The 257,339-nt window shown below is 39.3% G+C and overlaps 7 protein-coding genes and 1 long non-coding RNA gene across 27 annotated transcripts; 3 read left to right on the top strand and 5 right to left on the bottom strand.

Annotated features, from left to right (window-relative positions):
• Positions 1-11,720: 11,720 nt before the first annotated feature.
• Positions 11,721-18,096, bottom strand: LOC112562157. Of its 3 annotated transcripts, none has more exons than XR_003098803.1 (4): positions 18,078-18,096; positions 13,754-13,873; positions 13,259-13,420; positions 11,722-12,790 (listed from the first exon to the last, which is right to left on the bottom strand). It is a non-coding gene; the product is annotated as an uncharacterized LOC112562157 (long non-coding RNA). The 3 variants fall into 3 exon arrangements; XR_003098802.1 differs by lacking the exon at positions 18,078-18,096 and adding an exon at positions 16,474-16,768; XR_003098801.1 differs by lacking the exon at positions 18,078-18,096 and having other exon boundaries at positions 11,721-12,790; positions 13,754-15,006.
• A 16,809-nt stretch (positions 18,097-34,905) lies between these two features.
• On the bottom strand, positions 34,906-58,952 carry LOC112561681 (cingulin-like). The gene is given in 14 exon segments (XM_025234291.1): positions 34,906-36,170; positions 40,292-40,353; positions 40,356-40,457; positions 41,896-41,971; positions 42,340-42,498; positions 42,917-43,078; positions 44,923-45,078; positions 46,675-46,859; positions 47,187-47,301; positions 47,925-48,003; positions 49,070-49,168; positions 52,323-52,410; positions 54,274-54,599; positions 56,619-58,952. Coding segments are annotated over 13 exon segments (1,719 nt in total). The 5' UTR covers positions 54,491-54,599; positions 56,619-58,952; the 3' UTR covers positions 34,906-35,951.
• Positions 58,953-63,014: 4,062 nt separating this feature from the next.
• LOC112562156 (vacuolar protein sorting-associated protein 11 homolog) lies at positions 63,015-147,504 on the top strand. Its single transcript, XM_025235217.1, has 27 exons — positions 63,015-63,058; positions 63,493-63,567; positions 64,239-64,412; positions 70,174-70,224; positions 70,470-70,535; positions 71,033-71,130; positions 73,975-74,116; positions 81,318-81,407; positions 90,864-91,000; positions 98,198-98,339; positions 99,330-99,409; positions 110,076-110,229; positions 111,621-111,767; positions 113,803-113,994; positions 115,825-115,930; positions 117,061-117,191; positions 120,799-120,882; positions 123,268-123,318; positions 123,664-123,752; positions 128,379-128,453; positions 128,699-128,790; positions 131,330-131,415; positions 135,273-135,394; positions 139,737-139,835; positions 140,085-140,144; positions 145,414-145,480; positions 147,177-147,504. The coding sequence occupies exons 1-27, from the start codon at positions 63,044-63,046 to the stop codon at positions 147,261-147,263; spliced, it is 2,712 nt and encodes a 903-aa protein (XP_025091002.1). The 5' UTR covers positions 63,015-63,043; the 3' UTR covers positions 147,264-147,504.
• A 1,266-nt stretch (positions 147,505-148,770) lies between these two features.
• On the bottom strand, positions 148,771-180,931 carry LOC112562117. 10 transcript variants are annotated; one of them, XR_003098789.1, is made up of 8 exons: positions 168,066-169,031; positions 159,713-159,876; positions 157,796-157,975; positions 157,341-157,476; positions 156,683-156,801; positions 151,505-151,702; positions 150,093-150,195; positions 148,771-149,343 (listed from the first exon to the last, which is right to left on the bottom strand). XR_003098789.1 is itself a non-coding variant. In XM_025235140.1 (7 exons), the coding sequence occupies exons 5-7, from the start codon at positions 151,596-151,598 to the stop codon at positions 148,836-148,838; spliced, it is 705 nt and encodes a 234-aa protein (XP_025090925.1). In that variant the 5' UTR covers positions 151,599-151,702; positions 156,683-156,801; positions 157,341-157,476; positions 157,796-157,975; positions 180,889-180,931; the 3' UTR covers positions 148,771-148,835. The 10 variants fall into 10 exon arrangements, 6 of the variants coding, with proteins under 6 accessions (XP_025090925.1, XP_025090924.1, XP_025090926.1 ...); XR_003098788.1 differs by lacking the exon at positions 168,066-169,031 and having other exon boundaries at positions 157,341-157,501; positions 159,713-159,850; XR_003098791.1 differs by lacking the exon at positions 168,066-169,031 and having other exon boundaries at positions 148,771-149,176; positions 159,713-159,850.
• LOC112562114 (protein yellow-like) lies at positions 157,975-180,541 on the top strand. Of its 3 annotated transcripts, none has more exons than XM_025235134.1 (4): positions 157,975-159,436; positions 160,793-161,000; positions 177,975-178,553; positions 180,001-180,541. In XM_025235134.1, exons 2-4 carry the CDS (start codon positions 160,815-160,817, stop codon positions 180,433-180,435), a joined length of 1,200 nt encoding a protein of 399 aa, XP_025090919.1. In that variant the 5' UTR covers positions 157,975-159,436; positions 160,793-160,814; the 3' UTR covers positions 180,436-180,541. The 3 variants fall into 3 exon arrangements, with proteins under 3 accessions (XP_025090919.1, XP_025090921.1, XP_025090920.1); XM_025235136.1 differs by lacking the exon at positions 157,975-159,436 and adding an exon at positions 159,443-159,603; XM_025235135.1 differs by lacking the exon at positions 157,975-159,436 and adding an exon at positions 160,495-160,575.
• Positions 180,932-181,009: 78 nt separating the features above from the next.
• On the bottom strand, positions 181,010-184,418 carry LOC112562118. The gene is made up of 3 exons (XM_025235145.1): positions 184,099-184,418; positions 183,037-183,210; positions 181,010-181,194 (listed from the first exon to the last, which is right to left on the bottom strand). The coding sequence occupies exons 1-3, from the start codon at positions 184,226-184,228 to the stop codon at positions 181,100-181,102; spliced, it is 399 nt and encodes a 132-aa protein (XP_025090930.1). The 5' UTR covers positions 184,229-184,418; the 3' UTR covers positions 181,010-181,099.
• Positions 184,419-185,787: 1,369 nt separating this feature from the next.
• LOC112562113 (oxidation resistance protein 1-like) lies at positions 185,788-239,854 on the top strand. 7 transcript variants are annotated; one of them, XR_003098787.1, is made up of 17 exons: positions 185,788-186,103; positions 197,932-198,089; positions 199,174-199,409; positions 199,791-199,898; positions 201,991-202,089; positions 212,688-212,897; positions 213,180-213,361; positions 214,914-216,631; positions 222,242-222,407; positions 222,709-222,904; positions 227,166-227,276; positions 228,001-228,153; positions 230,481-230,576; positions 232,434-232,507; positions 232,876-233,041; positions 235,266-235,300; positions 235,729-239,681. XR_003098787.1 is itself a non-coding variant. In XM_025235130.1 (16 exons), the coding sequence occupies exons 1-15, from the start codon at positions 186,075-186,077 to the stop codon at positions 233,012-233,014; spliced, it is 3,675 nt and encodes a 1,224-aa protein (XP_025090915.1). In that variant the 5' UTR covers positions 185,788-186,074; the 3' UTR covers positions 233,015-233,041; positions 235,729-239,681. The 7 variants fall into 7 exon arrangements, 6 of the variants coding, with proteins under 6 accessions (XP_025090915.1, XP_025090913.1, XP_025090914.1 ...); XM_025235130.1 differs by lacking the exon at positions 235,266-235,300; XM_025235128.1 differs by having other exon boundaries at positions 235,266-239,681.
• Positions 239,855-241,196: 1,342 nt separating this feature from the next.
• Positions 241,197-255,292, bottom strand: LOC112562116. The gene is made up of 4 exons (XM_025235137.1): positions 255,109-255,292; positions 251,301-251,472; positions 249,112-249,341; positions 241,197-247,287 (listed from the first exon to the last, which is right to left on the bottom strand). The coding sequence occupies exons 1-4, from the start codon at positions 255,196-255,198 to the stop codon at positions 247,030-247,032; spliced, it is 750 nt and encodes a 249-aa protein (XP_025090922.1). The 5' UTR covers positions 255,199-255,292; the 3' UTR covers positions 241,197-247,029.
• Positions 255,293-257,339: the final 2,047 nt, after the last annotated feature.

Here is a 257,339-nt window from a genome sequence, read left to right as displayed (position 1 = left end):
TATGTAAGATTTACATTATTATTATTTTTCATCCCAACATGCACAGTAATTGAGATTGATTATGTTCACATAACTACATAAACTAAATGGAAAAAAATGCAGAATTCAACTAGGGCAAATTAAAATCTACAATGCAAGATTCAGCTTAAGAAAGTAGACATTTCAGTATGTATCAGATCGATTGATTCTTTATTACATAGCTTCAGCAAGGGTATGAGTATTTAAGAAAATAACTACACATTTTAAACATACACTACTCATTATCCTTGTCGCGTACCAACCCCCCAGCGTCCACGAGCCCACGCTCTCAAGGCCACTCACACAGCAGGCCACACAAGCTCAGTCACTCAGCCGGAGCAGATGGACTACTTCTCTAACCCGTCCCAGCGAATGACCCCGACAAAGACGAAAAAACGACAAAATACGAAGTTTAATCCTAAAAATAAGTATATACACCTTCCAAACAATCAAATACCTAATACAACCAAGAAAAGAAAATACCGATGCGTATACTCACAAAAAAAAAAAAAAATAAAAAAACGAACCAAACAAACCAGACCACAACCGACACACCACCGCAAAAAAAAAATTGAAAAAAAAAACAAAGCGCAAACACGCGCACGAAATTAACAGCCAAACAAATTAATAAAAAAAAAAACCACGCACCGGTCCCCATACAGTCAGTTTAACGACTTAAACGTTTCCCCTGAGTTCTTTAATTCTTATACACAAGACAGGGGCTTGAAGCGCTTAGTACACAGTCTCAGAGCTGCCTTCACAGTACAGTTCCCTTTCTGAATGCAGGCTAAACCGTAGATAGACGTCAACAAATGAAGAAGGCAGAATGGTTTGATATATATCTCAGACGAATGCTCGTGGTAAAAAAAAAGGCGTGAGCCAGGACATAAGGCACGCACGCAATAGCACGTATAACACAGAGTACACAGTAAATACACACCAAGGCGTGCACCTTGGACAGTGACATACACAAAAAGCCTGAAATAAATAAAAAGAATCAACGTCACTAAAAGGCTACAGAAAAATAAACAATCCCCCTCCCATGACCCCTTAACCAAGACATGAATAGCCCTAAATTACAAAGTACAAACACTAAACTTAAGGAGTAAAATCAACATACTCGAGCGTATCCTAATGCTCAGCGTGTGCAAGCCTCTCATCCAAAAAACAAACATAACAATGGAAAAATGCACTCACCACCCGCTTATGTTAATGACCGACGTCACCCCGAAAAAACGGAAGCACACTCCCCGTAGACACTAAATGTCACAGCCGAATACTGTCATTCCGCCACCCTCCCCACTTTTCCAACAGTCCAGTGGTCACTGCTGGCATCAACTCGCTAGTAAGAACCAGCCTCTCATGCCCACAAACTTGTCGATCAAGCGAGCAGAGCATACAACCGGGCACCTTGCCTCACAGCACAGATCCAGCCGTCTTCTCAAAAAAACTCTCCGCTCTTACTTCAGCCGCCTTGGGTAAATAGTCTCCCACCAGCAAGCAACAGCCCTCGAAGCAGCTCTCTAAAGACTAGTCAGACTTGACGTCAGGTGACTGCAACACAGACAACGGCGAAGGCCTTGAACCTCTCTTTCCCGCGAACCGGACAAAATGCCTAAAACAACGTTGACGTCGTCTGCGTGTAGAGTCGTTACCTTCCAATACTAGAGAGTTCCCCCCGCGCTGAGAGAGATGCAGACCTTGACGAAATCATGACACGCGACAATCCTAAATATCAACACCATATATGGAGAATCATTACACCACAAAGGAGAAAACCTCCTCACAGCCTTTGGCTAGCAAAACAAAACCTAGAGAAGGGAGGTAAACAATTATCATGTTAATCACATACATTATACTCTATGACCTTCCTGAATGTAATGGCTTAAATTTATGCCACAATTAGGTTTCTTATCTCCGATGCATTGTAAACAAAAGAGGCAAGATGTAATGTAATTGGTATTCTGTTATCTGACATCAAGAGTGTAAAATGGAAAAGGGAAGGGTGTCTCTTAGAGATATTTTTTAGAACAGTTTATACAAAGGTATTATAAATATATTATTTAGGCCATACCAAGCAGAACAGTGCTGTTCAGTTTCAACTGTATCACAGAGAGGGCAGTTCATAGATTCTAAGGAGTGAGCTATAACGCTGCTGATTCATATTTGAGTACAGTTTATACCCATTATCTTTTATTGAAAGTATCTCTTATGCCTTTTTTGGGTAGCTTTACTAGATAGCCAAGTTTCCAGTCTGAAAAAAAGGCAAGAAGAAAAAGGAAGAAAAACTATGACCCAAATATTTTGTATTACATTCATAAACAAATTTCCCAACATTTTTAAAGAATTACCAAAGAACCACTTTTCCCTACAAGATATATGACACCACCATTTAGAAAAATCAAGACATTTGATTTATCTAGGTTGACAGCCATAGGTTTAAAGCCCTTGAGCACTGGTAAAAAATATTCAACTGCATGGTTCTGCAGTCCAATGATTGTATCTGATACAAGTGCAACAGCATCAGCTAAAAAGTAAAATAAATACCTCGATGTTCTGAATTAGGTGGATATCATGTTACCCATACTCATTTATGTCCTTTGTTAGTTCGTTTATAAACAAGGTGAATAATACAGGACTAGAGTTCACTTTTATGCTTTCCAAGTTCAAGAATTTCTGAATTTCTTCTTCTTATAACTTATCCTTGGTTTCTAACCCTATAATTGCTTTTTTCTGATATTTTTTCTTCATCATTATTTCTTTTTTTTTTTCTAGGTAGGTTATTGTTCTCCTTCTAATCGCCCTTTCCCGTGCACTAGATCAGTGGTTCTCAAAGTGTGGTCCACGGACCAATCATGATGTTTAAAGTGATGCATTCCTCGCATTAACATTTTTAATTACAAAGAACGAGTACGTAGTTTTATATGTCAAAACTTATTAACTATACTACTGTTACAAAAGGACATTAGTTTTGAATTGTAATAAAACAACTGCGGCAATTTAAATTTTGAAATTCAAATCCATAATCACAGGCTGATTTTTAGCCTTGTGGTCCGCCATATTTTTCACTTAAAGGATCAAAATCAAACTCAATCAAAAACAACTTTATTGTCGTCCAGGAACCAGACAGAAAATTGTTCGCTCACAAGGGCAGGCATACATTCTTACATACAGACATTTAACACACATTAGACGTAAACCAGTTAGGAGTAAAAAGTGTAGATTGCACCGTTCCATCAAAGCGTTTGTTCCTCTAACAACAACCTTGGATGGCCAAGGCCTAAAAGCAATGTAGTTAACAAAACATCATTTTCTTCACGGTTCTGCCCACGACAGAAGATTGTATCATAGAGGTCCTGTGATGCTATTCCGTATGGGGTCAAGGTCAAACACAAGTCAAAAATCGAGTCTCAGTTTGCTACAGATAAACATCCAATTAAGTAAAGCTTGCAGGGATCTCAACAACTATGCCAATATGACGATCGGTAAGGATTCGAAGCCAAACTCGGTGTCGAAAGCCGACCATGCTAAGTTCTCATATGCGTCTTTCTATTCCCTCGTTTCATGCTTCTCCGCTTCTCAGTGCAAATTAGTCTCATGACTTCTCAGTGCAAAAATTAATAGATGTTGCGGTTTTCTCTTCACCCTGTACAGAAGTTAATTTGCATTTGAGTAGTTTGTGAGCGTTTCAGCGAGAGTGAATATTCGCAAGGCCTCCGGTTACGGATGTATTGTGGCAGAACATTACGTTCCTGTGCACACCAACTTGGAGCATTTGTCAACATCTTTTTCAGCGCTCTATGATTTGTAGAGGCCGTAGTCCGGCCGCGTGTTGCTAGTTTTGGCGGGTACTAGTTTGGCGCACACCTGACGACTGTTCTACCTTTCTTTTATGTGCTGACGTTGTTGACGTCCCCCCCCCCAACACTCGGTTCCATCTTTGCGCTGCGAGCAGGATGTCAGCAGAGATCGAGGTGCACAATGTTGCAGAGGACGACGCACAGCAGACTTTACGAGGCATACTAGTTATTCCGCTTTCAGTTAGTTTGCCGTGGCCAACGAGTGTCGACGAGATTGAAAGAGAGTCGATTAGCTCTCGCCATAAACCCGATTCTCAGAATCGGCTTGTGGTAATCTTGAGCGCGCTGGAGACCTGCCAGACGTCGTGTTGATGCTCCCGATACGCAATAGATACGCCGAGAAAGATCTTGGTGTCCTAGTGGAGGTACGGCGAACGGAAAGATATTGACATCATTGCAGTTTCGACAATTGCATCCAGACACGACGTGATGAGGCGGTTGACAATACGCCGTCGACGCTCTCAGAATTTGCAGTGCGAAAGCGAACGCCAGTTTGTTAAGGGGCTTAAATGATGGCCATGTTCGAAGCGCGAAACGTCCAGACATCTGGCTGACCACGAAGTCCTCTTGTGTTGCCGACCTTCTAAGACCGCATGGTGCGTATAGAGACGGAGAGGAGGGCATGATGACAGGGAGGATAAATAGAGCGCCTAACCGCACCGAATCAACAGTTGTAATATGGAGGCGCTCCTTGCCCAACGTTCAGCAAGCCTGCCCTCTCCATACAGCTTAACAGCGAGGTAGAAGGCGGCGCATAGCCTCTAGCGGCGCGATTAACAACATCTCGAGGACTGCAGCCCGACCGGTTCAGGGGAACGTGATCTGCCCCCGTCTTCCGTAACAGGATGACAGGTTTTAATAAAAGTGTATTAGCTGGCCTGACTGGAAAGTGTCCGACTCGCGGAGGTTGTAATTCATGCAGTTGAGTATGCGTGCTCGACACCGGCAGCAGGTATATGACGGTCACTGACGATGGGGCACCGAGGCACATACAGGACTTACAGCTAAAACATCTCCCTATCTCCTTGCGAGGACCGGCGAGCAGAGTACCATACTCAGGAGTGGCGGTGGTGTGACATGTTTTCGCCATGTGTCTAGGACGTTCCTATCGTTTGGTCAAGACCTTGTCATGTGGGCACAAGTGAGCTCAGGAGGCGCGTGTCGCTTCTTACTAGGAAGAGAAGGTTCTTTGATCGATAATTGACTCTACCGCAGATGTGGCGCAACAGTACAGCAGCAGTGCATGAAGCTCACTTGAGAGGACAGTGTCAACAACAGTACTGGCTAGGCCGCTGCAACGCGCACGTTCCGCATTTCAATGGCCACAATTTAAGTGACTAGGCATCATAGTCACCCGAGATAGCGATGCGCACCCAGATGACAGACACAAAACCGCATTCGTGACGCCCATGGACCCATTGAGATACCAGGATGCCAATGGTCTGACCCTCCGCAAAAAAAAAACCAGCCACTTCCAGTGGTTAATGCAGACCACCATGTCGGACTTTTAATTTGCTTGGTCCTTCCTGTGTACCTAGACGATCTCTTGTATACTCCAAGACGTCGATTGAACACTTAGCACATCTTGATCGCTCTTGGGGCGCATCACGGAGACTGGTAAAAACTGTGCTGATAAGTGCCAATTTCCTCCGGCGAGAGGTACCTTCCTGGGCCACACCATTTCCACTGAAGTCCGTGTCAGTTGTTGAAACGGGTAAGTGAAATAGTTCAGAAGTGGCCGGTGCCAAAAGACTGTCACGGAGTTATGCAGCTTCCTGGGATTTGCCAGCTACTACTGGCGATTTATCAAGGGGGTTCGCCAAGATAGCTGGCGCATTACATGAGCCTGGTGACGCAGGCTACGCAAGAAAAGAAAAAGAGACAGATGATATCACAGCAAAATGTCCACAGGCTGCGTTTGACACCCTTAAGTCGGTGTTGTCAGGTGCACCAGTGCTAGGGTACACTGACTGCACACAGCCCTTCATTGTAGATACCGATGCCAGCAACGAGGGACTCGATGCCATTCTGTCGCAGGTGCAGGAGGGCTGCAAGCGGGTTATTTCCTATGCCAACCGACGTCTGCGCCCCACAGAGCGAAATGACAGCAATTATAGCAGCATGAAGTTGGAATTTCTTGCGATGAAGTGGGCGGTGGCTGACAAGTTCAGACACTACCTGCTAGACCAGACCTGGGCAAACGCCGGCCCGCCTCCTGTCTCTGACCGGCCCGCCCGCTGGCCCGCCCACCAGTAAATATACTATATATATACAGTATTGGGTAAAACTGAGTTAACTATATTAGTCCGGCCCTCTAGAACCCTCCCAGTTTCTCATCCGGCCCCTTGAGAAAATTAATTGCCCACCCCTGTGCTAGACGCACAGTTCGTCGTGTACACCGACAACAACGCGCTTGTCCATTACCAGACTGCAAAGCTGGAAGTAGTGGAACAGAGATGGGCATCGCAACTGGCACAGTTTGACATGACTATTGTGTATCGACCAGGCATTCAGAGTCCTGCAGATGCATTGTCTAGACTCTAGACTTCATATATGTGACAGTGCTCATTCCGGTGTGTACCTCTCTGACTCGAACGGCACTCCCATTCCAGTAGAGATTTCTGAAGCGTGTGAGCTGTGGTGTGCACAGCAGCCATGTAATGTGCACGCGTATAACCAGTCCATTGATGATGACATTATACCTTCTCACCACTACATTGAGGACACGGCAGGCTGAGGATCGTATCCTCAGGGCTATCATTAATGCCTGGCCAAAGTTACCTCCGCCTTCACAGGAACACGAAGCGATGTACTGAGAAAACAATCAATTCGACTGTTTTGTCAGGACGAGCTGCTGTTGCGAAGAGTGAGTCTAAAGGCAAAATAAAACTGCTTAGAATCGCGTAAAGAGTAGGATAAATTTGAATTTCTTTCTATTTATTATGTGGTGTTCATGTGGAAAAAAGCGTTGTACCGTAGAATTTTAGTAGAAAATGTTTGTGTTAATAAGAAAATTACACGGTACAGTGCTCCCTCGCTACTTCGCGTTCATTTATCGCGGATTTTTTTTTTTTTTTGACAGTGGACGTGAAGTATGATTCGATACTTCCCTGGGAATTATCTTCTACAAAAATACCATATAAGTACTTCAACAGGAAAAAAAGACGAAAAATGTAGCTATATTTTATTAATATTAAAAATATCATGGTTTATTTTGTAGATAGAAAGAAATAATTGTGTATGAGAAATCCCATTGCTATGCGTAAAGCGACCAAAACCATGATTGTTATCTCCCATCTCGCAGCCAGTTCGCATCAGTTTTTTGGGTTTCTCTGAGTAAAGTTATAATTTTTTTACACTAATTTGTGATTGTTACTGTATTAATACCACGATTAATTATATTACTTTACACTAACATGATATTGTTTTCTATGTATAATTTAATTATTATAGCATGTATGTCCACTACTTCGCGAAATTCGTTTATCGCGGCTGATCATGGCACCCATCCCCCGCGATAAATGAGGGAACACTGTACTCTTTTTGTTGCTTCCACGAAGTCTCGTTCTGTCACGTGACCGTATGACGTGTGGTTTCCATAGTGAGAACAATGCCTCGAGAATGTGCTGCACCCGATTGCCATGAAAAGATCGGAAAAGATTCAAAATGTTCTTTTCATCAGTTTCCGCTGTTCGAAATACTTTGAGAACCACTGCACTAGATGGAATGCGTGGACATTGTAAGAAAAAGCGTGCATGAGTGAGCGAAAGGCTCACTGAACCCCAGGTGTATGGGGAAAATACTGATCGCGAGTTTGATGATTCCTACGCTAGTCTTCGAAGGACAGAGACTGTATCGAATTTTGAGTAGAAGAGATTTGGGAATAGAATTAATTCCCAGGATAGGAATTATATAGCTAGAAGAAGGAATTACCCAGGAGAGGAAGTACCCAGCAAAATCTTGGCCGAATCTTGCGTGTTTGCAGGCTAGCTGGAAGAAGGAATAACCTATAGAAGGAGTTGCCTGGAAGAGGAATTACCTATAGGAAGAAGGAAGATGTTTGGAGTAGGATCTTCAGCAGCTTGGTGTATATGCCTAGTCAACACCCGCTGTGCCAGGTTATTGTGGTTACAGAAGTTGTATCGTCACCAGCCGGAATTTTCTGCCGAGTCAGCACCTACAGTTCGGAAGTCGGAAAGTGTGGAAGTATATTCAAGGAAAGTTATTCGAGGAAGGTTATTGGGACATCAAAACAGTGAGTTGAACTATTTTGTTGAACTATTGGAGAAACATTTGTCTAATTAAAAGGAACGTTAGAGAAATTGAAAGTCATTCATGACATTAATATGATATTTATGGTTTATAGTCACTTTTATGTATTGATGTCGGGTTGTGTAAATTTTGTGCCGCCCCACCCCCTACAATAAATACAAGCTCCCGCATAATAGAGTAGAAAGCTCACGTACACATTTTTGTACTTGTAAGAAATAACTCGTGTGTTATGGAGTGTGTTGACAGTGACCTTGTGTGTGTAGTCGTCCCCAACAATTGTACAGTTACTATTAATCTAGTCGTGAGTAAAATGCGGGGCAAATAAATTGTGTGGTTTGCGCATGCATGTGTGTGCGTTTGTGTCAGTGTGCGTGTTTGTTTTTTGTGTGTCTTTATATCCAGTTTAGTTCATATGTAAGACAAACAAGGTCTTGTGGCCTTTGCAATTAAGATTTAGGATTTAGATTGTTCCTTTCATTCATTGATATAATATAATATAATTTCCTTGACTGACAATGGGTATGTGTAATTGTATATGTGCCTGTGTGTGTTCATGTATTTGCGTGTGTGTGTGTTTTTATGTGTGTGTCCATTGTAGTTCACGTTTAAAGGAAGTGTGTTTAGACCTTTGTGATTAAGATTTAGGATTTGGAATGTTCCTTTCATTCAATGACATTTAAATTTCCATGAACAAAAATTGTAACCTCCACTCCTAACGTGCACTTCCTACAACACAAGTACACCCCTTCATGCAAGCACACACACATGAAGCAGTCAAGTATATCTACTTATAATGAGTAATACAATAAAGTGTTCAACCACCTAAACTTAAAATATCGTGAGTTGCATTCCCTAAGTATAATTTAAATATTGATAGTTTGGTTTCTCAGCTGAATTAGTTTTCCAGAACACATCATCTCTTAACTTGATGCTTTAGTGTGGTTTGTGCATGCATGTTTGTGTGCATTGGTTTATGTTTATGTGGATGGGTGCTTCAGCCTTCGCGATTAAGACTTAGAAATTAAATTGTTCCTTTCATATGATGACATAATTGAATTCCCTTTAGTAACAATTATTACTTCCCCCTCCTAGCATGCTTGTCACATTCACACACACACTCTCTCTCTCTCACATGCACAAACAGAGGAATTCAGAAGCACAGTGAGGACAAACAAGAATGAAAGAAAACTGTTCCTCAGTGAGATATTTCCTCTAATAATTAATGCAGGGCTTCTGCTTACGCAAAAAATTGCGTACAGTACGCATTAAAAGTTCGGAGGACGCCTTCAATTTTCGTCAATGGGGTCCCCTTCAAATTAGGGCAAAGAACAAGGACCCCTTAAAAATCTGAAGAAGGGGTCCCTGGGAACCCAAAGAATTTAGCCTTAGCAGAAGCCCTGTAATGATACAATTAAAGTGTACAACAAAGTACATTTGAAATGCCTATTATTAAACATCATGAGTTCAATCTCTAACTCTAATTTAAATTTCAATAGTTTTAATTTTTCAGCTGAATTATAGTTTCTCTACAACACATCATATCTTAGCTCCCTTGATGCATGCTTTGTGGATGCATGTGTGTTGGTGTATAATTGGTTTATGGCTGCAGATGGGTGGCTGTGTTAGTGTTTCTGTATATCCATTTTTGTTTACATGTAGGAGATGGGTGTTTGGAAATTGGCAATTAAGATTGAGGATATAGATTGTTCCTTTCATTTAATGACATATTTCAATTTCCTTGAGTGATAATTGTTACGCTTTTGCATATAAGATTTAGATTTATATTGTTACTTTCATTCAATAACATTTAAATTCCCTTAAATATCTGAACTTCTAGCATGTAATTCCCACCACACACACAATCAAAAACAATAAAAGACACAGGGAATTAGATTATAATGAGTAATACAATACACTGTACAACAAAGTAAACTTGAAATGTCTATTATAAAGTCGGACCTCGATAAGTCGACCTTCCCTAAGTCGAAAACTTCCCTCTATCGAATTAATTGTTAGTTCCCAGCCAAATACCTGCGCCTATTACGCCATTTTCCATAACTCAAAAACTCCGTAAGTCGAATTTTTTTCGGGTCACTTTGAGTTCGACTTATCGAGGTCCGACTGTACAACACCATGAGTTGCAATCTGTGAAACATAATTTGAATGGTAAAAGCTTGTTTCCAATCTGATTTAGTTTTTGCACAATACATTTCTCAGCTTTATTGATGCTTAAGTCTGCTTTGTACATGCATTTGTGCGTATTGGTTTTTGTCTTTGGGTATATGTGTTTGAGCGAGTACATTTATCCATTTAGTTTTCATGTCAGGAAACAGTTTTTGGTCTTTGCAATTAAAAAATAGGATTTAGACTGTTTTTTTATTCTGTGAAACATTTAATTTTCTGGTATAACAATTATTACCTCCACTCCTGAGATTCACTTCCCACTACATAAATTCACATGCACACGCACTGGCACATATACACACTCAGACTCACACACAGTTTGGGAACAAGATTAATGGAGGAATTTAGATGCCTGGCTAAGACAAAGAATATAAGAAATCTGTCGATCACAGTAAGGTATTTGCCCTTTTAATGAATAATGCAATATGTACAACCAAGTAAACTCTTAACTCCCTTTATTCCTAAGTTGTCATGTGCTTTCTTTAATGTTATTCATGAACCATTGACCTTCTATTCATGATAATAATTGACTCTTTTTAATTCTTTGCTGCTATACAGATATTATCAATCTATGTGCTCTCAAACTATTACATATAGGCTTAAAAAAATGTGATCTAGAATTGAAGGAATTTGGTCAGAATGTCTATAGTGTATGAAATTACAGTTACCTCAAAATATCATTGCTTTATTAATGTGTGTTCATCATCATTTACAGATAACAGGTTTGGTAAACCAGCTTTTAAAACCAGCAGGCCAAGTGGTGGTCAGCCTATATAAGGTACATGTAAGTGGCACCAAACCCAAAGGCATTTTTCCTCCTTCCTTTCATTTCTTCACTTTCTCCTCTTTCTCTCCGTGAAGCTGTGTGCGTTAAAGGGATATTATAGTTTGTTTGCATTTTTGTTTTCAGTTTTTTGTTGTGTTTTTTTTTTTCCTTGTTTTTGTGTTGATTTATATTAGTGTCATGTGTGGAGCAGACGGAAGGCAGTGATGTCGCCGTTTATGTGGCTAGCTCCGCCTACAGGTCCGCCATTTTTGTTATGGTCGTCAAGAGTTACGCGAAACGAAATCTATTCACTCAAACCAATAAAAAGTTAAAAACATAGAGGGTAATAGCAAGATAGAACGTTGAGCAAGATTCGATGTTGAAGCGAGGTATGCTCATGCATAGGAAACTAGGGTCTTCTAGTGTTGCTGAATGGATTAGCAGACATTTTCGTGTACTTTTCTAAATCAAAACCAATAATAAAGCGTGAGTTGTATGTGTTTAGCTTTTTCATGTTATTTTTATTTAAATTTGACGTGCATTTACTCTTTAGCAGACGATCAAACACCCACTCGCGCAGGGATATCAAACAAAAATAGTCCACTATCCACATCACTTGCAAGCTGTAATAATTTGAACCTAAAAGTTTCATTTGTTTCTCAACTGTTAAATTTAACTTTGTAATATTTTTTTTCTTGTAAAGTTCAGTACATTCTCTTTGCATGCCTCGCTTGAATAATCGAGTCTTGCGCAACGTCCTATCCCTAGTAGCATTGAAAGACATGGGCATATATTGATTTACATTGTTTTAAATCAGGATATGCCAAAATTCCTAAAAATACCCATAATATCAAATACATCAAAATAACCCTATAAATGCCAAACAAATGGATTAATAAGGAGTGTTTTGCCATGATTACATTAATTAAGCAGCAAAAAAGTGCACAAAAAAATGCAAAATGTTACACAAAAAAAAACCACAAACATGATATGTCTTTTACTGACGTTTATTGAAGTTAAAAAGTCTGTGAAAATAAGGATAAAAAGCAAGGTAATTAAAAAAATAATTTAAAATATACAATTTGTGAAGCATTGTCCCAATTAAATGCATAAAAAATGTTTCCTCATGACATGTTAATGCAACATTCGTCATTTGATTATGAGTTGTAGAAGAAGCAAAAACATATATCCATTGACAAAACCATTAAAACTAAATTGCAGTTTTACACTAATTAGATTTTTCCCAAAGAAAAGGTTCAAAGATCTATTACAATATATCAAATGATGAGCATGAACTGAATTGGTTCTGAAAAGGGAGTGATTTAAGCTACAACAGTCATTTCTTATAATAAATAAAATCCACGAAATTAAATATAAACAGTTCCAGGCTGGATTGCAGCTTCTGGTAATAACTACAACCATTTTTAAAAATTATTCAAATTGAAAACTTGTACTTTTATAAATAGCTGTTAAAAAAATTTCGTGAAACCTAACAGTTTTTTTTTTTCTGCAGGTAAAGTTGTACAGTTTTACTCGTCGTCCACCCCATAACAATTTACTGACTTGTACAGGCTGTGCTCAGCCCTTTCCCTTCTGCTATTCTCTCGATCCCGAGCACCAGCTAACCAAGGTGATATATGCACCTGCAGGTCAGCATCTGTAGCTTCAGGATAACTTTTTCTTGCAGCATCTAAAAATAGAGCAAGTATAAGAATATGAGATTGGCATAAAAAGTAATGACTTAATTGCAGGTCACCAACCCTAAAATCCAGAATATAATGAGAGAAAAAAAAAAGGAAGGTACAAGCAAATCATATAAAAATGTCAAGCATTATAATTAGAAAGGAACTACAAGTGGAACTGCGTTAGAATTTCTTTAGGCAGTCAAATTCTGGACATATACTGATTTTTTTTAAATCCCAATACATGCGAACTGTAAAGATGTCTATCAATTGTTATGTTCATTCCTTTCTACACAGTGTTAACCAGCTGATTAAAGGACTAGACACTGCATAAACATGTGTCCATATTTTTAATTTTCAAATGTAATTGGATCACAATGAAATGAGGTCGGAAAAGTTCGCCAGGCTAGAGTTGTCTCCCTGTAATTTTTTTTTTTTAATCTCCTGAAAACACAGTCAAATATTTAAATCCTTACCCTGAACTGTTTGTAAAATAAAGGAGTGGTTCTTGAGTCCCTTCTTCCCTTCAGACCATTGAGGTTATAACACCGGGCTGAGTCAGTTGAAAATAGCACAGATAGTATGCTCCTCACCACGTGCTTTAAAGTGAATATTCCTCCCATCGCCACATGGCATTCCTGGAAACAGACAATAATAAGCATGCATCATTTTTTAAAATAAAAGTTGCTGTGGGCAGTATCATGATACGTGTTATGAGAACTAGTATTATAAGACCAAAATATGGATGAAAACCATTAAGGAAGTTTCCCATTTTTCTCTGTAACCAAGCTGAAGTTGTTACAGAAAATTTATTATCAGCTGTAATCCATGCCACCATAACAATGCTTTTGTTACTTTTTAGTACTGCAGACATGTCATTTGTTCTATACACTAAAATGCTATAAAAACCTTTAAAGGGAATAGCAGAAATAGATTTGACTCCTACTAACAAATCAGAATACAGCACATACCGAGTGTGTCCGTTTTCCTAGGTCAGTCTTCCAATCCCACTCCAGACGGTCAACATCCTCTGAAGATTGTAAGAGAAACTAGAACCCCTCTGGCAGTTTCCCTCCTGTCACCTCCTTTTCCTGTTGCAGAAACATCCCCTCCAAAACTTTTTTATTTACATGTGTTTATATACTTTGATTTATTTGATTACACATGCAGTGATGCAATTTGCGTTAAAGGGCTAGAAGAAGGAAAGAACAAGGTAAAAAATGAGCTTTTAATGTATTAACTGTTACAAACTGATCTGTGAATGTGTGTGTGTGTGGGAAGGATATTGCATATAAGATATATAGTAATGCCTGTGAATATATGTACATTTTTAATATCTCAATACCCTTGAAAGGGTGAATAAAAAATATTCTTGAATCACAAGCTTCAGAAACTGCTGACACTCTGAAAAACATGAACTAAGTGCATCGAATGAACCAAATAGTGCTAGATTACACAAAATATTTCTTCAAGAATTCTTAAAGTAAAAGGTTATACAATCAAATCCCCACAAATACAAGCACTGGTTAACATGCCAAATCCTTGTCCATGATAGGAACAGTTTGAACACTACTGCCCATGTTAGTTATAAGATCATTGGTGTCAAGCAGAGGAACTTGGGTTTTTGTTGCAATGAAACTTGTCAGGAAATTATCTCAAAATGTCGCTGCAGGAGAACTTATTAAATTCAGGCAAACCTAATGCTATTCCAAAAGATCAGAAGCAAGATATATATATACACAAAATCATTTCCTTAATCATTTCAACTGCTAAGTGAAAGGTGTGTGAGTGTGAAGGATGTGGGTCCTAGAATAGATGTAGGAAACTAGGAAATTTATTTATCAAGTCATTCATTCTTTTACGAGTTTCCACTTTGTTTTGTAATTGAGCACTTGCTTTGTAACTTAGCAGACTTAAAGTTAAGCTTTCAGCATCTCAAGGCTTCTACTAGGTCACATAACCCTGTGCGCATGGAAATCCACCGCTTTCAAAAAATCATTAAAAAAAATAAGAGATAGAATTTTTTTTAAATGATAATAAGAGATTGAACTTAGTAAAACAAAAATATTCCTACGTGAATCCTGCATGAATAGTCACTTTTTTTGGTAATCCAAAGCAAATAAGGTGTAATTGAATTTTCAAAAAATGTTCACACAGGGATGCACAGAATATACAGGTAGTCCTCGACTTACGAAGGGGATCCGTTCTTAACGCGGCGTCGTAAACCGAATTTCAACGTAAGTCGGATCATACGTTCATACAGTCAGGCCCGTTCTTAGCCCCCGCGGGGCCCGAGGCAAAGGGCATGTGCGGGGCCCTCACGCCACGATCACACGGTTTTGGTTGTGATCTAAAGTCACTTTTTTCCTCAGGGATATCTCGTCTTTTATCATTGACAGCACGCTGCATACACATTACAACATAAGCCTACGATTAATTTAAAAGCGCGGGGCCCCTTGAAGCGCGGGGCCAAGGGGCCCTAGGCAGATGCCTCGTCCGCCTGCCCCTAAGCACGGCCCTGCATACAGTACTATACCATCATAATAACAGTACAGTACTGCAAACACTTAGCCTTTCCAAACACCTATCCTAACACAGTACCCTACATAATTATCAATAAACATAAGTACAGTAAAATATTGTGCAGTACAGTACGTTTAATAATGAAATACTGTACTGTAAGTGCTGTAACAGTAATGATCAGTGTTAGGTTAGGCCAGAGACGTTAGGGTATAACGTCTATGGTTAGGCAGACGTTTTCAAAACAAGCCTGTCTCATCCACGTTGAACACTTGTTGAGCACAGTAACCACCCTCCTCAATTATCTTAGCCAATGCATTAGGAAACTCAGTTGCTGCTTTCTCATCAGCACTAGCAGCTTCATCTTGCACTTTAATGTTATGGAAATTGGCACGGTCCTTAAACCTCATAAACCAACCCCTACTCGCCACAAATTCTTCACTTTCACTTCCTTCCCCCTTTTCTCTTTTCAACGCCTCAAACAGTCGCCTAGCCTTCTCCTGAATAACCATAAAAACTCACATATACGGCGTTGATTTTGGTCTTGCAACCAAAGCGCCAATAATATTTCCATCTCAATAATAAGCCCACTACGTTGCTTTGTTATCACTGTCGCTGTAAGTGGGAATGAGTGTCGTAACCACGTAACGACGTAACTCGAGACCGTCGTAACCCGAGGACTACCTGTATCATGCTAGCACAAGTTACACCTCCAGGAATCACACTTTGATAACTGTATATAAACTTGAAATGATTAAACATTGTTCTTGTCAAAAAAAAAAAAAATCAGATTGATGCATTTAATAATATTATTATCGGTAGGCTAAGAAGGTACAGAGCGGCGCGAAAAAAAATCACTACGGAGCACCGATGCTAATTTTCACCCGTGTTAAAAAATTATATCTGTTAAACTACAAAAAGACAAACATACGTGATACGCTGTTAAAAGAGCATTTTAAACACATTTGCGTGGTGTTAATTTCAAGAATATAGGCTCTGATTTCTTGTAGTAAGCTCACATGAAAGATAGTAAATGTTTAGATTTCACAACCCGATCGGAATGTCACACGTCAGAAATTAAAGAAAATTTTTTACATGATATATACAAGCATAAAGTACCAAAAAAGGTCATATTTTATTAGAATATACATTAGAATTTAATATTACTCACTGTTTTCTTCTCATTTGAATACAAATCCACGTCAAATCAAGCGACCCAAATAAATGTCAATATGGCGCTCACGTGTAAACAAACTATACAGTGGCAGGAAACATGATTGGTTGAATTTTTCAGCGGTTAAAGGGAAGCAATCGTTGGAGGAACAAGTCCTAAAGGTTCTCCCGTGTTTTCTCCCTTGTTTATTCGTTCATTTACGAGCTGTACATGTCTTTAAAAAATACAACAATGCGTCCATCACAGAAGGTAGACGCGCAAGCTTACAAAGCCGTTTGAACTTCCACTGGTGTCCTACGCGCAGCGAATTTAACCTCTGGTCATTGTCATTGATCAATGAGGTTATATTTTGTGTGATCGAATCACCATGTTTAGTGAATGTTCAACATAAACTACAAAGTTGCCCTCTCTAAATGCACTGTGTGTGTTTAGTACAGTGTGGTTCTTAACCCGTTCGACCCCGGTGTACGCAGCAGAGAATGACCGCGAATGAAATCTCGACTGGTATTTTTAAAAAAAAATATATTTAATATCCTACATTAACAACATCTGTGATACTCCGTTTTAAAGATCATTTAAAATAGATTTACGTGGTGTGCACTTTAACAAATATACGTTTTGTTGTCTTGTAGTAAATCAACTGAAAGACTGTAACTGTATCGCGACGAGAACTCACAAAGTAGGTCAAAGTTGACAATCAGAAAAATATTTATAAAATAATATACACACACAAAACGCACAAACAGGCATATATTTAATGAGAATACCTTTGAATTTTAATATTACTTACTGTTTTCTTCTCACTTTCGGTTTGTTTGAGTAAAATCCACGTCAAATCGAAGCGACCCAAATAAATGTCAATATGGCGCTCACGTGTAAACAAACTATACAGTGGGGAAACATGATTGGTTGAATTTTTCAGCGTTAAAGGAAGCAATGTTGAAACAAGTCCTAGGTTCTCCGTGTTTTCTCCCTTGTTTCTATTTGTTCTTTACGAGCTGTACATGTCTTTAAAAAATACAACAATGCGTCCATCACAGAAGGTAGACGCGCAAGCTTACAAAGCCGTTTGAACTTCCACTGGTGTCCTACGCGCAGCGAATTTAACCTCTGGTATTACTAATGCTTGTCATTGATCAATGAGGTTATATTTTGTGTGATCGAATCACCATGTTTAGTGAATGTTCAACATAAACTACAAAGTTGCCCTCTCTAAATGCCACTGTGTGTGTTTAGTACAGTGGTTCTTAACCCGTTCGACCCCGGTGTACGCAGCAGAGAATGACCGCGAATGAAATCTCGACTGGTATTTTCCAAAAAATTATATTTAATATCCTACATTAACAACTATCTGTGATACTCCGTTTTAAAGATCATTTAAAATAGATTTACGTGGTGTACATTTTAACAAATATACGTTTTGTTGTCTTGTAGTAAAATCAACTGAAAGACTGTAACTGTATCGGACCGAGAACTCACAAAATGGGGCTTAGGTAAAAAGTTTGATCAGAAAAAATATTTATAAAATATATACACACACAAAAGCACAAAACAGGCATATATTTAATGAGAATATACCTTTGAATTTTAATATTACTTACTGTTTTCTTCTCACTTTCGGTTGTTTGAGTACAAATCCACGTCGAATTGAGTAACCTGCAACGAATGTCAATATGGCGCTGAAGTAAACAAACCTTCGCGTGGTTTAAACATGGAGAAAATACCTGATTGGTTGATTTTTTCAGACTTTAAAGGGAAGTAATCGAAAGAGGAACAATTCCTTACGGTTCCCGTATTTTCTCCCCTTATGTATTCGTTCATTTACGCACAGAACTAAACACTCAGACTCTGTGGTACAACAGTGCGTCGCCTGCCTACGCGCGACGCGGGAGCTATAACAGGTAGCGTTGTCGCACGACCGCATACGACGCGTGGCGATTGAGTTAAATATACTATTGTAGACTCCATAGTAAAACTCAGTAAGCAGGAGGAAAAAAAAAATCAATCGTTCTTTCAAAGTTCTTTCCTGATAGCTACAATTTGGATGTTTGGAAAAACCTTTTTCTCCCGATAGGGCAGGCACTCAGTCACAGTAAGTTGAAACTTCCAACAGGACATGTAACAATTCAATTTACAATACTCACTACAATGCTTAGGACTGTCACATCATTGCAATTTTGTGCGCGCCGAATGGCGCTTGCTTTTCGCTCTGCAACCGATTTCTCGGTTTCCACGTGCGGAGCGTTCACCCGATCGGCACGGACGCGCTCCACTTTTGCTGTACCACCTTCCCTATCTTGTGCCACAAACCCCTCCGAATTTTCCAAGAACTAGTCAATTTGCGTGATTTCCAACGTCTCCCTTTCATACACTATTGTAGACTTCCATAGTAAAACTCAGTAATCAGGAGGGAAAGGAAAAAATTTTATTTATTGAAAAAAAAATTTAACCGAGCGAGCGCTCAGTTGCCGATGAAAAAATCCGAAAAGGGGCCTGCAGAACATATATATATATGGAAACTTTCTTTATTGCCATGTTCTTATTATCACCTGCTCCCCACATATATAGCGCCAACCCTAACCATCCCTGCCTTGTGACACGCCCTAGCTGCAAACACTAACGAGCATTACACCCATGCAGGCCCTATCCAAAGCGTAGAGTGCAGCTCAAAAGTGATAATTCTCTTAAACCACACATGGGTAAGAGGGGACCAGCGGTTCCACCGGCATATATATATAACAGTATTGGGTAACAAAAACTGAGTTAACTACATTAGTCCGGCCCTCTAAAATCATCCCATTTGTTACAACATATCTCTGCGAATCCTTTTCAACCGAAAATACTTTTCCATACTTTGGAAATGACTGCCATTGCTTGGAAAAACCTTCCTGCCTTAGTAAAACTCGGTGTTCGGAGAAAAAGATTTTTTCAAAACATCCAAATTGTAGCCATCAGGAAAGAACTTTGTAGAAAGTTCGATTGAATTTTTTTTTCTTTTCCTCCTGCTTACTGAGTTTTACTATGGAAGGATACAATAGTATATGAAACTGCATCAACCAAAAGGGGATACTTTGGAATCCATGGAAGCCATCAGGATTGAACTTTCTAGAAAGTTGGATTGACTTTTTTCTGTCCTCCTACTTACTGAGTTTTACTATGGAAGTCTACAATAGTATATGAAACTGCAAAAAGGGGATACTTTGGAAGTTTACAATAGTATATGAAACTGAATCTTTCAACAAAGGTTTATGAAACTGCATCAACCAAAAGAGGATACTTGGGAAATGACTGCAATTGCTTGGAAAACCTTCCTGCCTTAGTAAAACTCCGTGTCCGGGAGAAAAAGATTTTTTCAAAACATCCAAATTGTAGCCATCAGAAAGAACTTTCTAGAAAATTCGATTGAATTTTTTTCTCTTTTTCTCCTACTTACTGAGTTTTAGTATGAATTCTGCAATAGTATATGAAACTGAATCTTTCAACCAAGGTGTATGAAACTGCATCAACCAAAGGGGACACTTTGGAAATGACTGCAATTGCTTGGAAAACCTTCCTGCCTTAGTAAACTCCGTGTTCGGAGAAAAGATTTTTTCAAACATCTAACTTGTAACCATCAGTATTGAACTTTCTAGAAAGTTCGATTGAATTTTTTTTTTCTTTTCCTCCTTGCTATTGAGTTTTGCTATGGAAGTCTTACAATAGTAAATGAAACTGCAGCAGTCAACAAACTGCATCAACCGAAAGGGATACATTGGAAATGACTGCTGTTACTTGGAAAACCTTCCTGCCTTAGTAAAACTCCGTGTTCGGGAGAAAAAGATTTTTTCAAAACATCCAAATTGTACCCATCGGGATTAAACTTTCTAGAAAGTTCGATTGAATTTTTTTTTTCTTTTCCTCCTGCTTACTGAGTTTTACTATGGAAGTTTACAATATTATATGAAACTGAATCTTTTTCAACAACAGGTGTACGAAACTGCATTCAACAAAAGAGGATACTTGGGAAATGACTGCAATTGCTTGGAACCTTCCTGCTTTGTAAAACTTCGTGTTGTCGGAGAAAAAGATTTTTTCAAAAAACATCAAATTGTAGCCATCAGAAAGAACTTTCTAGAAATTCGATTGATTTTTTTCTCTTTTCCTCCTACTTTACTGAGTTTAGTATGAAATTCTGCAATAGTATACTGAAACTGAATCTTTCAAACAAAGGTGTATGAAACTGCAATCAACCAAAAGGCGATACTTTAGAAATGACTGCAAATTGCTTGGAAAACCTTCCTGCCTTAGTAAAACTCCGTTTCGGGAGAAAAATTTTTTCAAACATCCAAATTGGTATCCATCAGGATTGAACTTTCTAGAAAATTCGATTGAATTTTTTTTGGCTCCTGGTTAATGAGTTTTTAATATGGAAGTTTACAATAGTATATGAAACTGAATTTTTCAACCAAGGTGTATGAACTGCATCAACCAAAAGGGACACTTTGGAAATGACTGCAATTGCTTGGGAAAACCTTCCTGCCTTAGTAAAACTCCGTGTTCGGGAGAAAAAGATTTTTTTTTCAAAACATCTAACTTGTACCCATCATGATTGACTTTCTAGAAAGTTCGATTGAATTTTTTTTTTCTTTTCTCCTGCTTATTGAGTTTTGCTATGGAAGTCTACAATAGTAAAATGAACACTGCAGCAGTCAACAACTGCATCAACGAAAGGGGATACATTGGAAATGACTGCAATTGCTTGGAAACCTTCCTGCCTTAGTAAACTCCGTGTTCGGGAGAAAATTTTTTTCAAAAACATCCAAATTGTATTCATCAGACAGAACTTTCTAAGAAAGTTCGATTGAATTTTTTTTTTCTTTTCCTTTCTGCTTACTGAGTTTTACTATGGAAGTTTACAATAGTATATAAAACTGAATCTTTGAAACAAAGGTGTATGAAACTGCATCAAGCAAAAGAGATACTTGGGAAATGAACTGCAATTGCTTGGAAAACTCTTACTGCTTAGTAAAAACTCCGTATCCGGGAGAAAAAGATTTTTTTCAAAACATCCAACTTGTACCCATAGAAAGAACTTTCTAGAGTTCGATTGAGTTTTTTTTTTCTCCTGGTTTTAGCTATGGAAGTTTACAATAGTATATGAAACTGAATCTTTCAACCAAGGTGTATGCAAATGCATCAACCAAAAAGGGGACACTTTGGAAATTGACTGCATTGCTTTGGAAACCTTCCTGCTTAGTAAAACTCCGTGTCAGGGAGAAAAAGATTTTTTCAAAAACATCAAATTGTTACCCATCAGAAAGTATTTCTAGAAAGTTCGATTGAGTTTTTGTTTTTTTTTTTCTCCTAGTTTTAGTATGGGAAGTTTACAATAGTATATGAAACTGAATCTTTCAACAAGGTGTATGAAACTGCATCAACCAAAAGAGGATATTGGGAATATGACTGCAATTGCTTGGAAAACCTTCCTGCCTTAGTTGAAAAAAACTCCGTATCGGGAGAAAAAAGATTTTTTTCAAAACATCCCAAATTGTACCCATCAGAAAAAAGAACTTTCTGTTCAGAAAAAAAAAAGTTCGATTGTTTTTTTTTCTCTTTTCCTCCTACTTAGTGTGAGTTTTAGTATGAAATTCTGCAATAGTATATGAAACTGAATCTTTCAACAAAGGGTGTATGAAACTGCATCACCAACAAGGCGATACTAGAATGGTGAATTGCTATGGAAAACTTCCTGCCATATAAACTCCGTGTTTCGGGGAGAAAAAGATTTTTTCAAAACATCCAAATTGTACCCATCAGGATTGAACTTCTGAAAATTCGATTGACTTTTTTCTGTCCTCCTACTTACTGAGTTTTTTACTATGGAAGTCTATAATAGTATATGAAACTGCAAAAAGGGATACTTTGGAAATGACTACAAATTGCTTTTGGAAACATCCTGCTTAGTAAAAAATCGTGTTTGGGAGAAAAGATTATTTCAAAACATCACTTGTACCCATTCAGAAAGAACTTTTCTAGAAAGTTCGTTGTTTTTTCTCTTTTCTCCTACTTAGTGAGTTTTAGTATGAAATTCTGCATATAGTATATGAACTGAAATTTTCAACAAAGGTGTATGAAATGCATCAACAAAAGGCGATATCTTTTAGAAATGACTGCAAATTGCTTGAAAGCTTCCTGCCATATAAATCCGTGTTCGGGAGAAAAAGATTTTTCAAAAATCAAATTGTACCATCAGTATTGAACTTTCTAGAAAATTCGATTGACTTTTTTGCTGTCTCCTACTTACTGAGTTTACTATGGAAGTTACAATATATATAAACGCAAAAAGGGGATACTTTGGAATGACTACAATTGCTTGGAAAAGCCTTCCTGCCTTAGTAAAACTCCGTGTTTGGGAGAAAAAGATTATTTCAAAACATCCAAATTGTAGCCATATTTAGGAAGAACTTTCTAGAAAGTTCGATTGAATTTTTTTTTTTTCTTTTATCCTCCTGCTTACTGAGTTTTACTATGGAAGTTTAACAATAGTATATAAAACTGAATCTTTCAACAAAGGTGTATGAAACTGCATCAATGAAAAGAGGATACTTGGGAAATGACTGCAATTGCTTGGAAAACCTTACTGCTTAGTAAAACTCCGTGTCCGGAGAAAAAGATTTTTCAAACATCAAATTGTACCATCAGTATTGGCACTTTTAGAAAGTTCGATTGAATTTTTTTTTTTTTTCTCCTGGTTATGAGTTTGCTATGGAAGTTTTACATAGTATATGAAACTGAATCTTTCAACAAGAGATGTATGAAACTGCATCAAGCGAAAAGGTACACTTTGGAAATGAATGCAATTGCTTGGAAAATTCCTGCCTTAGTAAACTCCGTGTCGGGAGAAAAAGATTTTTTCAAAACATCAAATTGTACCCATCAGGATTGAACTTTTAGAAAGTTCGATTGAATTTTTTTTTTTTCTTTTCCTCCTGCTTACTGAGTTTTGCTATGGAAGTCTACAATAGTAAATGAAACTGCAGAGTCAACAAACTGCAAATCAACCGAAGGGGATACATTGGGAAATGACTGCTGTTCTTGGAAAACTTCTGCTTTGTAAAACTCGTGTTCGGGAGAAAAAGATTTTTTCAAAACATCAACTTGTACCCATCAGGATTGAACTTTTTAGAAAGTTCGATGAATTTTTTTTTTCTCCTGTTACTAAGTTTTACTATGGAAGTTTCAATAGTATATGAAATGAATCTTTCAACCAAGGTGTATGAAACTGCATCAAGCGAAAAGGTACACTTTGGAAATGACTGCAATTGCTTGGAAAACCTTCCTGCCTTAGTAAAACTCCGTGTCCGGGAGAAAAAGATTTTTTCAAAACATCCAAATTGTACCCATCAGGATTGAACTTTCTAGAAAGTTCGATTGAATTTTTTTTTTCTTTTCCTCCTGCTTACTGAGTTTTGCTATGGAAGTCTACAATAGTAAATGAAACTGCAGCAGTCAACAAACTGCATCAACCGAAAGGGGATACATTGGAAATGACTGCAATTGCTTGGAAAACCTTCCTGCCTTAGTAAAACTCCGTGTTCGGGAGAAAAACATTTTTTCAAAACATCCAAATTGTAATTCATCGACAGAATTTCTAGAAAGTTCGATTGAATTTTTTTTTTTTCTCCTGCTTACTGAGTTTTACTATGGAAGTTTACAATAGTATATAAAACTGAATCTTTGAACAAGGTGTATGAAACTGCATCAAGCAAAAGAGGATACTTGGGAAATGACTGCAATTGCTTGCAAAACCTTACTGCTTAGTAAAACCCGTATCCGGGAGAAAAGATTTTTTCAAAACATCAACTTGTACCCATCAGAAAGAACTTTCTAGAAAGTTCGATTGAGTTTTTTTTTTTTTTCTCCTGGTTTTACTATGGAAGTTTACAATAGTATATGAAACTGAATCTTTCAACCAAGGTGTATGCAACTGCATCAACCAAAAGGGGACACTTTGGAAATGACTGCAATTGCTTGGAAAACCTTCCTGCCTTAGTAAAACTCCGTGTCCGGGAGAAAAAGATTTTTTCAAAACATCCAAATTGTACCCATCAGAAAGTACTTTCTAGAAAGTTCGATTGAGTTTTTTGTTTTTTTTTTTCTCCTAGTTTTACTATGGAAGTTTACAATAGTATATGAAACTGAATCTTTCAACAAAGGTGTATGAAACTGCATCAACCAAAAGAGGATACTTTGGAAATGACTGCAATTGCTTGGAAAACCTTCCTGCCTTAGTAAAACTCCGTATCCGGGAGAAAAAGATTTTTTCAAAACATCCAACTTGTACCCATCAGAAAGAACTTTCTAGAAAGTTCGATTGTTTTTTTCTCTTTTCCTCCTACTTAGTGAGTTTTAGTATGAAATTCTGCAATAGTATATGAAACTGAATCTTTCAACAAAGGTGTATGAAACTGCATCAACCAAAAGGCGATACTTTAGAAATGACTGCAATTGCTTGGAAAACCTTCCTGCCATATAAAACTCCGTGTTCGGGAGAAAAAGATTTTTTCAAAACATCCAAATTGTACCCATCAGGATTGAACTTTCTAGAAAATTCGATTGACTTTTTTCTGTCCTCCTACTTACTGAGTTTTACTATGGAAGTCTACAATAGTATATGAAACTGCAAAAAGGGGATACTTTGGAAATGACTACAATTGCTTGGAAAACCTTCCTGCCTTAGTAAAACTCCGTGTTTGGGAGAAAAAGATTATTTCAAAACATCCAACTTGTACCCATCAGAAAGAACTTTCTAGAAAGTTCGATTGAATTTTTTTTCTCTTTTCCTCCTACTTAGTGAGTTTTAGTATGAAATTCTGCAATAGTATATGAAACTGAATCTTTCAACAAAGGTGTATGAAACTGCATCAACCAAAAGGCGATACTTTAGAAATGACTGCAATTGCTTGGAAAACCTTCCTGCCTAATAAAACTCCGTGTTCGGGAGAAAAAGATTTTTTCAAAACATCCAAATTGTACCCATCAGTATTGAACTTTCTAGAAAATTCGATTGACTTTTTTCTGTCCTCCTACTTACTGAGTTTTACTATGGAAGTCTACAATAGTATATGAAACTGCAAAAAGGGGATACTTTGGAAATGACTACAATTGCTTGGAAAACCTTCCTGCCTTAGTAAAACTCCGTGTTTGGGAGAAAAAGATTATTTCAAAACATCCAAATTGTAGCCATCAGGAAAGAACTTTCTAGAAAGTTCGATTGAATTTTTTTTTTCTTTTCCTCCTGCTTACTGAGTTTTACTATGGAAGTTTACAATAGTATATGAAACTGAATCTTTCAACAAAGGTGTATGAAACTGCATCAACCAAAAGAGGATACTTGGGAAATGACTGCAATTGCTTGCAAAACCTTACTGCCTTAGTAAAACTCCGTGTCCGGGAGAAAAAGATTTTTTCAAAACATCCAAATTGTACCCATCAGTATTGAACTTTCTAGAAAGTTCGATTGAATTTTTTTTTTTTTCTCCTGGTTACTGAGTTTTGCTATGGAAGTTTACAATAGTATATGAAACTGAATCTTTCAACCAAGGTGTATGAAACTGCATCAAGCGAAAAGGTACACTTTGGAAATGACTGCAATTGCTTGGAAAACCTTCCTGCCTTAGTAAAACTCCGTGTCCGGGAGAAAAAGATTTTTTCAAAACATCCAAATTGTACCCATCAGGATTGAACTTTCTAGAAAGTTCGATTGAATTTTTTTTTTCTTTTCCTCCTGCTTACTGAGTTTTGCTATGGAAGTCTACAATAGTAAATGAAACTGCAGCAGTCAACAAACTGCATCAACCGAAAGGGGATACATTGGAAATGACTGCAATTGCTTGGAAAACCTTCCTGCCTTAGTAAAACTCCGTGTTCGGGAGAAAAACATTTTTTCAAAACATCCAAATTGTATTCATCAGACAGAACTTTCTAGAAAGTTCGATTGAATTTTTTTTTTCTTTTCCTCCTGCTTACTGAGTTTTACTATGGAAGTTTACAATAGTATATAAAACTGAATCTTTGAACAAAGGTGTATGAAACTGCATCAAGCAAAAGAGGATACTTGGGAAATGACTGCAATTGCTTGGAAAACCTTACTGCCTTAGTAAAACTCCGTATCCGGGAGAAAAAGATTTTTTCAAAACATCCAACTTGTACCCATCAGAAAGAACTTTCTAGAAAGTTCGATTGAGTTTTTTTTTTTTTTCTCCTGGTTTTACTATGGAAGTTTACAATAGTATATGAAACTGAATCTTTCAACCAAGGTGTATGCAACTGCATCAACCAAAAGGGGACACTTTGGAAATGACTGCATTGCTTGGAAAACTTCCTGCCTTAGTAAAACTCCGTGTCCGGGAGAAAAAAGATTTTTTCAAAACATCCAATTGTACCCATCAGAAAGTACTTTCCTAGAAAGTTCGATTGAGTTTTTTGTTTTTTTTTTCTCCTAGTTTTACTATGGTAGTTTACAATAGTATATGAAACTGAATCTTTCAACAAAGGTGTATGAAACTGCATCAAACAAAAGGCGATACTTTGGACTGCAATTGCTTGGAAAACCTTCCTGCCTTAGTAAAACTCCGTGTTCGGGAGAAAAACATTTTTTCAAAACATCCAAATTGTACCCATCAGGATTGAACTTTCTAGAAAGTTCGATTGAATTTTTTTTTTCTCCTGGTAACTGAGTTTTACTATGGAAGTTTACAATAGTATATGAAACTGAATCTTTCAACAAAGATGTATAAAACTGCATCAACCAAAAGAGGATACTTGGGAAATGACTGCAATTGCTTGGAAAACCTTCCTGCCTTAGTAAAACGTGTTCGGGAGAAAAAGATTTTTTCAAAACATCCAAATTGTACCCATCGGGATTGAAATTTCTAGAAAGTTCGATTGAATTTTTTTATTTTCCTCCTTTTTTTACTATGGAAGTTTACAATAGTATATGAAACTGAATCTTTCAACAAAGGTTTATGAAACTGCATCAACCAAAAGAGGATACTTGGGAAATGACTGCAATTGCTTGGAAAACCTTCCTGCCTTAGTAAAACTCCGTGTCCGGGAGAAAAAGATTTTTTCAAAACATCCAAATTGTAGCCATCAGAAAGAACTTTCTAGAAAATTCGATTGAATTTTTTTCTCTTTTTCTCCTACTTACTGAGTTTTAGTATGAAATTCTGCAATAGTATATGAAACTGAATCTTTCAACCAAGGTGTATGAAACTGCATCAACCAAAAGGGGACACTTTGGAAATGACTGCAATTGCTTGGAAAACCTTCCTGCCTTAGTAAAACTCCGTGTTCGGGAGAAAAAGATTTTTTCAAAACATCTACTTGTAACCATCAGGATTGAACTTTCTAGAAAGTTCGATTGAATTTTTTTTTTTCTTTCCTCCTGCTTATTGAGTTTTTGCTATGGAAGTCTACAATAGTAAATGAAACTGCAGCAGTCAACAAACTGCATCAACCGAAAGGGGATACATTGGAAATGACTGCTGTTACTTGGAAAACCTTCCTGCCTTTGTAAAACTCCGTGTTCGGGAGAAAAAGATTTTTTAAAACATCCAACTGTACCCATCAGGATTGAACTTTCTAGAAAGTTCGATTGAATTTTTTTTTTCTCTTCTCCTGCTTACTGCGTTTTACTATGGAAGTCTACAATAGTATACGAAACTGATCTTTCAACACAGGTGTATGAAACTGCATCAACGAAAGGGGATACTTTGGAAATGACTGCAATTGCTTGGAAAACCTTCCTGCCTTAGTAAAACTCCGTGTTCGGGAGAAAAAGATTTTTTCAAAACATCCAAATTGTACCCATCAGGATTAAACTTTCTAGAAAGTTCGATTGAATTTTTTTTTTCTTTTCCTCCTGCTTACTGAGTTTTACTATGGAAGTTTACAATATTATATGAAACTGAATCTTTCAACAAAGGTGTACGAAACTGCATCAACCAAAAGAGGATACTTGGGAAATGACTGCAATTGCTTGGAAAACCTTCCTGCCTTTGTAAAACTTCGTGTCCGGGAGAAAAAGATTTTTTCAAAACATCCAAATTGTAGCCATCAGAAAGAACTTTCTAGAAAATTCGATTGAATTTTTTTCTCTTTTCCTCCTACTTACTGAGTTTTAGTATGAAATTCTGCAATAGTATATGAAACTGAATCTTTCAACAAAGGTGTATGAAACTGCATCAACCAAAAGGCGATACTTTAGAAATGACTGCAATTGCTTGGAAAACCTTCCTGCCTTAGTAAAACTCCGTGTTTGGGAGAAAAAATTTTTTCAAAACATCCAAATTGTATCCATCAGGATTGAACTTTCTAGAAAATTCGATTGAATTTTTTTTGCTCCTGGTTAATGAGTTTTAATATGGAAGTTTACAATAGTATATGAAACTGAATCTTTCAACCAAGGTGTATGAAACTGCATCAACCAAAAGGGGACACTTTGGAAATGACTGCAATTGCTTGGAAAACCTTCCTGCCTATAGTAAAACTCCGTGTTCGGGGAGAAAACATTTTTTTAACAAACATCTAACTTGTACCCCATCATGATTGAACTTTCCTAGAAAGTTCGATTGAATTTTTTTTTTCTTTTCTCCTGCTTATTGAGTTTTGCTATGGAAGTTACAATAGTAAATGAAACTGCAGCAGTCAACAAACTGCATCAACCGAAAGGGATACAATTGGAATGACTGCTGTTACTTGGAAAAACTTCTGCTTTGTAAAACTCCGTGTTCGGGAGAAAAAGATTTTTTCAAAACATCCAACTTGTACCCATCAGGATTGAACTTTCTAGAAAGTTCGATTGAATTTTTTTTTCTTTTCTCCTGCTTACTGAGTTTTACTATGGAAGTTTACAATAGTATATGAAACTGAATCTTTCAACAAAGGTGTATGAAACTGCATCAACCAAAAGAGGATACTTGGGAAATGACTGCAATAGCTTGCAAAACCTTCCTGCCTTAGTAAAACTCCGTGTTCGGGAGAAAAAGATTTTTTCAAAACATCCAAATTGTACCCATCAGACAGAACATTCTAGAAAGTTCGATTGAATTTTTTTTTTTTTTTCCTCCTGCTTACTGACGTTTTACTATGGAAGTTTACAATATTATATGAAACTGAATCTTTCAACAAAGGTGTATGAAACTGCATCAACCAAAAGAGGATACTTGGGAAATGACTGCAATTGCTTGGAAAACCTTCCTGCCTTTGTAAAACTTCGTGTCCGGGAGAAAAACATTTTTTCAAAACATCCAAATTGTAGCCATCAGAAAGAACTTTCTAGAAAATTCGATTGAATTTTTTTCTCTTTTCCTCCTACTTACTGAGTTTTAGTATGAAATTCTGCAATAGTATATGAAACTGAATCTTTCAAATCCAAGGTGTATGAAACTGCATCAACCAAAAGGGGACACTTTGGAAATGACTGCAATTGCTTGGAAAACCTTCCTGCCTTAGTAAAACTCCGTGTTCGGGAGAAAAAGATTTTTTCAAAACATCTAACTTGTACCCATCAGGATTGAACTTTCTAGAAAGTTCGATTGAATTTTTTTTTTCTTTTCCTCCTGCTTATTGAGTTTTGCTATGGAAGTCTACAATAGTAAATGAAACTGCAGCAGTCAACAAACTGCATCAACCGAAAGGGGATACATTGGAAATGACTGCTGTTACTTGGAAAACCTTCCTGCCTTTGTAAAACTCCGTGTTCGGGAGAAAAAGATTTTTTCAAAACATCCAACTTGTACCCATCAGGATTGAACTTTCTAGAAAGTTCGATTGAATTTTTTTTTTTTTCTCCTGGTTACTAAGTTTTACTATGGAAGTTTACAATAGAAGGTTTTCCAAGTAACAGCAGTCATTTCCAATGTATCCCCTTTTGGATGATGGAGTTTGTTGAGTGATGCAGTTTCATTTCCTATTGTAAACTTCCATATTAAAACTCAGTAACCAGGAGCAAAAAAAATTCAATCGAACTTTCTAGAAAGTTCAATCCTGATGTGTACAATTTGGATGTTTTGAAAAAATCTTTTTCTCCCGAACACGGAGTTTTACTAAGGCAGGAAGGTTTTCCAAGCAATTGCAGTCATTTCCCAAGTATCCTCTTTTGGTTGATGCAGTTTCATACATCTTTGTTGAAAGATTCAGTTTCATATACTATTGTGAACTTCCATAGTAAAACCAGGAGGAAAAAAAAAAAAAACAATCGAACTTTCTAGAAAGTTCTTTCTGATGGGTACAATTTGGATGTTTTGAAAAAATCTTTTTCTCCCGGACACGGAGTTTTACTAAGGCAGTAAGGTTTTCCTAGCCATTCACCTTTGTTGAAAGATTCAGTTTCATATACTATTGTAAACTTCCATAGTAAATCTCAGTAACCAGGAGAAAAAAAAAATTCAATCGAACTTTCTAGAAAGTTCAATCCTGATGGGTAGAATTTGGATGTTTTGAAAAAATGTTTTTCTCCCGAACACGGAGTTTTACTAAGGCAGGAAGTTTTTCCAAGCAATGGCAGTCATTTCCCAAGTATCCTCTTTTGCTTCATGCAGTTTCATACACCTTTGTTGAAAGATTCAGTTTTATATACTATTGTAAACTTCCATAGTAAAACTCAGTAAGCAGGAGGAAAAGAAAAAAAAAATTCAATCGAATTTTCTAGAAAGTTCTGTCTGATGGGTACAATTTGGATGTTTTGAAAAAATGTTTTTCTCCCCGTGCATGAACATCACCTTGATCAAAGAAGAAGACTAACACAGTTCATCAACAGTTCACAGCAAATTACATACCTGCAAATCAGTGTGACTTCTGCTCTTGTCTTTATGAGACGAATTCAGATATGCTTGGCTTCACCTTGGCAAGTGCTACTCTCATGTCATTTTCACAGCAAAGTCTGTTCCTTTTCTTTGTTTTTATGTCCAGCATCCTCGAAAAGGATTGTTCGCAGAGATATGTTGTAACAAATGGAATGGTTTTAGAGGGCCGGACTAATGTTGTTAACTCAGTTTTTGTTACCCAATACTGTATATATGCCGGCGGAACCGCTGGTCCCCTCTTGCCCCAGGTGTGGTTTAAGAGAATTATCACTTTTGAGCTGCACTCTACGCTATGGATAGGGCCTGCATGGGTGTAATGCTCGTTAGTGTTTGCAGGTAGGGCGTGTCACAATGCAGGGATGGTTAGGGTTTTAATTTTTACCAAATTTTTTTTTTTTTATTTTTACATTTTTTTTTTCTTCCCCTCCTGTTTACTGAGTTTTACTAAGGAAGTCTACAATAGTGTATGAAAGTGCACGAATCAACAACAGTGTATGAAACTGCATCAGCCAAAAGGGAGACGGAAATCACGCAAATTTGACTAGTTTTTGGAAAATTCGGAGGGGGTTGTGGCACAAGGTAGGGGAAGGTGGTACAGCAAAAAGTGGAGCGCGCCCGTGCCGATCGCGTGAACGCTCCGCACGTGGAAACCGAGGAATCGGTTGCAGAGCGAAAAGCAAGCGCCATTCGGCGCGCACAAAATTGCAATAATATGACAGTCCTAAGCATTGTAGTGAGTATTGTAAATTGAATTGTTACATGTCCTGTTGGAAGTTTCAACTTACTGTGACTGAGTGCCTGCCCTATCGGGAGAAAAAGGTTTTTCCAAACATCCAAATTGTAGCTATCAGGAAAGAACTTTCTAGAAAGTTCGATTGATTTTTTTTCCTCCTGCTTAGGAGGAAAAGGTCTCAAAACATCCAAATTGTAAACGTTAGGATGGAAATTTTCAGAAAATGCATTGGAATTTTTTTTTATATTATTTTTATTTTAATTTTTACAAATTTTTTTTTCCCCCTCCTGTTTACTGAGTTTTACTATGGAAGTCTACAATAGTATATTTAACTCAATCGCCACGGTTGGTATGCGGTCGTGCGACAACGCTACCTGTTAAAGCTCCCGCGTCGCGCGTAGGCAGGCGACGCACTGTTGTGCCACAGTAGAGTCTGAGTGTTTAGTTCTGTGCGTAAATGAACGAATACATAAGGGGAGAAAATACGGGAACCGTAAGGAATTGTTCCTCTTTCGATTACTTCCCTTTAAAGTCTGAAAAAATCAACCAATCAGGTATTTTCTACATGTTAAAACACGCGAAGGTTTGTTTACTTCAGCGCCATATTGACATTCGTTGCAGGTTACTCAATTCGACGTGGATTTGTACTCAAACAACACGAAAATGAGAAGAAAACAGTAAGTAATATTAAAATTCAAAGTATATTCTCATTAAACTATATGCCTGTTTTGTGCTTTGTGTGTGTATATATTTTATAAATATTTTTTCTGATTGTCGAACTTCTCGGTGAGTTCTCGGTCCGATACAGTTACAGTCTTTCAGTTGATTTTACTACAAGACAACAAAACGTATATTTGTTAAAATGCACACCACGTAAATCTATTTTAAATGATCGTTAAAACGGAGTATCACAGATAGTTGTTGTTAATATAATTTTTTTTAAAATACCAGTCGAGATTTCATTCGCGGTCATTCTCTGCTGCGTACACCGGGGTCGAACGGGTTAAGAACCACTGTACTAAACACACACAGTGGCATTTAGAGAGGGCAACTTTGTAGTTTATGTTGAACATTCACTAAACATGGTGATTCGATCACACAAAATATAACCTCATTGATCAATGACAAGCATTAGTAATACCAGAGGTTAAATTCGCTGCGCGTAGGACACCGGTGGAAGTTCAAACGGCTTTGTAAGCTTGCGCGTCTACCTTCTGTGATGGACGCATTGTTGTATTTTTTAAAGACGTGTACAGCTCGTAAATGAACGAATAAACAAGGGAGAAAACACGGGAGAACCTTTAGGACTTGTTCTTCCAACGATTGCTTCCCTTTAACCGCTGAAAAATTCAACCAATCATGTTTCCTGCCACTGTATAGTTTGTTTACACGTGAGCGCCATATTGACATTTATTTGGGTCGCTCGATTTGACGTGGATTTGTACTCAAACAACCGAAAGTGAGAAGAAAACAGTAAGTAATATTAAAATTCAAAGGTATATTCTCATTAAATATATGCCTGTTTTGTGCTTTTGTGTGTGTATATATTTTATAAATATTTTTTCTGATTGTCGAACTTCTCGGTGAGTTCTCGGTCCGATACAGTTACAGTCTTTCAGTTGATTTTACTACAAGACAACAAAACGTATATTTGTTAAAATGCACACCACGTAAATCTATTTTAAATGATCGTTAAAACGGAGTATCACAGATAGTTGTTGTTAATATAATTTTTTTTAAAATACCAGTCGAGATTTCATTCGCGGTCATTTTTCTTGCTGGTACACCGGGTGAACAGGTTAAGAACCATGTACTAAACACACACAGTGGCATTTAGAGAGGGCAACTTTGTAGTTTATGTTGAACATTCACTAAACATGGTGATTCGATCACACAAAATATAACCTCATTGATCAATGACAAGCATTAGTAATACCAGAGGTTAAATTCGCTGCGCGTAGGACACCGGTGGAAGTTCAAACGGCTTTGTAAGCTTGCGCGTCTACCTTCTGTGATGGACGCATTGTTGTATTTTTTAAAGACATGTACAGCTCGTAAATGAACGAATAAACAAGGGAGAAAACACGGGAGAACCTTTAGGACTTGTTCCTCCAACGATTGCTTCCCTTTAACCGCTGAAAAATTCAACCAATCATGTTTCCTGCCACTGTATAGTTTGTTTACACGTGAGCGCCATATTGGACATTTATTTAAGTCGCTCGATTTGACGTGGATTTGTACTCAAACGAGAAGAAAACAGTGAGTAATATTAAATTCTAATGTATATTCTAATAAAATATGATTTTTTTTGGTACTTTATGTTTGTATATATCATGTAAAAAATTTTCTTTAATTTCTGACGTGTGACATTCCGATCGGGTTGTGAAATCTTAAACATTTACTATTCTTTTCATGTGAGCTTACTACAAGAAATCAGAGCTATAATTCTTGAAATTAAACACACGCAAATGTGTTTAAAATGCTCTTTTAAACAGCGTATCACATATGTTTGTCTTTTTTGTAGTTAACAGATATAAATTTTTTTTAAAATACAACAATGCGCCCACCACAGAAGGTAGACGCGCAAGCTTACAAAGCCGTTTGAACTTCCCCCGTTGTCCGACGCGCAGCGAAAGCCTTATTAAAGATATATATCACAGACTGAAACTACCTTTAGTGATGAATATGAAAGTAAGATAAAACAAATAAACAGAATTTTTGTTCTAGTTCACAATATGAAAAAGTTTCTACACACATATAATATCTCATTTATATGCCCACAGAAGGTGACGTGTGAGATACTTTCCAGTGGTCTGTGCAAAATCTGAAAATTCACATAACATGCTATTTGCTACACAAATGACTGTTACACAGTCAATGATTTATTGATTCTGCCAATACCAATGATTCCGACTGTCCAGCTCATGGTATATGATAACGAAATGTAGAATCACCATGAAGGCAATAAACATCAACAGGAGAATACAAATGTGACAAGTGTCAATAAAAAACACTGCGTAACGCCTTTATCAGGAAAAGTCCTAATTCAAACTAGTTTCACATCAAATTACAGAGTTTTCAGAAGCAGATATAGTGAAAAGCACCTCAAATTGGTTCAGTCATGATTTTCTTTTTATCCTTCTCTACACTACAGCCAAAAACTGTTTTGTTTACCTTGATCCGATGAGGTAAATGCAGAAGTAAGGGACTGTTTTGATATATTGATACATAGCAGCAGCATCAAAAAGATAAAGAATAGTCTGAACATTTTGCTGGAGTGTTTTCCTGAAGGTGAATGACAATTACAATTACAATTAGATCCAAATTGTTCATGACAGGTTTTCATAGAGTTATAGAGGTGCCACTTTGTCCAGTCGGCCGAGTTGAGGCAAACATCGCAAACCAAGCGCCATGTCTACTCCCAAATAAATCATTTGGTTAATGAAATGACTTTCTGGTGGATAAATGTCAGTGTTATAAAGCTAAATGTCGATGGATCATGAAGTCCTCGGGGGATTGTACCATCTACTGAAATTTATCACCCCTTTTCTGCCACCGAAACTGTTGATGACATACTTATGTGTAAAGGGAATCAGTCCTTTTAAATCACTGCAGCTGAACTGCTGTATAGATGTAGCTCATGTTTCTTGTACAATAAATCAACGTACTTTGCTGTTTTCTAGCTTTTAAAATCAAATAAAAATACATACTCATTCCTGCTTATTAAACTCCAACTGATCTAATCAGTGGACATATATTCTAATGGTGCACTCACATTTTCCAAATTCTACAAAAGCAAACCACTTTCTTGTGTTGAGCCCTTCATTTGGATATTAAAAAAATCTATTTTTATAGGTGTTTAAATACAATGGTCAGCTTGAAGCTTACTGAGCTCAGAATTGATAAAGTCTGTTCCTACTTCGTGGGAAAGTTGTCTGAGCCATAGTTGAGGAAAGACTGCGCATGCTCTCTGCCAAACGCCCAAACTCTTCCCATTTCTGTGACTGCGCATTAAGCTCCAGTGTTTTTTGATATTCGGCCTTCTTTAGATGAGTCTCAATGCTGGCTGCTTCAGCTTTCAGTTCAATGATAGTGTGATCTTTTTGTTCTACCTGTTAAAAAAAAGTAATCTGGCAAAACTTTATATCAAAAAAAAAAAAAATCTTCAAAACCACGAATTCACTCCTATTTCCGGTTAGGTACAAAACTTTTCTACCACACATTTAAGAAGCTTCTATATATATAATTAACAAAAGTTTATTCCATGAAAGTCACAAAAATAAAATTTTAAAGTAAAACATCTATCTAACCCTGAGGAAATAACCATATTTTCTTACTCTTCATACCTGAGGCATCCAGTTGAGACCTCCAATTTTGCCTATCAGCACCAAGTTAAGCCATGCTGTTCCAGAACAGTTTCTTTTCTACCATGTTTCTTTTGGCCATGCTATTTCTTCCCATCAGCTGTCTTATGAAGGGATATTTTGGGTTTCATTCTGTGCATATGCCCTAGTTTAGATTGCGGTTATCATATTTGAGTAGCTGTCTCTTGAAAGGATTTCTTTGTTCTTGAATACTTTTCGGAGACATTTTGTTTGATAGCTCTAGTTTCTGCATAATTTCACTATCTTCCAGCACTCACTTCAATATAGTAAGACCAAAAGAACATTGCTTCTTAATTTTGTATTCCTTCTTAGAGCTTTGGACTTCCAAATTTCTTTTAGCAGAGCAAAGGCTTGATTTGCTTTTATGAGTCTGGTCTTAACATTCTTTCCTGTATCTCTGCATCTGTTGCTACTAGACTGCCAAGGTGTGCAAATTTTGATTTTTTTTCTGCTTCTTTGGTATCAATTGTGATGGGTTTTGTTGACTTGGAATTCTGTCTCAGCCGCCGAGTGAAACTATATTTATGCGGCAATTTCGGTCTTTGTTTTCTTGTACAGCTAGCGCACCCCTATATAGCCATCAAAGACTAACGTGTTGGTTACATATTTGGATATGTTGACTTCGATTTAAAAAAAGAACATGCTAATTTGATACCTAGTTTTGAATAATGGTGTAAATAGACGTCTTGCTTAATTAGCACTGGGGTCATCAACATCTAAAAACAAAACCAAATGGTAAACATACAAGGAAAAAGGAATTATATGTAAGTGTATAATATTTTTTGCCACTTTTATATATATTCCATAATTAAGTTTGGTTTATTCATTTGTAGTGGGCCGGTTAGTCGCAGTGTTTGTTGTTAGTTTTGGCGGATCTGCTAGGATGGTGAGAGTGCAAATAGCGGTGATGGCTAGGGTAAACACGGCGTAAATTTGTTTCGACTGTATCAGAGCATCACAAAGTTTACCCTTCCAGAGGTATCTAAGGGCAAGAGAGCTTGAGACCGAAAGCATCAGATCAGAGTCGCGGAGACAGCGCGCACAGCATACACGACGAAGAAGAGACGCTCCACCAGTCTAGCGCCTCGGCGATTGACGCAGCCGTGACCATTGTTCGAGAATTAAAGGTCGCACACCTACTGAACTGTTCCTGCTTTTTGGTTCGAGTGTTGAACTGTTGTTGTCACCATACAACCCCACCTACCACTCGGTTACATTTGGCGGCTGCGAGCAGGATCAGAGTCAGCGCAGTGAAAAATGGCTGCAGAGGGCGACAGTACAGCAGAGGCTGTACGAACGTGTCATTTGTCCGGGTCTTCAGAAGTGGTGCCGGAGGGCCCATGTGATGAGTTTGAAAGAGAGGTCGAGATCGCTCTTGCCTACCCCGATGCTGACAATGCTGCGTGTGTTTATATTCTTGAACGCGCGGAGGGACCTGTAGACCGGCGAGTTGCTGATGTTCCCTCATTGACATGATAGACACGCGGAAAAGATTTGGATATTTTGAGAGAGGCATACGGCGAGCGGAGAGATGTTATAGACATTATCGCCAGTTTTTATAACTGCCGACAGGCAGCAGTGAGGATTGGTCATCGAATATGCCGCGACCACTTGAGAATTGACAGGCGACAAGCAAACCGTCTGCCTGAGGACGCCATATCCAGTAAACACACCTTTGGCGACGCTTTGTGAAAGGACTAAAAGACAGCCAGGTCCGACGTGAAACCATCCGACTGCTGCCGACCATGGGTCTTCTTTTGCCGATCTCCTTAAACGCCGACGGTAGAGAGAGAGGAGATGTGTAATGACAGGGAGGATGAGATACATCGTTCTGACTGCACGAGTCAGACAGTTGAGATGGAGCGGCCACCGACTTCACACGACATCAGACAAAGTGTTTCCCCTCCCGAGGCTAATCGTCTATCACAAACATAAATATTTTGCGACGGACAGCAGACAAGGCAGCGGGGCGGGCCAGCGACCAGCACTCCCATGACAGCGATGGGGAGGGGCAGAAGGCGAGGTTTCTGCAGGTGGTTTCATGTGGCAAAAGGATGGGGATTCATGCATGAAAATGGCGGCCAAGAGTTTTGTCCACCATTCAGTTATTCAACAAGGCAGGCCTTTCGCAGCCTAGGCAAAGGTGAAGTGGTGGAATTTGAACCCAGACTGTCATAAAGCATGAGCCACGTTCGTCTGTGGTAATCGGAGGAGTGAACTGCCGAGGCAGTGATCGTGCCGCGATTCAAGAGAAAAGTTTTCAAAACAAGCAGGTGCAACTACAACAGCGCGCAACACAACGACGGCAGAGCCAAGCAGAAGCTGCACAGGACAGATTCCATGAGCGGCGCGGCGGAGTACCTGTATAATCATCAGCCGGCCAGTGGTTTGATGACGTGCTGTGTATAACACAGTCAAGCCCCTCGTTGACGGGCACATGCACGTGCCGCAGTAAGCGACATCAAAGCAGCGAAGCCGTCTCGCAGTTAGAGGACAGTCAACTGCGGATACACAGAATTGTCAAGACTACGACAGTGACGAAGAAACTCTGTTTTGGTTATCTACGTCCCACCCATCAAGCCAGAACTACAGTGATACCAGAAAGAGACAGTGCATGTGGTTCCAGAGTGACAGTGCTGTGGTTTTCCAGAAGTGACAGTGCCTGTGGTTCCAGAAATGAAAGTGTGTGTGATGCCATGAATTGACAGTACCTGTGGTTCAGAATTGACACTACCTGTGTTCCAGAAGTGACAGTGCCTGTGTGCCCGATATGACAGTAACTGTGATTCCAGAATTGACAGTATGTAGTTCCAGAATTGACAGAAACTTGTTGATTCGCAGAAGTGACGAAATGCCTGCAGGAGCAAGCAAATTGCAGTGCGGCTTTGCTGTGAGACAGGCATAGAAACTCAATGCGTAGAAACGGGTGTGTGTGACACTATCACTGACATTTGTGATAAGACGTACATATGTTGTAACCATTAGTTTGTCTATGTTTGCTATTGTTCATTTCATTTTGCCAGGGGGGGGGCGGTGTGGGGGCGTCTAAGAATATTCATGAATACGAGACAGATGGACGGAATGCTGCCCTTATATACACCTCGTGCACGTGCAGCAGTTATTTTTGGGAAAGAATAATCAGTCGTCAGATTCAGCTTTAGGCGTAGTACAATTTTTTGTCTACAAGTGCAATCTTTACTCCCCTAGGTAAATAATACCAGCGGCGTGATATGACTAGCGTTTGCTTGGCGCGAGCAACAGATCTTCTTTAGAGTTTTTTAAAATAATTGAAGCCCCCCCCCCCCCCCGAGGGGCCAGCATAAATGAGTGAGTTGAATATCAGCCATAGTCTTGCTAGCTAAAGCTCATCAGCGAGGACGCTGTTGAGAAAGGTCCGGGCTGTAGTGGCCGTAGTCCAGTGTTGTTGTTAGTTTTGGGCGGATCTGGCTGGGAATGGTGAGAGATGCAAATAGCGTGATTGCTAGGGTTAAAACGGCTATTGTTCCGACGTATCAGGACATGCAAAGTTTACCTTCCAGAGGGTATATAAGGGCAGAGCTGAGACGAAAAGATAGATCAGAGTCGGCGGAGGACAGGCGTACAGCTACAGCGAGCGAAGATAGAAGACAGCTCCGACCTCTAGCCGCCTCGGCGATGACGCAGCGTGAATTGGGTTCGAGAATAAAGGGTGCGGCACACTACTGAGCTGTTCGCTGCTTTTTGGTTCGCGTGTTGAACTGTTGTTGTCATCATACAACCACTTACACTCGTTTAACATTGTTGCTCCTTTGAGGAGAATAGGGCCGCAATTCCATAACTTAGTATTTATTCACCTTGCTTTATCATACCTTTTTCTGCAACTCTGCCACATGATCTACTAGTAGAATTTTGTCTCGTCTGAGTTGGGCGCTTCTGCATCGCTACCCTGATGAAGACCCTCAAGTTCATTGATTCGGGATTGAAGCTTGTTCACCTTCAGTTCTGCAGCACTCAGGATGTTTCCTTTTGTGACAGCTATAAACAAATTACTATCATTGAAATATCCTTCCTAAAATCTTATTCATCTCAGATGTCATGTTTCATCCTTATAACATAATAAAGGGGATATTTATCATTAAAGAAAGATTATTTTACAACTCCCCCAAAAAAACTGTAACAGTAAACTTATATTTTAAAAACTATTTTATAACTAATAATTTCAGTAAAAAAAGGACATTTTTACTTAACATCACTTCAGTAAATCATACTCTGTATTTCCAAAAAAAAAGAGCTCACTATAACTGAACATCTCATTTTTTTAAGCTGATTATTGCCGTCATGAAAATTAATCACTATTGTCTTCTTCAAATAAGGTTTAATTGCTTTAACCATCAAACTAAAACATACTGAAGTTCTTGAGTCTCACCTCAGCTGAGAACTAGAAATGATGCATACTTGCATCTATTCTTTTGCAATATTTATTCTTCCAAAAGAAAATCGTTTTATGGGATGTATTACTTGTCTTCTGCCGAAATTCTTTGTTCCGATCTCTTACTTGTCCCATATCACCCTGGATAAATGCATGCTTCTTGGCAACAAGGCAAGCTTTCAGGTCTTTGGTGATCCATGGCTTATCGTTAGCAAACAGTTTGATTGTTTTCCAGTTCACAACACAGTCTTCACAGAACTGGATGTAGGCAGTGACAGTTTTTGTGTATTCGTCGTCATCATAGAAGCTGTCAAAAAACAGCCGCCAGTCTGTTGCCTCGCAGTGCCTCGATCTTGTCGTGTGACCACTGTTTAATCTCTATGACTTTTGGTTTAGCAGTTTTCACTTTCTGTCGGTATCTTGGGATAAGATGAACCACATTGTGGTCGGATCTCCCCATTGGGGGCCTGCATCTGCTAGCATAAGCATTCGAGACACAGCTGTAACATTTGTCTAACACACGATTCTGCCGAGTGGGACAGCTAACATGTTGGTATAGGGAGGGCAATTCAGCACTAATATCACAATTATTAAAGTCGCCAAGGATAAATACAGCCAGGTCAGTGGATCTATGTAAGGCCTTATAGTAGCTGGCTGCTATCTGAGCGGCGGCGTCCTTGTTGTCAGGTCCGTTGTTGCTACAACAAGAAGTAATATGCCGAAAGTTGTTGGATAGGGAAACCCGTTACAGCACAGTTGAAAGAGAGTGTCTAGCAATCGTGTTGGCAGTTCTCAAAATATCCAGATATCTATATGGAAAGCCGTTCGTCATCTACACAGATCATAAGCCCTTCACCTTCCTCACCGCCACTACTTATAGGAATTCTAGAGTGATGAGGTGGGCATTAGCGTTACAGGAATTTCAGTTTGAAATCAATAGGGCAATACACAACCAGCCAGTTGATTGGTGTGGGCAACACCAACCTCCCGTCTAGAAGTTCGGACCAAAGAAGTGTGTTGGTATGATGGGTTAGGTCAGCATACCATCAGGGACCTCAACCTCCAGGATCCCATTCTCCCCCGACATGGTTCCCCCTGCATGGCAAATGCCTAAAGGAGGCTACAGAGAAAAAAATGACATAAAAAGAAAGGAGAGAGACCAGTGAAGGCAGAAGATAGGAAAGATAAAACTGAAGTGTAACAGGGAGATATTTTGTTTAGAAACAGAAGATAGATGAAACGGGCGAGTAAAGGAGAAAATGAAAGAAGAGAAAGGGGCGGGCCAAGCTGGGTGTTCACCCCCGTCACAAGAAGCCGGATCCACGGTGGCAAAGTATCTAGAGAACCTACCACATGTGTGTAAGTGATGATGGATCCCAAACCAAATATTATAGAGATTATTATGCACGTTATTCTCTCCGCTAGCTGAAGCAGCACAATACTTCTTAAACTGTTGTTAACATCTAAAGATATAAGTAAGAGTGTTACCTGATCCAGGATGCACTGGTTTGTTTCCTGTTCCTTTCTGAGTTGCTCAGTCAATCTGTCCACTTCCAGTCTCAGAGCACTCTCCTTGTCCCGAAGAACCACCATCTCATTGATTCTAAGTGAATGACGCTGCTCATTGTTTTCATGCAACCTCTTTTCCTGCAGCAATATGTCACTTTATAATAAGTCAACTAGCCTGTAGAAGGTAAGGATACAGCCTCTCATAGTCCAGGGACTGTAAAGTGGTAGTGTGCCTACAGAATAACATGTAGATGGCAAATAGCGCTCTCCGGATACCACAACTGTACCTGCAAAATCGTGTACTAATTTCCCCTGGGTTGACAAGACAAATTATCCAATTACAGGCCAAAGAAATCCTGTAAGCAGCAATATTCTATATCAAAGTCAATTGTAAAGACCGCCACCTACACTCCATAGGCTTTACACTTTTGAAATTACAAAATCACTTTCTAGAGGAAACATCATAAACACAAGATTTATGCAGGTTTTTTCTCTCTGTCTCATACTCAAACAGATTTATTTATCCATAAGTTATATTACTATGTACTATACAAACCCTTTCAAGCTGTTTCTGCAGCTCAAAAATTTGCTGACTGAGTGAAGCATTTTCACGCACCAGATGTGAACTATCTTCATTAATCTTATCACAAAGGTAGCGCTCCTTTTCAGCACTAAGCTCAGTCTCTTTTTGCTTCTGACGCAGAAAGCGAATTTCATCCTTTAAAAAAAAAAATTAAAATATGCTGAATTTTATTTCTTACTTCTGTGCAAGCAATAGATCATTTGGCATATAGCAGTGGTTCCCAATTTTTTGGTAGGGTTGCAGCCCACTTTTACAATGCCCAAGTAACCAGTGATCCCTGTGACTGGTACATGAGAAGCCATTTTTTAATGACATTTTAATTTCCTAAAACTGACAAAGACAGTCACATAGCAAGACAGATTTAGTCTTAAAATACAGAGATTTAGAAACTTTAGAATCTAAAGTATTTTTTTTTTACAAGTGTTAGATGAGTTGTAGTCTTTTAATGTTAATCGCTAATGATTTATGACCAATAATCATTAATCATGATTAATGCGATGGTTGGTCTTGGCAACCGGCATGTGCATTTGTGGCTGAGAGTTTGATAAAGCCATCCTCAGCATTCGATCTGTTTCTTACCTTTGTTTTCAAATACAGAAAAGCAGAAAATTAATTCTCACAGAGGTATGTAGAGGCAAATGGAATTAAAACTCAAAATGCAAGCATGGTGACTGATACATAGTTAGACTAGGTGATTGGTAACAAATTTTCCTGAAATATGTGATCTGAGGAATCACTCCACATATCCCAGTACTTCATCAGAAATGCTGGCAATATTCAATGAAACAGAAAAAAGGATTCATACCAATGTAGTTTCACCATCTGTGACCTCAGGGCTTTTAAATAATAATAATGATTGCATGATTGCATACTCACGAAACATAAAGTAGACGGACAACACATGAAGGAATGGAACGATGAACAATAAGTACTGGTGACTTGTAGAAGACAAATATAGAAAATGCAAAGAAGGAATCAGATAACAATAACTAAGTGTGTCACGATTCAGCAGAGGAAGACAAGTATAGAAATAATAAATGGGAAGGGGGAATTTAAAAAGTAGCAGTCTGGGGTCTGTTATTAGGGATAGGGCTCAAGGAATAGGTGTATTTTCAGTGCACATTAAAAAAATTCAATAGCGGGTAGGTGGCTGATATGAATTGGCAGTTCCGTTGTTTTGCTTTACAGTAACTAAAAATCCTGTGAGAGTGTGGTAGCTCGACATCAAAACTTTTTTGAAGCAGCTGCAGAAATGCAACAATAGTTTAAGTCGACATCACCGATGCACAGATCTAAAATCTAATGGCAAGATGTAACAGTAGAAATAAAATGGCCCAGGAAAAGATGATGTGGCAGAAATCCACCCAAGAATGTAGCAAATATTGTAACAGATGTACTGATGAACATTACTCTCATATCTGTAATGCATCTTAAAGTAGAGTAATTTAATGGAGATATTTCTTGCATCTTGATTTTACTGGCATCTGCAAGAATTCAGTTTCAACATGCAGGGTTTTATAAGTGTTTCTCCAATAATGTAAGGTTTCTTCTGTTTAGCAATTTCCATATTAACAAAATATCACTCAGTCTGAATGACATCAACACATGGGTCAATTAGTAATGCTCATGTATATAACTTCCCGTAAGTGAAAGGCATTATGTTGAACTGCAAATAATAACTATTTACAATAATTTTGATGATTACAGATGTTATGATTAAAGTTGACACTAAATAAAAAGGATTGTTGAAACTTTAGGTTTAGCGACATTGATCTTTAAACTTTCAAGTGATTATTGCTAATCCCATGGTCACCCTCTGACAAATCCTTCATGACCCCTTTGTGCACATGTACACACACACAAAAAAGAGAAAGTAAGTCCAATAGGTAGCAAAAAGGAAAAGATTAAAAGCAGATTAAAAGATTAAAAGAAGCTTCAATCACTTTGCAAAATAATGTATTTTACATTAGCTTTCATACCCTGAGGTCTTGGGTGACCTTGTCCTGTATTTGAATGGTACTGTTGTAATACTTCTCTTCTACCTCTCGTAGTTGTGTTTCCATTGAAACGAGCTCTGTCCGCTTGTCATCTAGGGCCAGCTGAGTGAGTCTATGCTGTTCAATTCTCTGCTCTAACTATGTAAATGTTTAAACAGAAGTATACAATAAGGAAAAAGTGGGAGAATTACATGTACTTATTTATTTTTACAAATAAATCTACAGACAATTTCAACATTCAAGTTTAATGTCAAATAGGCCATTATTTTCTTTCAAAGTTTAATACCCTCTTTTAGTATATAAGTAATAATAAGCATAAATAAAACTTTCTGTGAACTGTTTGTTTGTTTGTGTTTAACGCTGTGCCAGCAACTAGGGTTATATCATGGCAAAAAAAAAAAAATCTTAAATTTAAAAGTTTGGGGACAAAACCTCCTGAGTGATATAATCATAACATTTTTTAACAAATCAACGCAAGAAATAAGCAATACGTAAAAGAGTGGGTAAAGCGTAAAAAGGTATGGTGAAGCCCACAAAGGCCACCAACAAACCAAGAAAACCAAAAGAAAACAGTTATGAGGACATAAAATTTCTTAAATCTGATGGTAAAGTCCTATCCTCCTTAAAAATGTAAAGACTGCTGCCAGTGAAACAAATGACATCAAAAGAAATGGATGAGAAAAAGAAAGCAGGAGAGGGAACAGTCAAGACATAAGATAGGAAAGATAAAACTGAAGTGTAACAGGGAGATGTTTGTTTAGAAACAGAATATGGATGAAAGGGCCAGGTAAGAGAGACAAGGAGAAGCATAAGAAAAAGGGGTGGGCCAGCTTAGTCATCGAGCCAGAGAAAGGCTGGGCCTTCAACCTCGGCAAGAGAAGCCGGTCCCAAGGGGCAACAACCAAGTGGGTAAACTTTTTTTCCAAAATGGTGTGTCTGTGCCAGGGACACACTTTTTTTCTCTATGTTGTTTAACTTCTGCCTTGAGAAAATTATGCGATACACTCCAAGATCACACCTCCAAATCAATTGTTGAGAGGTCACTCTGAAACCTTCACTATGCTGATGACATTGATCTGATTGCAGGCAGCAACTATGTCTCATTCACAAACTCTAGAACCGGAGTGGCAAAATCATGCATTTGATATCAAGTTCTTGAAAGGGACTCCATCTGGTCTTTCACAGGGAGCAGAAGACAAACGACTTCATCCACAGCCTAGTCACCCGCTTGGTGAATCCCTAGGAACCTCTGCTTACTATGGTCAAGCGACATAAGCTAATGCGGTTCAGTCATGACACCTTGCCAAAGATGGTCCTCCAAGGGTATAATCAAGATAATCAATGTCAGGGAAAGCATAAGAGCTGGATAGCTAATGTGAAGAAATGGACCATTGTCCACTGGGGGACCTTCTCACAATGGTGCATGACTGGCACGGTTGGCTATGTTCCTCTCTGCTGTGTCCCATTGTGTCTTTCCTATGACTGGAACTTCCAGATGAGAAGACTTTGCAAACACTGATTTTTTTAACCTCCGCATGTGACATTTGTTGAAGGGATGATGATGATGTTACTGCAGTTAAATCTAATGTTTGATCTACAAGGTCAGAATCTGCTGCAACCCCTGTAGTTTAATTAATCTGCTACAATTGCTGCATTGTCCTTCTATTATGAAAACTATTCTTTGAAAGCATTATTTTATTGTCCTTTTAGAAAGCTACAAAGTTTTGCCATTACCTGGGCTTTAAGTGTCTGGATTTGTCTCTCAGAATTTTTTAGTGCAATAGTACTTTTGTCTATTTCAGATTTAGCTTCCAGTAACTGGTTGTCTTTATGGTTCAATTCTTGCTCCAGACGATCCTTTTCAGTTTTTAGGGTTACAACTTCATTTATGAGTAGTTGTTTGTCCTTTCCTCTTGCCACTGTAACCAAAATGTTTTCTTCACTTTCATAATTATAAGAATTAAAAAAAAAATAAAAGAAACTGCAAGTACAAAGTTTGCTTGATGGCTTTTCTACAACTGCATTTTGTAAAGGGACAATTTACTTCCTTTATTTGACAGTTTGAGACTTCATGCTTTTGATAAGCTAGGATGATATAGAAAGTAAAATATAGCATCTTTCAAAGATGTATATTGTACATGGCCTGAAAGAATTATCAGCTGAATGTGGTTGATAGTGAACAAAAAAAAAAAAAAAAAACTCCACAAACAAACAAAAAACCAGCAAGTAAAAAGAAATATGCAAACCCTCTTCTTCATGAAGCTGGCTTTCAAGTTTATCCTTTTCAGCAGCTATAATATTGATCTTGGACTCCTTTCTTTGCATCTCGACATTCATGTCATCTATCTCTCCTTGCATATCCTGCAATATATACCATAAATAACAGCACTCAAGTAGCTCTAACCTCTTTTCAAAAAAGCTGTGGATGTTTGCTCTTTACAGTCAGTATTTATAACATAAATAAACCATAGTAATACTATTTCTTTGCTATAACCAATAGGCTGTAAAGAGCCATTAAAATACATTTATTTACTGTTTGATACTTGACGGCACTCTTCGTTTCATATTTTCTTGCTGTTCATTGAAAAGTGAGTTTTTAAAGGTCTAGTGAAGTGCAATTTTTTTCTGATTACTGGGTTAAGCATAGCCTAAGGTTCTATACTTTCAAATCTGAATACTGCATTCCCCCAACCCTGCTTTTGAGAAACATCACTTTAAACACCACTATGTACAGAAAAAGGTCAAATTAGTTTGTTTTCAAATACCCCCTAATGAACTTATGGTTTCAGTTCTCCCATTGGCTGTAGCTTTGACAGAGTAAATGTATCTATGTATTTTCCTGATGTTTATGTTGTTGATGCTTGTAGGCATGTATCTCTAGAATACAGAAAAAGTGAGATTTGAAAACTGCATCCTACTAGACCTTTAATTGAATGTATAATTACTGCTGAAGTATAACAATTTTATCAAAATAATAAACTCACACGAAGCTTGGACACCATACGCTCAGCTTCAAGCACCATCTGAGAGTGCAAGCGAGTGGCTTTGTGGGTCTGTTCTCTTCTAGATTCTTGTAAAAGATTGTGTTTTCCCATTTGATTTTAAATATAAATAATAATGTTTAAAAGCAAACTTCATGAAAAGCTAATTATCAACTATTAATTTATAAGACCACTTGTCTTATAGGTAATCTTGGGAAAGACAAAGGACGAGGGAGTAAACCACATGGCAAATTGAGATGTTAACAAAGGATCACTGGGCAAAGGCTTTCTACAATGAAAGACTGGCCAGGGCTCAAGGCCTACATGTCTGCTACCAAAGCGACCCATCAGTTGAAAGATCTTGGTTGTGGTCTCACATGGAGGAGATGGGTATCACCAACTGAACATGCCCAGAGAAAGGACAGTGGCTAGGAAAAGCAGAAGTATCAACCTTGATCTGTAGAGGCCTGGATTAAACAACGACCAGGATGGATGGGAGCAACAAAATATGTGCTACTGAAGCCATTCAGTAGACTTGAAAAACAACATCCACTGAATTGTGAAACATTTGACATCAAGCTGGAATGATATTAATGAGAACTTGTGGGATTAGTGGCGGTCAGATGTCCAGAATTCTGGGAAACATCAATGGATGAAAAACACAAGATCTGGTACAGCGGGAAAGAAACAAACCATAAGCTTTGTGTAGGCTGCCTAATAAAAAGAAATGGATTAAAGCCATTATTAGCTGAACTGTCATTTCCTGCAGACTGCTTTTCATTCACATCTTTGCTTGGCATCACAATGCTACCATTGTCCATGCTTACACTTTGACCTCCTCCAATAAGATAAAGTGAACAACTTCATAAAGAAAAGACCATAAAGACAGTCCCAAAGAAGGATGTCAAAATCGTACTCAGTTGCTGGAATGTAAAGGTCTGCGCAGACACTTTCCAACAAGAGGGATCGAGAGTAGACAAATGTAGTCTATGAAAATCTAGGACAAGGGCCTAAAACTTCTAGAGTCACCAGTATCCTCAACTTCACAAGGAATCAAGGACACAACCTGGGTATGTGATACAGCTGTTTTCTTTTAAACTTTTAACTACCATAACACTTTTATAGTTTTCTTTCAAAACAAAGGATACAAATAATTGGCTTCCAGTTCTAGAAAATAGATCTGTTGCTGCAAGTTGCGAATGTACTCTACTTCAATGTTTGCCAATTCACCAGACTTGCTAGTTTTGCTGGTAAACAAAAACACACACACACATATATCAAAATATGCATGAAAAATTATTACCATTCATGGTAAAGTTAAATAAGATCTAATTTTGTTATGTGCATCTCCTTAGCTATTCCTTAACAGGATAACATATGGTCACAGGATTTTTATTTACTGTGCAGCATAACAATGACACTCTCTCCCTTTCTCTGTTTGCCACCTACCCACTATTGAATCCTTTAAATAGGCACTGAAAATGCATAACTCTTAACAACAGTTCACACAATGCTAGTCCTTTTTCACATATTGCACTCCCTTTTCCACTTATTGCTACTTGTTTTGCACCTGCAAAATCACAACACTCTCAGTCCTTGTTACTTGGTTCCTCTTTGCATTTCTATATTTATTTTTTATTCATCATTGGTACAGGTGTCAGGTTAAGATAGCATGTGAGATTATTTTAGCATGAAAAAAGGCAGATAGCATGGCCTTTTTAGTCTGCTTTTGATACATGTACAAACTTAATAGAGACATTGTTTCTGTCAGAGTCCTTTCCTTTACTCAGTGTACAACTGTGATCAAACATACTGTCAAATAAACCCTGGCAAATTTTTTAATGGAGTTCAGAAAAATTTGTCAATCACATATTCAACAATATTTTCTCTTATGAACTCTTTTTCATCTTCATAAACTCTGCACTTAATGATACTCTGGTCAAACTGACTTCTAACATATTATATTACTTACAAGTAAATATTTTTAAAATTTAAACAAGAGCCAAGAAAGAGCATTGTGATGTGCAAGTGTGGCAGAAAATGGCTTAGATGCCAGCCAAAGACCAGTTAGCAAGCTATTTAGTATGCAGGTTAGTTTTTGTCCAGAGGTGACCATGACAAGAATTAACCCCACCTCCCACTAAGTGCATCCCAGCATACAAAGTACTGTCTTCCAATTAAGTCAGCCATCCAAGGCACAACCCCCCTACTACTGGTGAGTACAAAAGGGAAGGTCTAAGGTCAGCAGACAGAAATACATATAGACATAGACAAATACTGCCTCCAGAATTCAGACACAAACTTACTACAGCATACAAAGCCCATTCAATTACAGTGACAGTTCGTCACTCAAACCGCTTTGTGCTCTAACATTTCTATCCTAGGCCAACATTTTTAAAAGAATTCTATTTCAGTGCTGGACTACTTTCTCATCATTTCTGCACAAGACACCACACTTCTAGTTAAAAGAAAGGGGAAAGTGTAACTCTGCATGTCAGTTTCCAGCAGTAAAGACCTACTTGTGGTGCAGCGCTCATGATCTTATGGGTTTGTTTTAAAATATATATATATACATTCACACACACATATATTCATACTATATAGTTACAGTATCATGGAAATTATGAAACTTTTATGAAGGGGGAAACAAGTTTTAAAACAATTGATTAACAAAAACAAAACAAAAAAGAACTTATTGCCAAGAATGAGAGTGGAATGTCTTTTCTTTTCATTGCCACATATTATCATATGTGGATTTATTCTACATCCTTTGAAATTTGTCCAGAAGAAGGTTAAGGAGATCAATGAGTACAGAGTTGCATTAATCAAGTAAGACACAAAAGCAGACATAAGCATTTTTGGTGACAAACTGACAGGAAGATCTGAGCCTGCCCAGCTCAAGGAAGATAGCTTTACAGACCTCATTTCAAAAGATAACAATGCATTGATGATAACACCAACATTCCAGAAGGTCTAGGAGAGAAAGATGCTAACTCAAGAGAATGTTAAGGTAGAAAAGGATGGCACACATTTCAACTTTAGAGGCTATTGGAAGGACCTCAGTTGGGTTTTTTTGGTCATTCATTTTCAGTTTGTTGATGGACATCCAGGCTTTTCACAGTCTATGTGCTGTGTGGTGGTGCTTTCAAAACCGGGAATAGTAGAGTTCAACCTCTTTCTATGAAATGGCAATGTTTATGTAATATCCACAACATAATTTTACTTTTTAGCTTAGAACTGTTGGGACAGTCTTGCGAGACTTTTTTTTTTAACTGATGGATGCGCATCTCTTCCACTTTCTTCTGAGGCGGGAAGAGAAGCAGGGAGGCCAACAAAGGCAACTATTAGTTTACACTTACAAGTTTTGTGATAGTTCAGGTTTGTAAAAAACTATTTTAAAAGTTTAAGGTTATGGTAAGCAGATTTTGTGTGTTTCTCGATTGCTGTACCTAGGATGATTGTGGATTTTTCATAGGAGGAAAGAAATATTATCCTTCTGTAGCAATTCATTTATGGCAAAGGTTGTAGGAGAATGTCGATGCTTAAAATTAAAAGAATAAAACGTATGTTGTTTTTGTTACACATACCACCATATCAGATTTTTCATTAGTGAGGGGAAGTAGATATTTTAAGTAATGAAACTAATACAACTTTTGTATATTTTAGAGATGCCTGTATATGGAGTGACTTGCTGTTCAAATTTTTAAGACATCTGTGTTCTGGATAAGTTAACCATATTATTTGAGTTTAAGTTAAATTCTGATAGAGCAATTGATATACAGAATTACGGGGGACGATCATGCCGCTTTTAGACTTTTACATGTCATGCATTTCCTGTTAGGGTATGCTATTTCAGTGTACTAAATGGTTTTTATGCATTCTGATTTCAGGGAAACATTTCTACATTTGTTTGTTATCCATCCATTCGTTCTTCCTTTTCTCTTTTTGCCTGCTTGTTTACATTTTCACACCAGTTGCACCAGTGTGTGTATGGGGATATACCATGTGCATTTTTAAAAATATTTTCCCTGAGTCGCCATCTTGTTTTTCTGAAATAAAATCTGAGAACACTTTGATGACTTATGTGTCCAGGAGCAAAAAAAATCAACCACTCCCAAGTGAGAGCCAACTATGTTTATAAATGTAAATTGTGAGAATATAGTAGGGGAGTTATTCACCAACATTTGAGGACATAGTAACTCATACCAAGCTAAAATCTGTGAATGAAAAAAAAGTTTGCACCATACTTGACCTTTAATGTCTAATCATCCCCAAACACTGTCATTTATGACTCCCCTGCTTCTAACAACCATCCCCACAACACCAGGAAATATCAGTCTCTTTATCTATAATCATAATCTCACTGATATTTTGATAAGGAAATCCAATGAGGTCTTTTACCTGCTAAAATTTAAATCAGCCATGTTGCCTGTACTTTTATGCAAGATGCTGCTGACTGAAGACTTTGTGGACACTGTCTGGCCAACATCTGTCAAATATGAATGTGAAAAAGCGCATATATTATTTAACAACTTTACATCGACGACTGATATATTTTAAAATAAGTCATTTGTGTGTCACAAAGCATTAATCTCATCTATACATTCATGTAAGCACACACACACACATATGCATGCACTTACAGATACCCCAGTACTAGAAGTATAGTTTATTTGCCGTGTTTGCAAAGACCAAAAACTTTTAAAAACCACTCTTAGAAAGCTTTTATTCAAGTTTATAATACAGAATTACCTAGCTCACCTTAAATGATATAAAACTATGTAAGTTGTGCTGATTTAAGCTTTATTTTACATCTTTAAGTTTTAAAAGTTTTACTTTACGTCTTTATTGTCTACTTCTGTTTACAATAGAGATAAACATTTTTCTTTGTTGGAAGCTTAAACATACAGTCACACCCCACTCTTAACCTCCCCTCCTTCCTAGCAATAATTATCAGAGGTGCACACGAGAGCACACACACACGCACACGGTACATTTGTTAATCCTGTTCAAGAGGGATATTACACTTGATGTGAAGGATTTTGCAAAAACACTCTTCTTGGCCACTAGTTGTTTCTATCTGTTTCAGAGGGAAGCACTTGAAAATAGTGATGTAGTGGGTGATAGAGGTCTATGATAATACAGCTCTCTGGCGTGTTGCATAAGCGTAGCGAATTGAGCAAAACTAGCCAATCAAGCCAAAGCGTAGCACAGCGCACCCCTACAAGCAAGCAAAGCTAGCAGCCTTTGGAGGTCCTACACTTTCCGGCGAGCTCTGCGTTGCACAGGACCGCTAGATTCGCTAGGCTAGCTTTGCTCGATTCACTACATGCTATGCAACACACCACAGATATATAGGTCACTGAGTGGTCTCTGTGGAAGGCTAATGATATTGTGGGCAATCTTGACCACCTATCAAGAAAGTCTTATCTTTGATGGAGAAAATGCCAAGCCACACTGACACATTAAATGTGAGAATGCTTTTGATCCAGCTGCGATATACTGATTCTAGACAAGGGCCACTGACACCAAAATTCCTTGATTGCCCAGGCAGAAACAGGCATTGATGTGCTTTCCTGGAAATGATGTTAGTGTTTTCCTGGAAAGAAAGTTTGATATCCAGCAGTGTCAAAGTACTTACACCTGTTCTACTGTCTCATTGCCAATAACAAAAGGTGTGTGGGCAGGTTGATGCTTCTTCCTAACAAGGACCAATTCTTTAGTTTTAGAGGCACAGAGCACCAGAAAGCATTCTTCAAACCACAAACGTAGTTTCTTAATTTGAATAAAATAGCTTTCCAGTGAGTCCTTGTCCTTGAGATGAGCAACCAACACCATGTCATCTCCAAACTTGATCAACAATAGGGCACAATTGGAAAGATATCTCTGGACTTCACTGGTGTAGACAGAGAACAAGATTGGGGACAAAACACACCCTTGTGGGACATCTGTTTTTAACTGAATTGATTTTTTATGTGCTTAATTTTGAATTATACTTTCTATAATGCTTTTATTCATGTTAACAACAATCATCATCCAGCCTTTATAACTGCACATTGACCACAGTCAGCCTTCAGGTTCAAACATTTGCTTTAACCACTAAACTGTTCACTTACCTAAAGATAATAGTACTGATGCATGAGCTTTCCTCTTTAAGTCTGAAAACATTTCTAATTTTCAGCCTATTCTTTTTCTACAGCAGTAGTAAGCTGCTGTGATTCAGTGCCCATTAAAAATCTTGTAGTTTCTTTGTTTATAAAATCTCTTGAAAAGTTCTTAATTTTTTTGTGGTAGAAAGAAGGAATGTGTGAGAAGCATCAAGATCTGTGAAATCTACTAAATAAAATTTTACCTTTGGAATGCTTTACGATGGTGATTCTTGATGAAGGATTTTGTGAACCACTACGAGTACTTGGAGATGGAGTTCGTGACCTTACTGTAGGCATAGTCTGAGATGGTGTATTGCGCACAGCATCTGATGAGCTTGACAAACGTAAAGAACGCCTCCATTCATGAACATCTGGTGTCTGTATACCTACTGGCTCAGTTATCTTAGGTACACCTGCCATAATTCTCACAAATAATCTGCTGTATGATGTTCTTGAGACTGATGCTATTTATATTATTAAAGTCTTTGACGTTTTGATTTTCCTCAGTGTTAGTCTTTGAAGCTTTAACCTGTATCACGCCAAAGAGAAAGAAATTATTTAGATTTAAAAAAAAATAAGTTTTAGAATCTTGCTATTTCTTTGGAAAGAAAGACAAACAACCAAATTAAGTACAGTGGAACCTCTGTTAGCGAACGCCTCGGATAGCGAATATTTCGGTTAACGAACAAAAATTTTGTTACAAATTTGTCTCGGATAGCGAACAAAATTTTGGATAACGAACATCCACATAAACTACACGTGACCGACCAGCATGTCATCATTCGCGCTCGAGACACAGTTACGATTGGTCGTTCCTTATCTGTGCGCATTCTTCTTATTTAGTGATTGTTTTGCTTTATTTTAATAAGATAATTCTCAATCATGGCTCCAAAGAAGATTAAGAGCAATAGTAGTGAGGTAGTGATAATGAAGCGGCCAACAAATGAATTGAAAAAGGAAAATGATTTCAAAGTACAAAGGTGGCATACATCTGTCGGATATGTGATGTATTACCGAAGAGTTTTACAAAAAAGGCAGAAGGAACAGACACTGGACAAGTTTTTTTCCTTTAACCTCAAAGCTATAGAAAAGGGAAGTCACCCCCGATTTTATAATGTCACGTGTGCTCATGGAGGGGGAATCAAAGCAGTAATTCCACCCCTTCCTCCCCACACCTGCTTCCAACCACGCCGTCAAAATGGTAAGTTTTCTGATGTTTAAATGCTTTCGTTAATGTTTTTATGTTTATTTAACTAAATTTATAGTGTATTATAACTGTTCTCATTAAAACAAATACCTATATAGCCTGTAACTTTCAAATATTAGCGAGTCAACAGGGGCTGGGAACCAATTAAATCTATTTCCTCTATTTCTTATGGAAAAAATTGTTTCGGATAACGAACAGCTTTCCAGAACAGATTAAGTTCATTAACCGAGGTTCCACTGTATTAATTAACATGAACATGACTAAGGTGACCAGATGTCCTGATTTAGGCAGGACAGTCCCACCTGCTTATAAGATGTCCCGGTGGGATGCCCAATTCTCACTTTCATCTAAAATGTTGATCAATGTCCCGCTTGTATTTAAAAATTGTTATTACTATACATTGATTTGCACTTGTGCCTTTTGGTTTTGGCTTTTGCCTATTGCTGTTTGATTAATAATTTCAAATATCTCCTAGTTAACAGCCTTTTGGCATCCCCCTCCACCCACACTTTTCATTTTTTTCGGTACTCTTTGAAGGTGACGACACTTCATGGTGACCACATGACCTGCTTTCGCTCCTAATATGTCTGATCACCTTAACATGACTATCGCTCAAGTTACATATAATGATACATAATAACTATCCTGAGGATAAATCTACTTTGAAAAAAATTTAAATGTAATCATGAATTCAAGGAAACATAAAGAATAGTAAGAAAAAGAATCCAACATTCAAAACTGTGAACTTGACCACCAGTTATATGGTTATCAATGCTCAAATTTTCTTGCATCAACTATTATCATTATAATGAGTGATCTTAGTCAATAATTTGCTCTCTTGTCTCATGTGCATAGGTTGAACTCCTGTGGGTAACAACTGTCAGACATTAACTATTTAGTTGAAAAATGGTACATTTTAAATGCATGAAAATTATTCTAGCAAGCACATACCAAAAACATGCTTTATAGAAAAGTTAATAAAACTCTGTATTTGTAAGATACTTGATCCCTTGCTGCTGTGTTTGTACTGACTACCATATTATTAAGTCATAGTTTTTACAAAACATTTGGAAACTGAGCACGCTGGTAAAATACTGTGAAAACAAATCTGTATATCTTTCTGTTTTCCAGTAAGACCTGATAATAATTAAATGTCGATAAACTATAGTGAGACATTCTAAACGGAAAGCTATGGGCAATTGTGGCTACAGCAGAGGGCAAGTCTTAACTCGTCCTTCATATTAAACTAACTACAAAGATAACAGTTATCCAATGGGCCATAAAAATTCTGATGTTGTGCATTGGGGTGAAAGTAAAAAGTATGTAGTAAAAAATACTTACTTGTCAGTGTCGATCAGGTCCTGTGTTGTGATCTCTTTTCCAAGCACTCTCCCTGAATGTGACAATCTGTTCTCTTAAACAATTGGTCACCGGGAGTTTGGGCGGGGTATCCCGATTACCCACACCCTTTCCGCACAGCGCAAATTACATCCAACCACGGTAATGCAAGTTCGTGATCCAACTTTGCTGTGCATGGCAACGGTCTGCTCCGCACTGTTGGCGGCTTAATCCATTTTAACTTTGACGAAATTCGAAAAGATTTAAAACTTTGTGAGACATAAAAAAAAAATTTATAGCAACCGTTAGGCTGAGTTTTCGTTACTTGCGGTGCTACTAAACGTTTGTGAGGAAGTAATTGCTGCTTACCTGACCGGTCCTAAAACGGAAGTGATGAAACAATGTTCGATTAGCAGTCGAAGTGGAGCACGAGGTGTTTTACGCTCAACATTATTTTGTTCATATATCAAGAACGATTAGTGAAAACAGAATTAGTGTCTCACTTCATCAAGTTCATACTAATAAAATAATGCTTACGCCAAATATGTGGAGTAGGGTTCAGCGTCATCCCACGGATGGACAGCTGGCAGACGATTTTTTTTTTTTTTTTTTTTTTTTCACTTCACTGCTAGAACGAGGCTCCATACCAGTAAGCTTCCAGTATTATTCACATTTTCGATTAAGTACTAAAACGAGGCATTAAACGATATAGCTTACGGTTTATTCACATTTTTTTTTGTTACGGCTCGCCGAGACTAACAGCGGATCACTTCGCAAGAGGCCAAGAGTGAGTCTCGGCGTACAATCAGTCCATAAATACACGCCCATGGTCATCCAATGAATTGTAATGGATCAACAAGCACATTTGGGGTTTTGTACAACCAGGTATGCGAAGTTCAAAAATGTACAGCAAAGTAATCTGCAACCAGGAGAACACCTCCCTTTTCTGCCCCTAAAAGACAAAAATAATTTTTTTTAACTGTTTCCTCTTTTGTCAAAATATTTAATAACTGCAAGAAAAATCAGTTTCTGATAACATTTGCAGTGTTAGACAATAATTATCAATAGTATAGGCACCGGTTTTCATTTCTAGTCACAAGGTAAAAGAAAGTCTGAAATGACAGCATAAAGTCTCTTGACCTGATGACAGCTGGAATGTAACCATCCCTTGCATCCATCCCACAGACTGATTTTGATGCCTCACTCACTGTCCTGACATAGCATTCCACTCCCTGAGAGTGGCAAGGTATCTAATGAAGGACTGAGTGGCTAGAGTTCTTCATCTCAGAGGTGCTTTTTGAGAGTGCTTCCATTGCAATGTTTGAGCATTCTCTTTTTAGTTTGGGTAGTGGGAATTCTCTGGTTTGCTTTTGAGACCCACCAGCTGATTGGCAAGTGGTCTTTATTATGTCTACTGCTGTCTTTCTTTTGACTCTATCGTCATCTCCAAGCATCCACAGAAGAACATTCTCCTGATGGGCCCAAGTATGTGTTTCGTTGTACTGCGGGCCATGTTATATTCCTGCTGGCCGATGATAAACTCTGTTGCTTAATTTGTTGAAGCAAGGGCTTTGGTTCGTGGGTGCATTTTGGGTGACACTTGATGCTAAATCATACAGGTCTATAGCAGTAGACGATGAAGTGTGCCAGGGAATACAGTTCGTTACTTGGTTGCACTTTTGCCACATACAGCCCCCATATCCTGCTAGCAGTTGTGAGCCATCTGGCCATCGACATGGACCCAGGCTTTTCCTGCAGTAAATCGTCACTGATGCTTCCACTTCTAATAGCTATGATCATTTTGTACAAGTAGGCTTGGTCATTACTGAGTTTGCTGACTTCGATTTCTGAAAGAGGATCACAGTCGGCAATGAGTCGAAATCCTTATGCAGAAAGTGGCAATGATGTGCAATTTAACCAATGCATAGACATTGGTCCCTTCCACAGTGTGGGTCCTTCAGTTGGACCAACTGAGTGTTTTGCAGAGCTGGTGGAATGGAGGCTCCTTCAAGTATAAAGAGCAAATAAACCACCGCAAAGGGCGACCAGCGTGATGTTCTGGCAGATATATTGCCCCACCGCGGTGCCCAGTGATCACAGCTGAGCTGTCAGCTCCAACTGCCATGATCTTGTCAGGCGTTTTCCCATCTTTGTTTAAAAGCCCTGGTGAAGCCACTTCTTAAGAAATCCCGCTTGACGTCAACATGTTGAACAACTATCACCCAGCTTCCAACTTGTCTTTTCTCTCAAATATCATAGAGAAAGTAGTTTTGACACAGTTCTGGGCGTACTTACAAGAGCACCAGCTCATCTCCCATGCTCAGTCAGCATATAGACCTGTTCACAGTACTGAAACTAATTAAAGTGACCACCGACATATTATCTGTCCTTGACAGTGGTGATGTTTCTGTACGCAAGGCTAAAGGCGGTCAAACCCCACTGTAGTCATGAATTTACCCTTTTTCAAAAACATTATTAAAAAATAACTAAACAAGATAGAACAACAATTTAAATTGATTATGACAGATCAAAATGTGTAGAAATAGAACAAATTTACCTTAATCTTGCTTGAGAACTCACTCTGATAATCCAACGAAAATTAGGTATATGAAGTGAAGTTTGGAAAAAGTTTTTCTTACACATTTAAAACATGGCGTGGCCCGAAATTCGGGAGCAGATGAAAACCGTTTTTACACCATTCGTGGTCAAATTCTACTTCATCTGAAGCAGGAATGTCCTCTTGGATGTTCTTTCTTTTGTTATTCGACGTTTCAGATGCATGGTGTTCACAGTATGTACACAGGTAGTGTAGAATATCGGCGAGACTTCCGTTCAAACGTACGTCATTCGTCGTGTAAGGGAGATAATTGTGTTCAGAAATATCTAAACTATCTTATTTATTAAGTTTTTCTTTTAAACCACGAAATGTAAAGGCCTAAAACAAATTACAACAATGCATCAGCCTTATGTGTATACTGCGTAAACAAGCGAGCGGGGCAAAATCAGCCACCCGTGTGAGTGCGTAAAGAAAGAGTTAACTCAGGGTTAGGGTTATCTCACTGTTGAGGGTCAAACATGTTGCCCTGCTCCACCTTCTTGTGGCGTTCATCAAGGCTCAGTACTCGGCTCAGTTCTGTGAACACATAAAAATACTCATTAAAAAATAATTTTCTGTTCTGGTTGGTACCTAATTAGAGCATACTATAATTTGAGAATGAGTGAGAGCCATAAATTAAGGCGTTAAATTGATCTATGCTATTTCTGGTTTTTCACTGATGTAAAACAATAAATAATAAATGTGTTGGGGGACATCGATCAATTCTGTACACATGGTAAAGGTATGCACTTTTTTTTTATCCCAGTCTAGAGTCGCATTCAAAGCCATTTATGCTTGGCGAAAATTCTCATACACATTCAGCACCATGTTTCTGTTCCGGCAAAGTGTAAAATCACTTTGAAGACTATATATATATCTTTTATAACACAATATATATATATCCTTCTATAACACGATACTTCTTCACTTTGATAAGTTTGCTTTTAAACGTTGATGTACGAGACTAAGTATACGACTCGTAATAATACAGAAAACTCGATTGTGACTACAGACTGATCATAAAGTCTGTGACTGTGACCCCACTTAAATTCTTACATCACTATATAGGGTCGCTTTCTGCTTGTATTGGAACTCATTAGCGATTTGCCATGTTTTTTTTTTAATATTTATTTTCGCCACCAATAATGCATCTTATAATAATATAATAGGTGTAACCGGACTGATCAACGCCTCTCGCTAACACACTATCTTACACGGTTACACCTTAGCGCCAAATCAGTCCGTCCTCTTTGTCGTTCCAGGGAAGAGGACGGAAGTTCCCTAGGAGAATTTTCCACTCTACGAAAATTCTGGCTCTCGTTAGTCGGGTGCGTCGTCTAGTTTTAGTGTCTTTTCAGTCGGTGCGTCCGTCAGTTCCGGACCTTCTCGTGTGTTCTTTCTCTTCTGCTGCTGTGTCACGACTACATACAGGGACAGTACACAAACCTCGCTCGCGTTCACACGGCAGAGACATGCGTACAACACACTAGCACTCGCTGACACTAACACGCTTACACGAGTGCTTACAGTTCAAAGACATAATTTATTTACAAAATGTACAAAACAACTACCAAACTAAACAACTACCTACCTATCCAAAACCTAACACCTAACTCCGTGGGGTGGGACGCTGAGTGATGCGAGCCGCTATTTCCAGCGGACCACAGCGCCTTGCGGTACCGAGGTACTTCTCGCTAACTCGACTTCCTGGGGTGGGGAAGAGAGAAAAAAGACTGAGTGTCGTGAGCCGCTATTTCCAGCGGACCAGAGCGCCTTGCGGTACTAAGGTACTTCTCGCTAACTCAGACTCAAAACGTTCTTCGCTTACTGCTTTACCAGCAGGACCAGTTCCCGTACCAATTAAGAGAAAAGGCGCGGCGCTTTTTTGTTGTTGTTGATCTTGGAAGGGAGAGTGCTTCCACCTCAAGGCGATTTCGCACTATGGGGGGGGGGGGCCAGGGATTTTCAGGGGAGGGAAGGTCTTTGGAGAGGGTATAGGTGACGGTGGTAAGGAGGGGAAGGGAGTGGGAGCAGGGTTGCCGTTGGTTGTTTTTGCCGCAGATGTTGTCTACTGGTGTCGGTGCCCTTTTGCCATCGGAGTTGCTGTGCTCGTGCTGTCCTGGAGTCCTGGCAAGTCTGCAGTGGTGGTGTACTATCCGGGTTGCCACACCCTTTTTGTTGCCCTATAACTATATATCCTAGGATTTTTTTCCCCCAGTACTGGAGGTTATTCACCCGTTGGTATTTTTCTTTTTTTTTCCCCTATGTATATTTCCCTATGTATATAGAAACTTATGGAGGGTTAGGCTTTGGCGTTTTTTTTTTTTTGTTTTTTTAACCTGTTTATACGAGTTTAGCATGCGGGTGGCTTGCCACCGTTGTTACTACTAACGTCAGTATGGAGTGCCATATGTCTTTTGGTGGGTTCAGACAGTTGTTAATGTTTAAGGCCAGCCTATGTTTATTTAAGACCTGACTTAATACATCTCTTTCATCTTTGTTTTCATGACACTCCAAAAGCACATGTGGGGTGTTAAGGCGCGGGCGCTGCCTTACGCCCGCATTTTGTACAGGGCAGCTTGGGTACTACGTCACCCGCTGTTGCTGCCCGTCTCGCGCTACGCGCCGCTCGCGCGACCACGGTGGGGTGGAAGGGGATGTGGGGTGGAGGGACTAGGCACTGTCAGCAGTACCTGCTGACCTAAACAGCGCCCCCGCTACAATAGGAAACACAAAACATTACAAAAAAATTGCTTTGTAGCAAAAATTCACAAGCAGAAAGTAACATATAAACGTTGTAATTAAAAAAAGGAGTACTGCAAAAATTTGTTTAGGACTTAACAATGTGTATCTGTACAGCATTCAAAAAGAAAGGTGCACACACAAAAGAGCATGATAGACAGAGACTGAGAAACATGCAAAAGGAGTAAACTGTACTAAACTTCCCAGCAGCCCACAGACATAAGCACTCCCGTTCGAAGTATCAACTGACCAGTAGGAGAGATTAAATGTGTCACCAAGAAAGCAAAACACCATCACTGTCCAATAACATGTGGCAACCAAATGATTAAAAATGTCTCAGAAACCTTTGTATTTTTCTAAAACATATACTTCTTAGTTCTCCTGACACTGATATATTGTTTTCATCATACCTGAGTTTTGGGCTGTACTAGTACTACAACTACTGAGATGCATACAATCGACCCATTACCTGGAAAATAATTCAAATTGAGGTGATCTGCGTTCAGCAACAGCATAGCAATAGGCTCCCTACATCTGCACCTTTTTTTTCAAGCATTTTGTTTGTTTAAAGGAAATTTTTCTTTCACAAAGAATGATTCAATACAGATTATGCATATTTCTAATGCAGACATTCAAAAATTCTGACAGTACCCATCATACGTTTCATTCATAATTTGACCATTTCCCAAACTCAGAAAATATCCACATAAAAAATATTCACACAAGAAAAACTCTGGAAATGATATCTTAAATGACCCATCTTAATTAACACCAAAAATAACTTAAACAAAATGTTAGTCACTGAAACTTTGACATGAAATCACTATTTTCATTCCAAAAGTTTGCATATGTAGCATCACTACTAGCGATTTGCCATGGTTAGTACCATGGACAAGGAAGCTCGAGGTACTTGGCAAATAACCAAAGCTAGTTGCCTTTAGCTGCAAAAAGACACGGTAAAATCTCTATCAATTAACATTAATGATTTTTTCCTTAAATGTCATATTTTATTATTAAAATATAAAATATTGAATTATACTCAAGCAACGAGTCGAAAATAAAGCTTCCTGTTTTCCGGTAAACTGAGAGAATGGCTTTCCTACAGGTAGGCGTTTTCTCTTTTACAACTGCAGCAACGTCAGACGCCTGAGGTTTTTGTAAAGAAGAATATGTGAAACAAAATTACAGAATAGAATTCTGCATGACTAAAATACTGATTTTAAAGCAACGATTTCTTTTCAGCTATAAAGACTATTTTTCACTCTGCTTCGGCGGAGAAAAGCTAGTAGTTGTTAATTTATTGACTGTTCAGTAAATATTAATTGACAACATTTGGGTATGCATATGCATGCACGTATACAAATCAAAGTGCTCCAATCCACCCATATTGTTAACTTTTTTGGCTAGTTCTGTGATCAGCGACTCAGTGTTATGTCTGATTGACTATGGCCACCCCCAATCGGCAGAACAGTTAATATATATGTAATAGAATATTTTTATGACACTGATATTAACATCGTATTATAATTTTCACCGCAGTGGAGAAGGTTCAACTTTTTTGATAAAGAGCTTGTGAAAGACCCAGCAAGTGACCAGCCGTTTGAGCAGCTGAAGGTGTGTCCTAAGAGTACAGGAAATATTAAATACTATGAGTGACATTTTTTCCCCTTGTACTTGGTACTAATTTGAACAGCTGAAGATATATCAACAGTCAGAAGAGTAGTCAAAATATTAAATAGTTTTTTTTTCTTAGATGTGATACTATTTATCTAAAACTCTAATATCCTACTTTGCAAAGTCACATAGTAGATGCAGAGTTGTATCTGATTACCAGTATTTGTGAACATTTCTGTTTAGACTATCACAGGGTTTTATTACCACATGAAAAGTTAAGTGTCAGTTGCAATCAACATTTAAGGTGCTTAAATTTATTTATTCTAAGCATTTGTTTAATTTTACTAGCAATATAATCAAGTTGTCTTAAGCTTGGTTAAGTGGGTTTATGGAGGGGTTCAGACATTATCTTCGTAGTTTCTTCTGGTACTGATTGGTGGCATCTCAGTGGTGGGTGGGGAGCAAGAGAAATGAATAACAGTCTTATTAATTATGACGTCACAAACTTTAGAAACATGCAAAACCTTGTCATATGTTTCACCCTGACTTGGGTAACAGTGACTAACTATAAGATGTCACTGATTGCTAATAATATAAATTAGAGTATTATGTTAAATCATAGATAAAAAATGATAAACACAGTGGAGCTCATACATTATTTGTTTCTACAGGATGTCAATGTGTCAGCATGCTCCAGTGGCCGAGGGCAGCTAGTGGTTGGAGATTTTGAAGGTAACATTTACTTCATCAACAGACAACTGACACTGTCATCATTTCGAGCTTATGACATTCGTGTGACCCACATGCATCAGATGAAACAGCATAACATTCTTGTGACTATTGGGGTAAGTAGTTTGAAATATTTTACATTTAATATAGGTCATTTTATATTCAGTGTTATTTCTCATTGTAGAAGAGCTTTTTTTTAATTTGCTGCATATGTTCTGAAATTCATGTGACATATATATTTCAGTAATATTTATTTTATATAGGTATAATTTTATTTTATGCCTTTTCTCATTGCATATTTTTATATCCATATTGCTGAAAGGGATTTTAGTGTTACAGACAGGATGTCGTATAACTGTCCATGCAAAAACATCATGCAGTCTTTAATCATAAAATACAGATTCATCTTTGTCAACTTTGAAACATTTACTTGCATATAATCATGTAAATGAGAATTATTCCAGATAAAACAGGTGAATAGACAAACAAATTTCAAGACATTGTCTTTAGAAACAACAATACACTGATGGTTTGTGTATCAGCATCTGTCACACGCTTACTTGCTGCTAACTGAACTTTATTTGTGCTCAAATTTTATGTAAAAACGGTTAGTTCTGATTAGTACAGTCTTAACTCTTTTTGTCGAGTGAAGATAAACAGTATCTATAGGAGCTAGTCTCTGCATAGCATGTGTCATTTACAATAATTTTTACTCCAAAACTATTAAAACAAAATGTAACAAAATCCAATCACTTAATTAGGTACAGCATATTTTTGAGTAAAGCTATATCCTTCAACACAGGAACTGTAAGACACTGATTTGAAGATTTGAATTTTTCAGGGTATACCTGCCAAATTTTCTTTTACCTAAAAGACTGGCTGACTAGCTACTTGCAGTGTTCTGAAACACTTTATGACAGGGAAAAAGGCACACCGATAAACTATTTTTAAAACCTCAGACTAGTTTCCTATGTTTCAGCTATTACAAAAAAAGTAATAAGTAATATAAATAGATAAATAACAATAACACGTATAAAAAGTTCAGATTAGATCTGAAATAGGATTCATGAAATGTGGCTCTTAAAGCCTATATTTATACCTTTGATACTAGTCTTCTTCTTGTTCCTATTCACCCCCAATGGAGCATAGGGCCACAACCAGACCCTGCCATCGGACTCGGTTTCTGTAGCATTTTATATTGTACAGGGTGGGGTTGCTAGCCCCACGCCCACCCCTCGTCCTTCTTCCGGGCTTGGGACTGGCAGGTTACCCGAGTGGTTTCCAGGCGGAGTTTTGCTACTAGTCTAGTCTTTGATATAAACTCAGTATAAAGCTAGATAAGATTATATGATTTTATTTATCCCAGAGAGCAATTATTAGCAGCTCTAGAAGGAACCACATAACATTAACAATCAACAATACCATCACATGTTCATACCTGCCACACCAGGCAACTATCATACACAGTTTAGACTCACATCTGATCACAATTCTTTCACACACAGTAGAATAGAGCTTTGTCAGTACTTTGGCCTGTACACCTATGCAGGGAGCTCCGTTAGCCAATTGTTCCGATAGAGCCTTTCGGGTGGAAAGCTATCACAGCTATAGTCTTCCCACTAAATTGGTATGCAGGAACTTTCCGATAGAGCTCTATTAGCTATCGGCGGGGAAGGGCAGTTCTAAAAATAACGTCCTGAGAGGCCCAATTTTCATGTGTTACTGCGCATATATTTGCTTTGAAAGTAGCATGTTTCCTGCTTTTTTCCGACAAAGAGGTGGCACTGGTTACGTTCTAGTTTACGTGTAACTCCAGAGAAAGCAAATGAATGTACTACTGTCACAAAAGTACATTTAGTTTTGAATTGTAATGAAACAAATGCGGCAATTTGAATTTGAAATTCACAGTATAGAGTGATTTTAGGCCTTTTATGATCCGCCATATTTTTAGCTTTAGTAAAGTGATCTGCAGTCCGAAATACTTTGAGAACCATTAATATGTTTGTGCCACTGTCAGCACACCATGGCTGCGTGACAGGTAACAACTGTGGTGGAGCTTAGCAAGGAGATGGGTGCCACTAAGGGACTGGCAAGACATAAGGGTATCTTCTTCTTCTGCTTGTTCCTAATCAGCCTAGGGCCGCAACTGCACCACGCCATGGTTCTGGGGGTCCCTTTCCAGTTGGGACCATGTCATGCCAGCTGCCTCTGCCTTGCTGTGGACCGATCTTCTCCATGTCTGGGTCTCCCAACCCTGCGTCTTCCCTGTGGGTTCCAGCCCAGAGCTTGTCTTGTTATATTGTCGGCCGGCTTTCGCAAGGTGTGACCGATCCAGCCCCACTTCTACTTCTTGATGTCTTGGCTGGCAGGTTTTTGGTTTGTTTTCTTCCACAGATCTGTATTGTAGATCTTCTTGGACCATCTGATGTTGAGGATGTCGTGCAGGCATCTGTTGACAAATGTCTGAATCTTATTGGTGATGGGGTTTGTCACACGCCATGTCTCAGATCCATATAGAAGGATTGACTTTACATTTGCATTAAAAGATGCAGATCTTGGTGTGTGGAGATAAAGCTTTGAAGTTCCAGATAGTTTCAAAGTGTGGAATGCAAGCCTGGCTTTATTTATTCAGCTTCTTACATCTTCATCTGCACCTCCATCTTTGCTGACTATGCTGCCAAGGTTGGTGAAACTGTCAGACTCTGTAATTTATTCCTCATGTAGTTGGAGTAGGGCTTCTTGCTTGTTGTTGACCTGCATTACCTTGATGTTGATTGTCAGGCCAGTCATTTCTGCTTCTTCTGAGAGCCGAGTGAGCTTTGTGCGCGTTGTTGCTTGTGTGACAACAGGCTGATGTCATCCGCAAAGTTGAGATCTTCAAGTTAAATGGGGAAGTTCCACTGAACCCCCATGTTGTTGTTAGAGGTTGTTCTTCTTATGATCCAGTCTATGACGATCTGGAAGATACAACCTTGCCTTACTCCAGTCCTCACTGCGAAGGGGTCAGTCAGCTTTCCGTTGTGGATCACCTGGCATGTCGAGTCCTTATACGGCTGCTAGATGATGTCAATAAACTTTAGTGGAAATCCGTAGTGCTGCATCAACTTCCAGATGGTTTCCCTGTCTATGGAGTAAAAAGTCTTCTGAAAATCCACAACGGTAAAGTAGAGTGGCGACTGCCATTCGATGGACTGTTCAGTAATATTTTGTATTGTAGCAGTGTGGTCTGTGAATGATTTACCCTATTGAAAGCATGCCTGTTCTTTCCTCAGTCTCTTGTCTAGGTAATTCTTTAGTCTCTCCAGGATGATTCTGGTTAGCACCTTACTAGGAATGGACAACAGCGTAATCCCATGCCAATTGCTGCACTGTCAGGTTGCCTTTTTAGGGTAGCTTTACTAGATAGCCAGTAGTTCAGTATTTCATCAAAATGTTCGCCCAGCAAAATCTTTGTTCTGCATCACCAGTAATGACGCTGCTATTCTTATTTTTTACTGGCCTGCACACATTTGTATTTCTCCTTCCTGAGAGAATTTCTTGTAATTTCATATAGCTGCTTGTTCTGCCTCTTCTGCCATCCTGTGTGCGAACTGTCTCTTGTCATCTCGTGCACTCTTCTTCACTTTTCGATTTATCCCCCAGTACTTTGCTCTGAGCTCTTTTTTTTTCTGCTGGTCTTGGTTGATCTTCTGCTTCAGCTCTTTCCTTTCCTCTATCTTTCGCCAGGCCCCTAAAGTCATCCATTCCTTGTGCTGTTTTCCTTTTTACCCCAGAATGCGTGTCCACCCCTCCTGTAATCCTGTTCAGTGGTTGGCCACTGTTTCTTCCAGGAGTCCCTCCAGTGCCGCAAATCTTTTTTTTTTAACTTCGCAGTTGAACTCTTCTTGCTTTGTTGGGGTATACAGCAAACCCAAATAACATACTGGATTGGTTACAGCACCGTTAAAAGTCTGTTTTTGTATTGTCTATTTCTTGTTACTCCAGGAACATAGGGCCACAACAACACTTTGCCAGCGGACCCAGTTTTGGGCAGCCCCCCTCAGTTGGGCCCATGTGGTTCTGACGTCCTTTGCCTCTCTTTTCCAAGTCTGCTTTGGTCTGCCAACTCTCCTCTTCCCCTGAGGGTTCTAGTCAAATGCCTGCATGGCAATGATGTCAGCTGGTTTGCGCAGGATGTGTCTTATCCAGCCCGATTTGCGGTTTTTGATATCTTGGCTAGCTAGTGGCATTCTGTGCGGTTCTTTTCCACAGTTTGCTTTTGGAGATCTTTTCAGGCCATCTTATTCCCAGAATATGGCATGGCGTAGGCATCGGTTGATAGAGGTCTGGAGCTTGTTGTTGATGGTGTTTGTCACTCCCCAGGTTTTAGAACCATACAGTAGGACAGCTTTCACATTGGTGTTGAAGATGGGATCTTACTGCTGAAAGATAATGCTTGGGAGTTCCAGATGGGCCATATGTTGTTAAAAGCATGCCTGGCTTTGTTGATGCAGCTTTTGATGTCATCGTCCACTCCACCGTTCTTGTTGACAGTGCTCCCCAGATATGTGAAGCAGTCTGTTTCCAGAATGTTCTCTCCTAGAAGTTGGATTAGGAGTTCCTTCTTGTTGTTGATTCTCATCACTTCAGTCTCCTTTCTGTTGACTTTTAAGCTGGTCTTCTCTATTTCCTCAGTTAGCTTCCTCAGTTTGGTTTGTGCATGCTGCTGCCGATGAGATAGGAGACTAATGTCATCTGCAAAACTCAGGTCCTCTAGCTGTTTGGTGAAGGTCCATTGGATACCAGTGTTGTTATCTTGGGTTATCTTGCACATAATCCAGTCTATGATCATCAGGAAGATTGTTGGTGATCATATGCAACCCTGTCTTACGCCAGTCTTCATTACAAAAGGTTTTGTGAGTTTGCCATTGTAGATAACTTGGCAGGGCGAGTCTTCGTACAGCCCCTGGATAATATTTATGAGCTTAAGTGGAATGCCATAGGGGATCATTAGCCTCCAGATGACATCCCAGTTGGCACTGTCAAAGGTCTTCTCAAATTCCACAAAAGTTATATAGAGGGGGATTGTCACTCAATAGACTGCCCAATGGATGATATGGTGGGTGGCAATGTGGTCAGTGCATGACCTGTCCTGGCGAAACTTTGCTTGTTCTGGTCTCATTCTCTTGTCTAGTGCCTTCAATCTCTCTGGTATTACCCTTGTCAGGATCTTGCTGGTGATGGACATGATCCCCTGCCAGTTGTTGCACTGGGAGAGGTCTCCTTTCTTTGGTCACTTGACCAAGTGGCCTAGTTTCTAGTCTATTGGTACTAGCTCTTGTTTCCAGAACTTGTGTAGGATTTGCTATAAAAATTTGTGTTGTTGTTTCTGGGTCTGCCTTTAATGCTTCTGGGGGTATGCCACTCGGGCCTGCTGCTTTGCCACTTTTCATGCTTTTGACATCTTTGATGATTTCTGTCTTAGTGGTAGGGCTGGTGTTGATGTGAAGTTGCTCAGTTGCTGGGAAGGAGCTGCTGTTTAGGCACTGAAGTTATGCCATATATCTGTGACGACTTTAGAATGAGTTAATTTAGCATCTTGTTCTGTTGTAAATACAAAAAAAGAAATGTATATACATAAATATAGAGAACAGTGAAATGGGAGATATGTTTTTGATGGGCCTTCTTATTTACTCTGAATGAACACCTTTGTGCTCCAATTTTAAAATTCTTCAATAATCTCTGGATTGTTATAGAAATAAAACAAAAGCAGTAATAAAAGTAATTACAGGTTTTTTCCCTTTAGTTACCCAAATGGGTAAATGGGTCTGATCTGTGTGTATATTTTTTACACATATAATTTAAAGATTTTTTTAAAATGCTTATTTTGTTTTGCAGGAGGATGAGCAAGGTGTGAATCCTTTAATTAAAGTTTGGAATTTGGACAAGGTAACCTTCTTTTAAAAGTACATTACACTAAATATATAGTCTTGTGTTCATGGTTTGTTATCATGCATTGTGTTGCAAATGCTTGCTTTTAAATTAATAATTATGCATTTTGAAGAAAGACAATTGTTACTCTAGAAAAGGTAATTTTTTGAAATGAGGACCATATTTTAGGTCTTAGTAATATTTTATTCCCAGCAACTCAAGGCACACTGACTTAAAAGTAGCTACGTATGTCTCTTGAACAGATAGATAAGGGCATTCCAGTGTGCACCAGGCTGACAAGAGCCATCCCAAGCAACAAGCCAACACCAGTGAGTTGTCTTTTTCCAGACAATGGTGGTATCAGAAATGTTGTGTGTCAAATAGGGTTTTCTGGTATCATTTTGAAATGTTGAAATGTGGATTCTAACCTTATAGAATATAAGAAGGATAACATTTTTTTCTCATTTAATAATGTAATACAATTTAACACCTGATTTCTGTTGTGATAATATTCAAATCCAGATAAGAGGAAGGTTGAGATAAATTAAGTTGTACAATGAACAAATGAAGTAATTTCAATTAAGATTACTATGGTAAAATAATGTATTGGCAAATATGTTCATCAGCTGAAATGTACTTCAATACACACATATATATATATGAAAATAATGTACCTTATATAAATAACTATAAGAAAAATATTGTAATATCTCAAATGCAGTCCACTTTCTTTGGACACTGATGGAAACAGCTGTGAGAAATTTTAATTCAATCTTGCAGGAACCTGAAAACATGGCTGCTTACTTTTTTGTTCTTTTTTGAACAGGTTACATGTTTCACTGTTCATGAGAATTTTAACTTCATGGCAGTGGGGTTTGAAAATGGTACTGTTATCCTCTACAAAGGTGATGTAACTCGAGACAGGTGAATATCATATTTTATGAATTTTTTTAATGCATTTTGATCCTCTTTAACTATAGCTATAAAATACATATCTGTCATATGTGCACTCAGTATCTTTCAGACCCTTGAAACCGTATTTTTCAAGTGTTTTAGAACATGTTGCATATAGCAATAGATAGTTGAGTAGCATCAAACATGAAATCACCTTACTGCAGTGCTCTGAGGTAAACTATCTGCACTAAATCTGCACTAAAAACTATGTTCTATTTATGAGATGCTAGTATTTCAATATTGCATGTCTTATCTGGATTTTGGAAAGAGATCAAGAAAAAATTTTTCATGATAGTAAAACCTCCCTATAAAAAGTCTCTAAAATCCACCAAAATCAGGTAGTAACTTAGAGGGGTCATGGTAGGAAGATCAGCTAGTCTTCTTTCGCTCTATGAACCATAACCTCAAACACTTATAAAGTCAAGGTCATATATTTAAATATTGAAATAATTCTCTTAGAAATCAATTTTATAGTATTTTTTTAGTCTTTTCTGGCTTTCACTTGGTCATGCTTACTCTGCCATTGTTAGGCTGTACTGAAGATTTATAGGGAAACTAACTCTTCAGGTAAGAGCAACTGTGATTGATACATATGTACCTTGGCAGATGCAAAGATGCTCTCGTAAAATGTTTTATTTATATTTTTGAACTCTGATTTCTGCAGCGAAAGAAAAATCAATGTAAAACACAGTCACATTTTATTTTTGAGACGTGACTTCTGTAAAAGATTAATCTCTGTTTGCTAATAAAGCACTGTCTGCAGTTCACATCAGCTAAGAGAAAACAGTGATTGGGTAGGGACTGGGGTGTGTACAGTCATTTCAACCAAAAACCATATTGTCCTATGTAAGACCACATCGTCCTCCCACAGTGGAACGTTGAATTGACAAGGCCCAGGCTAAATGAATGCTTGAAGAGTAATAATAATAATAAATGCAAAATTTGTAAAGTTCATACTCACACCTAAGGAACATGCTGTTAGAGCCTAAGAACAAAAAAAGACTTGAACAGTATATGAGGGACAGGAAAACAAACAAATAACATGAACTATGAAAGATTAAACAACAGTTCTAATGATGAATTAAAAAAAAATGCAGAAAACGCAAAGAAGAACCAAATAACTGAGAGTATCATGATATTGCAAAAGAAGATGAGCAAGGAAGGGTGTGTAAAAGGACTAGCATGGTAGGAAAGGGTGTTGGGAGTAATGTTTACGGAAGAGGTGTGTTTTCAATGTAGTATTTGATAGTGGGTAGATAGCACACGTTTCATAGTAACTGAACATCTACATATACATTTAATAAACGTCATTTAATAAGAACCTCCAAACTAAAAAATGAGCAAATCGTCACCTGTTGTAGTGTCTTTCGTTGACTACATCAAAGCAGTTCCTGGGTTATATCAAAGTCATCATTAACGCCACAGATAAAAATAAGCAGCTGTGCAGTATCAGTTACATCTTCACTAACATCTAATGCAAGTGAATACTAGTCAAACTGCTTGCACTTATCTATCAGCTGTTCCAGCAAATCGTGTTCCATGTGCTCTATGCAATGCGCTGTTGTTTTCCTGGATAAGGCTAATATTCTCAAAGTCTTCCTTGTTCTCTGGACACACAATTTCGATCACTTCTTGAAGAGCTCACTGTCCATGAATCCCGTGCTCTCTTTTTCAATATTATATGCCACAATAAAATTCGCTTTTGTTTTTACCTGCTGGGTTTCACTCTGTTTTGTAAAACTATTTTGTTGCTTTTTTAACTGTTCAACCAATTGATGTGACTTTTCTGCCCTTGCTTATTTGGAAATTTCACTGCAATATTCTGGATTTTTTGTGCTAAAATGGTGTTTCAAACTGTGCTCTTTGAAAACTGCAATGCCTTCTCAGCAAATTAAGCACACAGTTTTATCTCCAACATCTGTGAAAAATTGTGTTGTCCACTCAAATTTTTGATGCTCATTATCCACCTTTCTCTTATTCCTGTCACCCATTGTGTTGAACTGCTATGGTACTAACTTAACTGCACGAAAAGTGCAACTTTTGCGCTAAGCAGACACTGAATGGCTGAACTTATGATTAGGATTGGGCTGTTTGCGGGGATGGTGGGGAGGAACCCAAACAAGCTAAGCCAGCAGCGTGTCTGATCTTTAACAATGACACATTCATGTCGAAACATCGGTAAACAGTGGTCGGACTATGTTGAAACAAACAAAGAAAAAAAAATAGTCATGGTGCGTGACATGTTGACCGCCAGCCTTTTCTTTAAAAGGCACAATGTCAGATTCGCTGTTATTTGTGTACTTTGTCTGTGTTTGACTGTTACATGTTGCTAATTTATAATGACAAGTATTCAATAAATTGAACCTAGGTTTCAAAAAGAAAACTAGTGCATTTCACAATTTGGCAGACGGGCTGGTCCAGAGATGTCCGTGGGTCGCATCTGGCCCGGGCTGTACTTTGCCTACCCCTATCCTAAAGTCAGAGTCATGTCATCTTCTAGGTACTTAAAAGAAAGGAATTTTACAGTAATTTTTAGTAAACAATGGTCTTTTTTTCTTTTTTAAGTAGTCCTTTCTGCACTTTTATGTTTTCAGCATCATTACACGTTCTTATTTTGCTATGTCATCTTTTTACTTCAGGTTTTTTTTATGTAGGTGCAATACAAATAGAATTGATGATGATTATGATGATGATATTTCTTGCTAATGTTTATCATTTTAAGTTTGCCTGTCAAGCTTTGCAACATTATGTTTCTATTTTCAAAAAAAAATGTGATAATATGTGAATTTTTCTTGTCAATTTTTTTGTCTAAAGGCACAGCAAACAGAGGGTAGTGTTTGAAAATGCCAGGCCTATCACAGGGCTTTCCTTTAAGAGTGGAACAAAAGAGGTCTTTCTTTTCGTTGTGACAGAGACTGCTGTTGTGTCCATCAATGTTACAAATAAAGACACCAGGGTAAGTCTTGTCGATTATCTGTTTATGCTTTAAATACTTTATTTAGGAGTAAACAGCATTTGAAAGACTTTCTTAAGTACTAATTGATACCATGATAGTGGCTAGGCTCCATGCTTCACATCACCAGGCTTTTCATATGAAATACAGTTGATATAGAAAAGGAATATATTGGGTTGTTGGAAAAGTTATGATACATTTTTGCAAAAGGTAGTGCTAGTTCATTTTTGGAATTTGGTAGAGTCATTCGCATCTATTAGGGATGTCCCTTTGCCTAACAGGCTTGAGAGGTCCTGCTCTCCATATTTTTGTTTTCTTATTAGATTTGTGGTGTTTTTAGTCTTATTGTACCGACCTGTACTTTTATGACATCATTGGCCTTGTGCTGGAGAGTTTATTTGCCTTTGGCTTTTTGTTTTCCCTCTTCTGATATCAACTCTCATTGCTGTTAGTCTTCTCTGGCTAATGCCATCACAATTTCTTCATTTTTACAAGTGGTCCCTGCGAAAGAGTTTCCATCAGTGCCAAATAGTCATGTGCTTTAACATTTTACTGCAATTTCTGCTTTGTGATCATTTGGAAATTCTCCTGACAATTTGATCTGTTTCTGATTAATGATCTGTTCTGCTCTAGTCCAATGACTTTTGGATCTGTAGATCTGTCTCACAGAGGTTTTGGTCTATGAATGCCCTCTGGCTGAATAATGAGCTGCCATTCCCATTCTGTCTTCCATCTATTCCAGTAGTTCATGCTGTCCACATGAAAGAGATATACAATAACTTAAAGCAGCTACTGAATTCCATTAAGTATAACAAGTACAGTTGGCACTTCTGTGGGGATTTGAAGATACTTGCCCTTTTAACGGGCCTGCAGCAGAGTTTTACAAAATACATGTGTTTCTTATGTGAGTGGGACAGCAGAGCAAGGGAATTGCACTACTTGCAAAAGGAATGGACTCGGAGACAAAATGTAGTAGTTGGAGAGAAGAATACCCAGCACCCAGCTCTGGTCAAGGCTCACAAAATCCTGCTACCATCCCTTCACATCAAACTAGGTTTGATGAAAAACTTCGTGAAAGCCATGGACCAGACTTCACCAGCTTTCCGATACCTGCATGAAAAATTTCCTCAACAGTGAGGCAAAGATTAAAGAGGGAGTTTCTGTGGGTCCTCAGATTTGAGAGCTCTTCAAAGATGATCAGTTCAACAAGTTGCTGCAAGGTGATGTGAAACAAGCATGGAATGCTTTTCGCCTTTTTCTTGTTCCTATTTGCCCCCAGTGGGGCCGCCATCGGACCCGGTTCTGGGCATCCCTTTCCAGTTGAGACCATGCATTGCCAGCTGTCTCCGCCTCGCTGTGGGCCGATCTCCACGTCTGTCTGTGTCCCCCAACCCTGCGCCTCCCCTGTGGGTTCCAGCTCGGAGCTTGTCTTGTTAAATTGTCGGCTGACTTTCATAAGGTGTGATCAATTCAGCCCCATTTCCGCTTCCTGATGTCTTGGCTGGCAGGCTTTTGGTTGGTCCTCTCTCATATAGGGTTCTGTTGTTCCAGGTCCCTATCCTGGTTTTTGCCTTGGCCGTGAGAAGATGGGTCAGCGAACTGGTTTTCCGAGGGCTTTCACCAGCATACGTCATAAGCCCTTTCTGAAGAGGGATCTTTGTGTCCAGGCATTCGTTGTACGGTTATATGCTTGCGGTTTCTGTAGCGTTTTATTTTTTTACAAAGTGGGGTTGCTAGCCCCACGCCCAACCCTCCTCCTTCATCCGGGCTTGGAACTGGCAGGTTACCTGAGTGGTTTCCAGGCGGAGTTGCTTTTCGCCTAGTATCTACAAACTTTCTTAGGAATGTTAAGGCAGAAAGCTACAAGGAACTAGTAGAAGACATGCTAGACTTGGCTGCAATATGTCTCTAAAGATTCATATTATTCCCATCTGGATTTCTTTCCTGACAATTGTGGTATGGTTAATGATGAACATGGTGAATGTTTTCATCAAGATATCACAACAATGGAAAAAAAGATACCAGGGAAAATTGTCTACTGCCATGCTGGCTGACTACTGCCGGACACTCCCCAGATGTGCTCTTGAATAATACAAGTGACAGGCAAAGAAATCTAAGACGTAGTCTATGACTTGATTTTTTTGTTACGGTATTAACCATAGGTCAATTACTGTATTATCATGCTTTTGTAAAAATTTGTTCACCAGTGTTATTATTGTTATCAATGTTATTGCCGTTTGACAACTGACAGTTGATGATGATGATGATGATGATGTAGTTTTGTAGCGCGCTAGTCCGCATCACAAAGATGCACTCAATGCGCAGTGATCCCAGCAGCCACCAAACTGCAGGTCAAATGAAAACTTCAAAAAAGTTTAAACAAGTGAGTCTTAAGATTTTTCTTGAAAGATCCAATACTATCAAACTCCTTGGTCGAGAGGGGAAGCGAGTTCCACAAAAGCGGGGCTACATTGGAGAAGGATCTGAAACCCGCAGTCTTCTTATTAGCATTCCCTGACTGAACACTCGGTCGTTCAAGTCTGAAGTGTGCTGCTGAACGAAGGTTCCGCTGGGGTTGGTAACAGCGAATGAGTTCTTGCAGATAGACAGGCGCAAGGTCGTGAAGACAGCCATATGTCAAAGTTAACAATTTATGCTCAATTCGCTTCTCCACAGGAAGCCAATGTAGGTCACGAAGTACAGGAGTAATATGGTCAGTTGTTTTCTTTCCTGCAACTATCCTCGCAGCCGTATTCTGCACTCGCTGTAGCCTCGACAACTCGCTCTTTGAAATCCCCCAGAGGCAGCTGTTGGCATAGTCTAATGTAGAACCGATGAGGGACACAGCAACTGCATTTGCAGTCTTCTTATTAAGACTGGGTCGGAGTCGTCCAAGAGTGCGGATATGGAAATAACATGCCTTGACTACAGAACTGACATGATCAGACATAGAAGATTGTCAACATAGAGTCCAAGGTTCCGTACGGAGCTGGAGAGGGGGATTCTAGCTTGACCCACTTGGATGGAGTCTAGAGAGACTTTACTAAGGCTAAGCTTGGAACCACATAGCATCGCCTCTGTCTTCTCATCATTAAGCTTGAGTTTATTCCTCAGCATCCATGACTTGACCTCTAAGCAACAATCTTCTACAGCACAAACTGCCTCACGCACCGACTCACTGTCAGTACTAAATGAAAAATAGAGTTCAGTGTCATCTGCAAACATCTTACGGTTCACATTATGCTTCTCAATGAGAGGACCAAGCTGAGATGTGTAAATAGAAAATAGAACCGGGCCCAAAACAGAGCCCTGCGGGACACCGCACAGCAATGGAACTGTCACTGAAGAAGCTTGATTGACCATCACCCTTTGTGTGCGATCACTGAGGTAGGAATGGAACCACTGCAAGGCGGAACCACCAATGCCCACCTCCATCTGGAGACGAGTCAGAAGAGTGGTGTGATCAATGACATCGAAGGCCGCACTCAGATCAAGGAGGACCACAAGAGTCACTTTCCCTGCATCCGCACTGTACAGAAGATCGTTCATAAGACGCAGAAGGGCTGTCTCACAGCTGTGCTTGGGTCTGTACACCGACTGGAATTTATCCAATAAGCTGTAGCGGTCCAGGTGGAATGTCAACTGCTGAGCAACGACACGCTCCACAAGTTTCGAAACAAAAGGCAAATTCGACACAGGTCTATAGTTTTTACACAAGCTAGGGTCCAAGTTGTGCTTCTTTAAGATAGGCTTGATCACAGCAGTTTTAAATTGTCTGGGTACAGAGGCAGAGAAAAGGCTAGCATTGACTATGCGAACTATTACAGGAAGTAGAATGTCAAGGTGCTGGAGAAGAACACTAGTGGGGATAGGATCATCCACAGACGTGGTTGGGCGACAACGCCGAACTAATTTCAATAGTTCATCTTCTGTCACTGGTTGAAAGTTAGAGAGGGGCGTGCCACAAAACAAGTCACTGGTTTGCTCCACAGTATCAACCGAGTCACTGAAGCTGTCAATGATGGTCTTTATCTTGTCTTCAAAGTAAGCACTTAATGTACTGGCAGCGGTCTGGTCATCCATCTCTGGAAGAACAGGCTGAGTCACATCTTTACCCAGGAGACCATTCACAACTGCGAACATCTTGCGAGAATCAGAAACTGCAGAGCTTAGAATATTCATAACATACCGCGACCTAGCTTTGACAATGATGGCTGAACACTGGCTCCTTGTATGGCAAAAATCTGACGATCCACCTCCAGTCTACTCTTGCGCCATTTGCGCTCCGCCTGACGCCTGACCTTCTTGGCTCGGCGTACCTCTGGAGTAAACCACACGGTATCAGGACGCTCAGTAATGCACCTCTTTTTCACAGGCGCAAACTTGTCAAGAAGAGCAGTCAGGGTGCTGTTGTACAGAGCCACAAGCTCATCCACATTGTCAGGAGGGGAGACCAGGAGAGCAGAACGCTGAAGTGCAGTACGAAAAGAATCAGAGTCCATGCCCCGCACATTTCTAGTGTACACAGTCTTTCTCGGTAAGCCAGGCCTTGACATGCTGGTAGTAAACAACACAAGAAAATGATCCGAAAGTTGCAAGTCTTCCACAACAATAGACCTAACAGTGTGATGGCCGGGTCTCGCAATAACCAGTCCAAGGTGTGACCCTTACAGTGGGTAGGGGAGTTGACATGTTGAACAAGATCAAGGGAATCCAACAGCTGACAAAGTCTCTTTGTATCAGGGTCAGATGGCACATCAAAATGAAGATTCACATCTCCAAGAATTAACAAGTATTTGTTGGCAGCAGCTAGGTTGGAGACCAGGGGAATAAACTCTTCACAGAACGCTGAATTAGTCACTTTGTTGTTTCTAGAGTAAGGAGGGCGATATAGAAGCAAGACATGAAATGTCAGTGAACCATGAGTGAGGGCAAAGCCGAGTGACTCAAAAGTCTTGAACGTTTCTGACACCAAAGGCCTCAGAAGCACGGATTTCTTGTATACAGCAGCAATCCCACCACCACATCTATCTCCAGACCTGGGATTGTGAATGAACGAATATCCCACGGGAGTGATTTGCCTAATAACAAATTCATCTCCAGCCTCCCTAAGCCACGTCTCAGTGAGCAACAGCAAATCCAGTGACTTGTCAATAATCATATCGTGAATGTCCACAGCCTTCCTGACGACCGACTGGGCGTTGAGAAGGCCACATAACAGTTGAGTCTGAACTATCTGACTCTCAGACGAACTTGTAATATCTAGCGTTTCTGATGTAAGGGGGTCAACACTAGACCCATCTTCATTCACAATAGACGTACAGTGAGGGGACAGGTCTGTAAACTGGAAAGGGAATGCCGGAGTAGGGGAGGAGGGCCGAGGAACAGCAGGAACACTGGTGTCACAAGAAATTAATGAGATGTCAATAGGCACAGGGTTGTCATCATTCACCAACACAGTGGTGAAGGGGCCATCAAGGACAGATGCACTGGAGCATGAAGAATTACAGGGACAGAGCCGTAGTCCCAAAGACAAACTTTCCACAGAGGCAGCAAGTCCTGGAGGCTCACTGGTGCCAGAGCTTGGTGCTAACACTTGCACTAAGTCTGAACGGGAATGAGCAAGTCTACATGCACGCACATTTCCTCCCACCACGTACTCCACGCACAGTTTTCTTATTAATTAGACCAAGTTTTCTGCAATACGACAGCAAGTTAATATCCAATACACCAGACACATTTTTGGCAAGGACTTTTAAGACAGAAGCAGAGTAGTGTAATTGACTCATGAAAGGTGGCTAAAAAGGAACACAAGTGTGAGACACAAAAACTGCTGCTACTAAGCGCATTGAACACCACTGACCCACCACTAACTGACGATGTTTCAAACATAACAAACAGTTTGGTACTCAATGTGAGCACACAAACATGCGGCAATCCTGTTAATCACAAACCCCAGAACTAAAGCGGCACCACGAGAAGCGAAAACGTGACAGCAGCATCAAAACAAGAGCAGGACGACATAAACCACGTATCGATGACAACAGTCAATAATCATAACCAACATAAGTGAAACGTATAGATCCAACATCTAGGTTGCAGCAATATCAACAATAAAAACTAAGGTCCACAATTCAGAAAAAGTGAATTCATCAGTTTTAGCTTCTTTTAAAAAAAAATTTAGCAATTTGGTTGAGTATTGGAGAGTACAGTAAAACAAGTTGACCAAGCTGTGCATTGTTGCCTTATTTTAGTTTTGCTTCCATAAAGGAAGAATGTGCATCAAGCTTGTGAAAAGTTGCATAAAAAGGTTATTAGAGCTTGGATGGAATGTTTTGCCACACCCACCATACTTGTTTGACCTTGCACCATCAGACTTTAATTTGTTTTGCTCTTCTCAAAACTCCTTGCATGTTATAATATCGAATTCAGATGAAGCTGTAATTCAACACTGTTCATTTTTTCCCAGGTAAAGGCAGGTCCTTCTATGAATGAGAAATTATGAAGCTTATAAAAAGATGGCAAAAGGTTTTCGAACAAAATAGGAAATATATAATTCATCGATCTTTGTTTTTATTTGTATTTATTTAAATAAATGCCCCTCGAAAAAAAAATTTCAAACAACCCAATATAACAACCGGATATCTTAAAATCTGCCAACTATTATGGATGAACTAGTTCTAAAATTCTCAGAAAATAGTGAAGCAAGCATCACTAATATGTCCTTTGGTATTGTCTCTATAATGTTCAGACAACTGTAAAATTAATCAGCCTCTTCCCCTTCAAGGCTTGAATTTGGAGCATGGACCTGAACAGTAATAATATTGAGAGGTTAGACAGAAGGTTAGATAAAAATCAGCCTGTTTGAAATAATACTATAGAATGACTGGTTCTGTTCATGGTTGGTATCTTCTCCACTGTGCTAGTTTTAAATGCATAAAACTGTTGTCATTTTGCTGCTTAGTGTGGCTAAATGAGAACTTTTGCTATATTTAAATTTTTACATGTGTTGTCCTAGTTTTAATTATTTTGGCACTACCCTTACTTTAATGAATGTGTTTTCAGACTTATTGGAAGATCTAATTTCTCAGGCTGTCGTAAATGCACAATTGTGCACTTGATATCTGTTAGAACACCTAATTTGTATGAAAATATGTACTTTATTTTAATATTTTGTGCCTTAATTTTCTGTGATTGTTTTCAGAATCAGCTGGAACAGTTTGGTGCTAGTCGTGGAAATGTTGTCATGAGTGATAACAGTCAAGACTATCAACTTGTTATTGGACGTCAGGATGTGAGTGTTAGCTTACTGATTATTACCTTGTATTATCAGCACATCACTCAACACTAAGCGCTTGCACCACCTCAAAAATTACATAGAGTCAATCTGGCTAGAAATAAAACTTAAAAAATATGGCTCCACTTTTTGTAGGATTTATTTATAGAAACCCTAATGAACAAGCCGAGTGGATGAACCACTTCAGCTCCACATATATGCCGTGCTCCTTAACTCAAAAGAATACTTGCTGCTAGGGGACGTCAATGTTGACCTCCTGAAACCAAATAATAGATTGAGAGGATCAGCCAATCAAACCTTACCCAACTAGTTACTACCCCAACAAGGATCACTAGCACATCACAAACACTGATTGACCATATCTACATCAGTAACCAACACAACATACTCGAAGTCTGTGTACTCCTGACAAGTTGCAGTGATCACTTCCCTGCATGCCTGACGTGGCGCAAAAATGGACCCAAAATTCCCGGAAGCCCACACAAATCAATTACCTACCGCTTTTTTACAAATTTTGTGGAATCTAAATTTCTAGCTGATGTATACAACTCTCCCCTAAATAAAATATACGATATTACATACCCAGAAGAAGCAATCACCTACTGGCACAACCTATTTCTAATAATATACAATAAGCATGTACTGCTAGAGACCAAATGTGTTAAACACTATAGATGCACAGTGTTCAGTCCTAAACACATTTTTGCAGTACCTTTTTTTTTTTGTTTTGTTTTGTTTTTGTTTTGTGTTACAACATTTATAGGTCAATTTTTGCCTGTGAATTTCTGATACAAAGCAACTTTTGTGTAATGTTTTGTGTTTCATATTATAAGATGCATTATTGGTGGAGAAAATAAAAACTGGAAAAAAAAATGTGTTAAACACAACATTGAACCTGCTTGGTTTGACCCAGAGCTCCAGACCGCGATTAATATAAGAGACACACTTAAAAAGAGGGACCAAGAAGCTGAGTTCAAAAAACAAAAACAAACCAACCGCCAATCAGCGCTACCTGTCTGCGCTGTCGATCAATCGGCCTTCAGCTGGCATCTTAGCCAGCCTCTACCACAAAAATAATATCATAATGCTTTTTTGTCATTTTCAATTTTAGTTGGTCATGCTTATTCTGCCATTATTAGACTGGACTGAAGATTTATAGGGGAACTGACTTTCTGGGTAAGAGCAATCAATCCACTTTCTGCGGCACTCTTCAGTGCACTATTTGTATTTTTGAATGTGATTTCTGCAATGAGTTGCAATAATGTACAATCAGTCATAATGCAGATACATTTAATATGAACCTTCAAACTCAAGAATAAGGACAACAAAGGCTTTAAAAAAAAAACCCATAAAAACAATGATTTAAAAAAAAATTGCATTATATGCTTTTTTGTTTGATTTGTTCTCCAAATGTATATTTAATTACTTTTACTCCTAACTGTGTATCAATTGTCTGTATGAGTATGTATGCCTGCCCTTGTGAGCGAAGACAAATTTCTGTCCTGGGTCTCCTCGACAGACAATAAAGTCTGTTTTGATTTGATTTGATATTGCCAAGAAGCCATTTTTGTTTAGTACTATGGTGGCTGAACTTCTTAGAACATCTCATGGCTCTGTTGATAATAGTTATTAGTTAATATTATTAATAGTCATTGGAGATTGATTCATCTTGTGAGTCTGGATGAATTTTACTTTCTGGGTTAGGATGAAATAGTAGCTATGACTGAGTGATATGGTTTGGGTCAAAATGACAGGTGACCCATAGAACACACAGTCTCTTTCAAAATGTACTTATTTTACATGATGTGTGCAGAAAATCACATAATAGGGTAAACGGCTGGTCAAAAATAGTCTAAGTAAAATTTTTTAATTTTTTTCAACATGCAAATTTTGCCAAAAGTCGTAACAAAACACAAACTGTTGGTAATAAGCTGGGTTGGGGAAGTACTCATAGAGATAGCATCTATATAATGAAATATGTCTGAAAAATGTTTGGGTCGTAACTAAGAAGGGGTCATAATTGGGAAGGTCTTAATAAAATGTTTTGACTGTACAACCCTAAAATTGTTCATGTACATATTTGGTTATTATAAACATCATCTCTGTTAGGACTGCCTCTCCACTGTGACTTTTAGCAGTTTGTGCTGTATTATAACCTTTTCTGCAAAAGTGCATGGTTTGTCAAAATGCATTGAGTACATTAAATCCAAGATAGCTTCTGGTCATGACTGTTATGTCACTTGTATGCACTTCTGTAGCATACAGCGTGTGCGGACGTTTTGCCGACCGGCGTTTCGCCGCCGGACGTTTCGCCGCATTTGTCAGAGAGAGAGAGAGAGAGTTTACTTACTTCTCAAAGAATCAAAGTAACTACTAGATTACACAATAATTCTTTATTTCAAACAAATTTTACACACAGACTTCGCAGACAGTTCACTTTGATTGTCACAGATTATGCGCAACAGCTTTGAGAAAAAACATTGATACAATGGCGAGAGAAATGTGTGAGCTAAGGGGCGTCCCACACTTGACTTCGGCTAAAGGTCCTGCGTGAAATGCCGAAATGAAGTGCCCCGCCCCGAAACGCCGGTCGGCAAAACATCCGACTCCGAAACGTCCAGTGGCAAAACGTCCGGTCGGCAAAACGTCTGGCTCCGAAACGTCTGTCGGCGAAACGTCCGTCGGCAAAAAGTCCGTGTACCAGCATACAGATATATTCATTTACTCTCACTTTCCCCAAATTAAAACACATGGTCCTTGATCCCATTTACAAAGGGACAGTGTCACCCCCAACCCCCCCAACATTTAAAAATGTAAGCAGTGCATTTTAAAAGAACATCTTTGTATACCAAGGCACACATGTATTGATTACTCTTATCTCTTACCTTATAAAGTGCAACAATGGTGACCAAGCGAAGGCAAAAGAAACAAATGCAATATCCTATTGCTATAAAAGCTTTATTTTCAACATTTAAAAATGCTATCAACTTAATTAAACTTGAATTTATGTGTTTATGTGTCTTGTTTCATAGCATAAAAGCAGACTGGTTGATTTCCTTACCAAGACCTTTTTGGTCACAACCAGATTGTGGTGGATTTTCGCTAGTCTTAATAGGAAGGTTTTACTTTATTTCAATTGTACATTGGTTAGTTAGTTAGTTCCCGTTATGCCGGTCGGCACGTAGGGCAGCGACAAAGGTCCTCCACTTTTGCCTGTCCTGGGCTAGACTCCCCACAGTACCCCAGCTGAGGTTTAGGGTCTTCATGTCTGCCTCCACAGTTCGGCGCCAGGTGATCTTGGGCCGACCTCGCTTGCGTTTTCCTTCTGGCGTCCAGTGTAAGGCAGTTTTTAGGATGGAGTTGCTCCCGCCTCGGAGGACGTGACCAATCCAGCGCCATCGCTTCTTCAACAGGATGGTGGCCATACTCTCCTGCCCGCACTGCCCGCAGTTCTTCGTTGGAGATTGTCCTTGGCCAGAAGATGCCCAGGATTCTTCGCAGGCTTTTGGTGTGGAAGACTGACAGTTTGTTGAGGTCGCTGTCAGTCATTCGCCAGCACTCCGAGCCATACAGTAGAGTGGACATGACCAGACTCTGGTAAAGTCTCAGCTTGGTATTGATGCTGTACTGTGTTGACTTCCAGATGTTGCGCAGGCTACAAAAGATGCCCCTGCCTTTGCTCAGTCTGCTCTGGATGTCACGGCCTGCTCCTCCATCTTGCGTGACCACGCTGCCCAAGTAGGTGAAGCTTTCAACCATCGGCAGGTCTTCTCCCTCTATGCTGATCGGTGTTGGATTGGTGGTGTTCAGGGTCATCACTTCTGTCTTTGTCCGGCTGATGTGCAGTCCGACCTGCTGCGCAAAAGTGTGCAGGCGAGTCGTCTTCTCTTGCATGTGCCGGTGGGTGTGTGACAGCAGGGCCAGGTCGTCGGCAAAGTCTAGGTCTTCTAAGTTCGTGGAGAGAGTCCATCGTATGCCCCTTGGTTCATCTTCCGTTGTATGGCGCGTTACCCAGTCAATGACAAGGTTAAAGAGCAGGGAAGACATCACGCAGCCCTGTCTCACTCCAGTCCCGACCTCAAAGTAGATGTCACTGTTTCCAACACAGCATGAAAAGTTCGCATAGAAGCTTTTGATCAGCAGTACAATTTCCATTGGTATTCCGTATGCTCTCAGGATGCGCCAAAGGCTCTCTCTATGGATGCTGTCAAAAGCCTTCTGGAAATCTACGAAGTTAATATAGAGCTGCCTCTGCCACTCTGTGCACTGTTCAATGATGTTGCGTAGTGCGAATATCTGGTCGGTGCATCCTCTTCTTCTACGAAAACCAGCCTGCTCTTCTCTAAGTTGTGTGTCCACTGCCTCTGAGATTCGTTGGATGATGATCTTTGTCATGATCTTGCTCGGGATGGACAGGAGAGTTATTCCTCGCCAGTTGTTGCAGTCGCTAGGGGATCCTTTCTTTGGGATTTTGACGATCACTCCTCTGGTCCAGTCATCTGGGACTTGCTTCCCTTCCCATATTGCGGTAAATAGGGGTTGCAGGATATTGGCTGCCAGTTCTGGGTCTGCCTTGAATAATTCAGCATTCAGATTGTCCTGACCTGGTGCCTTTCTGTTCTTCAAGGACTTAATTGCTGTGATGATTTCCTGCTTCTCTGGTGGGGCGATGTTAACGTCTAGGTCCTCAATGGCTTCTTGTATGTCGGCTTCTTCGGAAGGTGGTGGTCTGTTCAGGATCTCTCTGAAGTGTTCGGCCCAGCGTGCTTCTTGTTCTCTCTCTGTCGTTAGCAGCTTCCCTCCCTTGTCCTTGACTGGGGCATTGTTGGTGCTGTGGAATTTGCCGCTAATCGTCTTGGTGATCTTGTACAGCTTTCCTTGTTCTCCTTTTCTTGCTGCTTCTTCTGCCTCACTTGCTAGATTGTTCAAGTAGGCACGCTTATCTGATCTCGCCAAGCGCTTCACTTTCCGGTTCATCTCTCTGTACTGTAGTTTGAACGTCTCTTGCAGTCTTTCAGATCTGGTGCTAGCCACCTTCTTTTTAAGGTCTCTTCTTTCCTCTATTGCCTTCCACGTCTCTGGTGTTATCCATTCCTTCTTCTTAGTTCCTCTCAGTCCAAGACTCGTCTCGCTGCTTTTCTGGTACACTGTTCTCACAAGGTCCCATCTCTGGTTTATGCTTTCTGCGTCTGCCTCGCAAATGTCTGTCATGTCTGCAAGTGCCTGAAATCTGTTTTTCACTTGAAGAGTGAAGGCATTTTTCAGCTTGGGGTCCTGCAATCTTTCCACATCAAAGCGTCTGTGTGCTGCTAACTTGCGTCCTGTACTTTGCAGTTTCATTTTTATGTTTGCTACAACAAGGTGATGGTCACTTCCAACATCTCCTCTTCTCACCCTGACGTCAAGCAGGGAACGTCTCCAGGAGCCATTGATCATTAGGTGGTCGATCTGGTTACTGTCCCTACCATTGGGTGAGCACCATGTTAGCTTATGGACGTTACGGTGAGGGAATAGTGTTCCTCCAATCACCAGGTTGTACATAGTGCATAGCTCCACTAGCCTCTCTCCGTTCTCGTTCATGCAGCCACAACCATGTCTACCCATAGTTCTCTCTACATGGGTGTTGTCGTTCCCAACTTTGGCATTCATGTCGCCCATCACAATCAACAGGTCATGATGGGGTGCTGCACTTACTTCTGCTTGCAATTGATCGTAAAAGGTGTCCTTCGCCTCATCATCGCCATCGTTGGTTGGTGCGGAGCACTGGATCAAGGTCATGTTGCCATGCCTCCCTCTCACTCTGGCTGTAATCAGTCTGCTGTTGATCGGCTTCCACTCTATTAGGCACTTTCCTTTCCTCAGGATGATGGCTACTCCCTCATGGTGTTAGTTGTCCTCTCTGCCAGAATACAGCACTGTCTCTCTGGTCTGGGTCTTTACTCTTCCAGAACCTGTCCATCTGCTTTCACTTACTCCAAGGATGTGTAAGTTGTAACGCCTCATCTCGGCTGTAACTTGTGCTAACTTGCCTGTTTCATACATGGTGCGCACATTCCAGAAGCCTATTCTGGTCTTACATTTGGCGCTCAAGACTTCCATCTTCATGCCAGTAGTTTCCTTTCGGCTTTCGCTACTGACAGTCATACAAGGATCTTGCGATACCTCTGGGAGCCCATCGCACACATTGGTGTTGGTTTTCTTCGTCACTGTTTCCATAACAAGAGTGTTTTTTACGGGACAGGGTTGTTAGCCCTGTGCCCAACCCCCAACCTGGAGGACCAGGGATCATATTTCGTCTGGTATCTACCCTTTGACCTGCCCGGCTTGGGTGACCCTGTCCGGTATAGCTCTCAGGGACATAGATACACATTAGCCCCTCGACCTCGATAAGCTAATGATCCTCCGGGGACGTAACACATGACATAAAATGACGTAAAATAATGTGACGTCAGAACAAAATGACGGTACTCCAAGCCAAAGGTCAGCGACTACACGCAATATGAGCACAATCCGCAGGCCTAATATCAGACATGTCATATAAGCCGGAATGCATTTCATACGAAATATATCTGCACATAGCACATCCAAAAGACGACACCAGTCCTACGGAACGACGAATGACCCTAGCACACACAAAAGTTCACCGATCCAACGGACATGAAGCTTACTGACTGTGCCGCCGATCGCCAAGTCAGAAGGTTGACAAAGAATTGCAAATAATTGCAGTCACCAAAGCGAAGAGGCACTATACTCCACGTACACGATGGCAGGCCCATCAAAATCATACACAAGCACAAGTCCAACACCAGGAGGATGTCAGATAAAACAAAAAATACATCAGAGCTCTGTCCCCTCCAGCCAGTTGGGCCAGGGGACATCACTCTCATATCTCATTGTACATTGGGAATGCCAAAAAATAATGATACGCAAGGTCGAATTTATGAAAATTCCTGAATAGGAATAACAAATATACCCTTTTGTGTGTGTCTGATAATCATTGCTGGGAAGGGGGAGGGAACTAAGTGTGAGTGTAACTATGGGTGTTTGAGGTGTGACAGTAGTTAACACTTAGCTCTAAACAAAGAAAAAGCAGTACCAATGTTGTCATTTTATCGCCAGATTAAGGACCTCGTACCGCTATGTTTATGAGCATTTCTCACAAACACTTGGTTCTTTTCAGTCAATTTAAGACAATGATTTTCTTGCCTTCTCAAATGCTGTTTGCCAAAATCATGAAAGTCATGGAAACATGTCAAATAAATTTTGATAGAACATAATACTTCATATGCACAAAATGCAGGGTATTTTAGCTTTTCGTCAAGAGCGCGATGTTAAAAGCTGACCGGTCAGCTCTCAGGAGGTTAGAGGTTTATCGACGCGGAAAATGCCCATGGGATGAAACTTCGGCCCTACATCTTTACTTGCGTTAGCCCAGAAGCAACTTGTTAGCTAGAAAAAATTGTATATGGCATTTATTGACTTTCAAAAAGCATTCGACTCAGTTATAAGGGAAAAACTCTGGTGAATATTAAAAAAGAATAAGGTGAGAGTAAGAATTATAATGCTATAAAAGGAATATATTCTAGCACTGAAGTTAGAGTAAAAGTAGGAGGTGATGTAACAGGGAGAAATTTGTAGCTCAGTTTTGTTTTCACTTCTATATTAATGAGTTAGCAAAAGATGCAATTGACAGAGGTGAACATGGAATTCAGTTAAATCCAGATATCCTAGAAGTATTCATTTTGCTCTTTGCAGAGGGTGTAGCATTAATCTAAGACTCTAAGACTGTAATCATCATGAATGGCATTTTACTATATCTTCCAATAAACAATATCATTTCTATTATACATTTCAATTCTCTTACTGATAGTCATCATCTGTACTACTTAAGAAAGGCCTACCTTAGAAGTGCTTTAATCAGATTTTGAGTAGGTGTGTGTTTAATTAAAGTCCATACCCTTAGGCACATAGGCAATATGTTACCTTCTGATTACAACTGTCCACTTTGTATAGATAAAGATGAAAAAGAGCTTCATTTCATGTTTATATGTCCCAGGTATACTGTTCTTTGAGAGAAATATGGATACCTTCGAAATTTTATAGACATCCTTCTATCGTTAAGTTAACGTTGCTACTCAGAAGCAATAGTAGGACAATAATATGTAACACTGCACTCTACATCTTAAAGGCAGTAGAAATCTGAAACAATGCTTTATAACTGTATGGAAGGTTATGAATATACTACGCCTATTTTTTGTATGTGTTGTAAAAATTACAAGTGAAAATACTGTAATATGGGTTGATGGCCTAAGCAATAATTTGTTCTTCCTTGCTAGCTCTTTATTTGATGTTTAAGTATATAGTATTTAAGTAACCATGTAGAGGTGCCTGAGAGACAACAATACACCATATAATTCTATGCTCTATATCAGTGGTTCTCAAAGTGTGGTCCGCATGCATGTCAGGTGCTCCACGGCTGACAGTCATAATATGTCAGCAAAGTAATGTTTAAATCAGCAGATACGCTATAAGTCCAATATTGATTTCACACAAGTTTTAATGTTATCAATGTTAACATGTTACTTGTATGCAAGAACTTTAGTCCAGATATTTGCACATTCTGTGCAATAGCAGCATTTTTTGACAAGGCCACAACACTGTCCACTTGGATGCATAAATACCACGCATTAGATTGCTTTTGAGAGTTGGAGTGTGAAATTTAATGCCACAATCTTGCTGAAAGGTATTTGAACATTTAGGAACACAGAATATACTATTTCTCACAAATATGTTTGTTAGAATATGGTAAAACATCCAGGTAGTTGTTAAGGGTTAATTGTAATCCACAATTTTTTTTATAAGACTGATGCTAAAATATAACATTTAAAGTATCTGTCACACTGGTAAACTGATTATCTTGGAATTGTAATTTGTCTTCAATAAAACATATCCAAGATTTACTTGTGGTAATCAGTTGTCCTGTTCTGCATATTCTTTTGAGAAACATTGTCTTCGCTCCATCTAGGCAGCACTGCAGATTCTTACGGGTAGAGTGTTCAGTAAAGTGTATTTGACACAGGACTCGTGTCTGCTGGCTATTTTGTTAATATTCTGTTTTCGTCTACTGTTTTTGTACAGAATACCAAGCTTTTAATGAGTATTGTGCACAACAGGTCAATCTCCAAATAAAATAATTTATGCCATTCAACTCTTCACATGTGATTCTTTATAGATATACATACTCTGAAAAATTGGTTTAGTCACACATTCAGCATGGTTAATCTGAAAGCTGAATTTTGTGGTCAGTTTCACAATGTAGCAAAAAGAAAAATGTACGTGCATGTTATGCTTCAATTAACCAGCCCCACAACCCATAATCTTATTTATGTGTTACCTTTTTCAGAAGCAGATGCTGCAATAGAAGTGTAATTATTGCATTTATTTGTTTTATAGGCTGTTTACTTTTACCAGCCAGATGGGCGAGGACCTTGTTTGGCTTTTGAAGGAGAAAAGTTACAGCTGCATTGGTTTCGTGGCTACCTCATCATCGTTGGCAAAGAAAGCAAGACAATGCCTCGTGCTCCACCCATGTATGTTTACTTTACTGTTTTTTGGCAGTTCGCAAAAGCCACTTCATTGTTTCCACACTAATTGCAAACTTAAAACAAATGACTGTTATTAAATTTACTGGGTTTTTTGTGTTCTTCTGAGGAGGTAATAATAAATGCAAAATTTGTAAAAATGCAGATGTAAAGGGCTGGTATGGTAGCATTTGTTGTTAGCTTTGGCGGGACCTGCTGAGACATCGTGAAAGAGGATACTCGGCAGTGATATGCTAGGGTTAAAGCTTGTAATTCTTCCAGTCATACAGGAGCATCACAGAAAGTTTAACCTTCTGAGAGGTCTATAAGGGCAGAGCTGAGACGAAACAAGAAAACAGACAGTGGATGAGAGAGAGAGAGACAAGCGATGCGACAGAGAAGAGACAGCCCTGACTTTCAGTGCCTCTAATGATGTGATGCAGTTGTATCCATTACAAGTGTGTTGGAAGTTTGTTGCTGTCACATCAGAAACCCAAAACTCGGCTACACATACATTCCTAATGAGCATGCTCTCAGCGCCTAAGAACAAGAATGAAACATGCACGGCATACAAAGGACAGGAAAACAACATATGAACTATAAAAGAATAAACAACAGTACTAATGAAGAATAAAATCAAATACAGAAAACGCAAAGAGGAACCAAATAACAAGAAGAACTGAGAGTAACATGATATTGCAAAAGGAAGATGAGCAGGGAAGGGTGTGAAAAAGGACTAGCATGGTGGGAAAGAGTGTTTGGAGTAATGTATACCAAAGAGGTGCGTTTTCAGTGAAGGTTTAAAGGATTCAATAGAAGGTAGGTGGCGGATATGGAAAGGGAGAGAGTTCCATTGTTTCACTGCACAATTCCTGTGTCCATATGTTGTTCTGATGACAGGAAGAGTAAGAAGACAATCATCAGACGAGGAGCATAGCTGGGACGCAAGGAAAGAGAAGTTCAGAGAAATAATCTGGGCAGATGTCAGCAAAAAAAGGTACTAGATGCGAAAACGGATGAGTAGCCAGCGCAGAAAACAAAGGAGAGGGGCAGAGCGGTCCTGTTTCCTAGCTCTAAGCACCAGACGTGCAGCAGAGTTCTGTACTTTCTGCAGTTTGTGAAGAAGGTATGCAGGACAGCCAGCAAGCACGGAGTTACAGTAATCAAGCCAGGATAGAACAAACGCACAGACAAGAGTGTTGGTAGAGAGAAAGTGACGGATGGCGTTGATCTTATGTAACTTATAATAGGCAGACTGACAGGCAGCTGTAACTTGTTTAGCAAGAGCCATATCTGCAGTGACAATGCAGGGTTAGTGACGGAGGATACAAAGGTGATGTTGTTTTGCCCACCTTGATATGACTTGGTAGACAAACGAGTGAAGATGGATTGCTGTTTCTTGAACATAGGAGGGCTTTCGTTTTATCATGGTTGAGTTTAAGTTAGTTTGTTACCATCCATTCTTTGACTTCATTAATACAGGCTTCTATGGTGCTTATATAGCAGAGTGAGATTCAGCCAGTGGAGTGGAGCAGTACAGTTGTGTGTCATCAGCATATGATTGATGTGAAACCTTGTGAGACTAGATTCAAGATGAAAGTGGTTTCATATACAGAATGAATAGAACTGGGCTGAGTACTGACCCCTGGTGGACACCACAGGAAAGTGGAGCAGGGCGAGAACAGTCTGTGTCCTATCAGTGAGATAGGCACAAGTTTTGTCAATATGCAGTAATGATCAGATGTGAGATCTTGAGAAACATCAACTGACTGCACTAATTGGTCATCAGGTCAATGCATGACCCAGTCCAAGGTGTGATCTCTTTTATGAGTGGGCTGCAAACAGACTGGGCGAGACGAAAAGTGTGTAACAGTTCTGACATTTTTACTGTGTCAAGATGAGACTTGTTGTCAAAATGGACATTAACATCTCCAAGAAGCACTTCAGTCCATTGAGTGCATTGCTATAGTCCAACAGATCATGAAATTCTGTGAAAAAGGTAGAGGCTGTGAGTTTGTTCTTGGCACTCGGAGGAGGTCTATAGATGTAGAACAAGTGTATCGAGCAACAGGGAGCCGAAAAAGAGACTTGTGCACATTCAAAAGATGTACGTATGTGGGAACAATAAAGCAGTAGTAAAAGATGGGTACTTGGCAAGTTTTATTTGTAGATAGTAGCAATGCCACCTCCACATGTAGGATGGGGGAATGTTTTCAGACAGCAACCTGCTGGTATTAGATTGACACACACCCTTTCGTCACCTTGCTGTTTAAGCCACATCGCAGGAGGTGGATATTTTAAAGACCAGAGGCATGATAGAAGGTATCTGGCTTGCATTTGTGTTCTTGTTTTCTGTTAATCATCCAAGTAATGATTGCAGACTTTAAAAAAATATAGTAAAATCTCTTTATTAAGACCCCTGTGGGACCCCAGGGTAAGCTTGCCTAGCGAGCATTGTAAGAATGGGGTCCCTGCCATCCAGTCAGGCATATCGTAAGAGGCGACTAAGGTGGACACCTCACCTAGAGGTAAAGTAGGTTGTGGTAGGGCCAACAACCCCACCATGTAAAAAACGCCTGTTACCGATATTAACAACAGAGAATTCATCACAGATGGCAAAGGTAATGAAGCACACCAGGAGAATGGACTTATGACAGACGACAGCCAAACCCGAAAGGGAGCTGGTGCCCTGACAGTGGATTTACTGAAGCCAAACAGTGGAAAGGGAGATGAAAGGAAAGGGCTGGGCATGGGTCACCTGGAGCGGGTTTCAGCCAATCGACATCGGTGGCAGACTCTGGTTGAGGCCTTATGTGCAACCTGATGCACGAAGAGGAATAGATAGAATATATCTTTATTAAGACCTTTCTGATTGCGACTCCCTTTTATGACCCAAAACTTTTCCAAAGATATATTTTGATATAAAAATGTCATCTGCTTTTAACACTGTGCAACTTCACCCATTAGCAGAAAGTCTAGTTTCAAACTTCCACCTTGTTGTTTAAAAAGCCTATATTAAAATGCTTCAGTGCTTATCAAGAAGAGCTCAGCCAAATTTTATGGCTGTATCACTTGTCAGTATAAAGTTATAAGGTTTTGAAGTAAACTGTAATAAAAACAGGGAACCGAGAAAAAAAAAAAAGTGAAAGCTTAGTAACTGTTTCATCTAAGCCAGTGGTTCTTAGCTGGGGTTCGATCGAACCTAGGGTTGGGTGAGTCGGTCTCAGGGGATCTCACGGAGATCAAGACACACCTGCAATTCGTGATAACACTAAAGAAGGGTTCGGTGAATGTGCATATGAAACTTGTGGGTTCGGTACCTCAAAAAAGGTTAAGAACCACTGATCTAAGCCTTTCATGTAATTTAGCTGCTGAATGGAAAATATAACCATTTTTTAATGTTTTTCTACATAGAACTTGAACATAACTGATAAAATTCTTTATTTCACTTTTAGTTTGACTTACAATCATTAGAATCACCATCAAATCCAAATCTGCAGACCTTTTCTACCCAATTTTGGCTGCTTCTGATTCCATATTCGGGCTTGATAAAAGTTCATTGCTACAGCTATGTGGAATTTTCTTCTGTCTGCTATTTCAGAAGCTAATAATAGTGTTTACAAGTTTACCTGCATGATAATATTATGAATAAATTTAAAAATACAAATGACCCATTAAAAATCTGTGCAAATACTGATGTAAAGCTCTGTTTCCTTACATTATGGAAAAAAGTACATCAAATAAGAAGCATTGCAAGTTCACTCAAATTTGTAAATGTTCACACCCAGTCCTGATTATTACCAAAATTGGCAGCAGAATTCAAAGCTAATTCTTTCTCAAGATGCTAAGAACACAATCGAGGATGATTAACAGCAGAATTAGGTACACAAAGTTATGTCAATATTTTAAAAATCTCTGCTGCTACAGTGATGTAGAGTGCAGTCATCATTTTTTGTACTTTCGCAGGTGGTATTTTGAGAAGAAATGAGTATCTGTCAAGTACAATAAACATTAAATATGTAGCGTAAAAATGTCTCAGAAAGTTAGAGTCGAGATTTGTTTACATCCAAAAGCAATGCACGGTTGGATTGTGGAATACCTGAAAACTTCTGAAGCATGTTTATATGACCTGGCCAAGGGTGGTATTAGTGAATTCTGTGTGTTTATGCATGTCCACATTATGAATTTTCTGACTCTTTGTCTCGTTTAGAAAAGAGCATGGGACTTCTATCGGCCTTGAAACGGTCTTTGTTTGAAAGGCGAATGAATGCTCTCTCTAATGACATGCAATGTGACCTAGTTTTTCAAAAGACCGTTGCTGTGTCCCAAATACTCTATTTTGCTATTTTTGTGCTTAGTAACAAAATATGCATGTTTGTAGATGGTTTTGGCAGAGTAACTGCTTGGAGAGTGGATAGAAGATATTATGAACATTTATGATATGCCATGATTTCAAAATCAGACATGGAGGAGATTGGTCCACAGTTTAGGTAGCTGGCATGGCATGGTCCCAACTGGAAAGGGACGTCCAGAACCGGCTCCGATGGTGTGGTATAGTTGCTCCAGTGGGGTGAATAAGAACAAAAAAAAAGATAATTTCGAAATGGCTACAAATTATAATTTTCATCAAATTTTAGGGCAGTGTCTGGCCTTAAGTTTATTGGATCAGCCAACGGAACCTTCTTATGAGGTTTCAAAAAGAACATCACACCATATTGGACAAGTGAACCATGAGCTCATTAACATCAAGAGAGGATGCTAAAGGCAGCCCCAGCCAAAATTATAACATTATGTCTCGAATGACATGTCCCTGAACCACCATAAAGCTAACATTTGTCATTTGGCTTATGCAGGTGTTCATTAGATCAGACCTTACCTTCATGTTAAGGCACCAAGGGTACTGGTTTGCAAAAGTGATGTTGCCAACTCTCTTGCTGGCTGTCCACATCACATCTGATAAAGCCCAGAAAGTTCAGAACTGTCTCATATCTTGTTTTCGGATCAAGAAAGCATAAACATGTGTCACATGCAGCTCTGCCACTACTTTCGGATGAGAAGGAAAATACCAACAACAAAAATCTAAATTTCAGCAATAAATGAGAAAAATATTCAATGAACAAAATTATATACCTAATCACAACATATATTAAGACACATAAACAAAGTAAGCCCCCTTTTCATGATAAACTGGAGTTGAAAAGAAAAGGCTGGAGAGAAAAGACCTTAAGTCTCAACATAGACACCAGCAAAAGCACAGAATAATAAAGAGACTTAGACTTGAAGAAGAAAGACACTGGAAAAATGGCTGCCCTTTTGCCCAAACTTATGCACAAGAAAGTAATGTCATCATCCTTTAGAGCCTGCAAAAAATAAAATCAGGACAGCAAAAGCAATTTACAGCATTAGATAGGCACACAATCCATGACAGACGATATCACCATGTAGGAACTAAAGAATGCCATTAACCAAAAAAGAAGAAATCTTCTGGCCAGGGCATGATCACAAAAAAAGATGCTACAATATTTTAGTGATGGTACTTTCAGCAAACTATTTGACATCTTCAGCATAAGCTGAACAGTAAGCCAGGTATCCTATTCTGAAAAAAAGGAAGAATAAGGTGAAAGACTTGAACTACCATTCCATTAGCATGACACCCTGCATGCTCATGACCATGCATGCTAATGACTAGCAATGTGGTGGTACCTGGAAGCAGAACATTTTCCCTGAGTAAGCATGCTTCTGGAAGTACAGAAATCACACACCTTACACAGGTGATTGAGAATTGAAAGGTTGTTATTGTGGTCTTTTTTGATGTACAGAAGGCCTCTGACAAGGTGCAGAATGATGGAAACTCAACCTCAGTGGGTTGGGAGGCAGTAATGAAATGGTAAACCAAATTTTACCTCCACAATTGACAAGCCAAGGTGTTGATGGGCAGATACAGTAGCAAGAAGGAACTGGTAAGGCAAGGTGCTCAACATGGAATTCTTCACCAACCCTGTACATACTCTTCATTGATAAGTCCATGCCAGAGCTACCCAGATGAATCCATTGTGCCTTCTATGCAGATGACTTGGTTCTCTGGTGGAACAATGGCAATGTACAGTATGTAGTTTTCCTTCGACAGAATTGCAGCATGTGCAGGCAACTGGTGTGTGTTAGTCGAGAGAAAGAGAAGACAACAATGACCATTTTTACCCATTAAAACACAAATTGACAGACTTGAGGGACATGCCACTAAAATTTGCAGACTGCTGGGAGTCACCTTCAACAAATGGCTGACATGGAAGTAACATATGACCAGCGCTGAAGGCTGGCCAAGCTGGCCAAGCACATAAGGGTGTGTGGATGGTCCAGTGAGAATTCTTAAAACCATTTACCAAGGAACCAAACTTGATTGACAGCAGCTAAAACACACCAGCAGATCCTAGACAAAGTCCACAACCAATCATTGAAAATAATTGCTGGCATTATGAGATCAACATTCAAAAAGATGAAACAGATAACTGCAATCATCCATTTTAGCAAGAGTGCAAGGCACAAGTACCAGTACCAGACAAAGACAACCACCTTAGCAAATAAAAAAAAAAAAATTGAGTTTCAGTAGAAGGCACATATGCTGCAGAGTTAACACCAGAAGGTATTGACTTGAGGGTATCTCCACTCCATTTTCTTATCCAGCATCTGAATTTTTGATGTTTGCTGAATTCTTTTTATTTGTGCTTTCTTTTTCTCTGTCTGCCACTGTTTTCTGCACCCAGTTGTTTCTTTTCTGATTGACTAATGCTCTCAGAAATAATATCTTGACTCCTTTTTTAATTTTTGTTTGCTTAACTAGTTTTTTCCACTTACCTGTAGCTGCTCATGCTTTCTGTTTACAGATTACTTTTTTATGTGTTCTCATTTAAATGTTAGATGTATAAGAGTTAACGATGTAGATTAGCCATCTGGAAGGTGTGGGAGTGTTGCTGTTTTTCATAACCCCAAGTTAACTCTGTTGAATAAGTAATAATTTAAAAAAACAGATGTAAACAGTGAATGAGCATTTAAGTTATACATATATAGTATCTGATTTACACCTTTTGTTTAATTTTGATTTCTGATACGAATTGAAAAATGTCATCTGGTCATAGGTTACCTTACACTTTTACTGCACTGTTTTTAGATTAAATGCTAAGTGTTTCCAGTGCTGACTGTGTCCTACAGGGGAACTCATAGCTTAGAGATGAATCTTGTTACCGTCTACGACATCCGAAATAAATTCATTGCTTACACGGCCCCTTATCCAGAAGTCATTGACATCATGTGTGAATCTGGAGCCATTTACATTTTGTCAGGAGACAGAAAGGTAGGTTCTGCTGAAACTACTACCATATCTTAGATACTGTTACAATTTTACACTCAAGTAGTAACTTTTCATGTTGGCTGCCAGCTTATCGTCTAAAGTATTTCAGATATGCATGCATCTGATTGCGGCCCTATGCTCCTTGAGGAGTAACAAGGACTAAACTATGCATCTGATTATTTTATGTTGTTAAAATGAAATGGCATTGAAGTGAGGCAGCTATAAGTGCTGTTGATCTGCTGAGTGAAAGGAATGTGTAGTGGTGGTGGAGGAGGAAAGTGACAAGTTCAGGCTTTCAGGGTTTTGAAGTGGATGCCTAAAAGGTCTTTTCAATCAGACACCTATTGTTAATGATGTGACTTTTTTTTCTTTGTATATTATGATGTTCACGCAAAGAAATAAACTGCTTTGGGGACACATAAATGGAATCTTGTAAGTGTGTTCCACAGAAATAACAGCAATAAGATGAAGGTAAAGGTCATCAGATGACCTTTTTCAGGTTCTTAGGGAGTGAGACGTTAAAGACCTCACTTTTCTTAGGGCCAGCATTACCGGAGGGCAGTGCCCATCTCATCTCCCTCACTGCCTTACCTTCCCCAACCCTCTTTGGAGTCAGGTACCCATTTCTGCCAGCAGGGTCAACTAGGGGAAGTGAGCTGTGCTATATGGGTACTGAACTGCTGCAGCACTCAACCACTCGGCTATCTGCTTCAAGCCACCCCTTATCCTTCTTAAGCTTACAGCATTGAATAGCATTGGAAAAAAAGCCCCTAAACAAAATAAGCATGATCTCAATTTTTGATAGTTTATATAGCCGTTACCAGTTTGCCGTGAACAATGGGATTGGCTGCTTTAATGTTATAATATACATTGTTTCAGATACGCATCCTCATACCATATTAATCCAGAGTTTAAAGAACCAGGCTGGACTTTTTAGACATCCATGTAAAGACTCAATCTCTACTGTCTCACACCTTTTTCTTTCTATATTAGTTGTACCAGCTGCAAGAGAAAGACACGTCAACTAAGCTGGATATTCTGTTCAAGAAAAACAACTATCTTCTTGCTATCAGGTTAGATATAACTTTACTCTCAAACTGCTGTCTCTTGTCCAATGTGAATTGTGTCTTTATGTGATCTGAAGTATTATTTGTAACAAATCTCAGAGGATCCCCATCCAGTAGGAGAGAAGTGCTTTAGAAAATGAGTTTTGAAGTTTATCTGATGGTGATGAAATTTCTTGCCATTTTCGTCTTTGATTTATTTCATCACCAAATCATTTTGCACAGTAATTCATAATAAGATTAGAACCAAAACTTCAATCAAAATACCTGTAAAATTTGTATGAGATCTGTAAAACTGAAGCCAAAATCATTCAAATAATGTCTTTAATGCTTTCTTTAAAATTAGATCTGTTCATTTTTATTTAATTATTAGGTTCATATTAACTCAGGGTTCCCAGGTCCTTACAAGGTCCTTATAAGTCCTTACATATTGAATTTTCGCCGTAAGGCCTTATAAGTCCTTATATTTGCCATGCGGTCCTTACAATTCTCACACAGGTCCTTACATTTTCTGTGACCCTTACAAGTCCTTATATTGATAAAATATTACCACAAATTTATTTTCGGAGTCGACTTTGGCGCAAAATACCAACGATTTTTCGCCGCATGTTTGGTCTACACATCTGTACAACACTATATTCGCAAAAAAACACTTTTTTTCAAAAGGTCTTGAAACTTACTCTTTCTTGGATCTTCTAGTACTACTGTGCATAGCTCTATTTCTCTCTCTCTTCCCGTTAGAGTGTGTGTGCGAGAGAGAGACATGTGAACTGACTTTGTATACACCAAAGAATGGCTTTCAGGTTTTGCAATTCTTAGATTTCTAGAAAAACTTAACGGCGTATGTTATCAGCGCACTAAGGACACTTTTTAAGTTAGGCAGACAGCATCAAAATTAACTCTTTCTACATGTATTGAGAACCATAGAGAAGACTACAAGAGAAAAACTTAAGCATTGATGACTGTCACTTAGGTCCTTACGAAATGCATGAAAGGTCCTTATAAGTCCTTAACCATCCCTGTCCCTGGGAACCCTGTAATTGCACATGCAGCTGTTGCCCTTGTATTACTATTATTTGCTGGATGAACTCCAAAATATGTTACTGTTATTTCTCAAGCTGACAGTACCAGCTCTAGGGTATTCAAGCATTGCAAACGTTAAAGTTTTGTGCAGAATTTTTAAAGTCTTAAAAAGGTTTGGAAGAATGGGATGCTGTTTTCCAGACCTGGTAAAGATAAAAAATTTTGATACTTTGTCTATAAAGTCTGGAAAAAATGTTGGAATTTTGGGAGGGCAGCACAGTTTCATATGATGGGTGTAAGCAGTTCCCATGAACGCAAAGCAACTCTATTACTCACTTTTTTTCGATCAAAATGAACTTTAGCTCAGTGTTAATGTGAATACTGAATGCTCTCATAGATGAACATTGGAATGTTGGCACAAAAGTAGTTTGTATTTTAAAAGGCAAGCATTTCAACTGTTACCTGTTTAATGGAATTGCAAATGTCAGTGAGGTGCATTTGTTTGATTGTTTCCACAGCAGGAAAATTACTAATAGCACTTATAGAGGGGAGGAACGCTATCTCTTGCATTGTTCCTATTCTTAAATGACATCAAGAATCAATCATTTAGCAAGTTTTGAGCAGTCTGCATGTAGATGACCTGGGAGCATGGACCTTTTTTGAACACATCAGCACAGCAACCTGTAGACTGCAGGAAGTCATAAACAACATTGCTCAGTGGACAGAGAATTAAGGCCTCATAATCAACACCACCAAGATATTTGCAACTTTGAGATTCCAGCACTAAGACATCTTTAGTGACAGGATATCCTACATAGAGCTCAGCATGCCCAACTGAAGAGTCAACTATGGAATAAAAGTCATCACGAGCCACTCTGTTCCTGGCATCTTTTCAAAATACCAGCCTCCTGAAAGTCTGACCCTTGGCTTTGCTGTGATTGACAATCCATATCCACCAAACTTGTTTATTTATTTATTGATCCCTTAACCCTTCCTACACAGTTAATATCTGCAGATGCAAATGTCTACGTAGCTATAGCTCAGTTGTGTCAATTCATCTGGATTGAATGAGTTAATAGTGTGGACGGGCATAAGGAAGATAAAGGGAAGATTTCAGGCTAGTTCGATAGGCCATCTGCAGGTTGGAGACTCTGTTCTCACAGAGGTATAGAATGTCGCAAATTCCTTAGCAACCTTTTAAAAGTTAACCTTTACCTCTGCAAACAACTCCTCCTTGGACCCTTCCTGTTCCAGAGATCCACTTTGATCTTACAACTTTCAAAAAAGGGGACACTAGTGACCCCATCTACCTCCAACACTTTCGTAAACTCATTTCTGACTATCCTCAATTCTGTTCAGTTTTTACAGATGGCTCCAAAATTCCAAGTGGTGGCCCAGTCGCTGCGCAGCAGTTCCATCCTGCCAACCACAACGGGCTGCTTCAGTCCATTTGGCAGACAAAAGTTCTATCTTCACAGCAGAACTCCATGCCATCTTGCTTGCCTTGCAGCATGCTCACCGCTCTTCGGAGCACAACTTTTTGATAATTTCAGACTCCCTTTCTGCACTCCAAGCTCTTATCTCAAATGATTCTGACCACCCCCTTGTGGTCAAGATTCATAAAATTCATGCAGCACTTATCCAACGAAATAAGGACATTGTCTTTATTTGGGCTCCTGGCCATTCTGGTATTCCAGGCAATGTTCGAGCAGACCAGGCTGCCAAGGCTGCATGTCAGTCCCCTGGTAAAATACAGTCTCTCATCTCATCCGACTGCAAAACTTTATTTTCAACCTACATTCTGACCTTATGGCAAGACCACTGGAACACCTTAAGTCAAAATAAATTATTCGCCGCTCTTCCCTGTCTTTCTGACCGCCCACCTTTGTGCCAAACCACAAGGCGGGAGGAGGTAGTCCTTACAAGACTAAAGATAGGACACACCTATGCCACGCAAGGATACCTCTTGCGAGGTGAACTACCACCAGGTTGCCCCTGGTGTAAGGGAAATTTTAATGTATTACACCTTTTGATTATCTGTCCAGAGCTCCAGACCATCCGACGACAGTTTTTTACAGCAAATTCTCTATCTGTCTTATTTAGGTCCATCCCATCGGCAGCAATCTTTACCTTTTTTAAAAAAGGATAGGACTATATCAACAAATTTAAGTTTTTACATTCTGATATATCTCATTTGATTTCCGGTGTGTTGGCGGCCTTTTTGGGCTCCACCACCCTTTTTACACTTCATTTTTCTTTTACATCCTGTTCACTCACTATCTTGGTCTGTTTTTTTATATATAAATGACTGGAAAAGATTTACCTCGAAACTTTTAATTTTAAAAATTACTTTTATTGCCGTGATATAGCCCTAGTTGCTGGCATGGCATAAAATACCAAAAAACAAACAAACAAACAATTGCAGTTTGTTGTTAGTGCTGCTATCAACTTACAAAAGCATAGGCTGCATGTGAACCTACCACTGATGGAAATAGAGGCATAATGGTCATGAAGGAGGGTGTATTACATCCCTATTTACAATGGAACTCTCTCCCTTTCCATATCCGCCACCTATCCACTATCGAATCCTCGAAACGTGCAATGAAAACAGACCTCTTCTGTAAACATCACTCCTAACAACTTTTCCCATAATGCTAGTCCTTTTTCACATTCTTAGTTTAGTTAGTTTAGTTTATTCCTTGTTGCTCCCTTGAGGAACATAGGGCCGCAACAACACCTCACCAGCGGACCTGGTCTTGGGCAGCCCTTTTCAGTTGGGCCTATGTGGTTTCGATGTCCTTTGCCTCGTTCTTTACTGTTCTTTTCCAAGTCTGCTTTGGTCTCCCAACTCTCCTCTTTCCCTGAGGGTTCTAGTCAAGTGCCTGCATGGCAATGGTGTCAGCTGGTTTGCTCAGGGTGTCCTATCCAGCCCCATTTGCGCTTTTTGATGTCTTGGCTAGTGGCATTCTGGCCGGTTCTTTTCCACAGGCTGCTGTTGGAGATCTTTTCAGGCCATCTTATTCCCAGAATATGGCATGCCGTAGGCATCGGTTGGTAAAGGTCTGGAGCTTGTTGTTGATGGTGTTTGTCAATCTCCAGGTTTCAGAACCATACAGTAGGACAGCTTTCACATTGGTGTTGAAGATGCGGATCTTACTGCCGTACGCCTCCACTAGGACACCCAAGATCTTTCTCGGCGTATCTCTTGCGTCATGCGGAAGCATCAACACTCGACGTCTGGCAGGTCCCTCCAGCGAGCTCAAGATGTAACCACGAGCCGCATTCTGACACATCGGGTTTATGGCGAGAGCTAACTCGACCTCTGTTTCAATCTCGTCGACACTCGTTGGTCCACCGGCAAACTATTGAAAGCGGACTAACTAGTATGCTCGTAGAGCCTCTGCCCACCCAACGGATAGCATCATGGTCCTCTCTATGTACTAATCTTCTGTCGTGGGCTTCTGCCCGTGATGAACAAATGTTTCTTTTTGTTAAGCAGTGCTTTTAGGCCCTTGGTCACCCAAGGTTTGTTGTTAGGATAAACATACACTGCCTTGATGGACTGGTGCAATCAACACTATTTTACTCCTCACTTTTACTCCTAACTGTGTGTTAAATGTCTGTATGGGTATGTGAGCAAAGACAAATTTCTGTCCTCCTGGGCAGACAATAAAGTCTGTTTTGATTTTGATTTTGATTTTGATTTTGATAATGCTGGGAGTTCCAGATAGGGCGTAGGCTGTTGAAAGCATGCCTGACCTTGTTGATGCGGCTTTTGATATCATCATCTGCTCCACCGTCCTTGTTGACAATGCTCCTCAGATACGTGAAGCGGTCTGTTTCCAGGATGTTCACTCCTTGAAGTTGGATTGAGAGTTCCTTCTTGTTGTTGATTCTCATTTCTTCAGTCTTCTTTCTGTTGACTTTTAAGCTGGTCTTCTCTGCTTCCTCTGCTAGCTTACTCAGTTTGGTTTGTGCATGTTGTTGCCGAAGAGATAGGAAACTAATGTCATCTGCAAAGTCATGCAGGTCCTCTAGCTGTTTGGTGAAGGTCCACTGGATACCAATGTTGTTGTCTTAGGTTGTCTTGCGCATAATAAAGTCTGTGACCATCAGGAAGATTGTCGGGGATTATATGCAACCCTGTCTTACGCCAGTCTTCATTACAAAAGGTTTTGAGAGTTTGCCATTGTGAAAAAGTTGGCAGGACAAGTCTTCGTACAACCCCTGGATAATGTTTATGGGCTTAGGCGGAATACCATAGTGGATCACCCTATCTTTTGCAATATTATGTTTCAGCTCTTGTTCTTGTTATTTGGTTCCTCTTTGTGTTTTCTGTATTTGATTTTGTTCTTTGTTACTACTGTTGTTTATTCTTTTATAGTTCATATATTGTTTGTTTTCCTGTCTCTTGTATGCTGTCTATGTTTTGTTCTTGTTCTTAAGCACTAAGAGCATACTCCTTAGGAGTGGGAGTATGTGCTTTATAAATTTTGCATGTATTATTATAATATTGAAAAGAAGGATTTATCAGTATGAGAAAAAAGATATGAGACTGTGACAAAAGTTCAACCCCTAAAATGGGATATGTATTGTAAAATTAATTTCAATCTCATTAAATCTTTATTCATCCATTTATTTAGTTTCAGATTCAACAAGGCAAAAATAAAGGTGATGTAAGCAATCTAAGTTGGAGCATATGTCAGAGGTGAACGTTTGTCACAGTATCATCTGTATGTGATTAATGTTCAGGTTTTTTGTAATTACTAAAGTATTTTGAATTGTATTGCTGTATATCAACTAAGAACAACTGCCTGATATGTTATGCAATTTTTGGGAAAACTGAGGGCAGGGTTTCACAGCCCTATTTTTTGTTTTCTTCTTATCACCTTTAATGCCTTTCATAGAGTCCCAGGTCAAGATCATCATAAACTTTCAAAAAAAATTTTAATCCAGCTTTCTTCACCCAGTTCCTTCTTGCCTCCTACATGAGTGCTTTAACTTGATTCCAGTTATCACTCATAGATTATTTCTTGTTAGCTAATAATGTACCCCTGTTATTTGCCCCCAGATCCATTTCTCATGCCAGGGGTGAACACCAGGTTCTCTCTGGCTGGGTGACTGAGCTGGCTCACCCCTTCAACCATTATTTTTTTCCCTTACTGGCCTTTTCACCAATACTCTTTTTTAACTCTCTCTCCCCCTTTTTACCTAACTGTTTTGGATATGGATGCGGCTTTTACGTCCATGCTTGTTTTAGGCTAATGTTCTTTGTTTAATTACAGTCTACAGAATTTTATTTAATTCATTTGTGACAGTGTTTGTATTGTTAAAGCATGCCTGCTGAATGCCTAAATTTTAGGCTTGTTTGTGGCCAGTTTGTATGGGCATTTTAGACTTTCATGTTTGAATGCAAATGGGCCTTAGTGACAATGTGTGCTACTGGGGGTTATCATTGCCTGCTTGATCTCCCAGCTGTGCTCTGGGAATATTGAGACAAACCCAAGTCCTAATGCAAGTACGGAAACTTTTGTGCAGAATGAAACTGACATATATCAAACTCTGAGAGAGATGTTTACAAGCTAGCAGCAGCATTTACAAGAGAATTTTAATATCTCCAGACAAGTGGGCAAAGTCCAAGCTACTCTCTCTAGAGTTGGCAAAGATATAGACAACTTACAGACATGAACTTTACATCGTAAAGGAGATATACATGAAGTGTGTACCAAGGCTATGGATGCTAAGACAGCTGTGTCTGTCTTAGAGGACAAACTGGAGGAATTAGAGAAACAGTTAAATGACAAGTTGGATCAACTAGAAGTGGAATGTCAACAAGACAATCTAAAATTCTTTGGGATTCCCAAGTCCATAGATGAGTCATTCTCTGTATGTGCACATTAGTTTAGTTTATTCCTTGTTGCTTCTTTGAGGAGCATAAGGCCGCAACAGCCATAGTGAATCATCAGCCTCCAGATGACATCCCTGTCTACACTGTCAAAGGCACTCTCAGGGTCTACAAAATTTATATAAAGGTAGGACTGCCACTCAGTAGACTGCTCAATGATGATACAGAGGGTGGTGATGTGGTCAGTGCATGAACTATGCTTGTGAAACCCTGCTTGTTCTCTGGTCGCAGTCTTTTTAGTGCCTTTTTCAATCTCTCTAATATTACGTTTGTCAGGACTTTGCTGGGGATGGACAGCAACATGATCCCCATCCAAATGTTGCACTGAGAGAGGTCTCCTTTTTTCGGTAACTTGACCAGGTGGCCTATTTTCCAGTGTGTTGGTACTATCTCTTGTTCCCAGATCTTGTGCTGGAGAGGCTGTAAAATTTTTGCAGTTGTTTCTGGGTCTGCCTTTAGTGATTCTGAGGGTATGCCATCTGGGCCTTCAGCTTTGCCACTTTTCATGTTTTTGATAGCTTTGGTAATTTCTGTCTTAGTGGGAGGGTGGTGTTGACGTGAACTTGTTCAGTTGCTGGTGGTATGTCAGGTAAAGAAGGTGGATGTGGTCAATTCAGGATCTCTTCAAAGTGTTCCATCCAGCAGTCTCTTTGTCTTGCATTGTTTCTTACGGTCTTGCTGTCTTCGTCTTTCACTGGCTTGTTTGCTTTAATGTTTTTAAATGACAGAGTTTGTGTTATTTCCTGTAGTCGCTCCATGTTTTCCTGTGTAGCTGCTGTCTCTGCTTCCACTGTCAGTTCATGGGCGAAGCGTCTCTTGTCTTTCCTGACAGACCTCTTCACGTGACGGTTGGCTTCCCAATATTCAGCTTTCTTCTCTTGCTGGTCTTGACACTGGTTGAGCTTCTGTTTCAGTCCCTTTCTTGATTCAGCCTTTCCCCAGGTCTCTGGGGTCATCCATTCCTTGTGTTTTCTTTCCCTCTTCTCTAGAACATCTGTACAGGTTGTCTTTCAAATGCTCTTGAGTGTTGACCAGTGTTTTTCCATTGATTCTTCTGTCGTTCTGGAAAGGGCCGCATACTTATTCTTGACTTCACAGTTATAAATTTCCTTTGTTTCCTTGTTCTTGAGGTATTTAGTATTGAGTGGTGTGGTCTGCCTGCTGGATCAATGAAGACTTCAGCTTAATCTTGAAGACTGCCACTAGGAGATGGTGGTCTGAAGCAACATCTGCACCTCTTCTCACTTGGACATCTTGGAGGCTTCTCTTCTACTTTCGAGCATCTGTTATATGGTCAGTCTGGTTTTCTGTGTGGACATCAGGGGAAGTCCAAGTTGTCTTGTGTATATTTTTTTGTGGGAACACAGTGCCACCTATGACGTGGTGGTTGAAAGCGCAGAAGTCTGTGAATAGCTGCCCATTTTCATTGCAGGTGCCGATGCCATGTCTTTCTATTATAAGTTCCCTGTTGCTGTTATCATCTCCCACTTTGGCATTTAGATCTTCCATAATGAGCTTTAGGTTTCTTCTTGGTGTGCAGTCAAGCAGAAACTGCAAGGAGCTGTAGAAGTTTTCTTTTTCCTGTTCCTCTGCTTCATTTGTTGGTGCATAGCATTGGATGGTGGTGATCTTCCTTTGGCATTGAATCTTGCTGACGTGAGCAGTGGTGAGACTGGTTCCCATGCCATCAGCACCTTTCTTGCCTCTTGACATCAGCAGTGCTACTCCCTGGGTATGATAATGGTCTGGGTCTTTGTGGCCAGAATAAATAATAGTTTCTCCTGATGTTAGTTTCGTCTGGTCACTTTCACTCCATCTGGTTTTGCATAACCCGAGAACCCTGATGTCGTATTTTCTTATTTCACTTGTCACTTGAGCTGACTTGCCACTTTTGTAGAAGATTCTAATGTTCCAGGTCCTTATACTAGTTTTTGCCTTGGTCGTCAAAAGCTGAGTTGGCAAGCTGGCTTCCCTAAGTCTTTCGCCAGCATGTGTCATAAGCTGTTCTAGAGAGTAATCTTTCCGACCAGGCCCTTGTTGTGGTACTGTTGCGTTTTCTGTAACAGCTTTTTTTTTTTTTTCTTTTTTAAACATGAGTGGGTTGTTAGCCCAAAGCGAAACCCTCAACCTGGAGGGCCAGGGTGCAACATTTTAGTCTTGCTTCTACTCCAACAGACCTGTTTGGCTTGGTTAGACGTGCCAGGAGCACAAGGCTTCTGCCAACATAGCTCTGTTGATCGACAAGGCGCTCAAGCCACCTCTCCACTACAAGGTAAGTTGCACCAGTTGGTGGAAGGCTTCAAAGAAGAAGGCTGATTGTGTCCAGCCCTGTTCGATCTACAGCTGATGGAGTACTGAGGGACAACAGCTGTTTGGAGGGTATGAATAGCATCTCAAATATGGAGGGGGCATCGTCTGAAACTTTCTTCGCAACAAAAGCATTTGCACCAAGTTATGCAGAGGCTGTCTTCCGGAAACACCTATCTGACACAGGTCGACACAACAGGAATGGAACGATGATGAGTTTTTCACAACATTTAGGACCCAGGCAGTGGAAATACCAACTAATAGCAGCCAGACAAATAATCAGCTAGACAGGAACCCCTTGACGTCACAGGAAAAATGCTGGTTAGCATTGCGAGAAGTACCATACCAGTCCAGACAAATAGTACTACACAGCAGATGGAACGCATAAACAGTGATATTCACCAGGATAGCTGAACTTGTACTTGGTCTACTAGGAGCTGGAGAGTTCTTGAAAAAGGACAGAGATGATTGACAGACAAAATTCTGGACAGACACTACGTTCTTCTACACATAACCAGCCTCAATGTCAGTTCGGTGGGGCTGGTGCACCCACCTTTAAGCCATAGGACATAGGCCCGCCCAAATGCGATACAGCAATAGTTGGTTCATTAGTTGATAATACCATGATTACTCATTATATACCTGCTAACAAGCTACCGGATTTTGATTACTTTTACTATAGAAGGCATCATGCATATATTTGCAGCAAGATTTATAGTTATATTCTAAATAAAAAAAACTTAGTAAATGGATAGTAAAAATACCAAAAGATTAATGATGTACAAGCAGGCTTTAGAAGAAATTATAGTACTGTTGAGCACATCTTTATTTGCATTAGCCCAAATGCAACTTGTTAGCCAGAAGAAATTGTATGTGGCATTTATTGACTTTCAAAAAGCATTCTACTTAGAAAAACACTGGAGAATATTAAAAAAAAGAACGAGTTTAGAGGAAGAATGTATAACTTTATTTTAGGAATATATGTAATGAGTCTTGTTTTCCACCTTTCTAACAAATTATTACTTTCTCACGCCAGGATACAGCCTTAATTACTGGCCTGATGTAAAACTCAACCAACCAACCTTATGAAGGGAGATATTTCTTGATGTCAGCATCTATCACTTAAACCCAGCTTGCTTATTCACTTGCCTTTCCTGTTAATAATAACTGTACTCAGAATTATAGCTTGTGTAATAAAAAAATAAATCTCTATGTTTATTGCTGCTTTGCCAGATCAAATTTATTGTCAGTTTTGTAAATGGAGTTCATTAAGAATTTTACATACAAAAAATGACTTTTCATGAAGGTGTTAAAAACATCTCCAGTCTGTACTGAGTTTCATTTATTCTGTCAGTTATATTTCATAAATTATATCAGAGTCTGCTTCATTGTAATGACTGCTGTACAGATGTGTTTTACCTGATTTTATATTTCCTGCAGTTTGGCCAAAAGTCAGCAACTGGATCAAGATGGCCTGATGGATATTTTCACACAGTATGGCGATCATCTTTACGCCAAGGGTGATCACGATGGAGCAATACAGCAGTACATTTGTACCATTGGAAAACTAGAGGCTTCATATGTTATTCGAAAGGTACATGCTGATGACATTTTGTCTACATGTTTTCAGTGAAAAAAATGGATGGCATAAATCTTTGTGATCTAAAAACAATAATACCATTTTTTTTCAAAATCAACTAAAGAAAATCAGGTTAAGATTTTGTTTAAGAACATCATGCATAATAATGCATTGCAAAAATTTAACAAAGTGGTGTTTTTAAATGTGACAGGTCAAAACTATTACTTTCATCAATAACGTTTTGTTATGAATGAGCTTTCTGTACTAAATTCATGCTGCTGAATCATTTGTTTTTTAGGCAGTATCATTGAAAAAGTTTTAAAAAATATAAATTTTTCTGTTTGTTTTCTGACTTATAAGTATAACTGGCATATTAACTTGATGTCAGTATTTTAGAGCTTAAAAGAAACAATAATCATATATTAGTATTGAAATTGAAGAAACACTACCAGATGTCATATAATAGTAAGAAATGTGTGAATTATATTGCACATAATCACGCTTAGAAAGGAGCATGCTCTCAGCGCCAAAGAAGAGTAGGAGATATGAACAGAATGCAAAGGATGGAAAAAGAAACAGCTGCGCAGACAAGTAATGAAAGAAAAACATAGAATGGGAATCGGGGAACAAACAATAAGAATAGAGAGAGTCAAATCTACAAAATAATAATGATGTGAAATTATAACGCTCAGCATCACGACCAAGATAGATAACACTCTCTGTGCAGACCATTAATGATAAATGAAAGATAACAGTGGATAGTGAGGTGCATATAGGGACAATGAACAACACAAAGATGAGGTATAAGAGTAGAATGTAAAGCAATGGAAGGTGTCACGGGCCAGTCCGTGCCACTGTGTTTTTCAGAATATTTTAACCCTTTTGTGACTTACGGATTGCAAGTGTATGCTGAATGTATGGGAGAGTGGATGAGAACAATAGATGGGAAAGGGTTAACTGTGACAGAAAGTGTATGGTGAACCTGGTTCACCAGTAAGTTTTGGCGTGAACGAGGTAGGAAATGTACTCAGGCCCAGGATACCGAGGGAAGAAGACATGCCTGAGTCACAACATGTAAATATCCTTAGTTGAGATTTGTAGAGAGTAGACCAGAGTAGTGTCAATCGATGCTGGATGCGGCACGGCGCCTCACCAGCACGGCCAGTGAGTAGGGCATCTATTTTCCTTAACTGGTTGACAAAATATGTGCTGATGAAAAAAGACAAAAGCATGTCACATTTTAGTTACAAAAAGGAGGTTTGGAGTATCTATAATAAGTTTGAGAGTTCAGAAATATGAATATATTGCTGTTTTAGACCAATCAAAGGATTTTTTGTATCTTTTTTTTCATGCCAGTGCTTTTGTTATTCTGTTTTGTAAATGAGATGTGCTAAATTTATTTTCAGTTTTTGGATGCTCAGAAGATCCACAACCTCACCCGATACCTGCAAGCTTTGCACAAATCACAGCTGGCAACAGAGGAACACACTACCCTGTTGCTAAACTGTTATACTAAACTAAAGGATGTCTCAAAGCTGGATGAATTTATTATGGTTAGTTCCTAAAGTTACCAGCTTAGCATAAACTGTGAAGGTTAAAAAAAAAACGATTCAGACAAGGGTGGGCACCATGGGATGCAGAAGGGAAGGATAGAGAATAAGCAAGTTTTTCTTGTTCTGAGCCATATGGTCACAATAATACATAAGTATGAACACAGCTTATTTGCTATCAAGAGATGTAATGGTTAAAATGCACAGAAACATAATACACAGATGTTGATAAAACAGTGCAATTTGTGTATTGTAAACAATAGTGATAACCAAACTCTTTTAACTGAATAAGGTCACCTCCTTTTCAGATAAGATGTCTCTATTGCCTTATTTTGGCTACTTTAAAAAAAAATATGCAGTTAAAATAACTATTTGTCACAAAAGTATAATTTTGAATTAGTTCTAAATATCAAATTCTGTAGAAGTGAACTGTTTTACCTTTAGGAAATGGTATTTACACGTCTGTTCATATGGAAAAACTTGAAGGTTTTGTAGCATGTTGTGTTTACTAAGAGAAATTACAAATTACTCTTTCGTTTACTTAGACGAAGTCTCCTTCTCCATCACGTGACCTTATGACATATGACCAAGACTGCTTACCAAGTGAGACAGACTGTTCTCTATAATTTTTAAAACTGTGCTTTGAAAAGTTTACTTTAAAACTTAAATTAACTCATGAGACACCACCGATCACAAGTTGAAATCCTAGCAATGATCACCGACACTTGCACAGCCTTTTGACTATTTCAGACTTTCTGCCCTCCAAGCTCTTCCCAATGACTTTGACTACCGTCTTGTGGTGGTTTCATACAATTCATGCAGCACTCATTCAGCGTAACAAGGACATCATTTTTATTTGGGCTCATGGCCATGCTGGTATATCAGGCAATGTTCGAGCAGACCAGGCTGCAAAGGCTGCATGTCAGTCCCCTGGCAAATTACAGTCGCTGGTATCATCAGACTGTAAACCTTTCTTCTTAGCCTACGTTCAGTCCCTATGGCAATGCCACTGGGATACTCTGGGCCAAAATAAATTATATGCCACTCTTCCCTGTCTTTTCGACCGCCTACCTTCGTGCCAACCTGTGAGGTGAGAGGAGGTGGTCCTTGCTAGATTAAAGTTAAAACACACCTCTGCCATGCAAGGACACCTCCACCACCCGTTTGTCTATAGTGTAGGAGAAGTTTTAGTATAGTACATTTTAGGATTGTCTGTCCTGAGCTCCAGATTATCCATCAGCAGTTTAATATAGAAAAATCTTTTTTTTTTTTTCTTTGTTCAGGTCCATCCCATTCGCAGCAGTCTTTACATTTTTAAGGAGGATAGGACTTTATCATCAAATTTAAGAAATTTTAGGTCCTGAAAATTGTCTTCTTTTGTTTTTGGTTTGTTGGTGACCTGTTTGGTCTTCACCACCCCTTTTTACGATTTACTCACTCTTTTACATATTGTTTACTTCTTGTGTTGACTTTTTAAAGAAAGTTATGGTTATATCACTTGGGAGGTTTTGTCCCCAAACTTTTAAAGTTAAGAGTATTTTTGTTGTCGTGATATAGCCCTAGCTGCTGGCACAGCCCCAAATCCAGTTATTATGTCCACAATATATGTGGGATGATCCTTAAGGAATCTAAAACAGAGATAAGTGATGTGGATAAAGATGGGTAAAGTTCGAGTTGTTTTTGCCCAGAGGATTGATCTCTGACTCCCTTTTTCAAAAGGTAGTGACTAGACCTAAAAAATTCTTAATTACTATCAGGAAACAACTGACTAAACAATGTCAAGGAAAGGTAGCTGCAGAAAAACTATTTAAGTGATATCCTTAGTTACATCCTTTATTTTACCTGTAGAAGTGGACCAGAAAAAAATTGAATACCCTTCATAAGACTGCCTCGTGCAGTGATCTTAGCACTCAAGTGGGCTTTTGTAACAATGTTCAATGAAGCAACTCCTGTAAGCTAACCATGAGCAGATCATGCAAAACTAATAGAATTTACTTATGTTTATGACATTGTAATTCCAATATTTATTTGCCCATAGACCAAAGACAGGGAAGTGGACTTTGATGTGGAGACAGCCATAAGGGTTTGCCGTCAAGCAGGATACCATCGGCATGCTCTCTTGCTAGCAGAGATACATGAAAAACATGAGTGGTACTTGAAAATCCAACTGGAGGATATTCGAGACTACCAAGCAGCTTTAACATACATTGCGCGATTGAGTTTTGAGGCAGTGAGTCACATAGTTTAACATTATTTGTTATCATTTCATTTATTTACACTTTGAAATGGTAATGTTATGTTGTTTGGTACACTGAAATACAGTTATTATAATTAAATTAATGTTGGCTTATGATACAACCATTTCATTTGTACAAGACTTTGGGAAAATTTGGTTGATTAGAGTCACCTTTTAATTTGCTGTAACTTCTGAACTACATTGAATATAAAGTTGTTTTCTGCCCATTAAGTTAGAAAAACTTTTTATGCAGCTTTTTCAGCTGAAGTTAAACACAATAGTTTTAAGGAGTTAGCAGAATTATTGGCAAATAAAAATCAAGAAGTTTTTTTAAAATTGAGCTCTTTGTTCGAAAGATATATGTTTCACTTTCACTTGTAAGATACACACACACATGCTTTTGTTGTTAGCATTGATAATGGAAAAAGACAAAAGTAGTCTCATGTGCATCAGAAACCTGTTATTTATACCTGCATCATTAAATCGCTATTCATATTCAAGGAAATATACCTAGTCTTTATGACAACCCATCCCCAGGCCATTTCGTTTGACGAGTATTACTACCTCCTCTCACTTTGGTCACATTTCCATACCATATTGTCATCACTGTTAGCATGGCCTGAAAATTCTTCCCTTTCAGAATCATTTTTTAAACTTTGTAAATAATATGCCACCAGTTTAGCAGATTGTTGCATCTTTCTGCTCATGTGTCTGTCAGTTGGGAGAAATACCGCTAACGCATCTGTACACAAAACACACAAGTGTGTCTGCTGCAGAACACATAAAGGAGTCACATCAGTAGCTTTACTTACGTTTTCCCTGCACAAGAAAGTGCATGATATACAAAGCCAGTGTGCTGATTGACATGAATTGACTGCAGTAGCCTACCTGCAGTTTGACATGCATCAACTCTGATGCCCCAAGAAAGCGACCAATATCAACTGTGGGAGTGAACAAGTTTATCGTTAAAATAACACAACACTGCTTTAAAAAAAAAAGTTTTCACTGTGTTCAGCCCAAACTAGAAAAACATAGGAATTACATTGGCTCTTAGATGTTGTTGCCATCCACTGGTCAAACACAGTGAAAAAGAATAACTCACACTCGCTTAAACTAAAGAGTTAATCATTACAATTGCAAGGAAAGACAGGAATTATTTCAGTGCATACTTACAGAAATTGTTGCTGTTGTTCTCGAGGCTGTATTCGCAAAACACATAAATGCAGTTGCTGGGGACTCAACATCCTCTGAATTCATTATGTATCTAAAGAAATATGAAAAATAAAATGCAGTCTCTAGGGGTGGACATACCAAAAACGGGCGCTATTTCTTGGAGATGGGCAACCTTACTCTTCTTTCTTAACAATGTGGACTCTTGGGCAAGTGATACTGTAGCCAGCATAGCTTGCTCTTCATGGTTTGCTATCTTACTAGGTTTTGTTGCTGTGCCTGTTAACAAGTTAGAACTGGATTAAAAATTAGTCTATGAAAATGATCAAATGAAATACAAGAACCCAGGCTACAGAAAGTGATTACCATACCTTGCTTGGAAAACACAGCCTTCACTTCCTACATATAGAGTTTCTTGGCATGTCTCGGTGGGAAGTGAAGATCTGGACAGTGTCAGGTATTTATACTGTCCCACTACCCCTTCTGGAATGAGAAAAAGTTGAGTAGTCATACTAATGCTATTGCTTCAGCACAACTGAATGGGCATATCAGCACTATGCTGATGCATCCACACAGCATTCATTCCACATGCATGCTGTCACCTGTCCATGACAGGCATTGAGACTTGAAGCTTCCTTACCTTTGCCTTTTCAGGCTGAAAGCAACATGAAACGCTATGGCAAGGTGCTCATGGCAGAGGCTCCTCAAGAAACAACAGAGCTGCTCAAGCGCTTGTGTACTGATTACAAATCTGCTTGTCGTAAGTGAGCCTGAATTTTGTGAACAAATTAATTAAAATCTTGCCAAACATTGGTGTTTGCACTTGCTTGCTGCCATTAGATGTGTGATTCCTTTTCTTTGACAGAGAAGGGGAGGCTACCAGATTTGCCTAATGACCCAATAAAGATTAAAATGACTTTAAAATCTTCACTTGTGAATAAGCTTGAAAATATGGAACATTTTTAGATCAGTGGGCATGGCTGTGTAATAAAAGCAAAAAGCAGTCTCACTGGAAATAGCCACTAATGATCTCACTTTACACTATCAACCTTGTGGCTTGGTGCAGTGGTAATGGTCAATGTATCTAAAACTATTGAGATGATAGTTGATTTCCTCAGGAACAGAGGTCCTGTTGAGCCTCTCACTCTCAATGGCAAGGCCAGTGATCAGGTCAGCCACTTTTGGTTTCTGGGTTCCATCATCTTCAATGATCTGAGCTGGGTTTTCACTATCAAGAAGACCCAGCAACGTCTCTACTTTCTCCACCAGCTGAAGAAATTTGGCCTACGATGGAATATTCTGGTTCAGTTTTATTGGGCAGTGATCAAGAGTGTATTGATATTCTGTCACCATCTGGTACGGCAGTACCACCCAAAAACAGAAAGTCCTACTCAACTGGGTAGTGTATTGGCTGTGACCTAGCCCCTGTGGGCATGATCTACTTCCAGCACAGTTTGTGCAGGGTGTGCAAGATAGTGGTGGATGCTTCCCACCAGGCAAATGGCCTGCTCTGTCTCATGCAGGGTCATGTAGAGGGTCATGTAGAGACTCATCTGGGCCAGAACTTTCTGATTGAGATATCGTTACTTTGCTGAAGCCTTCCTTAACTCTGCCATTTCTTGTGTCAGGACCAATACTAGTTAAATGTGTTCTTTTGTAGTCTGTGAGGCAATGTCTGTGTCTGTGATAGAAGGGGAGTGTGAAAGAGAAAGAGCAAGCGGGGAAGAGGGGTAGTGTATATTTTCATATGTATAGGGTAGGCCTGATTATTCTTTCTTCCTATAAGCAGGAATCACCTGTTGCTGATTTTTACCCCGTGCCCTCTCCTTTGTATGTGCCTAAACCAATGAGTTTGTATTTTTTTCCTTTATCAGTATTTTATGCTTTCAGAACCGCTTGTGGATCAAACAAGTCTAGATGGTGCACTTCCACAAATTCAAAGAGCCAGCGCAGAAGAATTTATACATATATTTGTCAATAATCGATCTCGTCTGACAGAATTTTTGGAGCATATGGTGGAGGTATTGTACATGTAATTTGTTAGAGAAATGAAATCATAAATAAAATAATCAATTTAAGAATGAGCTCAACTCATATTTTGTAATGAAGAAGTGATTTTTTTTTTTACTCAACATTTAAAAATTTGTTTAAATGTTATTGATGACATGCCATTTACAAGAAACTGACAAGAGAAGTTATATGGTCATGTCAGTCTCTTCACTAGCTACTTAGACAAGGGCACATATAAACTACAGTGACACCTCTTTATTAAGACCTTCCCTATTACCTTTAGTCATAGCCCAAAATTTTAATAGACATATTTCGCTATATAAGCATCATCTTTATTATGACTGCCTCCCCAATCCAACTTACTACAAACAGAATATGCTCTATTATGAGTCTTTTATGGAAGTCCCATGTTGGGAAAAATCTAAATATATTTTAATATAGACTTTTTTGGACTGATCGTTTATGCTATATTATGATTTTTTACCGAAATCACTTAAAATAAATTAAGGTCATTTTGAAAGAGACCTCTTGTTCATTATTGTGCGTTTTTAACAAGTGCACAACAATTAATTCTGCTTCATTACAACATTTTGCAGAAGTCATGTTTTTATAAAAATAAGATTCTTGTTACCAACTGTTTGGGTTTTAATCCTACTTTTTAGAAATCACATTTCGAAAAAAATGTATTTTTACGAAAAGCATATTATCATTTCTACTGTGGTTGCTATTTTTGATTTTTGAATTTTTTTAGTGTGTTTTGTCAAGTTTTTCAGATTCATCCTTAGTGTAGCACTATTATATACAAAAGGTAAATGAAAAAAGTTAATAAAGGAGCACAATTTAAATATCCTGTAAAATATTGAATAAAAAGTTATTTAAAATATTAGAAATTCTTTAAGAGAGGAGATGTTTTCACTACATTGATCATTTACTTTGGTAATTATACCAAAACATATTTTTTAAAATTTGGTTAGAAATTGTGTTATGACCCAAATCAAAGTAATGAAGACAGTTAACAGAGTTAGCGTCTTTGAACAGCATTATCCATAGTAAATGTGAATGAAATTTAGGAAAATGTAGGATTATGTAGACAGTTGAATAAACTTTAGGCTTCTTATGTTAAAAGTATATTATATAAAGACTTAAAAAATTTCTTCTTTGTGTTTTAGTGTTTATCATCTACTAGACCATGTTGAAAAGTATTATTTATAATTAACTCTATTTTGAAGGAAAGTGATGTCCCTTCACCTAACTGGCTAGAAAGTGACTGCTCGCCCTCACTTTTCATATTTGCCCGTTGATCTATGTGAAGTTTTGTGGCTAATGTACATATTTTATAATATTGGCTAAGCTCCTGGATGGGTTTTATGTCTCTGCCACTTGTAATCTTTTCCTGTGCCATTTTATTTTTGCTGTCACATCTGCGCCAGCTTGCCATTACTTAGTTTTTAGATCTGGGCATTGGCAGTGTTGACTTAAAACACTAATTACCTTCCTTCATCTGCTTCACAAAGTTTTGATGTCGAGCTTTGTTCACAGTGCAGGCTAGCCTGAAAGGACTGACATCATGTATCTCCAGGAAGCTCAGTAAAATATGTCACCAGGTTGCTCAGACAAATCTCACTGATGCTAATGCTGAAAAAGGCCAACTTGTTTTTGAAGCCTTTGACCTGACTACTATACTTTATGTCTTTCTTAAAACTAGTAGCTGGTAAATTTCATAAATTCAAGAGTGACAAGATACTAAAGACAAACTAAAGTTATGTCAGACAAATCAGTTAACCAAGCATTGTGCATATTCCAAATCTCAACTGTCTGATTTTCAACCAGCAAGTAAACCTTATGACATCACATCCCCACCACTGTCAAAAAACAAGGTAAGGTCACTCTTAACTTCAGTGAGGAATCATCATCAGAAGTGGTCATCATGCAGTTTGACAGTGCTCCCTGTGCCTATCAGCTATATACTGTGATAGGCAAAGATAAAAAATAAAATATAATCCACAGTGCATCTAGCTCAGCATTTGCCAACAGGACTGCAGGTGGCTGTTAAACAGATTAATCTAGAAAACTTATATCAAGAGTTCTCTTATGTACAGAAAGAAGTTATATTGACCAAGCAATAACAACATGAGACTATTCTCCAACATCACTGTAGCTTTGTCCCTCTCCTTGAACTGTGGACAGTCATGTTTGTTATGGACTGTTGTTGTTGCCGTGTCCTGCTGCATGCCTATTTCACAGCAGGACTGCCAGAGCTAACAGTGACATATATCTTGCCAGATGTACTGCATGCTCTGGAATACTTGCATGGCAGAGGCGTCATACACAGGAACATGAAGACCAGTTAAGTTTTAACATCAGCTAGTGGACAGGTGTGTCTCACTGGCCTCCACAATGCTCTCCACATTCGTAAGAACAGTCTCTGGCTACCCCCAACAAGCTGTTGATGGCCGCCAGTGATTCAGTCTGGAAATACTTGAACAAAAGAATCTGGCTGGATACAGATTTAAATCTGACATTTACAGTGTGGACATCTTGGCCTGCGAGCTGGCCAATGGATAAGCACCCTTTATAGACATGCCTATTACTCACATGCTGCTAGATAAAATCAATGGAATAAAACCTATGCTACCTTACTTCACCACCATGGGACAGTTACTCATATTTCCTTGTTGATTCCAGAATTGACAACTATATACTGTTAGCATTTATCATGTATGTGTGGTATTCTTTGTGTAAAGCACTTTGAGTTCACCGTAATGGTGGGAAAGATGCTATAGAAATCATTATTATTATTATATTTCAATTTGAGTGCTTCCTTTGACTTAATCTTTTAGTATCATATCTTTATTTTTCTTTAATTTGGTATACAACAAGTGTACGCTTCCAATACATGTGCATTTGATCCGTGAGTTTTTGTAACCCAACCCAAAGTTGCTGAAAACCCTAAAGCCCTAGTAAGAGTTTAAAGCATAGTCTATTTGGGTATGAAATAGTCTGTATTGTCACACCACAACATTTGTATAACATTCATATAAATTGTCTTATTATATGTGCATAATTTTTCTGGGAGTTTTCACCCAGCACTCAAATGCATATGTGCTTATCACTGGCAGACAGAAGTTGAGGACAAATTTTAATTGTTTGGAGAATGTGATTTTTTTATATTAATTTTGTTGCCTCACTTCATCTTCTTAATTTGTACTTTTGTAATATTTTCAGTGTGTACAATATACTCACCAATTTGTGTAACATATTTGCAGGAAATCTACTCTCTTTTGCTTTAAAATGACTCTTAAAAGCTACCTTTTTTCCTTTGATAGTGTGTGTTTGTATAAACATCTTCCTTGCATGCACATCAAAATAAGAATGTGTGCTTTAAAGTGATGTCACAGGACGAATCACAGGATTTAAGCATTTGTAAGTGTGATTTACAATGAAAATATGGTTATAAATATAAAAATTTATTGCAAAAAATTGATTGCAAAAATTGCGGTTGATCAAACTTGTTTCATGTTTGTGTGTGTGCACACATTTATCTTTGTGTACAAAAATTGCGGTTGATCAAACTTGTTTCATGTTTGTGTGTGTGCACACATTTATCTTTGTGTACAGGTACAACCAAACTCATCAAATCTTGTGTACAACACACTGTTAGAGCTGTATCTTCATGATATGGTACATGAAACATCAATTGGGGTAAGTGTTGCATAAACATTGTAAATACAGTACTCATAACAACAGTTATAACAACAGACTAGGTATAAAATAAAACAAATAAACCACTTGCAGCAAGTGTGATTTTTTTCATGTCGTTCCATCTGAATTTGACAGTTAAATGTGAGAAGATTTTCATTTGTAAATAGTATTCCAAGATATGGACAATCAAATAACCCCACCTCCAAATCAGGAAGTTGCTCCTAAGGGCTAAGCTTTTCAGATGAAAGGATGAAAGGCTCTCTCTAGCTGGATGACTGAGCTGGCCCACCTCTTTCTTGTAAAATATTGCACTGCTTCAACTGTCAGTATTAAGGTCACGAGGCTAGCTTCTGCAAGTCCCAAGCCTGCTGCTTTCCCTGTAGTGGACTATCTATATCTAGCTATTCCTCTTCGTACATCAGGTTGCACATATGGCCTTAACCAGAGTCAGTTGGCTGAAACCCACCCCAGGTGACCCCATGTCCAGCCTTTTCCTTTCATCTCCCTTTCCACTGTTCTTCTCCAAGTTTCCTTTGGCGGCCTCGTTTTCTTTGGCCGCCTGGAGTCCATAGTAGGGCGACTCTGGAGGTCTGCTGTCTGCTGGGGGAGCACATGTCCAATCCATCGCCAATGCCTTTGTTGAAACTGCGTGGTGATGGACTCAGTTTCAGTTCTTCGGTGGAGTTCTTCGTTGGTGATGGTATTTGGCCAAAAGATATTAAGTATGCGCCTGAGCCAACAAGCATACCCACAGGGGAGTGGACTGGCCACACAGCAACTAATTGTTCCTGAAGTGCCAACTGTGATGGTGCACACGTTGCTTCTTCTAAAGACTGTCCAAAATGGAAGGAAGATGCAGCCATTTGGGATGTACCTGCGGAATCTGGTGCCTCGTATGCTAATGCTCACCATAGTGGAGAGCCATTTCTACTCCAGGCGCCTCTTTCTACTTGACAGTTGTACCAACACAGCCTCCCTCCTAAGGTGGTGGAGGTGCCCACTCCACACAGGCAACACAAGCAACACCAGGCACTACATTTGAAGCACTTCATGCCCACAAGCATGCAGTGCAAAATCACCTATAAACCTTACACCTGAGGCAGACAAAAAGAAACCACAACCAAAGACAAAAGCATCTTCAGAAAAATCCACAACCCGGCATCCCATGTCTGGAACAACTACAACTGATTCTGTTCCAACTTTTAATTGCTTTGTCTCCCTTGGAGAGCAAGGAATGGATCTGGACACGCAGCGTCTTTCTTGGCCTTCTCTGCCCCAACGTCCCCTGTCTTCTCACTCTACTTCTGTCCTGCACTCTGCGTCTTCTTTCTCCATTAGATAATCATGTCCTCTATCCTTCAGTGGAATTGTTGAGGGATCCAAGCTAACTACTTTTGCTGTCTTGCAATATGTTTGTCTCCTGATGTCCAAGTAACTAAAGGCTTTCATGTGCTGTATCAGGACTCACAGGCTGAGGCACCTTCAGGTTGGGTTCCTCTCCTTCTATGTTCCGACATTTTGTATAGCCAGATCTCGCTTTCCACTTCTCTTCAAGCTATTGGTGCCTGTTTACTCTGGGCAAAGCTGTCTGCTGCATCTATCTTTGATCTTTGGCTCAGATCTCCTGACAAGACATTGAGGGTCTTCTGACCCAACTTCTTCCTCCCATCCTTCTTTGGGAGATTTTAGTGGGCACCATCCCCCCCCTCCCGTGAGGCATCAGATGATTCCGGGGGAGTTGTTGGAATCTAGTTTTATGGAAACTGATCTCTGCCTTTCAAAAAATGGCTCTAACACCTATTTCCTCCCTTACAGTAGCACTGTTTCTGTCATCAGTCATCAGAACCTACATTATTGATTTGAACTGGGCCGTACACGACCTGTGTCGTAGTGATCACTTTCCAATAGTTATGGAATTCCACTCCACTCCTGGAAATGTGACAAGTTTTAAATGTAGTAGAGCTCTGGCTCTTTTTTTTTTTAAAACAGGTGATGAAACGTGTGTGGCTGAAAACTCTGAATAATATAATCTTCTTTCTTTCTGAACTGCATCAGGCCCTTCAAAAGGGCAAGGACTCTGCACCTGGCCAAGACAGCATTTTGTGTCATCTGCTAACTCATCTTCAAAGGGTCTCTCTCCCCTGAGACATCTTAAAATTTTTTGGCGTATTGGGCTGCTTTGCTCCCTTTTGGAGAGAGGCAGTTACAGTGCCCATCCTAAAGCCTGGAAAGGGTACCTCTGATCCAAATTCCTATTGCCCTGTTTCATATTTGATTCAGGTTAGTTCTAAACATTGTCAACCAGTGGTTATTATGGCCAATTTTTCTTAAGCATAAAATGAAGGATATGTGGCAATACTACTCAAAGCCATTTGCTTTGTGCAGGCAAGAGTGGAGAGGGAGAGGAAAACACTGGACTTGCTAAAGAATCCAGATGTAAGTAATTAAGGCATGAAAAAATGAAAACTGTTTAAACACGTCTGACTGCTTTGACTTAAGAAAATAGTTTACTTTCTGTTTATTTAGCTTTGTATGTGTGTATAAACTGGCAAATGTATGGCTGGTAAACAGAAAAGGGTGGATGGACCATACCATACAGGACTTGGTTGCTGCCAATCAGGAAAGGTCTTTGTGGTGTGCTTTGTCATATGCTATGCCCATTCCATCATCGCTGCACCTCTTTCAACAAGCAGTGTAGGCTGACCAGCATAGTTGTACAAGTCAGGAAAATAAATAAATGAATGCATATAACTCGTAAATCACATTAGCATTGTGTTACAGGCTGGATACAGTATGGAGCAGGCAATGGTTCTTTGTCAGGTCAACAGTTTCAAAGCTGGTATCCTGTACTTATATGAAAAGGCACAGCTGTAAGTAATATTTACCCCAAATACTAGTCATTTTGTATACCTCTACTTCACCTGTTTTTTGGGTGGGGTTTGTGTGTGTGCATACTAAACAAGTCTGGATGCTGGTGGGTTAAAGAGTGGACTGATGGTATATGGGAGGAAGGATGCACATTTTTGTGTGTGATTGTATTGATTGTGTTGTTTGACTGCTGCTGCTTTGAATGTTACCAGATGACATTAAGAGCTTTCACTTCTGAGCCACAAAGTTCTAGTCAAATGTAAAGTCCCTTCAACTTTCTTTGCTCACTTGCAGCTTCTTCAGAGAATGAACATAAACACAGACATGAGATCCTATGAACAAACTTTGTTCCTGTGTCTATCACAAGCAGACCGTTTTCTGGTTATTTTTGTGTCCATTTTCAAACAGTTATGGTTTATTTTTGATCAGTTGGTTTTAGCCAGGCCAGATAGGTCACAATTTTTCTGACATGATTTCTGATTATTCTTATATAGCGACTTTCTCTTTTTAGAATGAAGCAGAAAGCAAAGTCTTGAGGATGGAGTGTTTCATAAGAAGTCATAAAGGAAAATTTTGTAGCATTTAAGTTACTATGAAATTAGCAGTCATGATACAATAATGGATTATTAGTGCAGACAGATGCAGATTTTCCAGATATCATTCCATGATGGAATGGGAGAACGGCATTTGCCGACTTCAAATGCTTGAATGAAGGCATAACAATCTTAATGTTGCAGTGTAGGACTGGTTCTGTGTAGCAAGAACTTAAGCAGACATGTATTGGCTGAGCAACAGCAAGTATGCATACTGGATTGCAATAAGCCTCTGATAGCTTTTATAAAAGCACAGTGTCAGCTATATTTATAGAAAATTAATTTTCGTTGATTAGAGATTAAGTGAAACAATTTTTCACTTAAATTTTTTTTAATTCAAAAAACCATTATTTTTACTGTAGGTATATTGGATGTTTAGAAATGTGGCCATGTTCTGTTGGTGTTGACTAGAAAATTGATATTAACTGCTAAATAATCCACCTCTTATGGTGATGTCATGACCAATCATAATTCAACTTTGAGTAGCCCAGGGGATACATTTTTGTAGAAGAGTTGGTTTGCTTGACCTCAGACAAACAACGTATCTAGCATCAGCATTTTCATTATTTCATTGAGACAATCATCATGAAAGATAAACCTGGGGTTTGGTTATGATTAGTTTTCTTATGGAAAATGAGATGGGCAGCATTGTTTTGAACATGCTGAAGAATATGGATGTTGGAGTCAGGAAGACTTGCAAGAAGAGGGTCACAGTAGTCAATGCTTGAAGGGCCAAGTGAGAGAACAACATTAGCGATAGCATGTTGGAAAATGTTTTTGGATCTGGCAAATGTATAGATGATAATAGTATGACTTAGCAATATTAAATACTAACTGATGACTGGACAGAGTATTCTCAAATATGACACAAAAGTTCTTAGCAGAATCTGAAATAAGAATGGTAATATTGTCAGGTTGATGAGAGAGGAAGTGAGGAAGCGAGCAAGATTTTGGCATCTGAGTAAGAATGGCTTTGATCTTGTGGTTTGCCATTCATTTTTTTTTTTATGTCTTTGTAGCAAGGGGATGGTTGAGTCAACAGTGTACATTATCAGGTGTTTCACTGTTTTGGAGTTTAGAGTCATCTGCATAGAGATGATGGAAGTGGTACTGGCACACAGAAGAGAGGTGTACAGAGTGAAGAGAACAGGGCTAAAGATGGACTTAGAGGAACATTGCAGGTCATAGAAAGAGAGTCAGGTTGAAAGTCTGACAAGAACAGCCTGTAGTCTGTTAAAAAGGTAGGAAGAACACCAAGAGAGCCTTGTCAGAGATGCACATCAAAAAGGTTGCAAGGAATGTAATGGTCTTTGGTGTCAGAAGTAGCGGAGAATTCTGGGAGGCTGAGTAGGGCGACTTCACCTGAATAAGATAATAGGAGAAGTTATTCATAATAAAGGGTTGGTTACATTATTGTGGCATTGTTAAAAGGCAGACTGAAAGAGAGCAGGTTTTTAACAGAGAGATGAGTGTTGTGAAAAATTATCCTTTCGAAGAGTTTGGACATGAAAAATTTGAAACTAAATGATGTTTCAAAAGAGAGGATGTAAATGATGGTAGACTTGAAGATTTCAGGGATAGATCCAGTAACAAGGGAAGTATTGATGACGTCTGCTTTCAAGAGTGTTGGAAGACGTCTGGCAGAGGGTCAAACTCACAGTTTCTGACAGAGATGGAGCAGATGGTTTGAAGGACTTCATCCTGAGTCATGAGTGGAAGGAGGATTGGGAGAAGATTGGATCAGATGGACAAAGGAAAGGAGTTGCATCAAATATTTCATAGTGTTTCGATTTTTGAGGGGAAAAAAATTGGAGAAAACAGAAGGTAAAGCTTCGTGATTGTGGTTGGTTGGAAGTGGAGAGACTGGTTGTTCTCAGAGGGTTAATTAAGATGTAGTACAAAGATCAAGTGTGCAGCAGACAACAAAGGGATAAGAAGGAAGAGATGTCAGCGGCAAAAACAAGGTTGTCAGCATCATGCATGATGATCCAGTCAAGAGTGTGACCAAAGCAATGGGTGGGCTCAGACAAACTGCTTGAGGCTGCAGTAAGATTGTTCATCAGACTGGATGATGAGATCACCAAGAATGATGAGCATCCCTGAAACAGATTGTAGTGATCAATAAATTTGTCAAAATCAGAGAAAAGTGTTGAGGTGATGAGCTTATTTCTTTTACTGGGAGGATGTCAGTAGTAAAAAGAGGCTTTACAGACTGGCCAGAGATGAGTTTTGGAGTAGTTTCCACAAACTCAAAAAAAAGTTTGATGACAAAAAAGGTAGAGATCAAGAGAGCGAAACGTGATTGTGAAGCTAGTTTGTTAGTAGTAGTTCTGGCACTTAAAGTAGGACAAGGGAAAGAACACAAGCCTGTAACCATCAAGGTAACTCTTGCAACTACGGTCTCATCACCACATTAGTGCAACCATATGTCTTCATTTGCAAAAGCTGCCAAAGATTAGCTGTTTTATCCATCTCCAGACTGAAAAAGTCTGCTTGGCATCTGTCCAGAAAGTGGTACCAATGATGAAGCACCCTCTTGAGCAAGTGGAAGCTCTGGCCATCTATTTCAGACATAATGAGAGTAAGTAGCACATCTTTAACTGAGTAGAACACATTCTTGAGACTCAAAGTGCAGTTCAGAAGGTATGATTCAGTTTAGACATTTAGTATCTCTTGAGACCTCAGAATCCTAATTATTTCCAGGTTCCAGGAGACCTATTAAAAAACCCAAGCAAACCAAACTTTTTAACACTCTGTTGGGGCAGTGTCATTCTAGACATTAGAGGGATGGATTAAGGCATTGATAAGACCTGTGCTCAAATATCCCCACAAGTCTCTATTTTTGCTAAGAACTAGGTCAAGTGAGTACAGGTACTGTAAACAAGGTAAGCTGTGATTGCAGTATATAGCTTTCTGAGACATATTTAATACAGGTGCAAGTCCAATTGTGTGCTTGGACAGTTTTTTTTTTAACTTGTGAAACTTGGCGACTCACTTGATAATCTAGTGTGCTATAGGGCTGGTATCCACGACAGAGCAAGTGGTCAGCATAACCAGGTCTAATTCACAGGCAGGCTGGCAGATGAAGTAAGAAGTGCTCTGTGAATTGTCCAAATGGAACTCAGTTTGTACATAAAATTTGAGGAATTTATGCATGTTTTTAAAAACAGAATACAAGACACTTCCTCTGCCTCTTAAGGTTATGTCATCAGGCAATGCTTGAAGAAGAAATACCATTTTCATAGAAAAATTTCTTTCTTTGAAATATCGGATGACATGACCAAAGTTCCTGCCCACTTTCTTTGCAATGTTTTATTAGGTAGGTTTAAGTACCAGAGGTAAGTACTGTGTTTACAGTGGTATAATGAACTCAATCAAGACTCCAAGAGGACTTGAAATTGGTCAGTTCTGGTCAGTTGCTTAAACTGACTAGAACTTGGGGATTAAATAGAAGAAGCTCGTAACATCAGGTCATCTAGTAAGCATCTTGAAAAAGAGAAGGTAAAGTAAAGATAAAAGTTGTCCCCTAACCCCTTTTTAGGTCACTGGGGAGTAAGAGACCTCACTTTTCTCAGAGCTAGCTTTTTTTGTGAGTGCAGTGCCCATCACCTCTCCCTCGCTACCTTCTGTTCCCCAACCCTCTAGATAGTCACACAGTAATGACAATTTTGTCAACAAAGTAGGACAAGGGAAAGACATAAGCCCATAATGATCAGGGGCAAGACTCACGACTAAAGTCTCATCCCTTTGCAACCACATTTATCCACTTTTAGAGTAAAATTTCTTACTTCAAGATACCAAATGGCATGACCAAAGTTCCTGCCTAATTCATTTTCAGTGTCTTATTTAGGGGCTCAAGAACTGGAGGTAAGTACTGTGTTCACGGTGGTGTAATGAAAGTCTACTGCAAAAATGTAGTTTTCTTGTATTCCTAATGCCTTTAAGTTTTACAGTTGTACAAAATGCATTTATGAGTGAAATCATGATAGCTATCGAGTCATGTATAGTCCTGTCATCTTTTTTGATTGCTTACAGATACATGCAGATACTTCAGTACCATATGGACCATAATGAATATGTCCATGTTATGGAGGCCTGCAAGAAGTTTGGGTAGGCTTTCATTAAAAAAAATTTCATCCAGTTCTAAAAAATCTTAGCCACATTTTTTTCCTGTGTCAGTCAAGGGGTTATATTATCATATGCATTAGTCATTTTCAACCTCTGTTGCTCTTTCTGTCATATTGACTTATTCACATGTGTATGTGTACATGCTGCACATTACATGGGAACCAGATGTTAATGTGAGGCAGATTCAGAGATGATTAAAACTATGCTTTTAACAAATTTTCCAACAGGCAGCAAGATTCTCGACTGTGGGTTCATGCACTGTCTTACTTTGCACAGCGAGAGACCACCTGCAAGACTCAGCTAATAGAAGTCTTATCTTGTATCCTTTTCCATGTCCGGCATTTGTGGCAAAAGCTCACAGATTTTTCGGTCTGCTTGCCTGCGTCTGTGTGTATTTTATGTCTTTTAATTATGTTCTTTGTGTCATTCAAAGAAAATCGGTAATGTTTGTAGCTTGAATATATTAAAGATTATTTTTGAGGTGTGTATGTGTGTTATTTACTATAACTTTAACAAAAATATTTTTTATTTTCATTTTCGTGTCTGTCACATGACCATTTATTTTTTAAGAGGTTATCTCCCCAAAATATGGCATATAACTTTGAATATATATAAAAAAATAAGAACTTCACTTTTGATGAAAAACTTCCTTGTAAACAATGAAAATGTTTCCTTTGTAAATATATCCCAGTGTTGTAAAGTCATGGGAGTGAAATATAAACACAATAGTATTTCAGATCTGATCATAAAATTAGTTGTAACCAATGATGGGACACTGACCTTCAGATCACAGTTTTGCCTGCAATGAAGTCCTCGATTTGCATGGGACTAATCATAGAGTCTCCCAAAGTGAAAGAGTGAGCTGCTGGCAAACATTCTGAAAATAAACTCCAGTTCTCACTACATCTTGTAAAGGAATGTTATTTTTCAGATTCTGGAAGGACGAGCCTAGGAATTTGCATACTATTTTTTTCAAACATTTATGTTTGGATTGAGCGAATCACATCTAATGCTGTGATACTTTCCAAAGATGAAGGCACAAAGGTGTTTTATCGGTACTGTCCAAAGTTATTTTTATGAAGGCACAAAGGTGTTTTATCGGTACTGTCCAAAGTTATTTTTAACCTGTAAATTCTTTTGGGGGGTGTCTGCATTTGGAAGACAGCTTATGTTCCATGACAAGTTACTTCATTATAGTCAGTACTAGATTGTATATAATGCTGCAGATGATGTAACTTTCAAATAAATTAATTCTGTGCATCATATAACAATAATGTGATTGCTATAGCACCTTTCCCCAACATTAAGGCAGGATCAAAGTGCTTAAACAAAATCACATCAGCTGTTAGGGGTTGAGTCTGGAACCGAAGAAGTATGAGTTATCATAAAGAAGTCGAGAAACTCCATACTGCAATAAGCAGAATAAATACACTTCTCATTGGGAGTGCAGTTGATGTTCTGTACCAGATCCAAAACTCTAAACAGTAGAAAATGTGGTGATGAAGCACATGGTCCTTAGATGAGAAAATATTAAGAATTCCTTGTCCATAGATCAGAAACTAACTGCAGAGAAATGAAGACGGGTAGTTCCATCAAACCTTAGACAAGATGATATAGGCAGGTACAGTCTGTGGTCTGCAGAAGTGGTCTACAAGTGGGAACACCTGCACAGTCACGGAACAATCAAAAACAGAAGCATACTGCACATCCAAAAGTTTAGGTGACACCAAAGTTTACATAGATTTGAGGTTAAGGCAAAAATGACAGCGCAGCCATACTTCTGAGGAACTAAAAATCCTGTGACTATATGTTTTTTTTGGTGACAGGAATAGTTAGGATATGGTCATCAGACGAAGAGGATAGTTGTCTGGCTGGGACACAGGGGAAGAGAAGTTCAGAGAAGTAAGACAGGAGCCAGCAAAGAAATTCAAACACAGCATGGTCAGTTTGTACTGAATGCAAGAGCAGATGGGTAGCCAGTGCAGAAAAAGAAAGAGAGGAGTAACATGGTTCCATTGCCTAGCTCTAAGCACCAGGCATGCAGCATAGTTTTGTACTTTCTGGAGTTTCTGAATGAGGTATGATGGGCAGCAGTGTTTTGACAATTCCTAAAGCACCAGACCAAACCAGTATATGAAAGTGTATGAATTTGCAACTTATGAAGGGTGATTACAAGTTAAATGTTTTGAAAGTATTATATTGATGCACTGATTTGTTTCGGACAGCTTGTGAACTCATTAAATTTGTTCAGAGAGCATTATACAGGCTACCCCGTGAACAGCAAAAACAAACAAAAAAAAAGATATTTGATAGATTCTGTGACTGGAAATGTGGTGTAGATAGGAACATTTGCTACCTAGATTACAGTTTTGCAACTGAATTGAGCAAGCTGGGAGCAACTGGAGACTACATAGCTTTCATCACCCCATATGGCATTCTATAGATGTGCATCTATGTATCTGTATGTGTCGTTGTAAAGCACCATGAGCTTCACCATAGGGCTGGAATATGGTGCTGTATAAAGTAATTCACAGAGAAAAGTTTTAATTACTTTCATAAATAATGCAGCATTACATTCTGTGTAAAGAAAATGCTGTCGGCTTCCATAACTGTCAAAAATGTAGGAAAAACTGAAAGCTGTTTATTTAGGAAGCTCCAAGCCTCAACTTTTTGCAGATTTGGTGCCAAAATGATAGTTGTAATTTTTTTCCATGAATGTTACTAATGTCAGGTTAAAATGTTTGCTATGTTTGTTACAGCAAACGATGCTGTGAACTAAAAAGTAATATTTGGGTTACATTTATCATTGAATTGAAAACATGTAAAATGAGATAAAATATACCTTAATGTCCACATAGATATTGACAAGAAAAATCTCATGTCTCCTCTTCTTGTCATCCAGACACTTGCTCATAATTCCTCTGCTACTCTCTCTGTGCTTAAGGTAAGGAAAAAAGTTTTATAATTTGAAGACATTTTCTGGATTTTGCATAAGTCATGGAATATACTCTTTTCAGTCGTAATCCATTTAACCTATTGATGCAGGCACTATCTTGAAATAAAAAAATCCGGAAGGGCTGGTGTCTTCTGCTTAGTCTTTTTTGTCCCCAGTGGAGCATAGGACCACAACTACACCATACAAGCAGACCCGGTTCTGGCCTCTGCTGCGGACCAATCTCCTTAATATCTGTTTGGGTCTCCCAACCCTGCGACTCCCCTGTGGGTTCCAGCCAAGTGCTTGTCTCCAAATTGTCGACTGACCTTTACAGGGTGTGACCGATCCAGCCCCACTTTTGCTTCTTGATATCTTGGCTGACAGGTTTTTGGTTGGTTCTCTCCCACAGGTCTGTATTGGAGATCTTCATTTGGCCATCTGATGTTGACAGAGTTCTTATAATTTCATATAGTGTTTTCATGTTGTTTTGCCCAGCTGCTTGTTCTGCCTCTTCTATCATACTGTGTACAAACTGTCTCATATCGCTTTTTGCATTCTTCTTCACTTCTCGGGTTCGTATCCCAGTTCTTTGCTCTGAACTCTTCTTCTTCCTGGTGGTCTTGACACTGGTTGATCTTTTGCTTTAGCTGTTTCCTATCCTCCTTTTTTTTCCAGGTTCCTAAAGTCAGCCCTTCCTTGTCCTGTTTCTCTTTCTTTCCCAGAACATGTGTGCAGGTAGTCTTCCAGGTCTCCTGTAATCCTGTCCAGTGGTTGGCCACTGTTTTTTCAAAGAGTTCCTCCAGTGAGCCAAACCTGTTTTGACTTTGCAGTTGAACGTCTTATTTTGGCTGCTTCCTGCAGTCGCTAAGAAACTGAATTTTTGATGCATTCTGGAGTCACAGAAGGACCTCAGCTTTATCTTCATGGTTGCCATAAGCAGGTGGTGATCTGTGGCTGCATCTGCGCCATGCCTTACCCTGACATCCAGCAGATTCCTTCTAAACTGGCAATTGATGGTGATGTGGTCAATCTGGTTTTCTGTGTTTCCATCTGGGGAAGTCCAAGTGGTCTTGTGAATGGTTTTGTGAGGAAAATCTTTGCCTTTGACTACAAGGTCATTGAACAAACAGAAATCTGAACAGCTCACCATTCTCATTGCAGTTGCCCAGTTGTCTCAGAGTATGATGAACTAGCGCTTGTGGGGAGTTGTAAAAGTACTCTTTCTCTTCTTCAGCTACGTTGGTAGGTGCGTAGTACTGGATGATGGTGATATTTCTTCCTTTAGAGTTAAACTGAGCTGACATGAGTCATAGGGAAGCTGGTTCACATGCTATCAGTGTCTTTGCAGCCTCTGGTGTTATCAGTACTGCTACTCCTTGGGTGTGGTCATGGTCTGGGTCTTTATGTCCAGAGTAGATGATAGTCTCCCCTGATGAAAGCCTGGTCTGACTGCTGCCATTCCACCTGGTCTCACACAGGCCAAGGAGCTTGATGCCATAACTCTTAATCTTGTGGGCTACCCGAGCTGATTCCCCTCTCTCATATAAGGTTCTGATGTTCCAGGTCCCTATCCTGGTTTTTGCCGTCAGCGGTTCGGTGGTGCAACGGTTAGCGCCTGTCACCAATACAGTGAAGGTTGTCTGCCCAGAGTTCATTTCTCGTCTCCGGCACACTGTTCTTTCTCTGCAAGTGGCATCTGTTTACAGGGCTGGCTGCCTTGCCGTAATATAGCCTCAGTTGCTGGCACCGCGTAAAACACCAATCCCCCCTGCCCTCGTCTCGGGCATGATGTTCTTTCTCTACAAGTGGCATCTGTTTACAGGGCTGGCTGCCTTGCTGTAATATAGCCTCAGTTGCTGAAAAAGCGTAACCCCCTCTGGTTTTTGCCTTGCCCATGAGAAAATGGGGCGGTGAGCTGTTTTCCTGTCAACACATATCATAGGTCCCTCTAAAGTTCTGGATCTTCCCCTCCAGGCTTTCATTGTAGTAGTTGCAAAGAGGTACCTCTCAGCCTCTTGTGTATCTTTGAATTTTTAAAATAAAATTCACTTCAAGTTTCAGCTTGTTCAATATAGTAAATTATGATGTAACAAGTTAAAGAAAACATTAATGGTTAATTAAATATTATAGACTGTGACTATGAGCAATAAATTGGCAAAACAGCCTAAGGAGAAAAATATATTTGAAGGTCTATTTACACCAGTACATTTTAACAGTGACTACATTTTTTTTTAAGCTTCATAATTTTATTATTGACAGGAGAAACAGTACTTTGCTTTCAATTGAAATGTTAAGTGTTAGTATAGGCTTTTTGCAGACAAATGAAAGCTCAGATAAAGGAATTGTCTTTTTCAAAATGCACTAATATTTGATAATTCATATATAGTTTCCAAAATAAAATTAGCTAAGATAGAGGATTGTAAAAAATAATTATTTTAAGCAGTTATAAATGTTTAAAATATAATTACATAAGGAAACATGTGGCATATAAGTTTGGCTGTACTACAGTTACCTTGGTGTAAAAAGTAAGATTTCAAAAACCTGTTATGGCAGAATAAGCGTAGATGTGTATGAGACTTGTGGTTTGCAATAAAACAGAGTTCATTTTTTAATAACTGGCTGCTTGTAATATTATTTTCATCAAGGATTGATATATAAAAGACTTGCAAAATTTTCGTCCATAATGAATTTTGCTTGGAAAGATTATCAACAAAACTGTACACAAAGATTTTGCATATAATAGTTGATGTAAAATTTACTCCGTGACTATATTTTCCAGCTGATTTAATTTTTGGTAAACTGTATGGTGATTAAGGAAAGTTACTTGTATTTTATGTTGTCAGAGCTTAGTTCCCAAGGACAAGGAAGCTATTGAAAATGAGACATTAACTACTGATCTCACACATGGTTTAAATGAAAGCTAGCATTTAGAAATTAAAGGTCATATGTTATACAGCTGTTGAATGTTATATAGATATAATATATTAAAAAAGGGAAGATTAACATTGACAAAAATGCAATTTTCACTGATATTAAACCCTGCAAACCCCTAATCCAATAGGGAAATTTTTGCTCATTGCTGCCATACTGACAAAAAAATTTCTTTTTACCATATAGTTGTAAAATATGGAAATGCTCTGCCTTATATTAAATTAGTGTTAAATATTAAGATATTTAAGAATTCTCTAGATAATTTTCTTACTTCAGAAAAACATTTTATAAATATTATATAAATATACACAGCAAAGTGTATGTGCATCCAAAAGAACTGTAGTAAAGATTGAAAGAGTAACTCATCTGATAGACTGTAAGCTTGAGGCTGTCTGAAGCTTGTCTTAGCTTAAGTTATATAGAGATTGTAGGTGAACTACACATCAGGGCTATGAGGTTAAAAGCGGTCAGCATCATCACAGACCCTTCTCACCCACTACATCGCCATTTTCAAATGCTACCCTCCGGCCGTAGATGGAAGCAAGTGGTCGCCAAGAAGAGTGCATTTTTACCTACCACAATAACACTCTTAAACAGATCTCCCAAATGTACCTAGTCTGAATGTGTGTGTGTGTAAGAAAGTAAGAGGAAGTGTATCTGACAATTGTGTCATATGAGGGGGTTAAGCATGAGAATAACTGCCTGAGTAATCTCTTCAGTTTATTATGTATATTTTCTCAGTTGACTGTGGGAGCTCCCAGCAACAAAGGAAAATTTCTATCTCTGTTGCAACCAGACATAGACAATAAAAATGTTTTGTATTGTATCTGTATGTACAATGTGCTCCATGTCATAAAAACGATAGTTTATAAACATTTGCTTCAGGCATTAGATGATTGAGATAAAGACTAGAAGGTAGTTGCCTCATGTTTCAGGACTACATCATACGACGCCTGCAGCTAGAGCAGGATCAGATGGCAGAAGACATGCGTCTTGTTCGGCAGTACCAGGAAGACACTGCCAAAAAACGTGCTCTAATACAAGAGCTTCAGACATCGTAAGTGTTCAGTAACAAAATACAAAATAATGCACATACCCACTGTGTTTATTTTGATTTATTTGTTTATGCAGTGGTAACAACCTGGTAATTTGTTACTAGGATAGCTTGTCTATTTTGATATATAAATCAGTTTTTATATGGAACTGTAGGTCAACTGGTTTTGCATGTCAATAATGTCATTATGGTGCCTCATTGGGTGGAGAGTTTGGGAGGTTCTGGGCGCACTAGTGTAACAGAACAATAAATATAAATAAATAGCACATTTGTATAGTGCCTTTTTTTCCAGCATCACCCAGACTCAAGACACACAAAGACATAAGAATAATAATGGTCTTGAAACAAAGAGTTCATTGTGTTTTCAAGGTGAATGTCGTCAGCATAGATGCTTTCACTACAGCTCACTTATACTACCAGCTGCTGCTATGATTTGTAGTTGTAGTATCAGTGGAATAGTAATGATGGATGCTGTTTTGAAGGCTGTTGCATTTGAGCACATATATATTTTTGATATGAAACTTCCTATCTGGGAAATATTTTCCACTTGCGAAGACCTGTTAGTCCAAGCATTTCTCATTTAAGAAATGCAAATCAACTGTGGAAACTAGGCCCCAACAACACTAGGAAACATCCTTTGTTGCACTGCAGCCAGCCAGTGAGGCATGCATTAACAAATTAAGACACACTGCTGTCAACAAGAGGATGAAAGTGGGCATTGTGTTGATAGTCTCTTGCTCTGTGTGTGTTTTTGTTTAGCAGGATGTTCCTAATGTTTAGTACCTTAGAAAAAGGATTTTCTTGATAATTTTTGCATTATGCGCTGTATTCCTGTATTTTTTCAGATTGGGTAGAAATATATAGTTATTTTATCGAACAGCTCTAGCCTGTTCTTTATCCCTTCCCATTGTCAGTTATGTAGCACGCCATTTGGGTAACCTTGGCATTTTTCCATTCCAGCCCGCTTAGCCTATTTTCCCCCCTAAGAAGGGCGGTCTGGTGGTGCGACAGTGCCTGTCACCAATGAGAGTTGGTTGTTCTGGGTTCAGCTCTCGTCTCAGGAATGCTGTTCTTTCTCTGCATTTGGCATCTGTTTATAGGGCTAGTTGCCTTGGTTATATAGCCTTGGTTTCTGACTGGGCATAACACACCATCCCCTCCCCCCACTTCCCAGAAGAAGTACCACAAACACTGTTGCCTGATCTGTTTGCCTGGGAATTTGGGACCTATAGTTTTTAGGTAAGGCAGAGCTGGATGGGGTGGGGAAGGGGCACCTACCCACTTGAACAAACACAAACATACAATATGCATACTCCTGGGGAGCTAGTTGACCTCCTGGTGAACTTGACTGTGATTGGTCAAAGTGAAAATTCGTAGGAACAAATGGGTGACTGGACAAAAGGGAAAGAGGTATGGGACAGTTTCTGGAAAGTTCTACCAGTAAGCAAATAAGTAGTCAGGGTTAGAAACTTTTAAAGTTAAGATTACTTTTGTTGCCCTGATATAGCCATAGTTGCTGGCACGGCATTAAACACAAACAAACAATCCTTTTTACACTTTACCCACTTTTTTACATATTGTTTACTTTTCGCGTAGACATAAATCACTTGCTGGGCTGTGAATGGATTAGGTCTAGCCATATGACAATAAACCACCTGGAAATTTTAGAAAAATCTAAGAATAATATTGCTTGTCATGTCATGAACACCCTAAGGATTCCAACTACTAGACAAGTGGACATGTAGATGCCCAAATATTTATACATATTTACAATGGATATATTTTGGACTCCATATAACCATTTCTCATAGGAAGTAACAAAGCTGCATCATCATGTAGTTGTTAACTGCAAGAGTACCAAAAGTAAATTATTAAAATGTACTTCATATCAGGTTGTGTCTCTTTAAATAGAATTGAGATTGAACTAATAGAATCTGTACTTAAAAAGGTGTCCAGTCACTTAATCCCCAGACACTTCATCCCCGACACTTAATCCCCTAGACTTTTAATCCCTAAGCACTTAATCCCTGACACTTCATCCCCAGACACTTAATCCTTTATAAAACATTATGTAATTCTTCTTTCAAAGCATTATGTAATGCTTCTTTCAAAGCATTGAATTAGAATACGTCATCCCCACACTGTGTGATGTGTGATTTCTAATCACTGATTCTTCTATAAAGCATTGTTTAATGCCTCTATAAAAGTATTGAGTTAGTAAGATATTTTTATTCTTCGTTGAACGACAGTTCTGTGAACTTGAAATATTATAACCGTAAGAGAAATGCCTCTTGAGTTCATAATAAGTAGTAAAGGTAGATCTATACTAGTTCATGATGGATATGAATTCTGGCTCAAGAAAAAGGCGCTAAACGGAAACATGAACTGGAGATGTACCAAGCATCAATCACTCAAGTGTCCGGTCACGTTAGTGATAGCATGAAAATGAAATAATCAAGGAGTTATCTACTCACAATCATGAGTGCAACAGAGAGAAGGCGATGGCAAAGAATGCAGTGGGAAAAATGAAGGAGAAGATGACTGAATCAACAACAACGGCGGGGGCTTGTCAAGCTGCAGTAAGTGTCAACTTACCTCCATCTGTTCTCATGGCTCTACCAAGTAAAAGTACTATAAACAGAACTCTTAACCGACATCGTGAGAGACTCAGAAACAAAGATGTTGGCGGAGCTTTGCCACCTCTTCCTGTTGATGCAATGTTTGAAGTACCAGCATGATACAAGTAGTTTCTATTATACGACTCCATGGGGACAAGCAACAATAGTCGCTTTCTAGTTTTCGGTGACAGACAATTACTAGATTGGCTCGGACGCAGCAACTGCTGGTTCGCCGATGGAACTTTCAAAGTTGTCCCCAGTTTATTCTACCAACTCTACACAATTCATTTCCAATTCGCGCAAGGAGTGATTCCGCCGGTGCTCTACTGCTTGCTTCAGGACAAATCAAGTGCAACCTATAATAGATTGTTGGATGCAGTTAGAGAGCTAATGCCTAATGCATCTCCAGAGACTATAGTAACAAACTTTGAGAAAGCTGCGATGACCGCTTTTCGAGAGAAGTTTCAGTCATGTAGAGTAACGGGATGTTACTTTCACTTAAGTCAAGCGGTATTACACAAAGTCACTGAACTGGGGATGAGAAGTGACTATGACGAAAACGACGAGTTACGTGGAATGGTCAGATGCCTCCCAGCACTAGCCTATATATGTACGTGAAGAAGACATTGTCGATTCCTTCGAATTGCTTGCAGAGTCAATGCCACAACATGATCGCATGCCGGAACTTCTATCCTACTTCGAGCATACTTATATACGTGGCCGCAGACTGTGCGGTAGAGGGGATAACTACGCTTCAGCTTTATTCCCTCCAGATACTTGGAACAAATACCTGGATCAGCAGGCCCGTTCTTAGCACCCGCGGGGCCCGAGGCAAAGGACATGTGCGGGGCTCTCACGCCACGAATGTGATACGGCTGACTACACTTCCATATGCCTAGTTACCATATCAATCAAAAGCGCGGGGCCCCTTGAAGCGCGGGGCCCTAGGCAGATGCCTGCCCCTAAGCACGGCCCTGCCTGGACGTCATCGGCGGTGTTGCACGAACAAAGAACGCGTGGGTTGGCATTACGCCAAGGAGGGTTGGGATTACGCCCTTCAATCTCTCTTCTCCTGTCATCACCCAACAATGTGGACATTCCTTGATGGTCTACGTAAGCCGTAAGGATTGTCAGCTTCACAAGGTGTCTGTTCTACAACCATGCGCTGGCACAGAGAAACGTCCAAAGAGAGCCTGAATTAAGCCAGGAACAATTGTAGAGAGATATGAGTCAGTGGATCGTCTTCTGTACCTCTGATCATTAGCTTATCTTTCATATTGATTAACAACAATTACCTCGCGAACACTCAAGAACAATTTTCATATATGATATTGTTGAAGAACATTACATTTACTAGCTTATATGAACTTTAACTAATGTTGTAGATGTTCAAATGATGTTGAAGTTAATAGCATGATTTGAATTTGAATTATTTGAATTTTAATAAAATTTTTCGCTGACTTCATAATTTGTATAGTTAAGGATTTAGTTTAGGGATTAAGTGTCTGGGGATTAAGTGCTTAGGGATTAAAAGTCTAGGGGATTAAGTGTCGGGGATTAAGTGACTGGGAATCACTTAAAAACAAGATATCAGTTGTATATTCATCATCTGATGTTTTGCGTACTTGTGATTATGGCAGAATAATACATAGTAACTAACTTTTAGCTAAGATATATTCCAAGATCTTTGGTATTGATTGAATTAACTACATTGAATTTGTCTACAGGGCAAAAATATTCCAAGCTTCTAAATGTAATATCTGCAACCACAGCTTGGAGCTTCCATCAGTTCATTTTCTGTGTGAACCACACTCATATCACCAACAGTTAGTATTTGAAAATCATTCTTTTTCTTTCTTGTTCTGCCTGATGTTATGCTTGCCTAGCTGCCTTCCTTCGTTTCTTTGTAAGGTTATTTTAAATCCAGTTGTCTGATTCCACTTGTATGTATTGTAAACAATCAAACCTGTAAACAATGATTATAATCAACTGCATCAAGTCCATATAGTTGAATCCCATTTTCAGCTTATGGGAGACCGTTTCAACATTGCTGCTATAATCTTTCTTGTTTTCAGCTGCTTTGAAAGCTATGCTGAGAATGATGCTGAATGTCCTGCATGTGCACCAGAGAACAGGTACTTTTTCTTTGACTTTATCAAATGACATGACCATAAGAGTTTTACTACCTGTTTTTATCATTAGTATCAAACTATTAAAAAAAAATTATTGCATACCCAAGCAGAAATCTTCACTTAAGTTCATAGACCAGTGACATGTTGCACAGGATGTGTCAAAGATAGTCGTAGCAAATTGGGTGGCTAGCAAAATTTTAGGCTTCATGCATAGCCACAGAGACGTGTATAGGTGGACTTCTGTCTGTCTGCCATGACTAATGCTTAGCTTCATGCAAAGTTCTCTGCTGTTAGTCTCGGTGAGCCTTAACAATAAATGTAACTAAACAGAAAGCTTTGTATACACCTACCTCGTTTTAGTTGTTAACTGGAAAAAATCTCTGCAAACAGTCCTGTAATACAAGTTCGTGATAGCCAGAAGACAGAGCTTCAAAAGTGCAAGGACCCTGGACCATTTGGTCCGTTTTGAAACTTTTGCCAGGCATGGGTTTGTCGGCAAAGAACACGTTCTAGGGGTGTTTTTTGATTTGGAGAAGGCGTACTACACTACCTGAAAGCAAGGTATTCTGTTGGATCTTCACGTCCCTTGGCTTCTGGGGTCATATGCCAATCTTCATCAAGAATTTTCTTTTGCGTTGCCTTTTTCAAGTGAGAGTGGGGTCTTTCTTGTATGATCCTGAGGAACAGGAAATGGGCGTCCCTCGGGGCAGCATTCTTTCTCCAACTCTTTTCAACATCAAAATAGACTCAATCTTGAAATCTGTCTGTCCAGGTTTGGAGGCCTCGTTGTATGTAGATGACTTTGCTGTCTGCATTCGAGGCCAATGCCTATTGTGCCTCGCATGCCGGCTACAACTGTGTGTAAACGCTGTACAAAGATGGGTGACAGAAAATGGCTTCAAATTTTCTCCTCCAAAGTCAGTATGCATCCACTTTTGCAAACTGAGAGTTAGGTTTCCAAACCCATCTATTTCTATCAATGACACGGTACTCAGAGTTGTCCAGGAAGTAAAATTCCCTGGGGTCATCTTTGACCATAAACTGTCTTTTCTGTCTCATATCAAATCTCTACGCCTTTCTTGTCAGAAAGCCTTGGACATCCTTAGAGTAGTTGGCCATGTCAGCTGTATGGGCAGACCGCACGGTCCTGCTTCGTCTGTATCGTTCCCTGGTCCACTCCAAGCTAGACTATGGATCCATCATCTGTGGCTCTGCTCGAGAGTCCTACCTAAAAATTCTTGATCTTATTCATCATCAAGGGCTCTGCATCTGTTTTGGAGCCTTCCGCACCACTCCTGTAAAATGTTTGTATGTAGAAGCTGGTGAGCCCCCACTTTCTCTCCATCGTCTGCAGCTCATGCTATCCTATGTCTGTTGTTTAAAAGCTCATCCTGGAAACCCTGCGTACCATGCTGTTTTCAACCTCAGCATGCTGCCCTGTATACCATTCACACCAAGGAACAAAAGCCATTATCACTCCGTATTGCACCTCATCTACAAGCTGCCGAAGTAGATATTCAGCAGGTAGAGCCTCTTTCTCTACTACCAGCTCCTCCTTGGACCCTTCCTGTTCCAGAGATTTGTCTTGATCTTACAGCTTTTAAAAAAGGGGATGCTAGTGACCCCATCTATCTTCAACATTTTCATGAACTCCTTTCTGACTATCCTGGATTCTGTTCTGTATTTACAGATGGCTCCAAAGTCCCAAAGTGGTGGCCAGTTGCTGCAGCAGCAATTTTGTCCTGCCAACCGCAACGGTCTGCTTCAGTCCGACTGGTGGATGGATGTTCAGTTTTCACTGTGGAACTTCATGCATCTTGCTTGCCTTGCAGCATGTTCACCACTCTTCGGAGCACAACCTTTTGATTATTTCAGACTCTCTTTCTGCCTTCCAAGCTCTCCTTACCAATGCTTTTGACCAAACTCATGCAGTCCAGTTTCATACAATTCATGCAGCACTCATTCAGCAAAACAAAGACATTGTTTTTATTTGGGCTTCTGGCCTTGCTGGTATCTCAGGTAATGTTCAAGCAGATCAGGCTGCCAAGGCTGGGTGTCAGTCCCCTGGCAAATTACAGTCGCTGGTATCATCAGACTGTAAACCTTTCTTCTTGGCCTACATTCAGTCCCTATGACAGATAAATTATATGCCACTCTTCCCTGTCTTTCCAACCGCCTTCCTTCGTGCCATCCTGTGAGACAGGAGGAGGTGGTCCTAACTAGATTAAAGTTAGGACACACCTATGCCACACAAGGACACCTCTTACAAGGTGAAACACCACCTGTTTGTCCATGGCTTAGGGGAAATTTTAGTGTGGTGCATATTATGTTTGTTTGTCCTGAGCTCCAGACTGACCGTTGGCAGTTTTTTACAGAAAATTCTTTATTTTCTTTGTTCAGGTCCATCCCATTGGCAGTAGTCTTTACATTTTTAAGGAGGATAGGACTTTACCATCAAATTTAAGAACTTTTATGTCCTAGTAATTGTTTTCTCTAGTAGCGGCGGTGGCGCAACGGTTAGCGCTGTTAGCGCCTGTCACCAATACAGTGAAGGTTGGCTGCCCTGAGTTCATTTCTCGTCTCGGGCATGCTGTTCTTTCTCTGCACGTGGCATCTGTTTACAGGGCTGGCTGCCCTCCGCCAAGGACGGTCCCAAGCCCGGCTGAAAACGGAGGAGGGTTGGGCGTGGGGCCAGCACCCCCACCCCGTAAAAACAAATCCTTGCTACCAAAGCATTGACAACAGTTAAGACTGCCCCAGGAGGGGCGAAGGGCCTAAAAAAATTTTTAAAAAAAAATTGTTTTCTCTAGATTTTTTGTTTGTTTGTGGCCTTTTTGGGCTTCACCACTCCTTGTTACACTTGACCTACTCTTTTACATATCATTTATTTCTTGTGTTGACTTTTTAAAGAATGTTATGGTTATATCACTCGGGAGGTTTTTCTGTAAACTTTTTTAGTTAAGATTACCTTTTGTTATGTTGAGATTACCTTTTGTTGCCGTGATATGGCCCTAGTTGCTGCAAACAAATTAGGATCAGGATTTGGTGTAAGCACTCCATAGTTGAACAAATTGGAGACTAAAAAGGTTCTTATGGTACATGACAGGTAGGCTTATGCTCACTGCACACTTTAGATTATCAAATAGTTTTGTGAGCAATTGCTTTAGAGCATATAAAGTAAATGTGTCTGATTCTAATTTGGACTTCCAGGAATACATATTTACAAGTCTTGAGTACAGTCTGGTTTCATTCTAGTTTCCACCTTCACAAAATTATACTTCCATAATCTGGCCTTGAATTTAGTGAGTCCTGTAATGGCTGTAATGGTAATCAGTACCAAACACAGACAGTCCAAGATACTTTCATTGGCTTCACTGGTGAGTAAGAAGCCTCAGCTTTTCTGCGGTCCTCTTTTTTCTCCTGTAGTAATGTATTCTGATGAAGTCAACATACAAATTTTTAAAAGTGATTATCTTTCATCAAGATCTTCCTAAAGATATGACTTTCATGAACCAACCAGGTTCAAGGCCAGAAAAACGGGGCCGAAGCTAGTAATTAAAACACTAAAGAGGGACAGTGGTTTCCCTGGGGCGATACCAGGCTTTGAGTTGGACAAAAGGGGTAAGAATGTTATCTCCATGGTAGTAGCTGAGCCTGGGAATCGCGGCCGCTTACGTAAGGGGGGCCGCATACATCGCTTTAGGGGTAGGTACGTTAATTGAAAGACTGGTATACTTAGCCCGTAGAACAGTGCTTGTTTTTGTTGCCACTGACTGGACACTGGTGCTGAATGAGGGAGCTGGACGGGTGTCGTGACAGTTGGAGGTAGATGTGGCTGACCGTGAGAAAGAGGGGGCGGTAGATAGGTCGTAGGTATCCCGAGTGTAGCATAAGAGGATGTAGTCCCTTTAGTCAAAGTTTGATAGCGTCAGGGTAAGTTAGATATAGTGCAGAGGGGTCACGTGGTCTGATAGTATATAGGCTAGGATAACGCTGTAGTCGAGGCTTTTCCCTTGTGTTCCAGCAGAGACGTCTCTCTCTGAGTGATTTTCGGTCACATGCAGCAGGTCTGAGAAAGGGAGGCCTGTTCCGTTTAGAACATCTCACTACATTCTGGCACTTGCGGTCTGATTGTATAGAGAGGAGAGAGTGTGGTGCAAATAAGAGGCTGGTTCTCCCAAACGACAAGTGAAGGAGTCAACTGTGTTCCGGCAGCAAGAAGTGCGAGGCAGCGGCTGGTAGACCCCCACCGTGCCACTGGTCCAATTATGTTCGGCGTCTCTACCATTGAGAATCGTTTGCTGCAGTCCATTGCCAGGGCAACTGTTGTGGAGCAGTGGCAGGAAATCTTCGAGAAGGCAAGGTGTTTGCTGTCAGTTGTGCTCATCTCCAAGTAACCAAGGGCAAGGTAGCCGAGTGGTGCTACCAGTTCCAGCGCAAAGGAACAGTTCATGTTCCGGGGGCTTATCAGATTCCGAGACTGTGAACTGTAGGCCAGGAACAGACCGTGTGTCCGGACGTATGTACAGATATTGACGTAAGACCTAGTTATCTTCTAAATCCATTATTCTGTAACTCTGATTTCATGTCCACCTAATTTTGCTTTTCTTATTTTAAGAGTTAATAATAATTGTATACATTGTACAACTGTCTTGTCGGTTGTGTTTGCACACATGGGTGAAAGTGTTTACCAGTGCATACGTGTGTGGACGTGCAAATAGGCGGGTGAGTGGGTGTGAGAGGGTAAAAGTTGGGTGAGCGAGCCAGCTGAAATGATCCCTTTCCCCTTTTGCGAGTTAAGCCATCCTTCTCCCAGCCTCGTTAGTCACAGTGACATACCCTTCCTTCTCAGATTTGGTTGTCTGCAAGTGTTAGAAAATCTGGTAGTCAGCAGACTGGGTTCAGTAGGTAAATATGAGTGACGAAGTGTGCTACACCTCTTTCTTTCAATTTAGAGTTTGTTGCTAATGAGGAAGGGAACATCTAATGATAAAAGTAGCTAGTAAAGCTCATGTGTTCATGTCACAGGTGTTACAGTTACTACTTTTTGTTTATTTTACTGCTCTTATTTTGATTTCCCATTTTTTATGATCGCTTTCTCCTGATTCTCATCTCCCACAGTTACCATTACAATTACATTTTTAAGGTTATAATTGTATATACCAGTCTACTTTCATATAATTATTTTTGGAATTGGTTTTGATTAATCTACATTTTTTGTGCACATATGTATTAAATTATTTTGGAAAATATAATATTGTCTTTTCTCTAGAAAATTTATGGACATAATCCGAGCACAAGAACAGACACGAGATATTCATGAATCGTTTCACAACCAGGTTTGTCATATTTGCATGTAGGCAATGATAGTGGATTTCTCTGCTAATGTAATTCTTTTTTACTGTCTTATTTCTCACTTTTATAACCTCTTAAAGAATATATTATGCAGATTTATGTGTTTATAAGACAATTTGAAAGCCTATTATTGGAGATCAAGTTTTGTGCATAAGAGTTGCTTGTAATAGTAAGGCTTGTGTATTGTTTTTGTAGCAGTAATAGCTTCCTTTTGGGTTGTCAGAAAAGTCATGACACATTTTGCAATAGATGGCGCTAGTTCAACTTTGGAAGTACTAGAGTCCTTCACATCTGTAATATTGCTACATCATTTGATAGTTGAAAGTGCTAGCTTCATTCTAAAAAAAAATAATTGAGTGATTTGGTTGAGTTCTGGAGTTTTTACAACAAGATGAAGATGGAAGATCAAGCTGTGCATTTTTGCCATATTTTACTGTTTTGCTGCTGTAAAGAGAAGAACATGCATCAAGCTTGTGAAAAGTTGCACAAAGTTTCTGGTCACAAAGCTCTACAAGAAGGTCAATGCCAACAATTGTTTACCAAGTTCTATGCTGATGATTTCAACCTCAAGAACGGTCCTTTGTTATGGAGACTCACCAAGGTTAATGGCATTGCAAAGGCATTGATTGAGTCAAACCCATGTTACACGGTACAAGAGATTGCAGAAACATTTAACATTCATTATTTAAGCATTTACAACCACCTGAATAAGCTGAGATATTTAAGCAGGCTTGATATTTGGGTTCCTCATGAACTCAAAGATGTGCATTTAATGGCACATATAAACATCTGGGATATGCTAATTAAACATGAGGAAAATGATCCTTTTTTTGAAGCAAATGATAACTGACAATAAGAACTGGGTCATTTACAACAATGTGGTGTGCAAATAGTCTTGGTCTCAAAGTGAGGATTCGCCCCAAACAACATCAAAAGATAACATTAGTCAGAGGAAGTTTATGCACTCAGCATGAGGATTTTAAGAGTGCCATATATTTTTTAACTCCTACTAAGGAGCCAAACAACTAATTCAAATGTGCACTGTCGGCTTTTGGACAGTTTGAGTGAATCCATCAACCAGAAACATCCACATCCAGCATCATGTTCTATCATGACAACATCACCCATCAAAAGTTATTAGGGCTTGGGTGAGATATGTTGCCACACCCACCATACTCGCCTGACCTTGCGCCATCAGACTTCAACTTGCTTCGCTCTCTATAAAACTCCTTATGTGGTATAACGTTCAGTTCAGATGAGGTTATAAATCATTACCTTGTTCAGTTTTTTCCCAATAAAGTTAGGTCCCTCTATGAGCGAGAAATTATGAAGCTTGCTGAAAGATGACAGAAGGTTATCGAACAAAATGGGCAATATATAATTGATTGATCTTTGTTCTTCATATATATAAATGGCTATAGAAAAATATGTCATGACTTTTTCGACAATAGTTATAAGAATGTAGCACTTGACCTTATTGTTAGAATTGCATGTGTAAGTAGTGTTACAGACTTGAATTGTAAACATGAGAAAAAAACTGCTTTAATAGTGGTAGTTGAAATAATTTTTATTACAATTGCTGTAGCAGAGCTATCACCTATGTTGCCTGTGTCTATGCCATAAGCATGATCTTGTTAGCGTTTGTTTATGAAAGAAGGCTGTTGATCCACTATGTTGCAGCTGGAGAGAGCACCAGATGGTTTTGCTGTTGTTGCAGACTACTTTGGTCGTGGTCTTTTTAACAATCCCAAGGGAACCAAAGGCTAAGGAATGAATTCTTCCATGTTACTTGTGACATCCCTTTTCACCACCAAAAAACACTAATTTGTAATGGTAATATGAAACTTAAAGTCTGTAAGCAAAGCGCAGTCATTTGAACATTTTATTTTGTGGGATTTCAGGAGTGGTGATTATACAAGGTTAGCTTTTTATCAAGCTAATGTTTGAAAGGTTATTGTCTCTATTCGGGACACTTTAAATTTTTGATAATAAAAGATGTTAGAGATTGTGTTGTTTGTATCTTTTTTTTTAATGCTGAAAGATGTTAAGTTATATTTGTGACTGAGAGATGTTAAATCCAATATGACTATTCATCTTCTCTTGAAAAGAGAAATAATGCATAACATAACCAGTTGCTAAATCCATGATAAGTAACACTTGTACATGTAAAACATTTAAAGATCTTCCTGAGTGGTCTGAATTATACACAAGATAATAATAATAAATGCAAAAATTGTTAAGCGCACTCCTAAGTATGCTCTTAATGCTTAAGAACAAGAATGAAACATGGACTGCATCCAAGGGACAGAAAACAAATAACATATGAGCTATAAAAGAATAAACAACCATACTAAACGAAGAATAAAATCAAATGCAGAAAAACAGAGAGGAACCAAATGACAAGAACAACAGCTAAGAGTAACATGATATTGCAAAAGGAAGGGTGTGAAGGAGCAATGTTTACAGAAGAGGTGCGTTTTCAGTGAACGTTTAAAGGATTCAATAGTAGGTAGATGGCAGATATGGAAAGGGACAGAGTTCCATTGTTTTGCTGCACATTAACTAAAAATCCTGTGGCCAAATGTTTTGGCGACAGGAAGAGTAAGGAGACGATCATCAGACGAGGAGTGGAGTTGTCTAGCTGGGACATAAGGGAAGAGCAGTTCAGAGAAATAATCATTGCAGATGCCAGCAAAGAAATCAAAACACAGCACCGACAGTTTTGTACTGGACGCAAGAATGGATATGACACCAGTGTAGAAAAGGAAGGAGAGGGGCAGCATGGTCCCGTTTCCTAGCTCTATGTACCACATAGGAATTCTTTAAAGATACTTTTTAAAAGGTAGGAAAGTAGCAGGTCTTTCAGATGCTAAAAGACTAGCTCTGCCACCATTAGTACCACCAAAACCAAAACAAAGCCACTTTTTCTGATGAGTGAAAGTGAAGGTGGATGAATGGGCTGTTTTGTCAAAATCCCAGTCATAGCCATAACTCGTCCATCATTATCTAGTGTTTGATGTTGCTTTTCCGTCTTGCATTCTACTGCTTTGTTTTACATGTCACTTCCGACATATTTCTTACAGAGAGTTCCTGTCTTGTACAGTCAGCACTGACAAAGATAAAAAAGAACAAACCCCATTGGACTTGTAGTAATTTTAACTGCGATAGAAGGTCATACTAATTAATGGTAGGAGTCAATATGTTCAAGACAAATTTGCAAAGCCATATACAAGTACCTGTCACACAATTAGCATCAAAGAAACAATCTTTCTCATGACAGTCTTGAAAATCCTTTAATCCCTATTCTTGGTGCAAGTCTCTGTGATATTCTTCAGCACCTTATCCATTTTCCCCACTTCCTTCTTCCTGGTTGCCTTGGGTTTCAGTGATAACTGGGGTCTTGAGACTTACTGGCCCATGGGAGCCTGGTATCATAAGATCAAACTTGTCCTCATCAAAGCCATTTGATGTAACTTGCTCATGGGAAATGTTTGTCCCTACTGCCTGAGATCTAGCGTTTTGAGACTGTGAGCGCAGGTTTTTATTCAGAAGCTGTGTAACATTGTTTGCTCTTTCGAATTTGGAATCATAAGAAGCAGCTTTTAAGTTGAAATGGCGCTTCTGGGTGGAAGAAATAAAGTGGACATCCATCTTATTCCTGTGTGACTCACAATCTGGATCTGGATTGCAGAAAGGCCCACAGAAAAAAAGTCCCAAATGACAGCAGCGACACAAGGCATCGTGCACATAGCATAAGGCAGAGGCAAGGTGGCAACATCCCTTATAACTTCCACAGCATCCCCAGTCTTTACCATCAAGACCCCACCCAGCGCCATCTGGGCATTTCCTGTAACCATTCCAAATTACCAAGTACTTTTGTTTGCATTTTGAAAACAATGTTTCATTTCTTAATGTGTCTAGGGTGCAACACTAATGGAAATGATGCAGCAGCCTCATCTGTTCCAGGAGGGCTGAAATATGTATTTCTCTCACCTTTGCAAGTAAACCTATATATCACAATCTGTATAATTATAAGGGTAGTAATATCTTTTCTGTTAAGCCTTTTTGTCAACGTTTTCTGCAAAGTTTAAATTACTGCCATTTCTTGTATTTCACAGCATTCTTTGTTTACAATGTGGATACTCAGGACTGTAGTTTGTTATGTATTATGCTATTGATATCTGTTGGATGGATTGGGGGTAGAGCTACATTCACACAAGTATTTTTTTCAAAATGGATGAGGACTGGCTGTGGTGTGTAACAAAAACATCAAAATTGTTAGCAGGCCTATTTAAATTTTAGATTAGGCTATGCCACCCTAAGTGCTCATTTAGAGTCTTCTCATTCTCATCACAGATTGTGATAATATTACAAATATTTTTTAAAACAAATTGACGATGAAAATAAAAGCACATTTTGCAGATGTGTTTAATAGCAGTTCTATGCAAGTGACATACCTGGCTTCTTGGGTTGGTACTAAGTCTTATATTTAACATCAAAAGTACAGTATTTTATTTCTGCTTTCCATTAAGATGTAAAATGATTTTTAAATTTATTTTCATTAAAATTTTAAAAAGAAAAATGATAAAGACTCACGGGCAGCATCCTAAGTGACATGCACGCAGGATAGCAATTGTTTTAATGTCAAGATCTTGTCGATCACTACCATCCACAATTGAAATGTCAGAGAGTGGCAAACCTGTGATTATAAGCACATAAGGGTCATGTTTAGAGGAGTGCTTGCAATAAAAGAACGGGTAAACAATTCTGCAATAATTGAAATAATGCTGTTGAGAGGTTAATGTCTGATAAATTCACTGTAATTCATAGGCAATTATGTGATTATGTGAATAAAAGTGTGTGAAATATGGAAATGGTGGAAGGAAGCTGGTGTTTGATGTGTAGATACATGGTATGAAGTAAGAAAAGATGTAAAGACTTGTATGTATACCTTTAGGTCTGTATAAGTACATAGAAGCAGAAGCAATAATTTAAAGAGATTACATGGTGCATTTTCTCATGTTTGGGATGATGTCATTTACAACAGAAAACAACTTATGTACATGTAAGCATGTCAAGCAGGGGCTGAAAAAATTTCTCTAGTCTAAATTTGTCCAAACACATTAGTTTTGTATTGTCATCTCTAGCTGTCAATAAAGTTATCTATTTTTGCTTTTATTAAAAGTATTTTTTCTTAGAATGTGAAGGTGCACATCTTTCTCATTGCTCGCTTGTAATAACATACTACTGATCCTACTAAGGCTCAACACCCTTTACAATCATGATACACACCTGCCCCCCCCTCCCAGCAGACACTTAAAAGCGAAGCAACACACATATACATAAAATTACAGGTATAAATATAATCCTTCTCACCCATATAGCAAGAACACATATATGTTGAAACAACAAGCAAAAGGAGAACTATTTAAGGAAATGTCAGATGAAAGAAATAATTGTTTAGCTAAGATTTGTAACTGCTAACTGAAGGCACATTTCAAAGCACAGTGGACAGAAAGTCCCAGAAAACTTCTGTGCACAAACTGTCTTGTTTTGAGATGCTATGAGCTCAACTTATATTTCAGAATGAAAAATTAAGTATTTGATGTTAATGTTTCTCAACAAAAATCTTTTCCTTCATGACATCCCAAAACATTTATACTTGAAAATGATATTCTCAGTTGCCGATTTACTTCACCTGTTTGTGCAGTATTTGGTTAATTTGACTTCAGATCTCCATGACATCACTCATCATCAGACAGGTTTAATGCTTACTAATATCTAGTCTTTACCGACCGGTCTGAATGGCTTTACACTTTGATGAGAACTTAATTTATAAATACATTAGAGTAGAATGTTCCTTGCACTGCGGCAGATATCCCATCAGAATATCAGATACTGTAACTCACTTTGAATAAACAGACAAATCAGATGACAATCCATGTGCACACTGACTACCATTTTGCAATAATGATATTGAAGTATACCACTGAGTACAGTATGCTTACCATTCAGATGTGTAGCAACTTGTTGAACATGCAAGTTGAGAAACAGGAGTGCTGCAAAGCAACCACAATATTGTTGGCTGTGTTTGGCAGCCATGAATCACTGGCAGAAGTGTTGAGGCAGTTGTTACCAATATATTGTGCAATCAGGGGCAAGAGATACCTCTTTGCAAAATTTGGTGAAGCCACAAGACCATCTTGCTGAAGAAACCAAAGGTTTTGATTAGGATAAATTATTAAGTGTCAAAGATAAACATGAATTCAGGATGCATGTGCCTGTTCTATAAGCCACATGTCACAAAGTTTAACAGGTACTGATGTAGTGATGGATTGTCACTGAATAAAGAGGAAATATCTAGCTTGCAAACTAATTGAGACCGTTTAAATCACATGGCAGAATGATTTTGATATTGCAAGATGAACCTGTTAATAGGCATCTATATTTGAAACATTCAAAGGCATGAACAATTGAAACATGTGAAAAACCTTTTTATTCCTGTGTGAGATTTGTTTGTTGTATTATTCTTACATCAGATCTCAAGCTATTCAAATCCCGTCACACCATCCCCTCAAAAAAAATACTGAAGAGAACATAATTCGACAGTGGAAGAAACTAATACACCAATTCAGACTGAATCAGTTTATAAATGGTGAGGGACTATTTGCCAGTTTCCGAAATGCAGTGTTTTGAGAGAAAGTGCTGTCTCTGAAATAGGAACTAGGATTTCATAAACATTAGTATCTCCTCTGCGTGTTAAAGTGAAATATATGAATTTATAGCAATTTTATGCATCAGAAGTGGATGTGAGCAAACTGTTTTTGATCCTATTACAATCTCTCGAGAAACTATGTAACATTCCATAATTATGATTACTGCACTGTTGGGTAGGCCGTGATCGTCACACTGTAGGATAGACTGTGATCAATAGATTGTGAGATGGATCATGTATATTGTATACTACAGGTTTAACTACTTGAGAAAAGAACGGAGATTATTGGCTCAGATCGTGGGAAATAGTCCATTGTGCTTAGCGTAACATGCCGCTAATTAAAAACATTCTGCAGCCTTTTATGTAACGTAGATCTTTAATGAAATGCTAATGAAGATTATTTTTTGTGAAGCTAGAGTAATAACACTTTCATCAATGCAAAAAGAAAATGAATTTGAAAAAATTCTGCCAGTTAGTTTTCTCACGTTAGTCTTTGACTTTCTTTCCTTGAAAACAGAAAAAACTACAGTGTCAAGTATCAAGTGTACTATTTACACAGAAGCTCAGCGCTACAGCACTCGTCCCCGATGAAGGAGGGATCGTACGGTCAGGGGTCTGTAACTATCATCTTATACTGCAGTAGTGTAGGAACCAGGGGACAAAGGGGGCAGCCGTCCCCTCAAAAAACGATGCTAAGGGGTAACAGTATCCCCCCAACCCCGGCCCCATGCTTAAGATGTGATCCTTCACAAAGTACAAAAAACGGTAAAGGAGTCGAGAGAGACAAATGACAAATCTTTATATTTACGAGGGTAACAGAATAAACAAAAGTTGTGCTTTTTTACATCTACCTCTCTATCTAAAGAAAGGAAACAGATTTGTTTGTTTGTTCGATCAACGCCGCGCTAGCAACTAAGGCTAGATCACGGCAACAAAAAGTAATCTTACCTTTAAAAGTTTTGGGACAAAATTAAATCACCCGAGTTAAATAACATGTACATTCCTTTTTTTTAAAAAAAACAACACAGGAAGTAAAAACATAATCTAAAAGAGTGGGTATAAGTGTAAAAAGAAACGTTGTAGTCCCGAAAGGCCACCAACAAACCAAAAAAACCAAGAGGCAACAGTTATCACGACATGAAAATCTAAAATCTATCCTCCTTAAAAATGTAAAGACTGTCCCCAAGGCTTTTCCCAAAAAACCAGCAGAGACTACCATCTCTGAGCGTCGCATCAGCTGTAGGCAGCAAGTCTGAGGGAGGCCCGTTCTACCGAACGCAGCACGCTACTTGCTGGCACTTACAGTCTGGAACCGTGGAAGTGAGGAAGGGGTCTCCGTCCTCGCAGACGTCAAGGAGGTACACCGTCAGAACCGGCAACAGCAACTCTGCCACCCGCTGCCTGAGGCAACCGCCGGGAGTAGTGATTACTGTTCCTGTGTACCTCTGGGGTCTTGGACGTCTGGAGACCACTGTCGCCTGAAATCGTCGCCGTATCTGCGTCCGTTGCCTGGGGCAACCAGAGGAGCAGCAATGCCGGTGAGCTAGGGACAGTGCGTCAGGAAACTCACTCCCAACGTCGTCGCCATCGTCATTGCCAGGGGCATCGGTCTGTGACGGGTCATCTCAGCCAGTAGTGACAGTAGTGTGCCAAGGCAGGTCTGTGGCTGTCCACTACTGGTTGTCTAGAGGCAGTCTGTCGTGAACGACGCTGCCGTATGAGAACTGTCCAAGACTGATGAACTGTACGCTTCAGGGGGGAGCGTTCGTCGTATGCAGATTCAGAGTGATAGAAGGAAAGTGTATTTTGTTTCCTTTACATTCTTTTACATTTTTGTGACCTGATGATAGTCCGTGTATTTAGAGACCAATCTTGCGTCTCGTATAAGTCAACCTTAATTTCCTTGTAATTATAATTTGTTTGTTGTGCAACTGTCTTGTCAGTTGTGTTTGCGCACGCGGGTGAGAGTGTCTGTACGCGTGCGGACGTGTGAACGGGCGGATGAGAGTGTGAGGGTGAAAGAGGGCGGAGCGAGCCAGCCAGAGTGACCCCTTTCCCCTGGGGCGAGTGAGACCCATCCATCTACAGCCGCCTCCGTATCATCACACGCAGCCTTCTAGCAAAGCTAGGCCACGACCAGCCAGTAGAAAAAGTCCGGGACAAAGAGGTGTGTTGGTATGATGGGCCGCAACTCATCGGGGACCTCAGCCTCCAGGATCCCATCCTCTCCCGAAACGGCTCACCCTACACTGCAAACGCAGGGGGTCTAAAAATGACATAAAAACATGATGGGAAACAAAAACGCAGGAGAAAGACCAGTGTATACGGAAGATAGGTCGTTGCAATGCTGTACAGCGATTTCAAATCCCAGGTTGTCTGTGACACGGAGCTCACAGACCCCTTTAACGCCAGTACTGGGGTGAAGCAGGGCTGCATGCTGTCACCGTTCCTCTTCATCCTGCCATGGACTGGATCATGAAGACTTCCACCGACAGTGAAACGAGAGGGATCAGATGGACCATGACTATGACAGCAACAACAAGCTATAACTATAACTTAATTTGCGGGACTTTTCTGATGACATTGCCCTGCTGTCACATCACCACCAAGACATGCAGGAAGAAAGAAATGCCTTCTCAGAAAGAGTTGGAAACCTTGGCTTGAAGGTCAGCGCAAAGAAAACGAAAAGTATGAGAATGAACGCCAGAGTTCAAGACAGCATCAAACTAAATGGAGAAGAGATTGAGGAAGTTGACAGTTTCACCTGTCTTGGGTCCAAAATGTCAAACACCGAGGACGCGGAGGTGGAGATTTGAGCCTTACCGGTGAAAGCCAGCCAGGCCTTCGCCTCACTCAGGAGCACATGGAAGGCGAAAAACATCAGCCAGAAGATCAAGCTGAGAATCTTCAAGTCAAATGTGATCAGCAGCCTCCTTTACAGATCAGAATCTTGGAAGATGACCAAAACCATCAGTAACAAGCTTGTCGTCTTCCAAAACAGATGCCTCAGGCGCCTACTTAACATCTGTTGGCCAAATACCATCACCAGACGGCCGAAGAAAACGAGGCCGCCCGAAGGAAACTTGGAAAAGAGCAGTGGATAGGGAGATGAAAGGAAAGGGCTGGACATGGGGTCACTTGGAGCGGGTTTCAGCCGATCGACATCGGTGGCGGACTCTGGTTGAGGCCTTATGTGCAACCTGATGCACGAAGAGGGGGGGGGGGAATTGGTGTTTTACGCCGTGTCAGCAACTAAGGCTATATTACGGCAAGCAGCCAGCCCTGTAAACAGATGCCACGTGCAGAGAAAGATCAGCGTGCCCGAGACGAGAAATGAACTCAGGGCAGCCAACCTTCACTGTATTGGTGACAGGCGCTAACCGTTGCGCCACCGGACCGCTCTGATGCACGGAGGAATAGAACAGTGGTTCTCAAACTTTTTCGGACCGCGGACCACTTTACTTAAGTAAAAGCTATGGCGGACCACCAAGGCCTAAGTAAAAAATATGGCGGACCACCAAGGTATAAAAATCAGTCTGTACTATGAATTTCAAATTTAAATTGCCGCATTTGTTTCATTTTAATTCAAAACTAAATGTCCTTTTGTAAAAGTAGTATAGTAATAAGTTGACATAAAACTACCTCGTTCTTTGTAATTAAAATGTTAATGCGAGGAATGCATCACTTTGTTTAAAGTTTAAACATCACTTTGCTGACATATGACGACTGTCAGCCGCGGACCACCTGACTTATGCCCGCGGACCACTAGTGGTCCACGGACCACACTTTGAGAACCACTGGAATAGAAGATAGGAAAGATAAAACTGTAGTATGACAGGGAGATATTTGTTTAGAAGAAGAACAGAGATGAACTTCAGGGAGAAAAAACAAAAGAAAAAAGGGTGGGACAACTTAGTGACCCCGCCAGAGAGAAGGGGGGATGTTCATCCCTGACACAAGAAGCCGGGCCCACGGGTACAAAAGGAAAAAGAAACACTACTACAAAGCAAGTGCATTAATCAACAAAGACCCGTAGTGTTTGTTGGGGGGGGGGGGGTTGGGGGTGCAAATTTTGAATGTTATTAATATGATTATAAAGTTTATTTTATTTTTAATGTTACTTAATTTCTTATGATTTCAACAACCGGGTGAATCATTTTTAATGAGTTGTGTATTTTGTGAAGTTGCTTTGTCGTTTAACACTGAAAGCAGCATCTGTTGTGAGCATGACTACACTCACGCATTCCTACGATTTTTTCCTGTAAAGTGCAAGTGCAAATATAATTCACTGTCAGCATTGGGTTTGCCCCCCTCTTCCCCCCAAACCCCCAAAGCCATCTTCCTATGCATCTGTACTGCGAAATCACTGTTACTAGAATGCTGGACGCTTCCTGTTTGTCTTATCTCGCCCATGGTACACTATTAAGTAGTCAGGAGCGAAATACCTTACTATAAGGTCCTGTACACTCACCTTACCTGTCGCACAGCGTCACCTGTTGGTAGTTCTGTTCTAATATCGTGTCTTCGTGGGCACGCTAAGGTGCTGTGCAGACTGTCACTTCAACAAGTATTGCTTTGAGCAATGTGCCACTATAATGAATGTAATCAGTATATAAGTGATCAGTAAATCTGAACATGTCACACCACTTCTTCACTCTCTTCATTGGCTTCAAGTTAATGCCAGAATAGACTACAAGCACTCATCTCTATGCTCTGGATTCTTTGAAGGCTTCTCCCCTCACTACTTTACTGAAATCTTGTCTGTCCACACTTCTGCCCGAAACCTTCGCTTCTCATCAGACTCCTGTATTCTTTCCTCCCTCCCACAAAGACATACATACAACGGACGTTCTTTGTGCTGCTAAGCAGTGGAAATCTCTTCCACATCAAATTCGCCACTCTGACTACAAGGCTACATTCAAAAGCTCTCTGAAAATATATATTTTCACAAACTATAAATCATATATCCATAAATTACTATTTTTAACTCCCTAGCAATACTGTGTCATGTTAACCATCATGTAATGACTCTATCTTACACTGTTTATAGTATTTACATCCCTTCATCCATTGCTCTACGTTCTACTCTTGTACCTCATCTTTATGTTGTTCAGTGTACCTATACATACCTCACTGCATGTCCACTGGCTGTTCTGTTATCTTTTCATTTATCAATATTGGTCTGCACAGAGAGTGCGATCTATCTTGGTCGTGATGCTTCGCGTTGTAAGTTCACATTATTGTAAGCAGCTGAGAGCCTAAGTGCTAAAATGACGTCAAAGGTTATGACCTTTTTTCAAAACAAAAAACCAGAAACACCCAAGTCTGCAGGAATTTCCCTATAACTTAATTTTAGTATATCAAATGGCCCAAGGATGAGTACGTGTAATGAAAAGACCATTTCGTTTTCTAGTAACATCTGAGACCTTTTCGATTATGTAGTGGTCTATTATGTTCTGTAAATAGAAATAAATACCCATAATTGTGGTAATACCATCCATGATTTTTGCGAACCTACGGTTATCACATGCGTAAGTATGAATTAGAAGTAGGAATATTTTCAATGGACATCAGCAGGCCTTACCATGGGTTGGTGATCCCACGTAATTCTTCGACCAGTTGACAACCTTGGAATGAGGTCTTCGCACAACGTATGGAGTATTCTCTGTCACATTATCATCCAACAAACTGTGCCTATACACAGACAAGCTCAGACAGTTGCTTCCATCCCATGTCAAGGCTACGAAAGGCGTTTCCACCAATGCTGTAGAAATAAAAAATCTGGGCAACTCTACAGAAAGCTGGAGTGTGGCTGAATAAACAGACTAAGATGAGACAGGGCTGGAGGCAGGAATTATATCTTTTTTAGCTCCTCTGCCGAGCGTTAAATGTTTACCACACATCTTGGCCTCTAACACTGCAGGGATAGCAACATTCGATAAATAAACGTCGTGCGGCGCACCTGTGGAGATTCGAGGGAATCGCAGCAATTGTTTGCTCTTCACTCACTTTGCTGGCACTCAGAGAATCTATCTCGTAAGTTTTTGCAGAGGCAGAGACAGGGTAATAGGTCTTCCCGCAGATAATAACTACGATCCTACGAAATGTGATGAAACTACAGCAGCATCTCCCCCATCAAACTAAAATTGTAAATCTTTATGTAGGGAGTAGAAATGTTGGCCTGAGAGATTATCTCGAGAAGATTCATGTACTCCAAGTTATGGACGTCTACGTGCACAGCAAAGTAAAACCCTTGGACTGTGGCAAAGAGCCATTCCTTTAAAGTTTAAACAATGAAAATGCAGAAGCTGCCATGGGGATTTGCAGCAAGTCTTGTCAACGCTCTTCTGCAAGGCGCTGAAAGGTCAGGCAACGCAAAACCTGGTTTGAAAATATGAAATAGCGGATCCGATTGGACACCTCGACGTTGATACGCCTTGTAGAAACCAGACCGAGAGGGACAGCTCTGTGATCACCCTCGCCCCTTTCTGTTCCACACACGAATTAGTCGGTCATGAGACTAAACTAATAAACTAATATGTCAAAGACTGTTTCTTTTCAAGCTCTATATGCAGTTCAAACATGATAGGGATGAGTCGTGATGAGTATTAAATACGATAAGGAAATACGTGTGAGGGATAGATGGTACGTAGATATCTGTGCATGCGCAGAATGCGTGAAACGCCATCAAGACAGTTTGTATTTGTATTTTGTTACCTCCCGTCTACTTGTAGGCTATAGCTGTCAAACATGAGCATATAACAGACTACTTAATGTACTAATGTACAGTATTTAAAAGCTGTCTTCTGTTATCTACTTTTTTGTTGTACAATAAGGTTCTATATTTCATTATTTTTCTTGCACATAACTTAATCTGTCTTGCGGCAAAATGGTACTTCTCGATTGCTCAGTCCAAAGTTTTACTGCCTTACCAAGCAGGACTGGTTCCTATGACGGGAAAACAGGTGCAAGAACTGATTTTTTGCCCGCTATTTATACCGGACAGTTTGGGTGCTATGCGTCACCCGCTGTTGCTGTTCGTCTCGCGCTGCGCCGCTCGCGCGACCAAAGCGTGGGGTGGAAGGGGATGCGGGATGGAGGGATCAAGCACTGTCAGCGGTACCAGAGACTTTAAAGAACATAATAATATTATTTAAATTAAATATCAGCGGTACATGCTGCCCTAACAAGCGCTCCCTCTACAATATCAACCAAGTCGAAGAAGGTATGAACAGTGTTCCTAAACTGTCGTGTAGATTTCGTTATGGTGCAGACGTCCACCAAACATGGAAAGATGAATTTACAAAGAAGTTGTTGACAGAGATATTTTTAATAAAAAAGACTTTGACTTGAACATGACAGATGTGGAGCGTGACATAGAATTGACTCAAGGTACGTCGATTAGAGAGAGAGAAAAATCGAGGCCTATACCGTTGCAGGACCTGGAGGAGGTTAGACAGCATGTACAACAACTGTTCAACCACTAGCTGGTGCAACTTACCTTGTAGTTGTGTGGTGGCTTGCGCGTCTTGTCGATCCACAGAGCTATGTCGGCGGGAGCCTTGTGCTCCTGGCAGGTCTAACCAAGTCAAACAGGTCTGTCAGCGGAGAGACCAGACTAAAATGTTGCACCCTGGCCCTCCAGGTTGGGGGTTTTGCTTTGGGCTAAAAACTCACTCAAGTAAAAACTCATTATAGGCAAAGATAGCAAGACAGAACCATTGGTATCAGCTAAAATATGCTTCACGACCGGCAGCATAGGGGCAGAGTAAGAAGAACGGGATTTAATGGCGGCTTGTGAAAGTATGTAGGAGAAAGAATAACTGGAGCTACTGTCGCTTTCCTTATGGATCACTTTTGTCAATCATGTCAGCACAACACTGAAGTAATATGTGGTCATTTATCAGCTCATCAGTTGTTACAGTCTTCACCATTAGTCGCATCTTAATAAGTTTGTATTTCTTAAAACACTTCAGGCATCAATTTGAGAATTTATCCTTGCATGTGTAGATGTATTATGTATGTGAAGTTATATGCTTGTTTACATTTTTAAGATAACAAAGTATTTTTTGATAATTTTTCAGTTTGTCAAATTACCGATGTCTAGTGTAGTGTAGTCATGTGTGTACAAAAAGGCTTTCTAAGCTTTTATAGCGTGTCCCTTTCTATATGCAGTGTCAGATACACAACATTTGTTATCTCTTGGGCATACTTCAGCTTTCTTGAAAGATAAAGTGCACCGATAAGCTTGATTCCATTTTATTAGATTTTTTTTTGTTCGCAGTCCTGTTCAAAAAGACTTTCACTGAACATACCTTTTATTTCTGTATTTGGCGAGTGGCATTGACTCGGTTCAAAACTAGGGTAAGAACTAAAGAACCGTTGTAGGACATGGGTCATTTCAAGTATCAAAATGTATTCACTGCGAGAAATTTTTTTAGCTCATCAATTGCATATCTTTAATTGAAAAGATTATTATTAGGCAAGTATTATATACCTTCATGTCAAAATACATTTCCTTGGACTACCATATTATTTCTGCTGATTAAAGTTAATTTCTTTTTTTTCTTGATGTAAATAGTTTCAGAAAAACTGTCGCAGTGATGAACATCTGTATAATTCTTGCACTCTTTGTTCGTGCATGCGCGCGAGCACAAGAAGTTGGCGATGTCACCGCTGTGTACAGGTGGACGTCTATTGACTATGATTGGCCGCATCAAACAATGAAAGATGAATACATCAGGACTGGCAAATTCCTAGTACGCAACAATGTCATCACAGGAATTAAGGTTTGATAAATTTACTTCAATTCGAGGAGATTGGTATTGCCATACGTTGATTTAAGCAGCTTTTATCTGTTAAAGACCAACCTAAATGGCTTGCGTGTTTTGCAGATATCGGTAGATATAGGCAATATAACCCTATTCTGTAAATTTCAGGTGTAAATTTCGCAGGTGCGAATCGTAATTAACCAATGGGTTTTGGAGGCTGTAATTTACAGGTTAGTTTTATACTGCCTATATCTACTGATATCTGGAAAAAATGCAAAGCGTTCAGGTTGGTCTTTAACAAACAAAGCCCACAGTGAATAACATTTATTGCTATCAGTAAGTGCACAACATTTATATCTTACATAAAGAGTGATAAACCACAGTGTTCATATAACATTCCGGTTTTGTGAAGGAATGCAGAGGACTGATTAAAATAATTAATAAAACACTTTGTTTAAAGAGATCGGTTAGCAGTGCGATTTATTTATAAAATAAGAAATCTCTTTGTAAGAAAACAGTCTTAGTGTTGTTGAGATCCAGACTCTTATCAGCTCAGTTTTATCCAGTCGAAGAACGAATTAACGCACACACACACACACACGAATAAATCACACACAAACACCATCCTCTCAGTTGTTCAATATCAAACAGAGATAAACACTACGTACGTGTGTGTGTGTGTGTGTGTGAATCAAACCATACATAATTTGGGAGTGGGGTGGTTAACAGCTGCTTTTAGAATTTTGTGAAAGTCTGGGCTATATTTATGCACGAAAAGATCATACCGACAAAAGAAGCATGTCACACTCTAATGAGATATTGATGAGACTTATCAGTAATTAAACACGGTATCCAGACCCCAAAGATTATTGTTTTCTGCTACTTTATGACAGGACATTTTTGTCACTGCTTTATAACTATAGCCCCAGTGTTAAAAAGCAAGATTCGCGCGGTGTTGACGCTTCTTTAAAACTACAGAGACAAGGTGCGTGTAAGCCTGTTCTTTATCTCGATGTCGATCTCTATGCAAGGTACTTGAAGGTAAGTTTTCGACAGAGTGACGTCTATGCCAAATGCATCTTAATACTTCTGGATTTAATTCACACCATATATCCACCAGGTTCAAATTTGTAATCATCTCATCAATTTGTTTTTGCCCTCTTGTATTGTTATTATGCTTATAAGTATAGCTGAAAGTTCAAAACAACATTCCAATCACCCCCAATCACAATGTTATCTATACTTAATTGCCTCACACACTCTTCAAGTTGCGAATAGAATTTTGGGTTATCCTTGTTTGGCCCATAGACATTACAAATTAGAATATCTTTTTCTAGCGTTTTTATCAATGCCATAATGTAGTTTCCTCCATTGTCTCTATAAACTTTTTTAACTGAAAATTCAAAATTGTTATTAAATAAGATTGCCACCCCACGTGATGAAGAACTGTAGGATGCAAAAAGGCAAGAGTAACCCCATTCCGCAGATATCATTATTTCCTGTTTATGCTCAAAATGTGCATCTTGTAACAGATAAACTGAAGAGGCCTTATTACGTAAATAATGAAAAACATCTCTCCTCTTGCTCATGTCACTTAGGCCCTGACAGTTCATAGATACTAAAATAATTGGTGAGTTTATGCTCATATTGAAATAATTTTAATGCAACAGTAAAGAAGACAGAACATTAATTGATAGAACTTTTGAATAACAATGACGAGAACGGTAGTTAACACATGCATTCCATATAGAAGCCCCCATATGATGATCATAAACCGATATGTAATTTTTTTGTGGCAAACAAACAGATGAAAAATTTAGAAAACATGACACAGGACATACATAGACAAACAAAAGAAGACGAACAAACATGAATTTTTTAACAGGATTGGCAGGGTGACATAAAATAGTCACCATTTGTGCCCTGAGTGATGATCTAATGTTTTTGGACCCTTATCCAGACCCCCTTCCCTTCAAAAAAAAAAACAACCCTAAAACACTCACCCGCTAGTAGTAGCTGTTTAAACAATATTTATAAAAAAAAAACTACCGCATACATCAATGTACATAAATAGATCAACAAACATATCCCTGACAATCTACACAAATTGTTCCTCCACCTTAACATACCCTACCCTATTGTGACATAAGCCAAGTGTTGGCCTTATTCCCAAAATGAACAATCCGTAAAAGGTTTAGTTCCGGTTAAGAGATTCAAATATACTTGGGCGGGAGCCGACATGAGCTGTCTCTTGTGTGTTTTCTAACTGGACAGTTTAAATGAGTGCCACCTCTAATACCCACAAACCAATAACACAACATGGTGTCAGGAAGTGAGCAGCAAAGTGCTAGCTGTGTGATTTCTCCAGAAACTTTCAGGTGGGCACGTTTTTCTCATTTTGAAATATTGCGTCGTACGTTCGCAAAGTGACATTTCTCGCAAGATGGCGGAGACACATCAGAGAAAACACTTCACTGCAAACGTTCCTGTTCCCTCAAAGCTGGATTTGTCTTCTAACATTGAAGTAAATTGGAAAAAATTTATTCGTCAATGCAGAACTATGAGGTAGCTACGCGCCTTGATAAAGAAGATTCAGCTTATCGTTGTGCAGTTCTATTAGCAGTTGCATTGGTGAGGACGCACAAGAAATCTACGAAGGATTATCCTTTGCAGAAGGGGAGAACGACAAAGATATTGAGACTGTCATCGACAAGTTCAACGACTTTTGTTTGGGTAGCACACATGAAGTGTATGAGAGCTACAAGTTTCATAGCCGAAACCAAACAAGGATGAGTCAGTTGATACTTACGTCACAGTTTTACGCAAGTTAGCAAAATCATGTGATTTCAAGGATGGTTGACCGCATGATTCGTGACAGACTTGTGATCGGTGTTCAAGATGACACTATGCGTGAAAATTGTTGCAGAAGAAAACACTCAAGCTTCCAGAAGCAATAGAAATTTGCAGAGCTCATGAGACGTCAAGACTCAAGCACACTCGATGTTGGCAAGCAACAGCGAGAGTACCAGTTGAGAAAACCATCAACAAGATTCAGAAAGGTCAGCGAAAAGTTTCGTTGCGGTACGAAGCCAGCCTTCGGGGAAAACCAGAGACTAAGCATGCTCTCGATGCGGAAAAGGTTCCACAACAGAGATGTTGTCCTGCAAAGAAGCTAAATGCAGAAAATGTTCCAAGATTGGTCACTACGCTGCAGTCTGTCGCTCTTCGGGTTCTTCTAAGATTCACACAGTGAAGAGGAAGAAGACGAAGAAGCTTACATGGTAGATTGTGGGCAGTGTGACAACAGATCCTTGGAAAGTTCAGTCTCCTGATGGAAGACAGAGATATGTTTAAGCTTGACACTGGACTGATGTTACGTCGTACCCTCAGACCGCAGTTCCAGCAGCAAGCGACCATTGCAGAAAGTGGCAAGAAACTGTATGGTCCAGTCGTGTTGAGATAGCTGTGGAAGGCATGTTCAAGCAAAACTGACATACAAAATGTCTCTACACTGCAAGATGTGTATGTCGTAAAAACACTTGAAGAACCATTGCTAGGTCGACCAGCATTACAGCGTTGAAGTTGATTGAGAGAATCAACACAGTTATAGAAGACCACGAAAAACAGTACAAGGAAGAATTCCCAAAACTCTTCAGAGGACTAGGAAGTCTACAAGATCTTACAAGATTCGTCTGAAAGAAAAGCTGTTCCATATGCAGTAGCAGCTCCAAGACGCTTACCTTTGCCTTGAAACAGAAAGTCAAGGGCAGAATTGGATCAACTTGAAGAACAGGAGTGATTCGCACAGTCACCAAGCCCAGTGATTGGTGCGCCCAATAGTAGTGGTGCCCAAGAGCGACGAGAGAGTCAGAATCTGCGTCGATCTGAGCAAACTAAATGAAGCAGTTCGCAGAGAGAACTACCCGTTACCGTCAACAGATGAACTGTTAGCCCAGCTGTCAGGAGCAAAAATGTTCACAAAGCTTGATTGCAAAAGGGTTTCCATCAACTTCCACTGGATGAAGGAAGTCAGGAGTTAACAACCTTCATTACACCTTTTGGAAGGTACTGTTATACACGCTTACCCTTCGGGATAAGTTCAGGGCCAGAAGTATTTCAACGACGAATGTCTCAACTTCTTGCGAACCATGAAAATGTGATTTGTGACATTGACGATCTGCTCATTTTTCGGTAAGAACAAGCAAGAAACATGATCGTTACTTGAAGAAATGATGTCGACGCTTCAAGAAGCGGGCATTACCCTGAACGACGAGAAGTGCCGAGTTTGGCCAAAGAGAAGATATCCTTTCTCGGGCACGATCATCTCGAAAGATGGGATAGCATCGACCCAGAGAAGATGTCTGCTGTGAAGAATTTTCCCAAGCCAGAGAACATTTCTGATCTCAGAAGATTGTTAGAATGGTTAACCACGTTTTGGAAGTTTGCAGGCCCTAACCTCGCAAACGCAGCAACCGCTACGTGACCTGATCAAGAAAACATAGAGTGGTGTTGGGACACTGCTCAAGAAACTCGTTTGAGAGATTAAGAAACAGCTGACTGAAGCTCCAGTGTTGGCACACTATGTACTGACAAAACGACCGTCGTCTCAACAGATGTGCTTCATCTTTCGGTCTCGTGGCAGTATTACTTTCAGAAACAGTCAGATGCACCTCAAGCCAGTTTTTCTACGCATCAAGAAGTATGACGAAAACTGAGCGCAGGTACGCACAAGTTGAGCGTGAAGCACTCGCAGTGACTTGGGCGTGTGAAAAGTTCTGTGACTACATCACAGGATTCGTGATCTGACAATCGAAACTGACCACAAGCCATTATTGGCTTCTACTGAAACAAAGAACTTGAAGATCTACCTCCGAGAATTCAGAGATTCCGGATGCGCCTGATGAGGTTCAAGTACAACATTGTCTATACACAAAAGGCAAAGAATCTCGTGACTGCTGACACACTCTCACGAGCCCCAGCAGAAACACTCCGACAGATGAGAGAAGTGAAGAAGAAGAGATCTTCATCAAGCAAGTGATTCAGAGCTTGCCAGCCAGTGAAAAAACGCATCGAAGAAATCAAGAACGAGACTGCAAGAGATACTGTTTGTAAGACAGTGCTGTATTTTATCTCCACAATGGATGGCCACGTTCTAGTCCAGAACATGAAGAACTGAAAGCGTTTTGGACAGTACGTTCAGAAGTCACAGAACATGATGGACTTCTTCTCTACAGATCAAGACTGATCATCCCTGAAGTACTGAGAACAGACATTCTCCACAGACTTCACATTGGACATCAAAGGCATCGTAAAATGTCGTGCCTTGGCCAGAGAGAGCGTTTGGTGGCCAAAGCTTTCTCAGCAGATAGAGTCCATGGTACAGAAGTGCACAATTTGCATCAAGGAGAGGCCAATTCCCCCTGAGCCACTCATTCCCTCTGTCACACCAGCATTCCCTTGGCAGAAAGTTGGCATGGACATCTTTGAACTGAAAAAAGAAACAGTACTTACTGGTGGTGGACTATTATTCACGTTATATTGAGTTGGCACACTTGAAGAATACTTTGGCGGAAACAGTCATCAACCATGTTAAGAGCATATTTTCCCGCCATGGAATTCCACAAATTGTCATCTCAGACAACGGCCCGCAGTTCTCCCAGCAAGCAGTTCCAAACGTTCGCTCAACAGTACGAGTTCACTCACACAACAAGCAGCCGTACTATCCACAAGCGAATGGCGGAAGCCGAACGCGCCGTTCAAACCGTGAAATCAATCCTGAAGAAGGCAGATGATCCTTATTTAGCGATTCTCACATATCGCGCTACGCACTTCAGCAAGGTCTCAGTCCAGCAGAACTGTTGTTCGGGAGAAGACTACGCACATGGTCCCCACAATACCATCTCAGTTTTCCGAGAAAAAGGAAAAAGAAAGGAAGGACTTTCATAAGAAGGACGAGATGCAGAGGTTGAAACATAAACAGAACTTCGACAGAGCACACCGTGCCAGACCAGCCGCTGAGTTGGAACCAGGTCAGCCAGTTTGGGTGAAGCCAACCAGACCAGGGACAATCATCAAGTCTCTGCCCAACAGATCATATGAGGTAGAGACTCCCTACGGTCGCCAACGACGCAACGCCGTCTCTTGATTCCCAGAGATCCCAATCAGAGACTCCCAGACCTATCCCAAAGACTCTGTCGTCCTTATTCCAACAAACCCAAAAGTCCGAAGAGGATCCGAGCCCCTTGTCTGGTCTACACTCAGATGATCCAGACATTACTGTTGACAATCCAGAGCCATGTCCAGGAGCCGCAGCCAGGAAGGTGCCAGCGTCCCAAAGTCATCGCTCCTCCAGACCAGCCTGTCAAGACTACAAGAGTGGTCGCATCATCAAGATCCCACAGAGACTTGACTTGTAAATGATTGACTCGAATCAAACGCACATAGACTTGAATAGGAATTCAAGAATATTAAAATTAATGTTTAATTAAAGTTATATTGAAACAATGTCCATTTTAAAGAAAGGGAGATGTGAACATAAGCCAGTGTTGGCCTTATTCCCAAAATGAACAATCCGTAAAAGGTTTAGTTCCGGTTAAGAGATTCAAATATACTTGGGCGGGAGCCGACATGAAGCTGTCTCTTGTGTGTTTTCTAACTGGACAGTTTAATGAGTGCCACCTCTAATACCCACAAACCAATAACACAACACCTATGACCAGCTGACACTGGAAACACTAGAAACAGCATAGGCTATTGTTGTGGTTTGTCTTTAACTTTTAGTTGTAGCTTACACAAATACAGATAGCTCTCAAAGCACTTCAATAAATAACACATATTTCAGGCTCTTCGCACATTTCAACCGTACACTGAGCTTATATTAATCTATAAACATATGACATTTGTTGTACTTGAGGCATAGCTCACCTACATATTATCTTCACGGATATAAATGTTAAATAGGGGAAGGAAAAGAACCTGCCTACTCACAAACATTTTCAAGTAGGTATAGGTATAACTCACCTACATATATTATCTTCACGGATATAAATGTTAAATAGGGGAAGGAGAAACATGTCTACTCACATTTTCAAGTAGGTATAGGGTCTCCAGATTACGAGAAGACATAAGGGAGGTCACTGATAAGGTATTTCTTGTGTTTGCAAAGTTGATCCGAGTGAACTGTTAGGTATTTCTTGTGTAATGTTCATCCCTGTTGTGTTTGGCTGCTCGGTGTCCTGCCCCTGTGCTGGGCTAAACACACTCGCCCCCGGGTCCAGAGGTGGCGTCTTAGTTACGGAAGGCGTGGAATGAGTAGTGGGGTCAAAGGTGGATGGAGAAGTCCCAAGATGCCCCTCTCTTCCGTGTGCAGGTTGTTGATGATGAGATTTTTTCTCACTCTGTTGTTGCTGCTGTCTTGTCGTCCCTTCCTGATTCTGTTGGAATTTCCTTTCGCTCCCTTCCCGTTATTGTCGAACTATTTCCTCGTGGCTCATTCCTATAAGCATTTTGTCGATATAACTGACATCGCCACCTTTTACCTCCCGCACAGACAGATCCAATAATTTTACAAATAGTTTGCCGCCAGCCGGCGACCATGCGTCTAGGACACCTTCATGCTGCTTTAAACGATTAAGTCTTTGCACATTTAAATGTGTAAGGTCTTCTGTGACAGACATACCTGACCCCTTGAGTCGACTTCTTGCTTTCAGCACTCGGTCTCTGTCCTTACGGGAGATGAACTTTACAATCACTGGTCTTGGTCTCGGTCTATCTTTATTTATTTTTCCTACTCTGTGTAACGCTGAGATTTTATAAGTGTCAATGTCCGACAGACCAAGTCCTGACTGAACAACATGAAGCACTTTCTTTTCACACTTTTCCGCCGTTTCATTTCTATTGTCGTCCTGAATTCCATAAATTCTTATACTGACTCTCTCCGAGAGTATTGTTCTAGAACAGGGATGCCCAACATACGGCCCGCGGGCCATATCCGGCCCGCGACGCGGTGCCACCCGGCCCGCGAAACTTCTGCCCACAGTGCAAGAAATCGGCATGTTAGTAATAAAAAAAAAGACTTAAAAAAACGAATAAAAAGGAAGAAGTATTTATTCCTACGTAGGGGCGTCTCTCAATGTTTTTTTCGATAGACGAACATTTCGATTCAGTGCTCCGGCTTGGTGTCTCTACGATGCAGCCGGACATTCAGAAGTTGGTTTCGGGTAAACAACTTCAAATATCCCACTAATTACTACATAATTAATGGTAAGTACAACTTGTTTCTAGTAAAAATGGCATCTGCTCTAATTTATTTCTTTTTTTGTATTTTTGCGGTGAAGCGGCCCGTGACGCACATGTCGGAAATGTGTATGGCCCGCAGGCCGAAAAAGGTTGGGCATCACTGTTCTAGAAGATTTAACTCTTCCTTACGCTGATCCGAGTGAACTGTTAGTTTGCAAATTTCTTCTTTTAAAACCTCTGTTTGTTTTTGTAGAGCTGCAACTGTAGCTTTTAACATTTCGTTTTCCTTTTTGACATCAAAAAGTGCGCTTGTTAGCAGCTCTACTTTGTGGCCAATCTGTTTAGCCAGTGCCCGATGGCACTCCTCTAACTGTCGTCTCATCGTTTCCGTTGTTTGTTGTAGATTTTCCAGTTTTTTAAATATTTGGTTGTTGGATGTTTCCGAGACTGTAGAGGAGAAGGTTTGAGTTAGGAGAGTCGATCTGTCTGTTGCGTGACTGGAATGGTCTACTTTTTTTGGTCACGCTTTCCGCTCTCTCCTTCTGACGACTGTCCCTTGTTTTTTCAATCTCTTCCATCTTCTGAGGCATGCTGAAAGAACTTTCTTCGGAGCTTGATTCTTGTTTCCTTTTCTTGTCCTTTTTCGGAGCCATTGATTAACGTTCTAAAGAGGCAGAAAGGAAGAAACAACACAGCACCGAGAATCACAACATCTGCAAACACAGGCCACGCGATCGTCTAACACCAACTTCTTACTTGACCACAGGTCAGCAGTTGTGTCCTCGCACGTTGCACGGATCCCGCACTTTCACACCGCTGATATCTCTCGAATCACATTTTTTTAAAATAGAAAAACAAGTCTGAAGCGAGGTTATAACATATATATATATCCAGCAGTGCACTATCCTCTGTAATTTATAGGCTGCACATTCATTTAGGGTCCAAAAAACACATTTTTATCGGACGAAGTCACGCACACGTCCTTCCTCCGGTATGACCATCGCTCACCCTCAAGTAGATATTCGCTTTGCCTTTCCAATGACCATAACTTTGTTTTTGTCAGTAATGGTTTTTATTCTATGTGCATTCGAACTGTGTGTCAGTCTGTTGGTAATCTTGCATTTCTTTGTTGGTGCTTGCTATGAAATATATGTCGTCTACAAAGCGGCATCTCAACGATATTAATGGAAGTGTGATGGTCGTGGAGGGTTTCTCGCATAGTGTTCTCCAAAACGATTTTGGACAGTACAGGCGAAAAGTGACACTTACTGGCAGGTGAAAGAAAACTCCCATTTGAGTGTTTAGTAGTACTGCACTCGTTCGCCTCTTGTATTGTGCTTTGATGACTTGGAAGAGACCATGTTCGGTATTAAATGTTCACTCTCATGCAACAGCGACTCGTGCCAGATTCTGTCAAATGCATTTTTAAAGTCGATGAAGTTGTCACAGAAGTCCGGCTGGTGCTGTAGATCCTAGTGATCTACGACAATTGAAGATCTGAACTGCATTCTTGCGTGGTCTTGCGCCCGCCTCTTCTGCTAGCATTTCCTCAGAATTGGTGTTGAGGCCAATCGGGATTACTTTCAGCATCCCTTTGCTTGCGTAGCTGATTAGGTTTCTAGTTTTGTAGTTTTGGCGCTGCTTGCTTGGTGACAGTGATTGTATCCTTTCTCTGGGCCATTCTTTGCATTCTCAAATTCTTTGTCACAGAGCAGTCGGGGCCTTTGTTGTTTCTCCCCAACTCTTCTTGAGCAGGCTAGCTAAGAAGTACCGCTCTAAACCTCTTTTCGTAGGACTGGTAGGTCGGCATGTTTGTTCTTATGCTCCTGTGGGCCCGGCTTTTTGTGCGGGGATTAACACCCAGCCTCTCTCTGGCTGGAATACTGAGCTTGCCAACCCCTTTCTCTTCTGTTATTCTTTTTTCTCTCTCACTGGCCCTTTCACCTATACTCCTTTTCTAGCAAACCCTCTCCCTGTCTCGCTACAGTTTTATCTTTTCTATCCTCTGTCTACACTGGTCTTTCTTCTGTCGTCTTTTTCCACAATGCCTTTCTTTTGATATCTTTTCTCCATTAGGCCCCCTGCACGGTAGTAAGTGATGTCCTTTTCAGTTTCTGTTTGATCACTTCATAGGTCTTGGATTTTTGTCTTGTACCATTTGTAAAAAAACAATCCTAATCAAAATGTAAAAGCTTCAAAACACATCCAAGGAAAAAAAATTATCAATTATCCCGATTGTCTTGGTCTGCTATTACCATGTGGAAATTTGTATTTTTTCCTTGGTTCCGCTGTTGAAGCAGGTCAAATGAAGTTTGTGTACTGTTCAAGGATCTGCATCTTGATACAAGTTCTTGTTCTAAGAAAATAAAGAGAAAAAATTTTTTAAGCATAAGAGCAGTGGTACGTTACATTTTGCAGATAATATACAACAATATAAGCCAACTTTCTGAGAAATAATTTAGAAAAACTGTTATTGAACTGGCAGACAGCATCCCACCCAGTGTCACACATTTTCCCACCATTAGGTACTTTTTACACATTGAAACAATAAACACAAATAATGAACATTACCACTGCAACCTGCTGTCAGAAACCCTAAAACTTCATCCACCCTAGAGCATGCATCATCAGTTTCACGGAGATTTTGCCTTCCAAACACAATAATAATAATAACAACAACATAATATTATTTTCTCCCCCTCCCTCCTCCATCCACGCATCTCTTAAGTCTCGCACTAAAATCTGATTTCTACTGACTGGAGATTTCCTGAGTGAAGGCTTTTTTCTATACTTTTTGGAGGCTACCTGGTATCAATGAACATAACGAAGAGAATTTTCTGAAAAGCAAGTATTTATCTATCCTGAAAAAAAAAAATCTATGGTTAAGTCTACTTGAATAAGGAAAAGTGTATCGCACACATCACATGCACACATGTCTGATTCATTCTATTACAAAAAACAGCTCCAAATGATATATCTTATCAACAGTAGTCAGTAGTAGTATTTTTTACAGGCTTAAGTAGCTCAGACCTTATGTCCTGTGAACAAAGCATGAATGCAAATATTAAAAATTTGGAGAAATATTGGAGTACTATTTAGTGATTGAAGTTGAACCAGGTTTTTCTTAGTTAGAAAATATTTTGCCCACTAAATCAAATGACAAGCCTACTGACTGGAAAATTGGCGAGTGATGGCTGAAAGAATTTTACATATGACATATTCTAAGCCAGTGGTTTGTCACGGATCAGTCCGTGCATCTTTTATTTTTAGGCAATTGCGCCTGAGTTTGTTGAAAGGAAGTAGAGGGGGGAGCGGGGTGGCGTGGGCAGCCCTGTGGGTGTTACCCCTCTGCCAGATGGCAGGCACTGCGTAGTTAGTGGACAAGTATTTAAGACGGAGGGTAGCTGGAGTTAGGAGAGCCATGCAGCGATTGAGAAGCTGATTGATACAGTGGCGGCTGTTAATTGTGAGTGGAGTGGATTGATGACGGACTTGCTGTACCGTGTTGCTACGGAGGCCGCTGCTGTTGCTGTGGTTTGGGGATCGCAACTTCAGTAGAACTGCTGCTGAAGGTTCCTCGCCGAATCTGCTACTGGGAGCAGTGGACATCGCCGAGCTGAGAAGTTCCAGAGAAGAACAACCCGAGCCGACGACTATAGGCGAGCAGCATCTCATCACAGCTGGGGAGTGTTGAGCAAGGGGCTCCACTCTCGTACTTCACAACGACGACGACACACCGACCGCGTGGAGGGCCGTCGCTGTCGTCTTTGAAAGTTGTGCAGTGTAGTGTCGAGGACACTGACGATTCGATTGTCCGCAGATGCCGACAACGCAAAGTAAGACTTTTGCCTTTTGAGTTTACCTCCAGAGAGAGAGGGGGGGAAGGTCGTACCCCCCATTGTTTATCTCCACCGTCAACGTTAGAGGGAGAATAAGACGGTTTACACAGACTGTGTGTATGTGTTTGATGAACATTAATGAGTACACGGACTGTTTGTGGGTGTTTGATGAACATTTATGAGCACACGGACATTGCTGGTGGCTAGAAAGGTGCTCGGAGAGACGTATCGTTAGATGTGGATTGAAACGGACATATGTATGAGAACTGTTGTAGCAGCCTGCGCGCTGCCGTAGTGTCGGTGTTGAACCAACATATGATGTACACATTCTGATTTAGAACGGATGACAGTGAACTTGTGCTGTATGGTTTAACTTGACCTGTTGGAAATTCTTGTATTACAATTTATGTGTTTTATTTAGTATTTTTCCTTTTAGTGTAAAATAAATAACAGAACGTCTCAAACTGAAGTGATCTCTTATCGTTCTTTGTAAAGAATGCGCAATGTCCGACTACCGGTCGTGACAATTTGGTGACCCCGACGTGATCACTTCAGTGAGGGACAGTCTGTTTGTGTAACACGTTGATTAGAAGTTGTATGTACACTCGTTACTTAGAAGTTGTATACATGTGATTTGAAGTTGTATACCTGTTGTTCGGAAATTGTGTGTACACATTGGAATCAGAAGTTTAGAAGTTGCTATCTGAAGTTGTACACGGTTGGCACAGCCGTTAGGAGTTGGCAGTCAGCCAATTGATGTTCTTTGAAGTTTTTTTCTTTGTGTCTTTCCCGTCTCTGATTACACGGGTCTGCCGGCGTGTATAGTTCTGCCGACAGAGAGGGCAATTAGGTCTTGTCTTGCTCTTGTGTGTGTCTATCCTTCATACCTCTAGGAACTTTAAATTAGAATCTTTTTTCTGTGTTGTTGGTTTGGGACGTTCCTGTGAAAGCGTAATTTGATGTGTATGCTAGCTTAGCATCATGTTTCTGCTTTAGTTATTTTAATACAGTTACGTTTATTACGAATTCATTTGGTGTTGAAATATTGTTTGCAATAAGTTTTATTTTGCAACATTGCACAGTCGTTACTTAATTTTTTCTCTTATTTGGGGATTATTTTGGTCTTTCTTGTATTGTTTTGTAGTGTATTTTCTTAAAAAAAATATATATAATCTTTTTGAGGGGAATTCTCGGAACCGTGATTGTAACCCCTTTTATCGATATGCTTTGATATGGTTTGATATATAACCTTTTCAGATAAGTTAATTTTGATGTAGTTGATGGCCTTTGTGATGATGATATATTTAAGAATTTATTTTGTTAACTAATGTGAAAATTGAGTGAACTTGGTGCACGTTTATAGGTGTAAAAACTTTGAGTGACTGTTTATCTAGTCTGTTAGATAATAATTTTGATATTAATCTGGAGTAGGAAATTGTGGTAAACATGGAGTTACCGGATGTGGATAGCTTCATAGCCCAGGGTGAGAAGCTGGGACACACAGATAGTGCACTCCAAAAGTACGTCCAGCAGTGTATCGAACGTTTTGACAGAGGTAAAGAAAAAGAAGAGAGAGATAAAGAAAAAGAAGAAAGAAAAGCTGAGGCTGAAAGGGCAGAAAGAGAAGCTGAGCGTCAGTTCGAATTAGAGAAACTACGATTGGAACGGAGAACCGATGCAAATGCGTCCAACAGTAATGGGAGTCAAGTTTCAAGAACACTCACACATAAGATTCAAGAGTTCAAAGAGGACTCGGATGATATCAACGCCTTTGTGAGGCGATTTGAAGCCCAGGCACAAACTCTTAAGTGGCCTAAGGATATGTGGCCATTACAAATGTCCACGGCTTTTCACGGAGAAGCTCTCCGGTTGTATGATAGGCTATGTGTAGGTGGACCTGTAGATTACGATGAACTAAAAAAAGAACTTTTAATCAAATTCCAGTGTACAGCTGAAGGGTTTAGAGATCAATTTAGATCGGCGAAACCAGAAAAGGACGAGTCGATGAAGTCTTTTCACGCCCGATTAGTGGGATCATTCAACAGTTGGATTGAGTTGTCCAAAAGCCAAAAGACTTATGGAGGATTGTATGATCTGTTAATAAGAGAGCAGATTCTGCAAAGTGTATCAAGAGATTTAGCAGTTTTCTTGAGAGAAAGAAGTTTCCAGAACGCTCAGGAAATGGTTGAAAGTGCAGAACATTATCGCGAAGCTCATAAATGCAGAGCACGACGGGGTGACGGCCTAGAATTCGCCAGTGTTAGTCAGAGTGCAGGTGGGGGCACGCGTTCACCTCGCACGGGTGGGCCACGTGACGGTCACCCGCGATCTCCAAGGGATCGGTATATACCAGGAAGAGGATCCTGGGAGGTGCCACCGACTGGACGGTCACGCGCCACGACGAACAAGACCAGCCCTTCTCGATCACCAGAGAAGAGGTCTCCAACTTTTAAGAGAAAGATCCAGTGTTACGCCTGCAAGGGATTCGGACACATTGCCCGAGTGTGTGCCAACACACTAGGGACTGATATCGATAAACCCGACCCTCGATCATCTCCAAAGCCAGCCAATCTTGGAATTTTATGCTCTTCCACCAATCAGGCAGACCTGGGACGCCTAGAACTTTATCCCGGGACAGTCCGAGGTAAAACCGTCCAGGTGCTGCGAGATACTGGCGCAACAACAGCGGGAATTCGAGCTGACCTGGTTCAGGACCACGAATATCTGGGTCACAACCAGGCCTGCATAATGTTTGGAGGAAATGTTGAAACTTTCCCCGTAGCTCGGGTATTCGTAGACACCCCGTTTTATAAAGGTTACTTGAAGTGCTGTGTCATCAAAAACCCTGTAGTGGACCTTATTATTGGAAACGTCAGGGGGGCCGGCAGCGTCACCTTCAATTTACCCAAAGGGGAAATGGCCTCAGAAAGCCCAGTCACTACCGGAGCCCAGTTTCAGCCACACGATCGGCAACTGCAGCCCCGGAATAATCCGTCCGTTCTTAGCAATTCGTGGGAGAAGGATGACCCTGGCCGTCCATCACATTGGACACCCCGGAGACAGTGTTATAACTGCCAACGATATGATCACATTGCCCGGAATTGTCTCTACCAGAGAGCTCAATACCTAGGACTCAATAAAGTTATACTGAGAAGGAAGAACCAGCGTATGTCACAAACAGAAATGCAAGTAGATCAGAAAGAAACAACATTTTCTGGCAATCAGCATCAATGGACATCCCCACGCCAATGTTACACCTGTGAAGGATTTGGACACATCGCCAAGGAGTGTCCTAACCAGAGATACCAAGATCCCACGAGTGGAAATGAGAAAAGAAGAAACCAGTCACAGTCATCTTATTTAAGTTGCACCAGAAGAACTGTGTAACTGTAAGAGAATTTTATTTGTCACTTGTAAAGTCGCTGAACAGAATTTTATTGTTTTCCATTGGAAGTATATTTTCTTGTAATGGTTGACGTTCAGAAAAGATGTTATGGTAGTTGATTAGCAAAAATGTGAACATTTTTTTTGTAAGAGGGGAGGAATGTCACGGATCAGTCCGTGCATCTTTTATTTTTAGGCAATTGCGCCTGAGTTTGTTGAAAGGAAGTAGAGGGGGGAGCGGGGTGGCGTGGGCAGCCCTGTGGGTGTTACCCCTCTGCCAGATGGCAGGCACTGCGTAGTTAGTGGACAAGTATTTAAGACGGAGGGTAGCTGGAGTTAGGAGAGAGCCATGCAGCGATTGAGAAGCTGATTGATACAGTGGCGGCTGTTAATTGTGAGTGGAGTGGATTGATGACGGACTTGCTGTACCGTGTTTGCTACGGAGCCGCTGCTGTTGCTGTGTTTTGGGGATCGCAACTTCAGTAGAACTGCTGCTGAAGGTTCCTCGCCGAATCTGCTACTGGGAGCAGTGGACATCGCCGAGCTGAGAAGTTCCAGAGAAGAACAACCCGAGCCGACGACTATAGGCGAGCAGCATCTCATCACAGCTGGGGAGTGTTGAGCAAGGGGCTCCACTCTCGTACTTCACAACGACGACGACACACCGACCGCGTGGAGGGCCGTCGCTGTCGTCTTTGAAAGTTGTGCAGTGTAGTGTCGAGGACACTGACGATTCGATTGTCCGCAGATGCCGACAACGCAAAGTAAGACTTTTGCCTTTTGAGTTTACCTCCAGAGAGAGAGGGGGGAAGGTCGTACCCCCATTGTTTATCTCCACCGTCAACGTTAGAGGGAGAATAAGACGGTTTACACAGACTGTGTGTATGTGTTTGATGAACATTAATGAGTACACGGACTGTTGTGGGTGTTTGATGAACATTTTATGAGCACACGGACATTGCTGGTGGCTAGAAAGGTGCTCGGAGAGACGTATCGTTAGATGTGGATTGAAACGGACATATGTATGAGAACTGTTGTAGCAGCCTGCGCGCTGCCGTAGTGTCGGTGTTGAACCAACATATGATGTACACATTCTGATTTAGAACGGATGACAGTGAACTTGTGCTGTATGGTTTAACTTGACCTGTTGGAAATTCTTGTATTACAATTTATGTGTTTTATTTAGTATTTTTCCTTTTAGTGTAAAATAAATAACAGAACGTCTCAAACTGAAGTGATCTCTTATCGTTCTTTGTAAAGAATGCGCAATGTCCGACTACCGGTCGTGACATGGTTCTTAACCTTTTTTGAGGTGCCGAACCCACAAGTTTCATATGCACATTCACCGAACCCTTCTTTAGTGTCATCACGAATTGCCGGTGTGTCTTGACCTCCATGGCGGAGGCTCCGCCGAACCCCTGAGACCGACTCACCGAACCCTTAGGGTTCGATCGAACCCCGGTTAAGAACCACTGTTCTAAACACTCTAGCATCATAATAACTCAAGTGAACTTCTTCCATTATGTTCCAGTTGTATCGTGCTGACGTGTATCTGACAGTTCCTCGATGGCGATCAGGAGTACCTTCTACCCTCAACCGTCTTGTTACTAGGGACGGCAAACACGTCCTCCAGGCGTATCCTTCCTGGGAAATGCAAGAGGTGGGAGACTGCTCGGCCTTGCAGTACGTGCAAAGCATGGAGATTGACCCTAATACGGGCTACATGTGGATTATAGACAACGGACGCACGAATACTATGGAATCTACACCTCAAAACTTGTGCCCGCCAAAACTTATTATCTGGGATATTGAGAAAAATCGAGAAGTTCACCGATTCATCTTTCCACCTGATGTGGCTAGTCACACATCGTGTTTCCTCAACGACATCGTTCTTGACTACGTTGACGGCCGGGTAGCGTTTGCGTACATTACCGACACTAACGACGCTAAACTCTACGTCTACGATCATGATAGAAACGATGCTTACTTTTTTCAACACCCTTCAATGCGTCCTGAATCACCAGACGGTACGCCTATAGATGGTATCGCCATGTCGCCGACTTTCGACTACTTGTTTTACTGTCCCATATCCAGCCACGGCCTCTTCCAGGTAACTACGACCGTTGTGATGGGTTAGAGACATACAAGTAATTTCAGGTCAGCACAATTCAAACGAATGACTTCTTACGGACCGGTAAGTAACGTGGACATAGCAATAAGAAAAAACTTTATACGTTGTAAATAGCTGCTATAAGAGTGCAAATTACTGCGCTGAGTTCGGTACAAGAATTTCCCAATCATTTCTCTCATTCTTTATTTTTAACTGTCGAGATATAGGCGTGCAAACGTCATCATGCTCAGAAAAAAAGTTCAGAACACCTGAAATGAGGAATGTGCATGGACAGGATTACGTTGTCGAAGCTACAGCAGATGTAGTAGTCAGAATTACGTGTATCTGTGAGCAATCGTGGTCATGGGTTTGAATGTTTTCTGTGGATTGGGATTTTCGTAGGCTTGTATATGGAGAGAGAAGCTCGTTACCTCTGCTATTTTGCTTTTATCCTCTGTGGACTATGCACTTTACGCTGAAATAGAACATCAACCAGTGTCGATACCAGCAGGAAAAAAGAAAAGCTCAGAGCAAAATACTGGAAGATGAACCGAGAGGGGGGTGGTGGTGGGTTTTTTACGCCGTGTCAGCAACTAAGGCTATATTACGGCAAGCAGCCAGCCCTGTAAACAGATGCCACGTGCAGAGAAAGATGAACCGAGAAGTGAAGAAGAGTTCAAGAGGCGACAAGAAACAGTTCGCACACAGTATGACAGAAGAGGCAGAACAGACAGTCAGCAAGACAGCTAGAAAAGACTATGTGAAACTACAAGAAACTTGTCAGGAAAGAAGAGCACCAATACTTGTTTATGTTTATTTGTGTTTAATGCTGTGCCAGCAACTAGGGCACGGCAACAAAAGTTAACATAACAAGTTTATGGAAAAAACCTCCTGAGTGATATAATCATAACATTCTTTAAAAAGTCAACGCAAGAAATAAACAATATGTCAAAGAGTGGGTCAAGAGAAAACAATTACCAGGACATAACATTTCTTAAGTTTGATGGTAAAGTCCTATCCTCCTTAAAAATGTAAAGACTGCTGCCAATGGGACGGATTTGTTTGTAATTAATGCCGTGCCAACAACTAGGGCTATATCACGGCAACAAAAGAAATTGTAGCTTTAAAAGTTTAGCGACAAAACATGTGGTACCGTTGCCATGGTGCGATTGTGGCCCTTCGCTCCATGAGGTGGGGAGGGGGGGAGGCAAACAGGGTTAAGAAGAACACCGCGAACGGATGTGCTGCTGCATGGCAATGATTTTAGGTGTGTATACCGAGAACAGAAGGGGTGTGTGCATCCTGCTCTAATCTTTACCCATTCATCACAACAAAAAAAAAAACTGCACCGCACTACTTTTTAAGGCACTTAGGAATTACATTGCATCATCCTTATCGAATAAGCACACAAAGAGAATAAAGACAAAGCTAACTTCGTTTTTTTCAGATTCCCACAACTGTGCTGCGCGACAGACATGCAGACTATGGACAACACGTGCGTCGCGTTGACACGCGCTTGTCACGATCTGACGGTCTAACATACGGACAACGGAACCTTTACTACGGCCTCCTTGATCTCAATGGTGTGGCACGCTGGAATATTTCTGGTGAAGGCCAAGACCCACGCTGTCTCGAGGGCGTTGTAAAGACCTCGCAGCAGAAAATAACATCGGAGGCTGTCAAAATGCGATGGGTGGACACTTTTGGGTGGGACGAAAAAGGGTATCTGTGGTTCACAGCTAACGACTTGTCTCGCTTTATGAATACCGCGGAAGACGGCCCTGTTATGTACGTGTGGAAAATCTTTGTCAACGAATCTTCTTATTTAACTCACGCCCGCCAAAAGCCTAATACTAATTACTGTTCTGCTCTTGTGGGATAGCAGTACTTAATCAAATGAATAAGGTAAAATAAAAATGTACGATTGATGTTGCTTATAGTAAATAAACTGGAAAGAATAAATGTTCATCACGGTGGATTCGAGTGAATGATTAAATGTCATGTAGTTTGCTTTGGTTTGTCTTAGTTTACTTTTAAAAAATGTTTGTAAAAATATATCAAATCCATCAAGTTAGTGACGTAAAGGGTGGATTTTGTGACTTTGTAACTATTCCACCCAGGGCCGTGCTTAGGGGCAGGCGGAAGAGGCATCTGCCTAGGGCCCCGCGCTTCAAGGGGCCCCGCGCTTTTGATTGATATGGTAACTAGGCAAGTGACTTTAGATCCCAACTAAAACCGTGTGATCGTGGCGTGAGGGCCCCGCACATGCCCTTTGCCTCGGGCCCCGTGGGGGCTAAGAACGGGCCTGATTCCACCACTAGCTGGTGCAACTTACCTTGTAGTGGTGAGGTGGCTTGCGCGCCTTGTCGATCCACAGAACTATGTCGGCGGGAGCCTTGTGCTCCTGGCAGGTCTAACCAAGCCGAACAGGTCTGTCAGCGGAGACCAGACTAAAATGTTGCATTCTGGCTCTCCAGGTTGGGGGTTTTGCTGTTACAGAAACCGCAACAGTACCACAACAAGGGCGTGGTCGGGAAGATTCCGCTCTAGAAGAGCTGATGACGCATTCTGGTGAAAGCCTTAGGGAAGCCAGCTTGCCGACTTATCTTTTGACGACCAAGGCAAGAATCAGCATAGGGACCTGGAATATCAGAACCCTCTATGAAAGTAGCAAATCAGCTCAAGTGCTAAGAAAAATGAGAAAATACAACATCAGGGTTCTCGGGTTATGCGAAACCAGATGGAATGGAAGTGGCCAGACAAGACTAACATCAGGAGAAACCAATATTTACTCTGGCCACAAAGACCTGGAACCACGATCACACCCAGGGAGTAGCACTGCTGATGTCAGGTGCCACCTCTAGGGATGGACAACCTCAGCTGGTCGCGCAGTGCTGGCTCTCCGGCCAGTGGCCCTTTTCTGTAACCGACGAAGCTTGACCCTCTACTGTAGCTCTAGTCTCTGACTATCCAACTATAAATGATGTACCGATTTAACAATTTCACAGTAGCCTTGTGGGTTCAATTTAATAAAATAGAGCAAAAGGACACAAATTCCCAACAATTTCCAAGAATACAAAATGACAAGAAATTGTTGCCAATCCTTGCTTGAAATCACAGCTACACTACCCACGCGCACCTCGTCTGGGCGTCATTGTCATCAATGGGAAGTGAAGAGCTGTTTTTTCTTAAAAACATCTGATTACAGACTTTCACAATTGCTCGCTCAGTACATGTGGCTTGACCTGTCTGCAACGTGCTGATGCAACCAAATAACTTTTATTCAAAACAGGCATCCTATGTCCCCTGTCTGCCACAAATAATGTAAGGGGGTCGGGTTTGTAACCTGGGTATCCTTTCATTCCAAACATTTATCGTCGATATTGTGCACTTAAGTACAGCAAAAGGTCAGAACTGATCTTGAGCACCCTTTGCCAAAAGGTTAAAAGAAGTTAGCTCTACTAAGAGTGGATTACGGGTATTTATACCTTGGTCGAGCTAAATCAAGATCAGTGTAAAAGGGTTGCATGGCGTCAGCACTACAGAATGCAGAAGACCCTTGTGGGCTTTCTAGGTGGTAGTTACAGACAGATGAAGGTCTTGAGTGATGTCACTCAGAAAAGGAAGATTCCCGCTGAGCTGAGTTGTCCTTAATAATAAATGCGTGATTTGTACTCACGCTCGTAAAGAGCATGCTCTTAGCGCTTGAGACAAAAACGCGACAACATACAAAGGAACGGAAGGATGAACAGTATTTATGACTAATAAAAGACAAATATAGAAAACGCAAACAGGAATCAGGTAACAAGAACAGAGTATCGTGATTCAGCAGAGGAAGACGATCAGGGAATTAGCAATAAACGGAGAGGGAGGGGTGTGTGAAAAAGGAGAATGTGGACTGCTATTTGAAGTAATGCTCAAGGAAGAGGTGTGTTTTCGGTGCAGTTAAAGGATTCGATAGTGGGTAGGTGGCGGATATGGAAGAGTAGAGAGTTCCATTGTTTTGCTGCACAGTGTCCAAAAATCCTATGACCGTATGTTGTTCTGATGACAGGAATAGTTAAGACACGGTAATCAGACGGATCGTAGTTGTCTGACTGGGATGTAGGAAGAAAGAAGTTCAAAGAATTTAAAACACAACACAGATAGTTTGAACTGGATGCGAGAACGGCAGGTAGCCAGTGCAAAAACTGAAGGACAGCAGTGACACCAGACGTGCAGTGGAGTTCTGTATTTTCTGGAGTTTATGAATAAGGTATGAGAGGCAGCCTGCGAGCAAGCGTAATCACACCTAGGAAAAACAAACGCACAAACAAGAGTGTGGGTAGCACATGCAGAGAGGTGACGGATGCCGCTGATATTACGTAGCTCACAATAGGTAGAGTGACAGACAGTGAAACTTGTTTATATAAGGTCATGTCAGCAGTGACAATGAATCCCAAATTCCTGACGGACGACGTAAAAACGATGTTAGTTCGCCCACCTTGACATACTTGGGCAGGCTGACGAGCGGTGATTGATGTCGCACGCACCCCAGACGTTGACGGTGCACACTGCAGGAATTTTGCCTGAGGAATTTCACCACAGGATCCAGTCACAACCAAACAGCTGACAAACATAGAGCTGTTGGTTCGATGTAGGGATGATAAACCTACTTCTGAGGCAAACAGACACACGTCACTAGGGTCATGCATGCATGTCCTGAGCAATTCTCTATGACAGAGGAACCTGCACCTCACGCATTAAGCTTAAGTTCACAATTGTACGCATTTTGTTCCATGCAAGGTACCTCACTTCAGGTTAAAAATATTGATTCTCAGTGTCCCATTGTTAAAAATAGTAATTATATACAAAGCCGGAAGGAGCAAATATGCCCTTGGCACAAAATTTTATTATCACAATTTCTTTCAACTGTCTCCATATGAATAATACGTAAATGTACATTAAAAAATATTTCATCATGATTCTCATTCATCCCTCTCAAGATTTCAGCCCCAAAACATGAAAAAAAAAGACATTCCGACACAAAATGTTATTAAAACTCTTTAAAACAAAGAAAAATTTCTAGAGTGTATTGTCACCTTAATCTAAGTTCATAAGTTATTTTTTATTGATTACATCGCTCTAGGGAATGTTGATTTTTTTCATGCTTATTTTCTCTTCCCTAAGATGTTACCAATCGATCCAAATAAAAAAATACTACACAATAAAAATTTTGACATATGCCTACTATAAATATGCGAATTTTGACGCAATGTGAGAGTATCCTATGAGAGAGTAAATTATAAGAACAGAGGAAGCAGGAAGGAGATGCAAGTGAGTGATGCACAGCGGGTTTACTTGAAACATTGTGTCCTGCTGCAAAGTTAAGGAAGTACATGTTCCACTATTTCACTACACTGACATTAATCTGCTTAGCTCAAATAAACTGATCGAAATTGTTGAAAACAAATCACAGCTGGATGAGTTTGCAGCAGATGTTAAATCTGGACAAAGATGATACCCCAGATAATTTTTACGATAACTAAAGGCATTAATTTCATACCTTCTTGAATGTTAACATTACTGGCAAGTATGGCTTGTCTGGTAAAGATAAGCGGGGTATTGTTTCTGTAATCCTCTCCTTCGTTTTCTGCACTGGCTACCCATCCGTTCTCGCATTCAGTACAAACCATGGATGTGTGTAGGTGGATTGCTTTCTGCCATGACTAACGCTTAGCGGCTTAATTAGCCTCTTGTGAAATGATCCACTGGTAGTCTCGGCGAGCCTAAACAAAGAATGTCAATAAACCGGTAGCTTTGTCGTCTAATGCCTCGTTTTAGTAGTTACTCTGAAATTTGAATAAACCGGAAGCTTTGTCATCTAATGCCTCGTTTTAGCAGTTAACTGGGAAAAAAAAATCATCTGCCAGGAGTCCAGTAATACAAGTTCGTGGTACAAACTGCCCATACTGTCGTGTTTTAATTTCTTTGCTGGCTCCTGCCTTGATTATTTCTCTGAACTTCTCTTCCCTTACGCTTCTGGTCTGATGATCGTCTCCTTCCTCTCCCTGTCACCAGAACAACATATGGCCACAGTATTTTTAGTTACTGCGCAGCGAAACAATGGAACTCTATTTCTATATACGCCACCTAGCCTTTAAACGTGTACTGAAAACGTACCCCGTCCGTAAACATATTGCTTCTAACATCCTTTCCCTCAATACTAATCCTTTTTAACACCCACCCGACCACGTCGATCTTTTTCAATATCATAATATTCACGTAGCAGACTGTTACTGCGCTGTTTGATCGCAGGTGCAAATCGCGTACTTAAGTAGCGGATAATTAATTAAAGGATCGGTTTTCGAGGCTGAAATTTACAGGTTAGGTTTATAGCACCTATATATACCGATATCTGCACACAAAAAAAAAAAAAAAAAAAAAAAAAACACACACACACACACAAAAACAAAAAAAAAACCGCAAACCGTTCAGGTTGGTCTTTAAGCATACGTTTGTTTCTGCTACATCAACGCTATACATTTGTATCCAAATGTAGGTATATAAAGTTAATTTATAGGTCGTACGTCAGGAGTGGGCAAAGTTTTCTTTTTGCGAGCCATAGTCTCAAAATTCTAAGCTATGCGGCGGGCCGGTAAAAACCCATGCCAGGTGACTATACAGTTAACCTAGTAATGATGGAATGGACAAGAAATGATTACATAATGGCGTTCACTTATCGAATTTATTGTGCAAAGTGAAGCTGTTTGAATTCGCTCATACTAAAACTTTAAAGCCAGTCTTTCCTGTGAAGGCATACACGTACCCCGATGCTCTCTAACGACTCCGTCAGACATGCCAGCAGTGTTATTTGTCATCATCGTACTTTGTGTTAGAATGTTAAGGACTGTTCATATGCTGTTGTACTTGATAAATTGAAGTCAAATTAACCTATGCTGAATTTTAAAAATAATGAAAACACGTGCACTTCAGATTTTGGCAGACGTCCTGCCCGCGGGCTGTACTTTGCCCACCACTGTCGTACGTGATCTACGTCATAAAGTATGTTATTACCTGCTATCGAGATTCAATCTGCATTTTAATGACATTGCTGCATCAGAGCCAACACTGAATAACACCACCTTCCCTTTTGTTCAACTGAAAGGTCATTTATAATATTGGCGTATTACTGCTATTAGTTGTCACGCAGTATCAAAATAAGAGTAGTTTCCCTTTCAAAATTAGCAGACGGAAGTGGTGCAAAGATATCGAATCTACATCATGGCTGAAACGTGGGTGTTTACTTTTAAAACATCCGTACTGCAACAGTAAATAGTTGCACTGATTCATGTTTCGTTTGTGTTCTAGAAGACGTGAACACCTGCATGCTACGACGTTTGTATTTCGCAGTCCAGAGTGTGAGGGATTTAAGTCGCTGATGAGGCTAACTTCTACGCACCCACTTTCAATCGCTTCAGCTACGCTGCTACAGTGTTTGTGTCCCTGGATCACAGAAGGTGACAGTCCGCATCAGCAACCATGAAGAAGGTGCAAGAATATGTGCACAGGTATGTTTACATATTTCTTCGTATCGCGTTTTACCTCATCCATTTGATATCGGAGGGACTTCAAAACATCAGCATTATGTGGACTAAGGAGAAAGTTACTCTTCTTCATAAACACAGGGGGGCGTCGTCGGTTTGTCTGAACTTGGCGTTTGACGAAGAAGAACAGCTAATCATCCATATAAAACACATATCTTTCACAAAAAATTGCGGTTGATTACCCAGACACTGAGCACATAGATAAAAAAATATTTTGGTTGCTTTTGCTTTATGTATATGTAAAGAATACATTGAAAGAAACAGCTTAAAGAAGACCCTAGTAGATAAACTGTAGGTTGGTGTAGCTGTGTCAGAATGTTCTTGTATATCTTGTACAGTTCATTCTATTGTGAGCATATTATACACCCCTTATAGATAGAGATGACAGCAAATATGTGTGTTTGGTTTTGTACAGGGCGATGGTTGAAACCTATATAAATCCAGTGTTTGTCCAGCTGTCACCAAAACTTTACATAAACATTTTTTTTTAATGTCTATGGTTAGGTGACAGACTATCGTTGATGTGTGTTGTCCCAGAACATGTTAAGCTTTCACGTTTATTTGCTACGTTATAAGATGTTGCTAGTGACTTCAGATTGAAAAAAACAACTATGCAGAGCAAATTATAATGTACCTCTTCTGTGTACAGCAGACTTCTTAATTTAAGGTTATCAAATCTATGTATCTAAGAGATGTTACTAAAAAACAGAAATTGTGTGTGGGGGGAGGGGGATTGGGAGGGGAAAAGAGTGAGTAGTTTTGGGGCTAGCACCATGCCAATTTTTCTTTATCTCTACAACCAGCACCAAGTTCTCTCCTCCCTTTTCCCCTTTTTTTTCCTTACTATCTACTAATGTTTGATCTGTTCCATACTCGCAGGAGACAATTGTTACCCAGGCATATCAATACAGTGTTTATCTCCCCTTGACTTGAAACATTAGACACCCTACTTCCATTGCCCCAAATGAGCTGTCAGGCACAAGTTAGGAATGTGACATCAAGAGTGTATCAAATGCAAGAGTACAACTACAAGTATTAGGTCATGTGTCAAATACTCATTGACCTTGACTTGAAAGAAGTGGCAGATCAAAAGTTGCCAATAAGACTACAGCTGGAAGAGATCACTGGACAAATTACCCAGGTTATGCTAGGTACCTAATCCAGCTACCATTTTAGCGAGGAGAGCCAGCATGCCCTAAAACCACTGGATCGTTGTTGGTGCTGTTGCTGACAGTGTAAAAAGGGAGCTTAATTTCAGTCTTGAAACGGGCCAGGATCTGTAGAGTCAAGGGCTTGAAGGGCTGCATTGCTGTTTATAAAGGTAGCGATTTACTGTAAGCCTTAAATAATAATAATGAAGCCTCAATGGCTGTTACAGCTACATATTTCTGATGTGTTCAGGTACAATATTATGCTACTATTATATAGATATTGCAGCCCTATGCTCCACTGTGGATGAAAAGGAATACAGGTAGTTACGACGGTCTCGAGTTACGTCGTTTCGTGGTTATGACGCTTTATATGATGCTCATTCCGACTTATAGCGTCCTAAGTCGAACTGTACCTGCGCCTCATTCCATGTGTGGCGGAAGTCATAGAGTCCAGTACAGAAGCCTGTTCTCTCTTTGGAATTGTTATCTTTGTTTATTACAGTACTGTACACTGTTTATTACTGTTACAGCACTTACAGTACAGTATTTCATTATTAAACGTACTGTACTGCACAATATTTTACTGTACTTATGTTTATTGATAATTATGTAGGTTACTGTGTTAGGATAGGTGTTTGGATAGGCTAAGTGTTTGCAGTACTGTACTGTTATTATGGTACAGTACTGTATGAACGTATGATCCGACTTACCTCGAAATGCAGTTTACGACGTCTTGTAAGAACGGATCAACGTCGTAAGTCGAGGACTACCTGTAATAAGATTTTATAGATATATCATTTATTCATTATGCTATATTTTTCTTCATTAAATTTACCAGGGGAAACAGAAATCGATCAATATAGGTGAACAGATCTACGAAGTAAGAGTGTCCTTGATCGCTCCCTTGCATTGAACAGGTTGGCTGATGATTTGTCTCAAGAACTGATTTAAATAGAAAACAGTTTAATACAGGTTATTTCTTATGTGATGTAGAAATAATTCATTGTCAGCTGTAAGGGTTCAAGAAAAGGTAAATATCTCCACCTACCCCCCCCCCCTTTTCTTTTAGCTTGTTGAACTGGAGAGGTAAAGAATGGCCCACAGAATGGATGCGCTCACTACTCATAGAAAGGATATAATAAACAGTCCAAGAAGTACAAAACAATGAACCTAACCGGCCACAATCAGAGTGAGGCTGAAAATAATCCAGAATTGCATTAACATAATGCGTACAACGGGGAAACAACTGGATAGATGCCGCTGCTTCCCTTAGGCCTGTGTGTATTTAAAGGTAGTGAGCAGGTCCTGCATGGAACAGTCCACTTGTTAACATTGCTGAATCTTGTGTTGGCCTGTCTTGGTGAGGTCAACACCACCACTGAGAACTTGCAGAAGAAAGGATGACTTTAGACCATGCAGGAACATAGTTATTTTCAACAGTTATATCCTAAAAGAATAACAACACCAGCAGGCCCTTTCACAACTTCATCGATTTAAAAAAAGGCATTTGACAGAGTCTAGATGAGGGAGCTCTGGAATGTGATGCAAAAATTCAAGATCGAAGAGCTGTAGAAAAGCTCAGTAAGCACAGTATTACTCGACAGTCAACTGTGAGACTTTTCAGACAATGGTGGGTATTTATCATGGATGACTTCTGATGGCTGTTCTATCAACATCTTAGGGAACGTTGTGCGAGAAATTATTCACAACGATCATACCTTCATTGCCATCGTTGGGATTCCTGTATAATCTGTGCTTTACATATGACATCAACTGATGACAAACAACAAAAGCAAGCTGCAAGACTTTACCTACAGACTGTGCAACTGTGAGCGAATAGAGACCAGCACTGACAAGAGAAAAGTCACGATTGATCTGGTTTAGCCTTATCTCCCAGCATGACACTGTGTAAGACAGATTTTCAGGTTACCTTGGAGAGTGTTCGATGCTGAGATGGACATGCAGAACATGCTAACCACGGCTGAAAACCAGCATAAAAGGCAAACCTTGTCAGTTGCTACATCTACATCTACCCTGATAAGCACTACGAGTGAGTAAAGCTTAACTGGTGTCCAGTCAAGGGATGTATGATGATTATGAGTTGGTTGCTAGTGCATTTTATACTTCCATTTAGTTCTTGTCATGCAGTTCATCACCTCCTCTCCCACCAATGAAAGAAGAATGTTACAAATGTTAAGCATTAATGAGTTAAACAAGCTTCCCAAGAGAACCTAGACTTACAAAGTTTTTTTGAGCTCACTATATTCAGCCTAAGAAAATGGGGGCGGCTCGGTGGTGCAACGGTTAGCACCTGTGCAGTGCAGTGAAAATTGGCTGTTCTGGGTTCAGCTCTCATCTCCAGCATGCTGTTCTTTCTCAGCGTATGGCATATGTTTACAGGGCTGGCTTCCTTTGCCATAATATATCCTTAGTCGCTGGCTCAGCATAAAGCACAAATTCCCCCCACTTCCACTTGAAAAAAACAGCACAATTTATATGGTTCATGGATTAAGTAGGATCACAGCAGTGGAGAAGAGAATGCCAATATATTTTACCAGTCTCTTTAATGGGCATATTTACAAGGTCAGAACAGTAATTGAAGAAATCATTTCATACAGAATTTATGACTGGTAGTCCCAGCTTTTGTTCTAATTTAAGAATTTGTGGAAAATGATTAATACCATCCTTTAATAAAAACAGTGTATGTGAGAGAAAGAGAGGATGATATTGCGTATGTGCGCAAGTCCAGGTCTTTTGTTCAGTTCTAACAAAAAGTTTCTGGACTATTTCTTTGGCCTAAGTTAGTTCGTTTATGTTGCTCCAAGTCATATTTATTTTAGTGTTGGTGTACCTGTTATAAAATGTTATGTGTAAAAGATAAAGATAAAGAAAATCTGCTATGCAGATGAAACTCAAAGGCATCAATTCTCCAAATTTTAGTCTAAATATTTTCCTTCAGGTCCTCCAGTGTTCTTGGATTATTTGCATACACTTTTCCCTTTCGAGGGATTGGTCACCACGGCATCTGTGCCATCCTGTAGTTTCTCGCATATTTCATTTACAGAAATACATATGCACACAGTGTTTCAGGAGACTGAACCATGTGGTAGTTCCCTAACCACTGACACCTTGTTATGCATGTAATACTATCGTTTACAGTCATCAGTATTTATAGGTGTACTGATGCATAAGGCCACAGTCTCAAGTCGTTCTTGTGCGTATACATGGTTAACATAATACATAGGTAGAATTCCTTCTTGTACTTCCTAAAATGTGTTGTAAGTCTAATGATAAGTCTACAGAAACCTTCTTTTTTAAAATATATTTAAAGTGACAGCAAGAAAATTGTAATAAATGAGTGACAGCTAAATGAAACGGTTATTGCCTTTTACTAATCAGGTTATTTTTGTACAGTTATTCCATATATTGTGTGTGGTTGGATGCAGTTTTGGGGTGTAGGTAAGTGTAGGTACAAGGAGTGCGAGATGATCAGTGACTGTGAGGAATCACATCAAGACGGGGCTAGCAACAAAGCTTCTCTCGACCAAAATGGCTCTATCGATGTGACCATGTTCAATGCATCTCGGGAAGGCGAGTTTTAACAATAGTTGTGAGAAAAATGTTAATAGCACTATAGTGACCACATGATTTGCTGTACCAGAGGCATTAGAGCTAAGTTACTGCTAATGTGGTATGCCACAAGGGTTTGTGGCCCACTGCATAGAGCCGTGGGGAGAATCATAATACGATAAAGAAAATGCAGTTGGGACTAAAGAGCGAGAAGTAAGCCAGGCAGTAGCAGTCCATTTGATCTTATGGGAATATAGAGAGATTAGGCAGGATTTTCTTTCGTGTCAACTTTCTCCTTCGGTATCTTTAGAATAAAGCTGAACAATCTTCATACGTCAATGGCTTTGTTGTGGTAACTGTTATTAACACTTGCTTTGCAACTTCAAAGTTAATGGCTAATGTATAGCGGTTGTCTTTTTCTTCATAAATCCATATGGCGCAGTCCAAATGGAGGATGAGTTACATGACAAATTTCTTCTTAAACAGCTGTTTATGCTCTTTTTGTGTTAGTGCGTACGTGAATGATAGAAAAAGGAGTTGGGTGGTTGGGGTGGGATACAAGGACACAAATCTGGCTTTCATGGCCTGGGGGAGTTATTACACATTCTTGCCATCATGATCATCCACCAGGCCTGTTCTTGGCCTGTCGGACCTGAATGACATATATGCACTTAAAGCAATAGAGTAAGGAAAGATGAAATAAATCTGGAATGAGGGAACTTAATTGTAAGGTCACAGTATACTTAGTGCAGGACAATAGCATTTGTTGTTGCGACCGACTGGACACAGTGAATAGAAAGCCAGATGGGATGGCACCACAGTTACAGATGCATTACTAGTGAGAAGGGGGAGGGAGAAGGGGGTGCAGTGTGGGCAGTAGTAAGTCAAAGTGACCACCTGTCTGTTATGTGTTAGCTACGTAGTGATTGGATGTGGCTTGGTAGCACAATGGTTGGAAGTGAGTGTGTAGTATGCATGAGTGTAATTATGAGAGAGGATGATCCTTGCAGATGAGAATTTAACATTGTGACCGGCGAAGAATCGTTGTCTTCGCACTGGATTCTTGAGGAGGAAAGTTGAAACAGAGATCTGTTCAAGGCTGTTTAGATTCTCTGCTGTGAGTTTGTCTTGAAGTCGTGACTATTCCAGCACAGCTAACTCAAGAGGTGCATAAAGACCCACTCTGTCACAGAGTGCTCAATGCTTCCTCACCAATAGCAAGCACTAAAATTGACTGACAATGAAGGTTGTGAGAAAAGCTCATAAATATAGCATTACAAAGTCCTTAGTCAGCCTGTTTGTATTACAATTCAGCCAAAGTATGCTATACAGGTATATTTTTATGTCATTGTCATAAAACCCTCTCCTTTTGATCTACTTAAATATTAAAGTTAATAACAGTGACTGCTGGTTAATGAGTCTTTAAAACATTTACTTTGTATCTAAAACTGAGCAAGTATTTTAATGGATAGTGATGGATGGGGTGGGGGGGTGTCCTCAGCTTACAAGAACAATCCATTCCAAAGCCGGCAAAGCACCACTGCTGTAATGTTAAGGCAATGGATGCACCAGCTATTGTATGAACCTATATTATTAGAGCAAACGGTGTTGTATTGGTGTAATGCCCGACTGTTCCTTCTACTGTATATACAGCTAATATCCACCGTTATCACACCTACAATCTATCTATCTATCTATTCCTCTTCGTGCATCAGGTTGCACATAAGGCCTCAACCAGAGTCCGCCACCGATGTCGATCGGCTGAAACCCGCTCTAGGTGACCCCATGTCCAGCCCTTTCCTTTCATCTCCCTTTCCACTGTTCTTCTCCAAGTTTCCTTTGGGCGGCCTCGTTTTCTTCGGCCGTCTGGAGTCCATCGTAGGGCGACTCTGGAAAGGTCTGCTGTCTGCTGGCGGAGCACATGTCCAATCCATCGCCAACGCCTTCGTTGAACCTGCGTGGTGATGGACTCGGTTTCAGTTCTTCGGTGGAGTTCTTCGTTGCTGATGGTATTTGGCCAAAAGATGTTAAGTATGCGCCTGAGGCATCTGTTTTGGAAGACGTCAAGCTTGTTACTGATGGTTTTGGTCATCTTCCATGATTCTGATCCGTAAAGGAGGGTGCTGATAACATTTGACTTGAAGATTCTCAGTTTGATCTTCTGGCTGATGTTTTTTTGCCTTCCATGTGCTCCTGAGTGAGGCGAAGGCCTGGCTGGCTTCGCCAGTCGGGCTCGAATCTCCACCTCCGCATCCCGGTGTTTGACATTTTGGACCCAAGATAGGTGAAACTGTCAACTTCCTCAATCTCTTCTCCATTTAGTTTGATGCCGTCTTGGACTCTGGCGTTCACTCTCATACTTTTCGTTTTCTTTGTGCTGACCTTTCAAGCCAAGGTTTCCAGCTGTTTCTGAGAAGGCCTTTGTTTTTTCATGCATGTCTTGGTGCGGTGTGACAGCAGGGCAATGTCATCAGCAAAGTCCAAGTTTCCAGCGTTGTTGTTGCTGTCATAGTCATGGTCCATCTGATCCCTCTCCTCTCACTGTCGGTGGAAGTCTTCATGATCCAGTCCATGGCCAGGATGAAGAGAAACGGCGACAGAATGCAGCCCTGCTTCACCCCGGTACTGACGTTGAAGGGGTCTGTGAGCTCCGTGTCACAGACAACCTGGGATTTGAAATCGCTGTACAGCATTGCAATGACCTGAACAAGTTTTGCAGGGACTTCCGTAATGCCTCAGGATCTTCCATAAGGACTCGCGGTGGATGCTGTCAAAAAGCCTTCTCCAGGTCGATGAAATTGATGTACAGCGGTGTGTTCCACTCGTTGCTCTGCTCCAGAATCTTTCGCAGAATGAAGATGTGTTCGGAGCAGGATCGCCCAGGACGAAATCCTGCTTGCTGTGGTCGGAGGTCTTTCTCAAGAGTTGCCGTCAGTCTTGACAAAAACAATCTTGCTGAAGACCTTGCTGGTGAGGGAAAGAAGTGTTATGCCCCTCCAATTATTGCAGTCTCCAAGATCTCCTTTCTTGGGTAACTTGAAGATGAGCCCTGTCTTCCACGCAACAGGGACCTGCCCTGATTCCCAAATTTGTCTGAAGATTTCAGTCAGCTTGGGAGCTGTCACATTCACATCTGCTTTCAACATCTCTGCTGTTATTCCATCTGCCCCTGGTGCTTTGCCGCTCTTCATTGTCTTGACTGCTGCTGTCACTTCTTCCAGGCTTGGTGGGTCTGTGCAGATGTCAAGGTCTATAGCTGCTGGCTGGATGTCTGCAAGCTGAGGGGGATCTGGTCTGTTCAGAACCGACTCAAAATGTTCCTTCCAGCGCTGTAGTTTTTCTGCCTCTCCCTCGATGACATTACCGTTCACGTCTTTCACTGGCACATCACTGTTCTTAAACCCGTTGTTTAGCTGTTTGTTTCTTGTACAGTGTCTTCAGGTCATTTTTACTTGCTGCATTTTCTGCTTCATCTGCCAGTTTCTCTATGTGGTCTTTTTTGTCGGTTCTTGCCATCCTCTTTACCTCTTTGTTTAGTTTTGCATATCTTTGTCTGAGTTGTTCTTTCAGGCGTTCAGATCTGGTGCTGTTGATTCTTTGTTTGGCTGACTTTCTCTCTTCTATCTTCTTCCATGTCTCTTCTCTGATCCACTGTTCTTTCTTTTTTCGTTGGAAGCCCAGTATTTTCTCTCCTGATTCCTGTAAGACTCGATTGAAGTCGTCTAAGGTCATCTCTTGTTGGTCTCCTAGTGCTTGGAACTGTTTCTTTACTTCCATAGCAAAGGCCCTTTCGATGACTGGATTTTTCAGTTTGCCAGAGTCCACTCTCTGCTGACGTGCCTGTTTTCCTCGTGATCGACGTAGCTTCAGGGAAACTGTGGCTATCACAAGAGTGTGGTCACTGGCAATGTCTGCTCCTCTGTAGGCTCTAACATCTTGAAGTGAGCTCCTCCATTTTCGGTTGATTGATGACATGGTCTATCTGGTTCTTTGTGCTCCCATCTGGTGATATCCATGTTGCTTGTGGATGTCTTTGTGTGGGAAGAGTGTGCCACCAATCAGTAGGTTGTTTCTTCACAAAAAGTCTGCCAGTCTCTCTCCGTTGTCATTGATGGTTCCGATTCCATGTTTGCCCATGACATGCTCCCTGCAGGTGTTGTCACTTCCCACCTTGGCATTGAGATCGCCGATGATGAGCAACATGTCATGGGCTGGAACGCTCTCTGAGGCTGCTTGGAGCTGATCGTAAAAAGCATCCTTGTCTTCTGCCTCAGAGTCATTTGTTGGTGCCATAGCAGGCTAGCACTGACAGCTTGGTACTTGAATGGAATCTGCTCTCAAAGCCTAGGTCCAATAAGGCTATCCATTCCAGCAGTGCCTTTTCCGTTTTTGTTGAGGAGTAGAGACTACTCCTTCAGAGTGCTGAGCGTCCTGGATCTTCCTGAGAACAAAGATGGTATGTCCTGACGCTAGTCTCCTCTTTCCCGTGCCGGTCCATCTGACCTCACTGACCTCCCAGGATGTACCAAGTTGGTTAGTATGTCAAAACTCCTTGACTAGTTGGAGCATCCTGCCAGTCTGGTACAAGAGTCTGGACGTTCCAGCACCCCACCTCAACTTCTGCCTCGGCTTTCAGTAAAATCCACTGTCGGGGGCGCCAGCTCCCTTTCGGGTTTTGGCTGTCGTCCGTCATTAGTCCAGTCACCTGGTGTGCTTCATTACTCTCCGCCATCTGTGACGAGTTCTTGGTTTTAGTTTCTGTAACATACTTTTTTTTACATGGTGGGGTTGTTAGCCCTACCACAACCTAAATTTACCTCTAGGTGAGGTGTCCACCTTAGTCGCCTCTTACGACATGCCTGGCTGGATGGCAGGGACCCTATTCTTACAATGCTTGCTAGGCAAGCATACCCCGGAGTCCCACAGGGGCACACCTACAATAGGCTGTTGAAAATGAACATTATGATGTCTTTATGCTCTACCCATTTCTCTAATCTGTCGAGGTTTTCATATAGTTGTTGACCTACTATTCCTTACTCTGGGGATTTTTTGGTGTGGAGCAGGGTACTGTAAGTTTGATCCTTTAACTTCAGATTTCCTCATTTACTAACAACTCACGTGTAAACAACTCTATGTTCAAGTAGGTGTAGATCCTAGTGCACTTGTCCTAATGTTTGCAGTTACTGAATGAAATGTAGATATTGACCATCAAATTATAAACATATTATATACTGGGCAAATAAATTACAATTAAAAGGGGCTCGGAGAGTCGTTTGACCTAGGGCCCATGCTGGCTCTTGGCAGCCCTGCAAAGGACTTGGCAAAAGCATTCATCTTGACAACCATTGTTTCCATCTATGTCAGAGGGGAGCATTTGGAAATGATGATGTAGACAGTAAGAGGGGTCTGTGATAATACTGACAGCTTGTAACATTACAGCCCTGTTTAGATCACTTAGTGGTCTTTGTGGAAGGCCAATGATCTTGCTGGCAATCTTGATCACCCTCATCAAGCAAGCCATATCTTTCATGGAGAGAATGCCTACCACACTGACATATTTAATGTGAGAATGTTTTGATCCAGCTGTGATTCACTTATTTTAGAGCATGGCCACTGACAATAAAATTCCTTAGTTGCCTTTGCAGAAACAGTCGCTGATGTGCTTTCCTGGAAGCTATGTTAGTGTTTTCCTGGACAAAAGGTTTGCTGTCCAGCACCATGTCAAGATACCAAAAAGTTTGCACCTGTTCTACCTTCTCGTTGCCAATAATGAAGGATGTATGGACATGTTGATGTTTCGTCAACTACCCACAATTGAATTCTTTAAATGTGCACTGAAAATGCACCTCTTCCTTAAACATTACTCCTAACAGCAGTTCACTTAATGCTAGTCCGTTTTCACACCCGTCCCCCTAACCCTAACCCTAACCCTTTCACATATTGCTACTTCCCTACTTGTCTTTCTTTTGCAAAATCATGATACTCTCAGTCGTCTTTGCTTGGTTCCTCTTTGTATTTTCTTTATTTGTTTTTATTCATCATCAGTGCTGTTGTTTATCCTCCTGTAGTTCATATGTTGGTCGTTTGTTCTTCTGTTTCTCGTATATTCTGTTTCTCATTACCCATGTCTCATTCTTGTTTTTAAATGCCAATAGTATGTTCCTAAGGAGTGAGATTATGTCCTATACAAATTTTGCATTTATTATTATATTTCTTATATTTTATTGAAGATTTACAGAGTTTACATTTGGGCTAACCCTGCTCTGTTTAAAAAAAAAAATCAACAAGAAGTGAACTTCATTGTCTTCAAAATGATATGATAAAATTATGAAAGACTTTTATTCCGAGGATGTTGTGGAAAAAAAGCATCCCTCTGTTCAACTACTTCATATTGTTATTCTCACCTACATTTTACTCCTAGGGATCAGGGATTTTATTGCATATCACTCTTTCTTTCAGATCCAGATCTGTAATTCATGTCATATGTGCATTTCAGGCACAGGCCTGCTTAATTTATAAAGTTGTTGGTCTCAACAATGAAAACCAATAACATCGGCACTGCGAATGAAGCAGTCAAGGCAACATCATCCAGCATATTAGCAAACAAGTGCGGACAGCATAGCATGCTAGACAAATTTTTAATCTTTCAGATGTTCACCCAAAACCTTTAGTTTACATGAAACTTTGCTGATTTGGGTCAAATGTTTGATGGCACTTGTCTGGTGAAAAGTGACTTTAAATTTTATAAAGTAATATCATGGATGGTACAACAAAGGCTTTATGCAATACAACTGAGCTCATATAAGAACAAGTGTTTGAAAGAAGTCATATGGTGTCACTTCATTGTTACTCATTAAATTTTTAAATTTTATTCTTTGGTTTGCCTTTGAAGGAAATGGTACATGCTGACTCTGCGCTATCACTTTTTGTATTTGATCAGAAAAGAAGGCAGATTGATCCCAGTGAAGATTTTCAGTCAGTACTGTCATAAAACGTGCTGTTTTTTTTACACAAACTTTACATTAAAAAATTGTAGCTGAAAGATTCTGAGATTTTATATTAATTTTACAGGTTCCGCACAGGCAGCAGTAGCTCAGGTGCTGAGACAAAATTATTTGGTGGAGATACAGCACCTGCATCCTCTGCATCAATGCCTTCATCACCAGCAACTACAAGTAAAACTTCTTTTGAAGAAACAAGGAGAACAGGGGACAACAGGCATAAACAAGGTATGTTCTGTGTTGCAGACCTTCTGCTTTGCAGGACTAACGACTAGGCTGAACTACCTACCATGAGGGACCATGCTGGTGGTTTAACTCTGAATAACATTTTAACTTAGAGTGCACAGGGTTTCCCGCAAAGTGTTTGAATAATGTTTGCAGAAAATGTTTTTGAAATATTTATCATGCCCATCAAAGTAATGTGCACAAATGAAATCACAAATTAAAAAGTTGTTGAGAAAGAATAAAAATACAGTAGTAGTAGTAAGCAAGCTGACTAATTGTTGTGATGTCTATTTTTTTTTTTTTTCATTTAATCTTGCCGTCAGTCTTGAAAGAGAATGAGACAGGGGAAACTATGAAGACACAACAAAGTCAGAAATCTTACAGTAGCACAGTGTTCTTTTGTGTACTGAATACCTTGTAAATTTTCAAATTTGCATAATTTTTAAAAAATAAATTAGTACTTTGTGGCATTTCTTACATATAGATATACTTGTGTTTTGGATGATTGCTTTGGTCTCATCTAGCTTTTTTTCTGCTAGGTTGAAGTCAAAGTTGGTAACCATGTACAGCTGTTTGGGCATGAATACAATGGGTCAATGGCAGATACTTATGGGAAGAATATAGTCACCTCGTAGTCTGCAGATTTTTTGAACACTTCTTTTTGCCTGTTAGGGATTCGCCATATGGTTCTGTCATCTGGTACAATACAAAGACTGAAAGAGTAGTAAAATTTCTCTCTTCCACATTGTTTCTTACCAAATACATAAGCACTAGCTCTCCCCCACCACTCTCTGAGGTATTCAATCAAGAACTGAAAAGGTGAGCACACTGGTCAGGTCTGAGGAATGGGGTTGGTTGATTGATTGATTGTGTTGCTTGGTTATTGGTCAGTGTTTAAGCATTCAGTAGGAGACAGCTGGAATTGAAGTTGCTATTGCTAGTAGGGTGATCTTAATGTGGTCATTTCATATGCTAAGTACTTAAAAAAATTTTATCTCCAAAAAAAGGTATTTCCCAATTATATTTAGCAGCTATGTATCTCCTTTTTCCATTTCACATATGAACATTGTAGAGTTTTTTTGTGCAGGGACTAGCAGTGAGAGTTCCTCAGTGTGGTATGTTGAAAACCAAGTTGACCTGACTATGAAACCACCAGAACTGAGCTCTCTGCCCATGATGACACCCTCAGGGCTGCAACACACTGTTCTATCAGCACTTGCTCAGTCGGATCCCACCCCCATCTTTGAATCCTCATTTGTTCAGTCAGGCCAAAGCAAACAGGAATCACGAAAAACACAGCCGATGGGCACTTTTGAGTATTGTGTAAGTCAAAGTTGCCTATTGTCAGTCACTGGTACAGTCACAGTGCCACCTTTAAGTTTCAGTTAAAGCTTTTTTTAAAAATCTGATGATCGTTTAGCCTAGGTAATGATGATCGGTTATCATGGGAAAATCCTTTATGGTACATGACAGCTATGACACTAGTTTGCCATATAATTGCCACATTAAGAACCAAACCTAAGATTGCCAGTTTAGACAATATGGCTCTAGAATACCAACTGTAGATTTAAAAACCATTTTTCTAAATATAGCATATTTCCTAAATATAGCATATTAAACTTCTTTTGCCATGATTCAGCTTGATTCATCTTCAGAGCAATTCTTCTTTTCTTATAAATAGTTTTTTATATTAATCTTTTTCAGGTTAAGCCATCAGATACGCTTGAGAGAATTGCAGCTCACCATGATGTCACACCATCTGAGCTACAAAAACTCAATCGTTTGACATCACGCATGGTTTTCACTGGACAGGTGAATGAGTTCAGTATTTTTCAGATTTAGAAAAACATTTTAGTCCTGTTCAGTCAATTTGTAATGCTCCGTGTAAAGTGTTTCTTCATCATAAGTTGGTTAATTAATTTCTGGACTTCTTTACTACAAGGCCAGGAGTTCAGATCTTGGCAGACAACTCCACAGTGGTCACTTATCTGCAATGCTAAGGAGGTACAGGGTCTCCTCTCCTTTTTTGGTGGGTATGGAAAATTGAATGATGAGCAAGGATCACAAGGTTTGCTTTTTCATCTGTTGCTTTCCTGGCCATCTCAGTGGCTTGGCTGAGTACCTTAGCCACAGCTTGCAAAGATCCACAAAAGGCTTTCTCCAATATATGGACAGCTGCTTTTCCAGTAACATGTGGATCTTTTCACCATCCACTGGAACACAAAACTCACTACCTTTTTGTCTCCAGTTCCAGACATTCTGCTATGGTGGTGGATGTGATGCTCATCTTATAGGAGAAAATTTTGGCCTCTGCCTGTCTGCTGATATTGATTTTACCAGAGGTCTGGTCCAAGCTCGAACCTTTTTAGCTAAGACTGGTGGTTTCTGCCCTAGAGGACAGGTCTTAGACCGTTGACCTGATGGTGCTGACTCATGACTATCCACACAAGGTTCCTTTGTCTCTGAACCTCTTGAAGCAGCCATGATTGTCTCTGGGTGGTATTTTGACTATAAGTGTGCTCTACCGTTGTAATCATTCTGCCCATTCTGCTGTGCATCTGATCAACCCCATCTTGGCTGCACAGCACATCATAACCTAACCTTACTGCAGGTATGTTGCTTGGTCAGCAAGAGTGGTTTGATATTTATTTTCCTGGTATTAATCTGGTAAAATTAGAGAAGAAATGTAATGTTCTATATAAATTGTCTATTTTAGATGACCAGATGACCTGATGCAAATGTCCTAGCTTTCCTCTTAAGGGACTGACTGCTTTGCCCTGATACAGCCTTATTTAATGGCTTGGTGTAAAACAGGTGTAAAAAAACCAGTTTCTACCTGCAGTCTTCCCTGTATCTGTGTGGAGGGTTGATGAAAACACTGGTGAGCTCTTGTTTGCAGAGCATTTTATAGTAATCTAGGATGGATGACCTGAGTTCAGTGGGATCTCTGGGGGCCAGGGCCGCTAGAACCCATGGAAGAAAAACAATTGAATTAAAGTTTTGAAACCGTTCTTCCTTAATTAACAGGAGGTAAAAAAAAAAGATGCCGCCCAAAGGAAACTTGGAGAAGAACAGTGGAAAGGGAGATGAAAGGAAAGGGCTGGACATGGGGTCACCTGGAGCGGGTTTCAGCTGATCAACATCGGTGGCGACTCTGGTTGAGGCCTTATGTGCAACCTGATGCATGAAGAGGAATAGATAGAAGAAAAAAGTGCATTCAAAAATCTTTTACCATCATATGCTTATATCATGTGAGCACTTACAGCATCACATTGGGTCTCACCTGTCACCAAAATCTTTCCTTAACGACATTACCCACTGTCAGCTAGAGGTACATTTATTAAGAGACTTTTCCAAACAGTTTGCTCCTCTGGCTCTAGTGGCATTTCGGCAACAAACAGCATGTCACATTATGTTATGCAGGTGGGTTTGGATTCCCTCCTCCTGATATCTATTTTTCTATGATCATGTCATCTGGTAATGTCAGAAATAAAAATTTTGTTGTAAATTCTCTTTCTTTGACACTTACCAGATGACATTACCTCCTCTATTTTGTTGGGGAGAGTATTGGTTGAAAAAATGCTGCATTGGGTATGTTTTCACTTTCAATAGTTGTCTGAGGGCTGTTGACCAGTGAGCACTTTGCATTTCAGGCTAGCTGACTGTTAAGGAATCAGTTTAGATGGTCAGAGTTCAATTGTAGTGAACTATCTTCTATGGTCATAAAATCTGTATAAAATGTAAGTCTTGTAGAAAGAAAATTTATGGTAAAAATTTTATCTTTCTGGTTGCTGAGCTGTTTGAAATTTGTTTATGGTTTGATGCATTTGCTTGTCAGATGCAGAACATTTCGCTTACAATGCTAACAAATATTGGAACAGTACATTTATGGCTTAACTTACAGATTCTATACATACCTGACCCAAACTTTGTACCCAGTGGTCCTCCAACCCCAGAATCAGTCATTTCTTCAAGCAGCCTTGCAGACTTCAGACCAAAGCTGGTATGTATGATCTGGCAGACCAATTTCAGGCAGCATTTAAGCTTAACATGCATTTAAAAATCATGACTGTTGTTAACAGTGGCTCATATCCATGTTATAACATGGACCATAAAATACTGATATCATTCTACTGAGACATCTTGCCTCTTGACAAGACTAGTTTTCAGCAGAGTTAAATCTAAAGCAGAGATAGGTGTTTGCTTTGAGTGTAATGTGAAAATATAAAATCAAAAATCTTCCAAAAGAATTTGTAAGTCAAAATATACTCCACTGAAGAAGTTTAAAGACCCTAAATTGAGCTTTCGGATGTTGCTAGAGATGATGATCATTAATACTTTCATAATATGTTTTCCCGTGTGTGGAATAAATGCCCTTTTCAGAATTAAGTGTTATTTGATTTATGCTTACAAACATGCATATGCCCGATGCATTCAATGCTTTATTCTTCCACCAGAGGTAATCCACTACACCAGTCAACTCAAAGAGTGAGACTAGACACAAATATAAATATTACAAAAGTAAAAAATTATTAAAAGCAAAAAAAAAATGGTAATGCTCACACCGCACACATCAACAATTAATAATATTGGGGAGAAAAAAATAGTCCCGCGACCTTATGGTCATAAGGGAGTAAGATGTTAGAGCTCTTTATTTCTCTGGGCCAACTTTTGTGAGAGTAATCCCCATCTTTCCCGGTTTTACTTTCCCCAACCATCTATGATGAAGTCAGATGCCCACTTCACAACAGGGTCAGCTGAGGGAAGTACACTGTGTCAGATGTGCATACACTGGCTATAGCAAGCCCTTGGATTTGGACACCATTGCTTTTAACATTAGGCTATTTGATTTCTCAGTATCAGTGAACACATGTAAAACACCAATTCCCCCACACCCTCCTATCTATGGTTCATATCATCATTTCCAATCCTATCATTTCCTATTCTTTTGCATCCTTCAAAAAACTTCTTTTTCAATTTCAGATAAATTTTATAATTTAATAACGGTAGTGAACAGATAAAGATTGTTTGCTAGTGAACAGATTCCTCCCTTTCATAGTGCAGTTCGGTGGCACAACGGTTAGCGCCTATCACCAATACAGTGATGGGTGGCTGTCCTGGATTCAGCTCTCATCAATGTTCTTCCTCTGCATGTGGCATCAGTTTCAATTCAATTCAATTCAATACAACTTTATTCATCCACAAGGGCAATTAGAGGTATGATGACACGCCAACACACTAGAGGGAAGAATGATGTGAGAGATGAAAGGGAATAGATTCTGGCGACATACACACATGTGCACACACACCCACTCATACAGTAACACAGCAACAGGAGGTTCAGTGGGCACAAGGTCACCTCAGACGGACACATCATCACAGCTAGTGGAATTTTGGAATTTTGCAGGGATGCTGCATTGCTGTATTATAGCCTTAGTTGCTGGCTCTTTGTTAAAAGCCAATACCCATCCTCCTTCCTTTCACAGCTCCACTTTAAAGCTGTTCTGATCATTTGGCTTATATCCTTTTAAATTGGCAATGTACAAAAATGGTTCTAGAAAGAAAATATTAATCTCAACAGGTGCTGGACGTTGACTTATCCCTTAGTAACCAGATAATCATAAATTTCAAGCATTTGAGAAAAATTTATAAAAAATGAACTAAACTTGATTGGAAAAGACGAATCAAAAGTTTAATTCAAAGTTTAGAGTATACAGAAATAGACTGTTCCTACCTTAGTCCATCTTGAAGCAACACTTTCTTATAAATCCAAAGGAAATTAGGTTTATTCAATGGCATTTTTTGAAAAAAATGTTAAACACATTGTTATAGGGAGAAGGATGTCCCTTGTCCCTTTGCCTAGAGGCTAGAGGGTGGCTCCTTTCCGTATTTTTTTTTCATCTTTGCCGGTTCATTAGGTCAAGTTTGGTGTCTAACATTGATTTTTGCATCTGTTCAGCATTTTCCCATTTTCCTGGGTTGATTTCTGTTTTGTCAACCCTTTTTTCCCTTCATCTTCTGGACCATTTTATTTGTCCTACTGTATGGTTCTGAAACCTGGGACGTGACAAAACAGCAAGCTCCAGACCTTTTACTAACCGATACCTACACCATAACCTGGGAATAAGATGGGTTGAAAAGATCTCCATCAGCAGCCTGTGGAAAAGAACCAATCAGAATGTCACTAGCTAAGACATCAAAAAGCGCAAATTGGGCTGGATAGGACACAACCTGCGCAAACCAGCTGACACCATTGCCAAGCAGGCACTTGACCGGAATCCTCAGGGGAAGAGGAGAGTTGGGAGACCGAAGCAGACTTGGAAAAGAACAGTAGAGAGTGAGGCAAAGGACGTTGGAACCACATGGGCCCAACTGAAAGGGGCTGCCTAAAACTGGGTCTGCTGGTGAGGTGTAGTTGTGGCCCTATGCTCCTCGAGTACTAAACAAGGACTACACTTTTTTTTTTGCAATTGCTTCAAAACAGCTTCAATGCTTAGCTGTCACGGCAAACTTTGTGTGCAGCAAAGGTTGATCTTATAAACCTGACACTGTTCATCTCCTAGGAGCTCAGTATACAGTGACCATTAGCACCAAGAGTGTGGCCACTGCACCAATAATTGTGCTTCCATCATCATAATTTTACACTATTTTTCAAAGCAGAACTTTAGTGGCTCACTGGCAAGACTGAAGATTGTATGTTGATGGCATGCCTTTAATTTTCAACCAAAGTAGCTCACAGTGCAGACTTTTCTCTTATGACCAGCTATGTGTTTTTTCTTTTTGTACAGTGCTTTGAGCCTGCTTTTGATGGTGAGGTCAACTGCCATATAAATCAACTTTATTATTATTATTGTTATTAAAGGGATTCTCACTTCTAAATATAAACTTTGGGGATTCATTTAAGCATTGAAGTAAGACCCTAAAAATATCTGACATCCAAGACACATAGGTCTTGTTCAAGGGTAATTCTTCGTTGAAGATGAGAAATTTTGCTGGTTTACGAAGATTAACGAGCACTCGACAAAGTAACCCAAGCGTACAGAATTCCGGAAGTGTGATGCTTCTTTGGCAAAAACAATTAATGGCTGACACAATCGCAAGCTGTGGATATCACCACAGAATCAGATAAAGTATTTGATGTTCAGCCATACCAGTTTGAACCTCTTGACCCCGCAGACATTCAGTTCAAGACCGACCAACAGCATCAAATAAAGAAATCAGTCGTGTGGACAATACAGACTGGTAAGTTTTATGGATAGCCGATATATCCCTGAATTAGCATTTAATACTTTTTGTTGACATTACCTTTAAGAGCAAAGAAAGAGAAATTTAGAGTACATTTTCTCGAACTGCAACAGAAATTTTTCTTCTTCGGTATAATTTTAAAATTATGAAAATACGTGTTTTGATTTGGCTTTTACAATAATAGAAGCTCTTGCATGTGGTTTAATGCGACAATAGCAGTCCCAGTCTATTTTATGTTAGCTGACTGTTTACTCATTCCATACTGTTAGCCAGGGTTTGTCCTTTCAAATATATTGTAGGTGCAAATGTGAAAGAATGGAAACCAAAGAAGTCGCTGTTGCGCCACGTTTATTCATATGTGCATGGAAGAAGGTTCTTGGCTACACGTGAGTATATATGTGTGTAAATTGTGTAGTTATGTTCCGTCATTGTTTTCATTATTGCAAACAAAAGCATGAGTTTTTTTAAGACTATAAACCTTTCAAGCAAAGATTTCAAAAGCTTTAGATATACACTTGGTTTAACATGCAGGGTCTCTTTTGTAAATGGGTGGGTGGGGAGAAAGGATTATAAAATAAGGTCACATTCATGTGACTTTGAATCACGGATATTTTTAGTTAAAATTTGAATCATTATTTACAATTTTTTTTTTAAAAAAGGAAGGAAAGAGGCTTTCCATTTCCAGTAGTTGTTCTTTTTTCTTTTTAAATCTGAAGAGAAGGTTGTCCTAGAACATGGCAGGCTTCAATAACCTTTCTTAAATGTTTGGTCGATATTTTTTACCTTCTAGACTATTTTGACTATATTTTTATGGGATATGGACTAAGAAAAAATTCTTAAAAGTAAATGAACATTTATGTTCATCGAACTGCTGGCCAGTGTCTATCTAAATAATTCAAAAATAGCTGTTATTATCTGTAGTGATCGGTCACCTGGAGACAAGATAAGCTGATTCACCCAATGGGATGGGTTTGAACCTATTTACCTCAACCCATTTGTGTTAGAACCTTCTTACCTGCAGTGTAAACAGGAGCATGGAGACTTGGACCTACTCAAGAGGAGTATGATTATTCTTTTTGTATACTGATTGATCACATCCTTTTGTTTCATATAATGTGCTTTATAAGATTTACGAAATAGAAATAGATCATCATTAATTTTACAAATGTAAAAAATTTATTGCCATGTGACATTGCACTAGAATTTTTTGTTTGTTTGTTTGTTTTTTGTTGAGGGCCACAATCACCAATCACAAAATCATCTAGACAAAGTTAGACTCTACACCAGGTTGCTCTCTCTCTCATATTAGAGTTGAATCCGTTAAATTTTGCAGTGAATGAATTAGCCTATACAATTTCTTATGATGGCCATTAGTTTTTAATTTTTTACATCTTTTTGAAACCCATGAGAATTGTATAAATTTCTTTATAACTACATTCCACTAACAAACAAGTCTTAATTTATTGTCATGTGAAATGCATACAGGAAGTTTTACCAACATTCTAAACAACAGGATACAAAACTTGTATTTCAGAAAATTTTGATACACAGCTTGTGAGATGGTGCTATGGCATTCTTAATCGAAGCATTAGAGTACAACTGCCTTTGTGTACTGTGAAGAGAATAAGGACAGAATTTCCAAGTTCAGGAAATGCATATAGAGACTTTAGATGGCCCACATTGTGACAATAAACAGTAGTTGGATACTTATGTCTGAATATGCTTTGTTTGCAAGACTGCAAGTATGAAAACATGCAGTATAAATGAATATTGCTATTTATATTTATACAATTCAGAAATTGCCATTAATTCTATAATCTTTAAAATTTTATCTAAATCTACAATGAACTATGGCTTTTATTTTAGGATTAAATAAAACTTATATAGATAATTAAAGTACACATCATCTGCATATACCCAAAAGCAGAACAGTAAATGTAACATGCATACAACATAAACCAAACAGTTTCTAATACAATAAGGTTTGTAGCATAACTTATTATTACTGTTAACTATCTCAAACAAAATGTTGTGACACCTGTTTACTGGGCCTGCTGCATTTGCTGTGATATAGCCAGAGTTGCTTGCTTGATATAAAACACCAATTCCTCTCCCCACCCTTACAAAAAAAGAAAAAACCAATACCTGTCTATAATATAAATTTACATAAATATAAATGTACATGGTTCTAGCTTCTTCAGCACTAGGATGCTTTTATCGCTTTTATCAGCTGATAGTGCAGCTCGCTCTTTGTAGAATTTTTCTGGGAGTGAAGCAGATAGGGCAGTCGAATAGTGAAATTCATAAATAGGTGATGCATCAAAATTTTCAGGTAATCTGAAAATTTTAAAAAAGGAAAGTAAATAATCTTTAAATACATTAAAACCAACCAATTAACTAAATGGACTAGTTGTCTGCCTTTGATTTGTGAAAATAGAAATTACCACGGCTGCAAATGTGCTTCATTATCTTGATGCTGTAGTCACCCTTCTTGGCCTTTGGGAAGTCCTGCAACCTTTGGATTACCTTCAGCATCATTACTCACTTTGCGATTGAATTTTCATAAAAGTGCATGGCAGCCAAGAAGAGCCTGAAAATTCTAGACATCTATTTTTGGTATTTTTCCTTTTTTATGTTTAAGTGAATGCTGATCCAAAATTTCTGGCTGCTATTTAGTAAATGTTGCATGAATTTAGCATTCCACCACTAGTGAAAGAACCAAATGTTAGCACTTCAAATTATTCAGCTGTCTGTTAAGAATGCTATTGGTCATTGGAGGTTGCAGCTTATTGACTATGCCTAATACAGGCGACAAAAGTTACATTAAATTTAGCACCAATATATCGGGAATATAGAGGGACAGATCTGCAGTACATTCCCAGCCATGAGAGTGAGGTATGCTTTGGGCAAAACTGTACAATAAGATTGTGGAAAGATTCCAGTGCAGATATTTGGTACAGAGATAACAATTTCTTCACATCTTTCAAAAGATATTTATCCTCCACAACCTTGCACACTGCATCATATTCCTCTGTTCCTATAATACATATTTATGGGTTCATTGCCATCATCCAGCAGCTGTATGAGGACTTGACATGCCAGGTGATCTGACTGACCCCTTCGCAGTGTGGACTGAAGTGAGGCAAGGTTGTGTGCTCTTGCCAACATTCTTCCTGATCGTTATAGACTGGATCATGAGAAGAACAACCTCTAACAGCAACACCAGCATTCAGTGGACCTTTGCCATGCAACTTGAGGATCTCGACTTTGCGGATGACATCAGCTTGCTGTCCCACAAGCAACAACACGCACATACAAAGCTCACTCAGCTCACAGAAAAAGCAGTGATGACTGGCTTGATCATCAACATCAAGTCGATGGAGGTAATGCTGGTCAACAACAAGCAAGAAGCTCCGCTCCAACTACGTGGGGAATATATTACAGTGTCGGACCGTTTCACCTTCCTTTGGCAGCATAGTCAGCAAAGATGGAGGTACAGATGAAGATGTAAGAAACTGAATAAACAAAGCCAGGCTTGCATTCCACACCCTGCGACCTATCTGGAACTCCAAGACTTTATCTTTACACACCAAGATCCGCATCTTTAACACAAATGTAAAGTCAGCCCTTCTATAGGGATCTGAGACATGGCGTGTGACAAACACCATCACTAACAAGATTCAGACATTTGTCAACAGATGTCTGCGCCACATCCTCAACATCAGATGGCCCGAGAAGATCTCTAATATAGATCTGTGAGAGAGGACCTAACCAAAAACCTGCCATCGAAAGACATCAAGAAGCGGAAGTGGGGCTGTATTGATCACACCTTGCAAAAGCCGGCTGACAATTTAACAAGACAAGCTCTAGGCTGGAACCTACAGGGGAGGCACAGGGCTGGGAGACCCAGACAGACATGGAGGAGATCAGTCCACTGAGAGGCATAGGCAGCTGGCATGACATGGTCCCAACTGAAAAGGGATGCCCAGAGCCAGATCCGATGGCGTGGTGTAGTTGCGGCCCTATGCTCCACTGGGGGCGACTAGGATCAAGAAGAAGAAGATGGGTATAGAAGTGTCTTGCAAATCAAAAGTCCAATAAGTCTACCATAAGTTTTAAATGTTCTAATTGTTTTAAATACACTGTCCTTGTATATATATTTTAAAACTTTCAGTCTTCTGATCCATATTAAATATTAATCTCTGGCATCACTAAAAATAATGCAAACCACAAACAAACATGGTGAAAACCAAAGCTTTCTTCTGTCATCAAGGGTATATGGACACAAGCAGGAAATAGACAAACAGGTTCTAGCATCTTGATTTGATGGTTAAGTTTAACAATGAGATTATCATGTCCATGATGTATATTTGCAATGTGGTTGAGAAGGCTCAACCATTTGAAAAGCATTCTCTCACCATCCCCATCTGGTGTGGAAGCAGCTACCCAATGTAGATGGTAAACAATAAATTTACACACAGTCCAACCTTTTCCATTTTTCTTTTGTTTGCCAGGTAGGTAAGCTTCTTTGTGACAGCTGTAAAATAAAATGTATTGCAATTGTCAAAACTTCCTGAGACAACTGACTTTTCAAATAAACTTAAAAACCATCATGCCAAGTAACACATGATTAAAGTAACACTTTGCCTTTAATGTATATGTTGAACTATAAACATTTTACTGTTACCATGCATTTTTAGGTGGTAACACAAAATACTTGCAATTCCAAGAACGAGTAATAAACTATAAAGTCTGAGAAAACAACATATAAATGCACACGTTGATAGAAGTAATTAAAAATTTGTTCCATTTTATTTCTGATCTTCCGATCATACAAATCTGCATGAACACTGGTCTGTTGTAAAATTTATGAGGTAGTTTATTATCAAAGATAATTCAATTTATTTTTATCACTTTGAAATAAGTACTTGTTGTTGCACATAATAATTTTAGTTTCATTTACTCTAAAGTAATGTGTGCTTTTTTTTTACCTTCAACAGCTCTCTCTCTGATCCTTTTTTCTCTCACAGAGTCCATATTTGTTTGATGTGTGCTTGCAGCTGCCACTGGAGAATGCTTTGACAATGCGGCAATGCATTTTTCTGTAAGGATACTTGGAACATCATCAACTTTTAACTTTTGATACTGTCAGACGCCAGCTGGTTGTTAAAAAAAAATATGTGTATTGATCTTCAAAACAATTGCTTGCAAAGTGCAAGCCACAAATGCCATGATTTCATTTTGATTCAGAACAATTTTGCCGCATCATTTTTCCAAAATTTAGCCAAAATCGCCTGTGAAGACTGTCCGCTGGCGGAAAACCATGCTTACGCCACATTTGTGGCCTGCAAACATACCACAACCAAAAATAATGCACATGTGGCCCATGACTGCATACACAGGGCAACCATGAGGTCTGTTTTTGCCAAAGCAGCATCATTGAAATCGATGAAGGACAACTTTCTCTAGGATCTTGGATAAGAGAAAAAAGTTGGAAACCGGTGGTAGTTCTTTAGATTGTTGGGTATGAGGTTACACTTCTTTAATAGTGGAGTGACGGTGGTATAATTGAAAGAGGGAGGAACAGAGCCCCTAGAAAGGGAATGATTGATGTCTTTGATGACCAGGATCAATGAATCAAAGCATTCAAAGAAGGTGGTGGTCAAAACAGGATTCAGTGTACAAGATTTCCTTAGCAAGTTGATGATGATGTATGCCACATCCATTTCCCATTGACAGCATTATGCCATCCCATTTCTGACAGCTTTTTTTAATGCTGAGCTTTCTTTGCATGCTTAATGTGCATTTTTGTTGTCTGTCTGATGATATCTCCCTTTGTTTGCTGACATGTTTTGATCTTCTTATATGTGTTATATCACCAACAACCTTCCTTATGGTCATAGACTGGATTATGCGCAAGACAACAACACTGGTATCCAGTACACCTTCACCAAACAGCTAGAGGACCTGCATGACTTTGTAGATGACATTAGTCTACTATCTCATTGGCAACAACATGCACAAACTAAGCTAGCAGAGGAAGCAGAGAAGACCAGCTTAAAAGTCAACAGAAAGAAGACTGAAGTGATAAGAATCAACAACAAGCAGGAACTCCCAATCCAACTTCAAGGAGAGAACATCCTAGAAACAGACCGCTTCACATATCTGAGGAGCATTGTCAACAAGGACAGTAGAGCAGATGATGACATCAAAAAGACGCATCAACAAGGCCAGGCATGCTTTCAACTGCCTACGCCCCATCTGGAACTCCCGAGCATTATCCTTCCACAGTAAGAACTGCATCTTCAACACCAATGTGAAGGCAGACCTACTGTATGGTTCTGAAACGAGGAGAGACAAACACCATCAACAACAAGCTGCAGACCTTTATCAACCGATGCCTACACCATATTCTGGGAATAAGATGGCCTGAAAACATCCCCAACAGCAGTGCATGAGAGCAGTACAGGAGAAACGATTGATTCTTTCCTCTTTTTATTGGCACTACCTCGGTTGCAGGTGTTTAAATAAAATCGAAAAACTCCAGTAAAGTCGATTCCTAGAAGACAAACTTGTGTGTGACGTCGGCGAGGGAGAGGAAGTGTCAGTCATTGTTAGGATTTGAACTCAAGTGATCGATGGTGTGTCGTTAGTTGGATTAGTGATATATGTTAGTGATAACAATCAAGATGGCTATGGGCAATGTCCAACCATATCAGTTTGAGCCCATTGCATCAGTTCACGCTGGGATTGAGTTAACGTCATCGGAAGACAAGACTTCATTGAAGCAAATGAAAGTCCCGTGTAATTTCTCTTATTATACACAACATCCTATAAAACATTCAACTTTTTTCATTTGAACAGACACAAAAATATACAAGATTGAAACTGATCCTACTGTACACGAGATTCTAAGAAGTTTTATTTTGCCTTTACAATCCCTTTAAATCTGCTTAGCAAACTCAATACTGTTTATAGTATTTTGGATTTTGTGGATTTGAGCATTCTGTGTCTTACCTAAAATTTTCTGGTACTCTCAGCCTGTTATGCATACAGTCTTGACTCCTTGGCCTGGTGTAAAAGAGGCTTTCATTTAGTCCACCTGATACAGTGATAAGATATTGTTGGGTCTTGACACTTATTAACTTTATATATTCTTCCACTTATATGCATCATGCACATTTACACATAACAGGATGTGACCAGTTTTTAATTCACTTTCAGTCCTTTCTAAAAGGACAGCATCTCTCAAGTGTTTGGCAATAATTCTGTGCCAAATAAAAGAAGTTCTAGAAAGGAATTTAATCAGATGTTGCACATAAGGAAGAGTACGGTTACTTTTTTTCATTTTTAAAGGATATTCCCATCATCAAAATGGCTGACAAGTCACCAGAACATGTACCAGGTCATGTCATGAAAGTATCATCCCCTGTAACTGTGACTGCACCAACGCCAACATCGTTCATACCACCACGTGTTCTAAGTGAAGAGGAAGCTAAACAGCTGGATGAAGAGTGCTTTGAGCGCTTTATCAAGCTCACAGCGAAATACATTTCTGATGGCATGGTGAGATTTAGCTATGTCCATCACTAAAAAGAGGTACATGTATCATAAAGTATTGTTGCCATTATAAGTGCTGATGCATGTATTAACTTCCTGAAGAGCATGTGGGAAAAAAAATTAAAACCAGTTATCTTAAAACTTCTAATAAATAGTAACAAACAAGTCATGTGCAATAGATGTGAACAGACAAAAAGGTGGTTGTTACTGTACAGTGTATTAAGCAGCATTTGTTATCAGACTTAGTGACATCCATCATAAGAGAACCATTGATTTGTTTTTAATCAGGGTGTAGTACCAGGGACCCTGCTTGTGACACCCAATGCCATCATGTTTGATCCTAATGCCAATGACCCCTTAGTTATGGAAAATGGGCCTGAGAACTATGGAGTCATTGTTGTGATGGAATCCATCCAGTCAGCTGCACTTTACCATGATCCTGCTGCAATGACATACTGCAAGCTTAGCAAGTAAGTTGTGTAAGGGCGTGCACATGCATACATAGAATAATATTGTAAAAATACAATAATATTTGAATTGAATAATTGAAATATGCTTGTTTTTCAGAATAGAAGTTCCAGACCAAAAAACAGCAAAGCTTCCCCCAACCAAAAACTAACAATAATCAAATGATAATTTGAATCAAAATCAAAGAGAAGCACAACAGGAAGGGATAGGTGAAGGAATGAGAAAAGAATAAGTTGTAAAAGAGATCGGCAAGAGATAAGGTCTTTAAACCTAATGTACACTTACAAGTGTGAAATAGAACAAAGAAGCAGACACAAGGAAAAGAGACAAATACTGGTTCCAAAAAAAGGATGCCCAAATAGCATTCTAATTTCTGGGACATTGAAGAGATCAGCAAGGGAAATACAATGGAAAAATTATTAATGCTTAGTAATTTAATGAATAATTTAAAAATAAATCAGGGGAATAAAAAAGGAATTAGTCCAGTGATTTTCTAGTACATTTTGTTGAGTTTTAGCAAGACAGGTTTTATCTTCCACATATCCTCTCATTCTGAATGATAAAACCACTGTATTATTGGTGGAAATTTTTACATTTTGGCGAATTGCTCCTTCAATCTGCATAGAATCAGTTCTATAAACAACACATTGCACACAAAGAGGTCAAACCCAGACAGGAATGTACAGGAATATGCTGATATTTTCAAACCAATGCAAGAGTTTTATATTTTAATTAGGCATATTTGTGATGCCACAGTTTTTGTAGCTTTCTGTGCATGATGATGTTTTTAGGCTTCTATCTTTAAAACAGATAACAGTTATACATTCAGATTTTGGAAAAAGTATCATACAGAGCATTTCTAAGGGAGAAAAAATATTGCATTCTCTTAGATCTTCAACTAGATATTTGCACCATGATTACTATGAATGTGTTTGTACCATTAGTGTAGAAAAGTATTTTTTTAGAATGCAGAAAGCTAGTGTAAGCTTAAATTTGTCTCACCAGCCATTAGTATTGCTCATATGTAAACAACAAGATGCCTGCTCCTTTGTCCTTTTTTCACATCTCCTTCAGTCTTATTTAAAACTGTTAGTGTGCTGGGACAATCTGAAGAAGAAAACAATTTTGCGTTACATCTGTTATCTGCATTTGACTTGATGAGATATGAAGATCAATTAGCAGGCTGTGACCCTGTTTTGCAAATGCAGCACCAGTTAGGCAACATCTGTTTGCTAGCTATTAATCACAAGGTTCTAGTTGTAGTAGATTGCATATTGTTATTGGAGTCATATATAAGTAGAAATCTCATGATGTTGATGTGGAGTTTTTTCGGAGATTGGTCTTGATGGGTGGATAAGTGTGCTCTGACATTGCATACAACTCTTATGGTTTTTCTAGAAATTTCACAAGAAAATAAGAACAGTTCTTGTTCCGTACAGTGTTAATTATGTTGGAAACTGAAATATGTGTGATATTCATTCAGAAGATCATTATTCTTTTAAAATTTAGAAAAAGTGTCCAGCAAAACTAGACAAGAATATTTATTATGTGCAGCTTGGAACGTAATTCTTCACCAAAACCAGCAGTCTACCACGGAGAAACAAAATCTTGTGCTCAGTCTGCATCAGAAGAGATGACTTTCTCATCAAAGACAGTTACTGGTGGTAGCTCAGTGCTGGATAGTTTACAGGGAGTAACTACAAAAAACAGCATTTCAGGTTTGTCTCCTTTCTTTGAACACTCAGAGAAGATCATTCAGGACAAAGATCACCAAAATGTGTCAAGATTATCATCCTTTTTCTCAGGAACTAGTGAGTCTAGTGCTCATGGCATAAATGACAACAGTGCTATGGTATCTTCTCCAGATATTCGAGAAAGAAATAAAATTGAAATTTATGACAAAGGACCAGTCATGGATACCATGACTGATAAAGCGGTGGATAAAAAGAGGTTCTTGAAGATTGCAAACTGGGAAGAAGATAAAACTACTGATAATACAGGCGATTCTTCTTGTGTAAACTTAATGCCCATCCCAGATTCTGAGCAAATTTCCAGCTTAGGCATTTTTCAAGATACCGGAGATGTTTCTGAGAATGTTACCCTAATGCATGGATCTGGGTCATTAACCCCTATCTGTGACACAGTCGTAAAACAGTTTGGTTCAGATGAAGATTATTCTTTGCTCTTAGAAAAAACAAAACAATTACCTGACACTACTTTTGTCACACCTGCAAGTGTCACATCTACATCTTTTAGTTTGAATGAGGTGCAGATAAATAATGTGAGCCCTTGTATATCAGTCAGTTCGACCACCATACTACAGGAAGAGGAAGCAGAAGAAAAGTCTTGTACACATTTTGATGACAAACCAGCTTCTTCTTTACTTAGAAGTGATAAAAGCCCCTCAATGGATGGCATTCTTAGGGTTGATACAGCAGAATCTATAAAACCAGCTGATGGCCAGGCAGATTTGCAAGATTTTTCAAAACATCTTATGACAATGATTTATGAACCTGCAAGGGAGCAAACAGGTCTTGACAGTGTTAGAGAAATTGACTCTAAATTAGTTTTGATTGAAGGGGAAGGCATAGAGGCTACTGTAAGTTCATGTAAGAACAAACAAGGTCAGTGCGTTGATAAGGGATTAGGTGATGGAGTTAATGCTAGTAATGTTCAGCAATCAAAAGGTGAATATGAAGCCGGTGATCGAAGACATCCAGTTGAAACAGACACTACAGATGAGCTGAGCTGCAAAGCAGATGCAGTAGATAGACAGAAAATAGAAGAAAAAAGAATTGGAAATATAGTTTATGTACCTTTCGAAAAAAAACAGGAAGGAGAAATGATATTTCATAGCCACTATTCAGGTCTTTTGCCCACAGCTCCATTTAATTCTCTAATAACTGTAGATTCTGAAGCAGACCTGAATACAAGAGATTTAGTTGAAGATTCTGCGACATCAAGTGGTGGAAGTAAGCCTCGAACTTCATCAGGGTCTTTTAGTCCTCTACGATCATCGGCACAGCACATTAGCAGCTTTGTCAACTATGCCACAGGACTTTTCCGAAGCACAAATGAAGACCGCACCCATGTCAAAGATGTCACAGATAGCACTCCAAGCTCCAGTGAGAAGACCATCTCATCAGAGAATGAACACTTAAAACAAAAACAGAGCAATTTACAGCCAGACAAGGCCAAACAAGCACATTCTATTGATGTGGAGAATGCAATCAAAGCAGATGAGAGACCAAACTTATTCCAGCCAATTGAAAGTAAGTGTCATTTTATTTTTACGAGTAAACATCTTTAAGATATTTGAAAAACTGGATCATGCCTTTGTTGTCAGAGCCACAATAATCTTGTTTCACAGAGGTTTATTCATCTCTTGACTAAATTGGATGCGATTTTTTTTTTAAGTGCTTCGGATTAATTTGAACTTGGTCGCTCTAGTTAAGTCTTGATGTTTTGAAGAAATACGATAAAAATTATGCTACTATACTGCCTATTTAGAAATTATGTTATGGCTTCAGAAATATTTTATATATCATATACTAATCAGAAAATATTTAAATGGGATGTAAAAGTATTTGAAGTACAGGTGTTACTTTATTGCGCTATGAAGTATATAAGAAAAATGTGGTTAGGACAGGTGTATCCAACAGATTTTTATACAGTCAAATATGGCAATACTATTACTAGTGTGCACTTGTTATCCAAAATCATTTAACTGGTGGTTTTAGAGAAAAGAATGCAGCAGTGGTGAGGAATAACATTTAGTATTTTAGGAGGTTCAAGATATTAAAGGATATCATAGATAGTGATGGTGCATAAAAATGTGACCTGTGTAACTCACTAATTTCTATGAGTAAAAAAATAGAGACATGTCTCAAGCATTTAATGCTGTCATCTTTGAATAAGAGCGAGGTCAGCTGAACATTGATAGATAGGTAAAGGATAGTTCTCTCTGACCTGTTTAACTTGCTCAGATCAATGCAGACTCTTACTCTGATTTTTGGAACTACCACTATTGGGGGCACCAGTTTGTTGGCTTAGAGACACTGTAGGTCACTCCTCATTCAAAATTTTTCAGCTCTTGGCCTTTTGCTTCAGAGGCAGTTACTTTGCAAATGCTTGTCTTGGAGGCGACACAGCATGTGAAACAGCTGAATGCTTCAGATATATTTTATCTTAAGCACCGAGAGCATACTTCTTCATGAGCATGATTATGTGCTATATAAATCCTATGTTTATTATTATAGGAGCCTGCATCTTTTCAAGAACACCAAATTCCTCCTTGTTGCATTTCTCTTCGTTCCCAATAACACTGTTGGCTCTTTTAGCTATCTTTAGCTCTGTGGTGGATGGTGCCCCCAAACAAGGCTTTGCCAGTCCTTCTACAACAAAGACACCTCGTATGATGAATATTTTGTTCTGTAAATGCCCCTTTTTCTACTTTTTGCTGTCATGTCACTTGCACAAAGATCACACACACACAGAAGTGTGGTAATGCATATAGAAGTGTACCTGGTTGCATGGTAACTAGTATGTCTGTGTGTGTATGTGAGTGTGTTTAAGAGAGAGATTTGTGCCAAATGTTTACACTACTTAAGCCAAAATTGACAGTTGCATTGTTTGATTCAGAACCTGTGAAGAAACAGCAGTGATCAATGTAATGGTTGAAGTAGTTTAAATATATGTCTGTATCACTCTGTTTCACTCTTTGTATTTGAGATTTCAAATAAATACAAATTAAACAATAACTGAGACTATGATGAAATTAAATTAAATAAAGACATTTTAGTAAATAAAATAACAAGTAGCTGTAATGATTGTAAATGTGTGAAGAACACTAGAAGGTGGTGCATTTCGGCAGACAGCTAATACTTTAAGTGAAGGTCACTGTTTGATCACAGTGCCTGACAAGAGGCAGATTATGTTGATTATGTCCCAGCCATGGTGTTATATCTATAACAAAAACAAGGAACAATGATCACCGGCTTGCAATTTTTCCTGTGTTTTTTATTACTACCTTCTGCTCCTACCCCCTTCCTCCTACACTCACACCCATCTATCTAGTAGTAGTCATCACTCATTCGATCAAAGACTGTGCCTGGGTGTAGGACAGATGTTGACAGATATCTATCCCACATGTCCATCAAACCTGATCCCTGCAAATGTAGCCTGCCTGAACTGTAAATGTGACCGATGGTATGACACTCCCATTTATGTATAAATAGAATGCTTAGTCACAGCGCTGTTGGCATTGGTGCCAAACAGTAATGTGCATGACAGTGTAAAAGTGATTAATGAAATTCAGTGGCTGCCTCTCAGAGACTTCACATCTATTAGATGCATTTATAAAGAAGTGCTTGTACACCTTAGATCGCTGTTTCCTTGGGTTCTGATTGCGTGTGCTTGGGGAGGGGGGTGATCAAAAGTTTTTATTTTGGGGATGGGGTAAGAGGAAGAGTTTGTTTTAGAGAGTATTTGAAACAAGAGACCTACAGCCCTAAAAGCTAGTGTGGTTTGACTGTGCTAGTTTTGGAAGATTTTATTTATTTGTAAAAGTCGTCATAATTTACATTCCCACCATATGTGCACTCGTATATGAGTATCTAATTATTCAGGGGGAGGGAAAATGCAGTGGAAGCAGAGGGATGGGTTTTGCCATCCATACTGAGTGCCCTATACACAGTGAACAACTACCTTCACAGCCATTAGGCTATGATCCTTTGTTTTTATCAATTCCCCCACTCCCTCAAAAAAAAAAAAAAAAAACTCTTCATTTGACATTTTCTTTAGAAAAGTTTATGATATTGTTAGTGTTTTTACAACAGTATTCACCCTTTTAGAACATTCCTTTACCAAGCAGCCAGAACTGAGACCATATTCTTATTATTTTCATAGAATATTTTCCTTGTCAGTCAGTTCACCAATTTTTTTGCACTTGTCAGAACCTGGTGAGTGTATCATTGATGGGGGAAGTGTGGGGAACTACTGCTCCAGTAACTTGGAGGTATATACCTAATAATGGGATCAGGGCTTCTGCTAAGGCTAAATTCTTTGGGGTCCCAGGGACCCCTTCTTCACATTTTTAAGGGGTCCCTGTTCTTCGCCCTAATTTGAAGGGGACCCCATTGACGAAAATTGAAGGGGTCCTCCAAACTTTTAATGCGTACTGTACGCAATTTTTTGCGTAAGCAGAAGCCCTGGGGATGTTGTCCACCTGCATTCATCAGCTGGATGTTTGTTTCAGTGTTTGTACACCCATTCATGACTTTTATTCAATAAAACACATGGAGTTTCAGCACTAGAATGTCTGTTTGATGATGGTGGTGGCGGTGGCAGGATGCTGGTTATTACTGAGGATAAAAACACTATTCAGTTTGAAAATGGATGGCAGTTATTATACCAGAGAGTTTGACAGTGATAAATGAGATTTCTTAGGCAAAGCATTCTAAAGGTTGTCACTTGTTGAGGGGTTTACTCAGGCAACTCTGGGGAAAATCGAATGCTATGACCCATGCATGTTCATTCCTGGATAAATGTCTCTTGGATGTTGCCTCTTTGCACTGTCACTTTGATGGGGAAAAAAACTCTTCACCCTTCTATTCCCAATGTCAAAGTGGTGGCTCTTAATGATGGTCAAACTGTAGAGGTAAGTAAATCTTCTGTGCTTGTCCTATCAGCACCCTATAACTGGTGTTTATGAAGACTGACATGAAGCATTTTTTTCTGGTTATTTAAAAAAAGGACATGGAAGTATTTAGATCACAAGCTAGAGAGAGATGCATATGGCTGACTTCCAAAGCACTTGTTGTCAAGATGCAGGATTTATATTAGCATTCATCATGCTGTCAAAATGAATCTGAAAGTGTTGAAGAAAACAAGGAGACTGTAATTTTTGCTGGTTTTTTTTTCAGGGTGGTGGTGGTGGTGATGAAGCAGGTCATTGTTAAGATGTATTTCAAGGTTAGAGTTCACCATGAGTGCAGAGGTTAAAAATCAGTACAACCGTATCAAATTAAAAAAAAAGTAGCATAATGCAGTAAAAATCATCATTCAGAATGATGAAGCCTTGCAATTATGACTGATAGATCGTGTGCCATTATATTATGCATCTTTTAAATTGCTCAGTGGCTACTTGATCTTGTGTGTTTAGTAAGTTTATTGTTACTGTTTGAGATTTGTTTCCTTTTATGTTATCTCCATTCAAAATGAAAAAGCTATTTCATCTGAATTTCTGTTGTTGTTGTACATAAATAGTCCATGTATAACTTTATGATACCACACACATGTACACAAATATGTACATATGCACCTGAATGAGCTTATTTGATTAAGGTTACACAGTGATGTTTTCAGGTTACATAGTGATTTTTTCAGATTTTCACCAAGTTATGTGGTGACAAAAGACGTGCAGTCATAGTAGAATTGTTATCACTATCTTAATCTCATATCCACATACATAAACACTCACATATGCACATAGTCTTTTAAAAATAATCATTTATAATACAGCAGCAATGTAGAGAATCATTCACATGCATAGTAAGCTTCACTTGAACTTTTATTTAACATGATACATATGCTACAAAGTGCATATTTAACTTGATGACAGCCCATGCAGTAAGAAAAGTAGTCAACAAATAGCAGATGCACACATATGTGAGTGATATATGGTATACTAAATGGCAGTGAGCTTTCAGTTACCCGAGTGCAAGCCAACATGACCTGCAGCTCATGCAAAACGGAATTCAGCCTTTCGACTCACAAGTTTACAGTCACATGTTATTTATAAATCAAAGCATGAACACCCTTGCTTAAAGAATACATTTTTTTTTTTTTGGTCTTTACCTTAACATGACATGTTTAGAGATACAACTTTTCTTTATAATGTACATAAAAACTTAAATCTGTGAAACAAAGTATGTATGGATGTTTTTAAAGTTATGTTTTACAAAAAAAGTTTGCACCTGTTATTGAAATATTTCTAGTCAACCCATTATTTGCTTAGAATTATATCATGAATCTTAGCAGAAAGCATAAAAATATGACACCTTTAAGCCTTCAAAATCTTGCTATCTGCACATTTTTCTTGAGAATTTCACTTATATGATAAAGGAGAAGAATAACATTATGGACCTTTGCAATCCATTTGTAGATACAGCAGTGACCTGAGCTTGCCTGACCCTCTAGCTATGTCAAAACAGCAAGACAGACTGATGCTTTTTATTGGCTCATATATTTTTATTGCCTCCCTGTTTAAAAAAAAAGTCCTGTCACAAAATGAGATTGCCTGCACGCAAATCATAGGCAGGTTTAGATATTATAGACATTCTGTGTTTCGCTGATGCAGAGAAGCAAAGCATAAACCCTTCTCCTAATAAAAAATCATGAGTACTTTCTAGGCTATTCCTATGGATAAAGACATCTGCTCAGGTAGCAGCAGTGGTTCAGAAAAAAAAGAAAAGAATATATTGCAGCATAAGAACTGGGCAAACTGTGAATCAGCTTCTGTTGCAATAATTGCATGTGTGAAAGTTTTAACGTGAGTGCTAAATGTCAGAATATTCTCTAGTATGGTTCAGCCTGTAGGTCTGTATTGTTCGTATCAATGAAACACTGAATTTTCTGGTGGTTCTTGTATAAATTACTGAAACAGAGTTGAGGTAGGAAATAATAAACAAAGAAGAAAAGACATTAGTATTTTCTGTTTCTTTTTTGTGATGTTTTGTTGTATTTATACCTTATTTAAGTGTAATGTGTATATCCTTGACATCCAAGTCCAAGCTTACTCCACTCTTTGAGCTTAACAGTGTTCTACTTTTTTCCTATTTTACGACATGAAAAGCTTTTTTTTTTTTTTTTATTTTAACCAGAGTTAATACCACGGCCAGCAGTCTCAGATACTCAGCCTCCATTGTATCTTCACCTGCATGTAGGGCAGGATCAGGAGCACAGAAATGTAACAACTTCTGTGCCTTGGGAGACATATCGAAAGTCCAGTCCTAAACCAGACTATTGGTTCTCTGTTCCAAGGGCCAAGTAAGTACAGATTATCTTCTCCTTTCTTGGTGGGACAGATTTTATAGTTTTGTGTCTTTTAAAGGTTTCAGGTAACGAATTTCAATAATAGCATGGAATTTTTTCTTTGATTCATAGGAAAGAACATATATATATAAAATCATCATACATTTCCAAATGCACATTCTTTTATCTCATTTTTTAAGCATTTCTTTATTATAAAACTTAAGAAACATTGTTGCAGTAGTTATAAAAACAAAAATTTGTCATACATATTCTACCTATTTTCTATCTCCATAATGTCTACTCTTTCTTTTTCCAGGGCTGATAACTTGTATGCATTCTTCGTTCAGTGGAGACCAGAAATTTATGGTGATTCTGATGACTTTGATCCTGAAGAACAGGGTTTTGTGGTTGTACAAGAACCAGACATACCCTTGGAGTCTGTGGATGAAAACCTGCAGGTTGTGGAAGAACACTTTGGAGGGACTAAGACATCCTTTAAAAAAGACTGGGAGGTTAGTTCTGTTTTGAGAAGATGTGAAGATTGGTTTTTAGCATAGACATTACAGACATCATTTGTCTTGATATCTTTTAGTGAATTTCCATAATGTTTCAAGACTTAATTCACTGTAGACTAATCAACAATAATAATAAGCACTTTTATAGAACGCTTTTATCAAAAAGGCATATTGTCCTTAACCTGCAGTGCACACACCCAACACACATACACAAACACAACATGCAGAAGATTATGCATATGCATACAGTCCATCATGCAGCTATACAGTTAGAATATAAATAATTCTGTCCTGTCATCTTATTGATGGTGGTGGGATTACTGTAGGCACTATTTTTTTTTTATCATCAGTGATCATCAAGAACAAACTGTTTTATGGTTGTATAGTTTTGCAAAGGTCAGCACAAATTGCATAATAATCTTTTTTGCTGCACAATTATGCTGTATGCAGATTGTTTTTGGCCCAGATCTTCATGCGAAATTTTACAGTACACCATATTGCTTATATTTGATTCCTCAGACATCACTTGGATGGTAATTTGATGGCTTGTTCTTCAGAGTATCTTGAGTCATTTTTTTCAGTACATATAGTGGTTTGATTTTCAAACCCTCCTCCACTTCTCTTCCCTTTTTTCTTTCACAAACATTTATGCCATTCAGATCCATGTTCATATGATAATACTTCGTTTTATAATCACTATTTGAGGTCTATGTCTGTAAAACTTTTCCCAAGCTTTATTGACACTTACCTGCTTTTTGGACATTAAGATGGGAAGGAAACAGGAAAAGTTGGGTGGACTAGGAGTGATTTGTGTGGGACTGTGGGTGTACATGTTCATTATGATCACTTTCTTTGATGTAAATAGTATCATTGAAGGGCTTTAAGAGTATAAATCTTGAATGTTTAAGGCTGAAACCAGTAGTCATGTCAGCAATGACAGTGAATCCCAGATTCCTGACGGACGAGACAAATGCGATGTTGGTTTTGCCCACCTTGACATACAAGCATAGGAGAGTTTCCATTTTATAATTATTGAGTTTATGTTTGTTTTTTACAATCCAGTCTTTGACATCACTAATACAAGCTTCTATAGTGCTAATAGCAGAGTGAGACGAAGTGCGTGGAGGGGAGCACTAGAGTTGCATGTTGTCAGCATCTGATTGATAAGAAACGTGGGATACAGAACAAACACCAGAAGAATGGAAGAAGGATATAACCTAAAAACTGCCAAAAAGAGTGACTTAGCAAATTGCATTAATTGGTGAGGCATATCACAGACGGGCAACATTTTTAGTCAAATCATTTTGAAAAGGCTTACCATTGTTCTTGATGACATCAATCAAGAACAAGCAGGCTTTAGGAAAAAAAGTTATGCGATGATCAAATCTTAAGGCAGATTATAGAGCATAGTACAGAATGGAACAGCATTCAGTATTCATTGACTTTAAGAAAGTATTTGATAGCAATCCATGTGAGTCATTGTGGAAAATCATACATCACTGTGGAATACCACAGAAAATAGTAACTGTAATAAAAACATTATATACAGATTTTCATAGTCAAGTGGTTTGTAGCAACAAGCTAACTGAAAACTTCTATATTACAACCAGTGTAAAACAGGGATGATTCTCTCACCAGTCTTATTCATTACTGTCCTTGAGCTGACCTATGAAACAAAAGACAAGGAAAAAAGAATCCACTAGACACTTATATCAGTACTGGAAAACTTAGATTATCAGATGACATTTTTACTCTATCCAGTCAACACAAGGACGCAACAATTTAAATAAAACTGCATTGAATATGGAATGTTAAAATGGGCCTTTTCGACTGTGAGTTAACTGGGGCAGAAAAGTTTGTTTTAAAAAGGCCTTAACTGTGCTATAGCACCAGAAACGTTTCCAGTCATTGAGCTGATTACAACAACTGAGACAGCATGCAAGTGCATCAGTCCTGTTACCATAAAAGCAGGCTTACTATGTTCAGAGTGCTTCAGCATACCAAAGCAGGCCCAGTCCATTATGTCAAGGGAGGACAGAAAGGCCTTGGCACAGTTGAAAGGCAAGTATGTCATGAATCAAGCAAATAAAGGCCATGCCACGGTTGTTATGCCTTCTTACATTCAATGAGAAGACATTACAGATGCTAGAAAATAGGAAGACCTACCAGCCTCTGAAGAGAAATCCCACCAGCCACTAATTCTGAGCAGATTAAAAGAGGTAGATATGGTGACTCCCTGACTGACACAGGACGCTGTATCCTTCAACTGCTGATATGTGATAAGTTCTGTGGCTTCCCAAACATACAGGAGGAAAATGTGCCATTCAGACTCATTGTTGTGTCTAGAAGACTGCAGAGCTCCAGACTAATATTCTTTCACCTTTTGTGGGAGAGATAGAACACCATATTATGAATTGCCCCTGGGGATCAATAAAATTGTATTGAATAGCACTGACCTTGTCTCCAAGCTTTCAAAGTACCCTTTGGACTGGCAAACAGCTCATCTTCTTTGATGTGACAACCTTGTTCAAGACTGTTCCAGTCCAAGAGAGCGTCAGAATTATAAATAAGATCCTGCTTGATGGATGTGCAATGTGGACCATGCTTGCTAATATGGAGAGGAGAATCCAGGCATTTAAGACATTCATCTGAAGAAGCTGCTCTGGATCTCATGTGAAGAACATAAAACCAACAAATTTGTACAAAGCATGTTTGCCACACATGTATGACACCAAGAAGCTCTACTTGCAACAGTCAACGGTCTTAAGCTTGTCTGGTTTGCCCATGTGACCTGGCATGACAGTTTGTTGAAGACTGTCCTTGAATGTTCTTTGGAGGGTGGTCGATGCCATGGTGGCCACAGGAAGAACTGGCTTACAAACATGGGTAATAATAATAATGAGGATTTATATTGTGCTTTTCCAATGATTTGCTCAGAGCACTTTACATAAATAATATACAGATGGGATCACCAACAAGTATGTACCCATATTTGTTCACTTCTACAACCCACACCTGCTCATACATAAGGTAAATTACAGACATGCGGTACGCACGCTCATGGTCAGGATAGGGTCACAGTGAAGTTGCCATTTTGAAAAGATGCATCTTCAGTTTAGACTTAAAGGTAGTGAAAGAATCAGAGTGGCGAAGGCTGATGTGTAATCCATTCCAAGTGGATGGGGCTTGGTAGGAGAAAGACCTCTGTCGATACATCTTTGTCTTAGCTAGTGGGATTTGCAGAAGCTTGGTGTCAGAAGATGAGTGAAGAAATCATGCGGGTGTATAGATGGGACTGAATTGAAAGAGGTACCAAGGACCAATGCCAGAAACAGAGGAGTAAGTCAAAGTGGAAAGTTTGTAGGGTATACGATCCATGATTAGTAGCCAGTGAAAAGAGCGAATGATAGGTTATATCCTCACATCTAGATGGTTTGTAGATGAAGCGAGCAGCATTGTTCTGGATCCTTTGAAGTCTATCAAGAAGATACTTGGGTTACTTTTGGGACACGTGATTGTGCCTGCATTTCTCACATACAAACCTGTCCAGTAACTTAAATACCCCGGCATTATTAAAAAGACTTTTTCTTGTTCTTCATTGACTGTAATACTGCGTATGTTTCCTTAAAAGTAATTCCATTTTACTGCATTTTTAATCAGGGTATCGATTTCACTTTTGTTTACGCTGTTGGGTGTACTGCTTTTTATATAAGATTTTTGCTTCATCCACTCATTGCCATCATAGGCAATATTCAAAAATGACAGAAAATTTCTGCTCAGGTGTAAAAGATAAAACCTGATGCAGCTACTGTATCTTTTAATGGACCATCATGCTGTTCAGTTTCTTTTGAAGCCAAAGTGGAAATGGTTTTTCTAGTTTCACCTTGATGTCTTTATTTAAAGGCTTGATTTATGTAGGGATTGATCATTTTATCCAAGATTTATTTTTCTTTGTAGGATACCTCTATAGCTACCATTTAAGAATGTATCATCTTTTTCACCTGCTTATCATTTCATGTATAACAGAAAAAAAAAATGTTGCCTTCTGAGTATCATTAAACATGCAAAGACTTTGAGGATAATGTTAAATATCATATAGGCATTTTAGAAGACCTTCCCATATCCAAAGGAAAGAAGGAAATTGAAAGAAATGGTGGTGGAGGGGGATATTAATAAATGAATAAAGGATATTTTTTAAAAACAAAATTCCTTTAAATTAGACTTTATACACTTTGCTATCATTGCCCATCTGTTGCAGATTGTAAGCTGGAAAGAGGCCCTTCGTCGACAGTCAGTTGATACAGAGCCCTCAATTATGCCAGAGCTCAATGATGAATCATCTATCTTGAATGCCAAACAGATTTATGAAGTGGGTGTCTGGGATATATATCAACTTGTGCATAAGCATATTCATAAAAAAATAAGGATCCAGTTAGTAAATAACAAGGCATAATTTGACAGTGTCATGATTTCTAAGATATTGAACTCAGATTTATTGAAAAAAAATTTTCTTTGCAATTGTTTTATCGTTGTTTATCATATCTGTATATTGGAAGTTTGTTGGTTAGCTTTATTGTTGTACCATTTGTGAATAGTTTAAACATTAACTTTACATTTTAAATACAACTTCTGAATTGCTGAAAGTGCATGTGTGTGTGTGTGTGCACATGTGAGGGAATGAGTCTATGAGTCTATGTGTCAATTATAAATAATATTCATATTCTAAAGTCTATGTGTCAATTATAAATAATATTTATATTCTAAATATGCAGAATAAAACATTTTGAAGGTCAAATAGAATGTAAATTGTTTTTCCAGTTTATTGAGCCGAGCTCATTGCTGGATATAAGAGGAAGCATGACGAAGCTGATGAAGAATACTAGTCAGTTTCAATATGAATTTTGCTTTAGGAGAGGAGGGGTGTTCATGCAGAATTTGGAGAAATAATATGCTGTACTGAGTTCAGCCTAGATTTGTAAAAGGCATTCTTGTAGACATGTTGTAAATTTCATGTGACTCATTCTGTATGGTTAAGTTTCCATCTTTATTTTCCCTTTTAATTTTTTAACTTGGTAGTTTTTAAATGTCTGCAGTTATCTGAGAGTCTTCCGCCACGCACCATTGGGTACAAATGGTCTCTTATATATAGCACAGCAAAGCATGGTTTCAGCTTAAATCGACTGTACCGTGAAATGGCCCACCTGGACTCACCTGTTCTACTAGTTGTTATGGATACTGCAGGATACGTATGTTTCTTTCAATACCTCACTTTTTAAAATTATATTTGGATTTAAGAAAACCCAGCTTTGATCAAATAAAAGTAAAGTCTAGAGTACGTTTTTCATAAAAGATGCATAATTTTAGTGTAATCTGAAAACACAAATGATTAAAAAGAAATATTATTTAGATTATTTAGATTGTGAAAAAATTGAATATTTCAGTTATTAGAGTGGAAGAATGCTAAACCAAACACTTCTTACAGACTGTTGAATGTGAAAAGAGTACAGTTCGTGCCACAGGTGTCATGACTGTAAGTGATTCCCCATGGCTAGGGCATAGCATGTGCTGGCTGCATAAGAAGACCAAACATGTCAGACACTCCCCCCCACCAGATTTTTCTTTTTGTTTCCCAGTCCTACGATGAAGTACACATTTTTTACAACACCTTTTTTCTTAGGTGTTTTCCAGGATGCATGCTTAAAGCAAGAGGGTACATGTCAGTGTTCTTACTATGCTTGCTTTAAGCTAAAGCATACACAGATAATGAAAATTAAAGTAAAACAAGTATAAATGAATTCATTTGACTAATCAAATAGTGTGAACATGAATTGTATTGATATTTAATGGTAGCAGAATGACTAAAAAGAATAGTATTTTTTAAACCAATATGTTTTCAATGAGCATAATTATAAGTACAGTAAAACCTACCTATTAAGACTCATTAAAATCCAGCCAAATCAGATGTTAACTGAAAGGGTCCATAGTATGGAGATCAATCGCTCTGCTTTCATTACATGACTTGAAGCACCTATAAATTCAAGTTAATTTAAATGTTGAAATAGAGCTTTTCTTTGTTGGTGTCAATCTTATTCTGTCAATGCTGCACTTGACTGAAGATTTATAGGGGAAGAGCACGTGGAGAGAGCAATCAATATACATATACCATCATAGACAAAGATGCTCTCTTAAAATGCACTATTTGTATTTTTTAACATGATTCCTGGAGGACAAGTAGTCCAGTTCTGGACTTTTCGAAGCATGCGAATTAGGTGCAAATGAGAGCTTAGTAGTTTCAATAAACAGCAGTTTTAAAAGCTGTATGGGTGTTAGGAATGTAACTTGCAATTTCAGGATTTGAAAGTTGGGGATTTAAGATGTCAAAGGACAGTGTTGTCCTAAGGCTAGAAGTTCTACCAACTAAGACTGTGATGATGTTTAAACAAGAACAAAGAAACTTGACTAGTGACGACTAGGGGTCCAAACAGTTAGGGCTGGATGGGGTAAGGGGAAAACCTGTTTAAAAAAAGGAAAAAGATAAGAAGGGGGTGGTAGAGGTGGTAGGGAGAAGAGGACATCTGTGAGTATGGGTCCCTACTTCACCCACAAAATCAGGTCAATTTATTGAAAAAGCTTCGTGCACCTATCAACTGCCAGTTATTTATAGGATTCTACAATAATTGCTTGCTGCTTTTATCAGAATACCTATGTTTACTTTTCATTTTTATTTAATCAAAGAAAATCCTTGCATCATGACTTTAATTGTAGGTAGAAGTATGGTAAGTCTCTGTGGCTGGAAATGTGTTAGGTAGGTGCAGGATTAAAACATAAAGATTTATGTAAAAGAAGAATGCATTTGGATTTTTAAACTTTAAAGTGTAGTTGTATTTTGTTAGTGTTGGCTGGAAATTGATACTGGAAGTGTCAGGGAATTTGCATCATAAGTTACTGTGGTTTTTATATAATAAATTTGATGACTTTGGCATGTAGGAAGACATCTCACAAAAACAAACATGTTTATACTTTGCTCAGGACAAATGTCTAATGAGAGGTTAAGGAAAACCTTAAAATAAGTAATATCAGGGCTTGAAATTTTCTGCCTTTTAGCAGATTTTCACCTTTGGCAACAATTTTTTGACTCAAATTTATTCCTCCCGTGAAAAAAGTGAAGGCAAAGTCATGAGGAAGGTCTATAAATGTTTTGAGTAAGGATGTTTTGTGCTCCTTTTTTCATCTGCAGCTTGACCAGAAGCTGATAAACAGAAGGCACATTTAGTTGACAGGTGAAAGAGGCTGGTGGTGGTTTGGGGTAGGGACATGGAGGAGAAGATAGAAATTTCTATGCTGAATGATTTAAATTTGTGGATGCCCAATGTTGATCCAATTTCCTCTTTTTTTAAGTTAGACCATTATATGCCCTCTAATATGATATAAAAAGTAACAAACTATAATACCTTGGCTTCCTGTTAAAGATTATTTTGAAATCAGATCAGATCAGTTTTTCTAGTTTTGTGGTAAAGTGTATAGTTTCTTTTGTAATCTTTGAAACAAACTTAGTTTTGTTTTGTTTTGGTAGATTTTTGGAGCTTTTATCAACACTCCTCTAAAGGTCAGTGACCACTTTTATGGAACCGGGGAGTGCTGCCTATGGGCTTTTCGAAACGAACTCAAGGTCAGTCTCACTTCTCTTGACTAAATACATGTGGTTCTTTCTCATTACTGATGTTTGTAATTTTATTTGTTTTGTTTTTGCTTTGGTTTTAGAATGCATTTTGTGTTGAAGTTTTAGTCGTAAAGTTCATTGTCAGTAAATTTCAGCAGTAAAAGTTTATTTGTTGGTTGCTGTGGCATTAAGCAATGCAGTTATTATTAGCCCTGGTCCCTGACAGTACCTAGGTTGATTTCTTCCATGAGCTCTTCTAGATGTGATTTTTGTTAACTTTTAGTCTCCCATTTCATTTGAGCCAAGTTTATTTCATTAAGTAGTTTATATGTGTGGTGTTGGTATAGTGAAATATATAGTGAAATGGTGATACACTTGTACTTTTTCACTTGCTGTACTTTACATGCCTCTATCTTTACTCCTTAAGGTTGACAGATCATGTTTTGTATGTTGGGTGGGGGGATGACATTTTGGGTGATATGCCCAGGTAATGTTCATTTCCTGTGTCTAGTGAAGAAGGTAAACATTGTTCCAGCCACTGAATAATGTAGTCACACACTATTTCTCTTGATTGCTCCCTTTCCCTTCCAGTCTTTCAGTCTTACAGTCTTATATGGTACTCTTTCAATATCAGGATAGTGAATTGAACATATATCATCACCATGTGCATTTCTTTAACAAAACACAAGCAGTTGGCATGAGGCTATCTAGAATTGTGTAATTTTGGGGGGCCCTATAAGAAGTGACAAAATATTTCTGAGGCTGTTGAAGGCAGTAGCTTGCATTCTCCTGACCAGGTAGGTATTGCGGTCATCTTCATGGGTCTGGCTGGCAAAGTAGGAGAGCTGCACACACTGGCTTTGAAAAAGGCAAAACTTAGGACACCCACAAGCACACAGCATCAGCCCACCTTTTCATCTACTCCCCAAGTGAAAACCTGCGACTACTTAGTATATGTGCCATACAATGAACTTTTTCTACATTAAATAGTTCAACTGATCCAGCATCCAGCTTTCATATAATCACATATTAAATAATCTTTAAATAAATACTATATGCAGATAGTTTTAAAGCAAGTTAACTGAAGTGGATTAATACAAAGTTATGTACAGCTTTGAGGGGATTACACAAAATAGCTTTTTATCTAATACAAGTATGTCTTTTCATAGGTTAAACATAAATACATTATAAACATTTAAAACATTATGCAGCTTAGAAGAAATCATAACAAAATGCAGATTTATGACCCCACTTGAGAGCTTTTATTTCTTGATCCAGATGGCATACATTCCTGACCAGTACTATTGTCTTCCTTCCAATTGCTTTCTTGCATAATCTTTTGCATGATTAATGAACCATTTTGGAGACATAAGCACTACAACCTGCTGTGTATTATTTACCCTTTCACTTTCAAGCACATTCAATCTGTATTAACCTTTCAGTCCCATTCTTCTCTCAGTGCTGTTTTATGATGCGCCCTTAACACTCAAATATCTAATATATTTTTATACACTTTGGGCTTTTTTCATCTAAAAATTAAAAAAAAAAAATTTTTTTCCTCGATCGAATTTCGCAGAAAATCCTCGAAGAAGCGTAGATCTGTGAATTATTTTTCCCATTAATTTCTTATAAAAACCTGCGAAATATTGAAGCCGCGAAAGTTGAAGCGCGAAGTGGTGAGGGATTGCTTTAGTGGCATCTGCAAGTATGGGTGTGCGTGATTGGTATTTATTGAGTAAGTGGTGACCATCATCAAACGGGGTCATGTGGCAAATAAATGAATTTTTTATTACCACAGTTATCCACAATACTCAGAATAATGAGGAGGAAAATATGATATATCTGTAACTGTTTAATGTTTTGCAGATGTACAGATGGACTGGACAAAATACTTTTTTCATCAAAGGAAACTTTGACAGCATTTCTATTGGAGCATCAGAGTGAGAGCAGACCTTTTCATAAGTATCAAATGACATTTCAACTTTGGTGCTGTGCAGCACCAGATGTAAAGTTTAAGATAAATTTGAAACCTTTTCTTCGTGTGAAATTAGATAAAACTATTTTTCTGAAAATTATGATTATTTAGTAATTATGATATGATCAGAATATCTCCAGAAACTTTAAAGCAAGTTGCTGAGCAGCTTTGTTTTCACAATATAATTTTTAAAAAACTGGAAACTGAATGTACAAATCTTATTTTAACTTATTGTTGAACAAATGATTTACAAAGAATTTTGTCCAGTTTCTTGATGTCATCTTTCATATTGTTTAATACCAACTTTTTCTGCTCTTTTAATATTTACCACAGGGGAAAATTTGGGCTGTGGCTTGATGGAGACTTGTACCATGGAAGGAGTCACCGTTGTTCAACCTTTGACAATGAGGTGCTCAGTTCCAGTGAAGATTTCCTGTTAAAGGGCTTAGAAGCTTGGTCCTTTGGGGACTAAAAGAAAAACACGAGAGCATTATTTCAGGTATGCAATAAGCAGCAATTTTGTCATAATTTATAGATTGTTTTAATACATGCTTGATTTCCATTATCTACTAATATAGTAGACTACCCCAGATCTTAGTAGAATAAGTAAAAGATGATGTGGATTAATTTTTATAGGTGATGTAGTGAAAATCTGGAAGCAAGTTGTAAAACATTTCTTTTCACAATTATTAATGTTTTATATTGACATCTAGAGAACTAAGTATGGGTGGCAGGGCTTCTGCTTACGCAAAAAATTGGGTACAGTACGCATTAAAAGTTCGGAGGACCCCTTCAATTTTCGTCAATGGGGTCCCCTCCAAAATTGGGCGAAGAACAGGGACCCCTTAAAAATGTGAAGAAGGACCCCAAAGAATTTAGCCGTAGCAGAAGCCCTGGGTGGAATATATAATATGTTACAATATCGAGTACTTATAAAAGTGATTGAAATGATTTTGTTCAAAAGGTTATGTTGTCAAATAATGTCAGAGATCAGAACCTAACTTAACATTAAATCCTCATAGAATTTAATAACTTAAGAAAAAAACAATTTCAGAAGAGTTAGAGCTATCACTTAATGATAGCAGAGATGTTTATGGGATGCAGCTGCTGCCAAATTGTTGTCTTGAAACTGAGTTTTTTTGCTTCAGGCGACAACTTTTTTAAAGCTTGCTTTCAGATTTTAAAAAGGCATGTGCCTAGTTTTGTGGATTTCATAGTACTGCATTTGTTAATTTAATATTTTTAATAAAATAGTTAATTATTGCACATCAGTTGGTGGTTGGAAATTCGACACCTTTTTATTTTTTGAAACCTGTTCATCCAGTTAAATTTAAGGATTTTAAAATTCATGTAAAACCTGGAGAAACATGCAAAATGCTTGCAGTTTTGAAAGGCATCAGCATACATAATCAAATACAAAGAGCCTGATAAGATGTATCGGACCACATTATGCTGCTTAACTTACCAGAGTTGGCTTTGAGTTCATGAATTTTTATAATTTTAAAAAAGTTGTAAAATCTAACCATGTAAAGTGCAACACTATTTTGCAACCTATGTAAGTATCGGTAACATATAAAAGTTTTTAAAATTAAATTTGCTTGAAGCTTGTTTTTGTCAGTTAGATATCCAGGAAGATCCAAAAAAAACTATGTCCTATCACCACAAATCCAGCTTATGTCAAAAATACATGTGGGATGAATAATAAACACACTGATGTGTTATATATGCATAAAGCTCAAGTGTTTTTTACACTGAGAATCGTAATCAAATTTCTTACCTCTGACTAGTCATTTTCAAAAGGTAGCTGCAAAAAAATGATTCCTTAAATGATATCTGTAGTTACAACTTTTAGTTTAGTTATAAACATGGGATAAAACATTGAATACCCTTTATAACACTGCCTTACACAATGATCTTGGTGGTCACTGGTGCTTTCGTAACAACAGTCTATGAAGCAGCTGCAGTGAGTTACTCAACTGCTGAAATAGTCTGATCAATAAATTCCAGTAGAGGGTGACAATGAGCAATATTTGGCAGAAAACTTAAGGTAGTAATTGTACAGGTTGTGCAGAATCACCAAGAGGACAGGAAGTTGTGAGTGCTTATTGTAAACTAAGGAATAAAGATTAGAAGAAAACGCAGGGTACATGTAAAAATACTGTATTAATCTCTGATAAATTTTCTCATACTCTAGCTCAAATAAAAAGTATTTAAATACTTATTATTATAATTGATCATGCTTATTCTAAGTAACAACATTTAGCACTGGCTTGTTGTTGTTGTTTTTTTTTTTGTCAAACTTTCAACAGTTTCTTTTCTTTCATTTGTTTAGAACTTACAAAAAAGACTTATAGTCATGCTTAAAACTCCATAAAATATAGGATTTACTTTTTATTGTTGATGTTGTTCCTGTAGATGGTAGATGGTAAATTACGACTTTTTCAGCTATTGATCAGGACTCCTAATGATTGCTTTCTCCATTAAATTGTCTGCCAACACACACATGCATCATAGAGATGTCTGAGCAATCTTACTAGCCAATTAGTTTTATTATTGTTTGGTTCTTTTCAGAAAGTATACCAAATTAAAACTTTTGAGGATTTCTTCTACCTTTATTTCTGTATTCAAAATCTGAATGTAAACAACTCTCACAATTCTTATAAATTATTTTTACATGACTGTACTACATATTTATGAGGAACTGCATGTTTTTGTCTGTGTAGTGTTCAAGATCCTTGTACCAACAAATGTCAGAGAAGTAAGATTACAAACATATATCAACTAAAGGAATGAAATATTCTTGATAAGCAACATAAAACAGTGCACCTCCTGGCTGCTAGCTGGTTTTATACTATTTTTATCCAATTTGTCCCATTGTACTTTTTCTGTATATTCATCTTAGATCAATTTTTTAAATTCTGTTAATAATTCAATTTTCTTCAAGATGGACAAGTAAGAGCTCTGATGCAGAAACATGGTTTCTTAACTGACTCAGCAAGCATCACCGATAATGTTGTCCCCCATTTCTTGCCAAATACAGCACATTGTAAGATGCTGCAACAACAAATTGTAAATGTAGCAGTAATGCATCTATTTTTTAGAGACAATTATTTACAATATTCTTCTTAGAAGCTATGTCTTTTAAGTGTACTTTTAAGTGTTATGTTTATTCATTTCAAATTGCAGACAAGGCCTGTGTCCTACAGTTTATCTGACCAGCTGTGTTTTAGCTGTGATGCAGCAGTTCAGTATTGTAACAATTCATTAACCAGGATTCCCACAGTTGTGCTGAGTGTGATGCATTGCAGTAGACTCTGACTATAATTGCCATCATTTGTTGTATGACCTGCAATGGATCATTTGGGGACCTCAGAATAAATTTCTGTTGGTCTTCATCTTGCTGTGCACTTTAATGCATTGTATTTGAAACAGTTCAGTTTTAAATAGGTTGAGAGATGACCTCACATAGTTGTATTTGTTATTTTCAACACAGTTGCATACATAGTATTATACTTGATATAAGTACAAAGATAAATATGCAGAATATTTAAAGTCATGATTTAAAATAGCTCACATCAGCTCTGAAGATGAATATAAAGAGGAATTTTCATCTGTTCATAGGTGTCTTTAGTGACAGGTCTTCTGTCACAACAAAAAATAATCAGTGGAAGTCAAAAGAAAACCATAGTAATACCCTCATGGCTTGATGGCAACTGTTTTTAAAATAAGAGAAGGATTATGGCCTAAAAACACCAAGAAGAAATGTGCTGAAAAAAACATGTTCTTGTGACACACCCTAGCAGGAAGATAACAATTTGTTGATTCTATCCACTTTTATAGTTTGTTATTGCTTGACAAATTCATCCCTGAAAATTTATAGAACACTATTAAAGGTTGAAAATAAAATTGATTTAGTGGGGAGTTTTTGTTGTTTTTTTTTCACATTGAGACGTACTTTGTTCACAAACATATATCAGTTGTTTTGGGGTGCATCAAAAACTTGATGGTGGCACCTAATATTAGGAATTTTCTGCACCCAAGACATCAAGAAAAAAGTAATAAAATAGCCATAAATATATTTCTAAAAACTTGCTTGTAAACAATAGTTTGAGTGTAAAATGTTCTTACCTGAAATCAGTCATTGGGTTTATTTTAACAGTGTGAAAATGTACACTTGGGAGGGGGGAATGGAAATCAAAGCACACACTCCAGATCTAAGCATATAACTCATTGTAACTGAACACATCACTGTTAACATCACGAGTTTGAAGCTGATTACTGCATTAAAATTTTAAGAATTTTTTTATTGATAATTTAATATGAATGTTATAACATTTTTACTGTCACCATAATCTACTGAAGAGTGCGGTTGTCATCTTGGCTGAGAACTAAGAAAACATTTGACTTTATTTTTTCAACATTTTTCTTTTAAATGGATTTTTCAGAAAAATAATTTTCTAAGAAATTGGTTAGCTTTTAAATGCAGCAATTTCTTCCCTATTATTGCTCTCAAGTAGAAATACTTCATTGAAATCTCTTTCCACCATTTGTTTACAGAGAATTAATTCCATGTGTCTGTCCAAAAAAAACAACAAAAAAAAACCAAAATGAATGGCATGTATTGAGACATGTTTGTGTGGATCAGAGGTAAATTATTTGTTTCTTTGAACTAAGTTTTAACCTGGTCAAAGTGAGTCACCCAGAATCAATTGCTGCCATGCTATTGTAGTATTTATCATCATCTTTTCATTTGAAATTATTTTAACTCCTGTTTTTCTTGATTATTTTCATGTTTATTTTTATTGCTATGAATTTTACAATGTTTTCATTTTTTAGTTTGGATTACAATGTTTATAAACATTTCTTTCTAAAAGTTTTCTCTTGAAGGCAGAAACAAACCACCATCCAACCCCTTTTCCTTAGTTTGTTGAACACAAAGAACCAGAGATAAGACATAATCTCTTCCATGTATTGCCAATCTTTGTAAACAGATTCTACCTAGGAAAGCTTTGCTTTGAAATTAGAATTAACTGTCAACATCTTATCTTTTACTGCTGTCTCTACACTTATGTTTACTGGCATCCACATATTCTCTATGGATCTAAATTGAATGCAGAATTGTTAATTATAAATAGCTGGGAACCAAGCCACATGGCACTTAAAACTTAATCAATCTTCTCTAAGAATAATGCTTAAGTTTTTCATGACATGTCATGCTAATACTTTGTTGTGTATTTTAATCTGTGCTAACACAATGAAAGAGTGCCGTTTATTGACACAATCATACTATTAAAAATTAATAAGATTTTATAATAGCTTTGTAATCTGCTATCACACTGAAACTCCCTGAATAGTTTTATGTGATACACAACTCCTCTGTGGTGGAAACTTCTGTACTATCAATGTATGGGGACTTTTTAATTTTCAGAAAATGTGACACATATTGAGATATGTTCTACAGTGAACTATTTTGTGCAGCTGTTGCTATTTTGGATTGTTATACAGCTTTTTGGAAAGAACTGCTGTTGTGTCTGTAGTTTGTAAGCAGATACTAATAGTTAACATATTAACATCTATTTATAAAATACGGATGTTTTCATGGAATAATAAGGAAGTCTCATTGTTCATTGTTGCGGAGTTATCTAAATTTTTAAAAACGTTTGAAGGAAGTGCACCCGAGCATAAAATACTTAAAGATCTATTGTTTAAAATGGTTCACTTTGATAATTTACTTGTACATATGTCAGATTTCAATATTATTAGGAAACCTGTTCAAGAGTTTGCCATATGACACATTGAGTATTTGAACTCAGCAGTTAACTCTTGTGCATTTGACAACAGTGCAATTAGGTCCTCTTGCTGATGCTAAAAAGCTGGCAGTGTGGCAGAGGTCCTTTACCGGTTCTGCAGTTAGGTCTATAGAGGTCACCCCTTTTGACCACAGCTCCTGGTGCTATGCTTTGTGGATGAGGCAGTCCTGTAGAATGTGTTTTGGAATCTGCTGTGAGGTTTAACTTACACTGGACTGAGCCTGCAGTGCCATTCTTCTTAAGATAAGCATTCATACCACAGTTAGAAGCAGTAGATGAAAGGTCTGTGTTTTACATGTTTGGATCTCTCAAAAAAACAACAACAAACAACTAGTGGATTAATACAGAAGTTATTTCTGCTGCCATGTGCATGTGCACAAACAAACAGCTTGGTGAAATTTCTCTTTGTAGTTTGATTTAAACATGATCCTATTGACTTTTTTCCCCAGAATTAATCTATTTAGTTTAATATTTACTTTTACTGATGTTATGTGATTTTCTTCTTGCATTTTATGTGAGTCTGAAGAGATATAGACCATGCTGAATAACAAGTGTTGATTTCAGTTGTTGAACCGCTCTGTTCTCAGATTTGAAAGGAAATACATGAATATTTTCAGTTTGAAGCTGTGTGTCGTTCTGAGATAGAAAATTAAACTTGCCTTAACTGTTTCTTTATTAACAAAAGAGTTTAAAAAGTAATGAAAGGATGGAAATAACTCAATATCTTGTCTTAACACAGACTGCTACATATTTCATGTTGGTCATTTGGGAACGATAATAAAGTCATGCCACAGGGTTCTCACCGCTCCCCCAGCTCATAAATGTGTGTGCTCACTTGATCAAAAGTTTTATCTGTAAACAATAAGCAAAGCAGTTCGAAAAGATAGAGAATGAAATTTTTGAAATTCTACAGAGTATTGGTATATATAAAATTCCATCAAGGCATGAAACATTTATGGTGAAAGAAGTTCCATTAATATTATAATTACCAAAAGTTCATCACAAATATTTTCATAATTTTTTGAATTTCTTTAGCTTGCCAAAAATCTATAAATATCTGATTACCCAGGAAGTGGTGTGAGCTAATTTCTGTGAAAAACCTTGGAACGTTAAAACATTCTGCAAATACTAATAATGATTCTTAGTCTTCAATGCATTTGACACTGAAGAAATGAATAGAAAGGAAATGGTTATATTATAATTGTACCTCTGAAGATGCTTAATACTACAAGGACTGTTTCTTTTATTGTTCATTTTTCATTTAGAGTGTGACCATTACGCTCTGATTGAAGAGTGAAGAAGATTTTTAATAAAACTGCGTGTTGTTAACATTTCTTGTTTTTGCCATTACTGTATACTTGTAATTTTTTCCTTGAAGAACAGAGGAAGAGTTGAAACAGGGCAATATCTTTAAAAATTAAAAAAATTCCTCTGGTATACAGACTAGCTAAGTGGAGCACATAAAATAGTAAAAAAAAAAAAAGTATTAAATAGCATTTATTGTGAAATGTAATACTATTATAATGTTTACTTTATCGCACTACCTATCCAACGAATTGTTACCATACTAAAGTTAGTAGTAACCAAAAAAGTAAAGGCTATATGCTTTTAAGCATAATAATTTTTATGCTGTATATAATTAGTTATTGTGCCAGAAATTAACACTTTTTGTTTATTATTATTATTCATTACACAGCACCTAGAGCTTTAAAATGAAAATTTAGACACTTGTTTAGTTTATTAATGCTACTTGTGCTTATCAGCAAAGGTATAAAATGAAAAGTGATGTCAAGCAGTCACACTAAATGATGATTTATCATTGGCTTTAAACAATTTTTAAATGATTGTTACAATAACACATTTGTAAAAGGTCCTTTCTTACCATGAACCAAAATATGTGTGTCTGTGTGCACATGCATTACTCAGCTTTTGACCCATACAGGTCTACCTTGCAGTCTATAAGTATATATCATATCGTCAAAAACTGTCAGCTACAAGTTGTGCAGAATGTACGAAAGATGACTCATTTCAGGTGTAATGAAAGAGAATTAGGGTTGACAGCTTTGTGGAGGAAATTTATGGGTAAATCAATTTTACCTTCATGTGAAATGCAGAGAACTGGGGATGAAATAACAAGGTGCAGAGTAGTTCATGAGTGGATATCATTTAACAATGTTATTAACATTCAAAACTAATGCCCATGGGAATTTAAGATAAGGAGGGCCCTTGTTCTCTTTTATTTTGTTTTGTTTTGATTTTCTTTTTTTTTTTTTTTCCCCCCATCATCTACTGGCTAAAGTTGCAAATACAGATTTCATTTAAAAAATGTTTAGTGATAATAATCGCAAGATGTATTGAGATGTTATGTATGTATTTCATATTTAAAAGTTATGAAAATTGTCACAAATCTAGTCGGAGTGGGAGGACTAAGCGCATGTGCAAGGACGAAAGAGCGTGAATGACGAAAGATTTCGGAATGCATGTATTGGTGATGTAAAAAAGAGGTGTGACTGGAATCAGTTTATTGTTCTTTTATGCCCTCAGTGATAAATTATCACTTGTTTTGTGTTCTTCATAGTATAAGGTAAGGAGACTTGAGAAGGATGTGAGCTACGTGACTTTTGTTTTGCAAAACACTGTTTCGCAAGACTTTGGGAAGAATTATTGTCAGTACGCTGTCACATGCAGTTCTTGTCTCATGATATTAAAAAAAATTCTACTTTATGAAGATCAAAGATGCCATTTAAATTTAAATCTGCTCTTATGCCTTTGTAAGTCTCCCATTGTAATAATGCCTCAGCAAGACCCTAAAAGCCACTGCCAAAATGTGTACCACATTGGTTCAAGCTTTCCCCTGTGGCCATTATGAGACCTTTGTTTCTTTCAGCTGATTGTCAGTTTCAGTGGTCATTTTTATGAAGTAAATACCTTAATTGGTTGCAATGTGTTACATTTTAATGGTTTTGCTTTTCTCCGTTTAGGGTTAGGCCCACTTTGTAAATTAATCAGTTTAAAAACAGGTTTGTTAGTTTTGCAGTTTAGATATGCATAGCTATTCAGTTTTATTGTAATCTTCCTGTTCTTCAAATACTTTTCTAAATTCTAAAAGAAAAAAGATATCTTGTTTTCACTTATTTAAAATTTATTTTACAGCTCTAGTTCACACACATTAATAGCCATTTAAAGATAAAACTGATTTAGTACTTTCTCATAGGCAGGTGCAAAATAGCGAAAGATGTCTGCGTGGAATGAATTGTTGTTTTAAAAATGAATGGAAACTCCGCATTATAAATAGTAGCACCTCAAAATATGTTATTTGGTGGCATGCATGTATCTAGGGATTTTGAATTAGTTTACTCTCTCATAATTTGTTGGGCAAAGTAGAATCTTGTTTATGGTAACAGATCTTTGGCACCATCATCAGCACCAGACAGTTTGGTTTACTGGTTTACTATGAATGCTTGGTAGTTTTATGGCATGGTGATCCTATTTGATCTAAAAATTCTTTTGCTGCTAAAATAATCTGTAGAAAGTGGTATAAAGGTACAAATTTCTTAAATTTCCTGTTTGGTCACATACCCCCATGGTCAACATGCCTTTATAAAGTATCTTGATCACTCTATTTTTGGTGTTGGCAATTATACTTTGAATTAAGTAATTTTAATTTAAAAATATCAGATTTCAATGTATGCATACAGAGTTTTAAAAAACTTTTTAATATTGTATCTTTTTTATGTATAGTTCATGTTGGTCTTGTTTCATCCGAGGTTAGGTATATGTTAGTGGGGTTTTTTTTCTTTTTGAGTGTAGAACTGAATAATTTATAGACCATGCTTTACTACTGTGACAGCAGTCATTGTCTACACATTGTATAAGGAAATTTGTGTGTACAGGTTGCTGTTCATGCTGCACGAGTTGTTCCTAGGTTCAAGTACTCTGAGCAGTCAGTTCAGTGCAGTCCATTTATAAGCATGCTATGCATGTTTTCATATTGTGAATTAAAGCATTTTCATTTCACTTTTTAAACAATCACAGGGCCTTTTCCTTGTTTAGTTCTCAGGCTAGGAGTATTTGGCGTCCAATCAGTAGGTATGCTGCGTGAAGAGGTTTATCAAGAGAGCTTTTTTTGAGAGAGAGAGAGCCATTTCATGTTTGCACACTGAAGATGGTAACCTTTGTGGCTGTAAGGATGCATGATTTGGTCCCTTCTTGCAAAAGCAGGGCTAAATGGCACTTCTCTGGCTCAGCTGCCAAAGACTATGTGCCTTTGTTCTTGTAAAAAACACACACATGCACTCACTCACACAAAGTAAACTGCACTTGCCACTTTATTAAACACAACTACAATAACAGGTTTTTTTAAGCTCAGTCTCTTCTGTCATTAACGTCCCTCAATCTTACCAGATTTACTACATTTCTGTAGAAACCAAAAGAGCACAACTGCACCTGCTTTAATGAATGTGCTCAGTCAGTTGTTTAACTGCAGCACTGTGTACAAATAAACTGCAGCACAATGTAAAAACAACTGGAGATACTATCTGTTTAAGTGTGTTGTCATCAGAAGCATAAGGCAGTGTGATGACTGTTGACTGGGAGTGCAAGATAGTTGGATTTCTATTGCCAAGAGTATGATCATTCCATTTTCTGGACCAGCTTCGTGTACAAGCAAAACTAGTGAGCATGGAAAAGCTTGTTTAGTAGGAGATGAAACAGAGTGCATTGTACTATTGATGGCCTATATACAGTTTTAATCATAGTTGCTTAGAGTCCACCATCTTGGCAGACAATCTTGCACCATGAATCAAGTGAGCTTAAGAGCAACACTTGAACCAAAAGTTTTCTGATTATGTGAACATCACTGTATCTCAACCAAAGAAGTGTTTTGAGTGCTTTTTCATGGAAGTTTTGTCTGGTAGGGCAGTGAACTGTAAGTGCAATGGATGTTAAAGATTATGCCCATAAGGCATATAAAATCTATGAAAAAAGTTTTTTGACTGTATGAAGATAGGTAAACATCAATGGCTGGGGCTTTTAATTTCCATGTATTATCATAGGCAAATTTGCTTTGGCTGCCACATATATATATACACACATACATGTAAAGGTTAGTACATATCTGACGTAACTTTTTAAACCTCTTGAATTGTTTCATTCTCTCCCATTTTTTTCACAATTATGGTCAAGTGATGTTTAGTGCTTTATTGTGCATGCACATAGTTTAACAACCACAAATCATCCCACTTTATTTCACAGTGTACCCTCTACAGTATAAAAAGCATTAGTATTAAAGGGGCTCATGTCCAAAAGGCTCAGTAAGTTTCAGCCACAAGAGAGATTGTGATGTTAACAATACAAGGTGTTGTACACTTGTAGCATGCCCGGAGATGAAAAATGATGGATTTTTAGTTATACTTGTATAGTCATGTAAATATCAGAATAAAGAATTTTGCCTAATGTGAACTTTTTATTCATAGTAAAAAGTGTGCAATTTATATAGCTCAGATGCTAATGTTAGAGCATGCACTAAGTGCATGATACAAGAACTACGTTATTGTGTAGTACATGAAGAAACAAAAAGATTTCTAATGCTGAAGATAAAGTGAAGACACAGAGATACAGTAACCACTAAGAGTCAGCTAGAAAGTAATTAACAAAGGGATATTGAATCAACAGACAATTAAGAAATATATGACAATGACAATATTTCTTTATTCAGCCAAGCTCACACCCACAACGAGTGCAAATATATTAACAACCATTAAGCTGTTCTCGTATTTGTGGGTCAGCGATGATGGTTTGGTGGAGACCAATACGCCTGGCGACAGTCACGCACTCTGATGACTTTCCCTCAAAAGTATGGCCCTGCATGTCCGTCAACTGCTGATCAGTTGCTCCGTCCACTCTTACGTCGTGCCGAGAAGTGATCTGCCATGGCAGATGTGAAGAATACACGTCCATGCTGTAACCACTTAGGGCTGTCTCCCACTTACAACATCTCTGAGTTCCTTCCGCATACGCGGGCACGTACGCCCAGCCCCCTCTTCTTGAATGAGGGGCCTCGGGCTTGTCGACAAGCCACCCTAGACGCTAATTGGAGCGATTGTTACCTCCCCATTTAAGTTAACACGTACATGACAATGATCTAGAATTTTTAATGCATCATAAAAAGGCCACATTATGTAATAATTTAGAAGTGTCTCCTTACTTCCAAAGAAATTTTAAGATGCTAATTATTCGTCTTCGTGCTTTAGCTGCTAGATCTACTGAATGGGAAAACACGCGCGTTTACAATACCCAGGAATTATTAGTCTTAAATATTTCCAGTTTGTTACCTTCATAAAGATGTAAATTTTCGGAAATCCGTTAAGCTATCATGTTATGATATTCAATATATATATCCGCTGGACACAGACATATATTGGTATTTCTTGTTGGACAAGTAGAATCACAGCACATGACAAACAACTGGCTTCTCAAGAGGGGCTGGTCGTTTCGCCCCTGCCATTTCTAAAAGAGCCATACGTTGTTCGAACAAGATATATACGCAAGCTGAGCTGCCTATTTTAAGTAGAACCATGCGAAAAAGTTTTGCCGCCATCTTATTAAACAAAAATGGCCGCTTAATTGGCAATACACATGCAGAAAACGTATCTCAGAATGGCAAATAAACGGGATTCCTATTTAAACTTGTATTTTGACTTTTTTTCTTTTTTTGCTTACTTGTGGGCCGCACGCATAAGTCAGGTGGTCCGCGGCTGATTTAGTCGTATGACAGCAAAGTGATGTTTAAATCGTCAGATATACGCTAATTAGTCCAGTATTTACTTCACACGAGTTATAATTGCTCGTTCGCACCAAACGTTCCCTTACCAAGTCTTTACGTCACAGCGCGAGCATTGCGTCATGTAACCACGTCACCTGTTACCCTTAGTAGCCCAGTGCAGTTCCTTATTTTTTATGTGTACACGTATTACGAAGTATGTAATTTTATTCTATACTACTGTCACAAAAGTTTGTTCTTTGGTATTTTATGCCATGCCAGCAACTAAGGCTATATCATGGCTCACAAAAGTACATTTAGTTTTGAAACAAATGCGGTTTATTTAACTTTGAAATTCACGGTACAGAGTGATTTTAGACCTTGGTGGTCCGCCACATTTTTACTTCAGTAAAGTGGTTCGCTGTCCAAAATACTTTGAGATCCGCTGGCTTAGACAACCTTACGAGCAAAGTCTCTGTTATATGCGTCGCTGTTTGTTTTAGATCTATTGCTTTCGAACTTTTTGGGGGGTGTTTTGTATGAGGATTTTTTTTTTTTGTCTACTATGATTAATTCTCTGTCAAGTCTTTCCTGAGGACCCATTGATTGCCAAGCGTAACCTAAATAAGTCATAGTCAGTGCTGCTTTCCTCAGTTGTTGTTAATGATCACCATTATTAGGGCAATTTTTTAATTTCTCTGTATCAGTGTGTAGGTCAGACCACCCAGAATTGCTTTGAGATAGTGGCAAGACTGTCACCGACCAACGTCAACTGCAGGTTTCGTTCCTTAAAATTTTTAGTTTAATGTCTCATATGGATGAGCAATTGAGTTTTATTTATGCCACTGTGAAAATAGAGGTGCAATGTGTTTTGTATGCTCACTACAAAATCTTGTGTTTTTTGTATATCGTACAGAATACTTTGTATATATGTACTCGTCGGGCTTTGCGTTCATGCTCCATTTCCGAGCACGTGCAAAAAAGCTAAAGAAAAAAAAACAACAACTCTGTATTTATTTTCACATTTCTTGTCTTTTTTGATAATTTTTTTTTTTACCTTTTCCTCTGTTGCAAGACATAAAGTCCACGAATGTTTTATTATTTGTACTCTCATAGGAAGAATTTAAAACAAAGAATCACAGTCATTATCTCAGAGACTGCATTGTAACATTGACTGCAAATATATTTTCTTGGTTTTATTTAACTCATAAGAAGTAAGATATCTTTATGCGCACGTGCATAAAGTGTTTATGGAATGCTGAATATACATCATCCGATTGGATAAATTGATGTTCCCTATTACTTAAAAGATAAGTCGAAGGAAATAGCAATGTAGACAGATATTTACAAAGATGACATTGTCGATTCCACATAAAGTGCGAATTAATCGCGAGAAAGGGATAAGTGAGTCGTAACCTAGGAGATGAGATCAGTGGGGTGTGACCACAGGCAGGGATCTGAGTGTGGGAAAGTATTGTGATGACAACGTTTGGCAAATAGTGAAGGTATACAAATAGGAAGTTCACCACAAAGCAACATTTCTTCGTTGTAATAATGAGACACTTTATCACTGAGAATAATCTTTAACTAAACCACATTACCTACATTATTACATTTGGTTTTAAGGGTAAAATCAAGGACTTGAAGTTCACGCTCGACTACAATACACAACAAGAGTGAGAGGTGTTCATACGCGCTGTGCTCTCATGATCACTGGTCATGTTACGGCTGGTAGCACAAACACCGTGTCTGGATCTTAATGTGTGTTGTTTTGTGGTAATATGTCATGTTGCTGAGTCGTGCCACTTAATGTTACATCTTTTATCTTTGTCTTTGCCAGTCTGACTTCCTTCGCTACCCCTCCTACAGTGAAAATCTGTTGATTATCCTGTGGCATCATTGCTTTTTCGTTATCCTTTACTTGTTGTTTTCCGTTTGGTGATTGCTTTCGCAGTATTTCATCACAAATATACCATGGTCATCTTCCTTCAAGTCCACTTCGTCTTTGTTGTCTTTGCGTAGGCGCGCTGGACACATCTGACCCTCCGGGCATGCGCATAGGAATATTACTTCCTGTACCTTGTCACTGGTTTTGTATTGGTCTATGTACACTTTCGCACATTCTGATCCTCGCTTGTTTAGTTCGGTGCCCAAGGGATAATATTTACATTCCACCTGTGAAAATCAATTGATATTTTAAAAAGATATTATATAGGTCACCAATTAATTCAGCTTTTCTTTTTTTTGGTTGTTACTGTCTTTCTTTCTTTTCTGATTTTATGCATGTTCTTCACTTTGAAATACGATCAGTCTGTTTCGTGTAATTGTTTTTCTCTCTAGGTAGTGAACTGCATATTGTGTAACATGTTCACTTCTCATTAAAGAGACTTGCCTACTTTGTGTCCTTGTCCGTCTTAGGTCAGTAGTTTTGCCCACGGTCTTTTCCCCTTTAGCTCAAGAAGACTTGTACATATCCAGTTTAGCCATAACTGTAGCTTCATCAGTTTTGCACAAGGGATTTGTTTGCCTTAGTCTAGTTATACAGTCGAGCTTCTGTAAGTCGAATTTTCTCCTTAACTCAAATTTTAAACATCAATTGGTTGGTTGCATATTCAAATTCCGTAGCTTGAACCGGCCTAGCCAAAAACTTCCACGACTCGAATAATTTTAAGCCAGTCAGTATTTTGAAACCATTTGAAAATACATCGGAAAGTGTAAAATCGAGTACTCCTACCCCATCGACCCTGCGCACCCAGATTTTCCTTGCTGTAGGAAACACGTGTGCGATAAGCGCGACTCCGTCTCCGCAAGGTGCCGGAGTGTCTTTAAAAGGAAGCCAAGAAATGAACATTTGGTTAAAATTAAACGTTCATAGTGGCCGGAGGGCCAGAGCCCACTCGCCCCCAACTGTACTGCACATCCCAAATTGCTGTCAAAACCATTGAAGGCTATTACATCAAAATTACATCAAAATTGCAACCTTTAGATCAGGGGGATCATTAATAACTTGAAGCACAAATACAGGAGGGAAATTCTTCAACGAATCATTCAATCGCTTGATAGCAATGACAAAACCGTGATGTTCATTTCCCTCTTGGATTGTTGCCGAGATATTGCAACTTCATGGAAAGATGTCACACAGTGAACGATTCTGAACTGGTTCAGGAATGCCGGTTTCATCAAAAGCACGTCCGACGTGCAATAGCCGCTTACCGACGATGTTAACAACTCACTAATGACTGGAAAGCAGCGACGAAAGCATTGGGCTTTTCAGAAGACGTTACATTTGAGGACTACGCTGACGTTGACGATGCAATATGCGCTGCATCACAGCCGACAGAAAAAGAGATTCTTCAAAGTGTCATAGAAAATTGACGACAGGTCAACGTTGGTCGAGAATTCGGATGAATCAGATGAGAGTGATTTCGAAGAATCGCCGTCACTTCCGACCCTGAAGAGGCACGACCCAAGCTGAATGACGTTCGTTCGTTGATCGAGTGGCACGAAGACGTACCCATGAACATTTTTTACTCACTGTCATCGATTCGTTTATTTTAAAAGAAATTAAGAGAAATTGTCGTCAGGCGTCCATAACAGACTTGTTTTGTTTTGTTTTTTTTTGTTTTTTTTTTTTTGGGGGGGGGGGGAACAAAGATAAGTCCACAGTAAAAAAAAAATGTTCTTTTCCCACGAACTTCCTTAACTCGAACCTTCCGTACCTGAATTTTTTTCATCTTGAAGATTCGACTTCTAGAAGTTCGACTGTAATTGTTTGTAGTGTTACCTGCTACTGTCAAGATTTTTACTGTAGTCAGCTATGTATTCAGCTACACGTAAATTAAGCTATTTTCCTACCACACGATTTTCTCTTGAGTTGTTTCATTATGAAATATCAATCACTTGAGTTATTTTATTACCAGGTCATCTGTTCTCATAGCTGTTTTCTTCCTAAACCATTCGCCACTTGGGGAAAACCATTTGAGGTAAAGATGTACTAACCTTGTGACAGTTGTAGTGATATTTCCACTGAGCACCTTCTCGCTTCCACCCACTGAGCTGATACAAGGTGCTGGTACCCGTACTGTGTGGACACCGACAGCGCGCCTGGTCAATGTACGGCTTCCACGTCTTGACCTCTGTATTAATGGTGACGGCTCGCTCATCCGGCTCACACTGCCTCATCTCAGCAAAGACTGGCTTGCAGAACTTGTATTGTACTCTCCAGTGCCCTGCATATTTCACTATGCTTTTGAGCATGACAAACACAAATATCGTTCGTCATTCACACAACGCATAGAGTTATCTAGAACTGTTTTGTCAAATCAAAGGGCTCATACGATGATGTCCACACACACACACACAAAGAAAAATCATTAAAGCCTTTTGGGGCAGCCCTCCTCAGTTGGGCCCATGTAATTTCGACGTCCTTTGCCTCACTCTCTACTATTCTTTTCCAGGTCTGCTTTGGTCTCCAACTGTCCTCTTCCCCTGAGGATTCCACTTTGTGCCTGCCTGGCAATGGTATCAGCTGGTTTGCGCAGGGTGTGTCCTATCCAGCCCCATTTGCACTTTTTGATGTCTTGGCTAGTGGCATTCTGGCCGGTTCTTTTCCACAGTTTGCGTTTGGAGATCTTTTCAGGCCATCTTATTCCCAGAATATGGCATGGCGTATGCATCAGTTGGTAAAGGTCTGGAGCTTGTTGATGGTGTTTGGTACTCTCCAGGTTTCAGAACCATACAGTAGGACAGCTTTCACATTGGTGTAGTTTCCAGTCTGTTGGTATTAGCTCTTGTTCCCAGATCTTGTGTAGGAGGGGCTGTAAAATTGTTGCTGTTGTTTCTGGGTCTGCCTTAAGTGCTTTTGGGGGTAAGCATCTGGGCCTGCTGCTTGGCCACTTTCAGGCTTTTGATAGCTTTGATTTCTGTCTTAGTGGGAGGGCTGGTGTTGACGTGAAGTTCAGATGCTAGTGGTATATCAGGTAAAGACGGTGGACGAGGTCGATTCAAGATCTCTTCAAAGTGTTCCATCTGCAGCAAACGTTAATCAGGTGTTTTGTGGTCAAATGTGGTCACATTGCCACAGAACAACAGTTTTGTCAATTCTGTGTCACGCATATTTTGAAAGTGGATCTGTCAGAGACATGCGCGGTAAGAAGAATCCAACGTCAAGCAAACGTTGATATCACAAGCTGAACACTGAGCTCGTCAATGTGCGTCCCTGTCAGTTTTTGGTCCTCAGTTCTTTCTGGATTGATCTTTGCCATGTTTCTTTTTAGTCGGTCACGTTTCCTCTTACTATCAGCTTTCCACTGAAGGGATGTTTTTGCTGATGTGTCTGTTTTCATTCGTTTCGTTCTTGTTCATACGTTTCGTTCTTGTTCTTAAGCACTAAGAGCATTCTCCTCAGGAATGCGAGTATGTGCTTTACAAATTTAGCAATTATTATTATTAGGTGTGAATCGGTTACAATGGCGGCCTCCATAACGCTGACACTCAGCGTTAATAAAACAGAGTAATATTTGCATTGCATTGTAAATCTTTTATTGTTTATTGATAAATAAAAGACTAATCTTCTATAAATACCTCTTTGAAGTTATAAGCCAGCATTTAAACATTTAAATCGGGATAGCTCATAGCATGCCAATCACTGACATTCAAAATGCCAAAATGCCAGCTGTCAACACCTGTCTCGAGTGTTTAAGAGGCCATGTCCAGGTCCGTATGATCCTTAGTGTAAAAAAATTGGGAACCAAGCATTTTTGCACTGCAGCGAATGCGTAGCTGAATGTATATATCGTTAATGGCTTCCACAAATCTCTTTTTACTTGTGGAGGGCACCCCAAAACTAGTTTTAAAATCCTAAAATCTCTCTTCGATATATAACATATACGACAAACATTAACAGAAAATATTAAATTAATGCTCCCCTTCCTGTCAAGCCGATGGCCTTTATCAGCAAAACTAAATAAAATGCAAAGAAAGTTTAAAATATTAAGTTTCTTTCCCTCCCTCTCTTCTTCCAACCTTATCCTAAGAAATAGACACAATGCTAAATCCCAGTTCAATAAAAACAAGCTTGAAGTCACAAGGACGATGGTAGGAGAACAAAGAAAATTGTGTAACCCTTTAGAAAAGTACAAATGTACATAAAAACAGTAGAGAACATTTGAACTGAGTAGACGCCCCACCTCTCTCATAGTGCTGCCAGGTAAGAGTATTGTCGCTGTTTTCTTCCCATTCGCTGCTGCATGCCGTCGTTTCGCCGCAAAAACAGTTGGGGCCTTCGTCAGCAGTGTAACCGTCAGGATAACGCATCAGTGTGGTGCAGACATGATTAGGGCTTGAGCAAGGCTTCGGACCCTTAAAATCATGATGGTAAGTGTGACAATGTGAATGACACTAAAACCTCTCTGTAAATGTAATCATTACAGTGATACGGTACAGTTAAAACCAGGTGTTAACAGCGATGTGGTACAATTAAAACCAGATATGTCAAGACGTGTAAAACTTTGCACTGTGATCTAGACGGGTGATGATACGAATAAACTATTAGAAAGAAAGGAAGAAAGCATAAAAAAAATGAAGTCCAAAAAGATTAAAACCCTATCTTTAAAAATGAAAAAATAGTTGCCGATGGGATTAATCTAAACAGGTATACCAAAGAATCTGCGATAAAAAAATATCTGTCAGGTACTCTGTAGACAAGGATATTTTATTAATACATGTTCAACTGTAAAAAATTCGCCGACACTAGGGACAGTCTGGTGGGGGTTCCCCTCGTAAAAGGTGCGATTGCGTGGCATAGGTGTGTCCTTAGCTTAATGTACTAAGAAGAACTTCCTCCCGCCGCACAGGACGGCACGCCTGAAAGACAGGAAAAGATGGCATGTAACTTATTTTGGCCCAAAGTGTCCCAGTGGAGTTGCCAGCATGGCCAAGAGCCCAGATGAAAACAATGTCTTTTTTTTTTTTTTTTTTTTGGTCGGAGAAGAGCTGCATGAATCGTATGAATCTTAACCATGATATATTGGTCAAAACAATTGGAAAGAGAAGCTTGAAGGGCAGAAAGGGAGATCGAAATAATCAAAAATTCGTGCTCCTAAGAGCGGTGAACGTGCTGCAAGGCAAACAAGATGGCGTGAAATTCCGCAGTGAAAATAGAGCAGCGATCCAGTCGGGCTGAAGAAGCATGTTGCGACTGGCAGGACGGAACTGCTGCCGCAGTTACAGGGCCACCGTTTGGAACTCTAGAAGTATCTGTAAAGATAGAGCAGAATCCAGGATAGTCAGAAAGAGGTTCCTGCAAGCGTTGGAAAAAAGATGAGTTCACTGGTGCCATTTATTCAGACAAATATCTGGAATAGGAAAAGTCCAAGGACGATCTGTTAGTAGAGGGAGAGGCTCTATCGGTAGAATATTTACTCTAGCTGCTTGTAAGGGATGTGCAGCTTGGAGTGATACAGGTTTTTGCTCCTTGATATACATGGCATACAGGGCAGCACGCTCTGGTCAAAACACAGCAAGGTAGTCAGGGTTTCCAGGGTGAGCTTTCAAGCGACAGACATAGGATAGTATGAGTTTCATACGGTGAAGAGAAAGTGGAGGTTCACCAGCTTATGCGTACAGACTTTGTACTGGAGTGGTGTGGAAGGCACCCAAACAGATGCGAAGCCCTTGGTGCTAAATAGGATCGAGAATTTTGAGGTAGGACTCTCCAGCAGAGCCATAAATGATGGATCCAGGAGGGGGACCAGGGCACGATACAGACGAAACAGGACCGTGCGGTCCGCCCCCCAGCTGACATGGCCAACTACTCTGAGAATGTCCAAAGCTTCCTGACACAAAAAAGGCGTAGAGATTTAATATGAGACAGAAAAGACAGTTTATGGTCAAAAATGACCCTGAGGAATTTTACTTCCTAGACCATTCTGATTACCGTGCCATTGATGGAACTATTTCCATTAGGAAGCATGCCTCGCAGTTTACAAAAGTGAATGTATACTGACTTCGTGGGAAAATGTTGAAGCCATTTTCTGTCATTTTCTGTGCCACGTGCAGAGAAAGAACAGCGTGCCCGAGACGAGAAATGAACTCAGGGCAGCCAACCTTCACTGTATTGGTGACAGGCGCTAACAGCGCTAACCGTTGCGCCACCGGGCCGCTAAAAGCCTGGGCTGGTGTCGTTGCCTGATGGCTCACAACTGCTAGCAGGATATGTAGGCCATGTGTGGCAACAGTGTAACCAAGTAACGAACTGTATTCCATGACATACGTCATCGTCTACTGCTATAGACCTCTACGTGATTTAGCATCAAGTGTCGCCCAAGATGCACTGACGGACCAGAGCACTTGCTTCAACAATTAATTAACAGAGTTTGTTATCACCGGCATGCAGGAATATAACGTGGTCTGCAGTGCATATTTGGGCCCACCACAAAATGTTATTCTGTGGATGCTTGAAGATGACGATAGAGTCAAAAGAAAGGCAGCAGTGGACATAATAAAATAAAGACCATTCGCCAATCAGCTGGTGGGTATCAACAACAAACCAGAGAATTCCCACTACCCAAACTACCCCCCCCAAAAAAAAAAAAAAAAAAAAAAAGAAAAACTACCCACTACCCAAACGTTGCAATGGAACCACCTCTCAAAAAGCACCTCTGAGATGAAGAACTCACCCCTTCATCAGTCAGATACTTTGCCACTCTCAGAGAGTCAAACGCTGTCAGGACAGTGAATGAGGCATCAAAATCAGTCTGTGGGATGGATGCAAGGGATGGTTACATACCAGCTGTCATCAAGTCGAGAGGCTTTATGGCGTTATTTCAGACTAAGCAAGATTTTCGTTGACTGCGTGACTAGAAATGAAAACCGGTGTCTGCACTGTTTATATTGTCTGACAGTGCAAATATATCAGAAACTGATCTTTTCTTGCAGTTATTAAATAGAGAACTTTTGACAAAAAAGGAAACATTTAGTTTAGAAAACGTGACTTTTGCACGTTTTGGGACAGAAATAGGAGGTGCTCTGCTCATTGCAGATTTCTTTGCTATATATAATTTTTGAATTCAGTATACAGTAGCTGGTTGTACAAAACCCCAAATGTACCTGTTGATCAGTTACAATTCATTGGATAACGCTACACCCTATTGTACAGCTGCACGAGCTTGTGAGCCTAAACTGATTTGTCGCTTTCAACAGGCCCCTTTGTTACCTGTTACTTATGGTCATGGACGTGTCACGTGCTCAAGATACTCTTACCTATTTAGCCAAGTGGCACAAGTAACAATCAGCTTCTACGTTTGTGACTCTGATTAATCACGTGATCAGCGTGGGATGGGATGGTTCCAGCATTCTCGTTCACCATTCAGCCGCAAGCTGAGGCGAGGAAACCCAGCAGAGATCGATATTACCGATGACCTTCAGCTGTGACCAGCAGCCTCAAAACTAGATTACCAACGTGTTAAAAAGTGTGTTTGTGTTACCGGCAGCCAGTTCAGCTGAAGCGAAGGCCGACTGCAAGGCTAATCAGCCTGCTGGCAGCGTTTGTAACGGAAACACGTCCAGCCGACATCACCATCGGCAAAAAAGAATCAGCATCTCCAGCAGCTATGTGCATCTTGACCATTATTAAAGCCTCCAACAGTTCAATTTTATAACTGTCTTTTTGGTGACTGTTTTATACACTATTTGGGTTTTTAAAATTGCGTTTTATATCGTAAAATGATGATCCTCTCATAATAAATGTGTTTCAGTGAGCCCTCATTATTAGCTATGTTCAATTAAGTACACAAAGATACCATTGTACCTAAAAACCAGACTGATTTCGCTGGTATGAGCATGTACATCGCCAGCGAGACAAACTATTGATCAGTCCTGGCACAAGGCACAGGGTCCAGCATAGCATCATCTCTGCTGTCAGTCTTGCGCCGCCGTCAGTCTCCCGGTCTTTTGGCAAAACTCTAGCTAGTAAAATACGATGTGTGCATCACTCACCTTGTCCCCATCAGCGGTCGTCGGGTGCTCGCTGACCAGGAGGGCGAGGAGCAGTGACCAGTAGCACAGAACGGCGCCAGCAGAGCTCATCTTGGCTCTGACTCCAGAAAAAGTGAATGACGCTCCGTCCTACACAGTGGCGGTTAGTAGGCCACACGACCGTCTGCCAGCGATGCTCGTCGCAGTAGCCACGGCGGTTGCTACAGCCGCACAAGGGTCTTTGTCGCATCCTTCTGCACCCGTTGCAAACGTAGTGGAATAGAGATAATACACATCTCCTACATTTGAAAACTGTCACTCAGCATAAGCGTTTGTTTTATCACTATCACAGATTTTTGTTATCGTTAACTATTCGGCGGTCTTTTGAGCTCGCATTTCTCATAGTTACGTTTTCCACGAGCTTGTTCGTTCTCACTTTGCACGAGTATATCATCAAAATCTCAAATTACGTGGGACTCATCCTTCACGAGAGCTTTTATGTTTCTCGGAAGATATCTGGAGCCGACCAACTGCCAAACGGTAGCCTCTTGAAAAAATATCCCCACATGGAGTGATAACAAATCTGGATCAAAAGAAATCCGGTAGAAAGCCGATGCTGCGCTCATGTAAATTAATTTTTTAATATTGGTAAGGTGTACCGCTCTCGCTTTACTGCGGTTTTGAGTTGCATATTGTAATCAACGCACTACCTGATTTCTTCATTACGGGTACGATGGAAGAGCACTACTGATTTCTGTTACTTTCTGTATAATACTTCACTTCTGAATATTTTTCAATTCTTCCTTGACCTTGTCCAGCGATAGCGTCGGTATTCTTGCTGAGTAAACACTTGATGGCGGAACTTCTTGTGAGCGTTTTTTGAAATGGTTTGGTCCGTGTTGGGAAGGTAGGAGTACACTAATACATTTTTACAAGCAGTCAGTTTCCCTAACTGCTACCCCGACCCTGAGGCAGGGTGGAGATCACAGGCGGTGTCGACTACCCGAGCTATAAAACGTCTTTCTGAGCAGAGTACTTGCTGTTGGCGTTTAAAAAGCTGAGGTGAAAAGTTTTGCAACTGAACATATTGTCAGGGTTAGGACCAACAATTGAATGTATTCCCCATAAAATAGAAAGAAAAATGAAGGAGAGAAGGACGAACAGTGGAAATGACACAAAGACAACTGAATTTTAAAACTTCATTTTTATTGGTTTCGTCCTTTATTTCTCTTTCTTTACTCATAAGAGATGACAATATTTAACTTTTCAGTTTATTCCCCTGGTGACTGACATAAAGTACATCTGCTTTTGAAAGCAATGTTCGTACCTGTACAAATGAGCAACAAATCCCACCTGTAACAGAGCCCATTCACCATCTACAAAATCGGCTCCACGTTGTGTGCTGGTGAGTACAAGGTGATGGATATTCTAGATCATGTTTAAGCACATTCAGCCTCGTGCATATCTTCACTCGAAGTGAAGATGTAAAAAATGGATGGGCATGTGCTGATCATCTTTGGTTGTCCTAAGGGACAAAATATCGTCTGGAACTAGTCTCCACTAGGTGAGACATGATGTAGGTGAAAGAATGTACATTACATCGGGAATTATCCCCACTCAATAGAAATAAATTTGCTAAGTGTACCAATTTGGGACATGTGAATAATACATTTTTGAGAAAATGGTTACCACGGATCGTTGACTTCTTGAAGCACCAGTCTGTCGCAGTTCACTTCAAGCAGAACAGTTTCCTCTGACCGACGGGATTAGTGTGATGACAGATGCAAGGCATGCTTGTAGAACTTATCACTTGATGATGCTACTCTGGTAGTATCGACCCACAAGTTCCTAAATCTTCAGCATATCACCAAAGATGACGTGAACACCCAGCGGCACATCATGTATGAAAGCATGCATGCGTTAGGTGTCATCATTTAAGAGCATGTTCATGACCGTGATGTGGCCATTAATATGTTAGTGAGAAATGATGTTAGACAGATTAACGAGGGGTGGCACGTTGTTTAAAGTAAAAAAGATAGGATGAAAAGAACTGGTGCAGGGTAGTAAAGTGAGCCTCGGCAAGAATTGTCACCCTCAGCTCAGTGACAAGACAGCAGGTCAGGTGTCAAATTTACTGGTGTATTGAACATTGCGATGGAGACCCTGCGAGACGAAGGCAAGTGACTTATTGGATGTTTTCCACACTTCAGGTACATCCATGACAAGTGTACAAGCCTCATATAAATTGCAAT

The sequence above is a fragment of the Pomacea canaliculata genome, linkage group LG4, assembly GCF_003073045.1.
Source record: "Pomacea canaliculata isolate SZHN2017 linkage group LG4, ASM307304v1, whole genome shotgun sequence".
NCBI classification, from domain to species: domain Eukaryota; kingdom Metazoa; phylum Mollusca; class Gastropoda; order Architaenioglossa; family Ampullariidae; genus Pomacea; species Pomacea canaliculata.
This window is presented reverse-complemented; position numbering and strand designations above follow the sequence as displayed.

Bases quoted from the DNA above. Each gene is read 5' to 3' on its own strand.
- LOC112562156 (XM_025235217.1), top strand. The intron at 63,568-64,238 runs GTGTGTCCTAAG...TTGTTTCTACAG, and splicing joins AGCCGTTTGAGCAGCTGAAG to GATGTCAATGTGTCAGCATG. The intron at 74,117-81,317 runs GTAAGTCTTGTC...GATTGTTTTCAG, and splicing joins TTACAAATAAAGACACCAGG to AATCAGCTGGAACAGTTTGG.
- LOC112562117 (XM_025235140.1), bottom strand. From the start codon at position 151,598: ATGGCTGCCAAACACAGCCAACAATATTGTGGTTGCTTTGCAGCACTC. The intron at 150,196-151,504 runs GTAAGCATACTG...TTATAATCACAG, and splicing joins AGTTGCTACACATCTGAATG to GTTTGCCACTCTCTGACATT. The intron at 149,344-150,092 runs GTGAGTCTTTAT...GAATGGTTACAG, and splicing joins TGTCACTTAGGATGCTGCCC to GAAATGCCCAGATGGCGCTG.
- LOC112562114 (XM_025235134.1), top strand. From the start codon at position 160,815: ATGAACATCTGTATAATTCTTGCACTCTTTGTTCGTGCATGCGCGCGA. The intron at 161,001-177,974 runs GTTTGATAAATT...ATTATGTTCCAG, and splicing joins ATGTCATCACAGGAATTAAG to TTGTATCGTGCTGACGTGTA. The intron at 178,554-180,000 runs GTAACTACGACC...CGTTTTTTTCAG, and splicing joins CCAGCCACGGCCTCTTCCAG to ATTCCCACAACTGTGCTGCG.
- LOC112562118 (XM_025235145.1), bottom strand. From the start codon at position 184,228: ATGGTTTGTACTGAATGCGAGAACGGATGGGTAGCCAGTGCAGAAAAC. The intron at 183,211-184,098 runs GTATGAAATTAA...TGTTTGCCTCAG, and splicing joins TAATGTTAACATTCAAGAAG to AAGTAGGTTTATCATCCCTA. The intron at 181,195-183,036 runs GTGGGCGAACTA...CTGATATTCCAG, and splicing joins GCCTGCCCAAGTATGTCAAG to GTCCCTATGCTGATTCTTGC.
- LOC112562113 (XM_025235129.1), top strand. From the start codon at position 186,075: ATGAAGAAGGTGCAAGAATATGTGCACAG. The intron at 198,090-199,173 runs GTATGTTCTGTG...TTTTTTGTGCAG, and splicing joins GGACAACAGGCATAAACAAG to GGACTAGCAGTGAGAGTTCC. The intron at 216,632-222,241 runs GTAAGTGTCATT...TATTTTAACCAG, and splicing joins CTTATTCCAGCCAATTGAAA to AGTTAATACCACGGCCAGCA.
- LOC112562116 (XM_025235137.1), bottom strand. From the start codon at position 255,198: ATGAGCTCTGCTGGCGCCGTTCTGTGCTACTGGTCACTGCTCCTCGCC. The intron at 251,473-255,108 runs GTGAGTGATGCA...CATGATTTTAAG, and splicing joins CGACCGCTGATGGGGACAAG to GGTCCGAAGCCTTGCTCAAG. The intron at 249,342-251,300 runs GTGGGGCGTCTA...TGAAATATGCAG, and splicing joins CTGGCAGCACTATGAGAGAG to GGCACTGGAGAGTACAATAC.